The sequence below is a fragment of the Prionailurus viverrinus genome, chromosome B3 (genome assembly GCF_022837055.1).
Source record: "Prionailurus viverrinus isolate Anna chromosome B3, UM_Priviv_1.0, whole genome shotgun sequence".
Classification (NCBI taxonomy): domain Eukaryota; kingdom Metazoa; phylum Chordata; class Mammalia; order Carnivora; family Felidae; genus Prionailurus; species Prionailurus viverrinus.
In genome coordinates this window covers 14061822-14350179 of record NC_062566.1, presented here as the reverse complement: position 1 = coordinate 14350179, position 288358 = coordinate 14061822, and the positions used below count along the sequence as shown (strand labels likewise).

The window sequence follows — 288358 nt, the reverse complement described above, 5'->3', positions numbered from 1 at the left end:
TTCTGAAAGCAGCTAGGGATAAACATGCTCTAACATATAAAGGGAGACTTAAAAGAATAGTGATGGATCTATCTACTGAAACTTGGCAGGCCAGAGAGGAATGGCAGAAAATCTTCAATGTGATGAACAGAAAAAATATGCAGCCGAGAATCCTTTATCCAAGTCTCTCATTTAGAATAGAAGGAGAGATAAAGGTCTTCCCAAACAAACAAAAACTGAAGGAATTCATCACCACTAAACCAGCCCTACAAGCAATCCTGAGGGGGATCCTGTGAGACAAAGTACCAGAGACATCACTACAAGCATGAAACCTACAGACCTCACAATGACTCTAAACCCATATCTTTCTATAATAACACTGAATGTAAATGGACTAAATGCTCCAACCAAGACATAGGGTATCAGAATGGATAAAAAAAACAAGATCCATCTATTTGCTGTCTACAAGAGACTCATTTTAGACCTGACAACACCTTCAGATTGAAAGTGAGGGGATGGAGAACTATCTATCATGCTACTGGAAGTCAAAAGAAAGCTGGAGTAGCCATACTTATATCAGACAAACTAGACTTTAAATTGAAGGCTGTAGTAAGAGATGAAGAAGGGCATTATATAATAATTACAGGGTCTATCCATCAGGAAGAGCTAACAATTATAAATGTCTATGCGCCAAATACAGGAGCCCCCAAATATATAAAACAATTACAAACATAAGCAACCTTATTGATAAGAATGTGGTAATTGCAGGGGACTTTAATACTCCACTTACAACAATGGATAGATCATCTAGACACAGGATCAATAAAGAAACAAGGGCCCTGAATGATACATTGGATCAGATGGACTTGACAGATATATTTAGAACTCTGCATCCCAAAGCAACAGAATATACTTTCTTCTCGAGTGCACGTGGAACATTCTCCAAGACAGATCACATACTGGGTCACAAAACGTTCCTTCATAAGTATACAAGAATTGAGATCATACCATGCATACTTTCAGACCACAATGCTATGAAGCTTGAAATCAACCACAGGAAAAAGTCTGGAAAGCCTCCAAAAGCATGGAGGTTAAAGAACACCCTACTAAAGATTGAATGGGTCAACCAAGCAATTAGAGAAGAAATTTAAAAATATATGGAAACAAATGAAAATGAAAATACAACAATCCAATGCAGCAAAGGCAGTCCTGAGAGGAAAATACATTGCAGTCCAGGCCTATCTCAAGAAACAAGAAAAATGCCAAATACAAAATCTAACAGCACACCTAAAGGAAATAGAAGCAGAACAACAAAGACACCCCAAACCCAGCAGAAGAAGAGAAATAATAAAGAGCAGAGCAGAAAAAACAATATAGAATCTTAAAAAAAACTGTAGAGCAGATCAATGAAACCAAGAGCCAGTTTTTTGAAAAAAATAAACAAAATTGATAAAGAGATAGAGATAAATGATAGAGATAGAGATAAATGATAGAGAGCCAGGCTTCTCATACTTCTTGACTTCAATGCCTGATGAGCCTTGCTTATTCAGAGGCAGCTTCTCTAACAGTTAAAAACAAAGGTTTTGGAGTCAAACAGGACTCCACCTCTCACTAGCTTTGGGACTTGTGACTCAGTTTCCTCATTGGTAAAGGAAGGATAACTGTGTGTGGGGGCTGGCCCGGAGAACGAGCTCAGTGAAGGTCAGCAGCTTTTCCTACCATGTGAGGCAGCAGCCTCACCCCTCTCAGCAGAGGAACAAAGATCCCTATTCTTGCTTTCTGAAGGTTCCGTGTTCTTAGACCTTTCACTCACTCATGTTGCACAGAATGGAGACTGTATTAAGTAGTTTCCAGGGCGCCTGGGTGGCTCAGTTGGTTAAACATCCAACTTCAGCTCAGGTCATGATCTCACCACTCATGAGTTCGAGCCCCGTGTCAGGCTCTGTGCTGACAGCTCAGAGCCTGAAGCCTGCTTCCACTTCTGTGTCTCCCCCTCTCTGTCTGCCCCTCCTCTGCCAGCACTCTCTTTCTCTGTCTCTCAAAAATAATTAATAAACATTTTTTTAAAAGTAGGGCAGCAGTAACAAAGTACCACAAACAAAGTACCACAGACTTTAGGAGATGAGACTTGAGCTATAGAAATGTCTTGTCTCAGGGCTCTGGAGGCTGAAAGTCTGAAATCAAGGTGCTGGCAAGGCTGCTTCCTTCTGAGGACCATGAGGGAGCATCTGCTCTCAGCGTCTATCCTGGCTGCTGGTGGTCTCAGGCATTCTTTGGTTTATAGAAGCATTACCACCATCTCTGCCCTCATCTTCAGGACTCCGTGTGTGTGTGTGTGTGTGTGTGTGTGTGTCCAAATTTCCCCCTCTAAAAAGATACCAGTCATATAGGATTAAGGTCCCACTCCACTTCCGTATGATCTTAAGCACTTACAACTGCAACAATCCTATCTCCAAATGAAGTCACATTCTAAGGTACTGGGGGTCAGAACATCAACTTCCATTTTGGAGGAACACAATTCAACTCATAAAGGAGTCTGTCCATAGGGTCTGAAAATGAGTCCTGGACAGGCTGATGGGGATTGGGAAGGGGTCCCTCTGTGTTCGGTGGTAGGTGGACAGGCTAAGTTTACATGTCATGAAGCCCTCAGACTCAGCCTGGTCCAGAGAATTTCACGTATCTGCAGAGCAGACAGGGAGCCCCACTACATCTCTGTTGAGGGGGTTGAGAACAGGCCTCTCCAGGGCTCTCCTGAGACCCCTTGTCCATTGTTCCACAAGCCAGCTCCACTGAAGGCACCCTGCTCACCAGAGGGCTCCTGGTTGAGCTGGCCCCCCACTCACCCAAGGGGAAGGTCATGGCAGCTCCCACAGCTCACCTTACCTGCTGCAGAGAAAGGCACCCAGCCCGCCTTGCCTTTCGCCCCATTACTAAGAACTGAGATGAGCCAGAGCCTTTCCAGAACTTGCAAGACAAATGGGAGTGAGCAACTATTTCTGTGACTTGGTTCAGTTCCCGTGGCTATGTGGTTCAGGGTTCAGGGTCTGGGGTCTTCACTCCTCCTGACTCCGAGGAGTGCCCAAGAGTACACCTACAACAACCACACTGGCTTGTCTAGACCCCACAGACTGCATGATCCCCAGCAGCTGGCAGGCAAAGTAGGCCCTTCACAGAGGCATTTTGTCTACAGTGAAGGTGGCAGAGATTTCTGCTGAGGCCAGCCCTTGAGGTTAGCTTGTCACAGTTGTGATTTCTTCCCCGTTTGCCTCCCACACACATCCAGGCTCCTCAGATTTAAACTAGTGCCTACAGCTGATTAGTGACATTCCAGGCACATAGTAGGTGCTTGATAAACATGCTCCAGACTGGCATTTCCATTTTAAAGTGGAATTATCTTCTACTGACCTCTCTTTCTCAAACTACCTCTGGGTGTCCCCTGCCAGGGTTCCAGATTGTCCAGTCACCTCAGCTGGAATCCCTGACCCCTCTCCCAGCCTGTCTGCTGGAAGCTTCTGGGCATCTGTCTCCCCATTTCCTCAAGCCCTCTTCACCTCTCCATCCACACAACCTCCAGTCAGGCCTGCACTTGTCTTACCTCCATCTTGAGGGCTGTCTTCATGCCCATGTCTACCCCAGTGGTATCTCTCCATCCTATCCATCTGCTGTCTGCCTCCAGATCCCCAGGGAAGCCTGGGACCCTGTGTCTGATCATTCACTGGATGGACACTGTCTGGCCTCCGCCTGTCTGGTCGTCTTCCCCTGCCAGCTTTCCCCATGCCCCTCGCCCTCTGCCTCAGCCACACTGACCTACTGCCTACTCCCAGACCACACTGTGCTGTTCCTACCATGCCCTTCCTCATGCCATTCCGTTGCTAGGGAGCCCTCTTTCCCCAGTTCTCCAGCTGGCAACATGCCTATTCACACTGTGAAACCCAGTGCCAACATCATGTCATGGGAGTTGACCATGACCACCCAATCTTTCCTTCCAGAATAGTTTGGACACACCTCCACTGTTGCATTTGTCACTCCACATTGTGATTGTCTGCCCATTAGTCACTCTCTCCCATACACATCCCAAAGGTGCCCAAACTCCAGTGTGCACAAAATTATGGCAACATCATAAAAAGGTGGCTTGCCTGGTTCCATGCCCAAGATTCTGATTTGGGGGCCCAAGAATGTACATTTTAACAAACACACCAGGTGGTCTTGTTGCAGGTGGTCTTTGGGACCTTCACTGAGAACCACTGGTCCTGTGGGTTCCAGGCTGGTGGATCTTGTCTTATTCAGGGCTATGTGTCCCCAGCTCCAGCTCAGCCCCTGTCACATGGAATTATAGGAGAGCTGGAGTGGAGACCTTGTTGTGGCTATCCCCTTCCACTATGGCACGTCCCTCAGAACCCCTGAGGCTGGCCCCTAGCTCCATCTGAAGAAGGCAGATCCCACCCCCAGCCTGGCTCATAGGGCTGTGGAGAAAATTGGAGAATGTAAAAACCCCAGATACAGCTTCTGAACCTGATAGCCTATCGGTGGATACTGCCGAACCTATAGCAATCCATTCTTCTTATGATTTTTCCAGAAGTGCAGAGTCCTCTCTCTCTAACACATTCATGAGCCATCTATTCACAAATAGTCCTCAGAGGAAAAAACCCTTCCCTTCTTCGGAATTGATAGAGTTTAAAACCTGTCTTGAGTTTCCTTAGGTCTCTTGCCAAGTTTTAGGAGGGTGGGTGTTAATGCATAGAGATGAAGGCACCAACATTTCCTGAGAATACAAAAGGTAGGAGGTGTTACTAGCACACTGCATGCCTCTCTGATGGGGATGGCCCCAGTGATAGGGAACAGCAATGGCCCTGGGCCTCTGACATGCTAGCCAGCAGAAATGCAGGTAGCCAAGGGCCAGGGCCTGCCTAGAATTTAGCGCCCTTGTTTGTGTTTAACTCAACTCCAGTTGGATTTGGCCCTGCACCCACCTGTGAGCTCTGTCTCACCCCACACTGTCATTCATTCATTCACTGATGTGCAAATATTTATTGAGTGCCTGCTACCTGCAGTTACTGTGCTAACCTTGCGGATACAGGGACAACAAAAGACGTCTCCACACTACAAGGTTCACACTGTTTGGGGGTACAGATAAGCAAGCAGGAGCAAAGCAAGACAGTAATTATTGGTATTAAAGCAAATGGAAAGTTCTGGAAGGACTTTAGGGAAAGACTACTAAGGTAGAGTCTTGCCTTTGCCTGTGAATTGGCATAGAAGAGGCCAATGCCATAAGAAGCTCTTATTTCAGAATCTAGGCCCCTCTGGGTGTCACATGTTGTCCCACCTCTATGGCTGCAGCCCAAGGTCACTGCAACCTCATCCATCAGTCCCTGGGTCCAGGCACCTGCAGGTAGAGGGACTGGCCAGAAAGACTGGGCAGAAAGGGCAGAAGGAGCACAGAGGAGCCAGTGTGCCAAGAATCTATGATGCAGACCCTGCCAGCCCTGACATAGATACTCAGGGCAGCTACCCTGGTCTGTAATTGATCTCCTGGACAAGTTCTGTAATTGATCTCCACTAGTTGAGGGGACCCCTTCTTGGATTCCCATGAGCCCTTTGTAGTCTTATTTTAATAAAATATTTCACTTGAGCTGTATTTGTTCATTCATTTATTCAAAAAAGTATTTATCAGGGGCACCTGGGTGACTCAGTCGAGCGTCTGACTCTTGCTTTCAGCTCAGGTCATGGTTTTTGACCTGAGGGTTATGTGATTGAGCCTGACATTGGGCTCCAAGATGAACATGGAGACTGCTTAAGATTCCCTCTCTCTCCCTCTCTCTCTCACTCTCTCTCTCCCTCTGCCCCGTCTCTCCCACTCGTGCTGTGTCTCTAAAATTAAAAAAAAAAAAAGGTATTTTTCAGGCATCAACTAGGTACCAGGCATAATTCTATGTGCTTGGCCTATATCAGAGAACAACATTAACAAAGACCCTGTTTTCATGGAGTGTGCATTCTAGAAGGAGGAAACAGACAATAAGCAATAAGCATAACAAGTAGGTTAATTATATAGTATGTAGAGAGTTACAGGTGCTAGAAGGCTGAGAGTAGAATAGAAGGAGGGGATTGGGGGCTTAGAGAGTGGGGAAGTAAGTTATAATATTAAATAAGATGGTCAGGTGAATCCTTGTTGGGTTAAGGAGATGAAGGTGATACTACCTGAAGGAAGGCTGCTTCTGGCAGAAGGCACAGCAAGTGCAAAACCCCACATGGGACCACTTCTGGGATGTTTGACCAACAGCAAAGAGACCAGAGAGCTGGAGCCACGTGAGCAAAGGGCAGAGCTATGGAGAAAGAGGCAAGAGAAGTAAGGGGCTGGGGGACCCGGGCAGCCCCTGGGGGGCATGAACAGAAGAATGTCACCAGCTGACTTAAGCTTTAAAACATTCGTCCTGGCCACTTTTTGAGACCAGATGGGAGAAAAAGAAGAGACTGGATGGGCCATATGAATTATGGTTGCCATATTCAGGTGTGAACTACTGATGCTCAAATCAGCAGCAGTTCTGGATCTATACCACATGAGGACCAACAGGGCTTCCTGACATTGGATGTGGGAAGTGAGAGAAGAGAAAAGTCTGAATTTGAATGTGTTTCTGTTGCTTGTAGACACAAGAATGAAGCCCTGAAACTGGTATCCTTTGCTCTCACAGGGACTTCCAGGTGGCTGCCTGAGCCTGACCTGCCCTGGTCCCAAGGCACTGAAGACACTGCCTTAGAAACCACCCATTGCCCCATGAGGAATTAGAGATGATGACTAAGCCAAGGGATTGAGTGACCTAGGCATATTTACACACAGAAGCTAAAGTCAGAAAGAACAAAGGGTGTGAATGAGAAATCCAGGAAATAGACCATGGGCCCCAGAGCTTGTTTGGGCTCAGCACACTTTCCCACACACTGTCAGCAGCTGCAAGGCCAGTCCTTTGTGGCTGAAACTCCTCAGTGAGGGCACGAGACCACACACATGAGTTTATTTACGGTGACTTTGCTGGTGTCATGGGAACAGTTGATACTCACCTACCTACCATCCTTGAGCTTCCCAACATTTCCCAGCCTCCCTTGCTATTAGGTATGACTAACTCTGGCCAATGGATTGTGAGCACAAGTGATGTGCTTTCCTTCCAGGATAAGAAATAAGAGACAGTGTGTGTTCTCCATCCCTCTCTTCCCCTACTTCAGTAACCTGAGACAAATGGACAGTTTGGATTGCTGAGTCACCAGGTGGCAAGAACCAGCTCTCAGTGGACCTTATATGAGCAAGAAACAAACTTTTGTTTGTTACAGGGTCCATTTATTGCTACAGCATGACATAGCCTTCTCTGATGAATATTGGCTAAAGACTTTAAGACCAATTTAAACAATAGCAAGAATAAGTAATATTCACATATTATTTTACAGCTTGAAAGAGCCTTTGCTTACTCTCATTTGATCTTGATCTATTTCACAAACTAGGTAGTTCTGTTTGAACATTTTCAAAAAGACATCTTCTAACCATCTAAGAAAAATAATCACAGAGAAGTCAGTAGCTTTTCTTTCTGGAAGACTGCTTTACCACACTGTCAAAAATTACCTATGTATAGTGATAGATGTTAGCTAGAATTATTGTGGTGATCATTTCACAATATATACAAATATTGAATCATATGTTGATGGATGTTAACTCATTGTGGTGATCATTTTGCAATCTATACAAATATAGAATCATGTTGTACCCTTGAAACTAATATAATATTATATGTCAATTATACCTTAAAAAAAAAATCAAGAAAAAAGAAGAAACATGTAGCATTTAGGGTGAGTATGAGACCAAAATCCTAAACAAATGTATCCTAACAAAGATTCCTTTTACAAAATGTTATTTTATTATAAATTCCAGTATAGTTAACATACAGTATAATATTAGTTTCAGATGTATCATATAGCAATTCATCACTTCCATACTTCACCCAATGCTCATCACAGCAAGTGCACTCCTTAATCCCCATCACCTATTTAAACCAACCCCCACTTCCTTCTAGTTTGTTCTGTATAGTTAAGAGTTTATTTCTTGGTTTCTTTCTCTCCCTCTCTTTTCTTTATCATTTTCTGTTTGTTTCTTAAATTCCACATATGAGTGAAATCATATGGTATTTGTCTTTCTCTTACTGACTTATTTCACTTAGCATTTATACTCTCTAGATTCATCCATGTCTTTGCAAATGGCAAGATTTCATTCTTTTTTATGGCTGAATATATATATTCCACATCACATCTCCTTAATCTTCTTCATTCATCCATTCATCTATCAGTGGACACTTGGGTTGCTTCCATAATTTGGCTATTATAAATAATGCTGCTATAAACATAGGGGTGCATATATCCCTTTGAATTAGTGTTTTTGTATTTTGGGGGTAAATACCCAATAGCTGGATTACTGGAGTGTAAGGTAGCTCAGTTTTTAACTTTTTTGAGAAACTTCCATACTGCTTTCCACAGTGGCTGCACCAGTTTGGATTCCCACCAATAGTGAAAGAAGGTTCCTTTTTCTCCACACCCTCACCAAAACTAAAGAAGCAATTAGTGTGTTTTTGATTTTAGCCATTCTGATAGGTGTGAGGTGACATCTCATTGCAGTTTTGATTTGCATTCCCCTGATGATGAGTGATGTTGAGCATCTTTTCATGTGGCTGTTGGCCATCTAGATGTCTTTGGAGAAATGTCTATTCGTGTTTTCTGCCCATTTTTTAATTGGATTACTTGGTTTTGGGTGTTGATTTGTCTAAGTTCTTTATATATTTTGGATTCTAATCCTTTATTGGATATGTCATTTGCAAATATTTTCTCCCAATTAGATTGCCTTTTAGTTTTGTTGATTGTTTCCTTCACTGTGCAGAAGATTTTAATTTTAATATACAAAGATTCTTTTTTACAGACTCTCAGAGAAGCAATATTTTTAGTTACTAAAAAAATATTAACATACACATAAGAATGAACTTACCATAAAAAAGCAGGATTTGTTGAGAAAGCTAGTAAATGAACTCTAGTATATGTGCTGCTGAAGTGAGCACAAAAGCTTTGAACTCTAATAAGGAAAATAAAATAAAATTTTAACAAATGTAGAAAGATACTGAGCTCTTGATTGGAAAGGTTGAATATTGTAAAGATGAAATTTCTTCCCAAATTAATTTACAAGTGTAATGTATTTTCAATCTGTGCTCAAGATGACCTTTTGAGTGACCTAAGAGCATTAATATAAAATTCTTCTTGAGGAATGAAAAGCTAATAGTAATGAAGAAAATTTTAAAACAAAAAAGCATAATGCATTTCCAGATATTAAAACAAAGCCTATTTTATTTGGACATGTTATTCAGTATTTGTAATCAAGAGGGGACATATGGGGAACTTTCTAAGAGTGGTAGAAATGTTCTATTTCTCAATCTGGTGACAGGAATTTTCACCTTGTAAAGATTTAATAGATTATTATTCACTAATGTTTTTGGTACTTTTCTGTATTGATACATATTTCCTGTTTTAATAAGAGATTTAAAACGATTAATAAAGATAATTTTCCATGGCAATTTTTTAAACAGCCTATCTTAAAGCTACGATCATTAAGAAAGTGTGGGACCAGTGGAGAAGTAAACATACCTATGAAATGGGATAAAAAACTTAAGAAGAAACCTAAGTGCTTCAGTAATACAAGATAAAATTCAAAGGGATTAATGACAAGGGTTTAATGATTTTCAAACTCAGTCTCTGGAGTACTCCACATTTTCCCAGAGTTACAGTGTTTCTTTATGGCAAAGATTCTCATTGAGAGGGCTTGAGATGGAAGGAAAACCATGTTAAAATATCTGTGTGTGTGAATTTAAAAACTGCCCCAATGCATACACGTGTAGTAAAGTAATGATGAAAAGCAAGAAAGTGATAAATAGCTCAAGATATTTCTTACTTCCTCAAGAGAAGAAAGAGAATGAGATCAGAAAGACCTTCAAAAGGCATTCGAAGACTTGGTGATATTTAATTTTTTAAGCTGAGTGGTGGATAGAGGAGGGTTCATTATATTATTTTTTATCCCCTATGTAGACATTATACATATTCTTTGTATGTGTGAAATATTTCCTAATACTGGAGTATATTTGATGTGCCTCCTCAGAAGGTGTATCCACCCCATCTCCAGTTATGAATCACTGGATTAATAAATGATGATAATAGAAGAACTTGGGGTGCCTGGGTGGCTCAGTTGGTTAAGTGTCCCACTTTGGCTCAGGTCATAATCTCAGGGATCATGAGTTCGAGCCCCGTGTCTGGCTCTGTACTGACAGCTCAGAGCCTGGAGCCCACTTCAGATTCTGTGTCTCCCTCTCTCTCTCCCCCTCCCCTGCTCATGCTCTGTCTCTCTCTCTCTCTCTGTCTCTGTCTCTCTCCTTCAAAAATAAATAAACATTAAAAAAAATTTTAAATAGAAGACCTTGAAGAATTATCAGTAGTATCCATGACACAGAGTTTACAAAATAAATAAATAAATAAATAAAAGATGATGAAGATGGGGTATAAGTACTTCCATGAAAGCAAATGAAGAAGTACTTTTTAGTCACTCCTTTATTCCCCCAGCACCTCACTGCCACACACAAAGGCATAGACTTCCCAATTAGTATTTATAATTGTAATGGGGGGAAATGCCATTCAAAACAACACCAAATGAAATATTTTATATCTACTATAGGAAAAAGAGTATAAATTCTACATGAAAAAATGTAAACCAATTTACTGAACAACGTTTAAGAAGTCTGAAAAACTCCATGAGCTTCACTGGAAATGTTCAGTTTTATAAAGAGGTAGAGTCTGTCCCAAATGATGAAATAAATTGAATAAAATATGAACAAAAATCCTAAAGGATTTCTATGGAATGTACAAAATGGATTCTGTTTAAAATATAGAATAGCCAAAAGTGTTGGAAAAATAAAAATGACAAGAACTTGATGTGCTAGATATCAAAATATTTTATAAAGTTACAGTAATTAAAATATTGTGATATTGATAGCCAGAGTAGACAAATAGATGGATGGAAAAAGACAAGTCTTGGAACAGATTCATGATTATTTGGGAATTTATCACGTAATAGAGGACCATCACCAGCAGAGACAGACTAGAATGTTCAATAAATGAAGGTACTACTATTAAAAAATAATATACTTATATTCCTAAAACATCACTATATACAAAAATAAAATCCAGCTGCATTAAAGAATCAAGTGCAGAAAAATAAAATTATAAAAGTATTAGAAAAAATATATAGGGGTATATCTTCATATTTGATATGTAATGTCATAGGCAGAATACCAAATCCACCGGCCATAATAGAAACACTGACAGATTTAAATATCTATAATTTTTAAAACTTCTATATATTAATGACATCATTTGCAAGGTTTAATGATGAGGTAAACTTAGAGAGAAAATATTTGTAATATGTATAAAAGACATTCAAGTTTTAAATTGTAACAAATTTCTAAAAGTTGATCAAAGAAAAAAGAATAGCCTAGTAGAATAAATGGGCAAATGGTATTTATAAAAGCAATTCACAGAAGAAATATAAATGGCTGGTAAACCATGAAGTATTGGGCATGGAAATGCAAATTCAAACAATGAGATGACATTTTAAAATCTATCAGATTGTCAAAAATGTAAAAACATTGATAATATCCCATCTGGGTTAGAGTATGGAAGAAAGGGACCCATCACACACTATTGATAGAAGTATGGAACAGGGACCGTGTTTATACAGGGCACTGAGTGGTGTCCATCAATGGGTCACCCTCTGACTCAACAATTTCACAGTTAAAAATATAGCTGACACAAATCCTTACACCATGCATAACACCACATGTTCAGGATCATTTACTGCAGCAGTGCTGGCAATAACTAAATTTGGGGAAATTTCAATGTCTGTTGGGGTGACGCTGTAAGAAATTAATAATGGTGTATTTCTACTATGAAATGGCATGCAGCCCTTTACAAGAATGAGGCAGTTCTACATGTACAGAAGGAGGAAGAGACCAAAGACCTATTATTTCTTTCTTTTTATTTTTAATGTTTATTTATTTATTTATTTAAATATGAAATTTATTGTCAAATTTGTTTCCATACAACACCCAGTGCTCATCCCAACAAGTGCCCTCCTCAACACCCATCACTCCCTACCCCTCCCTCCCCCTCCACAAACCCTCAGTTTGTTCTCAGTTTTTAGGAGTCTCTTATGTTTTGGCTCCCTCCCTCTCTAACCATTTTTTTTTCCTTCCCCTCCCCCATGGTCTTCTGTTAAGTTTCTCAGGATCCACATAGGAGTGAAAATATATGGAATCTGTCCTTCTCAGTATGACTTATTTCACTTAGCATAACACTCTCCAGTTCCATCCATGTTGCTACAAAAGGCCAGATTTCATTCTTTCTCGTTGGCACATAGTATTCCATTGTGTATATAAACCACAATTTCTTCATCCATTCGTCAGTTGATGGACATTTAGGCTCTTTCCATAATTTGGCTATTGTTGAAAGTGCTGCTATAAACATTGGGGTACAAGTGCCCCTATGCATCAGCACTCCTGTATCCCTTGGGGAAATTCCTAGCAGTGCTACTACTGCTGCTGCCAAAGACCTATTCTTAAATACAAACAATACAGCCTCAAAACAATACATTTATTACGACCCATTTATCTAAGTGCAAAATATATATACCTATTGCAAAACAAAGAACTAGAATGATCCTCACCAATCTATTACTCTGGCGAGAGAAATGAGATTGGGGGTGAGATGGCAAGACAGGCTTTGCAATGAAAAACTTTCAATAATCCATAGTTCTGTTGGATTTGACATTTTTATTTATTTGTTTATTTTTATGCTTAATGTTTGTTTACTTTTTGAGAGAGACAGAGAGACAGAGACAGAGACACAGAATCTGCAGGCTCCAGGCTCTGAGCTGTCAGCACAGAGCCCATCATGGGGCTTGAACTCGCGAACCATGCATGAGATCATGACCTGAGACGAAAATGGATGCTCAACCGACTGAACTACGCAGGCACCCCAAGGACTTGACATTTTTAAAAGATTATATTTAAAAAATTGAAGGGGCACCTGGGTGGCTCAGTTGGTTAAGTGTCCAACTCTCGGTTTCAGCTCAGGCCATGATCTCATGATTTTGTGAGTTTGAGCCCCACATTGGGATCTGTGCTGACAGTGTGGAGCCTGCTTGGGATTCTGTCTCACCCCTCGCTCTCTGCCCCTCCCTTGCTGTCTCATTCTCTCTCAAAATAAATAAATAAACTTAAAAAATTTAGAAAAAATTGAAGAACAAGGGATGCCTGGGTGGCTCAGTCAGTTGAACATCCCACTCCTGATTTTAGCTCAGGTCATGATCCCAGGTTTGTGAGATAGAGCCCTGAGTTGGACTCCATGCTCATCATGGAGCCTGTTTAGGGATCTCTCCCTCTCTCTCTGCCCCTCCCCAACTCACATGCTTGCACACACACACTAAAATAAAATAAATTAAAATTTTTTTGAAGAACAGCAAATCCAGAATTATGCCATTTTAGGTTTTAAAGGCAAATACCTAAACAAATATACAGGATTCTTCATTTTGCATGATAGTGCGGGGCCATAAAAATGTGTGATCTGAAACCATGCAAAGCAATCTTAAGAATCAATGGAGAAGACACATTAAACTTTCCTGGATCTTGAAGAGGGACTTAGCCATTTTTCCTCAATATACTTCTGGGTTATTGAATACTTGACAATGATCCTTGGAATGTTAAAAAGAAGAAAAACACATGCAGAAAAAGAAAAAGTCATCTGAAAAAAATACAATTGTTTTTCTAAAAAGATATGGAAAGTGTATATAAATAGAAATATTCCATTAGATTGTTTTTAAATTGTCTTTATTAGATTTTTTAAAATTATGAAGTAATACATATATTTAATAAGTGAAACAAGCCAAAGACAATAAGGAAAATGTTAATATTTCTGGATTTTATTTTGTTTCATTTGTTTCTGATTTATGTCATTTCTATGCCAACTGTTAAAGCATTTTGAAGTAAATTGTAATAATCTGGTGAAGCAAAACACTCTCCCCACACCATTTATTTTTAAATAAAATATTCTGGAGTATTCTCAGACTTTATTTTGTCATATTACCTGTAAAACATATTTGTTCCATTCTAAGATATACCACTGAAATTCCATTTACAACTGCATTTTGTTTTTGTTATTATTGTACAGCTTTGTGTTTATATCTCAAAACATGGTGTGTCCCTCCAATGTTGTTTTAATTCCTTTAACAAAGTTAGAAAATTTTTTTCAATAGGTATCATATCCCTTTTGCTAGACTTACTCCTGTAAATATTGTCGAATTATTGTCACTGACATGAATAGGATCTTTCCATTTTAATTTCTAACTAAATTTGTTAGTACAGAGAAATGCTATTTATTTCTACAGATTTACTTTGTATCCAGCAGGCTTATTAGATATTCTTATCAATACCAGTTTTTTAATTAGTTTCTTAGGTTTTCAAGATATCCAATCCATTACAAGTGCATATAAAGATAATTTTACCTTTATTTCTGATGTTTATATTTTAAATCAATTTTTGTTTATCTTAGTAATAAAAGCACATAGTTTAAAAAATCAAATAATATACTAGAAGATTTATAATTAAAAATAGCAGTTCCTTGCCACACTCACTTTTGATTCTGAATCTTCAGATGCAACTACTTTTATTTATTTTAGCTATTTCTTCTGACATTTTTATAGTATTTATAATTCCAAATGTCATGCTTATATTTGTATCTTTATTCTTATTTTTTGGTTTAGAAACTATCTATTGACTTCCTATAATGGAAAATAAGTATTTACTGTCTTATACCACCTCTCACCCACAAGTGTATTCCCCATTCTCTGAATACAGTTTTGTCACAATAAGCCATTTTTTTCATATTCATGTAGTCATATTATCTATAGTAAATATTACTTATAATATCTATATCTACATCTAATTGTATATATTATCAATAGCACAGCCACACACATAATGGCAAGGACTGTCTTTCCCTTACTGTACAACTTTTCTTTTCCCTGAAGTTATTAATGGCTTTTGTTTTTTATTTGTTTCTTTGTTTTGCATGTGTGTGCACATGTGTTCTTATTATCTTGTTTTGCTTAGTTATTCGTTAGCATTTCTCTGGATACATTCTCTCAATACATTTGAACAGATCCAATCATCTATTGATTTTGTTTCTTTTTTGGAGATCTCTTTTCTGTGGCCCTCTACCTTCCTGCTTTGAATGGGACCAGCTGCTCTGATAGCCAGCAACATAGCTATTATTCTGGACTTACATTCATATTAGCTTTTCACAACAGTCCTTTGCTTCTCAAGTGTGTTTCCTGTGTTTCATTTATTTCAGTTTTTTCATTGTCTTTCTCTTTCCTGCTTTACTCCCTACTGTAAGCCAGATAGAAGATAGATTTTGAGGAAGAAGTAATTTCCACATGCCAGAGAAGTTTTTCAGTGAAGAAAGAAACATGAACCATTAAAAAAAGGCAGAAGAGAAATAGTAAGGTGAAAAAGAGAAAAAAAAATGTGTCACCTGAGAGAAGGAGATAATATGTAGAAGGTTCCCAGAGATTACACATGGAGGAGCTGAGTTTGGAGAGGGAAGTCTTCCCACAACAATCAGCAGGAGGAATTGAAAGATAGATTCTGTTTCTAGGAATTTGGCAGACTAGATTATTTGGGCCAACTCTCCTGCTGAGAAAAATTAAAAATGCTGGATAGAAAAGAAGCATTTTTTTAAGCATCCAAAGCCTGGTTAAATATTAGATTTATTATATTTGCTTTTCGACAGTCAAAAGAGGTCAACCAGTAGTAATTTCACATGTTTCAACCCTAATAGTAAAGACTTAACAGGACAAAAACATAATGGAAAGAGGAAACTCCAGAGAGGTAAGAGAAATACTGGAGTTACTTTTGCTCTGAGGGCATTTATTGATTGAGCCAAACTTGAACTCTGATTTGAGTTTAGATGGCGAGAGGGCAAACATCAAAAGTGAACAGTATAATAGGAGACTTTCCCCACATTAAGCTAAGGAACCTGAAAAGCTATACTCTCACAATAAAGATGAATCGGGGAGCTAAATGAGAGTTGCTGAGTCACTAAGCAGAGTGTGGGAGGGACTACCCCACTCCAGAACTTGCAATCTTAAGTAGGGCGTCATGGAGATTTGCATCCCAAGTTCACATTTTTAGGGTAGTCTAGAAGTAATCTCAGTTGCCAGTTTAGTTTAAAGTGGTCATTAGCTGGTAGTCATCCCAGACAACTAGCAGAAACAAATGTAAATCCTGAAGAAAAGCACTTCATCCCACAAATACTTTTTCAAGAACAATGAGCAACGTACAATAAAAAATAACCAAGTATATAAGGAAAGAGACAGCAGGAGGGAGAGCCAATAGAAACAATGGGTAGCAGAAACAGCCCTCAAAAAGAGTCAGCTATTAGATTGTAAGACACAGAGCACAAAATAATAAGACTTGGGATGTTTAAAGATATTGAAAGCTTAGACATATCTGCAGAGAATAGGAAACTATAAAAAGTAATAAAGAAGACTTGAAATAGAACCAAATAGAACTTCTAGGAATAATTTAAAAGGAATAATCAAAATTCAAAACTCATACTTCTTTTACTTCCATTTTTTATTGTGGTAAAATAGACAGGACATAATATTTACCATTTTAACAAATTTGAAGTATATAATTCAGTGGTATTAAGTACATTCATATTGTTGTGTAGCCATCACCACCATCCATCTCCAGAACTTTTCCATCTTCCTGAACTAAAATTCCGTATTCTTTAAGCACTGTCTCCTCATTCCCCCCCTCCCTCAGTTCCTGGCAGCCATCATTCTGCTTTGTGTCTGCATAAATTTGATGACTCTATGTACCTTGTATGGGTGAAATCAAATGGTATTTTCCATTTTGTGTATGGTTTATTTCACTTAGCATAATGCTTTTAAGTTTCATCCATGTTTTAGTGTATATCACCATTTATTTCCTTTTTAAGAAAAGGAATATACACATAGCATAAAATTCACCATCTTACCCATTTTTTAAGTGTACAGTTCAGTGGTATTAAATTAGTGTGCAACCATTCTTGTGCAACCATCACCACCGATCGCAAAGTCTCTTTCCATCATATAAAACTGAACCTCTGTACCTACTAAACAATTCCCCATTCTCCTGTCCCCCCTCAACTCCAGTAACCACCATTCTGCCTTCTGTCTCCATCAATTTAACTACTGAAGTACCTCATATAAGTGGAATCATACAGTATCTGTCTTTTTGTGACTGACTTATTTCACTAAGTATATTAGCCTCAAGATTCATCCATGTTGTCACACATTGCAAAATATCCTTCTTTGCTGAGGCTGGATAATATTTTAGTGTATGCATACACCCCATTTTGCTTATTCATCTGATTACAGACACTTGGGTTGCTTCAACATTTTAGCTATTGTGAGTAATGCTGCTATGAACATGGATGTACAATTTGGTCTTTGAGGCCCTGCTTTCAACTCTTTTAGGTATATGCCCAGAAGATGAATTGCTGAATCATATGCTAATTCCATTTTTAATTTTTTGAGGAACGATTATACTATTTGCACAGCAACTGTACCATTTTACAGTCTTACTAACAGTGCACAAGGGGTTCCAATTTCACATCACCAGCACTTGTTTTCTGTTCTTTTAATAGTAGCCATCCTAATGGATGTAAGGTGATATCTCATTTTAGTTTTGATTTACATGTCCTTAATGATTGGTGATACTGAGTACTTTTCATGTGACTTTTGGCCATTGGTGTATTTTTAAAAAGTTTTTATTTAAATTCCCATTAGTTAGAGGTGCCTGGGTGGCTCAGTCAGTTAGGCATCTGACTTTGGCTCAGGTCATGATCTCACAGTTTATAAGTTTGAGCCCCGCATCAGGCTCTCTGCTGTCAGCACAGAGCCCACTTCAGATCCTCTATCCCTCTCTCTCTCTCTCTCTCTCTCTCTCTCTCTCTGCCCCTCCCCTGCTTTCTCTCTCTCTTTCTCAAAAATAAATAAACATTAAAAAAAATCAAATTCCCATTAGTTAACATACAGTGCAATATTAATTTCAGGTGTATGACATAGTGATTCAACACTTCCATACAACACCTGGTGCTCATCACAAATGCACTCCTTAATCCCAATCCCCTATTTTTAAAATTTATTATTTTTCATTTAAATTCCAGTTAGTTAACATAAAGTGTAATTTTAGTGATGAATGGATAAAGAAGATGTCACACACACACACACACACACACACACACACACACACTGGAGTATTACTCTGCCATAAAAAAGAATGAAATCTTGCCATTTGCCATGACATGGATAGAGTTAGAGTATTATATTAAGCCAAATAAGTCAGTCAGACAGACAAATACCATATGATTTCACTCATATGTGGAATTTAAGAAACAAAATAAATGAGCAAAAAGAAAAAAAATAGAGAGAGGCAAACCAAGAAAGAGACTCTTAATTATAGAGAACAAACTAATTGTTACCAGAGGGTAAAAGGGTAGAAGCATGGGGGAAATAGGTGATGTGGATTAAGGAGTGGACTGTTGTGATGAGAATCTTGTGTGGATCACTGTATTATACACATTAGTCTATCTTTGGTGAATTGTCTATTTAAGCATCCAGCTTCATGTTTTTTTGTGTGTTTTTGTTTTTGTTTTTGTTTGCATGTACATATAGTTTTCCCACCATCATTTGTTAAAAAGATTGCCATTTTCCCATTAATTAATCTTGGCAATCCTAGCAGTAGTCATTTGACAATATGTGAAAGGGTTTATTTCTGGGCTCTTTATTTTATTCTATTTGTCTATGTCTGCTTGATGTTGATACCACACTGTTTTGATTACTAGAGAGTTTAGTAATTTTTGAAATTAGAACGTGTGAGTCCTATGGTTTTGTTCTTCTTTTCAAAGGTTGTTTTGGCTTTTCAGGGTCCCTTGAGAATCTACATGAATTTTAAGATAAGTGTGTCTATTTTTGCAAAATATCATTGGGATTTTGCTAAGGATAACATTGAATCTGTAGATTTTAGTACTGATATTTTAACAATATTAATTCTTCTCATTCATGATATGTTTCCATTTATTTATGCATCCTTGATTTCTTTTGGCAATGTTTTGTAATTTTTACTGTATGAGTTTTTCAACTCCTTGGTAAATACCTGAATATTTTATTCTTTATGATACCATTGTAAATGGAACTGTTTTTATAATTTCCTTCTCAGATTATACATCATTCATGTATGCAAATGTAAGTTTTTGTGTATTGATTTTGTATCTTGCTACTTTGTTAAATTCATTTATTATTTCTCACAGTTTTTGTGTGTATGTGTTTGGAATCTTTAGGCTTTTCTATATATAAGATCATATCACCTACCAACAGAAATAATCTTACTTTTCCTTTTCCAATTTGGATGCCCTTTATTTCTTTTTTCTTGCATAATTACTCTTCCAATATTATTGAACTGAAGTAGTGACAGCAAGCACCCTTGCTTTGTTCCTGATCTTAGAGCAAAAGTTTTCAGTCTTTCACCATTGAGTATGATGTTTGCTGTGGGGTTTTCACATACAGCTTTTATAACATGGAAGTGGTTTCCTTCTACTCCTAGTTTTCTGAGTGTTTTTATAATGAAAGCATGTTGAATTCTATCCAATGCTTTTTTTATACAATTGAAATAATTACGTGGTTTTTTCCCCTTCATTCTGTTGATGCGACATATTATACTCATTAATTTTTGTATGTCTAACTGTCCTTGAATTCCAGGAATATATTTCACTTGGTCATGGTGTATAATTCTTGTAATATGTGGATGAATTCTGTTTACTAGTATTTTGTTGTGGATTTTTGAATCATTTTTAAAAAGGGATGATCATCTGTAGTTTTCTTGGAGTATCTTTTTCTGGCAATGGTATCAAGTAATGCTGGCCTCATAGAATCAGTTTGGAAGTATTCCTTTATCTTAAATTATTTTGGAAAAGTTTGAGAAGGATTGGTATTAGTTTTTCTTTGAATGTTTGGTAGAATTCACCAGTGAAGTCATCAGGTCCATGGCTTTTCTTTGTTGGGAGATTTTTTATTATTGATTGAATATCCTGACTAGTTATAGATCTATTCCAATTTTCTAGTTCTTCCTGATTTAGTCTTGGTTTGTTTTGTATTTCTAGGAATTTGCCCATTACATTTAGTTTATCCAGTTTGTTGGCATACAGTTATTCATAGTACTTTCCTGTAATCATTTTTTATTTCTATAGAAACAGTAGTAATGTCTCCACTTTCATTTCTGATTTTAGTAATTTGAGTCACTTTTTTAATTAGTCCATCTAGCTAAAGGTTTGTCAATTTTGTTGATCTCTTTTTAAGAACCAACTTTTGGGGGGCACCTGGGTGGCTCGGTCAGCTGAGCATCTGACTTCTGCTCAGGTCTTGATCTCGTGGTCCATGAGTTCGAGCCCTGCTTCGGGCTCTGTGATGACAGCTCAGAGCCTGGAGCCTGCTTCTGATTCTGTGTCTCCCTGTCTCTGCTTCTCCCCTGCTTTCACTATCTCTCTCTCTCTCTCTCAAAACATAAGACACATTAAAAAAAAAAAGAATCAACTTTTGGTTTCATTGATTTTTCTCTATTGTTCTATTCTCCATTTCATTTATCTCTTCTCTAATTTTCATTATTTCCTTCCTTCTTCTAGCTTTATGCTTAGCTTGTTCTTCTTTTTCTAGCTCCTTAAATTGTAAACTTAAGTTGTTGATTTGAGATCTTTCTTGTTTTTTAACGTGTTCTAGCTATAAATTTACACTGCCCTGCCATGTTTATATTGTCTGATCCGTTTTGGTATGTTTTATTTTCATTTTTGTTTTTCTCTAAGTATTTTTTTCATTTTCCTTGTGATTTCTTCTTCAATCCACTGGTTGTTTAACAGTGCACTGTTAAATTTTGGGGGCACCTGGGTGGCTCAGTGGGTTAAGTGTCCAGCTCTTGATTTCAGATCAGGTCATGATCTTCCAGTTCATAACTTTGAGCCCCATGTCAGGCTCTGCACTGACAGCATGGAGCCTGCTTGGAATTCTCTCTCCCTCTCTCTATGCCTCTCTCTTGCTCATGTGTGCTCTCTCTAAATAAATAAATAAATAAACATTTGAAAAAACAGTGTGCTATTAAATTTCCAAAATTTTGTGAGTTTTTCAGTTTGCTTTTTGTTAATTTCACATTCTTCAAGAACATCTTTAAGATAGCTGCTTCATCTCATTGTGATGAAAGAAGATATACATTGTATATTTAAAATTACATCTTTTTAAAAATTTTATTGAGACTTAATTTGTGACCTAACATATGGTCTATCCTGGAAAATGTCCCCTGTGCACTTGAAAAGAATGTATGTATACACTGCTGTTATTGGATGGAGTGTTCTGCATATGTCTGTCAGATATAGTTAGGTTAATGTGTTAAGTTCTCTATTTCCTTACTTCTGCCGAGGCTTTCTATCCATTACTGTGAGTGCAATATTGAAGTCTCCAACTATTATTATAGAAATGTTCATTTCTCCCTTCAATTCTATCCATTTTTGCTTCACATATTTTGAGCGTCTGTTATTAGGTGCATAAATGTTTACAATTGTTATATCTATTTCTATATTGAGTTTTACTAACATATAGTGTCCCTTTCTGTGTCTTATAAACTTTTTTGACTTAAATTCTATTTTTTTCTATTAGTGTAGTCACCCTGCTCTTTTTTAGTTACTATTTGTAGGGAATATCTTTTTCTATCTTTTCACTTACAACCTGCTTGTAAATTTGGTTCTCAAGTGAGTCTCTTATAAATAGAATATAGTTGGACCATATGTTTTTATCCATGTTGCAATTTTTGCCTTTTGATTGGAGAGTTTAATCCATCTACATTTAAAGTAATTTCAGATAAAGAGGAATTTACTTCTGTCATTGTGCTATTTGTTTCCTGTATGCCTTATAGATTTTTGTCTCTAATTGCCTGTATTTACTATCTTCTTTTTGTTTAGTTAGGTTTTGTTGTTGTTGTTGTTTGTTTGGAGGTTTTCTTGGTAGTGAAATGTGTAAATTATTTTTTCATTTCCTTTTGTGTATATTCTATAGCTATTTTTTTTTGTGATTACCATGGAGATTACATTTAACATTTAAAGTTATAATACTCCAGTTTGAATTTATATCAGCTTAACTTCAATAACATAAAAAAGAAATCTCTGTTCTTTACAGCTCTGTCCCCACATCTTTTGGTTGTTGATGTCACAAAATTACATCTTTATACATGTGTGTCCCAAATCATAAACTAATAATTTCAAATGCATTAGTCTTTTAAGTTATGTAGGAGATAAGATTTGAAATCATAAACAAAAGTTACAATAGCACCCCTTTTTACACACATAATTTTTTTTCTTTAAACATAATAGTCTCTTCAATCATGTAGAAAACAAAAAGTGCAGTTGCAAGCTATTGTTACAATAATATTTGGTTTTAGAATTTCCAGTGTATTTTCCTTTATTGAGATTTTTATTTCCCCATTCTGCTCAAGTTGCTATCTAGTGCCCTTTCATTTCACCTAGCAAAGAAGTCTTTGAGCATTTCTTGTAGCATAGATGTAGGGGGCACAAATTCTTTTGGCTTTTGTCTATCTGGGAATGTCTTAATTTCTCCCTCACTCTTAAAGGATACGTTTGCTGGATATAGTATTCTTGGTTGACATATTTTTTTTCTTTTAGCACTTTGAATATATTGGCCCACTGTGTTCTGTCCGCCAGCATTTCTTTTTCTTTTTTCTTTTCTTAAGAACTATTTTATTTTATTTCTTTATTTAATTTAATTTTTTTAAATTTACATACAAATTAGTTAGTATATAGTGCAACAATGATTTCAGGAGTAGATTCCTTAATGCCCCTTATCCATTTAGCCCATCCCCCCTCCCACAACCCCTCCAGTAACTCTCTGTTTGTTCTCCATATTTAAGAGTCTCTTATGTTTTATCCCCCTACTTGTTTTATTATTTTTGTTTCCCTTCCCTTATGTTCATCTGTTTTGTCTCTTAAAGTCCTCATATGAGTGAAGTCATACAATATTTGTATTTCTCTGACTGACTAATTTCACTTAGCATAATACCCTTCAGTTCCATCCATGTAGTTGCAAATGGCAAGATTTCATTCTTTTTGATTGCTGAGTAATACTCCATTGTGTGTGTGTGTGTGTGTGTGTGTGTGTGTATACCACAACTTCTTTATCCATTCATCAGTTGATGGAGATTTGGGCTCTTTCCATACTTTGGCTATTGTTGATATTGCTGCTATGAACATTGGGGTGCATATGTCCCTTCTAAACAGCACATCTGTATCCCTTGGATAAATACCTAGTAGTGCAACTGCTTGTCCTCCAGAATTTCTGATGAGAAATATGCTGATAGTCTTATTGAGGATCCCTCATATGTGACAATTAATTTTTCTCTTGCTGTTTTTAAGGTTCTCTGTCTTTAACTTTTGAATTTTTGATTATAATGTGTCTCATTGTGGTTCTCTTTGAGTTCATTTTACTTGGAGTTTGTTAAGCTTCTTTTATGTTTATATACATGACTTTGATCAAATTTGGAAAGTTTTCAGTCATTATTTTAAAAAATATTCTCTCTCTTCTTCTTCTGGGACTCCTACAATGCATATATTAGTGGACTTTATGATGTTCCACAGGTTCCATAAGCTCTGTTCAGTTTTCTTCAACCTTTTTTCTTCTAGTTCCTCAGATTCCACAATTTCCATTGTCCTGTGATCAAGTTTACAGATTCTTTCTCTTGCCTACTCAAATTTGCCTGTGAATCTCTAGTGAACTCTTCATTTCAGTTATTGTATCTTTCAGCTCCAGAATTTCTTTTATTTTGGTTTTCTATTTCTTGATCATTTCTACTCTGTATTGATATTCCCATTTTGTTCACACATAATTTTCTTGATTTTTCTCCACATCTTTCTTTAGCTCTCTGAGCGTCATTAAGATGTATTTATTTTAAACTCTTTGTCTAGGGGTGCCTGGATGTCTCAGTTGGCAGAGGATGCAATTCTTGATCTTGGGGTTGTATGTTTGAGCCCATAGAGGGTATAGAGATTACTTAAAATCTTTTAAAAAATATTTAGAAAAAGTATTTCAAAAAATAAAGTCGTTGTCTAATATATCTGCCATTAAGACTTTTTCAGGGACAGATTCTGTTGATTTATGCTTTTCTTTGAATGGACCATCCTTTCTTATTTCTTTGTATGTTTTGTAATTTCTTGTTGAACACTAGACATTTGAATCTAATAATGTGGTAACTTTCGAAAGCAGATTCTCCTCCTTCCACAGGGTTTGCTGTTTTTTATTACTGATTTTTGTTTTTATTTTATTGCTATAGGCTGTCTCTGTGAGGAGGATCAGATTGAGTTATAAACTTAAGATCTTCTCAGGTCTTTTCTGAGCCTCTCCATGGGCATGTGTGATCATTTTCTAATTTTCCTCATACATGCAGTTGTTTTTGAATGTCCTACTCTCTGACGTCTGGCTCCCAAAAGAGGAAAAAGCAAAAAATGAACAGAGTGACAAAGGACAGTAGCTCTTTAAGTCCCTGGATGCCACTTTAGCCAAATGGAGAGAAGTTTCCAATAATGGAGGGAGGTATATGGTTGCATGCCTCTTTGACTACATACCTGTGAGCAGAAGTAGCAATCAGTGATCACATATGGAGTGCATGTCCTTGTATTTGGAGGACAGGAGGATAGTCTTTTTTGCCCACTGTGGCTCCTGTAAGATGTGTGCAAACTGTTCTAGGAACACATGCATAGCTGCCTGCCACATGGCTGGGGATGGAAGATGGGTAGCTGCTACTGTGCTAAGAGCTTGCCCAAAATTAACAAATTTTACCATCCAAGTCTTTTCCTGGATGTTATAAGACTTCAATAGACCCCAGATCTCCAAATAGCTATATCAAACATTACCAGTACAATGGTTGTTTAGGTTGAGAGACAGATTTTTGGTGCTTCCTTCTCTGCCACCTTCCCAGGATCCTCCTCTAAACTCAGATCTTTTTTTTGTTTGTTTGTATATTTTATTTTTTGAGAGAGAGACTGAATGCAAGCAGGGTGGGGCAGAGAGAGAGGGAGAATCCAAAGCAGGCTCCAAACTCTGAGCTGACAGCACGAAGCCTGATGTAGAGCTTGAACCCACAAACCACAAGATCATTACCTAAGCCCAAGTCAGACACTTAACCAACTGAGCCACCCAGGTGCCCTAAACTCAGATCTTTTAATAAGAGGTTAGAAAAAAGCTAAAGAAAGAATTTGGGAACTGGAAGTTAAGTTCATAGAAATTATTCAGAATGAAGCACTGAGACACATAAAAAATGGAAAATATGAAAGAAAGGTGAAGAGACATGAAACGTGGAGTTAGAAGGTAAATACGTATTTAATCAGAAGAAAGCACAGAAAGAATCAGGCAAACTCAATATTTGTAGAGATAATGGCCAAACACTTTCAGAACTGATGAAAGTTTGGAATGTGTTTCTGGGTGGTGTTCCTCAATAAACACATAACAAAATTTGCTCTGCTGTTATATTGTTGTGGGTGTTAGAAGGACTCAGGAAATTTTTTAATTTTATTAAACCAGGATCACATCACCCCACCCCCTGAGCTAAAATCCAGTTTCAGTGTGATAATGCACTGCAAAATCAGCCTTCACTCCTAATGGGAATGATGATTTCCAGCCCAGCTGAAATGGACCAGAGGAAATTCTTTAGAACACTGATCTCAGGTTAGGATTCCTTTGAAATCTCCCAAAAGAGCCATGACATTTCATTTTTAAAAATCAGTATCATTGGTGAAAAAGCATAACTTCCTCAGAGGATGAAAAAGAAAATCCCACAAGGTTCTACATCAACAACCTAGGCCAAGGCGCCAGAAAAATTTCACATGCTGTCTTGTCATGAGTTACAATCATTGTTCTGGGAATTTTCTCAGGGCTTGGCATTTTTCCTTATAAACAAAACTACATATCACTCTTGAAACTGTCTGATAACTGGAATGCAAGCAATTGCAGCATCTTCTTCAAGCCAAAGAATGATACCCGGTGGCTCCCATAAACCAGGAGTTTATGCTTCATTCTTCATTTCCTAGTGGAGCTGCCTCCATTCAGGACACATATGGAGAGAGGCATCCCCAGATATCTTCAATCTGGCCCCAGGAATCTCACACATGGACCTCAGAGGTCCTTTCTCCTTTACCCCACAGAGTCTTATCTCCACCTGGAGATCAAGGATAAGGTTTCTGAAGACCTATTAGTGTGGACACGAGTTCTTTAAGATCTCTGGATCAAGTACCCATGGTTGGTACATGTCCCTTGTTTGTAAATTAATTCTGGGATAAAGTTTACAAGAAAAAGGTTGATGACCTCTTGGATAAAGACATGTAGGCTCAGAGATAGTTTAAATAAATCAGGCCAAAACAGAAAAGAAATTATCATTAGCAAGCCTTCCAGTCATCTTTTTTTTGTTTGTTTGTTTCCCTCTGTTAATATCAGGGTAGTGCGTCTCTGTATTATGTAGTTTTGATCTCTACATGCTCTGAGCCCAGAGTTTTCTGATTCCTCCAGGGATGAATAAGGGAGCATCCTACACTTCTGTCTTGTTATCACCTCTTCTGGTTGTGGTGCTGGATCCTCTCTCATAGGTACACAAGAGTGACTGCAGTGGGATAGGCAGTGGGTGACTTACAGTTATTCTTAGCTACCTTGACAGTCTTCTCTCATTTAAGTCTGGGATCTCCCCTTCACCAGCTTCTTCTCTACTCCAGCTCCCTTTACTTCCCCCAAATACTCTTCTTTTCTTCAGTGATTTCCCATTGTCGTAGGGATCAAGACCAAATTCGTTCCTTTGGTTTTCAAGGACTTCCTCAGTCTGACCGCAAATCCCACCCTGATTTCCAACTTGTTGGCTCTAGTGAGTCTCCACAAGGGGTGCCCTACAGGGTGTTTGGAAGTTCATGGAAGCATTTTGGTTGCTACAAGGATAGGGTGGTGACTGGCATTTATTAGGCAGGGTCCATGCATGCAAATTGCCCTTTAATGGGACTCCCAACAGTCCCACACAGTAAACATCTCAACCTGATGCCAGCAGTGCCCCTGTTGAGAAATGCTGCTTGATTCTGGCCAAACTTGTTCACTCTTCATCCATCAAACCAGTTATGTGTGTTTGTCCATACTGTTCCATCCCACCTGGAATTTCCCTCCTTTCCTCTCAGCTTATCTGAGTTCTACTATTTGTAAGGTCTGACTTGCTTGGATACCCTCCTGAAGCCATCACACCTTCTGAACCCTTGAAGCAACTGTCATCTACCACTGGGAGGTTAACAGAGTCATGTGAAGGATATGGATTCTGGAGTCACACAGACCTGAGTTTGGTCTCATTCTGCCACTTTACTAATATGGTCTTGGGAGAATCACTGCCCCTGGCCAAGTCTAGTTTCCTCATGTCCAAAGTAGAGGTGATAACTGCATCTACCTTAAAAGGTTTTATGAGGATGAGATGCTACCCGGTAGGGTAAAGTGTCCAGCATCACCTGGCAAGTAGTAGTAACTCCACTAATACTATACCAATTTTATTTTTTTTTCAACACAATATATGTATTCAATAAACACATGTGGAGTTAACATTTACCCCTAAGACTGTGGAGTTAAAGCACTAGGTCCCATCATTCTAGACAGGGACTGTGTAAGCAGAGACTCATTTTTAGTCAGCCATGTAAAATGACTTAGAACATGAGCCACTGAGAAATGACAAAGGAAGAGGGACCCCTAGAAGGCAGCACCCCCTGAATTTTGACTTTATGCTAATGCTGAGTATAGTGCCGAAACACAGGCTTAAGTCCACTCTCTTAAGTATGTGCACAGCCCAGAGGAGGCCTAAGAGGAGAAACAGGGGCCCATATATCTCTTTGAGAGAAGTGCCTACTCAAGTCATGGACATCACAGAATGGGAACAAGATGTTGTCTCTCTGACACAGTGTGCCACAGTCAAGCCACCTCCCCAGCTTCTCTTGGCCACTTCCTTTTTGCTCTATGCACTATGAAAACCCTCAATTACCTTGGAGTTTTTCCAGTTTGGCTTTGCTCGTGGCCTGAGAAATGTCATTGTCTCCTAGTCAAGGAATGGCAGATATGGGGTCAGAGAACAGCTTCACTGCTTTTATACAATGACATAGGGCATCACAGATATTCAGGGAAGTGTACAAGGGTAGACACCAAGTGAGCCCAGGTTCTCTGGCTTGATCAGAAGCCCAAGTCCCCACAAGATGTGCACTGGCTCTTAGCAAGCACTCAGGGGCTAGCTGATGAAGGCTGAGAATATGACTTACTCAGTAATAAGAAGTGAAAGTTGGTAGAATTTCTGCTAAGAGATGACTAAGAGAGATATTGTAAATCAGAGACCCTTCTCCAATTCCTTCTTATTATTTCCTACTTTTAAAGTTAGCAATATCCCAAAAGTCTACAAAGACCCATCAAGAGTATTCTAGCCCAGCTCCCCTCATCCCAGAGAAACAGTTCAGGCATGAGGCACTGCATTTGTTGCAATTTGAAAACAAGGAAGTGGTCCCAAGCAGACCTAGGTCAATGGACTGATGGAGCATACTGTACCTTCCTGTGTGGAGGAAGAAGGGAGGAGGACTGGAACTGAGGCATGGCTCTGCCACCAAGTGGCCAGAAGGTTCTGGACACCTCACACAGCTTCTCTGGGTGTCTGTCTCCATATTTATTCCATCAGAACATTGTCCCATAAAGATTACTTCTATGATGATGATTTAGTTAAATACCCGATTGACTTTTTTACCCAAAGAATTGGTAAGTAGTTGGAATGATTATGTTGTTCATTTGACTGTTGGCTCTTCCCACAGAAGACTTCTCACCCACCATCCATAAAGGTGATTGGAGGATATCACCCAGATCCACCTGGCGGTGGGGGCGGGGGGTTCTCCATATGACCAGGTTATATGTTCCTGGCTTCAAGTCCTGGCTCAAGCTCGGATCCTGACACCTGTCATCTATCATTTACTCCCCAGGACTGTCTTTTCTTTGTGGGTCCACTGATTCTGCCCCCAGGCCTGGGATAAGGCAAGCTACATAAGGGCTCTGGGCTGGGGGGGGGGGGGGAGGGATCAGATGGCATTTGTGACCCAAAGGCCAGACTCAAGAAGATGCAGTGATTTCCACTGCCCACAATCCACCAGCAGTGGATGGTGTTCAGCCAGAACACTCAGGTGAGAAATGACAAGCACCAACTTGGGTTCTTACTCTTACAGAGAAGGTGCAATGAGCACCCAGAGCAGAGCTGGAACAGATAATGATTGTACAACACGTGCTTGCAGACACCCCTTTCAATGCAGGGTCCCATCACAAGTTATGAACAGAAAGCCACTATCATTCACACTCTCGGGGAAGCTGTCCAAAAGAGCCAGGCTGAGGAGTCTTCTTTGGCCAAGGACAAACACAGCTTCCCTTTCTAGGAGCTGGAGAAGATTCAGTTTCAACGTGAAGAAGCGTGAGTCCTTCTCAAACCCACCTCCAGCAATGCAAGCACGTGGCAGGGGCCAGCTGTATGCCTCCTGCCGACCTTCATACTTCTGGCCTCTTCAACTCAGAGGTTTTACTAGAGGACAAAAAGCTTAATGAACTGGAGCACAATCAACATTTTGAATTCCTCAGATCATTTTTGTAAGATTTTCCTGTAACAGAAAGAGAAATCACACAGTAGAGAAAGAGCATGTCTCTGGTGACTCTTCCTCTTCTTATAGGGACTCTAATCCCATCTTGAGGACTTCACTCAGAGGACCTCATCTAAATCCAGTTACCTCCCAAAGTCCCACCTCCTAATACCATCACACTGGGGGATCAGGGCTTCAATATCTGAATTTGGGGGGGAGGTTACAAATGTTCAGATCATAGAAAACATTCAAGTTCTATGTCATCGGTATCACCAGGGCATGTAGAACATGTTTTCCTGCTGCTCCAAACCTGCTCTGGCCACAGGCTCCCTCCCTATGCAGTAGCCAGGGAAGCAAACCATGTGTAACCCCCTTATCCTATGGTTTCCTGGGCAGAGTCAGAAGGGTAAAAAGGCAGTGAGGGAGGTCAGCCTTAATTTGGAGATTTGGTGGTTTTAGACATAGATCCTGAGCTTCCATCCCAACGTTTGGTGTATGGCTGAGAGTGTAGGCCTGTACTCTGGCCTTCCAGAAGGTCTATACTCTTCTGGACCAAAGAGTAGAGCAGGGGCTGTTCCCGGGCCAATGCTTCTTTCTCTGCAGGAACACATAACTCGGCAGCATCTGAGGCCTATGGCAAGGCTGAGCTAGTGCCCTGACTGGTAGCCCTGCAACACCAGCTAAGAGGGGTTCAGAACTGAACCTCAGCCCAGGCTGATGGGACGGTTGCCTCTCCCTTACATCTGGCTCAGGGCTTTGTTTGATTTATTCTCAGGACACGTTTACAGTCGGAGGGTCCTCGTTCCTCACCCATCCAGGGACTCTAGCTATTTCCCTGATCACCTCCCCCCTACACCCTCTCCCCCACTGCTGCTGTGACACCGACCCCTGGGAACCTGGATGGCAGAACGGATCATTCCCGCCAACACGGCTGGCATGGGGGAGGAGCTGGAAGTTTTTGCCGGTAATAGGCTACCTTCTTCCCTTGCATCAGCATGAAGAGGCTGCACAGCCCACTTTTCCTGTAATTTGCTCATCTGCTCTTGTAATCCTGGGCCGAGTGATGTAATTAATGCCTCTCTGTCCCCCACTTCCTGTAATGATTTCTTTTACAGGCCCCGTTGAAGCCGGAGGCCCACCAGACGTTTCCATTTTGTTCCTTCCATTTCTCCCTTTACCATCACCCTTGCAATCCATCCTGAGACCTTCTGAATGAAGCCAGAACAGCACATTCTTGTTTTTGGCTCACACTTTTCTCCAGTTGAAAGCTCACTGTGTTTCCCTACAAACCGAGAGGCTTCGTGTTGAATATCTCTGAGAAACTCTTACTCAGTTGATTACAACATTGCTGAACTTTTGGCAGAACGTATGTTTATCCATTTAATTATCATTATTAAGTTTCTCTCCCACTCAAATTTTTGGCTTTACATATTATATCATTTTTGGCTGAGTGTCCATGACTCGGGGGAGGGGGTCTATGGAAGGGTAAAAAAAGATACAATTACTCCTATTGACTATCATGCTGTGTACTTAAACCTTCATTTTCTCCCAAGGATAAATAATTAAGAGCTATCTATGGCACTAAGCAAATATTCCTTTCTTTAAACCAATTTCCTTTTCTTTCCTTAGTTTCCCTTCCATTGTTTCTGCCCTCACCAAGTCTTACTCATGCCTCAGTCACTTCCTACTTGGGTTAGAGATGGTTTTGTCTCACCACTGGTCTCAAATGATGTCTTTTGAATATTTCAGAAGCCAGCCAGACAGCAGAACGATTGATTCTAGGCTCTGGAAGAGAAAATTTTAGTCATCTGCTTTACTCACTTGTTAAGCACATTGAAGGATTAAAATCAAAAGCACTCATTCAGATTTCCAAAGCTTCGTTGTCCCAGTAATTACCATAATTCATACTTCACCTGTTACGTATGCCTCCCTTTCCTTGGCATGTTTGTGGGTGACCATTTCAAACCACTGGCCAGGGGAAACAATAGAGCAGTTACAGATGAGCCCTCTGTGGGAGCCCCAGGCCTGCCTTCTTTCCCACCCAGATCCACGGCTCCCTTACTCTTGAACCCACCTGTCTCCAGGGTATGGTGCTATTGGAGGGACTCTGACAACTTTCAGGCTAAGGCATCCACATTTGGCTCTGCTCTAACTCCCATTTCCTAACAACTAACCATTTCTTTTGCTCACCAACATACCCCACCAAGGTTCCCTGCTCTAAGCCTGTCTCCTAGGACCAGCACAGAAGGCTGGAGCCAGAGCTAGTCCACACTTCTCAGGGAGCCATGCTCTCACTGAGTCTGGGCCCACACAGGGATACGTCTCTCCTTGACTGGGATCCTGAGAGTATTTCCCTTCTTTTTCTCCTCCAGTAAGTGGCCCTCAGAAGGCAGCCTTCTCTTACCATTACCCACTTCTGTCTGGACCTTGTCCCTACTGAGGCAGAGATGGCCATCTGCACACCAAAACTGTGTGCTCCCCCACCCGGGTATGGGATGCTCCAGCCCCGTCTGCACTACATTTCCCACCTCCCTGGCATCCAGGAGAAGCCATGTGACTAGTTCTGGCCAATGGAATGTAAGTAGACATGCAGAGAGCCCCTTTAGGTTGGTGTCCTCACTAAGCAGATGTGACCTCCCCATACTCTGCTCTCCATTTGCCCGCTAGAGAAACAGAATGCCAAGGGACTGGCAGACAGCAGAGATCCAAAATGGAAGGGCTCTAGCCTGACATAACATATGGAAGAAAGTCACCCATTGACCAAGAATGTCTGCTTTGGACCATCACATGAGAGAACACGAAGGTCTATTATGCTCAACCACTGAGAAGTGGGGGATCATTGTTATAACCACTGGTATTACTTCCCCTTCACCTCTGGGGCTGCCATCCACTTTCCCAAGGGGCTAATTTCCCCACAACAGTGGAGACCACACCCTGAGGGTGGGTGGTGGAGCCAGTTTGGGGCCTCTACACCTTTGGGTGAGGTGGCTTCCACTGTGCCTTCAGGGTTATCCCCAGCACCTCTCTCCCCAGAAGGATGTCCAGCAGGTATTGCCCTGGGTGCTGTGAGGAGGTTGGGGCTCATTTGCCACTAGGGGTGAGGCAAGGCTATCTTGGGGTCAGTTTCCCAAGTGCACATCTGCACCCTGACTCCATGGTTGTCTGGCCTGTCTCTATCTCTTCCACCTGCTAAGTGGCATAATGATATCTGTCCCACAGGGAAAGTGTGAGGCTTTCAGAAGATAAACTACTCAAAGTTCCTGATAGCAGAGTGAGGGCGCAGAACATGTTAACTCCCTTCCACATTCACCCCACTCTTTCCCAAGAAGGATATCCAGATACGAAATCTTAACTGTATGCCTGCAAATTGCTTAGTGAAACAAGGAGGGGAAATCCCCCCTAAGAATCCAAGATGGCTAAGCCAGACAGGGCAGGTCACTTCTGGCTGCGCCTTTCCTGCTTGGGGGTGAGCTCAGCGAGCCTTGCCGCATTCCAGGGAAGTGAGCTGTCCAGGCCAGTTGTCCAAGCGCCCCGCGCCTTGTCAGGAAGGCCATCCCGGGCCCATCACGACTGCTCAACAAACTCCTGCACCATGCCAGGAGCCTCAGAAGGGGCTGTGGGTGCTGGACAAGAGTCTGAGGGGCCCCTTCGCAACACCCACCTTGTGACAAGAAGGAAGCTGTCCCTCGGGACAACCCTTTAGAACAACCTCTCCATGAAGAAGGAAGCCCCCTGCACCATTGGCAGGAATGCACACTGGTGCAGCCACTCTGGAAAGTGGTAGGGAGATTGCCCCCAAAATTTAAAAATGTAACTGTTACAAGTTACAATTCACATTGTCCTCGAAAACCGACCTCTGTACTCCCCAAGCCGAAATATGTAGCTGGAAGACAGAGTTTCATGATAAAGAAGGAAGAGAATCTATTACTTTGCCAGGCAATTGGACGCTGTAGTGGCTAATGCCTCCAAGACGGCAAGTCCTCGGGGGGTAAAAGGCTGGGGGGTTTAATAGGACAATACAGGATCTGGGCGGTTTCGAGAGGAATCTGCTACTTGCTGCCAGCCGCGTTCTTACCACGTTCTTATGTCTTCGAGGTGGTCTCATGACTAGCCAGCGCTGCCATCAGAGTCTCATTACTAAGTATCAATATTGATACCTCGTTCCTGGAATAGAGGATTGTGCAGAAAAGCAAGGGAGGGGGTGGGGGAGGCTTCAAGAATGAGAAGGAAATTTGTTCAGTTTGAAGTCAAGAATTGGTGAAGCATTAGTGTGTCTGTCTTAATTTCCATTCACTTTTACATTTCTGTAGGGGTCTCAACACTACTGGGCATTTATCCGAAACATACAAAAACACTAATTTGAAGGGATACATGCACCCCTATGTTTATAGCAGCTTTATTTACAATAGCCAAATTATGGAAGTAGCCCAAGTATCCATGGACTGATGAACAGGTAAAGAAGATGTGGGAAATATATAATATATTATAATATATAATATAATATATATATATATGTATGTATTACTCAGCCATCAGAAAGAATGAAATCTTGGGGCGCCTGGGTGGCGCAGTCGGTTAAGCGTCCGACTTCAGCCAGGTCACGATCTCACGGTCCCGGAGTTCGAGCCCCGCGTCAGGCTCTGGGCTGATGGCTCAGAGCCTGGAGCCTGTTTCCGATTCTGTGTCTCCCTCTCTCTCTGCCCCTCCCCCGTTCATGCTCTCTCTCTGTCCCAAAAATAAATAAACGTTGAAAAAAAAAAAAAAGAAAGAATGAAATCTTGCCATTTGCAATGACTTGGATGGAGCTAAAGAGTATTATGCTAAGAGAATTAAGTCAGAGAAAGATAAATACCATATGATTTCATAGTTGGAATTTAAGAAACAAAATGAGCAAAGAAAAAAAAAAAACAGAGAGAGAGAAAGACAAACCAGGAAACAGACTCTCAACTATAGAGAACAAACTAATAGTTACCAGAGAGGAGATGGGGGAAGGGGGTTGGAGGAAATAGGTGATGGGGATTAAGGAGGGCACTTGTGATGAGCACTGGGTGATGTATGGAAGTGTTGAGTCACTATACTGTACACCTGAAACTAATATAACACTGTAAGTTAACTATACTGGAATTAAAATAAAAGACTTAATGAAAAAAAAAAAAAGCCCCTTCAGGGCCCACAGCTATCTCCTATTTCTGGTGCAGAATCAGCACTGGTCTTCTGTTTATGTGGATGCAGTCCACAGCTTGGCTCGGATGACCCCACAGCTACTTTCCCACTAGCTGTCTGACAAGGAGGGAACACACTGGCTCTTTTCCTGGATGGTCTCCAGCTCTCCCATCCTCTAGGCTCCACCCTTCCCTTTCCCCCCCCTTGCCTGCCACATCTCTTTGAGCACCTGGGCAGTCCAACCCGGATGCCCTAGGAAGGACACCTCATGCCCTGAACTCAGGAAGAGTGTCCACCAGAGCCCAGACAGAGATGCCTGCTTGTCATCTGTCATCTGTTGGAGCCTGCGACATTTTGTGGAAGTCCTTCCGCCTGAACGCTGCTTCCTATAAGTCTGCCCACTCCTCCGGAAGGGTCAATGTCAGTGAGACACAGCCAAGGAACTAAAGTCCACTGAATGTTCCTGGTGATGCTGAAGAGTGATTCAGGACCTCTCATTGAAAATGAGGTCAAATACTGTACCATTATGTTGACCTCTTTTCTTCCACTGAGCACTGATAGCCTCAGAATGTCAGCCAAGGGAAGCTCAGTTTGGGGGCCACGTTTTGCTCACAATTGGAGTCACCGTTTCCTTACATTTAGGGGCATCAGGATGCCATCAACTCTCCCTTCCTGGTGGGAAGGTGGGGGGCTACGAGCGAGGGAGATGTAAAGAGCTCCATTCTTACTCTAATGCTTCACTGAGGCAGCTCTTCCCAAAAGACTGGCCGGGGCCTGAGAACCTCCTGAGACCAGCTTCTAGAAGCAAAAGGGAGAAGCTAACTTCTGTGGGCCCCAATGCCTTCGAAGTGGCCCACACCCCATCCAGGTCCTCCAAATTAAAAGGGGCAGGTGGTATTTTGAGCAGGGGAAAGGGACAGGAGAGAACATGTGAACTGCAGTCCTTTATGACAGGGGTGGATGGAACAGTCAGGGATGGAACCAGGAGACCTGCTCCCCCACGACCCCTTATTAGGTTTGGGGGCCATTAGAAAAATGTCAACCACAGCAGGGTCCACAGGAATCTGACCCTTCCCCCCACCCAGCTGGCCCCCAAATGACTTACACGTTTAGAAAAGACTCTGTCAGAATCCACAATAAAAATTCTCTAAATAAGAGTTGGAGTTTGAAGCTAGTGCAATACTTGGTCTGGAAATGTCAGCTGCTTCTCGAATGATAGACCCAACCCTTCCTTAAAATATCCTGCTCTGCCTGACAATAAAATGCTATCAAGGGTTTAAGGCACTCTTTTCAAAAAGATATTTTTTTCTTTTAACATTATTCAATTTTGAGAGACAGAGCATGAGTGAGGGAGGGGCAGAAACAGAAGGAGACAGAATCTGAAGCAGGCTCCAGGCTCTGAGCTGTCAGCACAGAGCCCAATGTGGGTCTCAAACTCTCGGACCCACGAGGTCCTGACCCGAGCTATAGTCAGATGGTTAACTGAGCCTCTCAGGTGCCCTGGGTTTAAAGCACTCTTGATTTACCGGTGGTGCAAAACTGTCAGACTTCAGAGTTTTTTGACAAAGCCAAAATTTTCAGGTGGTACCTGGGTAAGTCAGTGACACCAACTGCTTCATTACCAAACAGCAGTGAAAGAGAAAGGGCTGAACTTGAGGGAGCAGACCCACTGCTGGGGATTCCCCAAGGGCCCTAGCCGCTCCTGGCTCCAGGAGGTACACATCCACCCTGCAGGCATGACACTTGGGTGGAAAATGCCTCCAGTTGGGGGCGGAGGGTGGGAAGGAATTTACACCCCAGCAGCTCTCCAGTGTCCCTTTGTGCAAGGTCTGGCCTTATGCTTCAAGTTTCTTTGCAAGTGATACAGACAGGACATTCAGAGAGGACATGCCATGTGGTTTGTGAAAGAGGTTGGGACAGGATTCCACGAGCATCCATGCCATATGAGGCAGGGCCGTCAGGAGGAACGTGGGTGCAGTCTTTGGTGCCCGTGACCCCATCCTCACCCTTACTTCCTGGACTGTCTTTTCATCTCTGCGCTGCCGTAATCGGATGAAGTGTGTGAGGGCTTTCAGGGAATGGACTGTGCCGTGGCCAGCTGCCTTCACAACGTTTTAATCATCACATACTCACCCAGTGTTGCAACACAATGGTCCTTATTCATCCATTCTCTTAAAAACTGCTAAAAAATAAAGAGCAAACCCCAAACGAAGTTGTTTCCGACTCCACAACAGCAAAGGAGACTTAATTACAGTTTCAACCGATCCCAGGAATGTGACCTTTTAATAGTCAATCTGTTAAAGTTTCCTGATCAGCACTAGTGAAGTCAAATGCATGATAAAAAAATAAAATAAAATAAAATCTTGGTGTTTGCTTCTCCCCAAAAGAAGATGATCTGGCCTGGAAGAATCCTTTCTTTTCTTTGGCTAATAATTCCTTGCCTTCCATTTTGCACCACTCTTAGGAGCATCTCTCTGTTTGCTAGGATTCATGAATCCCTTAATAGAGCCAGTTAGATCTTCACATTTATCTGGTTGAATTTCGTTTTTTTACAGAACTTTGTGTTGAGCACCAGGTGCTGAATGAACAAGACACATGGGGCCCATGATCATGAAGTTCACAGTCTGAGGGCAGTAGAGTCCCGTAAGCAGGGAATAAAGAGACCCTACCACATCTGGGCATCAGAGCAGGCTTCAGGCTGGACGGGAGGTCTCCGCTGAGGCCCGCAGAATGTCTGGCATGGGATGGGGGCAGAGAGTCTGAAGTGTGGTGGGTGCCCAGGAAATACCATGCCACAGTCACTCCAACAGGGGGCTGAGCACAGGCCAACAGAGTTTGACCTTCACCTCAGGGGCAACATCGGGACACAGACTTGGCATGCAAGTACCAGGTGGGTCAGCTATGGGGGTCATGGACTCTGAGATAGCATCAATTTTAAACCACAACCCATTTCAGAAATGTTAAAATGTGGGGGTGCCTGGGTGGCTCAGTCGGTTAAGCGTCCAACTTTGGCTCAGGTCATGATTTTGCGGTCTGTGGGTTCAAGCCCCATCTTGGACTCTGTGCTGTCAGGTCAGAGCCTGGAGCCTGCTTCGGATTCTGTGTCTCCCTCTCCCTCTGCTTTCCCCCCGCTCACTCTGTTTCTCACTCTCAAAAGTAAATAAACATAAAAAAAGAAATGTCAAAATATGGGAAAAAAATGTACATATTAGAATATGGGAAATGGAAGTTCAGTCCATTGCATGAAGTGAAAATCATAATCAGTTCAAAGCAACCTAAGCATCTGAGGGAATGGCAGCCCCAAGCAGGGGGCACTGGCAGGGGTTGGGGAGAGAAGGCCCATATACAGCACCATTTGGGGGAGGCGATCTTGGCCCCTTCATTCCCTTCCCTCAACACCTTTGTCCAGACCAAACCAGATAAAAGTAAGCCTCAAGAGCTGACTGAAATTAAAAAAATAATAATAATAAAAATTAAAAGTCCAGGAAAAGGCTCTCTGAACTAGATGTGGAAACAAAGGGAAGCTTATGTATATGAGGCCCCCCACACTCCCAAAACAGAGCTACCTTTCTAACCCCCAACTCAACAGCACCCCGGAACCCCCAAACCATCCCTTGTTCTGTCTCTCCCCACCCCCAACATGGTAGCAGGTGTCCTGCCCTCCCCTAGACACTCAGTATTCACACACCATATTTCCCTGTTGACATTTTACCCAGATTTTAATATTTCTGAAATCACGATGCCTCTTACAATGGATGTGTACATTGAAGGTGATGGTGTTTTTTTCCCCCTGAAAAGTCATTAAACTGATGGCACATCTCATAATTGTTTACTATCTAGAGACTTGGACTCTAAAATATTCAGTAATCCACGGGCCCAGCAGATCATGCCGTAGCAACTGTGTGGTTTATTAAAAAAAAAAAAAAAAAAAAAAAAAAAAAGGCACTTGGGCTTTTTTGTTTTTAAATGCTGCTGTCTCCAACCGTCTCTCCTTTTTGCTGATGTACACAAAGAACCACTAATAAACAAATTCCAACCTCGATTGGGTAATTCCTCTTAAAAAGAAAAAAATGAGGAATATCTAGATGGTTACAGGAATTGGAGTCACAGATATTTTAGGGAGTGCCTTTGCACCCACACTTAATGGTACAGTTTTTGCAGGGTGAGGAATGACCACAGCAAAGCAAGGTTGGGCATTAGGCTGGTTGCAATTTACTTTGCTTGCTGGCTGTCATTTGACAGTGCCTGTTGACACACAGCATCTTAGTCGTCTTCACAGTAGCCCTGTGACCACTGTCCAGATGTGGAAACTGAGTCTTGGGGATCTAGGGGGCTACCTGAGACCACACAGCATGGAAGAGGTGTGGGGTGGGACTGGAACACAGGTGCATCTAATTCTGTGGAGTCACAGAGACTCCCCAGGGGCACAACACCCTCAGGGCTTTAACCCAGATGCAAATCAGCTTTCCTTAACCCCCTCCCTCCCCTGGGAGAAATTCACATGCATGTGTAGGGGATAAAGAAACTTTCTTCTTCCCTGCAAGTTTCTTCCAGCTGGTTTAGGAATTAAATTGACATGAGACAGATTAACAAGGAGGAAAAACCAAAGTTTTATTATGTGCACACAGAGGCACAATAATAAAATTGAGACCCAAAGAAATAACCAGTACAGGCAGTTTTTATACATTTTAGACAATATGCTTGTGAGGAATTGACAGAATGAAGAAAAAAGATGCTTGAGAGCTTTAATTAGTAAGGAATTCTAAGCAGAATTTGGGCTGAGGTAGTAAATTAGAAAAAAATAAGGTTTCTACAGCTTTCTCAGTTTTGAAGTCATATCTCTGGTGATAAGGATGTCTTTTTACTTCTTAGTTCAAGAAGAGTACTTTTATTATTTTTATTTATTTTTTATTTTTTAAAGTTTATTTATTTTGAGAGAGAGAGAGTGTGCGCACAAACGAGCAAGGAAGGGGCAGAGAGAGAGAGAGAGAGAGAGAGAATCCCAAGCAGGCTCCAACATATCAGTGCAGAGCCTGATGCAGGACTTGAATTCACAAACCATGAAATCATGACCTGAACCAAAATCAAGAGTCAGATGTTCAACTGACTGAGGCACCCTGGCACCCCAAGAAGGGTACTTTTTATAGGGGGATTTCTTTCCTGCTTTCATGGGGATAGAGAAGGGTCTGCGGGTCCTCATACCAGCTGTTTTCCAAGTAGTTTCAATTCAAAATAATCAGTATGCCATTGTGGGACACGTGGGGGCAGCCTGCTCTGGGCTCCTTTCACTTCCCTGCTGCACAGCGCTTCTGTATTCCAGAGGCGTCTCTGAATGGAGGTCAGATCCTGAGACTTTTCTTCCTTTCCATCTCTGCCTCTGACTCTGCTGGGAATGGCCCCTTGGCAGAGTGCAACACTTTCTGGTGCCTTCCAGATATTAAAGCAGTGAGGTCCAGGCTGAAACATCCAGCCTCCTACCTGGCTGTCTTCAGCCCAGCCCAACCAATGCTTCTTCCTCTGGAGATGGAGAGACCAGGAGCTGTATTTCCTTCACCCCTCCATCTGTCCACATTCTCTAGCCTCTGAAGCTGGGACTGGGGAGATGATCAGGGATATGTCAGGACCACCTGCTGGCTTGTTCTGGTTGTGTCCCATGCAAGGACCCAGAATGGGATAGGGGTGGTGTCCACTCCTGTAAGTCCTTATGCAAATCTCAGGCAGGAACAGGTTCCAACATCTGGATCAGGTGCTCCCTGAACTCCACATCACATGCCTTGTGGGATGGTGGTCTTATGGTCCAGCAAGCAGTCAGCTGAGCAGACAGGTCCAGGTCCCCTTTCTCGGGCACCCTGGACTCCAGGAGGAATACCCACTACCCATCTCCCTCACTTGGCTGAGGTGAGGAAGAGCACAAAGTCTGCCCCTGCCCACAAGGCTGCCAATGCAAACTTGACTTTCCCTCCTGCTCTCCAGTCCCCTCTTCTTATGGACAGAGGGGCAGGGCAGTCACAGTGCCGGGATGCTGATGGTGGCCCTGTGGTTCTGGCAGTTCTTAGGAAGCCTTCAGGGGGCTCCCTTCCCAATACAGAAAACTCAGACCTTCCATTTGTAGATGTGGCCTTATGCCAGAGCCCAACCAGGGCCTATGGGAAAAGCTTCCTGACATGTTGTTAAAAACGAGAGGGTTAGGTAGCTAGGGAGCAGAGTTCACACTCCTTGTACACTGGCTTACTCATTCTAACCCTTCCATCTTCTTCTTATCTCCTGAAGCCACAGGTAAGGCCCACTGTTAGCACTGGGTCCCAACTTTCTCACAGCCTCCTACTTTGATGAGCAAACTTTGAATGATGAACCTCACCTTTCCACCTGAATCCAGGGTCCAAAGACATTGTGGAGCTTGACTAGACCAAGGAGGCCACACACAGATGAGGTTCAATGTGGTCACTGCAATCGGCTGAACTGTGCCCCCCACCCAAATTCCTAGGTCAAAGGCCTAAACCCCAGTACCCCAGAATGTGACCTTATTAAGAAATACGGTTGGGGAGCCTGGGTGACTCAGTCGGTTAAGCATCTGACTCTTGGCTTTGGCTCAAGTCATGATCTCATGGTTCTTGAGTTTGAGTCTCACATCAGGCTCTGTGCTGACAGTGCGGAGACTGCTTTGGATTCCCTGTCTCCCTCTCTTCTGCCCCTCCCCTGCTCATTCTCTCTCTCTCTTAAAAATAAATTATTTAATTAAAAAAAAGAAATAAGGTCTTTGCAGATTTAACCAAAAGTCATTAGGATAAGCCTTAATCTAATATGACTGGTGTCCTATGACAGGGAAATTTGGCCACACAAGGGAGAACACCATGTGAAGAGGAAGGCATGAAGATGATGGTGATTCTTCAAGATACGGAATGCCAAAGATCACCAGCAAACCACCAGAAGCTGGGAGAAAGGCCTGGAACAGATTCTCGCTCACGGCCCCCAGAAGGAAGCAACCCTGTTGACACTTTGGCCCCAGACTTCCAGCCTCCAGAACAGCGAGACAATATACTTCTGTTGTTATGTCACCTGGATAGTGGTACTTTGTTAGAGCAGCTCTAGCAAACTCATAAAGTCACCAACATCCTGGATTCTCCAGAAAAGTCACAATCCCAACCGTTTTAAATCTCAGTCCTCAAAAGCTGTCAAATGTTGCAGAAATTCAAATTTCAGCTAGAAAATATTCTTTCTCAGGCTGCTTCCCAGACTCCCAAACAGCATAAAAACCCACTGAGGGACAATTAGTCTTGATGTAGGGTTCAGAAAATATTTCACCCCATGTATAGTTGCACCCACAAAAGCCTGCCTCGTCAGGACTCTACCCAGCAGGGGAGCAACCATGCTTTCCTTTGCTTTCCAAACACACATGACAGAATCCGAGCTGGGTTGACTCTGTGGAAAGGCCTAGAGAATCTCTGTGGCACCCCGAGACTTGGTCACCTCCTCTCGGGTGGAAGGCTTGAAGCCCTGTGGGAGTGAGCCAGCACGCACACATGATGCTCCCAACTTGGGGAGCCAATTCCTGCTCTCAAACCCTGTCCTCCACATCAGTGCCTAAGTGCCCACAGGAGGCCAGCCCTATGTGAAGCACACACACAGGTCACTGGGTGCCTTCAGAACTCTGGACAGGCTCCTTATCATATGTCACTACCTGTCTTGAATATGTCTCAGACTGGCTGGTTGTGATTTGCCCCATCACAGTGACACAATTAGGATGGTTCTATAAAACCAACAGCTTGTTTTCTTTGGGGGTGTGGGGAAGACATTTCCAGAAAACTGAAATGCTGCTTTTATGCACCATGAAGTTTCTCAAGCCAGAAGGCCATGGGTGTTTGGTTGGATTGTGCTGCTTGGTTTAGGTGTGGAGCTGGGCTGTCTGACTGTTGCCCACCCTTGGCTGGACAAGCTGACAAGGGACCCAACAGCTCTGCAATGTGAACATTGCCAAAGAGTCAGCCCTGGTTTGAAGTGGAGAAAATGATTCACAGCAAAATGTGCCAAGATGGCTTCCATCAAAACCAAACTCACAGTAGTTTGTCCTTGGAGGAACATCACCTGGGCTCTGGGTGAAGTTTTGAAACACCACAGTAATGTTGGCCAAGGGCTCAGTTAGACCTAATGCCACACATTTGGCCCACAGAGGAAACTCTGAGAGTGTCTCAGACAGAAAGACAGATGTGGGCCACCATCCCACCTCCACCACTACCCCACCATGCGACTTTGGGCCCTCTATGACTCAGTTTCCTCATCTTTACCCTGTGGTAATAGAGTACCCACCTGATAGCGTCATTCTGAAGGGTTAAATGAAATAAAGTGTACACAGAAACCCACATGCATGCACCCATGCACTAGCATTGCGAAAAGTTTTCAATAATCACAGCCTTTGGGCTGTTGGCAGCCCCATGGAATCATCTAGTGCCAGGGAGGAAATGATGGTCCAAGAGGAAGGCCACATTGTGAGCTCAGGACAAAGCAGATGCCAGCACTCAGGCCTCCATCCTGCACTCAGGGAGTTCTGCATCCTCATAAGGAGCTGGGAACACTACACGTCCTCATGCTTTTTCCTTATTAGACCCCGATAATTCTCCATGTCAGGAAAGATGATTTTCTTTAATATGCAAGCCTCTTATTTTACAGGAAGGAAATGATGTAAAAATGGCATCTAGGGGCTCCTAAGTGGCTCAGTCGGTTAAGCGACTTTGGCTCAAGTCATGATCTCACGGTTCATGAGTTCAAGCCCCGCATCAGGCTCTGTGCTGACGCTTCTGAGCTGTCAGCAGGCCCGAAGCCTGCTTCAGATTCTGTGTCTCCCTCTCTCTCTGCCCCTCCCCTGCTCACGCTCTGTCTCTCTTTCTCTCAAAAATAAATAAAACACGAAAAAAGTTAAAAATAGCATCCAGAAATGGTCACTTAGGTCAGGTGGGACCATAGACACATAATGGTCTTCCATCCTCCACTTTCCCACCCACATTTCTGAGTGGGTTTGTGTGCGTGTGTGTGTACAAATGCAAAGAAGCCAGAGTCACAGAGTTTAAAACCTGAGGCAGGGAATTTTCAAGAAAGTCTCCTTACCTCCAACTCTGTGGGACCAACCAACATGGGCCATCTATTTTGTCATTCAGCTCTTGGTGTGAAAGATGAAATATGGGATTAGAGACAGAGAGGAAAAAAGAAAAAACCACCATGTTGTAATGAAATAAAGATCAAAATCCTCCATGCGGATGAAAACAAACAGGGCTGCCCAGGTCTTACCCTCCATGGGTGGCCAGTGGCCTCACCTCACTTCAACTGAAGTAAACATACAGGGAAGGAAATGCAAGTCGATTAGAGTGCCGCCGTGCATCACCAAATACCGGCTAGTTCCTGGAAGGGACGCCAGCATTTCCCAGCCTCTGCTAAGTAGCCAGATGTTTTCCTCGTTAAGGCTTTCCTCGGGTAGAAATGATTCTTGCGTGCTTAATGCTCAAGTAGATTAGCAGTCTTTCTGCAAGGCCTGGGAACTGTCTACTTTCAACTGCCTTCGGAGATGAAACTGTTTAAATGTATGCTAGTACACAGCATCGTCTATGCAACACATTTACGGAGAATGCTTACCCTGAATCCAACCTCCCTGCCAGGCTGGCTTTCAGTTTACAGCAAATACCAAAGATAGATGAACAAGCTAAGAGGCACCAGGAATAAACAGTCATGCAAATCCAGATTATGGGACATTCTCCAGGCAGCTCTTCTAGATTCTTAATGTCATGCGATTAAAAATGAATAAATAAATCATAAGGTAGGGGGTATTGTTCTAGACCCAAAGAGACCCCTGGATCAAGACCAAATGTAAACCTCGATAGATCCGGATTGAAAATAATACCAAAATAGTTATAACAGACATTCTTATGGCAATTGGGGGAAATTTTGAATATGGGCTGGATATTACATTAGATTATGGAATTACCATCATTTTCTTAGGACCGATATTGGCAGCATGTTTCTATTGAAGAGTGTCTTTATTCCTGCATGCAGGGTGAAGCACTTAGGCGTGAAGTGTCATGATGTCCACAACTTACTCTTAAATGGCTTTAAAAAATATGCATGTATATCCACATAGAGAGAAAGCAATAATGTTCAAATCCTCACAGGTGTTGTAGCTACATGGAGGTATTCATTGTATAATTTCTCAACTTGTTATGTTTGAAAATGTATTTAAAGGCTGGGGAAAGAAAAACACAAGCAAACTAAAAATAAAGAGAAAACTAGAAAATATCAATGAAAGGAGAAATATTTTTTAAATGAAATAAAAAAATTTTAAGTGGGGGGAAAAAGGTCATTGTAACTGGAAGCCATGCATTCCACTCCTTTGTCTTCTGAAAAGCAGAGTGGAACACGTATGTGCAAAAAAAAATCCCACCAACCAAGCAAGGAAATAAGAGCATTATAAAATCCCAGGGCAGGCTGGTGGCGACTTCGCAGGAGGACGAGGAGTGCAGATGCCAGTGAAAAGTTCAGTATTCCACTTTTTGTGTTGTATGGAGGCTTGTTGACTGGAACATAGTAGCAAATGAATAAATGAAATGGGAGCACATCATGCACAGACTGATGATGACAGTTCAAATATCAAGTAAAACACTGCCCAGTGTATGTGAATGCTAAGAAAATGCTCTCATGGTGGAGTCTCTGGTCCTCTGGAAGCAAAATAATTATACTCATTAAGTGATGCTTCCATTTACTCGTTTGTTTATTCATTCCACGAATATTTACTCATTGTCTGCTATATTGCAGGTATACAGTGTGTGTATATAGATAAATATACATAGAAAAATATATACATAGATAAATATATATATGTATATAGATAAATATCTATGTATATATATTTGTGTATATATATGTATGTGTGTGTATATATATATATATATATATATACATGCACACACACATATACATATACATACAGACACTGAAGGTCTCCTATATTCCAGGTATATGTATGTGTATATATTTAATAAATATATTTGTTAAGTAATAATATTTAATAAATATACAAATACATAAATATATATAAATATGTGTAAATCTATATAAGTGTGTATATATTTATTTTATATACTATATATATAGTATTACATATTATATATTTATAAATAACTTATTGGGGATCTGCTATATTCTAGGTATATAGTATGCACAGATATGATATATGCAAATATATATTTACTGAGGGTCTGCTATGCTGTAGGCATATATACGTAGGTCAAATGCTATGAAGAAAAACATAAGACATATAAAGGGGCTTAAGAACAGGGAGACTGACCTTTTAGACAAGTCCCTGGGTCTTGAGCAGGGAAGTTATCTCTCTGATTTGTGTTTTTAAAGGTTAAAGCTGAATGATTCTCTTGAACAAGTGAACCAGAACAGTGTTATGTCCATGAAGGCAGGGGTGATATTCAAGGCACTGAACAACTTGCAGGACCAATGTCATGACCAATCAGAACTGACGCTGGTCCTGGCACAAGAGCCAGATGCTGGAGAGCTCCTGGAACTGCTAGATCTGGGTGAGGTTTCCAAGGCTGAGGAGGCCTAGACCAGTGGGGTGCTGGGGACACTGGAGTTCTCAGACAATGACTATTTGTCCATCTGTATGGAAGTAGTCAACATTTTAACAAAGGAATGGTAAAAACACACTTGCATAAAGATCTAATGAACAGCTAGGATTGAATTGGAAGTTTAAGGAAACCCAGTCAAAGTCATCAATGAGCAGATCTACTTCCTCCCTTTATCCATGGTAGATATATGAATCATCTGTCCATCCACCTGTCCATCCAGCTAGGCACAGCATCTGTAGGTTTTGAACTACTGGTATATGTCAAATACTGTTTTAGCGCTGGGATATATTGGCGAACAAGACAGGAAGTGTCATCAATTTCAGTTTAAACTTTAATGTAGACAGACAGTAAACAAATATATGTCAAGCAAATTTCAACCTGAGAAAATAAAACCCTTGATGAGATAGTAGTTAGGAAGCAGGGTGTATACTTTAGATTCAAGAAAGAATTGAGTAAGAAATGGACACATAAAAGAACTAGTTTCTGCTATCTCCCCAACTCCTAAAGTACCTGATACATGGAAGTTGCTTGATACACATTGGTTGGAAGAAAAAAAAATGAATGTGGAATTTATTTAGCCATTAACAAGAATTAGGCATAGTTACACATGGTAACAGGAAAGAGTTTCCATGAATGGAGAGAAGGAATCTGCAGAGAGATTATTTGGTAAAACTAAATGCACAAAGTCTTGGAAGAATCCACACTACATGATTAACGTTGAGAGGGAAAAGCAAGGGCTTTCACTTTTTACTTAATATTGGTTTATTGTTTGCATTTTAAGAGTATATACTCATTTTGAAATAACAAAGACTTTTCAAAGTATGCACACAATGATTCCGTGTATCAGAGGGAAGACCTGGAATGAGCCATGAACAATGGTGAACAGTTTGACCCAGTCATGACACCTACATCAGACATAGTCACTTTAGAGGTGATGATCCTTCTTACATGTGGGCAAAGCACGTTTGCTCACACTCAATGCCATCAGCCAGCCTCCCTGATGCTCCCCAGGGCCTCTCTGTGTCCAGGGAAATACATGCATAGAATATGTTACTGCTTCTGATGCACCTGTGTGCTACCTCAGAAACGAGAGGCAGAATGAGTAAAAACAGAAAATAAGGAAGAAAAAGTATTGCAAGTTTCAAAGTACAGCATCCTGGCTGCATTGTTGAAATGGTGTCGGGAGCTACTGGCATTTAAACAATCCAGATCTTCACCTTGAAGGAAGTTAAGCAATGCTGACACAATGATCTCTCAATCCAGGTGAATTCTGTCGCCGGTTTAGAACAAAACAGAAGAGGAAGCGGTCCTTGTTCCTCACCCTGGAAAGACCTGTTGCATGTTGGGAATATCAAAACCTTGGAAACAAAGGCATCCTGTGCAGAATTTTGTGGAAGGATTAGAGAACAAACAGGCATGCCCTCCCTAAATTCTCCTGGGCAGTGCTGGCCCAAGAGTCCCACCATGGACAGCTGCACACAAAACATGGGTAGGTGGGATGCCGGCAGGAGAGCATCCAGGGGTGAGGGCTCCCTGACCCTAGAGGCTGAGCCTGTGAATCACGTGGCTTCAACTCCTGAAAGACCCTGTAATTTTCAGTTGACTAATGGGGGGAGAATCAACATGTGAATCACCTTTCAAGTACTTAATTTAATTAGACAAGGAAAATGAGGCTTCTTTAAAATTCTTACTTGGCATTAACTTCTGTCACAAAGCAGCCTAGCGTAATTGGTAAAAGTGAAAAAGTGATTACTGAGGCTTAAGCTTATTTATCACAGCTGCTGCACTTTTACAAAGTGAGTTTTATGGTGCTAAACCCTCCGCCAGAGCAGTGCAGACCCCGGAGCATGGATTCCAGTCTTTTCATAAACCACCTCTAATAAGCTGCGGTAATAGGATGGGTGGGTGGGGAGGGGAGTATATTAAACAAACAACCCGGCTGGGGCTCACAGCTTAGTTTGCTGCTCTAGGTGCCCATTCTTTCCCCTCCTGTCTTCTCTGTAACTTAGAATCATACAGTATGGCAGGTCAGGGAGCCCTTAGCTCATCTCTTCTAATCCTTGGCAAATGACTTGTCCAGAGCCACACTGCCAGTTACCAGCAAAGCCAGATAAGCCCAGGCCGTGTGAGTCCCAAGTCATGGATCTTTCTATCTCTAGCAAGCTAATCAGAAAGAATGGGGAGCTGGATCTCGGGAGCTACAATTCAGGGTGTTCTGCGGCAGCTCTTTATCTCTTGTTCTTCAGGGTCCTTCCTGTTTTCCCTCGAGTTAGTAATTTTCATTCACCATCTCTTCTCTCCAAGGACCTAAACATTTGAAGGTAGGTTCCTGATCTCCTTCCTCTTGGGTTACTGAGGGCTGACTGCAGTGCACTGTATTCAGGAGGCCCTGGATACAAGTGTGTAAAAGAAACAAACCACGCCACGTTAGTAACTGTGTTAACCGATGAATGCTAAGAGTGTTTCCTCAACTCAGTAGGCTAAAACATGAATGGATGCCTGCTATGTGTCAAGCTCTGTGTTGGAATCCAAGAACTGAGGAAAAACCAGGGCCAGCCCACACAGAACATACAATCAAGCTGGCAAGAAGACAATTTTCCTTTGTGTTTTGGGGGGAAATATAACACAATATTTGCAATGTGAAAATAGATTTGCACATCCAGGGGCTCCTGGGTGGCTCAGTCAGTTGAGGTCCGACTTCGGCTCAGGTAATGATCTCGTAGTTCGTGGCTTCAGGCCCCGTGTTGGGTTGTATGCTGACAACTCAGAGCCTGGAGATTGCTTCGGATTCTGTGTCTCCCATTCTCTCTCTGCCTTCACCTGCTCATGCTCTCTTTCTCTCTCTTAAAAATAAACACAAAAAATTTAAACTTTGCACATCTAAGTTTTGTCATATTCACTTGGTCTCCCAACCAAAACCAGACAAGTAAAACCAATATAATAGCAGGACAGGATTGTCTGTCCTGGACCAGGAGGCCAGGGATTCAGCTGCACTTTCCTTTAGAAAAATACTTAGGCAAACAGGAGATACAGGGTTTGGAGAACAGACCTGCTGAAATCCTTCCAAGGCATCAGAGACCCTGAATATTTTGTTAAGCACCTCTGCCTGATGAAGGACTTCCAGCCCCCGTTCTACCTCACATTTACACAGGCTGCATCATCATCAGGCAGAGGCTACATGGCTGATGGGCAGGACAAGTCACCTGCAGCCACTGTCCCAAGACCCACTGGGGCCAGGCTTTGGGGTAAGGGGTAGGCAAAGCGTCCCTTGGGAAGTTCCCTCAGAACCTTTGGGAACACCACTATTGTCTTTGCCACATGTGTCTCAACCTGCTCTCCTACCCCCCCAGGCCCCCTGCCCCTTGAGACTGGAACCTTGAGAGCGACACTCATTACTTCTCCCAAGTCCTGAGTTGCATGTAGCAGCTTCTTGCACCATGAGGACAAACTCTGAACACTGCCTTTCCTTCAAGTTGTCTGTTTTTCCAACTTTCCAATGGGAACAATCAAACTCATCAGATTGTACACATTAAATACGTAAAGCTTTTTGTATAACAATTACAAATTCAACTAAACTGTTAAAAAAAAAAAAACACGACATGGTAGGGAGGAGGGAACACCATGAATTCTTTGTTTTTAGCAGGTAGATTCCATACAGAGATGAGTCCATTTTGGTGGCTCTCAGAGTGGCTCCTGAACCAGCAGTAGCAGCAGCCCGTGCAAAGCTATACTCATTTCCTGATGATTTTGTGTGTGTGTATATGTCTTAAAATGGGTAATACCAACTTAGTCTCCAAGAAGCCCACGCTGCATCCCGGGGCTAGGAAAGGATTTGCGGGTGCAATAGTTTCCTCAGGCTACTGTGGGGAGCTCAGGCTGCCCCCAGCCCAACCTGGCTTGGGGCATCCCTGCTGATGCTTCTTTCCATCTTCGGGACACGCCATTGGCAGCTCGCCTCGTGGGTAGAGCCAAAGCACATGCTGGCTGAAGCAGCTAGAGTCACGGTCTCCCCCACCCCAGAGCAGGCTACGACTGTCATTACCAATGTTTGGCAGCCATATTATTTACAGGCTGCTTAACTAGGCTGAAGAACAAAAACAGAAGGATAGCAGAACTACAGGCTACTGGTTTTGTCTGTGCCCAACCTAAATTAAGTAGTTGCAAAAGGTAATTGGAGACATAAAGCACCAGACGTACAGTCAGCTTGTAAGGGGGGAGATTTTTATTCTTTGTTAACACAATACATATAGAACCATTCAGGCTGGCCTATAAAGGGGACTCATTTTACCTGTGGTTTCTGAGAATCACTAGATCTACTTTGTTCACAACTCATGGAGAAGTAGGAAGGTGGTTTCTATAACATCTCATACTAACTGTTGGATTGTTATCTTTTCTCCCTTTTGTCATGCAAAAGCCTGAGGTAATACCTGTCTGTGGTGGTTCTAAGTGTTGTCTGCTGACCAGCAGCATCAGCATCACCTGGGCACTCATTGGAAATGCAGATTCTTGAGTTTCTCCCTGCCCCAGACTTGCTGCATCAGAAACTCTGGGAGTGGAGTTCAGTGAAATTTTAACAAGCCCTCTGGGGGATTCTGATTCTCACTCAAGGTATACAGTGGAGTACCATAATTCCACACTCCAGGAATGGTGTACAGTTTGAATTTAAAACATGGAAGTCCTTGGGCAAGCACAGCCCTACCTGATTTCCACACAGCCTGGCCTCCCCACACCAGCCCTGCTTCTTCCTCTCCCGCAATCCCCACCCCATTATCTCTTATCTGTCACCTGGGCTCCATCACCAGCTGGCTCCTTGAATGCTGGCACTATGCTGGCCCCTCAGCATAGATGCTAAAATATATATAAATATGTATGTATTGATTGAATGAGCCAGCAGTTCTCAACTGGATTTCTCAACTTTTCTGGGACTTTGTGAACATGCTCAGTAAAGACAACAGCGGTGGTGTCTGTGGATGTTACATAAGGGATCCCCCATGCAGAACTCAACTGGGGTTCCACTGTGTTAGGAAGACCAAGGGACTCTTCTCAGGAAGGAGCTTTCTCATACAGTTTTCCAGGGGCACAGTCCGACTGGAGGAATATCTCAACCTCTATATCATTGAGATGATGAGTTAGAAACTACTAAGCAGGCATTTTATTTTTATCCATTAAAACAAAGTGATTAAAGCACTTTTTAATTTTAAAAATTATTATATGGGGAAGGAAGTAATAGTATCAGTTAATCTCAGGTCAGGTTTTTTTTTTTTCTTTTCGTTTTTTGAAACCCTGTAATAAGTTCCTAAACATCAAGCATTTCCATGAAGCTAGCCACTTACTTAATTATAGGCTTGGTGAGTAAGTGCTTCTACAGAATTCTCAAAGGGATTGCCAGGATCCTCATATAATATAGGGTTTAGATGTTCCACACTGGAGCCTATATACTAGCCCTTTTATCTTAACTCACAAAGGTGCCCAGGAGAGGATGTGATGCGGGGGTATACATCGTGGGGAGCCAGCCTAGCTCAAGGATGAGGCAAGCAATTGAAGGCTGTGAACCAAAGGGCCAGCACCCCCACCCATGGGCCACAGTAGAGCCCGTTCTGGCCACAGTAACCCTCTGAGGGCCTCTCAGGACAGTAATGTCATGGCTCATCATCCGGAAGAGTCAGCATTGCTGTTGTTCCCCTCGAAGCTCCGAGTTTTTCTCTGAGGTAACTGGGGAGCCTGCAGATGTTGGGTGGAGGGAAGCACAGTGGACGGCCAGCAAGAAGGGCCCAGCATCTGGCTGGCACCATCATCTGCTGCGAGGCCACGGGCAAGCTCTCCAGGCTCTTCTAGTCAGGGCGTCCTCTCCTTTCCCCAAATTACAGCATGGGGCCCCCCAGGCCCCTTCTTGCCCCAAAACTCTCTGCTCCCTAAGACCTTCTCACTGAAGATGGAGGTTTAGGACTCATGTGGAAATAGTTAAGTGAGGAGATGAGAAGAAAGATGGGGGAGGAAGGGAGACCAAGGCAGCCGACTCACACCCAGCCCAGTCAGGGCCACGTGGGAACTCCAGGCCCAGGAGGCAGGAGGAGGTGTATGCCATCATCACCTGGCTCAGCGCGGAGTACTCAGGACTTAGGCCAAATACATGGGCAGGGCCCCAGAGGTGGGTCGAGGAGCTGCCCTTGGTACTGGGCTGGCAGGGAAACACACTTGGAAACTACCACAGGGTCAATGTGCCACTTGTTGACACTAGGGGATGACAGGGCCCTTTGACAATTTGACAGTAGCCCAGACCCTCTTCCCTAGAAAACTCACATGTGCACCCATACAATATGTCACACACTTAGATTTCATAGGTTCTACATTAAGAACGCTCAGGAACACAAGTGCACACAATGAACAAGACAGTGGGTGGCATCTGTGATAACAGGGGCAATACAGATGTCTGGAGGAGCCCAGGGAAGGGTGAGTGAGGCCCGTTTTGAGGCTTGGGAAGCATCCCTGGGGAGGAGGCACCCTGGTGAGGTGGGTGGGCCAGGGCCTGGCAGAGCTTGACAGGCAAACTGGAGTGGGGAAGAACCAGCTTCAGCCTCTTCAGCTGTGAAAACGATCAAAGTACCTACCTCACAGGGTGCTGGTGAGAATCGACAAAGAATAAATGGTAGCTTAATGGAATCTATGTGAGCAAATCGAACACTGGTTCTCCTCCAATTTTCTTACCTGATAACAGAGCTTTCAAGGGGCTGTTATACCCACTCCCTCCCTCCCTCCCTTCCTCCCTCACCATCTACAAGGCCCCATGACTACAGCCAGGCATTGTTTGCTGGGCCACAAAGCCCAATGCGAGATCCCTGCCTTCCAGGGGCTTCCAACATGGCAGGTGGAGACAAACCTACAAACTGGTTTCCCCCTTGGAAAGAGGAACTGCAGGACAATCTCTCCAATCATGACTTCCCAAGGGAAGGAAGCAGAGGGGAAGGGCATTCTCACCACTGGAACAGGAATGCCTTGGAGAAGCTGTCCCAAGAGGCAATCCCAACTACTGTCCTGGGTTCGGGCTGGGTGTCCAATAGGACGGGACACCCCTGCCCTGCTCCCCCCACCACAGTTCTCCCAGCTAACACTCATTCCTGAGCACCAACCCCTCCACTGCCTCCTTGCCTTAGTTTCCCATCCCCTTCTAGACCTGACTAACCGGTTACTATAAATCCTCAGGCCCCTAACACGGAAGTCCTGCTCACGTCATGACACACAATCAGAGTTGACCTCTGCAGAGGCACGCAGGCCTGCCCTACTTCCATGAGAGCCAGTTTTCTGTCCAACACTATTCTTTGATGAAAATCTCATCTCTGTTCATCTAAGGCTTCATTTTAGTAATAACACACACACACACACACACACACACACACACACACACACACACGCTTTTGTGGGTGTGTGTTAACACATTCATCACTTATGCATTATGGGACAGATACACCAGAGGACAGATTGAACAGGAATCAGGAGTCAAGGCAAGTATGCTCAACAGGCTGTAGCAAGTTGCTGCATCCCAGGCCCACAGCTTCTGTGACTCAGGTGAGGCCATCCCTTATTCTTTAAGGGGCTCCAAGGTAAGGAAGAGATTGCTACCAGCTCTGGCTGTCTCAATTCTAGGCTCCTGGTGGTGTATCTTGGATTTTGGAAGATATGGAACTGTGGCCATGTGTTGAACCCATTCCTCCCCGGACGAGCTCTTCCCACGAGGAGGTGTGAGGCGAGGGATTTCATCTCTCCACTACTGGTATTACCCCGGCAGGTGGAGACCCTAATAGCCCTACAACTCATGCCTTAGAAACACCTGCCAGGGGTGGGGAGGTGGTGGTGGTAACTTTCAAATCTACCCTGAATTGGGATTGACAGGAAGTTGGAAGTGAAATGACCACCTTATTGACATGTCTGCTGTGATTTTAACCATGGGACCTCCAAATGTTCCATGGATACTTTCTGGAATAAAGCATCATACTTTTAAAGGCTGATGAATTAGGGTAAAATAATTGGACACCCTTCCTTTAAAAAAAATTATTTTGGTTCTAATTAGTTAACACACAGTGCAATATTGGTTTCAGAATTCTGGGATTCATCACTTACATACAACACCCAGTGCTCATCACAAGTGCCCTTAATACTCATCACCCATCTAGCCCATTCCTCACCAATTTCCCTCCATTAACCCTGTTTGTTCTCTATTATTAAGAGTCTCTTACAGTTTGTTTCCCTCTTTCCCCCCTTCCCATACGTTCATCTGTTTTGTTTCTTAAATTCTACATATGAGTGAAATCATATGGTATCTTTCTCTGACTTATTTCACTTAGCATTAATACACTCTAGCTCCATCCATGTTGTTGCAAATTTCATTTTTTTTAATGTCTATTTATTTATTTTGAGAGAGTCGGGGGGGGCAGAGAAAGGGAGAGTGAGAGAGAATGGGGGGAAGAAGAGGGAGGGAGGGAGAGAGAGAGAGAGAGAGAGAGAGAGAGAGAGAGAGAATATCCTAAGCAGGCTCCAGGCTGCCAGCACAGAGCCTGACTTGGGGCTTGATCCCATGACCACCAGATCATGACCTGAGCCCAAATGAAAAGTTGGATGCTCAACTGACTGAGCTACCCAGATGCCCCAAGATTTCAGATTTCATTCTTTTTGATGGCTGAGTAATATCCCATTTATATATATATATATATATATATATATTTATATATATATATATATATGTATTACACATACATACACCCCACATCTTCTTTATCCATCCATCAGTTGAGGGACATTTGGGCTCTTTCCATAGTTTGCCTATTGTTGGGAATACTGCTATAAACATCGGAGTGCATGTACCCTCTCAAATCTGTCTTTTAGTATTCTTTGGGTAAATACCTAGTAGTGTAATTGCTGGATTGTAGGGAAATTCTATTTTTAACTTGCTGAGGAAACTCCATACTGTTTTTCAGAGTACTGGCTGCACCGCTTTGCAACAGTGCCAAGAGGGCTCTCCTTTCTCCGCATCCTCACCAACGCCTGTTTCTTGTGTTGTTAATTTTAGCCATTCTGACAGGTGTGCCATGGTATCTCATCGTGGTTTTGATTTGTATTTCCCTGATGATGAGTGATGTTAGCACCTTTTCATGTGCCTGTTAGCTATCTGGATGACTTCTTTGGAAAAATGTCTATTCATATCTTCCGCCTATTTCTTAACTGGATCATTTGTTTTTTGGGTGTTAAGTTTGATAAGTTCTTTATAAATTTTTGATACTAACCCTTTATCAGATATGTCATTTGCAAATATCTTTTCCCATTACATCGGCTGGCTTTTAGTTGTTTCCTTTGCTGTGCAGAAGCTTTTTATCTTGATGAAGTCCCAATAGTTCATTTTTGCTTTTGTTTCCCTTGCCTCTGGCAACATGTGTAGTAAGACGTTGCTATAGCCTAGGTCAAACAGGTTGCTGCCTGTGTTCTCCTCTTGGATTTTGATGGTTTCCTGTCTCACACTTAGGTCTTTCATTGATTTTGGATTTATTTTTGTGTATGGTCAAAGAAAGTGGTCCAGTTCCATTCTTCTGCATGTTGCTGTCCAGTTTTCCCAACTCCATTTGTTGAAGAGACTTTTTTCCCATTGGATATTTTTTTTCTGCTTTCTTAAAGATTAGTTGGCCATATAGTTGTAGGTTAAACTAACATGACACCTTCCATGTCAGTAGTGACACTTGGTCCCCCCCCACCTCTAAATCTGCAAGTTTTACTTTTTAATTGCTGAAGGTAATGATTTAATCCCTAAGAAAATTTACCAGCACCCTACATACAAACTTCAGAAGCCTCCAGATAAAAAACAACTATTTCTTATTTTACTTTTTTTTTTTTAATTTTTTTTTCAACGTTTATTTATTTTTGGGACAGAGAGAGACAGAGCATGAACGGGGGAGGGGCAGAGAGAGAGGGAGACAAAGATTTGGAAACAGGCTCCAGGCTCCAAGCCATCAGCCCAGAGCCCGACGCGGGGCTCAAACTCACGGACCGCGAGATCGTGACCTGGCTGAAGTCGGACGCTCAACCGACTGCGCCACCCAGGCGCCCCTTATTTTACTTTTTAAAGAAGCATCTATTTTAAAGTGTACACAACAATTAGCTGCTATCTGATACAAGGATATTTATTTCAACTCAACCTTATTGCTAAGATGAAATATCCAAGTTCCTCCCTCTACTCCTTGGCAGGTCTCCTTAACTCCCAATGGGAATGTATATCATAAATGTAAGAGATCATAAAATGTGATGGAAGGATGGGAACATCTATCAATCTTAGTTGCCTGCATCAAAGATGAAAGGGAAAAAAAAAAAAGCTTGAGTTTGAATGCCACAGGGGTCTCAGTACAGGCTCATGTATCCAGTTATGGGACATCTAGCAAACATGCAGTGCAAAACAGAAACACAGCATGCCGAGAATTTCTGTTGCCACCCTCACAAGGATGGCAGTGTACTTCCTAAGGGCGTCTCCAGAATCGTAGTTGTTTCTCTTCAGTTCAAAAAGTTGTGGCAGAGGCTAAAATGGAATTTTCAGAAAACATTCTGTAGGAAATTACAGGCAGTGTATGGATGTGTGGGCTTTAAATCTAGGAAGTACGTATAGAAAATCCCGAGCCCTGCCAACTCTTGCCAAAGTGTGTCTCATCCCATCATTGCTGTGAACAATGGGTCAATTGCTGTTCATGGGAAGCAACTGGTGCCAGTGAGAGGAGAGCCAGCTAGTCCCGGGAGGGCCGGAGAACGCAGGGGTTGAGGAAGCCTGGCTTCTATGCCCTACCGCCAGTCACTACGTGCATGGCCACAGCTACCAAATCACTTCCATTCTCAACTGCCCAGCTTTCCCACCTGTAAAAGGGTTTGGACGAGATTCAGTCATTTGAAAAATATTGATTGTGTAATACTTTGTGAGGCACCATGCCAAGGAGGCACTCAGGAGAAGGTTAAAGAACATAAAGAGCCACCTATGCTGGTGCTTTCCTACTACATAGAAAGTGACACGATTTGTGCTCTGCAGGCTGAGCATGGAGGGTAGTGATGGGCCAGGGGTTCTGCCTCGGTCCCCATCTAGTTGCCCTGAGGACTGAGGAGAGCTCTAAGCATGGCTGTAGCCCACGGAGATACACAGTGAGTCAGGGCTCCCTGTCTAGACATGCTGAATTGGACATACATGGAGTGTCCACTGCCCCAACGGGAACAGGAATCCTTCAAGAAGCTTGATGCGCTGTGCCAGCTCAGGACGCAGTCTCCTGGTAGACAGAATTCCCTGCAGCCAGAGTCCAGCAGTCTCTCTTTGGAAGCTTGCCATCACAGTGTCATGCATGGTTGATCATGTGAGTCCGCTGCCCAGTGACGATGGTGGAGGGGAGGCCAGAGGGATGTGGACAGAGGGGAGGAGGAAGGAACAGCAAAAGGCAATACTGGCAGGAATGAGGACTCCACTTACCTGAGATTTGGAGCTGAGAAAAGCTGATGCTGTCATCCACTTGTCCCTGGTTTCCTTGGAGGCTTTAAGGGAACTGTTTGAGATTTAGGCAAATAAGGCCAGGGATCTGTCCCCCAGGAACTCACTGTGCAAAGAACTCACAGCAAATGGTTTCTTAAGAGCACTGGTAATAAACCAAGAAGAAATGCAATCTGTTCCTCTGTGGTGCTACCCAAGATGATAGATGGATGTAGCCCTGACTAGTTTGCTAGGCATTCTTCCTAAATGGTAGTAAGCTAGAATTCTACCCAGGTAAGGCAGGAAAAATGAACAATCTGGGAACTCTACAATCAGCACACAAAAGCAACCTGGTGTGGCCAAGGCCATACCTTGTGCACGTGTATGTACTTTGCTCAAGGGTTAAGTGGCCAGAGGGAAAACCTAGAAAGCCCCTAGAGAAATACAAAATGGTCATGTACTGTAAACCCATGCCCTACCCCTACAAATGGTCTTTTTTTTTTTTTTTTAGTAAAGAAAAAGAAAACTGAGCAGTGACCTGACCCAACACTATCAGAGGAAGAAAAGCAACATTAGCTTCAAGCCTGAGCAGCAAGAAAAATAGGACTCCATTTGCCAGATAAAATAGGAACTCCCTACAGCTGGATTACCTCTGTGTCAGTCACAAAGGCACAGCCTACTCATCATGTGACCGAGTCTCTCAACTTCAACTAAGTCCTGTTGTCCAAATTAAGCCACTTCTTTTCTGATTCATAAAATACTGTTTCAGAGAAAAGTGAATCACTTCATTACTACTTAGTGTAACGTAAAAGAAGTCACACTTAACTAATGTGAAACAATTACCTAATTAAAAGGAAACATAAAAAATGTGCTAAGCATGATTTTTAAGACGCTGGAATAAACCAAGATTCAGAACGTATTTATAGTAACCACAAACAATTATATGAATTTTTTTTAAGGTCCTGTCTGCAACAGAAGAGAGTAATTCCCTGGAATCTGATCCTTTACCCGTAATGGATCTTCAGAATTGATAAACTGCATGGTTTGTGGATGCGCAATGGAAAACGCAGCACAAGGCACTCTGGGCATCAGCGAATGAACGAAACAAAAGAGCACATTTCAATACTGAGTGTGACACTCCTTCAGGACAAGAGACCGAGCACTGGAGCAGCAGCACTAGCTCAGGGTTTCATTCCCACACCGACCATCTCTTACAGGACCTTCCTGCAGATTACCTCAGTCTTTCCAAATGGGATTCAGAATGTTAACTGTCGCTCAGGAATCACAGAGTTCTTCTGGAAGATAAATACCTATAAAAGGCATCATGATCCCTTAGTAAAGAAATATATTTACAAAAGTTTAAATACTATTTACCAGCAGCGTAAAGAAAAGTCATGAGACCCAGCAGCGCCATATGCCGACTTGACACCTCAGTTATCTAACACTTAAGACATCTCAATGGTAATGACCAAATAACTAATGACCGAATAAAGACCAATTACCTTTGTATCTTAGGAGTCTAGAGCAACTCGGGCCTAAATATCTGGCAGTGGATATTTAAAATCTTTATTGGTATTTAAGCTCATATAAGTTCTAACATCAAAATTTGTAAGACGTGTTAAGAGAACACAGTTACATTATGTTACATAAATACAGGCAGCAGATACAAATCCATTTTCTCTCTTCTCTGAAACGCAGCTACATGGGATGTGGAAATATTTTTTTATCAAGTAGATAATCTGTTTTATCAATAGCTAGTAAGCCATTTTTGTAAATTGTCAGCTGAAAAAACAAAACACTACTTACATCATATTGGAAAAGGAATGACCTCAAGATTTCCAAGCAACACAGCTATTTTTCACATCTGAACTCCCCTGCTGATCATTAGGAATGGTTTCAAATGTCCCATTCTTGGCCTTTGGTTGTGCCAAACCCTGGACAAGTCCTCAACAAAGTTAGTTGCAAAATATCGGTTATTTCTGCATCGGGGTGCTCCGTCTCAACTGTCTGCCCTCCCTTTTCCTCAGCACACCATCACTCACAGTAGTGTGAAGTCTCTCCTGAATCAAACTGTGTTTATATTACATAAAGGAAGTGTGAAATCAGAGTTGTCTTGCTTTTATCTCCTGCAGACTAATCAACTACCTCCAATTCATCATTCTGTTCTGTGCTTAGAAACAATGTGGTCCGAACTCTGTGCTCAGTCAAGGTGTGGCAGGCATGAGGCAGAGGTGAATTGGGCCCGAAAGGGCTCGGTGCTCAATCAACACTCTTTTGTGGTGGTACATGCAGAACACGGCGAAATAAGTGATTAGGGGAGGGGGCAAGAACTGCCTTCTCTGATCTAAACTGATGCTGTTTTCTGGATCACGCTCTCCATACAGTTCCCAATGATCTAAAATGCCGATGAATGAAAGACAGATCTTCGTTTCTTTTCACCGAACAGCCTAGAATATGAAAAAGCTAAGGTAGACTAGAAATAAAACACAATTCCGAAAGGGTTTTAAACCAGATTTAAGTTTTTTTTTTTTTTAATTCAAATTGACCCAAAGCAAAACTTACATTACAAAGGAAGAACAAAATACATTATGATATAACACTAGGAGTTACATGAAAGCTAAATTTGTGGGCAAAGGGCCTCATCCCAATCACATTCTGGGCTACTGAGCAAACCTGCAGGGAAGTTAGAATCTGTTTGCATACGGTCCACTCTGGTAATGAAACTATACATTCTTGTCTCTTAGGGTGTGCGTCTGACAAATCACTCTAGACTCCTCAGGCTCCAGATGTGGACTCTTTCTCCTGCCAGAACACTGAATTCTCTAGCGGAAATGCTGTTCCAAGCATGACTGATAATGAATTAAAAAAAACAAAACAGTCAAGTCCTCCAAACTAACAAGCGTGGATTATTCTGTAGTAAATAGTTTAGAAATATGGGAATTAAATAACCTAAAAAACACTCTTAACTCTGCTGTACATTTATAAACACAAATATTTACACGCAAAAAAAATCTTCTGTTTTCAAAAGATGAGGTTGGCAGTTCATTAATGATCATAATCTTTTATGAGTTGGTTTCTTTGGTGTACTTGCCAAATATATTTTTATAAAGGTTTAAGAATAGGTTTAAACAATAAACTCCAAAAGGAACATAGAAGGCTCAGTGACAAATTTGATAATGTTTGGAACACCGTGGTGAAGATTCAGGAAAAACCAATCAGTTGATCTTCTGAAAATACTTGTTCTCTCTACTCATGACGTGACCACAGAATGCATCCCTGCCAATTAAATTGAAATGCGGACCTACACGTTCGTCCCTGTATTCTACCGGTTACCACCTTTGAGACTGAAGTTTTAGTTGTGGTTGAATAGGGTATGTGATTGGGATTTCACTAACAAAACCAAAACATTCTCTTTAAGCTTCCAGGTAAATCAAACTTCAAACAATAAACAATGGAATTATCCACTTCTTCATTAAATAGAAATTTCAATTCCAGGAAGAGCTCTCATAATTTTTTTTCCGAAGTTGCAGCAGCAATACAGAACAAAGAATTTACCTTAATCTGATCTTCTTACTTGGAATTCCCTGACTCAAACTCAGTGGCTAACTTAGTTTGGAAACCTCCAAATGGCTGGGGAAAGAAATCATTTTAATCTACCTGAATAAATGAATACACACGTTTGAGGAAAGAAGCCCTGTGTGACGGTAATGTTAATATTCCTGCTCAGAGTGCAGGGTCCCAGGTGCCCTCCCAGCTCCTCACCTCCCTAAGGCCTGGGCTTTGAGGGGGAAATAACACTCAATTCATTTCTGGCCATGCCATGCCCCCGATGCTGCAAGTATGTCTCAGTTCTGACTTGGGCACTGGTTAAAAGAATGAGAACACAGTTCACTTCCAAAAGGGATTCTCTCTCTTGGAAGATGGAGATGACCCATTTCTATCCATCAGGTTCCAGTTAGTTTTGGAATGGTTATAAAACTGGCCACGCTCTCACTGGCTCCCCGCAAAAGAGTCCATGTACCCCATCAGCAATCCCCCAAATCATTGTTTCCAAAGCTGCCCGTTCTTGTTCTTCATAAACCTATGCAATGCCTACAGCAGATCAGATACTCCAACACCAAAGCTACTCCGCATCCAAGAGAACAGACTTTGTGCTTGAGAAAATGGCGCTGCTGGCTCTCTAAAAAATGTAAAGCCAGAGTAGATTCTTAATTCTGCTTGCACTTTCCAGATGAAAACGTTTTATACTGAATGACTTAAAACTAGAAATTCAGACGAGAGAAGCCCTTCATCTTGTAAACTTCTGATAACAAATTTATTACTAGTGTGTAAATATTTTGAAATTTCCCAAAGCACTAAGAACAATACTGGGATATTTGAAAAGGTTCTTCTGAAACCAATATGATGACAAATCAAGCACAGAACACATTTCTAAGGGCATCATCATAGATCCCTAATGCTTCTGGAACCTTTCCCGTTGTTACACATTATCATAACCATGTTTACACTGCAAACGTATGCCCAATCAACCCAGAAAATAAAACGACCGTCCAGAAGAGTTTCACTGTGCATAACCTTAAAATGAATAGGAAATGTTTAATTAGCATAACAGGAATTAACCAGACTTACAACTGCGCACCCATTCGAAACTGTACCCTTTAGAAATCGTTTTTTAAACTGGGAAGAGGAAAAAAAAAGAAAAGAAAAAAAGAAAACACCATGAAACCACCCCGAATTATTGAACCGTTAAAGCCAAATGGTTTGACAATATTTTGGGCTATTTTTAGGGAAGACTCTACCACCAGGATATGAAATTTTCTGCTTAAAGTGAATGACAAAGCTTACAATAGAAATTGCAACTGACACACTATGGTTCTGCAATTAAAATTAAAAGTAGCGGTTCCTGTCCTTGTGGGCATGTTGGAGCCGGTTGTGGAATGAGAAACATCAAGTGAAATAATGGATAAAATACACCAGAAAGAGTATTGCACGGAGGCACTGTTTTAAAAACAGAACACACTGGCTTTATAAAGTTATCTTCTTTTTCCATTAATTTTTTTTTTTAAAAGCACGATTCAACTAGAGACAGAAGTTGAGTTCCAATGTCTCCGGGTAGTGTACTACAGTTGTTAAAAAAATAAATTAAAAAATAAGAGCACACCAACAGGAAAGCAGAGGTACTGGATTTATGTCATCCGAAAGCTACATTAATTAGGAAAGGAACAGTTTGAAACCGCCAATTTGTACTCATTAAAAATGAATGAGGTGACAGCATTACTTTAAAAATTTCTTCGGGCATTTTCCAGTAGAACCCAGGATCCCCCCCACCCCCCCACCCCGGGGGGAGCTGTGCCTCCAAACCTTAACAAGTGCTCTGCCGGTTCATACCGTCGTGCGCGCCCATGAAACCATAAATTTGGAAAGGGTAAATTCTCCACTTCAGCCCTGCTTGTGTCATTTTGGAAAAACAAGTTTTGTAAATGCAATATTGTATAGAAAGCTTGGACCTCTTAAACTTGGACCAAGAAACCAAATTAAGACCTTCAAGCATGTGGGATGTGTGTGTGTGTATATGTGTGTGTGTGTATGTGTGTGTGTGTGTTTGTGTGTTTATATATATATATATAAAAAAAATCCCTCCCCTACCATGAAAACCAACCAAACAAACAAAAAACCTAAAAGTGTATACCTGCTTTCTGACTTCACAGCAAATCAGAAATTGCATAGGATATACTTTGTGCAAGGCAAAAAGCCTTTTAAGTATCTGGAATATAACTCCTAATCTTGCTCACAGTTCTGTGTACATCAGATATCGTCAAATTTGTGTTTTAAGTAGTCTTTCATGACCTTGGCAATTGGTAGTTCGTCAAGTAGCTTTAGGTTTTGAAGGCCTATACATTGTCGAATTTTAATTCGGCACAGGTCCTGTAAGTTTCTGGGCTGTCCTAAAAAGACAGAAAAAAAGAAACTGTTACAAAGCTACAAAGTACAGTATTTAAGGCAGGCTTTTCAGTTTTGAAAACAACTGTTTATTTCAGAGGGATGCGCCCCTCTGTGGACTTCACATGCAAAGGATCAAACAGATTCTTATTGAGAGGACACATCCTGGGTACCTTTGTGGGAGGTCTTATTTGATGCTTTTCACAACCTTGGGAGGATAGATATTTTCATCTCTATGTTACAGATATAAGGACTCAAAGTCTTAAGGATGGGAGTAAACTGCTCAATGTCAGATGACCACCAAAGGCTTTTCAGCAGAGACTAAAAACAGTTCTTTTGATTCTAAGGCTGGTATTCTTTCCATTACAAATCAGAATGCTGGTTTTCATCCTGGGATGCCTCTAATATGCTGAGTGAGTCCATATGAACAAATCATCCCTCTGGGCCAAAGTTCCTCCATCTGAAAAGTAAGGGGGCTAAATGAAATGCTGTCTTATGTGGCCCCTCCTTCCAGCTCACCATCCAGGACACTGGAGCCTGGAGATAGCATGATCTCCGGGGAGCTTTCTCAAACAACATCGGCGCACCTGCTCGCCAGGATTCCGGACACAGCACACCTTGGCTGTGGGCATGAGGGCCTGGACTGCGAGGGCAGGGAGGCAGGCGGAGAAAGCACTCGACACTATTCTGAAGCTGTGTGTCTTCAAACCTCACACCCTGGACATGTGCCAACAAAAACCGCTGCTGCCACTCAAAAGAAAAATTACAAAATCCAATTTCTTTTGCTTTGGAACACTGTATTTTACCAAAACGACTTAGATGACCACAAACACAGGCAAGAATTCGAAGCAGCAGTGCCTCAGTCGTGTTTGGATTCACATAAATTCTGCTTCCATATTAAATGGTAATAATAACAAAAGCTAACATGCCAAACGCTTACTCCGGGCCACGTACTCTTCTAAGCTCTTAACATACCCTAACTCGTTTCATCCTTTTATGAGGGAAGTACTTTGATCATCATCCCCATTTTACAGACTCCTTGCATCTCAGAGAGATTAAGTAATATGCTCAAAGTCAGGTAGAATGCCATACTTCAGCGGTTCTCACAACTTATTGGTCTCAAAACCTCCTGGCATTTAAAAAATTTATCAAGGACCCAAAAGAACTTCCATCTATGTGGGTTGTATCTATCAATAATTAGGAGGTAAAGCAAATTTTAGAAACACGTATTCATTAAAAAAAGATAAAAATAAGCTCATTACACGTTGCTATAAATAACACTGGCACAAAAATAACAATGTTTAGAAAAATAATACGAAGAATGACATTCTTTCACATTTTTGCAAAGTTCTTAACAGGCTGGCTTAATAGATGATAGTGGAGTTCTCATATATGCTTCTACATTCAATCTGCTGTGCTAAATGCACATCATCTCGTCTCTGGAAAAGTCCACTTACACTCATGAAAGAAGGAACATGAAAAAGGCAGGTAATGTCTCAGTATTCTGAAAACTGTTCTGACCTCAGATGGGGAAGGGGTCTTGTGGAGCTCCAGGGGTCCCCAGGCCCTACATGGAAAACCACTGCTACCCTTAGTACTTTATACCCCTCACTTGAACTGTCCTTGTTTGTAGCAATCGCCATTATTCAAAATTAAGTAATTCTCCATAAATGAAAAGGGCTCCTTAAACTGCTCTGTAAAAAGCCTGTATGAACATGTGCTTTCCAAGAGTTACTTAAGACATGGTCTCTTGACAGAATCGCAGAAGCTACTGCTTTCCTGGAAATGCCTGTAAAACAGGTGCATGGGTATCTACGGATATCTGCCCTGGGATCTATGTGAGGCTGTGACACATACACACTCATGTGTCTCTCGCCAAGATTTGTCTTCTCCATTGTCCAAATCTTTGCTAAAAAAGCACTTCATTAGGATTGACAAAGTCAGGTTCCCCATTAGATACTCTAGAGCTCTCTTCTACTACAGCACTTAATAAGGTTATGATTTTACATTTATTTGGTGACTATCTATTAATGCCCACTTTCCTCACTATGTCACATGTTCCATGAGGGCAAGACCACTTCTGGCTGCCAAGGAAGCCCAGTGCCTGACACAATACTCCATAAATACTAGTTGAATGAATAAATACTTAACAGCCTTGTCCATAAGGGATAAACCAGCCAACTTATTGCAAAACCCACCCATGTCAACAGCAAATCATTTTCTAACCTGTTTTGAATTATTTTTCACCACCCTTCATGGGCTACCATTAGGAAGGGAATAAATTATCATTGTCATTTTTCAATAAATGCTTACAGTATTTGATCTGCAAATGCAAACCAGAATAGGAGTTAGATATGAACCTTCTTTTTTTTTGAAACAAAGAATCTGATTTTGCTAATAGATGGCAGGTTCTTTTCAAACGGAACATTAATAAAAGGAATAAGCTCAATGTATTCAGGCAAAAAAAGCAGGTGAGGACAAAGTTAACATGTATGAGTATACATGCGCACTTAAATGAAAACATACCATCCAACAAAGTAGAAAAACTATGTTACTGGAATTTGCTTAGCTAAGGAAAAAAGAAGGGATTGAGACAAAGGAATATTATGTATGGGGATCTTCTGATAGTCCTGTTTTGTGGGAGACCATGCTCTCCAAAAGTAACTACACCTTCGCCTATGCCTCATGCTCTTTTTGTACAGACTGAGAACTACCACCATTAAGGTGCCCTTTCCTTGAAACTATGGCAGAAGTGATGTTATGTGACTGCTATGGCTAAGTCATAGAAGGGGACACGCTTTCACCTGGCCCTTGGGACATTCACTCTGCGAACACAGCTACCCCCATGCCACGAAGAACTCCAAGCAGTCTATAAAAAGGAACTGAGGTCACTCACTCCCCAACAGCCCTGGCTGAGCTCCCAACTGCCAGCACCAAACTGCCAGCCATTGGAGTGAACCATTTTGAAAGTGGAGAGGACCCAGTCAAGTGACTCCAGATGGAGCAGAGAAGCAAAATAATCTACCATTACTGTGTGAAGGCACTAAAATTTGTAGCATTCGATAACTGAGATCCTGGGACCCGGAAGCAGGGTGTTGCCATTAAAAAAAAAAAAAATCTAAAATATGTGGCTCTATCAGTGGGACCAGGTGGTAGGGAAGGGCTCTGAAGAGGCTGTTAGGGCTTAAAAGAATGTTTCAAATGTTACTAGAAGCTGGAGGAAAGGGGAATCTTTCATTAGTGGCAGAAAGTTTGGCAACACTGTCCCCTGCTGTAACGTGGAATGTAGTAAATGCCCTAATGATCTGGTTAAGAAGATTCCGCAGCCAGAATACTGGCTCTCCTCATTGTCTATTATAAAATGCAAGAAGGCAAAGATAAGCTAGCAACTTTAATCCAAGGGATGCAGCTACAGAAATACTATCATCCTCAGAAGGTATCTCCACACGGGCCTTTTCCAGGGAGAGATGTACTTTCTATGTCTAAATATCAGACAGTTTTACTCAATTTGCTACTGATTTCCCTTTTCCTTAAGCAGTTTGTTGTGCTGTGGCAATCTTTGCCTATCTTGGGACAATCTGATTTTTTAGAAATTTCTTGACCATGTATAATCCCTGTCTGCAGAATGGCCTTTAATGGGAGAGGCTTATCTTGGTGGTTAAAAGCATCCACCCTGGAGCAAGATGGCCCAGGTCTGAGTCCTGGCCCCACCACTTTCAATCTGTGTGGTCCTAGGCAAGCTACTCAGCCGCCTGCTTCAGATTCTTCATCCATGAACCAAGGATGGTAACACCTACATCACAGGCTTTCTACCAGCATAAAAAGTAAATTTTGCTAACGTGCTCATGGCACAGTAAGAGCTATTTAAGTATTTGATAAATAAATATTAAAATGGTAATTGTAAATACTTGTAAGGATAACGTCTACTTCTCCTTCCCAGAAAAGAAGAGGACTCTTCTTGGAAGCTGAGGTCTCCATCTTCCTGGTGTTAAGATACTGAGACACCTAGCTGACACCATGGGAGCAACTGGTAATCCATTACGGGGAAAAGACCCTGGGCAAAATGACGGAAATGGCACTCTGGAAATCACTGCGTGACTCGAGTCAAGCAGAGGTGTAAGAGCTTTGTGTAAACAGCTGTGCAGTGACGACGGGAGAGATGTCCTTCTACAACCGTGCCACAAATACACAAATACAGATCTGAACTAATCTTGCCATGAAAAGCAGGCTAAATAGTAAGGAGTGGTAAGGACTCCTTGTTGTAATTACTGCTATTTCTAAGACTAAGGAGCTATCTTTTCAGGAGTATCATTTTAGGAATGGAAGGTCATGATGGAAAAAAAAGTACTTATTTTGTTGTCAATACATCACTCAAAAGTACTTACGGAGCACCTACTATGTACTCAAAAATGCACCGCCCAAGGATTAAAGGGGTGAGGGGAGAGGAGGCAGCAGTGGCAGAGGAGAAGAAGGCAGAGGAAGAGAATAAAGAGAACGAAACCAAAACCAAAACCAAAAACAAAAACCCTCAATACGCACATGCACAGTGTTTATTAGGTGTCTCAGAAAATTATTCCTACCCTACTAAATAACAACTGCCTTGTCCAAGGGATTGTAACAGGGGAGACCTGGCGGGGGGGGGAATCTCACAAGAGTATAATTTAAGGAATCATAAACACTTGGGGAGATGCAGAAACACTATAAGGTGTTCACACTAACAAACTACAATGGAATTGCATAACAGTTCAAAGGGCTATTAGTCTTTCCATTTGGTAAAGAAGCCCATCATTAGTAATAATTGGGCTGGTCTAAAGTAGGAAATCAGCTTTTGAAGGATCTGGTCTAGGATAAATTACAAAACCAGGCAGCAGCATAATTTAGAAAATTAAATGTCCTAAACCACCTCCTTTTGATATCACCATTACCATATTTATGATAGGATAGGCAAAACATTTTTGTATAAGCTAAGTAAAGAAAATGAAAGCACAACAAAGGTCCCAGTCTTCTTTGGGAGAAAGGGAGAAGAGGCTGGACATTTCAGAGGGGAGGGTGGAAAGAAACACAAGGAAAGACTGAGCCTCCTCTGGACTGCTTTATACAATCCAGCTTGTCCCTTCAAGCACCTCCCCACCTCAGGTCAGCATCTGGAATGGTCTCCCAATACTTCTGTTTTATTTCAGCTTCCCATTTTAAAATCCTACTATAAACATGTTTTATTCCTTTGCTCTTCTCTCTGAATTCCTTTCACAGGGACTCAGTATGAAATGTGTTCAACAGGGGCAGCTGGGTGGCTCAATCGGTTAAGCGTCCGACTTTGGCTCAGGTCATGATCTCACAGTTCATGAGTTCGAGCCCTGGGTCAGGCTCTGTGCTGACAGTTCGGAGCCTAGAGCCTTCTTCTGATTCTGTGTATCCCTCTCGCTCTGCCCCTCCCCTGCTTGCACCTTCTCTCTCTCTCTCTCTCTCTCTCAAAATAAATAAACATTAAAAAATATTAAAAAAAAAAAAAGAAACGCGTTCAACAAATCTTACTTCATAGGACAATGGCAATTTCTACCTTGCCTTAAAATAAAAATCATGGTATTGTAAAATAATTTAAGCTTTAGAATCCAAATATATACAATATCAGCCTTGATGACATCTGTCCATTGGTTACATTTTTTTCCACAGGCTAAGTGAGCTTTGACCTACATTCTTCATTTGCACCAAACAAAATATTGCTTCCTAACAAGTGACAAATCTCTAGAAGCCTACGTTAAAAAGCAGAGTGCAATATAGGGGCACCTAGGTGGTTCAGTCGGTTAAGTGACTCTTGATTTTGGCTTAGGTCATGATCTTAGAATTTGTGAGTTCAAGCATTGGGCCTGCAATGGGCTCTGGGCTGACAGTGTGGATCCGCTTGGGGTTCTCTCTCTCCCTCCCCTGGCTCATGCACACATGTGCACAAACTCTCTTTCTCAAAATAAATAAGTATTTTTAAAAAATTCAGAAAGCAAAATTAGTATCATGAAAAAAAGTCAGAATAAGGTAATACTTTCTATATCAAAGAACCTTAAAATGTAGGATAAGTTGATTTAGAACTGTGTACTATTTATTTCTAAAAGTGATTTTAGTAATTGGTACTGAAAAGCCTATCAAGACTACAATGTAGATATCTGGCAAATTCCCAACTTCTTTGGGAAAAAAAAATCAATAATTAAAAATCACCTTAGGTAAAATGTGTTACATAATTGATTTCTCCAAAGAGTTACACTAGGTAACACTGTTTTGATATCATCCTACCAAAAAAAAAAAAAAAAAAAAAAAAAAAATCAAAGAAATTGATTAAAGAAGCATTTGAAAGAAACACAGGAATAAGGGCACCTGATATAAAGGTGTTGTTTTATGTGATCATCTGCTGACATGCCTGTCGTTCCATTAGATTTAGCAGAGAACACCACAGCCTAAAATTTTCTTAAAATTAAAAAAAAAAAGTCATGACCTGTATTCTTACTTTTTAAAGTTCGAAACTGTTTTGGAACTTTAACTTTGCAGCTAAAACATAGTGTTTGACTATTTAAATAAAAACACACTTCAGATTACTGCAGTGTTTATAAAACAGTGTTCTTAAATTTTTTTTTTAATGTTTGTTTATTTTTGAGAGAGAGATTGACAGAGTGGGAGTGGAGGAGGGGCAGAGAAAGAGGGAGACACAGAATCCCAAACTGGCTCCAAGCTGTCAGCCCAGAGCCTGACACCGGGCTTGTACCCACGAACCATGAAATCATGACCTGAGCTGAAGTCGGACACTCAACTGACTGAGCCATCCAGGCATCCCTAGAACAGTGTTTTTAAACACCTGTGATGCTGTTCTAGAAAGTAACAAGCTTACGTACTTGACAGATTTAAGTCTCCACCAAAACAGTTTACCCAATTCATTTCCCTTCTACCTAATCTTTTTTTCAGAAATATAAGCCATTTAATTTCTTAAATTATACAATTTGAAATACAACCCAGTCCTATCTTTTACGCACCACTGAAGCATACTGAGTGGTTGCTTCAGGTCTATGAACAGCATCTACTGGAAACAGATCACTGCATCAACTTGGACTCCTTAGGACAGTAAACACAAACCCAAATAGCATATTCTTTGCCGTAAGAAAAAATCTATACCAGAGCTTGCCACAGGAATAAAAGATGCTGTGTAATTTGTTCAGCTGTTTAGTGAACAAAATAAAATGGTTAATTTACTGGACTTCTTGCGCCTTGGATATGCTGCTCTCTAGAAGTGGGATCTAGAGTCCAGGGTACTTACTAATCCTCCAAATTAATCTGAATAATGAATCTGTTTGCCCTCATGCATCTGACAGAACCACAGTTTTACAGACACACTTCAGCAAACACTGATCTCTAGAGATCCTAAATTGTAAATATGCTGGCATAGGGCAAGTCGTAATTTAAAGCATTTCATTTTATCCAGGCATTGTTTTATGTGATCATAGAGAAAGAGAAACTGTAACTGCAAAGAGAAATATATCAGAGATTCACCAAATTTGAAAACACTAGGCTAACAAGGTGTCCTTAAAAATTTGAATAGAGAAGTTATACATCATTAGGTCTCAAAGTTTTTAAGTTTTATGGCCTTTATGCACTCTTAAAATTGGAGCACCTCAAAGAATTTTTGTTGTGTGGGTTACATCTATCAGTATTTGCCACTCTTAGAAATGAAGATTGAGAAATTTAAAACATATTCATTGATTCATTTAAAAATAACAGTAATATGGGGTGGGGGGTGCCTGGCTGGCTCAATCAGTGGAACTTGTGACTCTTGATCTCGGGGTTTTGACTTCAAGCCCCACGTTGCATGTAGAGATTACTTAAAAAATAAAATCTGAAAAAAATACAACAAAATAAATAAAATAAAAATAACAGTAAGATAAATTCATCGATCACTTGAAGTAAATTTTGTGGGGAAAAAGAAGCTGCTTTCTAAGATAAAAAAGGTTTCACGAGAAGAGTGGCACTGTTTTATATGTTTTTGCAAATTATCTCTTAAAGTCTGGCTTTATAGAAGACAGCTGGATTCAGACAGCTGCTCCTGCATTCTGTTGTGATATGCGGTGTTGATTGAAGTAAGTGAAGAACACCCAGCCTCACATAACTGGAAAGGGAAGGAATATTTTCACAGCCTTTTAAGATAATCATCATCTTTGATACTTCACCAAAACTCGACAAGTGTTATTTTTTTAAAAGGTTAGTTGCAATAGGAAATCTGAAACAAAATCAATGAACCTTTTGTACTCTTTCACATTAAAATCCATTGGTCCATCTTGCCCTTTGAACAGTTCACTACGTTATGAGATCTTCCAAATGCTGGCCCATTTCATTATACGGTATCAAAAAATCACTTTTGTTAGTATCACTGCTGATCTCAAAAAAGTCTTTACGTATTGGGAACGTACCAAAGTCACAGTAGCAAACACAAGCTTTTCAAAATTCTGATTTTCACTTGAAAGCTCAGATTTTATGGCTTGCCATAAATACTGTCAGTTGTTTCCCTTAGGGTGACAAGGAAATGTCTGCCAAATATCCAAGGTGAAATGGCTGTAAGTGTGGCTGTCAGTCGCCCTTCCAGGTAAAAATGGGTGTTCCACACACACAAAAGCTGCTGGTGTAGCTCAAACAACTCAAAGGAGTGCGTTTCCTCAGTTCAATCACAGCACTCTGCAACTCAGAATACTTTCCATCTCCATTCCACAGAATATTAAAAAGGCACACACGCAGAGGGATCAGATTTAATGGGATTAATTTTACTGCTTCGTCAAAGACATCCCTAAATGGAACTGGAATCTTCTTTAGTGAGATTGCCCGGTGGTGAAGAGCACCAGGACTGCTGGTACCCTTGGGGGCCATGGCCTGAGGAGCCAGCAGGTTCACCTACTGTTGCATTCACACCCAGTCAAATGTCAGTGCAGTGAAAGAGGCAAATCACGTAGCGTTGCTAGGAAATCTGTTTTGCCTGCATGGGCACCTAAAACGGTCTCGAGGACCCCCGGGGAGTCTGCACTGTTGCACATAAATTGTAAAATAAAATCTCAAGCAGCAGGAAACCATCCCCTTTAAGAGTGGTTACTGGCAAGAATTTTAAGAAGGGAGAGACCCCAGAGACTATGGTCTGATCCCCCCATGGTTCAGAGGTGGGGCACTGAGAACCAGGGGGAGTGGGGAGGCCCAGCGGCTTGCCCAAGTGTTTTTAGTCAAGTCAGACACAGGGTCAAGAACCCATTAGCCCCTCTCTCCACCATTAGATACACCTAATTTAATAGCACCTCTGACACAGGCAGAGCTGAGAGGTCTTCAGAATGGTAAATGGGAGAGATGTGCCTCTCAATTCCAGTGGGCAAATCACCACTCAGCCCAAATGACCACGGATAGGATGGTTTTCACATTGTAAGTAACAATGATAAAACTAATGAACAGACTTCCAGTTTCAGCTCCCAAACATGTCAAGAGCTTGGAAGTCATCACTCCTATCCTCATAAGAAGGAAAAGCTGAACAAGCTCAAAATCAATGACTTCCCTTGGACCAGCCCACCCGTGAACAGACCTCCCAGGGCAAACGTCCACCACAGAATCAGGAGAGAGGAACAAATCCAGAGAGTCACTGCAGAGATGTGTGTGCCTGGTGCAGAAGACGTCAGAGCCCTGAACTGGCAGAAACACTTAAATGATAATTTTGATGAATTACCTGAGGCTGTGTGTGGACTGGCCTGACAGTGAGAGCCCCCACCTGTTCTCTCAGTTTTACTCAGGAGCCCCACCAGGTTCTCACAGTGAATAGCTGATAAAAACCCCTTTGTGGTTCTAGCAAGGGAGGGCAAGAATAACCATATGACCTATGCCCAGAACCTTCTCCATAACAAAGGCCTGTTCTCTACAAGGAAAGACATTACCAGAGTCTTATCCCACCTGGAGAAAGAACATTTCTCTGACTTCAGCCCCCAACAGGCTTTCGGTCTCACCAAGGGGTGTACGTGTTGAGGAGGAGAAAGATGCGGGGGCGTGAGGGGGCAAACTAAGAAACGCTTATGAAGGCCACAGCCCAGGGACACAGGCCCCTGGATACACTGAGATCTTCATCTGTAGACTGTAGACTGCTAGCCTCCCCCCACCCTGCCTCCACAGCAACAGGGGTCCAGTGTGAGGACAGTGGACTACAGGTGCATGTGAAAGAGCCGCGAGACGCCAACACTTCCGAGAAGCCCAAAGTCAAGAGGGGAGACAAAAGCAAGGACGCAGGAGTCTGAAGCCTCCGGCACCTACAGCCTTGGCAGACACAGCACACAGCCCAGCTCCTCACCAGGTTAACACAGAACCTGACATTTAAAGGCCTATTTACCTCAGTTCCTGTTACCTGATCCATCATGCCTGGCTTCAATAAAAAATTACAAGACAGGCTAAAAGGCAAGAAAAAACAACAGTCGGAAGAGACAAAGCCAAGCATCAGAGCAGACTCAGCTATGACACAGATGCTGGAATTATCAGACAGGCAATTTAACTATGATTGCTCTTTTAAAACTAACGAAAATATTTGATGGTGGTGGTAAAATCTTGCCTCTCTAATGCCTTAATGAAATAGCAGCTCTGCAGAGGTAGATTCCACACAGTAAGTATAGACGTGGATGTCACTGGCAAAGTAAGGAATGGGTGACGAGCGCAACCTCTCCAATAGCTCTTGACCTTGCTGCTTGCACAAGTCTTTGATTCCACTTTGCCTTCGGAACATTTCCTTCTTATGCAGAAAGGGTAAGCCTTACAATTGAAGGATTTCCTCAGCAGGCAGCACAACACGGCACCCGTTCTTCAAACAGTCCAGCCTATCAGACATGGAGGCTGCCTCCTCTCAGGGGGCGCTCTCCAACAGGGAGTCATCTTGTTCAAGTGGCGCTCTCTAGCAGGGAGACATCTTGTTTACTGCCCTCTCTACTCTGACTTGACTCTGTTCTCTAAAACCTTCTTCCAATTTCCACACCCTTGTGCACAAGGAGCTGCAGGTACCAGTTCTGTTCAGTCCTGAGGCCTTCTCCTGCAGAGGTGGCTGGCTGAAGAAAGTCCATGGCGACCACATGTGTGATCTGTGCCTGAGCATGAAGAAGTAGGCTTTCCCCTGAAACCAAGTTCCTCACTACTTCTCTCCGAACAAAATTCCAGGCATGCAGGTAATTAAAATCCCTTTTTGTCTCCCCATAAGTTTAAAAGTTCTTGCTGGTCAATGCCTGAGGTTCAGCTTTCCTGTGGAATTCCTCTCTCTTCAAAGATTTTACATTCCGAATAACTCCTTCGTCAGTAGGTATGTTGAGTAGGGAGGGGAATTTACATTATGGCACAGGGAGATGATAAGGGGTAAAAGAGCACTGGATTACAATCGAATAGCTCAGGCTGAGTTTGGTTATTATTTAACCATATCCTCAGGGTAAACTTTACTGGTGAAATAGTCTTTATCCACGTTTAATACTGTACCTGTTTTAACATTTTCTTGTGCTTGCCCTTTTTCTATTCATAAATGTTTACTTTCTTTTTTGAATTGGGCAAACATTCCTACAATGTTCTGCTCTTCCCTCAGGCTGGAGAATTTGAGTCCATTTCCATAGACCAGAGCTTCTAGGATCCTCTTTGCTCCGTAATGGTGTTTGACACTATGTGCAAATTATTCTCCTTTAATTACCTGTGTTCATTTGCACGATCCTGAGAATGAGTTTTTCCTTAAATTTTGTGCCCTAGGCACCCGCACCCCACTTGCCTCACCCGAGCCTTGGCTTTGGTGCAAGGGGCTGTTTAACTCCTCATCCAGGGACTCAGCCCTAAATGGACCTCTCCCTACCAACAAATGGGTGTCTGCTGCAAACTGTCTCCACTACCATTTCTACCTGTGATCAGTCACACCTGCATTGTTCCGTTGTTCACTTTCTCGTTTTTTTTCCAAGTAAAAGAACTAAAAGAACAGAAACTGGCTTCTCTAAGCTGGAAACATCTTTCCTCCTGCAAAGTGATCCACATTCTTGTTCCAGGGCACAAAGAAGCTGCTCCTTCACTTGACTGGTTTTCTGGAGGAGATCATGTCAAGTTCCAGCCATTCTAAGAAACAGAAGTTTCTGGAAGTCTGGTTGCAGGTGAACAGTACCAGCAGTTCTTCATGGTGTCTGCCTCTACCCACAGTCAACAAGGCACCAGCAGATACTAGTTTATACCTAAGCCACTCGACCTGTTCTGTTTCTATGCGGTTTGTATCAGAGTTTTTATGGCAATTTTTCTAAAAAGCCACAGTAGCTTTTAGATTCCATAGGATTATAACTGTCTTGAGCTCTTCTAACTTAAATAAACTGCTTCTAGTCACAATGGTGCAATGAACAGTAGAAGAGACTTGAATAAAGACCACCAAGTGGCATTTCTGCCATCCTTATACCTCAGGGGTCTCAGATTAGAAGCCAACAGCTCGGTGCCTGGTGCTCAATGGTGTTGTGGAGGCCAGGAGGAGCTTGCAGATTTGACTTAGTGCTCCCTGAACTATCCGACCTTCCTTCACTCTGGCTTTCAAGAGAGCTCAGTAGAGAGCTCCAAAAAGCATCAGTTACAGTTGGTTCTTCTAACAGATAATTACTCACTAGGAAAAGAAATTCTAATAAATGATGCACAGGTCAAGCAGAAACGTTAACTTTGGTTTTGGCAGGAAACGTCACTGGAGAATCAACAAGGAATGGACTATGTTGAGGCACCTGAACACAACGATACCATAGCCTTCAAAAGGTTGATGGCCCTTCACTTCTGAAAAGCATACCAAGTTTGCTCGGCCACCAACCACCAGTCAACCAGCTGACCCACATTTCCTGAGGGCCTACCAGGTACACAGCTCCACTCTACATGTAGCAGGAGATCTCAAATACGAAGAGGCAACCCCGTAACTCTTTCCACGTGCCCCTAATTTTAAAGGTACCTGTGAGTTTTCTCTGTAACTCAACAGTCTTGCTCCCCAGAAGCACTCTGTGCTGTAACTCAGCAGCTCTGAGGCTGATGGGAAAGGGCAGCGCCCCCCATCCCTCCTTGGGTCTCCATATGCAGACTACAGAAGAGTCCACCGAGCTGAAATTAGGAAGCAAGGGGAGAATAAGAATCTAGGGGATTCGCTCTATTGGAAGCAAGCCAGCCTTTGCTGTTCATCCACTCCCGTTTAATTATTTTATTTAGAAAAGTACACATAGCCATTAAAATGTGCCAGGCACCGCTTTAAGTGCATTATAAATATTAACTCATTTAATCCACATGACAAGCCTGTAAAACAGATATAATTATCCTAATGCTAACAAGAGGACACTGGGGCACAGAGCAGTTGGGTAACCTGCCCAAGCTGACACGTGGCAGAGTCAGGGCTTGAGTTTGGGCCGCCTAGCTCTAGTTGATGCTGTTAACTGCTGAGTGAGGTATTTAACAAAAGGAGCTGAGGCATTTATGTATATAATATGCCTTCCCGAAGGCAGTCACGCTAATAAAACCAGGAGTCTCTAGTGAGAAGTTAAGACAAAAATGACAGCAAGAACACAAAGATATTCAGAATGTATAAAGAATAAAAGATACTTCACAGGCTATTTACCATGACAGAATCCTAAGCTCAAGTTCAAGAGTAATCTTCTCTCTCATAACACCAATACCTCTCCCAGTCTATGCATGAAGACTGCTAGAAAATTTGCTGAAAAGAATCAGCACTTGAAATTTCACAGCAAACTTTTCAGAAAATGTGGCCTGTATCTGAAGAGTCAGAGTAAACTGGTGAGGAACCAACATACAGAACACCTCCCATCTCTCCAGAGGTCCCATGCCTAGAAAGCTCTCAGCAAGGGACCACCTACCAATCAGCCCAAAACACCTCTCCCAAGGCACACAGACCTGTACTGTGGAACATGGGAAACACCAGGCCCTTGTAATTACAGTCAATACAGTTAAATTAAAAATTCAGTTCCTTGAGGCACCTGGGTGGCTCAGTCGGTTAAGCGTCCAACTTCGGCTCAGGCCATGATCTTGCAGTTCATGGGTTCAAGCCCCACGTTGGGCTCTGTGCTCACAGCTCAGAGCCTAGAGCCTGCTTCAGATTCTGTGTCTCCCTCTCTCTCTGCCCCCTGCCCCCACCCCTGCTCATGCTCTGTCTCTCTCTCAAAAAATGAATAAACATTAAAAAAATTCAGTTCCTCAGTGGCATTAGCCATGTAACAAGTGTACAACAGCCACCATATTGGACAGCACAGACAGGCCATTTTCAGACCACGCACAAAGACCTACTGGACAGCACACGTTAGATCCTGAGTGTGATTTCTTTTTATGCTTTAGTGTGTATACACCCAGTGGTGATAATGTCTTTTCCTTTTTACAAACATACAAAATTCAAATTATACTTCATTTCTAGACTGCTAGAAAACTTGCTGAAAGAATCTGCAAATTTCTACTCCCAAGTTCAGTTCCAAACAAGGGGGCAGATTATCTACAAGGTCAAGTAAACTCCTTTCCCCTTGGTACCTGGTACCCTAATTTCTTCCTTATTAATGACTGAAAGGTAAAAATCAGGCGAGGAAAGAGGAATTCACTAAAAAGTGCAGCAGTTGGTAAAATCATATATTTTGTTTATAGACTTTAGCTTCATGTTTGGAAGCTGAGCTCTGAGACACACACTCGACTAGTCACACAGGACATCCAGCAAGAGAAGGAGGCAGTGTCCGCACAAACCAATACCCCTGCTGGAAAAATGATGCAAACATGTGCACCACAACATGAGGTAGGTCATATGCCTCCAGGCTTTAAGAAGAAGTGCCCACACAAAACCATGTCGAAAGTGGAAGTCATGTGGACCAGGGACGGTGGCACCAAATTTCCTACTGACAAAAAAATCTTTTCTTACAACAACTTCTAGCATCCTTAACCTGCATTATTAGTATCCCTAAATCAGGAACACTGCTGTTCATCTCATGTGGGGTCACATCATAGGAAGCCAGCAAAGAAACAATAAAACGGTGAGCAACAGCTTAGCAAGAAAGCACAAATTCTAGGACACTTACACAGACATAGAACCTAAAATCCCAAACTCTCCTTCTCATTCCTCAAGCTGAAGTCCATGAAAGCCTGAACGACTATGTATATGACCAGCAAGAACTGCTTTGTTCTAACACAGATCTTAGTGAATTTAAAAATTTCTCTTCTCTCTGTCCTTTTCTCCATTTCCTATCTTAACCTATATACATACCCCTGTTACTTTCAGTAACACAACTGAATTTGTATGAAACCTTGTGATCTAGAAGTTTCTTTTTACTTCAGATGAATGAAGTAGAATATTAATAATAACTTATTAATAAGCAGGGCTAATAGGAATCATTAGTGTCTGGTCATTTTAAGTAGTGAAAACATCTAAAGCCCCTCAGAAGATGAACATTTTAAATGCAATGACAGTAATAATGAAATTACATACTTGTGACTTCTTGTAAGAAATCCAAACATGGTCGACTACTTCCAGAAATACTTATTGAAACAGCCAATGGGGTCTGTCCTTCATAGTTCCTTGTGTTTGTGTCTGCTCCATAATTATATAACATCCGTGCACAAAGCACATCATCCCTAAGGGCAGACAAATGTAAAGGAGTCTGTCCATCTTCTAAGCGACCCAAGTTTGTGTCTGCTCCTCTCTGAAGGAACATTCGGCAATAAGAGTGATTGCTTTTGATCACAGCGTATCGCAGCAGGAAACCGTTCTGGATGTCAATGTTGGCATTGTGGTCCAGGAGGATCTTCACGCAGCTTGACCTCTCTCGGATGATAGCGAGCTGAAGTGGTGTTGTGCCTTTATCACTGAGCGGGTCAACCTCCGCCTTGAACTCCAGTAGAAGTCGGACAAAAGAGTCCCTCCCATAGTGAGCAGCCACATGGAGAGGAGTCCAGCCGTCATTACTTTTGGCATTAATAATGTCACTCCTGTATTCAGACTCTAACATCAGGCGTGCGATCCGGGCCCGGCCATGCATAGCTGCGTAATGAAGAGCAGTGAAGCCTCCGATCAAGTCCTTAACTGTAGGATCAGCTAGAGTTAAAACCAAAACGAAAACATTAGCAGACTTGAAGACAAAACAATGGTCTCTACCATGGCACAGGGCATTTAAGACGTTTCCATAAAAATTGCGAAATGACTGAACATTATAATGAACATCAAGTACTTCTTTCCTCAATTGAAGCATAGTTTCATGGAAAATAAATTTTGGTAGAAAGTTATCAAACCTGGGTTAACAGAATGAAAATGACTTACAAAGTATTTAAAAGATAGATGGGCAAAAACAGAGAGTTCAGATCGCCACATCCCCTCTCTTGGCTAATTTAACCAATTGCTTTTGGCTACTCAACTCTCTCATCTCTGTATTGTTTCATGTTTCTCTTCTGTTTTGAACTTTTTGTTTTATTTTCTCTTGTGTTTCTTGGTCTTAAAGAGAAGCATGTGTAGCAACATCTGCTGCTCTAAATTACGGATGTACTGTGGTCTGGCAGGCCATGTTGTTTTAGGGTGTATTAGGTAAAAAAAAGAAAAAAAAATATTTTCTGTGGTCTGTAAAAATTCCAAAGCATGTAAGATATATGTTAAGTGATCTTGATAAATCATGTTTTCATAAGATAAAAGACTATTCTGGATTCTTAGTTTTATAAGAATTTTGGAGTTTATAAGAATTAAACACCACATTGGGTGAAAAATTTGGAGAAACCTCAGCACTGTATAAATATTATTTTCTAAAACAGTTCCAAAACTCTCTCCTAAATGGATTGATTTCTGGAGAGAAAGAGAGAGAGAGAAATGGGGGGGGGGGGTAGGGGATGGTGGGAGGAGGGAGAAGAGGAAAGAATAAAAGAGAAAGAAAAGCAATAATCTATCTGCTATGTCACTGACTTGTCACCTGCCCCCAATCTCTCCTGAAAGCAAGGGTCAGTTCTGTATAGCTCTCCTCCCGCTGGCCTTCCGGGGCTGTGGGTAGAAGTGCTCCTTCCTACTATGTAGGTCACTGCCTGGAGGCTAGCAATTTCACGTGAAAATAAATTGTTCAGACCTAACTACTTAGGATTAAAATGCTTTCTCCTTATAAACATCACCCTTAATTTCTGGTTTGTTCATGAAAGAGAGAAATTCATGAGTGTTTTTCAAACAAACGAAAAGCTTCCCAAGTTATATGATTAAACATTCAAGTACTGTTTACTAAAATGTTATTTCATTCCAAACTATATTAGGACAGCTGTGTCCCTCAGGAAAATCTGTGAGGCAGAAAACTATATATAAAATATTAATAATACTATGGAGAATAAAAATGACAATTAAGAAGTAGTTGCTAACAAAACCTGTAAAAAAGGTTAACATTTTTATGTAAGCTGTATCAGTTGAATTTATAAAACCACTTAGTATAAACTGACAGTACCCAAAGGTTGTATTACCATTTAAAGAAACTAAGAGTATTCCATCTGCCTTGGCCTTCGCTAAAAGAAAAAGATACAATACCTATTTACTCTGTGACTTAAAAAAAAAAAAAAAAAAAAAAAAAAAAAAAAAAAAAGCAAGAACATTTAAACAAAGCATTTTGCTGCCATCTGCTGGTATCAGGCATGAACTTCAGCTACTAATGTTTTCATTTAGACAGCTGACACTGAAGCCTTCACATCTGAAACCTACCTCCCTTATATACAGAGACCAAGTGAAGACAGGCATGAATCTAAAAGAATACCTTTAATTCAAATGAAACAATGAATTTTGCCAAGACTTCCATTTCTAATCTATAATGAGCTGCTTCCGACATTCTTTCTTAACTTGTCAGATTTAAGAATACCTTCTTTGATTTCTCTCACCTTTTTTCATCCACCAGGGGTGTCTTTAAGGTGCCAGCACACAGTCTTGTGTGCATCCTATACTTGCTCTATTTGACAGTTAAGACTGAAAATATGTTACGTGAAATGGCACTAGCATCTTTGGTTTTCCACTTTACTACGTCTTTTTTAGGTGCTACTTACATTTTGGTGCTATACTGAGCTAGGAAAAACAAAGATTAACAGATACAACAAGGATCTGCTCAGTCTCAGAAAAACCATGAAAATGCATTAAGTAAGCACACGCTGGAAACACAGCACAGCAGAGATGTAAATTAACAATGCATGAAATTGTATACTTACTGTCCTCAAGGAATTAACAAATGGGAGACAGAAGACCAATGAGGATGTAAACGAAGATTAATTTAAGAATTATTATTAGCCAGCGCAACAGATAAGAAAAAGATCTCATTTGTGATAGTAACAGAAACCACAGAAATCTAGATAGAAAATAAGAGATGGAGCAAGGCACATGTCAAGACATTTCTTTGAACTCAATTCACTTCATCTGTATCTGCTCAAATGTCCCTTCTGAGAAAAAACTTTCTCTGAACACTAACAGAGCAGCCCCACCCACCTCATTACTTTGTCTGCTTATAGCAAGCCTCCCTCCCTCCAAGGTGCAACTTACTTTATTTTCTATTTTTATGTTTTTCAAGTGCAACTTATTTTAAACAAATTATAGTATAGTCTCAAGAAATCCATTTAAATATACTGAAAAAATTTAAAGTGTGTATAAAAAATGCTTCCCACCAATAGGATTTCTTTTTTTCCAACAGCTTGACTGAGGTACAATAAAATCCACTCACTTTAAACGGAGGTTGATGAACTTTGACGAATTATATACAGCCATGTAACCACCACCACAATCAAAATATTTCCATCATCTCAAGAAGTTCCTTCCTGTCTCTTTACAGTCAATTCCCTGCCCAGACTCTGGGTCCCAGGCAACCACTAAAGTTTTGCCCTTCCAGAATTTCATAGAAGTGAAATCACATAGTGTGTAGACTTTTGTGTTTGACTTGTTTCACTCAGCAAGATGTTTCTGAAATTCACCCATGTTATCAGTGTGCATCAAAGGTTCATGCCTTTGTATTGCTGAACTGTATTCCATAATATGGATACACATTTATTTATGATTCACCAGCAGGTGGACAATTGTGTTATTTCCAGTTTGAGGCAACTATGAATAAGGCTGCTGTGAACATTCACAACCAAATCTCTAAGTGCATATGATTTCATTTCACTTGGGTAAATACCTAGGCAAGAACTGGCTGGGTCACGTATTAAGTGCATGTTTAACTTCCCAAGAAATTGCCACATTGTTTTACTAAGTGGCTATATTTTCTCATAACTGAGTTTATAATTTAATTGTGTATCTATTCTGGATACAAGCTTTTTGTTAGGTATGTTTTATAAATATTTTCTCCTAGTCTCTTGATTGCCTTTTCTTGTTCTATATGGTTTTGTTTTGTTTTTTGAAGAGCAGAAGTTTTAAATTTTGATGAAGTCGACTTTTTTTTGTTTATTGCTTGTGCTTTGTGTGTCCCATTTAAGAAATCTTTGCCCAACACAGTATCACATAGAATTTCTATGTTTTCTTCTAGAAGTGTTATACCTTGTTTTTTAAATTTGAGAGAGAGAAAAAGAGCATGTGTGAGTGGGGGAGGGGCAGAGAGAGAGGGAGAGACAGAATCCCAAGCAGGCTCGGTGCTGTTAGCACAGAGCCTGATGTGGGGCTTGAACTCACACGAACCGTGAGATCATGACCTGAGGTGAAATCAAGGGTCAGAATGAGCCACGCAGGCGCCCCTAGAAGTGTTAAACTTTCAACTCATATTTAGAAGAATGACTTATTGCTAGCTGATTTCTGCGTACAGTGCGATCAGATCAAGGTTCACTGTTTTCCACACAGGTATCTAGTTGTCCAGCACAATCTGTTGTAAAAACTATCTTTTTCCCAATGATTTATGCTTGTGCCACTGCTGAAAACCATTTACCATACACAAGTATGGGTCTATTTCCAAACCCTATCCTGTTCTATTGACCTAAAAGTGTATCCATACACCAATAGTGGCTTGTCTTGATTACTGCAGCTTTACAGTAAGTTTTGATAGCAGGTAGTATATATCCTCAAACCTTTTTAAAAACTTTTTGGCCAATAAATTTTGGAATCAACAATTTCTTCAAACCTGCGGGATTTTGATTGGAACTTCATCACCTCTAAAAATGGAAACCATCCCGTAATACTTTAAATAATACTGATTCTTCCAAATATGAACATGAAGTATCTATTTATTTAGGTCTTCTTTGATTTCCATCAGGAATGTTTTGTACTTTTTCAGTGTGTAGGTCTTGCACATCTTTCATTACATTTATTGCTAAATATTTTAAGTTTTGTTGGTATAGTAATGCAGTTTCAAAATTTCATTTTCCAAGTATTAAGTGCTGATATAGAGAAATAAGGTTCATTATATACTGACCTATGTATTGTCTACCTAACTAAATTTTAGTTCAAGCACATTATTGTATATTTGTTATACTAGTCTATGTACACAATTACATTCTGTGTGAAGAAAGCTTCATTTCTTCCTTTCCAATCCACAGGCCTCTTATTTAAACAAGAGTTGAATAAAAGTGGTAAAAACATCTACTCTTGCCTTATTCCTGATCTTGGAAAGCAATAGGCAATTCACCATTTACTGTGATGCATATTATAGCTTTTCTTAGGTGCCTTTCCTTAGGTTTTAGAAGTTATCTTCTGCTTCTTGTTTGCTGAGTCTTTATTGATGAATGGGTATTTCATATTGTCACATGCATCTTCTGCATCTATTGAAATGATCACTTGGTATTTACTTTAGTTCTATAGACAGTGGAAATTACCATGCTTTTCATATCTTAAACCTTACATTCCTGGGGTAAACTGTAGTTGGCCATGATGTAATATTCTTTTTGTTGTATACTGATAAGATTTGCTAGTATTTTGTCCAGGATTTTTTTTTTTTTAATCTATTGGCACAAAGGATACTGGTATATAGTTTTCATTTCTTTCAGTGTCTATTTGGTTTTGTATCGGGGCACTGCAAACCTTGTACAGTACATTTGGAAGTGTTCCCTTAGAGTTTGGGTAGTGCTGTTATTGTTTATTTTTTTTAATATTTGAAATAATTCAACAGAGAAGGCAGCTGGGCCTGAAGTTTCCTTAGTGAAAAGTTTTAATTATCAACAAAATTTCTCCAATATAGGGCTATTAAATTGTTTTATTTCTCCTTGAGTCAGTTTTGACAATTTGTGTCTTTCAAGGAACTGGTTCATTTCTTCTGAATGGCATAAAGGTGTCCATTATATTCCTTACTACCCTTTTAATGTCTGTAGGATCTGTCCATACATAATACTGGTGATATGTCTTTTATTTTCTTCATCAGTTTTCCCCATCATTTTCCCATCTTCGATCCCACTGATTTCTCTTCTATTATTCATTCCTATTATTACTTTGGGTGTAATTCCAGCAGTACATAGAAACTGTTCCAATATAGCTCTTTTCCCCTCCCCTCTCCTTTGTGTTACCATCGTCAAATATATTACATCTCTACATAAGCCTAACAGCAGTTTTATACTTGTTTTATATTGTTGTCTTTAAGAGATGAAAAGGAGGAAAATACATTTATACTGTTTATGGCAGAATGATTCTAAGGTGGCCCCTCCCATAATCCCTGCCTCTTCATGTCCATGCCTTTCTGTAATCCTCTCCCGGCCAGTTGTAAGCAGAACGTAGGACTTCCTTCTAACCCAAGAGTGTGGCAAAGGTGATGGCCTGTCACTACTGTGATTGTGTTCTGTTATATGAGATTCCATCTTGCCGGCAGACTCGCTATAGCGACTCTCCTTGCTGACTTGATGAGGTAAGGAGCACGGGTGGGAAAGCCTACAGGACAAGAACCTGCAGCAACCACTGGAACCTCCAGCCAACAGCCAGCAAGCAGCTGAAGTGCTCAGTCCTAGAAGCCCAAGGAAATTAACCTGGTAACAACCTGAATGAGCTTGGAAGCAAATTTTTCTCTACTCAAGCCTACAGATGAAAACATTCTGGCCAACACTTTAAAACTGTAGGGTAATAAATGTGTACTGTTTTAAGCCATATGTTTGTGTAGTTTGTTGCACAGTAATAGAAATGAATATACTGTTTGTTAGATGTACCTGAGTGATTACCTTTACCAGTGATCTTTATCTTTTTGTATGGAAAACAAAGGACAGTTTTGTTAGACATAAAATTCTTGATTGACAGTTTGTTTTCAGCAATTAGAATATGTCATCCCACTGCCTTTTGGCCACTGTTGTTTCTTATGAGAAATTAGCTGTTAATCTTACCAAGGAATTCTTGTACATAATGAGATACTTCTCTAGGTGCTTTTAAGATTTTCTCTTTGGTTCTGGCTTTCCACAGTTTGACTACTATGTGTATAGATGAGTTTATCCTACTCGGAGTTTGCTGAACTCCTCAGATGTGTAGTTTAATATTTTCCATCAAATGTGGGAAGCTGTGGCTATTATTTCTTTAAATATTTTTTTCTGCCTCTTCCTCTCTCTCCTCTCTTTTCTGGCTCTCCCATTATGCCTCAGGCATATGTCAGTATTCTTGATAATGTCCCACAGGTGTGTGGGGCTCTATTTTTGTTGTTGTTCTTTTTTTATATGTTCCCCAAACTGAAATAATGTCTGTTAATCAATTTTCAAGGTCACTGACTCCTTCTTCTGCCAGTTCAAATCTGCTGTTAATTACTCTAATGAATTCTTCATTTTAGTTATTGTACTTTCAGCTCAAGAATTTCTATTTGGGGACACACACATATATTCATATGTATGTAAATTCTATCTCTGCATTGCTAGTGTCTATTTGATGAGTCACTGTCATCACATTTTCCTTTAATTCTCTGAATGTGGTATCTGTCCTTAGTTCTTTGAACACATTTATAATAGCTGCTCTGAAATTTTGTTAACTAAGTATATAGCATCTGGACCCCTCCAGAGACACTTTCTATTAGCCAGCTTTATTTCCTATGTATGAGCTATACATTCCTGTTTCTTAAGCATGTCTCACAATTTTTCTGAAAACTAAAGATTTTCGACTATATTGTAGCAACCCTTAATTGTATCCAGGTGGGATGCCATTGCTGTTTGTTTTAGTGAAATGGGCAGGCTAACTATACAAAATCTGTCTCCTCTGCAGTATGCAGCCACTTACATGTCTGCTTAGCTGTTAATATTATTAAATTCTGGCTTCTAGGGGCCACTACCAAGAATAACTTATGTTTGGCAAAAATAACTCTCTTTGACCAATGACTGGTCAGAGGTTGTACTTAAACATCTCTAATGAGCAAGGCTCCCACACTTTTTGCCAAGGTGATATGTATACAGGTTGAGGCACACATTCAATATTCAGTGAAGCTCTCATCTTCTGGTCTCCTGTTCAGCCAGGGTTGAGTTGATAACTGGGGTCCTTTGTGGTCTTTCTTAAGCATGCATGTAGCCTTCCAAATTCCCAGGAATATACAGAAGCTCAATAAAGCTCAAATGGCTGTCTCATTCTCCAGGTCTCCTATTAAATGTGAGGGTACTGTGTTGCTTGCTCCAACCAGTATCACAGCCTGAGGCAGCTGTGTTGTTGGCCTTTCTGGATTGTATGCCACCTAATTTGAGACCACTGTTATTTTCAACAATGCTCCAGGCTTAGGGCATTTCTACTGAGCTCCAAAAGCAGGTCTGCCCACTGGCAGCAAGGAGAATGCCAGTCCTCATGATAACGTGCCATAGAGATTGTTGGGGGACAGAAAGGGCAGATGGGGGCAGCCACTCTGAGTTCAGTTTCTTACGGTAAAAACTTGGATAACTGGTATAAAATTCTTTTCTACTATAAGCAGTGAAAGTTATAAATTTCTCTCTAAGCACCAAATACATCCCACAAATTTTGATATATTGTATTTTCATTAGCATTCAGTTCAGAACACTGTTTAATTTCCAAACATCTGAGGCTCTTCTAGATATCCTATTGTTGTTGATTTCTAATAAAATTCCACCGTAGTCAGAGAACATATTCTTACAATTTCATAATATTTACTGAGACTTTATCCTGGTATCCTATCATGTACGCATGAAAAAAATCATGTACACAGGAAAAAAAATGTAAATTCTGAAGGTGCTGGGTGCCTTTCAGTTTTCAAAATCTTGAGTTTTCAAAAATCTCAATTAAGTCAATGTGTTTGATGTTTTTCAGATTTTCTCTAGTTATTGATTTCTTTATCTAGTTGTTCCATCAACTGCTGCAAGATGTTAAAATTTTCAACTGTGATTGTATAACTGTCCATTTTTCCCTTTAATTATCAATTTTTTGCCTCATGTATTTTGGGCTCTCTTACTGTGTACACATCCCATGATCCTTACTCCTCCTTCTTCAGTTCTGGTACTAGTTTATGTCTTAAAATAGATTTTATATGTTAGCCATAGCCACTCTGGCCTTCACTTAATTACCATTTGCATGGTGTATCTTTATCCATTCTACTTTCAACCTATCTGTATCTCTATAGTTAAAGTGTATCTCTTATAGGCAGCATTTCATTGAATCTTGTCTACTCCTTTTTGACAATTTCTAGCTTCTAACTGGGAGTGTTTAGTCCATTTAATATTTAATATAATTACTGATACTTAGATGAGCTTAGATCTGCCATTTTGTTTTCCATTTATCTCCTCTCTTGTTCCCCTTCTTCCCTTTACTGCCTTTTTTATACTATTAGGTCATTTTTTAGTATTTTATTTTAATTTCTCTATTGACTTTTTAGCTATATAATAAAACCTTGGTTTGCGAGCATAATTCATTCCAGAAACATGCTTGTAATCCAAAGCATTTGTATATCAAAGCAAATTTCCCCATAATAATGGAAACTCAGATGCGTTCCACAACCCAAAAATATTCATATAAAAATGATTACAATACTGTAATATAATGCAAAATAATAAAGAAAATACAAAATATAAAGGAAAACAAACAAATTAACCTGCACTTACCTTTGAAAACCTTCGTGGCTGGTGTGAGGGAGACAACAGAGAGGAGGGTTATTGTACAGGACGACATTTGCTAGCATTAACGAATCACAGCTATCTACTGACTCAAGGGAATCATTTTCTTTTTGTGCAACTTTATCAAGGAACCTATCCATTGACCCTTGCTTTTGCCTCCTTTTGAAGATTTCACAGAAATGTAACACTGCATTGACGATCAACCACAATCCCACAGCAAGAGAGAGAGAAGAACCACTGGCTCCGTTGTGATCACGTGATATCTGGCGTCAAGTACAACTCATATTGCAAGACATTGCTCATTTATCAAGTTAGAATTTATTAGAAATGTTTGCTCGTCTTGCAGAACACTCACAGAACAAGTTACTCGCAATCCAAGGTTTTACTACTGTACATCTTTGTTTTTGTTTTTTTTTTTTTTAGTGGTTGGTCTAAAGATTGGAATATACATACTAACCTGGCCAAAATCATAACCAGATTTGTATAGATGTACTATGATATGCATCTCATTTGTATTTAAAAGCAAAATCCTCAAATCAGGAAAATACACAGATAAACACCATACCCTAGTTCACTATACATGTGATTACTCTTTAAAAAAAGGTTTGGGAAGCACCAAATACAATTAGCTAAGTTACACAGGTACAGGCATTGCGTGGAGGTCTAAAACAGTTATACATTGTGCTGTATTAACACAGGATAGAAAGGCAACAGTGAAGGAGGAAAAAAAAATCTAGACAAATACCTAAAACTTTGCTAAGAATTCACCAAAAAATACAAAGTTGGAAAGTCAGATGGTATAATGTCTCCAAACAGGATTTCTCCTAGAAACAAATTTTTTCATTAATGAAAAACTGAAAATTTAGAAAAGCAGCAGCACAAAAACCCAGCATTTCCTGATAATTACTCTCACCACTGACAGTAGGCTTGCAGCTTTTCTTCTATACCTTTTAAAAAATTACACATACTTGTGATTATAGTCTACCAATTTAATCATTTCTCTGTATTTGGGCATGAGAATTTTAAAAATTATATGAATGAAGGGTGAAATTTTCAGACACAAAAAAATTCCTTCATTTAAGATGGATTTATTGGAATAAATTAATTAGAAGTAAATTTACTGGACAAAAAGATCTTCCAATTCTAAGGATCTAATACATACTTTCAAACTGCTTTCTAGAAGTGCTTTCATAAATTCCTACCATTTCTTCTTTATCACATTTGGGATAATAATTTGCAAAATCTTTCCTTTTTGAAAAGCTAAAAATAATTTCTCACCACACTGCTATGGATTTCTTTGATTCATCCCTTACCTCTCTAACTTATTTCCATGTGTTTCACCATGAGGATTTTACCTACTGTATAAAGAAGAACTCTGAGATTCCTTCCTCAGGTTCCTATGGGGATGTGCTTTACGGACTTAACTTCTACTGCCCTCCAGGTTAGTTACATGAACCCAGTCTAAAGATAAATAATCCCACCTAAGATAGGGTCTCTTAATGTTATTTTTATAAAATGTCCAACATGATCTTAGAATTTTTAGAGAGATTCCTAGTGGGAAAATGAAGATGATAGTAATAATGGGTTTCTTATACTTTCCACTATTATAGTACAGACTCTTCTGCGTAACTTCAACAGCACAATAATCTGAACAGAAAGATTAAGAATTTGTAATACACTATCACTAATTATTATATTAGTTATTATATTACTAATATATTATATTATGTGTCCAATATTTGATGTTACTGTTGTAATGGTTTGGGGTACCATGAACTATATCCACATAAGATGGGAATAATAAGCAACAGCAACTAGCCATTACCCCATCCTTCTCCCTCTCCTTCCTGTCCCCTGAGACCTAACAATACTGAAACGAGGCTAATTTATAACGCTATAATGGCCTCTAAGTATTCAAGTGAAAGGGAAGAGCCATGTGTCTCCCACTTTAAATCAAAAGCTAGAAATGATTTAAGCTTAGTGAGGAAGGCATGTCGAAAGCCAAAACGGGCTGAAAGCTAGGCCTCTGGAGCCCGCTAGCCAAGCTGTGAATGCAAAAGGAAAGTTCTTGAAGGAAATGAAAAGTGCTACTCCAGTGAACACACAAATGATCAGAAAGCAAAACAGTCTTATTGCTGATACAGAGAAAGTTTTCGTGGTCTGGACAGAACATCAAACCAGCCCCAAGCTCCCTTAAGCCAAAGCCTAGTCCAGAGCCAGGTCCTCACTCTCTTCAATTCTGTGAAGGCTCAGAGAGAGGAGGAAGCTGAAGAGGAAGAATTTGAAGCTAGCAGGTTGGTTCGTGAGGTTTAGGGAAAGAAGCCGTCTCCATAACATCAAAGTGTAAGGTGAGCGTCAAGTGCTGATGTAGAAGCTGCAGCAAGTTCTCCAGAAGATCTAGCTGAGATAGTTAATGAAGGTGAGTACACTAAACAATAGATTCTCAACGTACACAAAACAGCTTTCGATCGGAAGAAGATGGATGCCATGTGGGACTTTCGAAGCTAAAGAGAAGTCAATGCCTGGTTTCGAAGCTTCCAAGGACAGGCTGACTCTTTTATCAGGGGCTAACGTGGCTGGTGACTTTGAGTTGAAGCCAGTGCTCATTTACCATTTCGAAAATCCTGGGGTCCTTAAAAGTCAACTAAATCTACTCTGCCAATGCTCTATAAAGGAAAAAACAAAGCCGGGATGACAGCACATCTGTTTACAACACAGATAACATACCATTCTAAGCCTACCTTTGAGACTTACTGCTGGGAAAAAAAAAGATTCCTTTCAAAATGTGACTGCTTGTTGACAATGCACCTGGTCACCCAAGAGCTCTGATGGAGATGTACAATGAAATTAATGTTGTTTTCATGCCTGCTAACACAACATCCATTCTGCAGCCAATGGTTCAAGTAGTAATTTCAACTTTTAAATCTTATTACTTAAGAAATATATTTTCTAAGGCTACAGCTGCCATACACAGTGATTCCTCTGATGGATCCAGGGAAAGAAAATTAAAAACCTTCTGGAAACAATTCACCACTCTAATTGTAGTTAAGGACATTTGTGATTTGCAGGAAGAGGTAACATATCAACATGAACAAGAGTTTGGAACAAGTTGATTCCAACACTCATGGATGATTTCCAGGGTTCAAGACCTCAGAGGAAGAAGGGACTGCAGCTGTGGTGGAAACAGCAGGAGAACTAGGATTAGCAGTGGAGCCTGGAAGGGGCACCTGGATGGCTCAGTTGGTTGAGCATCTGACTTTGGCTCAGGTCACGATCTCGTGGTCTATGAGTTTGAGCCCCGCATCGGGCACTGTGCTGACGGCTCGGGGCCTGGAGCCTGCTTCAGATTCATTCTCTCTCTCTCTCTCTCTCTCTCTCTCTCTCTCTGCCCCTCCCCTGCTCATTCTCTCTCTCTCTCAAAAATGAATAAATATAAAAAAAAAATTTTTTTTTTAAAAAGGAGTGGAGCCTGAAGATGGAATTGAACTGCATCTCACAATCTAACTTGAACAGTGAGAAATTGCTTCTTACAGGTAAGCAAATAAAGCGGTTTCTTGAGACGGAATCTACTTCTGGTGAAGATGCTATGAAGGTTGTTGAAATAACGAAGGACTTAGAATGGTACATAAACTTAGTTGATAAAGCAGTGGCAGGGTTTGAGGAATGACTCCAATTTCGAAAGAAGTTGTGGGCAAAATGCTATCAAGCAGAATCGCATGCTACAGAGCAATGTTCACGAAAGGAAGAGGCAATCGATGTGGCAAACTTCACTGTCATTTGAAGAAATTGCCACAGCCACCACACCCTTCAGCAACCACCACCCTGATCAGCCAGCAGCTGTCAACATGGAGGCGAGACCCTCCACCAGCAAAAGGATTAGGACCAGTTGAAAGCTCAGATGTTAGCATTTAGCAATTAAGTATTTTTTAATTAAGGCATGTAGAAATATTTTTAAACATAATGCACACTTAACAGACTACAGTATAGTATCAACATAACCCTTACGTGCACTGGAAAAACAAAAATTCATTGACTTGCTTTACTGTGATAGTCACTTTATTGACGTCGTCTGGAACCCAACCTGCTCATCTCCAAGGAATGCCTGCAAAGCAGCAAAATGTAATTTACCTGCACAAGCTAATGTTTTATATCTGTGAGGCCTAACATAGTAGCTACTAGTTACGTGTAGCTATCGAGCACTTGAACCACGGCTACTCTCAATGAAGAACTGAATTTTTTAAATTTCATTTAGAGGCTACTCTCAATGAAGAACTGAATTTTTTAAATTTCATTTAGAATTTATTTTTTAATTTCTTTTAAAATTTAATTTAAATGTAAATAGCCATGCCTGCTACGGACAGCCTAGGATTAAATAAGAAAGAGAACCTCACTTTTTTTTTCTACCTTCTGGAATAGAGACAGCATCAACTAACCAAGTCAAACTTGCTCATTTTCTCAGTGAAACTGGATTCCTCCCACAGGACCAACAAGTATGGCTTCACACAGCTGTTCCCTAACCAGGCTTCCCTGGTGGCCGTATCGCTGGCATCCCAGTAGGGTCCCAGGCAGCCTGTTATCTCTGCATTTGGGTTAGAGCTGATCATTCACTAGCGGTTTCACTGTGCAGGTGAACAGGTATTACAGTGGTGAATGGTTTGTATTAAGCATCTGTGTCTTTTCTTTTTAATTTTTTTTAATGTTTATTTATTTTTAAGAGAGAGACACAGCACGCGAGTGGGGGAGGAGCAGAGAGAGAGAGAGAGAGAGAGAGAGAGAGAGAGACAGCATCGGAAGCAGGCTCCAGGCTAAGCTGTCAGCACAGAGTCCAATGCAGGGCTCAAACTCACAAACCATGAGATCGTGACCTGAGCCGAAGTCGGACGTTTAACCAACTGAGCCCTCCAAGGTGCCCCTATGTCCCCTTTTTCTTAATTGCATTTGGTTAACTTTCAGCTGCTCATTCAATGGCAACTCTTTCTCCCCCAGGCCCCAGACCTCAGTTATCTTGATTTCTTTTCACTGCCACCACATGGCCAACTAATCTATCAGCAAAGCCTGTTGGCTCCACTTTCAAAACCTCTCCAGAATCTGACCACTTCTCAACGTAGGACCACTTCTCAACTCATCCTTCTTGTCTAGGATGAGCCACTAGTATCTCCTGCCTCAACTATTCCAAAGCTTCCCGACAGGTCTTCCCCTTTATCTTTTGCTCCTCTACAATCTACCTCCTTAAGCCAGAGTGAGCCCTTCAGTAAGGTCTTCTCATTCTTCAGTTGAGAAGCCTTCGATGGTTTTCCATTCTCAGTTGGAACAAAGTCCAAAGCCTTTTTGAACCTTCAAGGACCTACGGAACACGCCAGTTCATCATCTCTTTAGCCTCTCTCCCATCGTTCTGTTCTTGCTGTAGTCTTCCTGGCTTTTTCTTCAAAGTGCTAAGTACGTTCCCTTCCCAGAACTTGTGCAGCACTCGTTTGTTCCCTTTGCCTCTTTAAAAAAAAATTTTTTTTAATGTTTATATTTGAGAGAGACAGTGTGCAAGCAGGAGAAAGACAGTGTGCAAGCAGAGACAGAATCTGAAGCAGCTTCAGGCTCTGAGTGGTCAGCACAGAGCCCAATGCAGGGCTTGAACTCGTGAACCAACCACAAGATGATGACCTGAGCCAAAGTCGGCCGCTTAACCGGGGCCACCCAGGTGCCCCATTGTTCCCTTTATCTTTCACGTTTTTCTCCCAGATATTCTCATGGTGTGGTCTTCATTTCTTCCAGGACTCAATTCAAACAGCACACTGGAGGCCTTCCCTAAATACCTAATTTAAAACAAAATCCTGTATACCTCTTTATCCCTTCTCTGCTTCACCTTTCTTCACAGCACTGATCACCACCTGACATTGTACATTTCACCATCAATTTCCTTCACTCAGAAATGTTTAAGGGCTGGGGCGCCTTGGTGGCTCAGTCAGTTAAAGCGACTGATTCTTGATTTTGGCTCAAGTCATGATCTCAAGCCACTCATTGGGCTCTACGCTGATAGTGTGGAGCCTGCTTGAGTCAGTTCAGGTCTTCATATCACCGTCCGTGAGATCAAGCCCCACATCAGGCTCCATGCTGATAGTGCAGAGCTTCCTTGGGTTCTCTCTCTATGCCCCATCCCCACTTGCACACGCTCGCTCTCTCTAAACAAATAAACTTAAATACAAAAAAACGAAATGTAAGTGCCATGACAGCACTTTATTTTGTTGCTGTATTCCCATTACGTTCAGAACAGTGCTTGACACATAGCAGGTGCTCAATAAATGTGTTTAGAGTGGGGTGCAGGGAAATGAGACCAGAGTTCTGATCAGGAAGCAGGCACCCACCTGCTCTTGCTGAGATTGCAGGCCCTTTTACTAAGTTCACATACTATCACTAGTGAATTTGCTAAAATGCATCCGTTTCTGCCACTCCTCTCTATCAGATGTTAAATGGCTAATACAGTCCATAGAATAAATTATTGGATATGCTCTAATCATACTGAACTTTTCTCAGTTCCTAAAACCAAACATGTTCCTTTCTTCTTCTACCCTTCACACTCAGTGTCCTATGTGTTTCAAAAATCCCACATCTCTGTCCTTCCACTGCCCCATCCCTGCCCCACCTTTCAGGATCTCAAGTCAAACTATATTTTCTCTAGTAAACCTCTTTTGCTGTGGCCCCCACATCCACCACTGCAACAGTGGGGACTTTTTATACCCGGCACTTAGCTCACTCTGTTGGAACTGCATTGTATCCGTATAGGCAGGCCATACAGAATCATAGCTAAGACAGTGGATTTGAACCCTAGCTCCACGATTTATGAGGTGAATGGCCTTGGGCAAATTATTTCCCATTCTGTGGCTCAGTTTTCTCAATGGAAAAACTACTACTCACCCTTACAGAGCTGCTGTGAAGCATTAGGCTACTACTAAGTGCTCAATAAGCATTGGCTATAAATCTATCCAGCCACTTGACTATGAAGGACCAGACGGCTAGCACAACGCTCATTCTGTACCTTGGTGCCTGGCGCAGAGCCTGGCATATGTTAGGTACCCAATGAATATTTGCAGAATAAATACATGAATAAGTGATTAATGGAGGACCAACGGGCCGCCTCATCTAACTATCTCTATGAACCTTCCCCCACCCTCATGGGACTGGGGGCCAGGAGGAGGAGGGGAAGAGAAATGAACCTTTGTTTTTTGTGGCTTATTTTGCTCACTTACCCACATTTGAACTGGACTTCAGTTCACCTTAATACCAATCACAAGAGAAGCTTATTAACAGGAGGGGGGCCAATCTGGAAATTTTCAAGCTCTTAAAGAAACTATGGTTTTAGGACAAGAGCAGGTAGGTCAAATTCAAACACTTTTCTAATCCCACAACAAGACTGGCCCATTTTCAACCAATATTCAATATTTTTAAAGAAAGGATTAGTCTTGTCTCCGTATGGCTGGGGAGCAATTCTGTGAGATAGCTGGTATGTGTCTCCTCTCTCTCTCATTGAGAACAAAGAAGATATGGGTGCTACCCTCCGAAGCTTCAACAGGAGATAAAGACATTAAACAGAATAGTACACAAATAAATCATTACATTTGTGATAGGAGCTACAAAAAAAAGGTACAGACAATAATATCATACAACAGAAGGATCTACCCAAGTCTGGATGATAAGAGATTTCCTTGAGAAAGTGATACATGAGAGCTGACAGAGAAGCAGGCATGAATGAGGTGAAAGTGGTAGCAGCAGGGTGAGCAGGGGGACTCAGCAGGTCCTGCGCATAGGCCTCTGGGCTCAGTGGATGTGAATGAACACAGAGAGGCTGCGGCTCAAAGATGAAGCTGGAAAGATATCGCAGAGGAGCCAGAACAATGAGGGTCATGTAGGTCACATTAAGAATTTTGACTATTACCCTAAGAGAGATGGAAAACTTTCAGTGATTTTAAAAAGGAAATATTTTCATTTTAATTTTTCTAATGTTATTTATTTTTGAGAGAGAGGGAGAGAGGAGGGAGAGAGAAGGAGAGAGAAAGAGAGAGCGAGAGAAACAGAGTGCAAACAGGGGAGCAGCAGAGAGACAGGGAGACAGAATCAGAAGCAGGCTCCAAGCTGTCAGGACAGAGCCCGATGCAGGGCTCGAACTCACAAGCCGTGAGATCATGATCTGAGCTGAAGTCGGATGCCCAAATGACTGAGCCACCCAGGCGCCCCATTTTAATTTTCATCACAGATCATTCTGTTTAGAGACTGGCTGGGAGGGGGCAAGACTGGAAGCAGGGATGAAGGAGAACATCATCACAGTCCTGGTGAGGCACGAGGATTCCTCACCCAAATGTGGGGCAGTGCCTCCAATGAAAAGAAATGAGAAGATCTGGCAACTATTTAGAAGAGCGTCGAGGGTGGTTTCTAGACTGCTGGCCTAGCAGGCTGTGGTGCCGTTAGCTATAAAAGAACATGTCCAAGCAGCAGCCTGTGCTGTGTGTGAGCCAGGAACGTGCAGAGGCTTAACACGCAGCTGGACACGCTGGTCTAGAGGTCAGAAGGCAGGCTTAGACTAAACACAGAGCACTGAGAAGCATTACCTGCGGCCAAGGGCACAGGGAAGGAGGAAAGTTCTTCTCCTGTTAATGTTTCCAAATTGATATATAATGTGCTAGGAAAAAAATACTTCCCAAACCTCCTAATTCTGTTAGGGTAACAGGAGTGAGTAAAAGGTGCTATGTAAAAACAATTGAGAAGCTTCTCCAAAACATTTAGTTCTATTGTTTTAAAATTTTATAAGAAAACATAAAGGGCTAAGAGTAGCCAAAGCATCCTTAAAGAACAGAATAACAAAGAGATTTGCCATACCCGCCTCCTCCTGCAAATCAAAACTTTAATTACAGAGTGATATTAATTATAACAGTATTATACTAACTCAGGGTTATACCAACAGACACTAGACTCAATGGAACCATGCATATATGAAAACTTTATATCTGAGCCAGAAAGACACAGCAATGAGGACAGAAGTGATGACTGAGGCTACCCTTATGGGGAAAAAGTATGAAATTGTACCTGACCATCTCATACTAGACACCAAAATCAACTCTGGAATAGATTAAGGATCTATGTGCCATAAAACTTTTTAGAAGAAAATACAGGCAAATAATGACCCACTGGCATGGTGTGCAAGACACAAAAAGCACACATCCTAAGGTAGATGAAAAATAAAATTCAACTACAATAAAATGCAAACTTCTGCCCAACAAAAACAAACACGACATCAAGAAGATAAAGCTAAAACCGGAGAGAAGATTGGCACAACACATATCTAACAAAGAAGAATATACGAACAATTCCTACAAGCCAATAAGAAAATGACCAGCAAAGCAGCCCAGTGTTGCAATGTTTTGTTACTCAAATGTCATTTCGGGGTGGGGGGGGGATGGGGGGGTGGGGGGGGAGGAAGGAGAGAGAGGGGGAGAGAGGGGGAGAGAGAGGGAGAGAGGGAGAGAGAGAGAGGCAAGCAAATCACAAAGAGGAAGAGCAAACCATCTTGTGATGGATGCCTGGCAAAGGTGGGGGAACAGGCGCTATCCTACTGGTCAGTAAAGACAGCGCCATCCTAACATTTGCAGAACAATTTGTCAAAAAATCTATTAAAAAAACCTTTTTTTAAACATCCTTTTGGTTTGGCAATTGCACTTCTAGGAATTATCCAAGAGATAAACTCTCACATACATTAAAAAAAAAAAAAAAAATTCAGTCAAGGACATTCTCTGTAATACTCTTTCTAGTAGTAGAAAAATGAAAAATCAAAATGTCCAACAATGAGGGATAAGTTTAAATAAATTACATCTGTGCGACAGAATGTGAGATACTGTCAGTAGTGATAAGGAGTTATTGCTGGGCTAAACTGGCAGGTGGAAAAAGCAAGATGTGGAATAGACTATTAACAAGAAAAGGAGCAGGCTAGAAGGAGGAGGATGGAATATTATATGCACCTAGACACACAGGTTATATCTGCCGGGACACAAAAGAAACCAGTAAGAGTGACTGCCTCTGGGAAGGGATGTCACAGACAGGTGCTAGAGAGCAGGCGTTTTCCCCTCACTGAACAGTGCAGAATAACTATCCTTTGGTTTTTAACCACATATGTTATGTTCTCAACAAATAAAATCCACTGAGAAAATTTTAGCCATGCTCAAATAAAAAATAAAGAATGGTTTAGACAAAAGACAGTGCGTCCATACTAATAAATATTATAATTAGCGGCTAAAAAAAAACACAGTAAATCTATGTGTATTATAGAACAGTCCCAAGTATTTTCGGGGGTAATGAAAATGTTCTAAAATTACTTGTGATGATGGATGCCCAACTCTACAAATATACTAGAAGCCACTGAACTATATGCACACTTTAAATGGGTGAATTGTAAGGCATGTGGATTCTACCTCAATAGAAGCTGTTAAAAATACCTATACACACACACACACACACACACACACACACACACACCCATGGCTACACAGAGGGGAGGGTGAGTGAGGATGCAGAGTTCAGAAAACTGTGGCCCACAGGCCAACTTTGGCCCACCATTTGTTTTTATGAAGTTGTATTTGCACCAGGCATACTCATTTGCTTCAAATTGTCTATGGCCACTTTCATGCTACCTACAAAGGCAGAGTGGAGTATTTATGACAGAGACAGTAGGGTCTGCAAAGCCTAAAATATTTCCTATCTGGTCTTTTACAGGAGTTTGCCAATCCCTTATTTAGAAAAAATCTTAAGTTGTACAGTTCAGCAGAAAACAACTGCAGGATACCATGGTCAGTACAATATCATTTTATGTTCTAAAACCACACACAACACAATATGACATATTTTCTGTAAGTATAAGTAAGTAACAATATGAGGAAATTATCCCAAACTCATACCTATGGTTACTTCTGAGAAGGGCAGGCAGAAAGGATTGGGAGTTGGGCAAAGGGGTCTTTGGCTTTATTTGTGATTTATTTGAAAACTGTTTTACTTAAGGAGACACAGTAATGTTATTACCTGAGTAATTGACTTTTTTTTTCCCCTTAGTTAATTGCTTAAAAGTAAGGCTGGCAGAAGCAAAAAGTAACAGGACTAGGTTGTCAACTCTTGGGGTCACCTGGGTGGCTCAGCTGACAGAGCATCCAACTTCAGCTCAGGTCATGATCCCACAGTTCATGAGTTCAAGCCCCATGTCAGGCTCTGTGCTGACAGCTCGGAGCTGGGAGCCTGGAGCCTGTTTCAGACTCTGTGTGTGTGTCTCTCTCTACCTCTCCCTGCTTGCTCGCTTGCACTCTCTCTCCCTCTCAAAAATAAATAAACATTAAAAAAAAATGTCAACTCTGATCTTGGTAAGCACTGCCAGAATTTTTCAGATCCTATGGTTTTCAATTTCCCTGATCTTTATCCTGTTCCTCTCTGTATTTCCCCTTCATCAACATCAGGACTGAGGTTTCTAAAGAGGAAGGTGAACTGAGGGAAGAGCCAGGGTGGCAGGAGGGAGGGAGGACAGCTACACAGCAGGCATGGGACAGCAAACGGCTGGGCCGTCAACGATCCACCGTTTCAGGGATTTAGTTGCTGTTATGGAACCCCTGGGGTGTGTGAAGACCCGGGGTCCCGGGCTTAGCATCGCCCTGCAATTAGTTCCCACTCACAGCCTCCATGTCCCTAGTTTCACGTAATTCGCACGACCTTCAAGAGAACCCTGGGACTTCTCAAGTTTTCTGTACTTCGGGTGGGTTTACAAGGCTGACTCATCTCATAACATAGCACACCTTAAAACAAAACCAAATGGTTGTCAAAGAGCAGTGCAGGCCCCGGAAGGGGCATGTGTGGAACCTGAGTCCCAAATAAGCTGCTTTACACCATAATTTACAAAGATAAAATGGGTATGAATACAGAATACATCTAGCCCATCTTTGGAAAATTAAGAAATTCAACTGGGGAAAAAAGTTAACTAGTCTGGGATAATTATTAGCTCTTATTATTTTTTTTTAAAAATTTTTTTTTTTTTCAACGTTTATTTATTTTTGGGACAGAGAGAGACAGAGCATGAACGGGGGAGGGGCAGAGAGAGAGGGAGACACAGAATCGGAAACAGGCTCCAGGCTCTGAGCCATCAGCCCAGAGCCTGACGCGGGGCTCGAACTCACGGACTGCGTATTAGCTCTTATTATTATGGAAATTTTTAACTATGGGAATGCACAGATTTTCAAAGCAAAAGCATAAAATGTCAGATGTCGTTCCCAAATGTGTATATTTATACACAACAAGACCTCAGATAATCTATCTTCTAACCTACAAACTATGTACAGATCTGGAAAAGGCAGGAGCTCTAAAACAGTAATAAAAGATGCCATCCAAAAGTTTTTTTTTTAAAGAGGTAACTTCAAAAGATAGGACTTCATTAAGGGCATGACACTTAAAGGGACCCCTGCTAGGTCTGTTTGCATGAGCAATTATCAAACGGGAAACTTGTGCAACTCTCTAATTGTGGGTACCACAACCACTTCTGCTTCCGAAACAGAAGCAGCCGGACAACATGGAGGGTTGCTTTTACTTGAAATGACCCAGGAAAATCTGGCTGTGTATAAATACAGTTACAGGCGGGGGAAGCACATTATATTCACCAAATTGCGCTTTAAACAATCTGGCTTTAAGCAAAACGCAGCACACCTGCAACAAATCTTCACAAAAGAGAGAATAAGAAGGTGGGTATCAACCAAAGGGAAGCATTAAACATTATATACATGTACACATATATTTAAACTAAATATAATTTAAGTTTCTCCTTGACAAAAAAGGTTTGCTTCCAGAAAACTCACCTCCATGTTCTAGAAATACTCGAACACATCTTTCCTTCCCTCTTGCTGCAGAGAAATGAAGAAGGGTCCAGCCATTAGCATCCCGGCCATTTGGAGAATAGCCTTGTTCTAACATCTTTCGTACTGTGTGAACATCCCCGGCAGCCACTGCAGCCTGAATCTGCAATTCTTCCTGGAGTTCAGGGTTCCTTCGACAATGGTGGTGTAACATCCTAGCTGAGTCCACTTTTTACCAAGGATTCATTAGGTCACAGGGAACAGCCTTTAAGGGCAAGTAGAACATGTGAAATTTAGAATACTTGGCTCCTCGCAGTGTGTCTATTAAATAGCACAGAATTTTCCATTGTTAAATCATGTAAATCTTAGTCATGACAGTTCATCCTACTACAACTAATTAATATGCACCTCTTATAACCGGAACTTTGGTAGCTTCCCAAAGATTATAAAAGATTTCAAACAAAAAGCCAGGCATAATGCCTTAAGTTGCAGTTACAGGAAATTTCTTCTGTAGTCTTTTGAAAACTCAAAGCAAACATCCTATGAACATAGCAGCATATTTTAGGTATAATGGAAGGTGATGCTGGGCAGCCAGAAAATGGGAGACAACAGAGTAGTCAGGTGAGTGCTTGCCTTAAGAGTTTGATTTCCCTGGGGCACGGGGGGGGGGGGGGGGGGGGGGAGGGATAGGGCTCAGTTGGTTAAGCATGTGATTTCTTCCACTCAGGTCATGATCTCATGGATCCGTGAGTTCGAGCCCCCCGTCAGGCTCTGTGCTGAGCTCAGAACCTGGAGCCTGCTTCAGATTCTGCACCTCCCTCTCTCTCTGCTTCTCCTCCACTCATGCTCTGTCTCTCTCTCTCTCTCAAAAATAAACAAACATTTTAAAAAAATTTTTAAAAAGAGTTTAATTTCCCTAATGCATGCAGTTATAAACCATTCAAGGACTCGATCACAGATCAGTGAGTGAATGCAGGGTATCAAATGGTCAATTCATAGCCTATGAAGATTAAAGACTATGAGAAGCATTTAAAAAAAAAAATGAAAAACTTTAGATGAGTCCCCTAAAGTATTTCAATATTTTATTTTTAGCCCCAAAGGGTGAGAGGTTTGGCGGGGGAAAGAAGTACGTGGGGTAAAGTAAAATGCATAGAGAGTATGCATTTTCCTTTTGTTTGTTTCTTTCTATCCTCCCCACTTTGTTATTTGATGCATGATTTACCACCCCTCTTTTTCTGCTACGTTATCTTTTCCACTTTTCTAATTTCAGTTTTCTAAAAGTTTTACTCTAATTGGCAAAGTACCAAGATCACACAAAATATCTAAAAACTCTAAGAATCAGGGCACCTGGGTGGTTAGTCAGTTAAGCATCTGACTTTGGCTCAGGTCATGATCTCACGGTTCATGAGTTTGAGCCCCTCTTCGGGCTCTCTGCTGTCACCGCAGAGCCCACTTCGGATCCTCAGTCTGCCCCCTCCCCTCTCAAAAACAAATTAATTAAAAAAAGAAAATGTAGAAAATCCAAGTGAGATTAAAAAAAAAAAAAAAAACCTGTAAGAATTGAAACAACACCACATGAAAAAAAAATCATTTTAAAGAAAAAGTAGTGTCCTGGACTTCTGCACCCTCTAACAGGTCACAAAAGAGGTGTGCACTCAGGCTCAATATAAAACGAGACCTCCTTCATGCAAAGAGGAAAAAGTCCAAAGTGAATTGTGAAAAGTGGCCCTTACATGTGTGTGTAAAAAAACTTTTTCAGTGGGTTTTTAAGCTTTACAGAAGCTTACAGAAGCTTAAACTAACACGCTTCTAAGAAGCCATTCCATCTGGGCTAATTTTAAGGAATAGATTAGACTCATCTCCTAATTAGGCGGCTTCCATTTCTAAAAATAAAAAATTATGTGATAAAGTCCTTTAAAGACATTTTGGTCTCCTATGTAGGTTAGACATCTTGGGATAATCTTGTTACCAATAATAATTTATCTTGCAAAACCTCTTGCTATAGATTGTGCAAAGGTAAACTTAAGCCTGACCTAGGTCAAATCATCACAGCTTAAGAATACAATCAAATGTCCTATGTTGTTTCATAAAGTGAAAATGGTTATTTCAAACTCGTATTCCTATTAAGTAATATAATTTAAAAATATCAGGCTACTATTACAAAGAGCTATCTCCTCAGAGAAAATTTGGAAATGAGAAATTTCCTGACAATTTGTCTCCTTAATAAACATGATTTTCTCCCTTATCCCTTTGCTTAATTACTTTTTCAATCAACACTATAAAACTAAGTCTCTCATCTTAAAAACGACCAAGAACCCTTTTGGAATAGCTTTCTGTGTATTTTTAGAGTTGTAAGCAAAGACACTGAATACCACTGGAAGAAATTAATGAAAACTACTACTATATGCTCAAAATCAGTTTTAACAGATTTTTTTTTTTTTAAATGAGACCATTATCTTGGCTCTTAAATGAGGTCTACTATGTAAGATTCAAACAGTATAAAAAATAAACAAACAAAAACCTGGATTTTCTTTTAGCAAGTGTTGTGTTTAATATATGTTAGCTGCTTTGAAGGGAAAAGCAAAAGCTATATGGATTTTCCTCCCCAGAACTGCACAGATGACCAATAACCTTCAGTCACTTACCTTGTAGAAGAATGTCCCTTCTTCTGATACGTGGATTGCCTAATAACCATTGTGCACATACAGCATTGTGAGGAGAAGGCTCAGAGTGTGTCCAGATTGCAGCGTGATTGAGCTTTCTTAACCTAAAAACAAATACCAATTATGGGAAGATTCCTAAAAATAATAAAAAATCAGAGATGCCTACACACTCTACCTTTCAATGAGCTTAAATTTTAGTGCTTTCTATCAAACTTCCAGAGCAGAGAAAGAACTCAGGTCAGTTCTTAGAGAAAATAATCTTGAGACTTACATTAATCTCCAAACTGGTACAGGATATGGTGTATTTTCAGGATTTTTTTTCTTAAAAGGGCAGTTTTTTGAAAAAGAGTAAATTAAAAAAAAAAAAATCACACATTTGAAATTTAGATGCAAGTACAGGTTCCTTTTATCTTATTTTTTGCTCTATTCAGAATATATTTTCAGGCTTGCTTCATCTGAATTACTTTTTAACTGACACTGTTAGGCGTGTGCTCTTTTCTAAACAGGACAAAAATGAAAGTATGTGTTCATTCAATATAGTAGGTGGTCAGGGCCAAAATGGAATCTATGACAACCAAAAGGAGAGTATATCTTTAAATGCTGGCTCTTCATATGCCCTAAAAAGCATTATGTTAATCATTTTGAAATGGTTATTCCTTTATATATACATCAAACTGCGTAAAAGATTAACAACATCCTTGCCAGCTTCCCTATATGAATTCTGGAAAAATCCTCTCTACAATTGAAAGAAAAAAAGGATCTTTCTTCATATAGATTAAACCCTAGGTCTATGAACTCCATTAAGGTTAAGAGCACATGCTAAGTGACTTCCACACTTTATGCTCAAATCACTCTAGAAATTACTCACTGAGAGAACTATTACCCCACCCCATCCCAGTAGGGTAGGTATGCTAACCCCTCCATCACTTAAACAGGAAAGGCTGGGCTACCTGAAAACCTAACAACCTGACGTACTATGGGGAAGAGTGGCAGTCCTAGGTGCTGCTGGTTGCACACCAGAATTTACAACCAATCCACATCAGTATATAGTCCACTTTGACCCTTTCCTTTTTCCAAGGCCAAAGACTTGGCCAGCACACACTTGGAAACAATATTTAACTTAAAACTAACTATCATTTCTTAAAAAAATGAATTAGAGAATTAGACATGATCAGAACTCCTACAAGGCAAGCTGAAAAAAATGCAGAACTATCCTTACAGAGATGCCCAATTCTGAGAGTGGGGCAGGAAATATACAATATGAGCCTGGAGCATCTCACTGTGCCAAAAAGGAAGTGCTCAAAGAGAAATGCAGTGATGGGGGAATGTCACAGGAACACGGGCCAACCACAAGAGCTCTTAGTAGCTAAGCTGGAACAAGTTGAACAAGATAAATATAAGTGGTATGGATTCTAACCCAAAGTCTAGAATAAATACCAACAGGCCCATAATGCTCTGATTGAATAAATAAAGGATGGAGCAGAATCAAATCTCCTGTACAGAATTCCATATAATTGCATGGATCCCCCCTACTCAGGGAGGTAGAGCATAACTCCCTTCTCCTTTAGTGTGGGTCATGTAGAGATTTCCTTCCCATGAGGAAAGCATGGAAAAGGAGGGAAAGAACAACTTTACGGCAAGAAACCTGAAAAACACCACCTCAGCCTGGTGATCATGGTTAACAGGCACCAGTGCCAAGTCACGTGACAAGCATGGAATGAGGAGAATGGCAATTTACTGTGGTGATCTTTCTCTCCAAAGCCCATAACCCCCACCTAATCATGAGAAAAACACCACACAAATTCCAGCTGAGGGACATTCTACAAAATACCTGACCAGTACTCCTCAAAATGTCAAAGCCATCAAAAACAAGGAAGTCTGTGGAATTGTCATGGCCAAGAAGAGCTTATGGAAACAAGAAGGCTAAATGTAATGTGGTATCCTAGATGAGATCCTGGAACAGAAAAAGCATATTAGGTAAAAGCTAAAGAAGTACGAACACGATATGGATTTTAATTAATAATAATGTTCATTGTTGGTTCATTAATTGTGACAAATCCATCTATTAATATAAGCTGTTGGTGGCAACTGGGTGTGGAGTATATGGGAATTCTGTACTGTCTGTGCAATTTTTCTGTATATCTAAAACTATACTAAAATAAAAATTTGTTTAAAAAATGCAAACGAGGTCTCCAATGATAAGCCTCCAGCATTTTCCACAAATGAACAGGTGATTATTTTCCACATGAGCTACATCTACATTGCAAAAATCAATGGCACTGGCTGCCTTACTTCTAAGGGTGTCCTTGGTATCCCCTGCCTCCCAAGAGAAGCGGAGATAGCTCTCCATGGTTTCAAGCCTTTAGGAATCTTGTTCTTAGGCCTTCTATCTACCCATCGCCCCTTTCATGGAGGCAGAGGGGGTAAGTGGGGAGGAGGGCATGCAAAGTGGGGGTTGAGGGGAATATGAAATGGCACTGATTTATTAATAACATCAAGAAAAGGCTTTGTGTTAAAGGATGAAGTGACTATTTCTCTGAACAAGAAAGATGCACAAACCACAATAACTTGCAATAATGCCATATGGGCTACTTCAATCAGACAGATGCAAGTCCACGGAGCCCCTGACATGTGTTTGGCACACTGCTAGGCCTTGGCCACTGGTGTCGCCCCCTGGTAAAACTTTACTAGAGAGTTCTGCATACTTAAAATAAATTAGATACACCTAAAAATGTTAAGATCATTTTTCCCTTTTCTGACAATACCAAGTGCTATAAACAATAACTATTGGTTTAAACCAAAAGAGCACTTTACATGCAACAGTTTTTACTGGAAAAAAAACAAGACACACATACCATGCACACAGAGTCCTTTGTCAGCTGCATCCCTTAAATTATGAAAGGCAATGACTTAATTACCATTACCAAAACATCCTAATAGTCCAAAGCACCAGACAAGTAATTAATTTTTATCTTGGTGTTATTTTAGGAGAGTTTGCACTTAATAGAGTATAGCTATCCATATATGAATACATAAAAAAAAAAGACGATTGAACTTAAAAAGTAAATACAATATCTAGCACTAAACATACTATTTAAAAAATCAGAGAGAAGTTGGGGTGCCTGGGTGGCTCAGTCGGTTAAGTGTCCGACTCAGGTCATGATCTCACAGTTCATAAGTTCAAGCCCCGCATTGGGCTCTCCACTGTCACTGCACAGCCCACTTCAGATCCTCTGTCTCCCTCACTCTCTGCCCCTCCCCTGTTCCTCTGCACATGTTCTTTCTCTCTCTCAAAAATAAAAAAAAAAAAAAAAAAATCACAGAGAAGTCCAGACACAGGAAAATGGAGAAAAGTCTATATTCCCCTCAAGGAGTGCACATTTGAAAATCTGATAGTTCATGAAGAAGTCACCTATAAAATAATAGAATATGGCCAAGGAGGCTATTTTCTAAAGAAATAAATGTACAGTGTAAGCTGTTTTTAAATTAATGACTCACAATGACTAAAATTCTGAGGGTATAATCTTAGAAATCCCATTCCAGGTTTCAGTCAGAAAAGACAAGAAACAAAAAACAAAAAACAAACCATGCAGACAAGACTTCAGAATTATGTATCAAAATGAGCCACTTCCCCAATGTCTATCATTTTTATATGAGGTTTTACTGCAGGATAGTGTGTTGAATTGTGTTGTTTAAATTTTACGAATCCATCTTTTCTAATCTACGTCAGGTCAAAAGGAAACAATGCAGGCCTCTGAGCTTTTACACTGTTGACCATACTAGAAAGTATACATTTAGGAATTAAAATTAACACTGAAGCACCTGGGTGGTTCGTTTAGTCGGTTGGGCATCTGACCTCAGCCCGGGTCACGATCTCACGGTTCGTGGGTTCAAGCCCCACATCGGGCTCTGTGCTGACAGTTCAGAGCCTGGAGCCTGCTTCGGATAATATGTCTCCCCCTTTCTCTCTCTGCCCCTTCCCACTTGCGCTGTCTCTCTCCCTCTCTCAAAAATAAACATTTAAAAAAAATAAAAAATAAGATGTTAACACTAAATTCTATAAAGATGCCAAAGGAACTTCATTAAGTTAAAACTAAACTTCTTGCTTCACATAATTAAAAGAAGTTTATATTCACAGAACAGAGTGAAGAGTAAAATAACTATAATATAAAATATATTTAAGACCTGTCTAAAATTGTATAAAACTTTCACCAGATTTGCCACATGTCCCCGATTTCCTCTGGCATAAATGATTAGTCACTAATGGCTCTTTGCATATTATTTTCACTAAAAGTCCACATATTTTTGGATTAGGTGATACAAATTAGAACTGTGCTTTCAGATTTCACACCACTAGAAACAAGATAACAGCTTGCTACTCAAAAAAAGAAATAAGCATTTCTTTGTAGAACAGACAGAGATATACAGGCTGGTAAGAAAATAAAATCAGCAACTCCAAGGATATTGGCTCTGAGGAAAAAAAAAAACACAAAACACCATTGGGTCACAAGTTCTAAGAGGGAAGATGGCTGCAGAAACACTGTAAGGCCCAAAGTGTACAACATGGCCGAGGTCTATGTTGACCAGCACTATTGATATGATCAAGAGCCTGGAACCCAAAATAAAGTAGAAGTGTTTTCTAGTATCATTCCTCATGGTTAGCATGGTGTTTATGTTCTAAAACAAGTAAGGGTATTCATATTTCCTCCAAATTACTGGACCTCCGCGTAACACAAGGATGTGTTATCATGCACAACTTATCTATAATTCTCAAATGTTCCAGCAGAAAAACCAACCATTTTCACGGAATGTGAAGGAGGCAAGAAAGGAAATTGTATAATGCACTATCCAGACTCAACTCAAGGCTTAAATCACAAATGTTGTAAATGAGGAGGTCTTGTCAATATTATCATATTAACCCCTGTCCGGCTTTATCATCTTAGCAGCCTTACATCAGTACCTAGAAGGTTTGCAAAAAAAGAGACAATCATTCTCCTTAAGGAGTGTCTTCAGCTGAAAATGAAATAAAAGGATGTAAGTCAGATATTAGGTAATATATAAACCTTATCTGACTTTAGGCTTTTTAGGAATAGTATGAACTTCTGTGTTACCAAAGTTAAACGTAAACAAAACAGATATATATAGAATATTAAATAATCATGCATGATATTACTTCAGGTATAAAGAATGTAAGTATAGAGCCACAGCATACTCTAAATGCATCACTGTAGATCTTCAGTTAAAATCAGTTATTCTCCCTATGTGACTATAAATCTATATTTGGTTATCAAATAAATCAGGCTCTTTCCATTTTTTTTTTCTCTAAAAACCTGTATACACGGCAATCGAATCAACACAAAGTTAACTACCAATCTGAAAAATATAAACTACCTAACTGTCTGTCCATGCTGGTAAATAATTACCCATATTAAACATTTTAAATGTTCAGCATAATCTAGACCAAACACTCTCAATCATGCTAATACTAGGAATAGATGCCAACGATTTATATACATATTCCCTAATCATAGAAAAGCAGTTAAAAGCTGAGAGGAGCAATGAAATATTATTTAAGCAATGAGAATGATCTGGCGGGCAACCAGAAGAAAGCAGTGTTCTCTCTGTAACTTACAAGCCTGACTCGCCACAGACCTGCTCCCTTACCATCTCAGGTGGTAACACCCCTTGCAAATGAAAACATGCTAGAGTCATATCTAAAGTAGAAAAAATATGTAAGTGAGAAGGCCTGAATAGAAAACACATCATTTGTCTTTACCTTAAAAACATATTCCAAATATGTTAGCATTTAAAAGACAAAATTCCTAAAGTAATCATTGGGCATCTCTCTGGAGATTCGCATATTTGCATAATGAAAATTGCCTTTAACTTTTATAGACTTCTGCCTAGCTTTTACTGAAGTGAAGTGGACCCTATATGCACATAAAGGCTGCCCTAAATGTTCACCATGGAACAGTCAGTGGTAGATACTGATTTCAATTCCATTCAGTAGCATACACTCTCCCTTTGGAGTCCAGTACCAGGTCTCAAGAATATGCAAACCCTCAGAGCACTTAAAAGTATCTTTAGCAATGTCTTCACAATTAAAAGAATCAGGAAAGGCATAAATTTCTTTTGGGGGAAGGCAGAAAGTCCAGTGGAACAGAGTAAATCAATGATTTCCTAACAACTTCTGCTATTTTAAGTACTTCTTTGTACCTGAAATTCCCTAAACAATCTGAGATATTAAAATAACTCTGAGATTAACAAGTCACTTTATACTCCTGTTATTGGATGTTAGAGAAGTCATTCACTTGACTAATTTGTGAATTAACTCTTATATAATTTCCCTGATCATATTCCCTCTTTAGGAATTACATGAATGTCCTAAACTTACCTTTGGTGTATTTTCCAGAAGCAGCAACAAAATATGACGACAGAAATGTGATCACATGAATTAGATGCTTAAATTTCAATCTAACAAATTATCTGTAAGGATTTTGAAATAAACCTTATCTATGAAGAGTGCAAGAATAAAGCCCTAGATTCTAAACACACCAAAACATCCCTTTGTTTTCAAATTCATGAGTGTCAAATGATTAACAAAATATTGTATGAAGTTTTGTAAGTTCTTCTAGAAAATCTAAGGTGTCACAAATATTACTTATCGTTTTATAACAGTTTCAGAACCCATTCACATCTGTCAACAGAAACACATAAAAGCCAGAAGAGTTAGTTACAGGTACATGCTTCAGGAGCAAATATTGCTTTCATACTATCCACACTATTAAGGTACACAGATTCACTTTTCACTAGCAGAAAAAGTCAAGTTATTTTCCAAAAGTCATAAATTTCAAGCCATTACTGCATCTTCCTCTACCAAACCCTTGTCTGTTAGTTAACTCAAAAGATTTTCTGACAGAGTTAGAGGAAAGGTGATAGGCAGACATAAGGGGAAAACAGAAAATTGTGGTTTAATTAAAAAGCAGAGTCATTCAGAATTAACAAGCAATTAACAAGGAATTGAGGAATTCCTCTGGGAGTAAGGTTTGGGGGGGGGGGCTACAAAAAGGTCTCAAAGTCTCAGAGCAGGGTAAATGGTACAGTGTACAGAAAGATAATGCAAAAAAGAAAAAGAAAAAAAGAAAACACAATGTACAGAGAAGGAAAAATATGTTTCTGGGATAGAGAAGTTATTATTAATTAAAATCTTAAGGATCAGGCACCGGCAGAGTTTTGTTTTTGCTGGGAAACTGGGTGCCAGGAAAGACTTGCATTTCCAGGTAACCAGGCTGAAAATAAAGCAATGCTTAATGAAATAGGGGCTAGAAATAAACAATGGGGGTGGGGAGATCTGGCTTATTACCTTTATACAGGATGCTGGTCAGAGGCTCTCTGCTGCTTCTCTGGTGGGTGGCTTGACCCTTCCTGCTCTCTCGTCTCCTCTAGCCAGCTCAAACCTGGAAAGCAAAAACCAGTGAGTGGTGCAGTGACCCAGGGGCGAGGAGGAAGGGGCTCTGAGAAGGGGTAGCAAAAGGAAGAGTGATAAGGGCAGGCAGGAAGAAGCAGTGATTCTTCCTCCCCGCCAGTCCCCTTCCCCTCGGGGGAGGTAACTGACTTTACCTGTCTCCTCAGCTGCTGCTTCTCTTCCTCCTTTCAGCCTTCTCCACACTCACCAACTTCTCCATTGAACAAACATCCCAGGCAGGGCCGGACACGGGTGTTCCTGATCCTTCTTGGTGCCTCACGGCCCCAGCCCGCCGAGCATCCAGACAGCCGAGCAGAATGGGGGCGACGGTCCTGACCGCCGGGCAGCCTCGGGGCAGGGGTGCAGGGAGGAAGTCCCGGCTCGGGTGGGGGGGGGCAGTCCCGGTCTGAGGGCTCGGAGCAGGGGGCTGCCGCGCTCCGGGCCGGAGGCTCCCAGCTACCGGGGCACACGAGAGGTCTCAGGGCAGCGAGGTCCCGGGTCATACAGGGTCCGAAGTGCCAGCCGCAGGGGCTCCAGGCAGGGGGCTTTCGGGATGCACTTTGCACTGGGCCACCCCCGCCCCCTCCCTCCAGCACTTTGGGGTCACTGGGATGGGACCAAGCCTTCAGCAGCCAATCAGCGGCCGCACTGGAGCCTGAGCCCGGAGCCGTAAACCAGGTCCGGGGTGGGTGGGGGTGGGGGGTGGGGGCGACTTGGTTGGTTGGTTGCTTCCTTCTCCCCTCCTTACCCCCAGCTGCCCCCACCCCTTGCCTGCCGTAAAGCCATCTGCGCATTCGCGACAGTTAGAGGAGGCGTGCCGATCGAGGCTGGGACTCGTCTCGGATTGGCCTCACTCATTTCCCCCTCGGCTTCCCCACTGTGGCTTCCGATGCTCCGCCCCTGGCGGAGGGACTCGAAGCCGTTGCTAAGAGACACTGTACGCCGAACGGGACCTCTGCGCATGCGGAAGGAGAAACTAGCTTATACTTTCCGCGAAGTACGGTGGCCCGGAAGGCGCTTTTGTGGGTTAGGATGGTGGTGGCCAGGCTGAGTCTCCCAAACCAGATCCCTGGCAGGTAACTGGGAGCGGCCGCGGAGCTCGGCGGCGGGGGAGGAATGTGTGCCGCCGACTGAAAGGCAGGTCAGAGGGTCTGAGGTTGGGGTGGCAGCAGTCCGCAGGAAGCGAGGAGAGGGGCACCCTGTGTCGCCGCCCCTCCTCAGCGCTTTTCAGAGGCGGGTGCCGGGTCTGTGGCTCGTCTTTCGGTCCCCGAGGCCCCTTTACCGACCAGGCTGGGCTTGCCTCGCCCGGAGAGGAGAAGAGGACTCTCTTTGGAGCGGTGGTAACGCTGCAAGAGCTTTCCTGCGAGGATAGCGACCCTCACGGATTTCTGACAATGGAGGGGAAAGGAGAATGGAAAATAATGCGAGATGGACGGGTTTATTGAGTGTGTGTATTCATTTAGAAAGTGTTAACTGGCTAGACACGGTTCTAGCCGGTAGGGAGACAACAGTGAACAAGAGAGGTGCGATCACCTGTCCTCGTGGAGCTTTCGCTTTAAAATAGGAGACAGATAACCACAAAATTATCACAAAGGTATAGGTTATATAAAGAAAGTGAAGCAAATAATGGGATCGAGTTTGACTAGGATGTGATGACTATCTTAGATAAGTAGTCAGGAAAGGTCTCTGAGGAAGTGATATTTGAGCTGAGATCTGAATGAGGAGGGGCCAACCGTGCCAAGATCTGGGGCGATGGGGTGGGGATAATTTTGAAGGCAGGTGGAATCAACAGTACAAAGGCTCTGATGCTGGAATAATCTTTGCTGTTTAACAGCAACCGCAAGAAAGAAGACCCCCGTACTTGAGCAGAGTGAGTAAGAGGGAGAATGATTGGTAGTAAGGTTGGGGGTGTGGGAAAAACTGCCGATCTTTGCAGGACATTGTAAGCCATGTAGGGAAATCACAATATCTTATTTATTTTTTGAAAAAATCCCTGACTGCTTAGGGGGAAAGACTGTAGCTGAGAGCGGGGTTACTGCAAATCTGGAAGGCTATTAGAGTAATCTAAACAAGGATTGACATTATTTTAAACTGAGCCATCTGATATACCAAACATTTGGCTACCACCAATGTCTACATAGAAAGGCCTATCTGATTATATAAAAGAAGTAATTTAATATGCCAATTACTTTTAAGTAATAAGATAAATTAAGATGTTGTGTGGCCGGTGGGGGTCGCTGCAAACACTTTGAATTTGCACACCCCCCCCCCCCACGTTGTCTTCTACACTATTCTTCATTCTGGAGTACATGTTTTGGTGCTTTCCTCATGAGCTACATACTGGCTTATGTAAGCAAACACCTGAGTCCTGCCCAGGGAAGCCCATAGTCAAAGTGTGGGTAAACCAAACTAGAAAATATTTATAGACCATGCAGTGAGATAAATAGTCTGAGGGAGCACTTGGCACGGCCCCCTAATCCTGAGTTGGATATGTGAAAGCCTTCCCCTGGACTGCAGGTTTCCACATTAAAGGTTGAACGTGGGAGGGAGAAAGTTGAATGTGATTTAGTGGGAAGGTGCCAGGCAAAGCTTGGGAACCCTTAAAGTGCATGGTTTTTGAGGACCTTAGAGAAATCCTGTAGCTTAGTTTGTGGGGCAGAAAGTTGAAGGGATTCCAAGAGGCAGATCTTGAAGGACCTCTAAGCCCTGTCCAGGGGTTTGGACTTTTTCCTAAGGAAGGTGGAGGGGTTTTTCAGAGGAAAGTGGGTGTGATGTGGACTAAGAAACAACCACATAGCAAAAAATCTGTTAGTTTGTCGGGGGCAGAAGTGTTGTACTGCAATAGTGGCCGTGAAAATGGAGAGAATTGGGGTGAGGAAGGGTTCCAGGAAGATGTCTGAGTTTCTAGCTTGGTTTACTCGGAGATACACCTAATGTGAGATGTAAGAGAAAACAAGTTTGAGGGACCTCAGAAGTTGAGCTGAATTTATGCTAAAGGTGCCTGTGGGACCTCCAAGTGCAACTCTCTGATAGCGTTTTGAGTCTGGAGCCCAAAACTCTGGGCATACTTGGGTATAGCACCCAGAAGACAGTTAGACCCTAACTGGATTCTGGAGTTGTTAGCATAGAGATAATAATTGAAGACATTGAGAATCCATGAAATTGCTCTAAGAGAGAGGCTGTAGAGGACTGAACATTTAAAGATGCCAACTGTTTTTCTATTTTATTGAGAAATAATTGGCATACACGATTGTGTCTGTTTAAGGTATATGGCATGATGGTGTGATTTTTATAAATTGTGAAACAGTTGCCGCAGAAGGTGCAGCAAACACCCATCTTCTCATATAGATACAATAAAAAGAAATGAAATTAAAAAAAGGAAAAAAAATGTTTTTCTCGTGATCAAAACTCTGAGGACTTACTCTCTTAGCAACTTTCCTGTATGTCGTACAGCAGTGTTAGCAATAGTCGTCATGGTGTACCTTACATCCCTAGTATTTATTGAACTTATAATTGGAAGTTTGTATCTTTTGGCCACCTTCCTTGAATTCCTCTCCGCTGCATTGTCTGCCTTTGTAACCACAAGTCTTATCTCTTTTTCTATGAGTTTGGAGTGGTCTTTTGTTTCGATTCCACATGTAAGTGAGATTATATAGTATTTTTCTTAGCATAATGCCTCCAAGGTCCGTGCATGTTGTTGCAAATGGATTTCCTCATTGTTTATGGCAGAATAATTTGCCATTGTATGTATATTACACAACTTTTTCATCCATTAATGGACACTTACATCACGTCCATGTCTTAGCTATTTAAATAATGTTGTTAGGAACATGAGGGTGCAGATATGTTTTCAGGTTGGTTTTTTTTTTTTTATGCTTTTGGGTATATTCCCAGAAGTGGAATTTTTGCATCATATAGTAGTTCTGTTATTAATTTTTTAAGGATCCTCCATACTGCTTTCCAGATTCCAGAGTGGTTGCACCAATTTACATTCCCACCAACGGTGTGCAAAGATTCCCTTTTCTCCACCTCTTGCCAGCATTTGTTAACTCTTTTTCATGATGGCAATTCTTAACAGGTGTGAAGTAATATCTCATTATTGTAGTTTTAATTTGCATTTCCCTGAGTGGTGAGGTTGAGCATCTTTTCACGTACCTGTTGGCCTTTTGTATATTTTCCTTGGAAAAATGTCTATTTAGACCTTTTGCCCATTTTTATTTTTTTTTAATTATTTATTTTTATTATTTTTTATTTTTTAATTTACATCCAAGTTAGTTAACATATAGTGCAATAATGATTTCAGGAGGAGAATCCAGTGATTCATCCCCTACACATAACACCCAGTGCTCATCCTAACAAGTGTCTTCCTTAATGCCCCTTGCCCATTTAGCCATCCCCCCACCCACAACCCCTCCAGCAACCCTCTGTTCTCTATATTTAAGAGTCTCTTATGTTTTGTCCCCCTCCCTGTTTTTATATTCTTTTTGCTTCCCTTCCCCTATGTTCATCTGTTTTGTATCTTAAATTCCACATATGAGTGTAGTCATAATGATATTTGTCTTTCTCTGACTAACTTTGCTTAGCATAATACCCTCTAGTTCCATCCACATTGCCACAAATGGCAAGATTTCATTCTTTTTGATTGTCAAATAATACTCCATTGTGTATATACACCATGTCTTCTTTATCCATTCATCTGTTGGTGGGCATTTGGACTCTTTCCATACTTTGGCTATTGTCGATAGTGCTGCTATAAACATTGGGGTGCATGTGTCTCTTCGAAACAGCACACCTATATCCCTTGGATAAATACCTAGTAGTGCAATTTCTGGGTCGTAGGGTAGTTCTATTTTTAATTTTTTGAGGAACCTCCATACTGTTTTCCAAAGTGGCTACACCAGTTTGCATTCCCACCAGCAGCGCAAAAGTGTTCCTCTTTCTCCGCATCCTTGCCAACATCTGTTGTTGCCTGAGTTGTTAATTTTAGCCATTCTGACTGGTGTGAGATGGTATCTCATTGTGGTTTTGATTTGTATTTCCCTGATGTTGAGTGATGTTGAGCATTTTTTCATGTGTCTGTTAACCATCTGGGTGTCTTCTCTTGAAAAGTGTCTATTCTCATGTCTTTTGCCCATTTCTTCATTGGATTATTTGTTTTTTGGGTTTGAGAAGTTCTTTGTAGATTTTGGATACTAACCCTTTATCTGATATGTCATTTGTAAATGTCTTCTCCCATTCTATTGGTTGCCTTTTAGTTTTGCTGATTGTTTCCTTTGCTGTGCAGAAGGTTTTTATCTTGATGAAGTCCCAATAGTTCATTTTTGCTTTTGTTTTGTTTCCTTTGCCCATTTTTAAATTGGATTATTTGTGGTTTTTTGGTTGAGTTGTACGAGTTCGTTATGTATTTTGGACATCAGATGTACGGTTTGCAAATATTTTTTTTCCATCCTGTAGGTTTTCTTTTCACTTTACTGATGATTTATTCAGCTGTGCAGAATCTTGTTAGTTGGACATAGTTCCACTTGTTTATTTTGTTGCTTGTGCTTTAGCAGTCATCCAAAAAATTACCAACACCCATGTCAAGGAGCTTTATTCCTCTGTTTTCTTATAGGAGTTTCATGCTTTCAGGTCTTATATCTAAGTCTTTAATTCATTTTGAGTTAATTTTTGTGAGTGTAAGACATGGATCCAATTTGATTTTTTTACACGTGAATATCCAATTATCTCAGCACTATTTATTGAAAAGACTGTCTTGTCCATTGAATATTCTTGAATCCGTGGTTAGATATTAGTTGGCTGTGTATGTGGGGATTTATTTCAGGGCTCTCAATTCTGTTTCATTGGTCTGATTGTTTTCATGCCAGTTTTGATGGCTATAGCTTTATGGCGTAGCTTGAAATCAGGAATTGTGATGTCTCTTGTTTTGTTTTCTTGGGATTTTTTCTGGGTTTTGGGGGTCTTTAGTGGTTCTGTGTAAATTTTAGGAGCGTTTTTTCTACTTCTATAAAAAAAATACCATTGGAATCTTAATAGGGGTGGCATTGAATCTATAGATGACTTTTGGTAGTATTGACATTTTGACAATATTAATTCTTCTAATACGTGAACATGAGATACCTTTCCATGTATTTTGTCTCTGAATTCTTTTATCAGTGCATTGTGGTTTTCAGAGATCTTTCACCTCCTTAGTTACATTCATTCCTAAATGTTTTTGTTTGTTATTTATTTTTGGTGCTATTACATGTGGGATCAGTTTCTTTATTTCTTTTTCAGAAAACTTGTTACTGTAACAAAATGCTACTCATTCTCATATTTAATTTTGTATCTTGAAGCTTCACTGAATTCTTTGATTAGATGCAACATTTTTTTGGTTGAGTCTTTAGGATTTCCTTTATGTCAAGTCATGTCATCTGCAAATAGAGATAGTTTTACTTCTTCCTTTCTAATTCTGATACTTTAATTTAATTTTCTTGCCTGATTGCTCTACCTAGGACTTCCAATATTGGAGAATACTGGGGCATGGAGAAAGATGAAGAGTAGAACTAGGAGGGCAAAGCACGCGACATGCTGTTGGAAGATATCCCTTCTGCGTCCATCTTTTATAGGGGAGGGAGGTCCTCTTGAAATCACAGTTCACCAGCTATGTTCCTTTTGTCTTCCAGGCCTTGTCAGTGCCTTAGCCACCCTCCTCAGCCTCCCCTGACTTTGGCATCACCCTTGAACTTTCTGTAGACTCTAACTAGACTCATTTTATTTGTTTGTTCGTTCATTTGTTTGTTTAGACATAATGATTGCTGTCTTAGTTGGGACAGAAACCAGAATCATGGAAGGATAGCCTTTGTTTAGAAGTCTCAACTTCTGCCTTTAGAATCACAGCATCTTCATTAGTGGAGCAATGTAGATTCAGTGACCTGTGGAGCTGTGATCAGATTTGAACTTACTGTTGCATTTGGCCAAAGCCCAGTTTTGAGTTTTTCAGTCAATTGACAAACTATAGTAGCTTTTCATATAAAGAAAAGCATTTTTTCATTATAACAATGACCATGAAAGTAATTATTTTTCTGTATTCTGAATTTAAATATATAGGTTATCTAAAGAAAATCTCCTAAAGAGATAGTGGCACCTTTTTTGTTGTTGTTTTTATTTTCTGCATACAAAAAAGGATTAAATTACTAGCAGCTTGTTTTTTGATAATTTTGAAATTGGGTGATGGCAGAATGTTTTCTAATGAATAGACTGTGCACTTAAAATTTCTACCTATTTTTTACTTAGGAATATTAAAGTTTTTTTAATGTTTATTTTTGAGAGAGAGAGAGTGAGAGAGACAGTATGAGCAGGGGACAGGCAGAGAGAGAAGGAGACAGAATCCATAGCAGGCTCCAGGCTCTGAGCTGTCAGCATAGCCCAACAACATGGGGCTCAATCCCACGAATGGCGAGATCATGACTTGAGCTGAAGTCAGATGCTTGACCGACTGAGCCACCCAGGCGCCCCTTACTTAGGAATATTTTTTAAGAAAATACTTTTTAGGGGCGCCTGGGTGGCTCAGTCAGCTAGGCATCCGACTTCTGCTCAGGTCATGATCTCACAGTTCCTGAGTTCGAGCCCCACATCAGGCTCTATGCTGAAACCTCAGAACCTGGGGTCTGCTTCAGATTCTATGTCTCCCTTTCTCTCTAACCCTCCCCTGCTTGCTCTCTGTCTCTCTCCCAATAACAAATAATAAACAAAAAAAAATTTTTTTTAAATACTTTTTAACATTTTAAAATGCCATTCTGCTTAGTTTTCACTCTAGGAATTTTCAGAATCAAAGTTCTAATATCTTTACATTTAGATAAAGTTGATATTAATGTAATTCTATGCATATTAATGCTTGGGATCAGAAGGCTGATGTCTGTAGCTGAAATCATTATGTTTTCTTCTTCTTTTTTTTTTTTTTTTTTTTTTTTTTTTTTTAGGTAGGCTTCATGCTCAGCTTGGAGCACAACATGGGGCTTGAACTCATGACCCTGAGATCAAGACCTGAGCTTAGATCAAGAGTTGGATGCTTAACTGACTGAGCCACCTAGGTGCCCCTGAAATTATGATATTTTTAATTGAATTGTTAATTTTGAGAAATTGTAGATTCACATGCAAGTGTAAGAAATAATACAGAGAGAGACTGTATACCCTTTTCCTAGTTTTCCAATGGTAGCATCTTTCACAACTATCGTACAGTATCAGAAGCTAGATAATGACATTAGTACAATCACTGATCTTGTTCAGATTTCCTGTTTTACCTGTGTTCATTTATCTGTATGTATATTTAGTCCTATGCAGTTTTATCACATACAGCAGGTTAGTGTTGCTCTCACCAGTTCCATGGTCACAAGGATCCCTTGTGTTGGCCTGTATAATCCTACTGCTAAGCGGGAGAGGCCCTCCCTAGCCACTGGCAACCACTAATCTCTTCTCCATCTCTCTAATTTTGTCATTTCAAGAGTAGAGCCGCACAATATGCAACCTTCTGAGATTGGCTTTTTTCTCTTGGCTTAATTACATAAGAGCTATCCAAATTATTGTATTTATCAATAGTTCTTTCCTCATTGCTGTGTAGCATTCCAGTATGGTATGGATGTACCACAGGACAACCATTCATCTATTGAAGAACATCTGGGTTATCTCCAGTTTTTGGCTATTATAAATGAACCTGCTGTGAGCTTTCATGTACAGGTTTTTGTGTGAATGTAAGTCTTCATTTTGTTGGAATAAATGACCAGGTGTGTAATTATTAGGTCATATAGTAGTTGCATGTTGAGTTTCTTATTTTGTTTTAAAGATCTTTTATTTTAGAGCAGGTTTAGGTTCACAGCAAAACTGATCAGAAAGTACAGAGATTTCCTGTATACATACCTCCTGCCCCTCACACATGCATAGCCCTTCCCTGCATTATCAACACCCCCCCATCAGAGTGGTACATTTGTTACAATTGATGAACCTACTTCCCAAGTCCATAGTTCACACTAGGGTTCACTCTTGGTAGCGTACATCCTCTGTGTTTGGGCAAAGATATAATGATACGTATCTACCATGATAGGATCATACAGAGTATTTTCACTGCCCTTATAGGGATGCTCCCCTATTCATCCCTTCCCTCCACCCCAACCCCTGGCAACCACTGATTTTTTTACTGTCTCCATAGCTTTACTTTTTCCAGAATGTCTTATAGTTGGAATCATACAATATATAGCCTTTCACATTGATTTTTTTTACTTAATACTATGCATTGAAAGTTCCTTTGTGTCTTTTCATGGCTCACTAGCTCTTCCTTTTTAGGACTGAATAAGATTCCATTGTCTGAATGTACTGCAGTTTCTTTATTCATTCACCCACTGAAGGATATCTTAATTGCTTCCAAGTTTTGGAAATTTTGAACAAAGCTGCTGTGGACACTTGTGTGCAGGTGTTTGTGTTGACATAAGTTTTCAGCTCCTTCAAGTAAATACCAAGGAGCACAACTGGTGGAACATATGGTTAAGAGTATGTTAGCTTTTTAAAGAGACTCTACTAGACTGTTTTCCAGAGTGACTGTACCATTTCATAATCTCACCAGCACCATAAGAGTGGTCTGGTTCTCCATATCCTCTCCAGAATTTGGTGTCACTAATTTTTATTTCAGTTATAATGATACTGGTATTTAATGTGATTTTAATTTATATTTCCCCAGTGGCTGATGTGGTTGAACATCTTTTTAAGCACTTATTTGCCATCTGTATATCCTCTTCAGGGAAAGGTTTGTTCATGTCTCTTGCCCATTTTCTAATTATTATTATCTTTTAAAATACTGAGTTTTGACAATTCTTTATAGATTTTTAGATACTAGCGCCATGTTGGATATGTGAGTAGCCAATATTTTCTCTCCATCAATAGCTTGTCTTTTCATACTCTTAATAGGGTCTTTCACAGGGCAAAAGTTTTTAATTTTGTTGAGGTCTGGTTTATCAATTTTTGTTTTTATACACTGTACTTTTGGAGCCAAGTTTAAGAACTTTATGCCTAACCTTGAATCCCACATATTTTTCTCCTGTTTTTTTTCTTTTTTCCTAAAGTCTTATTTTAAGTCTAAAGCCCATGATCCATTTTGAGTTAGTTTTTGTGAAGAGTTGAAACTATTTTAAGTGAAGTAAAATCAAAGTCTTAATCACTCATATTTATACCGCCTTTAACTGTTGATGGGCTGATGTTGATGTATGATGTGTGGATACTTTGGCTTTTCATCTTGGGTTTGATGTATCTTCTGAAAGAAATTTAATATAAAAATTCAATCAAATGGATGTCCTGATTAGTGTTTTAACCTTTGGTTGCTGAGTGTCTTTTGAAAAAAGTAATCTTGGTTTGCGTTGGGAAGTTATTTGGTAATTGACCTTGAGTTTAGATTTTGTGCAGCATGTGAAAATCATTCTAAGAATAGGTATTCTGCTTTACAGTATTATGGGAGAAAATCTAGAAAGTGTTGCAGATTAGTCTGTGTGAATTTTCACTCACAAAGTTTTCGATTTGGAAGCTTATTAGAGCTCCTCTGTTCATCCATTGTCCTGAGGCTTGGAGCATCAGACAAAACTTGAGGAGGACCCCAGGCTTTCAAATCAGACTTTGTCAGTTCAAATCCTGACTCTGCCACTTAACTCTTTAACTTTATCTCTCCTTGCCTTAATTTACTTATTTTTAAAATGGGTATGATAATTATCCACCTCATAAATCTGTTGTGAAACTATCACTCACTTAGATCAGTGTCTGGTACATAGTAGGCACTCAGTAAACTTTAACAATTATTATTCCCAAAGCATCGACTTTATGTGAAGATGAGTGGGAATACATTGTTTTTATATTAAGACAAACACAGTTTACTAGGAATAGAATACGCAATTCAAATCATTTATAGCACTTCAACAGTAAAAGAGAGACTGGAGGCAAATTTTATGCTTATACTAGGTATTCCCTTAGGCAGTCTGGTGGTGGAGTTCATTCTCCTCTGCCAAGAGGCCTTTTCTGAAAAAAAAAAACTCTTTGAAAGACACTACCCATTTACTGTCCCAAACAGACCTTTCCTAATATTTGTTTCCTTCTCAAGCTAGACATATTTCTCACGTATATCTAGCATGGCTTGCTCAAAAGCTTGTCTGAGGGGTACACCTTCCTCCATCCCAGGCTGGTAATGAGCTTGAGATGTACCAACCTTGGAATGACACCTCAGGGGGAAAAAGTGTGGTTGGTCGAATCCCCTAGTTCGTTTTTGCAAGATTTGTCCTTTCATGTAATACTATAATTCCTTTCACAAAAAAAGCTATCATTCTCCATAGGCTGCTCACAGACGTTTGTTTCAATGCAGGTTTCTTTGGCCAGCATCAGTACTTGAAAAGACATTGTCGTGAAGAAAGATTGATGCTTAGTCACAGAAGAACCAGCCTAGCATCTGTCCTCTTCATTCATTTGGTGCGTGTGAAGGGAAGGAAAAATTCTTCCTCCATCCTTCAAGCTTCAAGGCCTTCCAGCAGGACTAAGAATTAAATTTACATGAGATGGATTAACAGAAAAAAAGTTTTATGATGTGTGCACAGAGGCCCAATAATGACCGGGACGCCTAAAGAAATGACCAAGATAAGCGGTTTTTATAGTTTTTAGACAAAGAGACAATAAATCTGTGAGGAATTAACAGGACAGAGAAAACTTAACTTCGGGAGCTTTTATTAGTAAGGAATTGTAAAGAGAATTTGGGCTGGGGGAATAAATTAGTAAAAAGTCACAAGGGTTGTTATACAGCCTTCTTGGCTCTAAATTCCCTATCTCTAGAGGTAAGGGCATCTCTACCTCCTGATACAGGGAGGACACCTCTCATGGGAGATTTATTTCCTGCTTTGGCAGGGACAGCGGAGGAGGGTCTGAGTGTTCTTGACAGGCCATCTCTTAAGTAACTTTTATTTGAAATAATCAGTGAGCCAAAGTGGCACCTTTCGGGGCAGCCTGTCCTTGGCCCTGCTACACCTGCCTGGCATGTGTGGGCCCCCATTGATGCTTTTGTTTTTTCCTCTGTCTATAAAGAGTCATTTTGAAAATGTCTCTCCTTGATTGAAAGTTTATAACTTTTAGATCTGATTTCTCGCGACCACGCTTACCAGAGAACCTGGGTCCCACTATGACAGAAAATAGCCCATATCCCCCCCGAAATGCTCACTTGCTCATTTGTTTGTTTATTTATTCATTTACTGGTATCCACTTCAGTTTTGAGTGCTGAAATGGCCCTTTTCCTAGGTCAAAAATGGTTGATTAGCAGCAATCTTATTCTCATTCATGGTAAAAATTCAAGAACTTATAAGATATATAGAAATATTATTGGAAGTGTTTTTACTGTTGTAGCATTGAAATAAAAATAATTTCTTTTGTGGCTAAAAATTATAATACACTCACACATGTGCTATTAGTTAAAACCTAAAATAGTCTATTGTCATAAGATATTTGACATACAAAAGTGTCAGTAGTTTATGTCAACTTCAGTAAAAGATGTTATTGGTTTTATTGGGAAGAAATGTTACTATCATAACTAAAATATAAAGTAAAGTACAATGGAAATGGACTTTGAAGTAGAATATGAAAACTAGTTTCTGATTTGTGGCAGACGGAACTCACCAGACAGTTAAGAAAATAAGTTTATTCAGGCTATTGCAAAAGGGAGAATGTTCATTAATAGAATACCTCTCAAAGAAGAAGGAGAGGATGTGAGTTTTTATGAAACAAGGGAGTCAATGAGGAAGCATGGAGGGGAGTCCTATCTGGGAATGTGGTGAGCACTTTCTTGTAACATTAACCATTTTTGCTTTCTGGGAGCAGTGTTCAGGGTAACAGATAACACTGAACTTTGTCAGATAGAACAAAGTTACCGATAATTACTTACATTTCCAAATGATGTGGGATGTATGCCACAGTTTGAAAAGAGGATTCAGAGAAACTTAACCAAAGTTTCACTCATAACTTTACATTAAAATTTACAGGTTTCCTAATACTTACAGGACAAAAACAAGGCAGTTCATCTTGGCGGAGGAGAGAGTAGGAATCAGGAGTTGAAATGCCCTAGAAGCTAAGCCAGGGAAAGAAACCTGTAGTGAGGGAGGTTTAAAGACCAGGCAGGGGCAAGTCAGTGGGCCATATGTAGAAGTGAGACCAACCCAAAGTAAGTGACAGGACTCCTAGTAGGTTTCCTCCAGGGATGACTGAGGTTAAAGATGGGCAGGGCATTTATAAATGGGCCAGAGTAGATGAGGCAAGGCCGTGGAGCTTATTAAAGGGTAGATTGTCAGACAACAAAATCATCACCAGTACACAATGAACTTTATCAGCAATTGTATTTAACTCGTTAACTAATGAAAGAACTAGGCAAATGTCACAACTGGCCTAAAGAGGAAAAGTTAAAGAGCCACATGAGTTTATATGGAGTAAGAAATGTGGAAATAAATTTACAAATAGAAAACATAATTGGCTTTTCCCACTGATGGGAGGGTTGCCCCTCCCCAGACAATTATTTACATGATTTGGGGGTTCCCCCTTCCCCCCCCCCCCCCGTTTTAGTGGGTTTTTTTTTTACATTCTTCCCCCCCCCCTCCGTTATCCTCAAGTTAGTTAAATACAGTGTAGTCTTGTATTTGCATGTTGTAAGACAACAATTATTTGCATTGCTATCAGTAATCTACAATTTACAAAGGTGTGAAATAGCTCAAAGGCTATGAAAGGACTGAGTCCCAGAGTATCAGATAATTTCCTGAGGCTCAGCATTCCATTGGATTTTCAGTAATCTCTAGTTTCTGCCAAGATCCTAAATTTTTCCTCATCATCTTGCTCTTTAGTAACTACATTAATACTCCTATTACTCGTAATATTTTCTGTTCTATTCATCTATCAGTGATTGTCCATATTCCCTGCTTTATAAGCCATGCCTGACCCCTTCTCCCCACTCTTGCTGGTCTCCATTGTGTCAGAGTCAGGGACACCCGAATGTCTAAAGTTGTATCCAGCTACAAGTACAGTGTGCACCCGTTTGGATTACTTTTGCTTATTAACATCTTGTTTTTTTCCTTGGGATGGCATTTTTAAATTTTTTATTAAATGTTGAAAGCGGTGACTAAGGATCTTTATATTATCACTAAATTGAAGTTGGGAATTAATCATCATAACCACAATAGTTTGACCACATAACTATCTAACTAGGTTTTCATCTGTACATTGAAGGTAAAGTGTTTTTTTCTTAGTTTATTTATTTATTTTTGAGAGAGGGAGAGAGAGAGAGAGAGAGAGAGAGAGAGAGAGAGAGAATCCCAAGCAGGCTCCACACTGTCAGCACAGAGCCCGATATGGGGCCCGATCCCACGAAACATGGGATCATGATCTGAGTGAGCCAAGATTAAGAGTTGGACACATAACCAACTGAGCCACCCAGGCGCCCCTGAGATGAAGGTTAATGAATTGGAATTGAGCCCCATTGGTCTCAGCCTGAGTGGTTTTGCCCCCAAGGGAGGTGCTATATGCATCTAGTGGGTAGAGGCCAAGAATGCTGCTATGCCGCCTACAAGGCACAGGCCAGCTTCCCCATAACAAAATTATCCAGTCCCGAGTGTCAGTGCCAAGGCTGAGAAGCCCTTGTGGCCCACTGAAAAATGTTAGAGGGAAGGTGAAATTTCTGCTCCGATAAAATTAAAAATAATTTTATGGCCTTAAATCTTACAGAAAGCATGCATTTCGTTTTTATGGTCTTAAAATAATGTTCTTATTACCAGTTTTCCATTTTAGAAATTAAGCAGTCGTCCTTACCTTTGAGAGACTAATGATTAAGTGGAAACAGATGCCTTTCCCTTGTACTACGATGTATATAACACTTGTAATTTAAAAATTATTTTTCCTATTTTAGGTTTCACTGAAGAACCCTCTTAGAGATTCATCGCATTTCTAAGATTAATATTTACAGTTTGGAGTCGTCAGCTTTCTCATGAGATGTATTTTGGCAGCCAAAATGAAAGCTTTTTTTGAAGTGCTAGAACAATTCTACAAGAAGGTACTTCTGGGAGCCACACTTGAAAATGAGAGCCAGGAATACATCTTTTATCTCAACCCAGCAATTTTAGCTCAGGATTGCTCTACAGCCGCTTCTCCAGAATGCTCGAACCGCCGTGGTGTCCAAGGCAGGCACCAGCCACCCAGCACCACGTTGGGTACCATTTCCGTAGTGTCTGTGTGTTTGAAGAGACACTCTCCGACGTGCAGCGCCCGAGAAATCATGCTCCTTCAGTTAACAGTAATCAAAGTGATGATAACCAGAATATTGTCTGTTGAAACTGACTTCCACACAAAGGAAAAATACAGAGATATAATTACAATTCTTTTAAAATCCTCTGACATCGATTCAACCTTAGTAAGCCAGTTGTTTTTTGTGGATTTTTTTTTTTCTTTAGATGCAGATTTTTAGGACAAAAGTTTTGACAACATTTGGCAATAGTGGATAAACTTATTTGTTTTCCCATAGACCTGTATGTTCCAAAACTCGGATAAATTGTTATGTCACATGGCTGCCAAGTGCCTTGCACTACTTCTGTATTTCCAAATGAGAGAAGAGGTAAGATAAGTAATCAAATTATGTTGCTTCTTTTATAGTTTCTTTAAAATTGTTCTTTGGCCCTGGATTTTCCCCTTCAGATGTTTGTACCAATAAAATGTTTGCTCACCTAAGAACACATAAATCCACAAAAGTGTAAGAATGGAGTAATATAATAGTGACTTATATCAAAGATTAGAGTCTTAAGTATGTTGTAAATCATTATAAATCAGATTCTTCACCTCAAGGATGGGTTTCAAGTCAGTCCATAACTTTCTTCAGCTTCTCAGAGGAGCAGGTAGGCCTGCTTCCTTGTCTCCAAAGAAAGATTTAGGAACCCCTGCTGAAGACCAAGACCATTTTTACAGGTTTAACATAAATAAATTCTAAGAATGGTCCTCAGCATAATATTAAAAAAAAAAAAAATACAAACAAACAGCATCAGATTTTTCTCTTATCTCAGAATTCGTTAATAAATGTAAGCACCTACTGATTTATTTTAGCTATAATTCCTTGTTGTTTTCTCAACATTTTTGTCCTAAATACAAAAAGGTGGTATTTGTAGTAGAAAATCTGGAAAATGGGAGAAAGTGTAAAGAACAAAATAAAAACCACACGTTAACCACACATTATCCTACCACCTAGAAGTAATCACTGCTAATATTTTCATGTTCACTGTTGAGATTTTATTTCTATGGCATATTGAATTTTTAAGCTAAAGAATATTAAGATATTTGTGTCCTTGTTTTCCAAATACTCTGCTTTTTTTTCCCCCAAGGGAATAAGAAATGTTATATGGAGTTGTATATAATAGGTAATTTGTAATTATAAAGAAAATTTTATGTTATAACTTAACTTTTTGTTTTTTGTCGTAGATAGCATTAAGTAATTCCTGGATTGCTTTTTGCCAGACAAATCTTTCTGAATACCCTGAAAATGAGAAAGCAGTGTACTGCCTCTGGACCCTTACTTTTATAATAAAGGAAATCTTTAAAGACACATGTTCACAAAAAACAGGTACAAATTATGGTCCCCCATAAATGCCATTCTTTTGCTCCCAAGGGGTGTGATGTTTATAATGAAGATTAAAATTTATTTTACAGCATCTGATCTGTCCTCATGTATGAAAAACTAAAGACTCTCCCTGCAAATTTTTTGACTGAAGATACCTTTTTAAAATAAAACATAAGACAAAAATTAAACCTCTTTATTATTATATATCCCTTTCATAGTCTGATGCTATTGATATTTGTAAAAAGGATAATTAACCATGATTATTAGCTTTTATTCTTTTGTTTGTTCATTTGTTTCAAGTTTTTATTTAAATCCTACTTAATTAAGAAATAGTGTAATATTGGCTTCAGGAGTAGAATTCAGGATTCATCACTTACATACAACACCCAGTGCTCATCCCAGCAAGTGCCCAGCTGAATCCCCAGTACCCATTTAGCCCATCCCCCTGGCCACCTCTCTCCCAGTAACCCTCAGTTTGTTCTCTGTAGTTAAGAGTCTGTTTTTTGGTTTGCCTTTTCTTTTCTTTTTTCCCCTGTGTTCATCTGTTCTGCTTCTTAAATTCCACATACAAGTACAATCCTGTGTATTTGTCTTTCTCTAACCGACTTATTTCGCTTAGCATAATTCACTCTAGCTCCATCCACGTCATTGCAAATGGCAAGATGTCTTTTTGATGGCTGGGTAGTATTCCATTGTGTATAAAAACCTCCTCTTATTAGCCGTTATCCTATGTATCTTCATTTGTTCACATGAGTGAAATAATCCAAATCCATTTTTCATCGTGTAAAGTGATAGTATTTATAAAAATTGAATTGCAAATTGTGTTTTAAGAAGCCTTTGTTTTTCTTGTTGTTGATATTACTGTTTTTATCATTGCAGAAATTTTAAAGCAGTTCCTGACTCTTTTTGACACTGCTTTTGAAGTTTTTTACAATTCCTTATTTTCTCAGCATTTTGAAAGCTGCCAAGACACCTCTAAAATAATAAACAGCTTGATATGTTCCCTGGAATTGCTTGAACTTCTTATAGCTTCCAGAGTCCATCTGAAGCTACCTTTCACTTGCCAGAGGATGTTATTTTTGAAACCCTCTTGTGTGCTGGGTGTTATTACCTGGCCCGTTCAGGCTTTTGTCAAAAGGAGGTTCATCATATTCATCAAAAAGTGCCTTCTCTGGAAAGTGGGTGAAGATCTGTGTCGGGGATCTGGCCCTGCCCTGATGCCACCAGATCAGCATTTAGGTGTAGACATGTTGGCTTTAGCTGATGCTGTTTTGCAAGCTGTGGATTTGGGCTTATTGAGGACATTGTCTGTCCACGGAAAACCTCCCTTCTTCGGTGGAGATGAAGTTCAACCTGCACATGAGCGTGTCCTTGGTCCAGATCATGTAATCCTCAGAGCAGCAAGCCTACTTATCATTAAATCCTTAGAAATCAAGTTTCAAAACTGTGCTTCAGCAAATGAAATGAAAGGTAATTCTCTGAATTCCTTTTGTGTGCAAAGTGACGAGTAATTGTTTAGTGATATAAAATAATTCATAATTATCAAATCTTAGGACTATAACTTCACTAATCTACATGTTATCATAGTTATAATTTATTAAGTTTTCTTTTAAAAAAAGAATTAGAATTCCCTTAAGAAACATGTCAACTTTGGGGCACCTGGGTGGCTCAGTCGGTTAAGCATCTAATCTCCACTCAGGTCATGATCTCACAATTCATGAGTTCGAGCCCCCCCATTGACAGTGCAGAGCCTGTTTGGGATTGTGTCTGTCTTCCTCTCTCTCTCTGCCTCTCTCTCTGCCTCTCTCTCTCTTTTAAATAACTTTAAAAAAAAGAAGAAACAAGTCAACTTTTTGTGGGCTAAACTGAATTCATATAGTATAATTAATGACAAAAGTTAAAAAGGTGTTATTGAGTCACTTCAAGGCAGGTGATATAAGTCTGTTCAGTTAAGATATTTGTACTATTTCATTCATATTCTGCTTCATAAAATTGGGGTAACTACTAATGTAGATAATGGATAACTAGGAAATCAATTGAAACTAACATGTGAGAAGTTACACTGATTAAGAAATTGTTGCATATAGGGGCACCTGGGTGACTCACTCGGTTAAGCGTCTGACTTCGGCTCAGGTCCTGATCTCATGGTTCGTGGGTTCGAGCCCCGCGTCAGGCTCTGTGCTGACGGCTCAGAGTCTGGAGCCTGCTTCGGATTGTGTGTCTCCCTCTCTCTCTGCCCCTCCCCCACTCATTCTCTCTCTCTCTCTCTCTCTCTCTCTCTCTCTCATAAATAAACTTAAAAAAAATAAAAAGAAATTGTTACGTGTTTAAAGTAGAATATTTAATTTAGGTGTTGGGGAAGACATGTCCTCCAGTTCATGTGATAAAAAGGAATAGTAGATGTCTCTAAACAAGCAACATATAGTTTTACTGAAAGGTTTGAATTGTAAGCCGTGACTTCCCTGCGTTGCTTTGAATGGAGACCATTTTACGGTGTAATTACTACATCCTAGATGCCATCCTCACCCTGTGCAGTTATAATTTACAACACTAGGTGGCATATGTTCTACAAGTCAGAGTTTTAAATTGCGGTTACAACTCCCCAAAACTTTTTTGGTTTTTGTGCTTGATAGTAGTCTTTCTTTTAATACTTTAAATATTTAAACAAAAATTTTTCCTGTTATTTTGAAGGCAAAATGATTTTTTCTTGGTTGCATTGTCGCTTCTAGTAACAGCTGCACCTTCCAGCGAAGTGATTTCTTTTGTCTGCTACTCCTTCATTTGTGTGTTTCTAGCTAGAATTCATGTAACTCTTGCTTCTCAGAGAGCATCCATTATTTGGCACTTGCGGCAAGTAGATGATCTGGTTGTACATTTTAATTGTATCTTCTTGAATGAGTCACTTCTTTTTCTCTGATGTTCAGTTTCCTAATTTGCAAAAGAGAGCTCATCCCTCACAGGATTTTTGAAAAGTGTGAATTATGATGATAATGCATGTTGGAATACTTGAAATGCTATAGCTTTCTATGTAGCAAGATATAAATGCATTCCTGAGCTGTTGCCTGCTCTTTGAAATTTGCATTTTTTGAAGTTGGTTTACAGAATTTCATGGCTCAGTTACTGACCTTCTTAAAGCCTCACCTTCAGCCCTCCCTTCAGCCACACAATGCATGTGAGTGGATCTCCAGGGTCTTCATAGAACAAGACGATGACATGGTGGAAGCTGCCAGAGCATCATTGGGCATCTACCTAACGTTGATCAGGCCAGTAGATTTTAAAGTAATTGTAGTAACTACATGCCAGGAAAGCAGAAAACATTTTTAATAATGTGCTGGACATACTGTTTACTTTCCATCATTAAGGGGGGGAAAAAAATCTGTAACAATCTTGTGGTTTCCTTATAAGTTCCAATTCCTTTCTTTAACCCTGCCCTACATGAAAATGAGATTACATTTGAGTTCTCATTATGAAAACTTGGCTGGGTAGGCAGATCTAAGGCAGTAGAACCAGACCAGGGGGCTGGAAAACTCGGGTTCTGGTTACGCTTCATCAGTTTCACCTGTGCGATCAGGAGTACGTTAGTACCATTGTCCGAACCTTAATTTAATCGATGTTCAAAAATGCTTTTCACCCCCAAGACTAACTTTCCCATAATGAGCTTCTAGGACTTTCACCTTTTTAAAGGTGAGTACAAACATGTAAGTAACCAAAGCAGCAGCTCGAAATTTTCATTTTAGTATACAGTTGCACTGAGGCTAATACCAACCTGATGCAAATATGTGAAATTGGTCATGAAGTTTTGTTAGTGATGACATGGTTTCCGCTGATCCTGTTTCTGCTTTAGTAAAGCAGCTGCACATGGGGTCATATCATCCCGTGGCAAATAGCTGTAATCAGCTACGGAGTTAATAACTGATGACCTTTTACACTATTTCTGCTCTGCTTTATTAAAGTCCTAAAGTATTTGCCTTATTTCCATTTCTTTCTTGGCTTCAGAGAAAGGGATTTCTTACTAATGACCAACGGCACAGTGTCACGCTGCCAGTTTCTGACTTGTATTATGGCCCTGCTGGCAGTGGCTGCCTTCAGACTGTAAGTGTTTGGGGCCAATTTTCAAAAGGTTCTAATCAAGAACACAAAATTCCTGCATGTGATTTGAGTTAGGCTCCAAAACGGTGAGACACAAATTCAATCTGAAAACACACATGCCTATTAAAATAGATCTTAGTTGTGCTCAAAGCTGACTTCTTACTCCTCAGGAAGGAGGAAACCTCTGAATTAAATTTCTAACTTTCTTAATTTCACTATGTCCAGAGAGGCATGTGCTCATGCCCTACGTATTTTTCCTAATGTAGTTGTATCTGTTAAGATTGTTTGGTTGTAAAAAGACCAACACAAACTGATCTAAGCAAAAAAAAAAAAAAAAAAAAAAAAAAAAAAGGAATTTATTAGCTCAAAATTAGAAATTCCAGGGGGTCATGTTGGCATCAGACGTCACTGTATACACAGGGATACAGTCACGTCATTGATCATCGCTCTTCTTCTCTGCACTCATTCTCAGGCAGGGCTGCTGGCAGTGCCCAGCTGACACCAGACTTACAGTTCCAATCTTTAATAGCTCTAGCAAAAGTCCCAGTGGGGGGGATCAGATTAGCCTGCTTGGGTTACAGATTCATCTAAGGAAGCAGTCATTGTAGCCAGGAGCGTGAGGCACTCTGACTGGCGGTCTGGGTCACGTACCCATCCTTATTGAGGAGACCCTGGAAGGAAAGGAAGGAGGTCAGTCTCCAGCCCCCACCTTACTCCATGCAATTAGTTACCTGTAGGCGTGAGGAACTCTGATGTCAAGACAGGAAGACAGGACTTTTTTGGCAGACAATAACTAGTACTGCCAAGGTCCCTGAATTTTACTTATTTTATTGACTTGGGTTATTATATAGAATTTGTAGAGGAAGAGATTGTTTTGATGTTTTTTTCTTTGAAGATAATGCATAGATTAGAAAATAATCCGATAGGTGAATTTGTGGTATGTGAATTATATCTGTTAAAACTGTTATTTTTGTAAAAAGTCATTAATCTGAGGTCTCTGTTGCCTTTATTTTCAGAGAATGTAAAGCTGCTGAAAGCTTGACCCAAGAAAAAGAAATGTGCAACCATCACACACATGAATATGGCTATAATCCACACTGCGTCTTCTTATTCTTACTAAAAAATATAGGATTTGATGCTTCAGTTCTTCTTGACTTTTTGATTTCATCGGAAACATGTTTCCTTGAATATTTTGTTAAATATTTAAAGTTACTACAAAAAGACTGGACTGACTTTTTCACGATCTGCAAGTATTTTGATGTAACCAAATCTAAAGACAACATAAATATCTGTGCTTGTAGCCCCTCACTTGTCCAAGACACGAGCAGCAACCAAACAGAACTGAGACCTTCGGCTGCTCTTGGTAATCACAGAAATGCCCGTGCTTCCGGCTGCTGGGTTTCTGATGCCTCTTCCAAACCTCTGAACCAGCTTGTGATGCCCAAGGAGACCCCCGCCACGCTCCTGGCTGATAGCCCGTCTCCCCCACGAGCTTCTCAAAGTCTGGTAGATTATGACAGCTCTGATGATTCTGAGGTAGAAGGCACAGACCGGCGTTCAGCAAACGGTAAACAAGTATCTTTACACCAAGAAGCAGTGAAGAAATTTCAGGACACAGTTGGAACAAGTGGGGATGAAAAAGAAGTGAGCCTCGAGCCTCAGTCAAGGCCTCTGGTTCCCAAACAATCTAATATTCTCTTCTCCGTTGATTGGGATACAGTCCCGAATAACGTCTCTGAAGTGGGACTGTCTTCCAAAACACTGAAGTGCTTTGAGGAGCTACAAAGTGCTGTTTACCGCTTGCAGAAGAAAAATCTTTTCCCGTATAATCCCACAGCACTTTTAAAGTTGTTAAAACGTATCGGGGCAATATATAATGAGAGTATGAACGCCTTGTAAAACGGTAGCACTTTATTTCCAGGAGCTGTTTTTCCCTAATGTAAATTGTGCCTTAATGAGATAATAGTAAAAAAACAACAAACAAAAAACCAAAACACCCTCACAAGCATTCTCTAAATCAAGTCTATCTTTTTGTCCTTTCCAAGTAACCTAGTGACTGACAAATATACATCAAATGCCAAGTCACCTGATAAATCACTTGAAATTTACAGGGTTCAAATTTGGGTTGGTCATTTTGTTAGGTTGCTAGGGCTGCTGTAACAAATTACCACAAAACTTGGTGGTCCAAACAACAGAAATCTATTCTCTCATAGTTCTGGAGACTAGAAGTCCATAATCAAGGAGTCAACAGGGCCATGCTTTCTCTCAAGGCTCTAGGGAAGAACCTTCCCCGCCCCTTCCTATCTTATGGTGATTGCTGGCACTCCATGGTATTCTTCAGCCTGGAGCTGTGTCCCTCCAGTCTCTTCCTCTGTTGTCACATGAGGTTTTCCCTGTATGTGTCTATCCAGTTTCCCTCGTACAAGGACACCAGTCATTGGATTAGGGTCTGCTGTTGTGTAGTATGGGCTCATCTTACTACATCAGCAAAGACCCTATTTCCAGATAAGGTCACAGTCACAGGTTCTGGGTAGGTGTGAGTTCTGGAAATGACACTATTTAATCCAGTGTTATTTGTTATTTCCCTCTGAGGTATTTACATGTAATATGATACATAAGAACTTAAAATCTCAGTGACTATCTCTGTATATGTAGGTGTATGGTCTGTTCTGTGAAAAGGAGTCTATTCTTTAAAACACATTTTTCAATCACTAGATAATACTTCTATTTAAAATCGTTGTAAGGTGCCCCTGGTGCCTCAGTCGGCTAAGCATCCAACTTGATTTCAGCTCAGATCATGATCTCACAGTCATGAGATAGAGCCCTGTATCAGGCTTAGTACTCATTCAGGTGGAAGTGGAAAGATCAGTGGAACTAAAAAGAGGACTGCTAACTGAGACAGCAATGAGATGCTAATGTTAACCAAATACAAGTGCAGAGGTCAAGGGGTGCCTGGGTGGCTCAGTTGGTTTCACCCCAGGTCATGATCTCATGGTTTGTGGGTTTCAGCCCCATTTCAGGCCCCACGCTGTCCGTGTGGAGCCTGCTTGGATTCTCTCTCTCCGCCTCTCCCCTGCTTACACTCTCTCTCTCAAAATAAATAAATTAAAAAAAAAAAAAAGCAGAAGTCAGCAAGTTTGGTAACAGTTGGTATACATTGGGGCAGTTTCTACATAATTTAAAAAGCATATTAAAGAATGTGTATTCAAAGATGTACGATGCACATTGTAAAAAAAGCAGAAATACCTGGTTAAATAACATATATACTCCATAGAAGACTTTATACTTGTGGAAACAGTGGGCTATATCCATGTTTACAGAGATGAAGTATCTGCAGGAAAAAACAAGTGAATATATAGGGCTCCCATCTGTTTAAGAAAAGGGGACAGGAGTAATGCACCTATACATTTATATATGCTTTTGTGTGTATGAAACATTTATATAAGAAAGTCCTAACTGATTGCCTCGGGAAACCAATCCGAAGGAGATTTGGCTTCTCGTTGTATATCTTTTTTTACTCTTTTATTTGTTTGTTTTTAACTGGGTGCATAGTTTTATTTTTGTTGTTTTAGTGAAAGTAACCTTTTATTTAAGAAAAGCAAAAAACAAACTGGATTCTTTATGCTCCTAAAGGTACATACATGTTGAATGCCTTAAAAGACATGCTTATACTGTTGTGGTTTTGACCTACCAGTGTTTCTCTATAAAGTTAATAAGGAACCATCAGCCCCTTGTTAGACCTAAAATGAGGGAAGAGGCCATCTTCTATGTATACTGAGTGTTGGTATTTCAGTCTCTGACCTTTGGGTGTAAGTCAATTTGTCAGACACTCATGAAGTCCTATCAGTGGTCAAGGTGACTGATGTTGGCTATCCTTGGCCATTCAGAGTATCCAAGAGCCCTTCTGAATTAGCCCATAAACGAAGACCAAACTAGTGATGCTTGGCGTGATGAGTTCCCAGCCTGTAGCTCCACCTCTTTAAGTGAACACATAATGTGTCTCCAAGAAAGCACAAAGTATCATGAGTCTAATTTATTTTTTTAACTAGAAATATTAACAGATATAGCAAGTTCCACATATAAGTGTATGGCTTGATAGATTTTCATAAACAGCATACCTGTGGAACCAGTAACGACATCAAGAAACTACTGGCACCCCAGAAGTCCTGCTGGGATCCCCTCCTGGTCACTGTCCACTTGTAACCATCCCAAATTGCAACAACATAGACTAATTTTGCCTGGTTTTGTTTTTTATAAAGGGAATCATTAAGTATGTGTTCTTTTATGGCTGGCATCTTGAACATTATTTGGAAATGTGTTCAAATTTGGTTTTTAAATAATTGCCAATGAAGCGCCTTTCAGCTATTATTAGTAACAAAATACCTTTAACCCCTCAAAATTGTCTTGGCATTCCCAGCATGCTAGGATGGTGAAATTGACAAACTGGTTGAAACAAAATACAGACTCAAACAGGTTATGCAGGGCCTTGTGCAATTGGCCCCAACCTGCTTCTCCAGCCTCACCTGTCGGGTCTCCCCCCACCCACTGTCTTAGCAGCACAACCTTTTGTCGTACATAATTGTTCATCAAGCCCCATCTTAAATGTCGGGTCTGTGAAGCCTTCCCCTACTGTTCTCAACCATTAGATCTTAACATGCTTCGTATTCTCTTCACTGTGCTCTTTCCTGTATTGTAGGGTTTGTCCCATTATATTTTAATCCTTAGTCTTCATTTGCCAAGCTCCTTTTACATAGTCATTTGTGGATAGCATCATGTCTGTGCCATTATATGTCCCACAAATGCTGACTAAATGGGATAGAGCCCTCTCCAAGGACTTGATAATCTCCTGGAGGAGACAGGTGTGAAGAGGCTTTCCTTTAACACTCACATGGCACTTCCTATGCCAGCCACTGTTTTAAGGGCTCTAATAATACTCGCCATTATGTTGGAGGGCAGGTACTATTATAATCCTTGTGTTGCTGATGAGATAAGTAACCTGTCCAAGATCACCCAACTGGTAAAGTGGCAGAGCCCAGAGAATGGATCGAGGAAGTTTGGTTCCAATGTCCTCATACTGTTCTCCACGATCTCATGCTAGAAAGGGATATTGGGGTCAGATCATCCACGACCTTCAGGGCTATGCTAAGGAGTTTTAATGGTTTTATAGGCAATGGAGAGCTATTGAGGTTTTTGAGTAAATGACTGGTTTTGTGTTTGAAAAAAAAAAGGTGACTTCCATAGCAATATAGTAGCTAGGCGGACAAGCAGCAAGATTAGAAAGAGTCCTGCAGGAGTCCCACTGGAGTCAAGGGCAGTGGAAATGGCAATGAGGCAGCAATTCCTGGCTGAATGCCTGCATCCAGCACTCTCTCTCCAGAGACCCACTACAACAAGAGTAAAGAGGCAATGAGACACAAGGACTGACTGAGCAAACCTTAGAAAACCAAATTCTTGGCTGCAATGGAGAAAGTTGAGCATCCTGATTACCAGGTGAATCTCCCTGAAGACAGGAGTATCGAGCATTGCACTGTGTGCCAGGGGATGGTTGATTGAAAGCCTATTTAAGAATTGCCTCTAGACCCTCTGTCCAATTTCATGTAGCTAAACCATTGTGCTCTCTCTCAGGTATGTAAGAGGCTTATTTCCCTGAGAGAGTGAAACGGGTACTTTGGACTAGGGAACACCAGGCACAGCTGAGGATAGGCATATCACACTGAAAATGGAATTAAGTAGACACACTGAATGTTGAGAACCTCTGTTGTCCCCAGCCTTCTCCCCCACAAGACCAGATACCGCTTTACTGAGGAATCTGACCAACCCAAGAAAAAAGACCTAAAGCTATATGGGAAGGTTCCCCAAAGAAATTTCTCACCAAGTCACCCTACTCTGAAGCCCACAGTCACAAACCTCACCCAAATGCATAGACCTTCTGATGGGCATTTAAATGTTCAACTCTTAAGTATGAGTGAACAGCCAAGGATCATCAGGCATTTGGGGAAAGTCTCTAACATGGAAGAGAGGGCCAAAACGAACTAGACAGATTAAGCTGTTAGGAAGTTAATCTATGAATATCCTCAGAGATAAATGGTTATAGAGGATATTACACTTAAATTTTTTTTCATATAAATGAATAATATGATAGAAATAAGGGGTGCCTGAGTGGCCCAGTTGGTTAAGCATCCGACTCTTGATTTCAGCCCAGGTCATAGCACAGTTCATGGGTTCAAGCCCTGCATCAGGCTCTGCTGATAACATGGGCCTGCTTGGGATTCTCTCCCTCTCTCTGCCACTCCCCATTTGTGCTCTCTCTCTCTCTCAGAATAAATAAAATTAAAAAAATTTTTTTTTAAATATGATAGCAGAAATAAAAAACAACAAAAATGTAGTCAAATTAATTTGAGGAAATCAAGAAAGTATAGCAACATGACAAAGAAAATAGAAAACAGGAGAGAGAAACTATAAGAAAACTTGAGGACCAGTCCACAAGTTTCAACAACAGGATAATGGAAGTTCCAGAAAGAGAAGGAAAAAAGGGAGACAGTACTAAAATTCAAGAAAATTTTCCAGAACTAAAAGACTTGCATCATGAAACAATATTTGCATATATAACTGAAAAGAAAAAAAAATTAAATTTTTAAAAGGGGAGACAGGACCAATCAGAGAGACAAGTGCCCCAGAGAGACAAGTGCCATTTTTCACTTGTGTGGCTGAAGATGCTGCTGTTCATGGAAATAAGGAAGTAGAAAGTCTTGTGAGGAGGGAGACAGATTCAGTTTCCCCTGAGTGACTTCAGACACTGTCCCCCACACATGTTGATGTCCAGCAGACAGACAGAAGTCCCATGTTGAAAGTTAGAATGGTGCTCGGCAAACATGGAGGGCAGTTGCACACAGGTCTGATGAAAATCATGGGGCAAAGTGTGATTGCCCTGAGACTCAAGTGAGGCTGGAGAAAAGGCCTGGTGGAAGAAGAAAAGTGACAGGTCAAGGACAGGAGAGCAAGAAATACCCTGAGGAAACTCTGAGGTGTTAGGCAGGGCTTTGAGAAAGAAAATGCATATGGCTCTGAGTATCTCTGAGAAGAAGCCTAATGGGCGCTTTAACCTTTAGGAGGCTGTTGGTGAAGTAGGAAAGAGGGATTTGTTTGGACCAAGTATGCACAGGAGAAGATGGAGAAACCTCAGGGACAGTAGTTTTCAGCACATTTGTACCATCTCAGTAGTTGGAATTTTTGGTGGCATCTTTGAAGTGGTAGAAACGCTGAAAAGCAAACTATCCGAGTTAACAACAATTTGAACACTATCCCCAGGGGCAATGTTCTTGCCACCAAGCATCTCCTCAGGCTCTGGTCTGACCTGCTGCTGCTCCTCCCACCTCTTCTTGGCTGCATTCAGCCTACTCCTACTGCCCAGGTGTTGGGAAACTTGACCTAAATACTGAACTTTAATGGGTCTTGTCATTTACGACAGTGTATAAAGTTGTCTTGCTCTATTAAAATGTCTATTTTAAAACTGGGGTTGATAAAATGCTTTTTTCTGACTATATTATCATAGCCCAAACTAACAAACCAAGTCTAAGTTTTTCTTGATTATGGAGCTGAACAACGCAGATCAAAAAACCCTTACAGTTAACGCCACATATCCCGTCCTAATTACAAAACCCACTAGGATGCTTTTTTTTTACGATCTGGGAAAAACAGTGATCCCTCTCTAAATTTCCCATTGACATTGAGCTATACCAAGTAGTTTGATGCAAACTAATACAGTTACTTCCCACACTGGGTAAAATACATGTTTGTGGAGAGCTAGTATTGCTTGTACTTTTCCGCTTGGAACTTTAGCTTTATTTGCAAGGAAAATACAGTTGTTGGTTTTTTGTTTTTTTGGTTTTTTTATACTTAGAAGAACTGAGAAATGGGAGGTGATCAGGGTATGATTTCCTTCCTGGTGAGTAAAGTTCAGGTATTTTTAGTCTGGCTTCAGACAAGAGTCCACCTAGTCATTGAAAGCCACAGAGTTTAAAACCTGCATCTATATTAAAGATATCTTCTAATGTGCTTGAGATTGTCTGCGGCTTCATGGCAGCACTTGTTTTTTTAAAGGCTCTATGTCTCCCATCGGCATATTTCTCCCTTGAGTCTCATGAGACGAACACACCAACAGCACATTTATGATTGCTTATGACTTTGTTTTTTTAAGGTATTCAATACGTTGTAATAAGGACTGGTGGCTTTCCCAGAAGCTAAACTATTTTTATTTGCTAAGAAGTGAAAAGTATATTTTCTATCTCTAAGTTGCTAGGTGTTTTTTTTGTTGTTGTTCATTTCTGAAAACAAAACAAAAGAGTATTATAGCTTTCTTGTATAAAATAGAATTGGAATTTTGACTGTCAAATCTCTTGTAAATGACAAAATTCTTTCTGAGTTTGCTTAATTTCTACAATAAAGATATTTCCCTTACTCTCTAGATTGTTGACAAGTAGATCATTTTTGATGTCATGTGGCATCTTTTGCTTGAATATGGCATATGCCCTCTTAATTGTGTGTCACTTTTGATATGTATAAGGAATGATTTGATGATTACATGGAAGGGAAGATAAGTGGTAAGTGGAAAATAATATTAGTTGGCAACAGCTTTTCTACCATATGGGTGAGTCTCATTGCAAACTAATAGGAGAATAAAAGTAACATTTGAGAGTAATCACAAATGGCCCAATTCTCTCCAACATCCGCATGGGCAAAAAAAAGAATGTCAGCACACCTTCAGATGGAGATTTGGAAATGGATCTTGAACAGTACTCTGCACATCCTAGATTGGCATGGATAAAGAAGAAGCCACTGGGATTCCATCAGAAGCATTTCTTTTAACAACATCGCAAAAAGTACATTAACAAGACTATGTATTTTGTTCTTTAGTGGTCTGTTGTGGGGGATGGAAAAGGCCCATCTCCAGTGAAGATGTGTCATTACAGTGGTTATAGGTCAGTGACAACATATCCACTGTGGGAGACTGGACTCACAAACATGGGGACATGGCATTTGGAATAGTGATACGTAGAACATATGACGCTGGAACCCTTGTGCAGTGTACATTGTCTACCTTGACCCTGCAAATTGAGCTGGGAACCAGCCGGTAAGAAAAACCACTGTAGTATCTAAAGAAAAGTGCATGGGGATCATCCAAGACCAGGGGTTTGGGATGATCTATTATGTGACCTTGACAACTAAACCTTTTGGAATGATTTCTTTGGTCAGACCACGTACAGTTGACCCTCGAACGATACAGGTTTGAACTGCACAGTTCCACTTCTATTTGGAATTTTAAAAAAAAAATAAATACAGTACAGTACTGTGAATGTATTTTCTCAATACATTTTCTTAATAACATTTTACTTTCTCTAGCCCACTTTATTATAAGAATACAGTATATAATACATAGGACATACAAAATATGTGTTAATTGGCTGCTTATGGTATCAGTAAGGCTTCAAGTCAAGAGTAGGCTACTATAAAGTTTTTGGGGAGTCAAAGTTATACATGGATTTTTCTACTGCACAAGAGTCAGCACCTCAAGGTGTGCTGCAACACCACATTTTTCAAGAGTCAACCATATAAACAGCAGATAAACAAATCAATTTTATAATATAAACACAATAAAAAAGTTTTTAATAATCCAAAAGTTATTCCTTTTTATTCAAAGTATAACATACATAGTTTTAACCTTACAGATGATTTTTCTTGTCATAAATTACATCTTTGCTATTTCAGTTTATTCTTCCTCGATGTTTCCTTTGTTTTTTCTTGGGTTGCATATGGGTTGTTAGTAATTTATATTTATTTGTACAAATAATTTGGATTTATGTCTTGTAGTTAATTAGAAACATACCTACTTTTTTTTAACATACAAATCATCATCTTTTTATGCTTTCAAAAACCATGTTCGAAAATTCCTTTTTCTAGTCATCAAAACCAAGACCAAAGCCATAAGCATAGACTCCATTCTGTGTAACATTTTGCTCACTTTCACTTCCTTGCTCCTCCAGCTCTCTGGCCATTGCTAATGTCATCTGAACTCATAAACCACATGGCTATTCCCAATAAACTTTTACCCTACGTATCTTCTACAAATTTTACTTTTGCTTTATACATTCCATTTTATTATCATTACTATACTTATTACTATTATTATATTTTATCACTTAGTCTTCATTCTCCTTTCCTCTTCTATCACAAGTGTGTCCAATGAGCTCATCTTAATTTTGATTCCTCTCCAGGTAAAGTTTCCAGGAAGGATGACTGGTGTATGGCTCTCAGCAACTGAAGATGGGTATATTTTCTGAGACCTTGCATATCAGACCGTGTCTTTTGGTTGCCATTTCTTTTGTTGACCTAAATGACTTATCTGGGAATAGTTTTTTGTGTTGCCAACTTTTCTTCAACTGTTGCCATTTTGCCTCATTGTTTTCTATCCTTAGTTGTTCTGGAGGAGAAAGGCAAGACCATCCTCACTGATTATTTTTAGGGTTAACTGTGATTTCTCCGGTAGGTGCATCCCAGATAATTTCTTGTCCTCAAAAGGTAAAAATTTCCTGAAACTCTGTCTAGATCTGGTTCTCTTTTGAGTACTCTTGTCTAGAACATGTCTTATATAACATCCTAGATATTCTTTATGTTGTCATTTGTAGATTGAGTTTCTGCTTTCTTACCTCCATGCTTATCTTCCTCCCTTATCACCTTGGTCTTTGTTCTCCAGTGCATTCTGAGAGAACGTCTGAACTTTTTACATCTTTGTACCTGATCTGATTTTCTCCAATGTCAGTTCAACTCATTATCACTTCCAAAGCAGGTTTAAATCTGTGATTACTTTTCCACTTCCTTGAAATCTTTCCTCCATCTCTATTCATATGGTGCCTGTATCCCAACTCCTTGCTTGCCATTTTATCTCATCCCGAGCTCTCCTTGATGCCTTTTTATTTTTATCTCATGGAAAATGTAGTAAGACCTAACAAAACAAAACAAAAAAAAGTAATAATTGAGTTACTTATTATTAAGAACATACATTTCCTAAACGTTTTTGTGTACTTAAATAGCAAAACAGCTATCATTTTCTGAGCACTTAATTTTTACCAGGTATCATACTAAATACTTCATAGACTTTCTTTCATATGACCCTTAGGACCCCCTGCAAGGAGGAATTATTACCCTCATTTTACTCATGAGGAAAGTAGCATTTTAAAAGGCTACGAAAAAGCATTTAAAAGCCCAAGGTCACATATCCCAAAGTTAGTAAATTTTAGAGTCAGAATTTGAACCCAGGGCTGCCTGGCTCCAAAGCCTTTTTTCCTAACCACTACACAATACTGTCTCCTGTATAAATGATTTTCACAGGTTCATATTTTAGTCAAATATTCAAAGAAATAATGTTCCCTCTCTTTTGCTGGAGATTTTTCATTGCTTCATTTTATCTCTATGCTATGTATTGATCTATCTCTGTTAATTCAACCTTGTAATGAGAGATCACCACCTACCTGGGCTTACAGAATTATTCCAGAACTGTTTCGAGCTTCCTCGCCCTGCACCCGGAAGTTGTGGATAGTTTGTAGACCAGTTGCTACTTAACCTCTGGAGAGGTTGTGTAATGGAGTAACAAGGGCACCGGGTTTGGAATTATTAGAAACCCAGATTAGAACCCCAGCTGAGCTATGTACCAGCAGGACAGCTCGGGCAAGTCACTCGGCCTGTGGTACAAGTCTGTGTTACCAGGTCAGTGTGCCCATTAACAGAAGTGCAGCCCAGGTACAGTACCTGCCGTGAACCTGGCGCCCACACAGGAAGCTGTTGTCATTCCCTTTGCAGTATTCTGATGGCCTGTTGGGCCTCCCCACCCCCACCCCGCCTCCCGCGCGCCACCCCCCACCCCTCCACGGCGCCCCCTCCAGCCTCGAGGGGCCCTCGTCCCAGGATGCACCGCTGTGCTGACCCCTGGCCCTGGCTCTGCGCACTGGAGTCCCGGCTCCCAGCAGAGGAGAAAGGTGCTGGGGAAGGATGTGGCTCCGGGGGCTCTGGGGGTGGGGGTGTACGCGGGGCAGGCTGATCTCCCTGCCGGAGCCGATGCTGCGCTGGCTGAGCCAGGCCCCTGTCCCCACGCAGGCCGAGGACATGCCCTGGGTCCCTGTCCCCACGCAGGCCGGGGCCCTGTCCCTGTCCCCTCTCAGGTCTGAGGTCGTTCCCTTGGTCCCTGTCTCCGCCCAGGCTTTGTTCCCGGTCCATATCCCCACGCAGGCCCTGGCCTTGTCCCCGCGCAGGCCCAGGCTGTGTCCTGGGCCGAGTCGCCTCCCCATCTTGCTGCAGCCCACTGGTACTGGGCCTTGCAAAGTCAGTTAGGCCCATCCCAGGCTGGAGTGCCTTTGCCTTCGTGGGTTTTTGTGAATCGCTGGGTTGGCTCCATATTTTCTGGATATTAACCCCACCCAGGTGAATAGAGATCTGGCCCAGGTTACTGCTCTTTTCTGTGGTAGGGAGCTCGGCAGGGAGCTGCGGACACTGTCCAGAAATGGACTTGAGAGCCTAGACTTGATCCCACAAGCCTATGGCCTTTGTGCCTCTGGCCGGGAAGCCTCTTTGAGTGGGCTTGGTTTTTGTCAGGTAAAAGTTATTATCCCTACTTTCAAAAAATACTGAAAATACACGTTTATTTACTCTAAAATTCAGGACAGTTTATCAAGTGTTCAGCATGTGCTTAGACTCAGTTGTAGGTTTCTCTTCCTAGTAGTCATAGCTTGGAGACCAAAATTATCAAACTTGAAGCTTATCCAAATTTGTCTTTTATCTCATCAGAAAATGTCTTTAAATTAACTGAAATGAAGTGGAGAAAAAAATCTAAGTAGTATGTAGAATTATAGAAAGGGTAAAGCAATCCAATTAGGTAGTTTTGGACCCTATAAATTGTGCTCTATCACCCCATAATGGGTCAGTAAACCAGTATAGTAGGTCCAGACCAGCATTTTTTTAAAGAGTCAATATTAGACTAGAATAGATAATAGATAGTATGGATAAGTATTGTTTTGTGAAACTTTGGTTTCAGTTATGTATATTTGTAGGTATATTTGTGTTAGGTCATGATGTAAAAGGTATGTACAAAGGTATTGTGGGTTACATTTAAAAATTAAGTTACTGGTTTAGACCAGGATAAATATGTTACCTATACAGAAAGTATGCTTAGAGTAGTAATAACCTATCTTAATTACAATTATTTACATGCTTGGAACTCTGGAAGAATCAAATGGTATTTCTGTCCTCATTAGCTCTGTGTGTTTTACATTTACTTTACATGTATTAGCATGGCATGTATCTGGGTATCCGGTCCATCACATTCAGTATAGATCATTCCTGATATGTAAGGAATGAAATGGGAGAATTGCTTCACTATATGAGATCAGTCACTGGTGGTTAGCAATTATGGGAGCCACAAGCCATCATTGTTACTGTGAAATTATGCATGATTTACACATACCTCTGTTCCTATTGTGTGACTATGGGAGGATCTTTGCTTTACATTGTCCCTGCTGAAACTCAGTGATGACCTGTATTAACAGTCCAAGAGTTTTCTCATCTGTTCTGGTTATTATGTTACTGTCTTAGAAAACAGGACCTTGATGCAGAGCATATCTGAGGCCAAAGTTTTGCTGTTGACAGTCAGGTGGTCTTCTTCTCAGCTTTGAAAAAAGATTTCTTAAAAATTTAACTAAAATCTGGGGCACCTGGGTGACTCAGTTGGTTGAGCGTCCGACTTCAGCTCAGGCCATGATCTCACGGTTCATGAGTTTGAGCCCCGTGTCAGGCTCTGTGCTGACAGCTCAGAGCCTGGAACCTGCTTCAGATTCTTTGTCTCCCTCTTTCTCTGCTCCTCTCCCACTCCCTCTCTGTCTCTCAAAAATAAATATATAGATGTTAAAAAATTTTTAACTAAAATCTGAAGCCCTTGGTGCTCATTATAATAATTATTTTCATATTTTGTATTTACATTTATCTGTTGAATGATTGGTCGGTTGATTTTGATTTTAAGGATTTAAATAATGAAAAGTTTGAACCAGAGTTGTTGGGGATAATTTCCCTGTATACAATTTATCCACAAAAGCAACTGATGGGGGGAAATGTATTTGCTTTAGAACTCCACCACAGGGAGTCTGGAAATGACCAAAGAGTGACCAAGGTGGTCCAATAGCCACTATCCCACAAGTGGTCAACATTCTTAACCTCAAGTCTGGGCTTTGTTTCTAGTGCCTCGTGGAATAACCAGTCTTTTGTTCATAAGCAGGCAGATGGGTGACAGTCTTGTTCATGGAAATAAGTCTTAGTTGCCTGACTTCATGAAACTTAGTCCGGCTTTTAAAAAAGGTTAGGCCAGACATTTACTTTTAATTTTTTTAATGTTTATTTATTTTTGAGAGAGAGAGAGAGACAGAGCATGAACAGGGGAGGAGCAGAGAGATAGGGAGACCAAGAATCCGAAGCAGGCTCCAGGCTCCAAGCTGTCAGCACAGAGCCTGACGCGGAGCTTGAACCCACAAACCACAAGATTATGACCTGAGCCGAAGTCAAACAGTTAACTGACTGAGCCACCCAAGTGCCCCTAGATATTTACTTATAAATGGCTAGTATTCTCTCTTGCAAATGCGCCTTGCAGACAGTTTAATATGATCAAGCAAACTATTGTTATTATAACCACACTTATAGTTGTCATAACTGCTATGATGTAGTATATATAATATATAGTATGATGTAGTATGTACAACTCCATAGATGTATGAATGAATGAACATTATAAATTATTCATGGAAACATTCGGTGATGCATATTATTAGTTTTTAGTGAAACTTAATTTTTATACCTGGTTTTTTTAAAGAGGAACTAGGGGCACCTGGGTGACTCAGTCAGTTAAACATCTTACTCTTGATTTTGGCTCAGGTCATGATCCCACAGTTCGTGAGATCGAGCTCTGCATTGGACTCTGTGCTGATAGCATGGAGCCTGCTCGGGATTCTCTCTCTCTCTCTCTCTCTCTCTCTCTCTCTCTGCCCCCCTCTCTCTCTTTCAAAATAAGTAAATAAACATTTAAAATAAAGAAAGAAAGAAGAACCAACATTTGGTGTTTTTTTTTTCAGGAAAGATACGAAACATCTGCTGTGTAAGTGAATAGAAATCATCCTATCTCATTGAACACTTTGTGGCAGCACCCAGTAGTGAAACAAGTTATGTGACATCTGAATTTCTAATTCAAAACCAGTCTAATGTAAAAGAGGTCAAAAGGGGTTCTTTTTCCTGATGTGAGGTCTCAGTAGAAGGCAGTGAAGGACGCTTTGTAATCAACTTGGTGTATATAGTATTGTGCTCATATCCTTTTAGTGTCTTCCAAACTGTTAGACCCCAGCATTGGCTGGGTAGCACCGCTGACCTGTGGATAGTCTCCCAAAGAGGGAGAAGAAATGGGTGCTGACATTCAGGGAATGTGGTTGCCTTTCCAACCTTAGGCAGAGCTTGAGACTGAGTAGCTAGAGAGCAGGGGGCATAGCTGCCTTGTTCATTGTGATTTTCCTGTTTCCAGGCTCAATAAATAATTGTTGAAGGAATGAAAATACTGTGGAAGGAGGAAGAGCGGCAGCAGAAGGTACCTATAGCTTATAACATAGGGGGAAGGTGTGTTATCAGATCCTGGACTAATATTTATTGAGGGTCTCCTATGAACCTGGTAGTGTTTCCAGGCTATCTGGGCTCACAGGGTGTTTACAGCCTAGTGGAGACAAGGCACATACCTGCATGTGTATGCGTGCATACATACACACACACTCATCCAGTTGTATGATGGAAGGATTTTGTTCTATACTGGTAAGAATGGGGCTGCATATAAAATGGGGCTCATGGTGTGATTCAGATAAGTGTAAAGGCTCAAGTAAGAGAAAGGGTGATTCAGGTTGATTAGAGAGGCAGAATTTCCCAGAGGAAATGGAAATGGAGGTCTTGGATGAGGAGGGATTGATCACAGGTGGGATGCAAGTGAAGGTCAGAGTGAGCATAGCTACGGGCTCAGCCCAGGGACTCAAGGTACTGGAGTACAGTGGGGATGACAAGGGGATAGCCTAGGTGGGGATCCCATTTTTGAGGGGAGTTTAGGAAATCAGCTGTCATAGAAATTTAGATCGAATGTAACCAGCATAAAGATGCCCTAGATTCTGGAGGAAAGAAGTAAGTTGATAAGGGCTGTGTTTTGAGATTACTTGGTAGCAACATGCAGGAGGATGGCTCTACCTCAGGAACCAGAAAGGAAAAGGGAAACAGCCCCCAAGGATTGGGATCTCAGTACCATTCTTGGTTGTACTGGGATGTTCTGGTCACTGTGGGTGCTTTGGTGGCAAAAAAGCAGCTGATGAAGGGAAATGTACTTGGTTTAGAACTCCATCATAGGGAATCTGGAAATGACCAGAGAGTGACTGAGGTGGTCGGATAGCCACTATCCCACAAGTGGTCAGCACTCTTAACCTCAAGCCTGGGCTGCATTTCTGGTGCCCCATGGAATAATCAGTCTCTTGTTCACAAGCAGGCAGATGGGTGAGTGTCTTGTTCATGTGAATAAGTCTTAGTTGGCTGACTTCATGAAACTTAGTCTGGCTTGAAAAAAAAATCATACCCAAGAATTCACAAGCTGAAGAAATGTGCCCATTTTGGGGTGTCTCAGGCTAACCAAGCAGATCTTCTCTTGGTTCCTTGTTGGCAGGTAGCATGTAGGGTATGGGGTAGGAGGGAGAATAGAGTAAGGGGGCAAAGATAGATGGTAGTCTCCTTGAGGTCAGGGACATTGTCTCCATCTTTGTATGTCAAGCACCTCGTATAGTATATGTGTTGAATAAGTGATGGCTGGATGGATCAGGGGCATTTTGTTTCCCATTATCACACATAACATGGTATGGACAGCCCATGTGTTTATTGAGACACTCATCTCCCTCTTATCTCCTGTTGCTTCCTACCTCTTGTTGACACAACTCATATAAGTCTATTCAAAGCACATGGACTATTTACTTTGATGCAAACACGGTGCTGGATAAAGGAGCACAGCTGTTGAAGCTACCGAGCTGTACCTTCACAGACCTAGGCAGTCAGGGGATTGGTTGTTTGGGGGATGAAAATTTTACTTACCCTTCTGCTTCCTGATGCCATATTATACAGTCTTAGCTCCTCATCTAAAATCCGCAGCTTATGCTTGCATGCATGTAGGATATGAAATAGTAAATGTTTGAGAGTTCATCTCCTCTGTGGTCCCAATTTGTCCGATGCAGAGCCTATTGTACTCTGTACAATAGGTTTGTGAACACTTATGCTCATCCATATGAGTGTGTGTCTGTATCAGTTTGGGCAATCATGCTATATTTTTATTCTTGAGATCCTTAGCTCCCACAAAAGATATGATGTGCCTGGCACATGGTATGAACCCAATGAAATACTTGATCAATGAGTTAATGAATAAATGTGTGTGTTCAGAGAATGGTAATGGGTGCTACTTGGAGTCTTACTCAAGATTTAATTGGAGAATCTATGTCTATGTGCATGAAATAAAGTCTATTATAAAGTAACATAGGAATAAAGCTTATAGATGAAATAAATTAGTAACAGCAATTATAATTATCATCATAGCTAACGTCAACAGAGGTCTTACTATATGCCAGGTGCTCTTCTATGGACATTACCTCATTTACTGTTTTTACAACTCTGAGGCGTTGCTGTTATTTTCCTCATTTTTCATGTGAGAAATCCAATGGACTGAGAGGTTAGGTGATTTGCCTGGAGTCACACAGCTAATAAGCATAAGATCACATAGTTAACACAAAGTGGAAACGGGTGTAGTAACAAGAACTTTCTGGAAGAGGCAAGTTGAGATGAGGGCTGCCTGGTCACCCACAGCCACACTTGTGGCCAGGGCCATATGCAAAGACCTTCTGGCCATCTCTCAGTGAGGGCTGTGGACTGAGAGGCAGGCAGCTCACACGACAATGTATGATCTGGCTGGCAGACAGCTCCATGGCCTTCCCAGAGTATGAGCCAGATGGATTCTAAAAACCCTTTGCTTTAAGTACTCAGAGTGTAACAGACCTAAGTCTTTGAGGGAAAAATCTCCCTCTCTCCCAACAAACTCAGACTAGAACTGGCCATCTTCGTGACACCCAGTACCCACCTGTAAGTTTTGAGAAAGCCCAATGAACTACCTTTGAAAAAAGCAACTGTCTATTGTGGTAGATAGGAAGAGACTCAACCATAAATAACCAAATTAAATGTACCCACTCAGCATTGAGTGCCAAGAACTGCTCTGTCCCCAGAGGACTCAGCCATGAGCAAGTTAGACAAGAATCCCAGCACTCATGGAGCTAATGTTCTGATGGGGGAGATGGGTCACAAACAAGTCAATAAGAGGTCACATGTGTTATATGATGATGAGTGTGATATGAAGAGACCTAAAGCAGGAGAGGGGAAGGAGCTTAGGGGGTGGCACTCAAGTATGAATATATGAGAACCATCAGTTATGATCTCTCTTTTGTTTTCTCACTTTCTCTCAAATTATCTGCCAGGAAATCTTTTAACACTGGGCCAGGGGGAGTGTGGAACCTGGTGAGTGGGGGTAATAGAGACTCAGTTCAGATTCTATGCAGACATACCTGTATTATTGTGCTTTACTTTGTTGTGGTTCACAGATCATGCATTTTTTACAAACTGGAACTTTGTGGCAACCTTGCGTGTAACAAGTCTATCGGCAGGCACCATTTCCCAACAGCATTTGCTCACTTGGTGTCTCTGTCACATTTTGGTAATTCTCGCAACAGTTCAAACTTTTTCATTGTAATTATATTTGTCATAGTAATCTGTGATCTTTGATATTACTCTTGTAATCATAAGACAGCGAACTTGGCCAATAAATATGTGTGTTCTGACTGCTCCCCCAACCAGATGTTCCCCCATTTCTCTCCCTCTCCTCAGGGCTTCCTGTTCCCTAAAATATAACAATATTGAAACTAGGCCAATTAATAACCCAACAATGCCTTCTAACTGCTCAAGTACCAGGAAGAGCCATGGGTCTCTCACTTTAAATCAAAACCTAGAAATGATTAAGCTTAATGAGGAAGGTGTGTCAAAAGCCAACATGGGCTGAAAGCTAGGCCTCTGGAGCCAGCTAGCCAAGCTGTGAACGCAAAGGGAAAGTTCTTGAAAGAAATGAAAAGTGCTACTCCAGTGAACATATGAATGATAAGAAAGTGAAACAGCCTTATTGCTGATACAGAGAAAGTAAAACTTTGTCTGGATAGAAGATCAAACCAGCCATACATTCCCTGAAGCCAAAGCCTAATCCAGAGCCAGGCCCTCACTCTCTTCAATTCTGTGAAGGCTCAGAGAGAGGAGGAAGCTACAGACAGAACGTTTGATGCTGGAAGAAGTTGGTTCATGATGTTTAAGGAAGGAACCCATCTCCATAACATCAAAGTACAAAGTGAGCATCAAGTCAAGTGCTGATGTAGAAGCTGCATCAAGTTCTCTAGAAGATCTAGTTGAGACAGTGAAGGTGAGTACACTAAACAATAGATTTGCAGTGTAGATGAACCAGCCTGCTCTTGGAAGAAGATGCCATCCAAGATTTTCACAGCTAGAGAGAAGTCAGTGCCTGGCATCAAAGCTTCAAAAAACAGTCCAACTCTTGTTAGGGGCTAATGCAGCTAGTGACTTTAACTTGAAGTCAGTGCCCACTTCCATTTTGAAAATCCTAGGACACTTAAGAATTAAGCTAAATCTACTCGTCCTGCCCTCAGTAAAGGGAACGACAAAGCCTGGGTGACAGCACATCTTTTTACAACATGATTTACTGACTATTTTTAAGCCTACTGTTGACACTTATGGCTTAGTAAGAAGATTCTTTTCAAAATATGACTGCTTATTGACAATGCACCTGGCTACCCAAGAGCTCTGATGGAGATGTACAGAAGGATTAATGTTGTTTTCATGCCTGCTAACCCAATATCCATTCTGCAATCAATGGATCAAGGAGTCATTTCAAGTTGCAAATCTTATTGTTTAAGAAATACATTTCATAAGGCTACAGCTGCCATAGATAGTGCTTCCTCTGCTGGACCTGGGCAAAGTCAACTGCAAACCTTCCAGAAAGGATTCATCATTACACATGCCCTCAAGAACATTGTGATTCATGGGAAGAGGTCAACATATCAACATGAACAAGAGTTTGGAACAAGTTGACTCCAAACCTCATGACTGACTTCAAGGGTTCAAGACCTCAGAGAAGGAAGGGAGGAAGAGCAAGAATCCCAAGCAGCCTCTGCACTGTCACCACAGAGCTTGACACAGGGCTTGAACCCATGAACTGTGAAATCATACCCTGAGCCGAAACTCAGTGAACACACAAATAATGCTCTTTAACACTGGGCCAGGGGGATTGTGGAACCTGGTGAGTGGGGGTAACGGATACTTCACTGACTGAGCCACCCAGGTGCCCCTGCCATCTCATGATCAAACGTAACTGGATGAAAAGCTGCCTCTTAAGGATAAGCAAAGAAAGTGGTTTCTTGAGATGGAATCTACTCCTGGTGAAGATGTTGTGAAGATTTTTGAAATGACAACAAAGGATTTAGAATATTACAAAACTTAGTTGGTCAAACAATGGCAGGATTGACTCCAATTTTGAAAGAAGTTCTACTGTGAGTAAAATGCTATCAAACAGCATTGCAAGCCACAGAGAAATGTTCATGAAAGGGAGAGTCTATCGATGCAACAAACTTCACTGTCATCTCATTTTAAGAAATTGCCCATGCTGCCCCGCCCTTTAGCAGCCACCACCCTGATCAGCCAGCAGCCATCAACATCGAGGCGAGACCCTCCACCAGCAAAAAGATTAGGACTGGTTGAAAGCTCAGATGATACTGTATTTTTAGCAAGAAAGTATTTTTGAATTAAGATATATACATTCTTTAGATATAATGCTATTGTACATTTAATATACTACAGTAGAGTATAAAGATAACTTTTACATGCACTGGGAAGGCAAAAAAAATTCCTCGACCAGCTTTATTGAGATGTTCACTTTATTGCAGTGGTCTGGAAACCAAACCTATAATGTTTCTGAGGTGGGTCTGTAATCTATCGTCCATTGTGGGGATTTAGGCAAATCATCCAGGGAGCTTTTTACAGCAAGAAGATGTAGTGTTCAAATTGAGTCGGTGTACGTATTGTTCTAGGCATTTGTGAAGACATCACCTTGTCCCATAGGAGGTTTTCCATGTACCTATTTAAAGAATACGCAGTTTGGTAGCATTTTGACTTAACATATCTGTCTATCAGAAAAACCTTTGCATTTGGAAAGTCTGTGAAAATGATAAGATGAAACATTATAAGGAAACAGTGTTTTTGTACCTAAAAGCCCAGAAAATTGGACTGGTTAGGTTAAGATCAATGTAGCCCAAACTCATTAAGTTTCTTGGAAGAGTTTCTCTCCTTTGAGGTAAAAGCAGGTCACTTCTATCAAACTTACATTTCCTTCTCTAGAAAATTAGGCTCAGAATTGGTTTGCAATGTAACATGCAATTTAAATATCAGAAATTGCTCCCCGTCCCTTTCCTCTGTGTCTATACCCTGGGCACCCTCTGCTCCTGGCTAGCAGAACTTTGGACACAATTTCTAGTTCTGTGCTTTCCTGCTGTGGCCCAGAGTCCATTTTCCAGCGTCCTGCTTATGCTGTGTTTCTCTTGTGAGTTCCTAAGTGGCCCTCCGGACTCCTGACTAGGTTTGCCTAGGGTCTTCACTGCTCTTACCTTATCCCCCTCTCCTGTTTTACTCTTTGAAATATTCCCAGTAGGTGTTTTACACACTCACTCACTTCAGTAACAGTTAGTAACAAGTTTGCTCTGCGTGTTAAAACCCATCCATTTTGCAGTGCAGCCCCTGGCGGCTCCCCGTGAAACTTTGTCCACTAATATCAGGCTTAACTGCCCACGTTTAATTGGCAGAGGTGTGATGTTGACTTTCAAAAAACAAATCATTAAGATTTAATAAACAGCATCTATTTATGAGGACTTAAAATGTACAACAGATTTAATGTCTTAACTGGCTTCTAAACTTTTCTCATAAAACGAGACAGTTAAGTGTTACCCAGGGAAGAGACACCCACACACGCATGTTACCTGCTTCCTGGGGTTACATGCTTCCTGGGGTTCTCTCTCTTCTGTTAGCAGTGAACTGATACATTCATCATGAGGCACGAGGGGGAAAGGGAAAAGGAAAGGCATCACCTTCGAAGTCTTTGAAAGAACCATATTTGTATTTATTTGTCTTCCTCAGAGGAGTTGTGCAAAGACACACTGGGCTGATGTGCACGCACACAGCTCCCCCCATGTCACAACCCACAAACCATCAGAATGCCCCACTTCTATCCCTCTGGAGGTACCCCGTCGCATAGATTGTGCAACAGGTTAAGTTTTACCTTTGTCCCTGAAGGAAGAAGGGACTACACCCTGACAGTGACTCAGTACAGCATATGATGATGGGATTCTTCTGGTTATTGAGGAGGTACTGAGCTCTGCCGCTTGCAACCAGGAACCAAGCCGTCATCCATGCTAAGAAAGCTTACAGGGAAAAGGTAGCTGGTAGAGCTTTATCAGTGGGGAAGAGAGACACGATAAAGAAAAACAATTAGGAAGGTAAGCTGGGTGGCAGTTGGAGAATGATGGACTAGAAAGGGATAGTAGCCTGGGGTCAGGAAGACCAAGCAATTCTACGGAGTTGCCTGGTAAGACATGACCAGAATCTGAACCACACAACCTGCCTCACTTAGTGACCACTCTGCTGGGAGCTCAGCCCTCCTGCCAGATGAGCTTTAAGATTTCCGAACCCTGTCATAGCCCAAAGAAAATCTGGCAAGAGGGGCACCTGGGTAGCTCAGTCAGTTGAGCATCAGATTTTGGCCCAGGTCATGATCTCTCAGTTCGTGAGTTTGAGCCCCATGTCGGGCTCTGTGCTGACATCTCGGAGCGTGGAACCTGCTTTGGAATCTGTGTCTCCCTCTCTCTCTGTCCCTTCCCCATTGTGTGTATGCACTATCTCTTTCTCTCTCTCAAAAATAAATAAACTTAAAAACAATTTAAAAAATGAAAGTCTGGAGAGAAAAACAGGGTAGGAAGAATTCAGTGAACGAGGGTCCCGTGAAAGGGCTTTCACCAATCCTCCATCTGTGAATGGAATTTCATTAGTGAAACTTGAGAAACTGTGGAGTCTGAAACTGGCCTCCCCTCTTCTCTGCCTCTAGTTAATTTTTAATTTGCTGTCATTGATTAGCTGACAGGAGAAGAAAGGTGTCTCTCAGCAGCTGAAGTCAGCCGATGGGAAGGGCCTTGAACCAGGCGCTCAGAGTAGGCGGCCCGGCCGGAACCACCCGGGAGGTGAGGTTTGGCTACGAGGGGGTTGCAAGTACCAACTTGTGAAGCTTCCTTGCTCGTCAAAGCACCTTTAAATAATCCACGCCCAGAGTTGTTTCATCTTCAGGCAAGAGAAAGTGAAAACGGCCCCAAAAGGTCTAATATCTCAAATAAACACTGTAAACGTAGGCATACTTGCCTTTGAAATTGGAGCGCCTCAAGCAGACAGACAACGTTTGTGTCCTGCTACTAACAGGTTCGTCTTTCGTTGTCTGTGACGGCTGTTCTCTGAGGCTGACACGAATATAAACAAAGTGCATTACCTCTGACTATTCTGAAAGGAAAGGGCGGTCAGACTTTTATTTTTTGTGACGTGGTTCAAAAAAGTGATATTCCTCGCCGCCACCCCCCCCCCCCCTTGCTAGGAAACAGGCAGAGAAGTAGTTGCCTTTCTGCGGATGGGTGGCATGCTGTTGGTGGTTGTGGTAGGGATTTAGTTAGTCCAAAGCTCCGCCAATATTCCCAGGCTTCTAGAAAGTGCTATAGCTGCTGTCAGATGCGCTCGGCGAGTAGAGTAGGGTTGTCAACAGTGTTTCAGGTTTCTCTCCGCCATATAAACCCCTTCCTTTTAATGCAAACAGTAAGACCACCTCGTTTAGTAGTTGGCCAATGACGGTGAGCACCAAAACCAACAACGATGAGGCAATCGTGCATTTGTCATCCTGTGTCTGACTGAGTTCCAGTCCTCTCCTCTCCCAAGTGGTGAAACAGGAAGCATCCTCCCGTCAGGAAGAAATTCAAGGTGCTATCCAGTAGCTTTGCCTCACGTCACTGATCGCCCTCAGTCGGAAATCTTGACTTGCAACTTTAGAGGGTGGGTCTCTGAAAGAATTTCAGAGCTTACACAGAGATGAGGTGTGTTGCTCTCTGATGAGAACGAAGCCGACTGGAACGCTGGAAATCTGCCTCTGACTGCTCCTCACAGGCAAGGGGCATCTTTTGTGGGCTGAGATTTCAGAAAAGGTAGGCACCATTTTGCTGTTGTTGTGGCCGTTTGAGAGCTTTCAAACCACGTTCGCCTTGACTGTGTGTGTGTGTGTGTGTGTGTGAGAGAGAGAGAGAGAGAGAGAGAGAGAGATGATCAAAATGCTCATTTTTGGCCTGATCATTTGAATCCCATTGCTTGATGACTTTTACTTCAAAAATATTCAGTAGTGGAGAGCAAATGTTGAGTCCAGACTTCTCCTCGTGACCTGTATCACTTGCTCTCTGGCAAGTGTAAATGGATTCATTGTAGGGGTAGGAAGTGGAGTGGAATCAGGGAGTGGACTCACATGAGGCTGAGCCCTCAGTCAGTACAGCTTGGTGTATTCGGAAGGAGAAATGGAAAGGGTGACCACAGATCTCCAGATGGCATGGCCAAGGCCATCTCAGACCATTTTGGCATGTCTTAAGTTTGGAACAAGGCAGGACTTGCTCACCTCACAGCGGCCAACTTCTCTAAACCCGCTCTATCTTGGATGAGACCCTCTCCATGCTGTGTGTGTCCAGAGGGCATTAGCCGATTAGTTATAAAACTGTCAGCCTTGGCTAGAGGAACATAATAAAATTTTCCTTTTTTCTAACTCATGTACACATTTAGTGAGGATATTCTTTGAAACAATGTTGTTTCCTGAAAAGCCTTATGCAGAGCAAGGGAAAGAAACCTATGGGACTCACCAGATGATGAATATTCATTTATGTGTTAATCCTCAATATCCAAGTACTTTCTCAGTCACGAGTGAGGTTTCTGACTTTAAACAGCACCTTTTCCTGCCTTTTCCCCTATAAGCTTTTAAAAAAGGGGTTGCCACTTAAAAATTTCATCAGTAGAATTTGCTGAACAAAGGGGCAAATTTTTTAAAGGGGGAAAATAGATAATAATTGCATAATCTTCCCTTTAAAAATACTTCTGCCTTTTTGAAAAGCAATCAAATTAATTGACATAGTTTGGAGACAATTCTGGGTCAGTAATAACCTACATAATTCTGGGTTAGTAATAATCTACATTTATTGAGTCCTTGCTGTGCATAAATGCATTGCCCATTTAATTCAGCGAGACAGAACTCATGTTCTGAAGTTTTCCAATGAGGACATTTCAGCTTAGTGAAAGGTATAGTAGCATAGCAGAGAAGTGAGAAAGCCCAAAGTCTGTTGCACACAGAAATACATGATTGGAGCCTTCTCTGTTCCTATCCTGTTCTGTCAGCCCTTCAGAAACCTTGTCCTATAGAGGGGTTTCTGAAGCCATGATAATATGTAAATATGCCAACCTGGTATCTGATAGCAAAAGACCAAAAGTCAGTCTGTTGGGGTGAAGGCATGGTGTGGTGAACAGAACATGGGCTAGAAAGGCAGACAGATCTAGATTTGAATCCCTGCTTTCTGCTTACTATTATGTGACCTAGGCAAGCCAGTGAAATTCTTCAAACCTCAGTTTCTTTATTTATAAGCTAATTATTATAATATCCATCCTGCAGGGTTATTTGTTATAAAGGATAGAAAGACACGGTATGCAAAGTGCCTTCTGCATGACTGACAAATGATAGGCTTTTGATAAATAGTATTCATTTCTCCAGTTATTTGCTAATGTTTTCAGTGTGCTGGATCCTGTTCTGGGCTCAGGGGTATCAGCAGTGAGCAGACAAGACTGTGCCCTCATGGAACTGACCAGTGTTGTTTATTCTATCATAGTGTCACTGACTTTCCTTGAAAACCAGGTGGTGATTGTTGAGATCTTCTGTGGTGGAGCTGATCTGGCTTTGACACAGCCTATGAGGCAGAGTGGTAAACATCCTATGCAAAGAGCCCCCCAAAGCGTAGTAAAATCAGGCAAAAAGCAAGAGCATCAGATAACTCTTTTGCAAGTATCAATTTGTTGTGCTAATCTTTGCAGAGTTACAGGAAAGATATGTTTTTACACACTCCTTCACACACACACGCACACACACACACAGAGTTCGTTTGAGTTTTCTTAGGCCCCCAAGACATTGCCCGCAGGCTGTGCATGGGAGGAGGGTCCAAGGTCTCATAAAACACAGAGTGTAGCATGGCAACCATTCATTTACCTTGGGCTCTAGGCCATCTGTACAATAGCCTTGGGCTTTCTGAGGCATCCCCAATGTGAATTTAGGGATGGAGTCCAAAGAATGAACTTGAGATAATATACCTTCAAAAAAGTGGATTTGAAGAAGAGTATTTGATTTATTTACTGGCTAAAAGCCTATAGTCACGTTCACCAAATGGGCTAGTTGGCATCAAGAATGGTGCTTTGACAATCTCTCCCTACAGAGAGATAGAAGAGAGGAACAGGGGGGCTCCCTTTGGAATCAAATGCAGGTCTCCCTTCTCTTAGAAACACCTGCACACCCAATACACCAACTTTATTGGTCCTACACAGCCCAAGTTTGTTGTTTTGTTTATTTGGTGGACTCAGAATGATTGAAGAAATCTTTGTGACAGCCCTTAAGATTGCATCTTGCAGTGGGATTTTTTAGATGAAAACAGAAATCACGCTAAAAACCTAAATTAGGGCTTAGGCATAAAACCCTAAAATGGCAAGTGAGTGGCGATATTAAGAATCTTCGACCTTGTACAACACTGTAACAGCCAAAATTCTTCACAGGGCTTTCTGTTGATGGAAGACAGATGTTTGGTTATAAATAGACGTTAGCAATCACTGTCTTTTAAAGACAGTTATTTTCAAATTTCATTATTATCATACCTTAAAGTCTGAGAAAGCCCACTAACAAATAGATGGTGGCTCTAGTGAGAAGGGGATTTAACTTGGGTGACCTTGACACAAACTTCACCTTTCCTAATTATGAGAATTTAAAATTTCTCAAGCTGTGAGTGTCTACATTCCTCGCAAATATAAAGAAATGTAAAGTCAAAGGGATTTGGTTCATTTTAATAACCATTTCTCCTTCTTCTTCTTCTTCTTCTTCTTCTTCTTCTTCTTTTCTTCTTTTTGTTTTGTTTGTTTGTTTGTTTGTTTTTGTTTTTTCCCCCCATCTGGTCATTGGAAAGTCTGTGGAGACAGTTCATGCTGCATTCTTAAGGAGACTAAACTCAACAGACCCAAGGCCTATCACATAGCTGGTATTTGGTTTATAGAGGTTTCAGTTCAATGGAAATCTTCCTTTTTATTGATCTCCAAATTCTATCTTCAGGAAATAGCAAAAAAATGGAGATATTTAATGAAAATCTCCAAATCTCTTTAAGACTGGCACACATGGGGTACCTGGGTGGCTCAGTTGGTTAAGCGTCCGACTTTGGCTCAGGTCATGATCTCGCGGTCTGTGAGTTCGAGCCCCACATTGGGCTCTGTGTTGACAGCTCGGGGCCTGGAGCCTGCTCCAGATTCTGTGTCTCCCTCTCTCTCTGCCCCTCCCCCGCTCATGCTCTGCCTCTCTCTGTCAAAAATAAATAAACATTACAAAAAAAATTTTTTTAGAGATTGGCACACACACACACACCACAGTCTCTCTCTTGCACACATACATTTACGTGCAGGTGCATAATATATAAAAATAAAACCAAAGGATACATATATTGTGTGTGTGTGTAACCAAGGTTTATTTCTCTTTCTGTCATAGATGGTTCTTCTTCCATCTTTGTAGCTGGGCCTTCTGAAACATGTGACATGTGGTCACTAGGACTGGAGAAGGGAAAAATGAAAACAGGTCTCCAGCTTTTTAATTTTTTTTGAGGTATAACTGATATAGAACATGGTGTGAGTTTCAGGTATATGACATAATAATTCAACATTTGTATCTCTTATGAAATAACCACCAAGTATATCCCTCCTTTATCTTTTAATGGGAAAACTGTGAAATTCAGAGATAAGGCATGCATTTGAAGAGACAAAATATTACATTTGGAGAGACAAAATGTTACATTAAGGGGCTTGATTGAAATCATTTTTATTTACTATATCCATGTTCTAAAATGAAGTACTTAGGGAAAATCGTATGCCACAATCCATTTGTTCTCTACAGAGTACTTGTATGCAAGAACAAAGTCTTTTCCTCTTATTTTGATTCCTTTGCCAGACATATTTTAGTGGATAGTCAATAAATAGTTGTTGATTAGATTGATCTTGACATAAGCCGAACATTAAAATAATCCTTTCAAAATTCAAGCAAAAATTCTGCGAGCATTTTCTTCAATAACGAAGGTTATTTAACATCATTTAATAGCTAAATTGGCTTCAATTTCTTCCCCTCAAATTTTGTTTTCTTGTTTGACATCCCATTAAAACTTGAAAACCATAAAATCTGCTGATGCTGAACAAATCTCAAATTATGCAGATTAGCAATTTTCATTTGTAATGTTCACATCATGAATTCATTATCATATTCCGCTTTGGGTCAAAGTTGCAGGGTTTTATAATGAGCTCCTCCTGTCCCATTAGCTGTAAGTGGCTTTCCCTGACTTGTTTCAAATGGAGATCTGCTTTGGTCTATAACCAATGGTATAAGAATAAAGCTTCAGAGCATTTCTAGATGACAACTATAAGATAACATGCAAGCTGAATTTTCCCAAGTAATTGGTTCACAGATTGCACTATTGTAGTAGATTTCAGACCTTTTTGGTTGGGGGGGGGACATCACTGATGGTAAGAAATACTTTTTAGATCTCAATTTAAATACACACACACACACACACACACACACACACACACACTGACCGAAATGAAAGTTTCACAGAACAATACTGGGTATGTATTGATGTTTTCTCTTCTATTCCATCCCATTCCACTCCATAAAATTTCTGGTCATAGCTACTAATAAATTTTGTGACCTACTAGTAGTGGTTCTCAATACTGGCTGAATATAAGAATCAACTAGGGAACTTAAAAAAAAAAAAGAAAAGAAACTAAAGCCAAAGGCACAGTAGACCAATGAAATGAACTAGAGATTCTAGACATAAGCCTCCATCTATTTGGACTCTTGATTTATGATCATGTTGATACTATACAGAAGGGATAGGCATTTGAATATACAGATGGGGGGAAAAACCTAGAATCCTGATTCTAACCTTGAAATTTATGCACATCTGAATGTTAATTTAGGTGTGGCAGGTAAAACTATAATTTCTAAATCTGCATTGTTCTGATATGATAGCCACTAGCAACTTGTTGCAATTGTGTCCCTGAAATATGGCTGGTCCAGTAGAGACAGGTTATAAGTGCAAAACGCACACCAGATTTCAAAAACTTACCAGAGAGAAAAAATTCATAATGTCTCATTAATAATTTTTATACTGGTTATATGTTGAGATGATAGTATTTGAGATATATCTTGTTAAATAAAATACATTATTACAATTAGTTTCACTTTTTTTCTTACTTCCTTAAATGTGACTAGGAGAAAACTTTCAGTTACATATTTGGCTCCAACTATTTTTCCACTGGACAACATCATTCTTGATGACGAAATAGAATATATTCATGACCTGGGGGCAGGCAGTGATTTTTTTTAAAAAACAAGACAAAAAAAGTACTAGCATAATGAAAAAGATCTATATATTGGACTATCCTAAGGCGAATAGCTTCTTTCCATCAAAGCTTACTATTAAAAGAGTAAGAGACAAGCTGCAGAGGGGAAGGAGACATTTGCCATACATATAAACAATGAAGAGTCATGTCCAGAATCAGTAAACAGGTCCATTAAAAAAGGTAGACCAACACAATAGAAAATAGGGCAAGATTTTTTTTAATGTTTATTTATTTTTTTTAATTTTTTTTTTAACGTTTATTTATTTTTGAGACAGAGACAGAGCATGAACGGGGGAGGGTCAGAGAGAGGGAGACAGAGAATCTGAAGCAGGCTTCAGGCTCTGAGCTGTCAGCACAGAGCCCGACACAGGGCTCGAACTCACAGACCGCGAGATCATGACCTGAGCTGAAGTTGGCCGCTTAACCGACTGAGCCACCCAGGCGCCCCTAATGTCTATTTTTGAGAGAGAGAGAAAGAGAGAGAGAATCCCAAACAGGCTCCATGCCATCAGCACAGAGCCCAACACGGGGTTCAAACTCACGAACCGTGAGATTATGACCTGAGCCAAAATCAAGAGTCAGATGTTTAACTAACTGAATCACCCAGGCACCCCTGGGCAAGAGATTTGAACAGGTACTTCACAAAAGAGCATATCAAGATGGCCAAGAAACATGAAACATGCTCAAAAATATGAAACAAGGTACTTCCCCTGATTAACCATTAGGGGGATGCAAATTAAAACCACAGGGACGTACCACTACACACCCACCAGAGAGGCTAAAATTTGAAAGACCGCAGAGGTGTTGGTGAGAATGTGAAGCAGCTAGAACTCTCATACACACATGTGGGAGTATATATTGGCACAACAGCTTTAGAAAACTATGTAACTATATGCCCTACAGAAATGCATATGTATGTTTACCAAAGGTATGTTGGAGAATGTTAACAAATAGTAGCATTATTTGTTACAGCCCCCAATTCAAAACAACTCACATTTCCTTCAACAGGAGAATAAAAAAATAGATTGCGATATAGTTATACCATGGAATACTAAACACCAGTGAAAATGAGTCAACCACTGTTACCTGCATTGACCTGGATGTATCTTAGTCATACATGTTGAGGGAAAGACTCTACATGCAAACGAATGCATTCAGTGGGATTCTGTTCATATAAGTTCCACTAGGCAACATCAATCCTTACTGTTAGAAGTTAGTCTAGGATAGTTGGAGAAAGTGGGTAGTGACTGGGAAGGGACACAAATGCAGGGGCTAGGATGCTGGTAATACCCTGTTTCTTGGTCTGGCTGTTGGTTCTAACACAGGTGTGTTTACTTTAGTGATTTGTAACTTTACTATCCTACACTGTGCTTTAATACATATGTTTGTTAAGCAACAATAACAACAATACTGATGACAGGATGGCACCTTCAGAGATCCTGATTTATGTGGTCTAAGGGGAGAGCTTGGCTTAAAAATATTTTCCAGGTAATTCCCATAGAGAGCCAGAGTTGAGAGCCAGTGCGTTAATGGGTCACAACTGGCTCCTTCAAACACCATGAGCTGATACAAACTATAATCATTAAATGAGGCTGTGCTAGGCTCATATTATCTTTACTTAACTTGCACTGACTTTGAAGACATAGTTCACATTGATAAATCTTAGAGACATAAGGAATCACAAAGTTAAATGGCTTAGAAAGCAAAGCAGGTAACAAATTAGCAGTGATTAGCAGGGCCTGGTGATTAATCTTGTGCCTCCCTTAAGGCCTGCAGGTCCTATGATTATTTCCAGATCTTCTGGTCTTTTCAAATGAAACTATAGATTTGGATTTTTATGTGAAAATTCCTAAATTTGAAATGTTGGCTCAAATTGTTTTAAAGCGCTATGTAGGTCCCAAACTGATTGGGAGGTCCAATTCAGCCTATATCAAGATCTGCCACTGGTTTGTAACCCTGACTTAAAGTTTTGGAGTTAGAAGGAAACTTATGGGTATAATTGTGTAGACTGTTAATTATGTTTCCCTTTTCTGCTTCTGCAGGGATGCTGTGAAAGTGAAGGCGAAACTTTTATATATATATATACGTATATATATACACACGTACATACATATATAGTACGTGAATTCCTCCGCAGAAATCTCTCATTTATACTCAAGGTAATTACTGTTCATTTTATTGGTACATTTACTGTTTAATTTATTTTACATTTTGTTTTATTTTATCTCTACTGTGTTTTCTTAGCTGTGATCTTGGAAAACTACAGCTGTGACCCAAAGCTTTATTATTATGTGATATTGTTTTATGTGTTCTGGGGAGGAGAGGTGTCTGGGCAAGGCAAGTGCCGTGTTCTTCTCTATGAAATACTGTAGGTCCATATTCTGTTTTGTTTTGTTTTGTTTTGTTTTGTTTTGTTTTGTTTGGAAAAAAACAAGGGCCCAGGAAGGGCCCAGGGCAGGAGTGCGCTTGGAATTAGGTGGCCCTCAGCCTGGCCCTATCCCCCTTCCCAGCCCCAAAATTGTCCTGCTGGGCTAGAAGCCCAGGGCATATGTGTGCAGATGCCCCAGTGTAGGCGCCCAAGTGTGAGTTCCTCGTCTCCTCCCCAACAGTCTCCTTTTGGCCATCCCTAGGCCTAAGGGTATGTTGTGCTGTCACTTTTTTGAAGGATATACCTGGAGAAGTGTCCATGGAGGCCTTGGAAGTGGACTTAGAGGTTGTTTAGGCATGGAATTCTAGGGTCCTAGGCAGCCCTAGCGAGTCTAGAAAGGGGCTATGGTGTATGTGGGGGCATGTAGCTTTGGGCCTATGGACTCTTCGCCCAGTGGGAGACAAGTGTGGCCAGAGGAATGCCAGAGTGGCATCTTTTAAAATAAGGCCAGGGTGTAAGGGTGGGACTGCTCCTGGGCATGAAGCTTAGGGCCCTTTGTACACAGTTGTGCTTAATGATATCACTAATTGATGCATGACAGAGTGACAAAGGCTGAGCGATTTCAGAATTGCCATGGACTATGTAAATGTGACTCCTCTCTACCATCACGCCCTGTAAACATCCACCTGACAGCATGGCAAAGGTTGAAATTGCTTAGATTTCATAAGATGACTGACAGCTGAGTAACATTCCCAACCTCATAAACTAGCAGGAAGAAAAATTTACTGAGAAACAGCTTCACTTGGGAGGGAAGAGAAGCATCTAGTGTTCTCCCCACCCTTGAACGAAAGGACTTCACTGAGGCTCCAATAGGGATCTCTTGGTATATTTTAAGAGACTCCACACAAGTTTAGTGTCTCTCTCTCTCTCTCTCTCTTTTTAATATTCACATATTTTTGAGAGACAGGACAAGCAGGGGAGGGGCAGAGTGGGGGTGGGGGCACAGAGGATCTGAAGCAAGTTCTGTGCTGACAGCAGAGAGCCCAATTCGGGGCTGGAACTTGTGAACCATGAGATCATGACCTGAGCCAAAGTCAGACTCTTAACCGACTGAGCCGCCCAGATGCCCCTAGAGTGGTGTCTCTTTCACTTATATTTCATCCACTTCTTGCACTTGGGATCTTTGCTGTTGAATATCATGCAATCCTTTCATTCACCATCTTTCAGAGCATTGCTGTCTTTCACATCGGCCTTAAGACATCCATATTTAAACTTCACTAACATGAGTGAAACAGAGGAACTCTGAATCCCCCCGTCCAGCACGTGAAGCTAGCCGCCTGCTCTGTGGGTCCTCTCTACTCCAGTTCCACCACCGTCTCTTCCCCTAGGTTCACACGTTGCCCTGCTTCACAAAATTCGGATTAATCATCCCCAGTAGCACTTCAGCCAACTATATTTCTTGGAGAAAAAAGTCTTAGCTTAAAGAAAAAGTTCTTTAAAAAGGAAGGCTTAGGAAGCCGTAGACCTCAAATTAGGATCAATAGAGGAGTAGCTGGAAAATCAAATTGGCACATGACCGACGTATGTCCCCCCGGGAAAAGGGAATTGACTGGGTGCAAGATGTGGCCTTGACATAGGGAACTCTGTATATGTTAGCACAGTGTTTTCTCTTGTTTGTAGCATAGATTTGCATTAATAGACAGAAATCAGAGACTGAAATGAAAATTATGTTTTGGGGAGAAAGTTAAGGATACCCTTTGGAAAGAATGTATGTTTGAAAAGTCTGGTGGCTCAGTAGGCTCGGGTCATTACCCGAGGTCTTGATTTCGGCTCTTGATTTTGGCTCGGGTCATTACCCCCTGGGTCATGGGATCGAGCCCCGTGTTGGGCTTTGAGCTGGACATGGAACCTGCTTGGGATTCTGTCTCTCTTTCCCTCCGCCCCTCTCCCCCACTCACAATCTCAGTCTCTCTCTAAAAAATAAAAATAAATTTTAAAAAGTTCAAAAAAAAGTCTGGAAACCTAGGGAAATTTTTATTTTTAAATAATGTTACATTTTCATACAATATATGCAGGATGTTTTTCCCTCCAGCCACTTTTGCAGGCAAAATTGCTCTAAATTTGAAGCCATGGATTTAATCATTAATCAAAAGCTGTAAAATGAATAAGTGAAATATTTTCCCTATGTTCTAGACTTTGCACATGTCCTCCCTAAGTCTCTGTCTCTGTCTCTCTTGATCTCTATTGTCTCTCTGTCTCTGTCTCTCCCGCTCTGTACTTAAATTGCGCTGTGCTGATACAGTGCAGAGTCCGACTGCGGGCTCGAACTCACAAACCCTGAGATCGTGTCCTGAGCCAAAATCAGGAGCTGAACGTTTGACTGAGCCAGCCACGTGCCCCTTATTGTCCTAAATTTGTTGTGATTTCGGACTCAAAGAAAAAGGCCGTTGCGAACCTGCAGTTGGGATTTTTTTCCTGCACTCCTTCACTACCTCTGGGCCCTATACTGTAAGCTTCCACACCCACCACACCTCACCCTCCTCTGAAGATTTCGAGAATCTTTGTCATCTTGTTCTTTTCCAAAGACTGCTTCATTCTGCGGGGGCAGCAGGCTGTGTGACAGGAAACCCTGCCTTTAAGTATTACGTAAGCATATGTTTTAAAACCATTAAAATCTGGGCTTGCTTCATCAGTGTGCCTTAGTAACCCCATGTCCTTCCCTGAAAGTAATTTGGCATCCTCCTCATCTGTGAGAGGAATGTTCCAGATTCTTTCTTGATCAAGATGGGGCCCCACACCCTCCTTTAGGTTTTACTCTCTTTCATAAAATGACTCCTTTGGTGACACTGCCCAAGACAGGTTCTAGTGAGGTAAGAAATCCCTCTGTCACTGAGGAACTGAGTTACTGCGTCAAGTGACACTCATCCCTCAGAAAAGCTGTCGCGTTGCCAACACTTAGTCTAGGCAGCCTTAACACTGATGAGGGTATTGCAGGAAACAGTGAATGATGGCTGACTATTGGGCCACCTGGAAGACCATGGTGCCATTGATGAGGAAATGTAAATAGTGACAGTACTAACACCTACAGCTTATTGAGCACTTCCTGGACACCCCAAGTTACACAAAGTGATTTAGACACATGACCTTATTTAATGCCGACTTAGACTGTAGAGAAGTAAAAAATATTGTGCCTATTTTGCAGATGAGGGATTCAAGGCTTAGAGGAAGTCATGCACTCTCCTAGCTCAGGTATCGGGAAAGGGTGATGATGAGCATTCAGAGTCCCAAACCCCTATTCCTTGGTAAGCCAATAGGCCTAGGGTGGCCCCATGTCCTGTCCCAGAAATTCTACCACGGTGTGTCGTGGTTGGGGGGGCTGGAGTCTGGGTATCACCCTAGGGGAGTCTGATGATCGGGAAGGTCTGAACTAGATGACACTGTGTAGTATTGCCTCTGCAGGACTGTCTCCAAGTTTTCTGTTTGGCAAAGTTTGTGTCCATCATGTAGGCTTCCCTTACTGAAAGAAAGAAATGGAACTGGTTATCGTTTCCCAGCAGTGAGCAATGTGCAGGTTATGGGGAGAACGTAGTTGTGAAGGGGCAGGGGTGTCTCCTTACTCTCCCTTGGGGAATCTTTTTAAACTTAGCATTTAATCCTACTGTCTAAACCAGCCTGACGTTGGATTCTTGGCCAGACCCGGTAAGGGTTAAGATCATAAGATACCATGACTCTGTAACATGGGTCCAGCATTCTGCTGTGTTCAGGTATTTCTACATACCGAATCACTCTTAATCTGCAATAGGTCTCCGTGGAAGGCAGGACTGGCACCATGGAGCACATGGAGCAAACAAAGATTCAGAGGGACTGAGTTGCCCAAGTTCACTTAGTTTTAGGAGGCAGGGCTGGCGCTCGAACCTTGGGCTTTCTGACACTAAAGCCATAGTTCTTTCTCAAGTTTTGCGACTGGTTGAAAGACAACGAGCTACTTGAGCTGGTGTGTGAAGCACTACATTCTTTTTTTTTTCTTCTTTTTTAATTTTTGATTATATTCATCAGTTACGGGCCTGCAGTTTGTGGGACGGTCTTGGTGACTCTTCCGACTACATGGCGGGGAGGCTCCTGCAACAGCACCCTTCCGTGCCACCCAGGAGAGCTCTGCAGACATGAGGCCAATCCTCTGGTCTCTCAAATGGGAGAACTGAAACAGGACCAGGGCGTCTTCTCAGGCTCTTCTGTGAGTCACCGTCAGCGAGCTTCCCAGCCCCCTTCTTGCCTACATCACTCACTTGTGCCTGTGACTAATAACAGGGTAATTTGTGGAGCAAGATGGGTAACTGACCAGGCCAGGGAAGAGAGCTTGCAAGAAAGGACTCGGTGGAGAGGGGCAAAATATTTAATAGCAGTTGGAAAGGAAATGGTGATGTGATGCTAACTGGGTTAAAATTTCTTTACATTGCAACAGCATTGCCTAGTTACCCAGCTATTCATTTACCTTTTAGACTTCGAAAGTTAACTTTAAAAGAATGGGGGGTGGGGGTGGGGAGGAATTCTACCTTTGAAGGCAGAATTATGAAAAATCCATCCTATGTAACTTTCTCATAGATTTCCTCCCAATCATCTCTCGGCCCATTTTCTTTGAACCCTAGGATTTACATGCTTCTAAGACTTATCTATTCTGTAACTTTGCTTCACATCCTTCTGATTTCAGTCATACCTGCTTTTCTGCAAGTTCCTAGCCATGTGACTGGTCTCAGTAAACATCCTTGATCAGGGCCTCGTTTTTTGGCCCTGAGCTGGACTTTGGCAATGTCTGTCAATTAATGACTGGAACAGAGATAAAGCAGAAATGTGATAAAGTTGAAGAGGCATCTGGAAGAATTACATTTTGGTGAATCCTGTCTCCGTAAACTGCATTTTCTCTCTTATCTTCATTACCTTTGGCATCTCAAGTCAGCTTATATAGATAGATCTTTCTACTGGCTATGGAAGCACACTCTATTTTCTCTGTGTTGTTAGAGTACAAAAGATATTCTCATAGTTAGCTTTTGCATCTTTAAGAAGGCTATGAGAAGTTTTAGTAGGTAACAAACTTGCCTTACTTCAAATCAGCCAGTAGCTTTTGTAAGTGAAACATTTACATGAAAAAATGATTGTCTTAAAATGTTAATGTGAAACAAATCACCTTAATAACACCTTTTAGTAATGGGAAACTGTGTGTGTATTGGGAAAAAGCTGGCTTTCCTGGGTTTGCTTGGACAGTGCACCTGTATTTCCCTGGGACTCCATTTCTTCATATGTACAGGGCTGGACTGGATGATTGTATGGTTTTTAGAACAAAATTTACCTTTGTTGATTTGAGTCATTAAGCAGAAATCGGTTATAAATTTTCCTAATATTGGATCAACAGTAACAAATTGTCAACAGTAACAATAATTTAAAATTTTCAGCACCAAGAATTTTACCATTTTTTCGTTCCTTCTAGTTTGCCTTTACACACACACACACACACACACACTGAGATGTATATGTATAAAGTAGTATAAAAATGAGATTATATACCATCATATCATTATAGTATAGATATAATTTTGAATTTTGGGTTTTTTTTATAAGTCTAAACACTTCTCATGTTGGTAAACATCATAATTGTTAGTCTTAGCTGAATGTTATTGCATAGAGTTAACATTTCAAAATATACTTAAACCTTTCAGATTTTTAAAAATCATTATTATGAACACTGAGACTGAAGTAGTATTTATTAACTATAGCCTAAACATATTTTTTGTCTGGTTTCACATATATTCCTAGGTAGGCTTGAACATTTTGGTGACTTCTAAATTATTACTCTAAAGGGTGGTATCACTTATGTTTTTTTTTTAAATGTAGTAGTTTTAACTATATCACAGCACAGTATATTATTTTTAAATAACTTAATTTAAGAGGTGTCATTTAAAGAATTTAAAGTTAAAGAAGAAAGTTCATTTTAGCTCCTCCTCTTCAGAAGGGCAAATGATATTGAACAGCTTGACTCCAATTTATTATTTATTATTATTTATTATTTATTAACAGGCATGTAATAAAGTGATTTACAAACATTTACTCACTCACAGAGTACATTACCACCACTGTTTTGTAGATGGAGAGATTGACATTGACATTAAGTTAGCTGTCTGGGGGCACATAGTCAACTGTCAGAACCAGGTCTTAAATCCAGGCAGTCTGGCTCCAAAATCCATGTGCTTGACTGCTGTGCTGTATACTGACTCCCTTAATATCTATTGAGCACTTACTGTTTGTACACTTACTGTATGCCAAGTTAGGGATGCTGTTGTGAGCAAAACAGGTGTCCCGCCTATTCTTGTGCATCTTGAAGTCTAAGGTGGGAGCCAGAATCCAATCAACATACAAACATGTAATTACAAATTTAATACAGGTTGTGAAGGAAAAGAACAGGGGGCGATGGCAATATTTGGTTTAGATTTGGAGCAATGTGTGGTGGGGGGCAGGGGTCATGGAAATCCTTGCTGGAACTCTTAGGGAGGCTTAAGTTGGGGCTTGAAGGATTAGGAGGAGAGAGTTGGGTGAAGATGGGGAAAAGGAGTCCTGGCAGAAGGAATAGTCAATGCACATACTGGGAGGCAGGTAAGAACTTTGTGTTTTGTTCTCAAGAGTCTGAAAGCAGACCTGACTTGCGGGATCACAAAGTGAGGAACATGGGAGGCACAAGTCAGCCTGGAAAAGCAGACAGGGATCTAGTGGCCCAGGGTCATTCCCAGGAGACCATGCAGAGGTGAGGGCGGGCCATGAGGAGCTGCCTCCAAACAAAGGGGGGGGCTGCTGGGACCCTAAGCCTCCGGCAGAGCCATCCCCACGTTGGGTTTTTCTGCACACAACAGCAAACAGTAACTTGTGATTTTCTAGGAATTAAACTTCATTGGCTCAATATTTAAGTTAGGAAGCGGGCTATTTAAGCTAGGAACCCAGATCAAGGCATATTGTGAAATTTTATTACAGAGCCAAGAGAAACATGGCCTGAAGAGAATGGCACTAGGGGATAGCCCTGGCTTCAAAGAGAGCTTGACCCCATACAGATGCCAAGTGCCTAGTTGGCATTTTAGGAGTTTATTAGTTTTGCTGGGAAAATATCCCAATTATGTTTACTAAACAGGGAGAACTTATTGCCCTAGTGGAAAGTGATGGCTGCTCATGGGGACATTAACCTAAGCCTTGGAATGGAGAAAGGAGCAGAGGAGGAGAAGCACATCTTTCTGAAATCTCCAGGCATCATTTAATCTGTAACCAAACTCTACACACAGTATTAGAAGGGAAAAATGAGAGGGTTCTCCCTTCTGCTTTGGAACTTCAGAGGCTTTTTTCATTTTTTGATTTTTTTTGTTCAGAATAACTTTAGCTTCTGTTAATTCATATTAGATTAAGCATATTAGATTAAAAATTGGACTTTTCCACCAAGGCAGTCTGGGCCCAATCAAGATTGGAGAAAATAAAGGATTGGCCAGTAGGAAGAACTGTATAGAATGCAGGGATCACTGCTGTAGGAAACCCTCATGACCCCTGGGGCTGAGCTAGAGCATGCAAGGAAATGCCACCCTATCTGCACCGCCCCCTCCCCCTCCGCCAGAGGCACACCTGTTGGGGAGGACACAGAGGAATTACCAGCAGAATAGGCTGGAAAGCAGCCCCCTAGAACTTGCCAGGAATCTGCCCTCCAGAATGCGAGGGAGACCTAGTCACTGGAAAGTGTCTCACTGGCAGCACTCCCCAAGTACAAAACTCCCCAGGGAGAATCTGCTGGCTGCTCAGGGCTCCTGGAGCCTTTCACTGGAGCCTTTTCACTGACTTTCACCAGAGTCAGGAAGCAAAACCCTTTCATCCTGCAACATCCCTCCACCATCCTCTATTGATAGAGCTCCAGGGCCAGCTAGCAAAGGGAAAATAGGAAAGGAAGCAGACCCGTTCACAGAACAGGCAAAAAAACGGTGGATTTGCAGTTGAGAGGCAATGAATTGATAATTGGCACAGGCTCCATACAAGAAGCCCTGTAGGCAGAGCAAATCCCGAGCATGCTCCCCAGTAGGCAAAATACTAATGGAAATACAGGTCCCCAATTGACTTATTATTTTAAAAAGTCCCCCAGAGTTTTTAACTTATTGAATTTAAATTACTGAGCTCTTTATATATTCTAGATACAATGTTTTCCTATTGCAAATATTGCAAATATTTTCTCCCAGTCTATATAGGCTTCCTTTTTGTTCTCTACGTGATATTTTTGTTGTTGTTGAGCAGATGTCTCCAGATTTTATAATCTACCTGGAAAAAATATAACAAAATATGGCAATGTAGTTCTTATTTCCTTCTCCTTCATATTTTTCTATATATATGAGAGTTACAGTCTGAGCTGTTAAAACAAAAAGGACCCAAAATTCAATGGCTTCTTGACAACAAGAGTTTCTTTCTCTTGTATGTAACTGTCCAGACATGTGGTAGGCCAGGATAATGGGCTAATTGGCCTCAAAGATTGCTTCTATCCTGTCATCCCTATTTCTAGTTATTAGGATGGAAGAAAGAGAGAAACAGAGACACACAGCTTGGAATTTAGGGAGATTACTCAAGTGAATTCCACTGCTGTGTCATTGACGTGGACACAGTCACGCATGGCCAAATCTAGCCACAGGGGAGGTTGGGCAGTGTCTCACATGGCAGGACAGCCACATGCCCAGGGAAAACCTGGGGCCAGGGGTATATGGGGACTGTAACCAAAAGGAAGAATCATTGAATACTCAGGACATCCTGATACCCCTCAATGACATCTTTGAGGTGATATCCTGGTTGTGTTTGCAAATGCTCTGTATTTTCCTTTTTTTTAAGCTATAGGTCTGTCTTGAATTTCTTCAAGGCTTTAAATTGATATAATGGTAAAATTTAACATGAGAGAGTTACTTATCTTATTGTAAGTCAGTTACTTCTCTACACAGAGTATAGGTTTTGTTTATTTATTGATTGATTCATTCATTCATTCATTCATTCATTTTTCTCTTCAGTTTTCTCACTGTAAGCCCAAACATTTATAGGCTTTTAGTGCACTAATTTAATCACAATAAATATTCCTCAGAGGTAAGTTAGTCTATCACTTGCATTGTCTTATCCATTTGAAATGGCACAATTTATTTATTTTTAAGTTTGTATTTATTTTGAGAGAAAGCGCACCAGAGCACGCACGAGAGGGGAGGGGCAGGGAGAGACTCCCAAGCAGGTTCAGTGCTGTCAGTGCAGAGCCTGACACGGGACTTGATCTCATGAACTTTGAGATCATGCCCTGAGCTGAAATCAAGTGTCAGAGGCTTATAACTGAGCCACCCAGGTGCCCCTTAAAATGCTTTTAGAGCTGGAATTTACAGTTGGCTCAGTCCTTACGCCATTGACAGGAAGCAAGTAGCTGCTAATGTTTTCCTATGTGTTTATCTTGAAGGCTTAACCAGTTTTTTTGGCTGAGTTAGTAGAATTCATTCCAAAGAAAACACAAACAGATGAAATGTAGATAAACATATTTACCTGATCCCTTGCACCAAATTTTAAAAATTGTTTTGCAACTAATAAAAATGAGATGGTTTTTAGATAATTAAATTACATATCACTTTTGGCTCTAGCGTCACTCCTTGATTGTTCAAAAGTCTATGCCAGCCTCGGCAAACCTTCTGTCCATCCATTCAACAAGTCCTTACTTAGTGTGTACTGTGTGGCAAGCCTCGGGTGTACAATAGTGAACAATCCAGGCACACTCTTTGCTCCTCTGGAGTTGCCTTTCTTGTTAGCAGAGGACCCTGGTCCCACTGTAATCTGGCCGGTCACCCAGTCTCCAAAGCTCTCACCAACTCTCACATCCTCCAACACTAATAATACTCTGCGCTAGTGAACATCGATTCAAATGGGTCTTTCCATCACTTTATTGCTCAGAAATACACCGTAACTTCAATTAGAGTTGTCTGCCTAGTTTCCCATTTCTTGTCACTGGCCTCTGAGAGCTGTGTTCTGTTCTGTAGACTCCCTCTCTCGTCACTCTCCTCTCTCCAAGAGATATGTTCTGTAGCGTTATCTCCTAAGGTGATGGGGTTACTTACAGTCGGTACTGCATGGATAATTAGCAGTAGGGATTGCATGGATAATTACCAGAATTTGATAATTTGCCCAAAACTTCAGCCTAACTTGGAGTTCTCACCTCAGCAAGGGTTCAAGTGCCACATTTTTTTTAGTAATTTGCAAAAATGTTGCTTCAAATAGTGATGAACTTGTGGTCCAGATGGTTTTATTTCTTCAGTCCTAAGGTCAAATTTAATGGTGTTCATTTGAGAAAGTGGCTCAGCAGGCTTCTTTCACCCTGTTGGGGTTCTGTATCCATGAGGTCAGAAAATCATGAGTCATAAAAACCCACATTAGTTAGATTGTCTTCCTGCAAACTACTGGCAGCTGCAGCCGCAAATAGGGTTTGAAACTTCCACAGTATTGGCAGGTGGGAAAACACAGCTGGACTGTGATGCTTCCTCCAATACTGATACTTCCTCAAAGTAAAAGGAAATAAATGCAGGTATTTTTCTTGCAAATATTTCTTACTTTAAAAAAGAGCTTCAGATATTTTTAATGTAAATACTATGGTTCCTTCAGATATTTTTATATAAATAGGAGTTGCAGTACTCAGAGAATGGACGAGGGATGGGAAAGGGGGACTTTTGAGTAGCAGATGAGAAAAAAAAAGAAAGACACTGGGAGTGGCCAACGAATATAATACATTTGCTTAAAGAGCGTACCAAGCAGAGACAGAAGAGTTGTCAACAGAGCTGACAATATTTCAGTTGCCAGAAAGGCCTAGAGCTGAGCTAAAGGAATGGAGAGGTGGGCTGCGAATTTGCCATGGGAGTCAGTGGGCTTCCCAGACTGTCCCAGACGCCACCAGCATAGAGGCCTTGAATGACAGATTCATTGTTGCCAATGCTCAGGATTGTGCTTACAGCAGTAACCTGTGTAGGCTTTTAAAAATGCAGGCTTTTCCTGGGATGCCTAGGTGATTCAGCCGGTTGAGCATCTGGACTCTTGATTTCAGCTCAGGTCACGATCCCAGGTTATGATCCCAATGTCGTGCCACATCAGGCTCCCTGCTGAGCATGGAGCCTGCTTAAGATCCTCTCTCTCTCTCTCTCTCTCTCTCTCTCTCTCTCTCTCTCTCCCGCTCTGCCCCTCTCCCCTCCTCGAATGTGAGCTCTCTCTCTCTCTAAAATAAAAAAATGCAAGTATTCCCCCATGTCAGTATTTTCTAATTCTCTTTCCACCTGGCTATTATTGAAATATTGCTATACTTCATTAACACAGCATAAAGATATCGCTTCACTGGCTGCACAGGTAATATATCTTGTCATCTACCACACATCTTTTTAAGGCTGTGACAGGGAGGCCAGCAGTCTCTTTTACACTGAACCAAAAAATACCTTACACAGTGACTATTAATAATGCCACTGTGATTTGAAACTTAGGCAGTGCAGGAGCCAAAATGGAAGAGGGAGAGAAGAAAGGGGATAAATAAGTGCTCGTTGTCTGCAAGATGAGATCAGAGGGAGGAACTGACAAATGCTACAGGCTGCCTGCCCCTAGATTCCTGCTTCTCCATGTAAGCCCTCTTGGTTAGAGGCAACAAAATCCACCTCTCTCTTAACCATCTTAAACACAGGGCTTCATTGGAAGCAGCCCACAGCCCTGAAGGAAGGCCAGTGGACCAGACTTGGATGACAGTGGAAACCAAGAAACCGGGGGTGGGGGGGTGGGGTGGGGGGATGGGATCAGGAAGGCCAAAAAGCTAAGAGATGACAACGATCTTTTCAACAGCAGCGGCCTAGGCAGGATGCCATCGGCTGCCGCTGGATATCGCTGTCTGCTCCAGACTCAAAGCCCTGAGAAAAGCATCCAACTGGCCAAGCCTAGGCCATCCCAGCCAACTGTCAGCAGATGGAGAACGGTCCATGTTGGCTCTCTCGGTGGGAAAGGCAGTGCTCCGCCCCCCCCCCCCCCCCCCCATTGGTGGTGATTTCCCCTGCTGCTCTGAGAGCCAGATGCTGGGCTACCTCCAAAATGGCATGTCCGATACACTAGGGTCAGGGAGAGGTGGCTATAAAGGAGGCCAGAGGTACTGGCACAGGCTTGTGGCCTTAGGAACAGCTAGCAGGAGGCTGAGGGACTGTGACCTGTTTCTTGCTAGTCGACCCAAGTGGCCCAGAGGATTGGAGACTGCTGGCCCCGGTTTTCTTCAGCTCATTTCTCTGTGTTTAGCCTCTGATCTAATCCTGAGAGAAGTAACAGGATGGTAGAGAGGCTGGCTGGAGGCATCGCCTGAATTTTTAAAGCCCACTGCTAGAGCTGAAATGTGGGCTTGTGGATGTCTACCGAACACCCTTAACCCAGGGGGGCAATCATCTAGGACAGCCGCTTCTCCTTCAGGGCGGTTAGTCTGTTTTTGCTTTTAAAGCATGCTATTTCTTTCCCCCAGAAAGTCATGAGCTTTAAGTCATGCTGAAATCTGAATCTGGATATAGTCTTTCCTTCATTTAATTACTTTTCTTGGTTCGTGGACACAAGCTTGACACAGGTGAATTTGGGAGGTAAAACATAAACCCCATAAATGAAATAATGGGAAGCTTTAGCAGGATGAGCTCTGGGTTAAAAGGGTTGAAGCGGAGGAGGCTTCTTTTTTTAATTTTTTAAAAGTTTATTTGTTTATTTATTTATTTATTTATTTATTTATTTAGAGAGCAGGGGAGGGGCAGAGAGAGAGGGAGAGAGAGAGAATCCCAAGCAGGCTCCACACTGTCAGTAAGGAGCCTGATGCAGAGCCTGAACTCATGAACCACAAGATCATGACCTGAGCCTAAATGAAGAGTCGGATGTTTAACTGACTGAGCCATCCAGGCACCCTGTGGAGGAAGCTTCTTTCCTGTTTCTTTTTTCTTTTTTTGTGATATAATTCATATACCACACAATTCACCCATCTAAAGTGTGCAATTCAACATTTTTTAGTATCTTCACGGTTGTGCAGCCAACACCACATTCAATCTTTGAACATTTTCATCAGCCCAAAAAGAAACCCTGTACCCATTATCAATCACTCCCCATTTCGCCCCACACTCCCTTCATACACCCTAAGGAACTAGTAACCTACCTTCTGTCCCTATGGATTTACCTTTTCTGGACATTTCACATAAATGGACTCATACAATATGTGGCCTTTTGTGTCTGGCTCCTTAGCACACTTTCAAGAGCCATCCATGTTGTAGCATGAATCCTTCCAATTCTCCTACATACCCTCTTGAATGCCTACATGTGGAATTGCTGGGTCATATGGTAACTCCACGGTGAACGTTTCAAGGAACTGCCAGACTGTCTTCCACAGCATCTGTACCATTTTACTTCCCACCAGCCATGTCCTCCACATCCTTGCCAACACCTGTTATCTTTACGATGATAACCATCCTACTGGGTGTGAACAGTACCTCTGAGGTGGTTTTGATTTGCATTTCCTTCATGGCTAATGAAGTTGAGAGTTTTTTTCATGAGCTTAGTGGCCATTTGTGTATCTTCTTTGGTGAGATATTCAGGTTCAGATTCTTTGCCCATTTTTAAGTTGGATTATGTGTCCTTTTATTATTGAGTTGCAAGAGTTCTTTATATAGTCTAAATACAAATCCCTGATCAGACATATGATTTTCAGGTATTTTCTCCTATCCTGTGGGTTGTCTTCTTCACTTCCTGATGGTGTTCCTTGGCGCTCAAAAGGTTTTCATTTTGATGAAGTCCAATTTATCAATTATAAAAATTTTGGCATTTGTGCTTTTGGTGTGATATGTAAGGAGGCTTTGCCTAACCCACAGGACTGCGTAGACCTATCTAGTCTTCTAAGAGTGTTTTAATTTTAGCCCTATAAGGGTCCATAAAGGCCTATAAGGTGTGTGCTTCATGTTGAGTTAAACTTTGTGAATGGTGTGAAGAAGGGATCCTTGACTGTTTGAAGCAGCAATAATTGATGTTTGGTGGCAGCACATAAAAAAGAATGAATAAATAATTAGATTTATTTTTTTCGCAGTCTGAGCCACATTTTCCAGGGGGCCACCCTCAACTTTTGTATTGTTTCTATTTCCCTTTAAATGTTTTAAGCTGTGGGATATTAGCATTACTATGGCTTTCAACATCTTGGTTCATTGCTTGCATATGAGGCACAAGGGCATAATTTAGAGTGGCAACTCCTAAATAGCTGTTGTAAACTATTTATTTAATTGTGTTTCACTCTGGACAAAATAATCTGTGCTGCCTGGAGTTGCATTCTAGGAGTGAGTGAACTATTTTGTATAACAATTACTATAACAATAGCAAAAGAAAAAGTAACTCAATCACCATTGCTGTTTGTTCCCTGAACCCTAGATTATTAAATTAAAAAAAATTTTTTTAACATTGATTTATTTTTTTGAGAGACAGAGACAGAGTGCAAGTGGTCTCCCAGGGAGACACAGAATCTGAAGCAGGCTCCAGGCTCCGAGCTATCAGCACAGAACCCCACCCGAGGCTCAAACCCACAAACTGTGAGATCATGACCTGCGCCAAAGTTGGAAGCTTAACCGACTGAGCCACCCAGGCACCCTTAGACTATTAAATTTACAGCCAACAAAGTTATGAACATACTGAGGCAAAGTTTTAGGGGGAAAAAAAAAAAAAATCTCTCTGCTCTTGCAGGTGTAGCTCATTCTGATGTGGTGAAGGTTAAGGCCTGGCCCAAGATTTGCCCATTACACAGAGCCTCCCATGGCCAGAGTTGGTTTCTGAGATCTGTAGGAAGTTTGAATTTCAGCTGGAGTTGGACTCAAGGCTTAGGCCTGTTCTTTTACTGAGCTGTATCTGGCCATGCATTCAAAACAGATTACCTCTCTTCATGCCTTCTTTTGGCCAGTTATGTCAGATGTCCCAGGCAACCGAGCTTGAATCGCCAGTTCCCTTCCCAAAGTGTGTGACTTCCCCTTCCTGACTACCCTCTCCCCTGTTCTCACTGCCTCCCTCTGAGTCCAGAGCCACACGAGTCCTGACTCAGTCATAAGCTCCCTGAGTCCAGGATCACCCCTTTCTTTTCTGTAGCCCCACAGCCTGATAGGGAGGAAATATCAACTAGTCTTTCTTGATTATCTTCATTCCATATTTACACAACTGCAGCTATATTCATAGGACTCATCCTCCCCCAGAGTAGAAATCAGAGTGAAATGATTAACACATGAGAAAGAAGGCAGCGCTTCTCTTTCTGCACACAAGCCTTGCAGCTGTGGGTGTGACTGAGTTAGTGCTACTTCGGATAAGCACATCTCTTAACATTGGATGAGAGACGAAATGAAGCACGGAATTATTTCAGCAGGCTTCAGCTGTTGCTTGGGGTGTGGATTTTTCAGAAGGATATCGGGGTCCACACTCCGGAATTCTTCCTCGCCTGAAGTTGGAAATCTGTAACGTCAGGACTCCACCCTCTGATCCTCACCTCTGATTGAGACTTCCTGCCCTCTGGGGTCCTTAGTCCCTCCCATCATACTTGTTCTTTGACCTCTGCTTCTTGGCGTTGTCTATTTCCCCCTTCAACCTCACTTCTCTCTTAATTCTTTGTTCTCTACCTCGTCGGGATCTCATGCGTAGTTTCATGTAGGATGTTACTATCAGCATACTCAGTGCCTGATTCCAGCACTGCAGTGCAAGCCTTCCCATTTCTGACTGTATCCAGCCCTTGAAACTCCTAATTGCTCTCCAGTCTTCCTGTCTCCTGAAATGGACTCCATACCACTGCCAACCAAGTAGCCACATATGTGCTTGGCCAGGGGGCTCACGGGGCCTTAACATCCAGCCCTCAGCCCACTGGGTAGAAGGGCTGTGTCTGCCCAGAGGCGACACCATCCTCCTATCTGCAGAAAGACACCATTTGGGCTCACAGAGGACCTGGCTGCCAAGTGGCCTTTGAAAAATATCTGACCATTTTACTCCTTTGCATAATACTGTTCAGTGGGTGTCATTAGCTAAAGTCCAAGCTACTTAGCATGGGTCTCACACCCTCCATGACAAAGTCCTACTTGACTCACCAGCCTTTTGATGAGAGTGACGATATGATTTATTGGCCAAACTAGAGCACTTCTGAAAGTAAGGGGGCACTATTAAGAAGCGTGCCAAGGCAATGAACTTAGACTGTGGGGGCACCTGTGTGTAACCATCCCACACCTTGGATTCTTACACTGTAGTAGTACCAAACTGCTGGTCGTGTTCAACAGGAACTGCAATATTTACAAATCAAGATGTTTCGATAGAGTTACTTTGACCACCTTGTGATCAATCTGAGGACATTTTGATTCCTTGCTCTGATTAACTATTAAAAGATGAAATCAAAACATCCTCAAGGTCAATATGTCAAGACTAAAAATTGTTTATAACTTAAACAATGAGATTAGGACATCTAATTCTGTTTTCTTCTTTGTTTCTGGTTATTTGATCATAGCATTTTTCCCTCCTTAAAACTTCTATTTCCCACTCCCATTTCCTGCCTTTCCCTGGTTTATCTCCATTATTGTTCAGGACATCTCAAGGATCATCTGTTCCAGGGATCTTTCTCTGACACTTCCTGGCTGGGCTCAGTGCCCATCATCTCGTTCCAACAATACCCTGTGCCTTTTTTATTGTACCTAAAAAAGATATGTCAAAGTCATCTAGATATTCAGGCCTGCCTTGCCCACAAGACTGTAAGGTCCTCAAGACAAGAATGCTATCTTTTCAATATTTATATTTTCAGTGCCTAGCATAGTGGTTGACAAATAATAGAATCTCAATAAATATTTGTTGGCATGAACAGATTTGAGCTCCTTATTGTACTATGAAATTAAATATACTTGTTCTTTATTTCCCAAAGAAGTTCTCAGGGTACTAATGTAGATTTATACATACTTGGAGCTTTCATGAGGTTGACCTTGGGCGTGTTGAAGTTGTAGAGATAGATTACTGTTAAATAATTTTTCATACCATAGAGTCATAGAAGAGGAAGAAACATACCCATGATATCAATGTATGTTGTGCCAAAAGTATGAACAGTGGTATGTTAAACTTCAGTTTGCCATGCCACAGCCAAAATTGTTCTGAGAGTATCGGCAGAGTAATTCTTGTTTAATGCAATGAACAATCATGAAACCCATTGAATAATAGGATTCCATTTTGCCTTGTCTTCAAAACTCTCTGGCATAGGTATTTTGAGTAATGGTGTTCGATGTTATTTTAATTTTAAGTATTTGCTTTATAAGCCTAACATATTCTTTTTCCATCTCTCTAGAATGTTTCAGACGTTTAAAGAATGGTTTTGGTTGGAACGGTTCTGGCTTCCTCCAACAATAAAGTGGTCAGATCTTGAAGATCATGATGGACTTGTCTTTGTAAAACCCTCTCATTTGTACATGACAATTCCGTATGCTTTCGTCTTGCTGGTTATCAGACATTTCTTTGAAAAGTAAGTAGTATTTGTGTGTCTTTCCTTCCCATTCCTCTTCTTTGCCCCAACTCTGGAATACTGGAATCTTTGTAAGAACATTAAATAATCTGTTGTTCAGAGGTGGCCATTAATGGGCTACAGATTTCTGGGGGAGTTCATCAAATAGTATATACACCAAACATTATCTAGAAGCCGAACAAATGAAAATTAGGAGCACAATCTCCTCAAGTGTGTTAGTTTCACAGTGAAGAAAATTGAGGTCAAGAGATGTTAAGGATCATAGGATTTATTAGTGCCAGTGACAACGTGGGGACCCACTTCATCTTCCATGTCGCATGCTGTCTGACAAAGGATAAACGTTCCCAGAAAGTCAGTGCTAGAAGAGTCTATGTCATTTTAGAATGCCTATAAAATAGCAAAAATGGCTCATTAAAGACCAAACTTAATATTTGCTTTATAGCATAATTTTAAAGGTTTACTGAAAGTTTTAATAGCAGTCCTTCATTCCAAAGTATAAGGAAATCAAAGAAAAAATATCAATTTGCTTTCTCAGAAAAAGCAAACTTTTCTTTTTCTTTAATTTAATTTAAATAGATACTGCTTCCAACCTTTTTATTAAAACTGTGCTTGTGTTATGATAACAGGAGATAAATGTTCATCTATAATCTCCATGGCTGTCTCTATTTCAAAAACTGTTATTAGCACATTAACTTTTTTGGAGCAAAAAGAATATTTGAATGTCAAAGTTGGAAAAACTTAAGACAAAACTTGATAAAGATCATTTAGTCCAAGACTAACTGTAATTCAGATCATATGTTTATAACCATTTGCAGGGGCCTTATCTCAAGAGTTAGTTTGACCAACTCTGCTTCATAGATTCTCCAAAAGGTTTTTGTGCAAATAACAACTTTACTTGGGCCAACAATGTGCTATTGCTATCGAGAGGAAGAGGAAGCCCCTGGATACCACTTAAACTTTAGCTGGAAACATTTGCAAATGTTCTTCCTTTTTGACCATTAATTCCACTTTTTACTCACATGTTTGGATTTGTCAAAGAATGCATAAATAAAGTAGGATTTGCCGCTGCACGTCCGATTTAGCAAATTACTTTCTACTACCCTGAACTCCTTGCTTGTCTTGCATAGCATGTGGTGATCTTTGAATTTGGCATCCAGGTCTTCTCCTGATTTGCACTGCTGATTTCCCACTTCTCGGTGGACAGCTCCATTTTTTACATTTTGATCAGGACTAGAACTAGAAAACTCTTTTGGTTGCCAAAGCAGCACAGCTGTGGAGGACCAACTTGCTCTGTCTTAGTCTAGGCTGCTCCAACAATAATCAGGAAGGAATCCAATCCTCTTGTAATTCCTAGGACCATTCTTGCTTCTTCTCAAGGGATTAAGTATAGTCTATGTCATTTTTCCAATCTCCTCATGTAGCTTTAACTCCCAATAATTCACCCTTAGCTTTTTCCATTCACTACAGAAAAAGATGTGTTGGTCCACTAGCCTCACATCTCTGTTTGAATGCAGTAGAAGTAAGGAAAATCTAACTTGGAAGTGAGATTATGTCTTTTGAAGCATGCATTTATATCTTTTTCAAAGTTTACCATATCATTTGCATTAGATTAAACCACATATGTCATAAATAAAATATTGCTTACACCTTGCATTTGAATAGAAACTTACAGTTTAACAAGTACATAAAATCACAACTGATGTGATCTCAGTCAAGAAAATAAGAAGTGAGTAACCTGGCCAAGATCGCATAGTTAGTATTCAAGGGGTAGATTTGGGACATGAACTGACATGTTATGACACCAAGTTCAGGGCTGTTGGGTTTTTCTTTTCCCATTATACCAGTACTTCTTGGACTTTCACAGTACAATACTCCTGATGGCAGACAAGAGTTAGTTAGTATCTCTTGAAAATACAGAAAACATAAGCTAGCAAATGTGAAATTTTCTGAACTATCTTAAAAACTCATGTAAATTTGATACTGTTTCAGCATCTCCCACGATATATTTATCACACGAAACCTTCCTTCTTTGGTCCTAGACTGTGTTTATATTACACGTACTCATTCGATGAAGTGACCAGTAGCTGTGATTTGGCCGGTTCATTTTTATCCCTTAGTGCTAGCCAGGAGCCATTTAAGATCAGAAAGTGATGTCCCTTCCTAGAATAGCAAGAACGGAGAGAGAGAATTGATAAAGAACAAAGAAGTAGATCATTTGAAAGGGACTGACATTTGCTTTGTATTTTGGACTCCTTTTCCTTCTAAGTTTTAGCTTGTGGCATATGTATGTGCATGTTGTTGTTGCTGACTGGGGTTGGTAGTGGGGAGTCCAGCACAGCACTTTCTAACCAGTTTTTCCAGACTCTTCTATGCATTCCTTTATGTGTCTGAAATGTGATTTAAAGGGGATCTGAGCCACTCAAATTTAAATACTTGTGGAATAAACACATTGTCTCAAAGTAAATTGTGGTCCCAGAAGGGTTAAGGCAAGGACGGAGGTGGTAAAGTCAAAAGGTAATCTTTTTTCTTTCATTTAATTGTGCCTTGAATACATTCCGCATTTCTACCACTTCTACTGAGCAACATAAGCTCATGATGGGCTAATATGTCCTCATTCTTCAAAGAAGGAAAGGTGGAATGACCCATCTGTAGCAATTTCCAAGAGTTGAAGAAGGATTGTTATTAACTGTCCTAAATTGAAATAGTCTCAAAATATGTACATTAGACTCAAATGTTATCTGAGACTTACATTGCTCCAGATATTTTGTTCTCTCATATAAACCCCGGCTTGGGGCGCCTGGGTGGCTCGGTCGGTTGAGCGGCCAACTCTGGCTCAGGTCATGAGCTTACAGTCCGTTAGTCTGTGAGTTCGAGCCCCACCTCAGGCTCTGTGCTGACAGCTCAGAGCCTGGAGCCTGACTTGAGTTCTGTGTCTCCCTGTCTCTCTCTGCACCTCCTCCACTCGTACCCTGTCTCTCTCTCTCTCTCAAAAATAAATAAACATTAAAAAAAATTTTTTTTAATAAATAAAATAAACCTCGGCTTAAACTCTGTTCAAAGAGTCTTTGAATCCTTCGTTAGCAACTGGGAATCGACCATAATTATGCCAGTGGGTTATTGTTTCTGTTTAGGAGAAGTATTTAATTTTTTTTTATGTTTATTTATTTTTGAGAGAGGGAGAGAAAGCAGGGGAGGGGCAGAGAGAGAGGGAGACACAGAATCCAAAGCAGGCTCCAGGCTCTGAGCTGGCAGCACAGAGCCCTACATGGGGCTCCAACTCACAAACTGCGAGATCATGACCTGAGCCGAAGTTGGACGCTTACTGAGTCACCCGGGTGCCCTGTTGTTAAGGAACAGTATTTAGACTTCACATGCTTAATATCTGCCTAGGGCTGCCTTCCTTTTATTCTATAAAAGAATATTGAAAAAAGGGGAGGGGGATCTCAAATTGCTAGGCTTTTGGCTCCCAGGCAACTGATGAAGTGCCAGATGAGGAGGGGGCTGTCTGGGTGTCTGCATGGGGCCATCTGAAGGCTCAGTTCTGCAATAGTAGCAAACCTGAGAGACTCATTCCTTGGCAATTAACCTAACATTGAACCGTTTACATGGGAGCAGAAGTTCGCATTCTTTTTTCTTCCTCTTGGACATTTTTTTTTATATTCCATATCCATAAAATGAAAGTTCAGGCAAGTTAATCTCTAAGGTATTTCTACAGTTAAGACCTGTCTCCCTTCTCTTTTCAGTTTATCAAATATTTTTATACTCCATTCTTTTCTCCTTTTTCAAAGCAGAGTTTTAAATTAAGTACCTCTTCATAATTATTTATACTTACATCAGATGAAGTGATTGATTTTCCAGATTTATTTGAAAAGGAAAGATAATGCTAAAATAGAAAACTATATACTTCCTGTGTTTCATCAAAAATGTTATTTCTGTCCTTGAAACCTGGGCATCTTAAAAAAAAACGAGACCATATTTCTCTTTTTTGGTTAAAGTAATCATTTTAATACAGGTGGGTTCCTCAGATCAGCAAGTATGCTATGGATATGTATATTCACCCATTGTATATATTTATCCATATACTAATCTCCCACATGACCCTCTAGAGTGGAATGTTACACTTTACTCGGCTTTGAGGTTGGTTGTATTCCTTTACTGCATAAAGCTTTTTTTGGCTCAATTCTGCTTTGCTTTTAAAATTGTTCCTAATTTCTTCATTTCTAACATTTGAAAGAGCATTGAGTGACTCTGACTGAGAACATTACCATATTAAAACATTGTATATTTGTGTTATTCTATTAGTAAAAACAATGAATGTTTCCCTCCCAATAAAACGTTTCAACTCGTAGGTTGGACAAATGAACAAATTCCATTATTTATCCAAAACCTTGTCAAATATGTATTTGGAGACTTTGTTAGTTTCAAGGACATCTTAGTTTTTGTTTGATTTGGACATTTTATGTGAAGGGAAAATTAATTAATCATAGTTCTCAAATCATAGCATTCTCTCTTTGGTCTGTGTAAGACCTCTTGACTGATTGATTTGAATTAACTCTTTTCATTAATTACCTTTCATCCTTGTTTCCTAGTCCCATTCCTGCCCTCTGGGTTCTAATGGATTTGATAGCTTTTTGTTTGTATGACCCAGCAAAACATGTGCACAAACATAAAGTGCATGTTATCGTTGGTTGACATAAACGGTATTGTGATGAGACCTCATTTTCTTTCTTCTTTGTAAAAATGCAGCCTCGTGTTTTATGATCTATCCACATTGCTCTATGTACATGTGGCACGTACTTAGTTTGTTTTTCTATGTCTCTGAAATGTATGGGCCATTTCCAGGAGAATTCAGTCCATTTGAAAGTTGGATTGGCTTATATATTTTATCAAATTGTTTTAGAAAAAATTTTATTCAACTCCCACGGTCATAAAAAAGTGAATTGAAGAGCTAAATGATCATTCATAACCAAAAATTTCTGGCGTTTAATTAAACACAGAAACCTCTAAGTAAGTACTAAAATAGACTGACCTGGCAGAAGATAGAGCCTTTGTTAGAACTGAAGAAAGAATAGGGACATATCGTTATTTTTTAAGATCAGCTTTATTGGGGTATGATTTACATATAATAGAGTTCATCCAAAACTTGATGCCTTTTAACCACTATACAGTCGTGTAACCATCACCACAATTATGACATGGAAGATTTCCATCAGCTTAGAGACTTCCCTGTACCCTGTCTGGTTTATCTTCTCCCTTCCTACTAGCCCCTGGAAATCACTGATATGCTTTCTATCAGCATAATTTGCCTTTTCTGTTACTAGAAATGTAATCGTGTAAATCATAGTCTTTTGTGTCTGGCTTCTTTCATTGAACATAATGCACTGGAGATTGTTTTCATGTTGTTGTATGTATCAGTGATTCCTTGTCATTGCTGGGTAGTCTTTCAACACTGATACACCACAATTCATTTATCCTTCAACTAATTGTTGGAAATTTGGATTGTTTATAGTTCTTAGCTATTACAAATAAAGGTGCTATGAATATTTGAATACAAGAATTTATAAGGACACATGTTCTTGTTTCCCTTGGTAAACTGCTGAAGTATTTGCTCTTCAAAAGACATTGTTAATGTATGTCTGTACATACATACAATGGATTTTTATTCATTAATAAAAAGGAATAAACTCCAAATATATCCCCAAATACAAATGGGCCTCAGAAACATTAAGTTCAGTGAAAGGAGCCAGATATAAGCAATCACATATTATTTTATGATTCCATTACATTAAATATCCAGAAAAGACAAAGTTGTAAAGGCAGAAAATAGGTTAGTGATTTCCTGGGGCAGGGGTGAGAGGGAACAAGATTAACAGTAAATATGCATAAGGGATTAGATCGGGACAATGAAAATCTTCTAAAGCTGATTTGTGGTGATGATTCTAAACTTGGTAAATTTACTTAAAAAAAAACACTGAATAGTATATTTGGAAAAGGTGAATTATATGATATGCAAAAATGCCTTAATGGTTATTATTTTTTAATGTTTATTTATTTTTGAGAGCCAGAGTGTGAGTGGGGGAGGGGCAGAGAGAGAGAGAGACAGACAGACAGACAGACAGAATCTGAAGCAGGCTCCAGGCTCTGAGCTGTCAGCACAGAGCCCAAAGTGGGGCTCAAACTCATGAACCCTGAGCCGAAGTTGGATGCTCAACCGACTGAGCCACACAAGGACCCCGCCTTTGTGGTTATTTTTAAAAATGTAAATAGAATGAAAAGACAAGCCACAGCCTGGGAGAAAATATATGTAAAACATGTATCTAATGAGGGACTAAAATTCAGAATATATAAAGAACTCTTATAATTAAATAATAAACAAAAAAAATTACTTGATTTTTAAAATGGCAGAAACCTTGAATAGATAATTCACCAAGGGTATACAAATGGCAAGTAAACACATGAAAATGTGTCCAATATCCTTAGTCATTAGCAAATGCAAATTAAAACCACTACACCCTGGAAATTAACAAAAATGTCAAAGTAAGTTCCTCTAAAAATTCTGTCTTCCCTAAAGGCAATCAGAAAACTAGCAAAAATTGTCAAAATAAACTTTTCAGAATTCGTAATTAACAATCCAGGGATTGTTATTTAAGAAAAACAACTGACTCTTGGAAGGAATAGCAAGCTTTGTGGCATATTGACTTCCCTATTCCTATCCTTCCTTTCCACCTCTGTGATAGCCTTGAAAAACCAACAACCTGTAATTTCAGTGGAAACCATCACCCTGGCAGCCATTGAAGGGAGCAGAAGAGAGTTAGAGTTCCTTCAAAGCATCATTACCAGAGAATTATCCTTACCTGACCTGTCTTGTGGTTGCTTAGAATACAGTACTTATAAGGCTGTTGTACTGGATCTGACTCAGAAAAGTCTTTCCTTGAGGGTGCTTGTCTAAAACAAGTAGAGGCAATAGTTTAACTTTGAAACTGCCTGAGGTAGTAGATAACAATTAGGACAAACAATAGATTAAGCAAAATACTTAAAAAAGAAAACTGGAAAGGTTCCTGGGTGGCTCAGTTGGTTAAGCATCCAACTTTTGATTTCAGCTCAGGTCAGGACATCCCAGTTGTGAGACTGAACCCCACATTGGGGTTCCCACTGAGTGTGGAGGTACTTAAGATTCTGTCTCTTTCCCTCTCCCTCTCCCTCTCCCTCTCCCTCTGCCTCTCCCATCCCCTTCTCTCTCTCTCTCTCTCTCTCTCTCTCTGTCAAAAATAAAATAAAAAATGAAATGAAATGAAATAAAATAAAATAAAATAGAAAATGAGATGTCCATAGAGGGCTTTGAAAAGATCGGACATATTCTTGGAAATCAGAAGGCCACTTGAAGTTGTAGAGCTTTGAGTATGCCCAGGGCTATCCACGTGCCCAGGAAAGATCTGAGAAAGCCCTTAGCTCTCACCTCTGGATGATCATGAGGCTCTGTGCAAAGAGAAAGTGAAGGCTAAGGCAAAGTTGGCAACTGCCTAGCTGAGTGCTGAAGGTGTGTCCCAAAATGTATGCAGAGCTCCTTGGCAAAGACTGAGAGAATTATTGGTTCCAGGCATTTAAGGAAATCTATGTCCAATCAGGAAATGATACCTAAGCTAATCCAATAGAAACTCCACTGCCCAAACATGACGAATAATACAGACTTCACAGATCAGTTCAAAAGAGGAACTAAGTAAACAAATGGACAATGATAACAAACAGCAAAACAAACAAACTCTGAGGAGAGGGACAATTTCGTTTCTAGAATTGACACATCATATTATTTAACATGTCTGATTGTCAACAAAACTTAAAAGGCATGTAAAGAAACAAGGAAGAATGGTTCATGCACAGGAAAAAAATAGTAATCAGTAGAAAGTGTCCCCTACAAAGCCTAGATGTTGGACTTACTAGACAAAAACTCTAAATCAGCTATTTTAAATATGTTCAAAGAACTAGAGAAAACCATGCTTGAGAACTAAAGGAAGGAGTGAGAACAATGTCCCACCAAATCAAGAATATCAATAAAAAGATTATAGTTAGAAATTATAAAAGAAATAAGAAATTTTGGAGTTGAAAAGTACAATAACTCATGAAAAACTCACTAGAGGAGTCCAACTGCGTATTTGAGCAGGTAGAAGAGTCATCAGTCTGAGGAAGAGAAAGGAAATAAAAGAATGAAAGAAAATGAAGAACCTTGGAGAGATGTGGGATACCAGGAAGCATAACGACATATGCATAATGGAAGTTCCAGAAGAAGGGGAGAAAATGAATAGGATAGAAAATATTTGAGGAAATACATGGCCCAAAATTTCCCCAAATTTGATGACAAACATTAATATACACATCCAAGAGGCTAAACAAATTCCAGGTAGGGTAAATTTAAAGAGATCAGCAGCTGGATACATCACAGTCAAAAGACAAAGACAATGAATCTTGAAAGCTCGAGAGGAGCATCTATCACATACAAGAGATCTTCAATAAGATTAAGAGTCGATGTCTTATCAGCAACCATAGAAACCAAAGGCAGTTGGAAGATATATAAAAAGTGCTGAAATGGAAAAAAAAGATACTGTCAACTGAACAAGCTATCTTTCAAGATGGAAGAAAAATTAAGACATTCTCCGATAAACAAAAACTGGAAGAATTTGTTGCTTCCAGAGCCATCCTACAAGATATATTAAAGGAAATCCTTCAAACTGAAATTAGAGGACAGAAGACAGTAACTTGAATCCACAGGAAGAAATAAAAAGCACTTCCAGTAAAGTCACCTACATAAGAAATAAAAAGGGGGCGCCTTAGTGGCCTAGTTGGTTAAGTGTGCGACTCTTGATTTCATTTTAGGTCATGATCTCATTGTTCCATGAGTTTGAACTCCTCATTGGGCTCTGCGCTGACAGTGTGGAGCCTGCTTGGGATTCTCTCTCTCCTGTCCCTCTGCCCTTCCCTGCCCTCAAAATAAATAAATAAACTTTAAAAAAAAAAGAAATAAAAAGAAAGTATACACACAGTTTTAATTTATAACACATTTTCCTCCTATCTGATTTAAAAGACAACTGCATAAAACTGAAATCATGAATCTGTGTTGATTAGTATATAATTTATAAATGTATGATTTATATGATAATAACAGCACAGAGAGGGGAGGTAATGAAGCTTTTGTATATTGCTGAAATTATTTTGGTATTAATCTGAACTATGATGTTATAAATGAAAATGCCAATTGTAATCCCTAGGTTAACCACTAGGAAAAATATTTTAAAAGAAGAGTATTTTAAGGAAGAGAGAATTAAAAAGATACACTTAAATATCTAACACAAAAGGAGATAGCTTATGGAAGAATAGAGAAATAACAGACATAAGATATATAGGAAACAAAGAACAAAATAACAGACCTAAATCCTGTTTTATCAGTAATTAAATATAATTTGCATTAATGTAAATACTTAAGTATTTAATGTAATTAAATACTCCAACTAAAAGGCATAGATAGGAGAGATAGATAGAAATATATGATCCAACTATATGCTTTCTAGAAGAAACACACTTGAGGTTCAAGGACATAAATAGGTTGAAAGTAAAAGTATGGAAAAAGTAAGCAAACAGTAACCAAAACAGACCTGGAGTGGCTGTACTAATATCAGACAATTTAGACTTTCATAGATTTTTAAATTGTTACTGGAGACAAGGACATTTTATAATGTAAAAGGGTAAATATATCAAGATGATATAATAATTATAAACATATATGCACCTAACAACAAAGTTGTGAAATACATGAAGCAAAAACTGACAGAATTGAAGGGAGGAATAGACAACAAATAGCTGTGAATGTCTATATCTCACTTTTTAAAGTATTTATTTATTTCTTTATTTAGAGACAGCGCAAAGTGGGGGAGGGGCAAAAAGAGAGGGGGACAGAGGATCTAAAGCAGGTTCTATGCTGACAGCAGAGAGCCCGGTATGGGACTTGAACCCACAAACCGTGAGATTATGACCTGACTGGAAGTCCAACCCTTAACCGGCTAAGCCACTCAGGTGCTCCTATATCTCACTTTTAATAATGCATAGAATTAGGGGAGAGATTAAAAAGGAAATAGAAGACTTGATCAGCACTATAAACCAACTTGATCAACACTACAGACATCTGTAGAACATAGCACCCAATAACAATGGAAGACACATTCTTCTCATGTGCACAAGGAGCATTCTCTAGGATAAACCATATGTTAGGCCATAAAACAAGTCTCAATAATGTAAAAAAATGGAAATCATACCAAGTATGTTTTCCAATCACAATGAAATGAAATTAGAAGTCAGTAGCAGAAAGAAATTGGGAAATGAGCAAATATGTGGCAATTGAACAGCATACTTCTAAATAACCAATGAGTTAAAGGAGGAATCATGGTAAATTAGAAAATACTTTGAGATGAATGACAAAGAGAACATAATATCAAAACTTATGAGATGCAGCAAAAAACAGTGAGCAGAAGGAAATTTATAGCTGTGAACACCTATATTAAAAAAGAAGGAAGATCTCAAATCAGTAATCTGACCTTCTACCTTAATAAACTAGAAAAGGGACCCCTGGGTGACTCAAGTCATGGCCTCAAAGATCATGAGATTGAGCCTCACATCAGTGTCCTTGCTGTTTTGGGGATTCTTCCTCTCCCTCTGTCTTTGCCCCTCCCCTGCTCGCACTCATGCTCTCGCTCTCTCTCTCTCTCTCTCTCTCTCTCAAAATAAATAAAATAAACATTAAAAAAAAGAAGATGCTAGAAAAAAAAGAGCAAACTAAACTTACAGCAAGCAGAAGTTAGGAAATAATAAGGATTAGATTGGAAAGTCAGTGAAAACCAGTACACACCCAGTAGAATTGTTGAGATTGAAAAGACTGGCAATACCAAGTGTTGGCAGGGATATGGAGTAACTGGAACTCTGGCACTTTACTGGCAGGAATGCAGTGTGGTACAGCCATCTTGGAAAACAGTTTGCCAGTTTCTTATAAAGTTAAGTGTATACTTGTCCTATCAATTCCACTCTGAGATATTTACCCAAGAATCAGGCTATTTTTCTCATAAGTTGGAACTTCAGATAAGAACACAGTAATTCTTTTTTTTTTTTAATTTTTTTTAACGTTTATTTATTTTTGAGACAAAGAGAGACAGAGCATGAATGGGGGAGGGTCAGAGAGAGGGAGACACAGAATCTGAAACAGGCTTCAGGCTCTGAGCTGTCAGCCCAGAGCCTGACGCAGGGCTCGAACTCATGGACCGCGAGATCATGACCTGAGCCGAAGTCGGCCGCTTAACCGACTGAGCCACCCAGGCGCCCCTAGAACACAGTAACTCTTTAAGAGAATATCACCAAATAAAACTTTTCAGAACTGCACCTGGGTGGCTCAGTTGGTTAAGCATTCGACTCTTGGTTTCAGCTCGGACCATGATCTCATGGTTCATGAGTTCAAGCCCCACATGGGACTCAGAGCTGATGGCGCAGAGACTGCTTGGGAATCTCCCTCTCCCTCTTTCTCTGCCCTTCCCCTGCTCATGCTCTCTCTGTCTCTCAAAATAAATAAATAAACTTAAAAATATAATAAAATTATTCATTTTAATCCCTAGGAGTCTTAAAATGAAACTCTAAGTGAAATGGCTTATCCTAATTCCTGGAACTTATATATAAATATATTTGGGTTTACATAAAGTAGATTTGAGAACAGCATGCAACTTATTTTTTTAAGTTATTGCTTGTATAAGAGGGTCTCAAAATTTGCTCTCCTTGAACTTCTTTGTCAGCCAGAGGTTGGTTGTAGATAGCCCAAGAACAACATGACCCAATAACTGATTCTTCATTTGGAACCTAAAGTTACAGCTTGAGTTTTCTGGTGTCATTGTGGGTTCATTCTCAGATTTTGGACTTACTTTCTTTCATATTTTGTAGGTTTATCGCCATGCCTCTAGCAAAAGCATTTGGCATTAAAGAGGAAGTTAGAAAGAAGATTATACCAAATACCATCTTAGAGAATTTTTTCAAATGTTCCACAAGGCAACCATCTCAAGTAAGTACAAAGTCTTTGTTTTGGGATTAAAAAAAAAAAAAAAACAACTCATTTCTTAATGTTTCAGTCACCAGTGGTTTACCTCATCTGTGCAAGATATCTGTTCCAGTTAACCATTAAATGATTTGATTCATTTGGATTTTTTTCCCTCTATTGAGGGCATATGTTATATGTTTGGAATGCATTCCAAACATAATATAAAATGACAAGTAAATATTATAATATAAAATAACCAATGTTCGTAGCTGAACTATTGTGTTCAACTACAGTGTTTAACAATCAATGCCATAATTTAGGTATAAAGATCAAAATTAAATTTTGGAGGGTAGATATGCCAAGTATACTAATATATACACAAAGTACAAAATATACCTATACAAAACTATACTAATCACAAAAGACCATTGTTAAGGCAGAGTAGCTCCTATCTGAGACTTCTGATGATTGTGGCACCATTGATATACATTGCACACATTTTTAAAGTCTTCACTGGGATGGCTTTTGTGAGAAGGGGCACTTTATTTTATCCAAGGCCTCAACACATTCAGAAATGTGCTGTGCTCCTACGATGCCCCAGAGATAGAATTTTTAGGAAAGTCAGAATTCTATTCACAATACAAGATGCACTTAAGTGAAATGTTGTAGTGTACTGCTTGTGTGCATAACATTAAAAAAAAAAGGTTTTGATGTAATGGCTGTAAAAAAGATAGTGTCTAGGCAAGTCTAGTTTCATTTTCCCACCATAGTTAAAATGAGAGATGGAATACAAACTGTTTCAAAAGTGGCACACCCTCTATGATGACTACAGACAGCAATCACCGGTAATTTTGGAAGTCGAGAGTGTATGCTAACACAGTTTAAGATAGATAGATTTTTTTACAGTTTATTTATTTTGAGAGAGAGAGAGAGAGAGAGAGAGAGAGAGAGAGAGAGAGAGAACAGGTGAGGGGCAGAGAGAGAATCCCAAGCCAGCTCTGCAGTACGGAGCCTGATGCAGGGCTCGAACCCACGGACCGTGAGATCATGACCTGAGCTGAAGTCAAGAGTCGGTCAATTAACCAAGTGAGCCACCCAGGCGCCCCTAGGATAGGTCGATTTTTAAGGGTGCTGAACTTTATTTGCTGAATTCAGTTGTTTCATGATAACTGTTTCTATTGTTGGTCTGGTGGGCTCCCTGCCCAAAGAAGGCATATGGAAGTCTGAGCACATAGCATGAGGCATCATGTCCAGAATAGTTCACAGCTAGCCAGCACTGTCTGTAACTTATTCTGCCCTCAGCTTCTGTCCTGGAATTCTTTGTTTTTTCTAAAATGAGGACAGTCTGACAAGCCATTTCCACGTGTTCTTTATTTCCACCTGCTGTAAATGACTGCTGTTGTTTAATTCAGTACTGTTGTTACTACTGGTGATGATAGTGCCCACACATCATTTCACATTTCTTGAAATGTGTTTATGAGAAATTGGGACTCTTTCAGAGGGTCCCTATTATTTTTCTCTCTTTCTGAGGACAACGAACTTGGGTAATACCTTATATAACATATAAGGAACTGTGCTATGCTACCCATCACTTGCTATATTTGTTATAGCAAAACCTTCAGGTCAGCTTTTAGGAAATTTAAAATTATGTAGAAAATTTTATCTTTATCAAGTCTCCCTGCTGTGGAGAGAAAAGAGCCATGTGACAGTTGAAGAAGTACTAACATAACATCTTGCATAATTTTCTGTGCATTGGAGGTATTGTTTTATATATCAATAAGAAAATACTTCTAGAGACTTTTGTTTGCAAGAGGATTCTATCCCAATAATATTAGAGTGTATGAAGCCAGTATTGTCAAGACTGACGTTCAACCAGATTCATCTGTGCTCTAAAACAGAAAATAAATTGCTTCAAATCATGCTCGAGTGCTATTTCTAGATGCAATTTATTAAGTAGATATCTGTAGAAATGATAGGATAATAAAATTGAGTTGTTCCAAGATTTGAGAAGATTCTAGTATGAGAGCAGGGACTTTCTTTTGCTCACTGCCAAATCTCCAACATCTAGAATGGTGCCTGGCACTTGTGAATAGAGGCCCACTAAATATTTTCGAATGACTGAATATATAAAACTTTTATAACAGTCAAACTAGACCCAGAACTCTTTCAGTCTACAAGCAAATAGGATATAGTGCTGCAGCATAGCAGTATATGTCCTACTGTGGACCAACCAACAGCATTTGAAGCATGTCCTCTGTTTCGAGGAATCAATTCTTGCTCGCAAAGTATTTCAGAAGTAAAGGAATGCTTTTTCTTAAATGATTTTCAGCCCATGGTGTCCTTTCTGGGTTCAGCCATAATCTCTGGCACTGATGTAGCACAGGGTAGTTTGCACAGCACGTTTTCCCTCAGGAGCCCCCAGATCCTGTAACCATCCCCGTGAGGTGATACAGGAAGCAAGCACTTAGGCTGTTAGCACCCCATTTCCACAGGGGCTCAGAAGAAGTGCTCCAGGCTACCCAGCGATGAAGTAGCAGAACTGGGTCCTCTGCTTTCAGTTCCCTGTCATATTTTGTTATGGAAATACTGTGTTCTTGCTTCCTGTGAGGGAGTTTGATGCACATGGGGCTCGTGGGTTAGGGAATCTAGACTTCCAGAGTTGTCCAGCACGAGGTCCTCGCTGTGAGAGCAGAGGGATTGGACAAAAAGGCCAAAGATGTCCATCTCCAGATGTGTTCCTGTGCCTCCATTCAGTTCGCACCACAAGAGGGTGACTTAACAGTGCAAATGTCCGGTCACCCCCAAGATAGATCCCCAACAAAGCCCCCCTTGATGTGAGCCTAGCCACATTTTCCCTCCTTTCCTCTTCCTATGTTTCTACCCAGCCAGACTTCTTTCTGTTCCTCAGGCATTCCCTGTGCATCCACACCCTCATCTGCAGACGACCTCACGTGCTGGACCCTCTGCCAGGACACTTCCCTTCTTTATCCTCTCCTTCTCAGGGCATTTTTCAGGGTCCAGCGTATGTGTGACTTCCAGGAACTGCTTACACAGAGTTAGGTCCCATGGTATCCTAATCTTCCCCTGTCTTAGCACTCTTGGTATTTGATTGGAATTCTTTTGTTTTATTTTCTTACTTCCTCACCAGACAGACTGTACCCTGTGAAAGGGAGGCCCACATCAGGGTTGCTCATTTGGACCTCCAATGACTGGCACAAGGCCTGCAAGAAGTAGACACCAATCAATGGTTTTGCCAACTCAGTCTCCCCAAGAGCACAAAAGCAAAACAACAACAAAAACAACAGCAGGTGAACCCTTGGCCTATAAAAAGAATAGGTATTAGATAGGGCAGTTTACCAGAGTATAATATGGGCTATATCCTGTTTTTGTTTTGTCTTGTTTTCCTTCTTGCAGATTAAATCACAGGTAGCAATTTAGTAGGGACATAGAAGCTGCAATTAGTCTTTTGCCAGTCTTTAGCGTGAGAGCTTCGTTTTGAATTTTATCTACTGTTACCTTGTGCGACTGAACAATTATGTGAATTATGCACAACAACATAGCAGAAACTGTATGACTGAACACAGACTATTGGGTGTCCTGCCACAGGGGAGGCTTTGTTCGGCCCTTGCAATGTTGATCCACAATTGGTTTTTTTGTTGGGTTTTTTTGTTTGTTTTTTGGTTTTTGTTTTTTTTTTTAATGTTTATTCATTTTTTGAGAGACAGAGAGCCCAAACCAAGTGGGGGAGGAACAGAGAGAGGGGGAGACAGAATCCGAAGCAGGCTCCAGGCTCTGAGCTGTCAGCACAGATGCGGGGCTCAAACCCATGAACTGCGAGATCATGACCTGAGCTGAAGTCAGATGCTTAACCAATTGAGCCACCCAGACACCCCCAAAATTGGTTTTAAATTTATTTTGATAGGCACCTGGTGGCTCAGTCAGTTAAGCATCTGACTCTTGGTTTGGGCTCAGGTCATGATCTCACGGTTCGTGAATTCAAGCCCTGCGTCAGACTCTGCACTGACAGTGCAGTCTGCTTGGGATTCTCTCTCTCTCCCTCTTGTTGTGGCCCTTCCCTGCTTGCACACCTGCTCTCTCTCTCTCTCTCTCTCTCTCTCTCTCTCAAAATAAATAAATAAATAAAAATAAAAAAGAAATTTACTTTGAGGTATTAGTCATCAACATTAAAATCCCTGGTGATTTCACATAAAAGCTCTGTGTGTACACTTGGACTCTGGGAACCATCAGCCAGAGCTTGTTCATGGCCGCACTCTTGGGGGAGGGCACGTGCTTTTCTGTCCACCGCATCTGTAGCTCCTGCTTGTTTCCTCCACACTGAAGCTGAGGGCCAGTATGAAATTTTATTTTTTTCTAGTGACGAGAAAATGGAAATATTTCTTGTACTGGTGTTGGAAAGTGAAAGATCAAGAGAGCAGGTGTTCCAGAAAATTACAGAGCTAATTTCTCCGTGCTGGCTGAAAGAACTGTGGGTTTAATGTATAAAACCTGCCTGTGTGAAAAGAATACAACTTCCAATCCCACCACGAAACAGACCTGGTCCACTCAATCATGTTTGTTTCTTGTCTGGCCCAAGGAGAACTTCAAGTTTATGACCTTTGGGCTAATCGATCATCCATATTATTTCCAGATTTAAATAATAATTTCTGCCTCCCAGAAGAGAAGCCATCATCACTATTATATTCTGCAATCTTTACTTTTTTTTATGATTGGTATTATTTTGGATTCATTTGAAATAGGCTCTACATCTGATTAAATGTGAAAGTGATGGCCAACACCTGTTTGTGTCTTTCCTGTATTATCTTTTGGAGCCATCAGAAAGATCGTGTGAAAGAACAGAAAGTGCATTAGCCTAAGTTCTTGTCCTTGCTTTCCTATTAACTTTAGGTCTTGGAAAACTTACTAACACCCTTGGTGTTCCAGCTTCTCATAGGAAAGATGAGGCAGTTGGATCTGATCAACATCTAAGCTATGCTTCTCTACCTGGTACCTGGGAAGCCCTCGATAAAACTTAGCTGATTGAGTGAGCTCACATCTGCAGCTTGAATGTATGGGTTGCTGCCAACTTACAGAGAATTGATCGTTTTTAGTAATTCAGAGTGCTGGGACACTAACAGCCTTTTTTTTTTTTTTTTTTTTTTTTTTTTTTTTTGCTGTGTATGTGTGTGCATGATTCCATAAGCAAAAGAGGCAAATTCACTGGCCCAAGATCTAACACACGGTCTCTCTCCTCTCCAGTGCACAAGCTCTTGTAACCCAGTTGCACTGTCTCTTGACTGCTGGCCAATATGACTGCTCTTTATCACTTGTTCATTCATTTTATCGCCTTTCAGGCTGATATTTATGGACTGGCAAAGAAGTGTAACTTGACAGAGCGCCAGGTGGAAAGATGGTTTAGGAGTCGGCGGAATCAAGAGAGGCCTTGCAGGATGAAAAGATTCCAAGAAGCTTGGTAAGTAGGACAGTTCAAGCTTTTGAAATGTCATAATTTTACATGGAGCAGGATGGTCATTTCAGAAAGAACATTGAAGTTGGAGCAGAAGAAGAGTTCGAACCCAGCTCTGTCACTGACCAGTTGGGTGTTTTAGGCTAGTCACCCATTGACCTTCTCTGCTTCAGTTTCCTTCTCCATGAAATGGGGCATGCTATGAGCTCTCTGAAATGAATAAGACATATTATGTATTCACCTTGAAGTCCAGAAAAATAATACAAATGTCTTAACTGGTGTTTATTTTTTCTAGGGTAGAGGTTGGCCCTGCTTCACAAGACTTTATCACCTGTTTCCAAGCACATTCCAATTATTATATCACATTATAAGAGCAGAAAATGAGACAGTGTCTGTTCCTCTGTCTCGCTTGGCTCCTCCCACCCCCCCCCCAGCCCCTCCACCCCTTGCCTGTGGACTGGATGGCCAATTCCTCTGGGTTTCCCAGTTGGTTTTAGCAGGGGAGTCAGGGTAGGCTAGGGTACCAAGTAAGATTTTTCAGAGCTGGCTACTTTGAATATGCTCTGCAGGCAGTGAGGCTGCATTGCACTTATTTTTGGTTTAATTTGGGCTCTGTGGTTTTTTTTTCCCCCTCCTGTAAAATTTTGTTGTACTTTGGGTTACTCCCTTGGTGGCAGAAATTGATACCTGTGTGCAAAAGGAAGACTAGGTCATCACTCTTACTCTTTTCCTCCTCTTTTGTTTTCCTTTTTTCTTTTTCTTGAGAGAGAGAGAGAGTGCATGAGTGGGGGAGAGGGGCAGGGAAGAGAGAGAGAGAGAGAGAGAGAGAGAGAGAGAGAGAGAGAGTTTCAAGCAGGCCCCATGACCAGTGCAAAGCCTGATGTAGGGGCCTGATCCCACGACCCTGGGATCATAACCTGAGCTGATATCAAGAGTCAGATGCTTGGGCACCTGGGTGGTTCAGTTGGTTAAGCATCCAACTCTTGGTTTCAGCTCAGGTCATGATCTCATGGCTCATGAGCTCGAGTCCCACATCAGGCTCTGGTCTGGTGGTGCAGAGCCTGCTTTGGATTCTCTCTTCCTCCCCCACTCACTCTGTCTCTGTCTCTCTCAAAATAAATAAATAAACTTTAAAAAAAAGAGAGAGAGATGCTCAACTGACTGAGCCACCTAGGCACCCCCTTTTCCTCTGCTTTGCATCCAGACAAATGCTCATTTATTGGGTTGTGTTTGATTCCACATTGTATAACTAATAGCATCCCTTCCTTCTCCCTCTTTCTTACAGTTCTCTCATTGCCAGTGATTTTCACCAGATATATTTTTTTATTTTAGTGGTGAGGTGAATAGCGAGCTGATGTAAGAGTGTCAAATAAATAGTGTGAGGCTAAGCTTTAATGGCTTCCTTCAGTTTACCTGGATATTCCTGACTGATGTGATCCGGCTGTGATGCTGATCGTGTGTAGAAGTACAGCCCACGTCTTCAGGGTGTCTCAAAACAGTAATTTCTCATCACTGGCTTCCAATGGAAGTTCAATGTGAATGTCCTGGTTTGCTTTCTTTTCTTTTTTCTTAAGTGTTTATTTATTTTTGAGAGAGAGAGAGAGAGAGAGAGAGAGAGAGAGAGAGAGAGAGAGAATGAACGGGGGAGGGGCAGAAAGAGGGGGAGACACAGAATCCAAAGCAGGTTCCAGGCTCTGAGCTGTCAGCATAGAGCCCAATGCGGGGCTTGGACTCACAAACCGTGAGATCATGATCTAAGCTGAAGTCAGACACTTAACCGACTGAGCCACCCAGGCACCCCTCCTGGTTTGTCTTCTAACTAGCTCTTTGATTTTTAGCTCTTGAGAGATTAATATTGTTGCCACTGATGTCAGCTTGGCATGACAGAATCTCTTTAAACCATTAGTGCAAAACACTAAAAAGTCTCATATTACATATTACATCTTCCTGTTTGCCTACTGTCATTCATTAATTTTTTTCTAGCAAATGATTCTTATCTTAAATAAAGTCCCCAGGCAGGAATTAATTGTCTACTCCTGAGCTGGATCATGCGCCCCTGAAAGTCTGTGGTAATTTCTTATACATTACAGTGCCTTACAACTTAAATTTTTTTTTAATGTTTATTTATTTTTGAGACAGAGAGACAGAGAATATGAGCAGGGGATGGGGAGAGAGAGAGGGAAACACAGAATTCGAAGCAGTCTCCAGGCTCTGAGCTTCCAGGACAGAGCCCTACGCGGGGCTTGAACTCATGAACTGTGAGATCATGACCAGAGTCGAAGTTGGAGGCTTAACTGACTGAGCCACCCAGCTCCCCAACAGTGCTGACTTACAGTTTATAAATAATGTTTCAGCCTCCCACCAATGGTGTGAAACAATCAGGAAAGGTGGAGCTAGCTCTGTGTAAGAAATGAAAATTTTTTCAACTTACACAGCACCTTATGTCAATGAAATCTCAATAAAAATGGAGAGGAAAAAAAAAAAGAAATGAGAAACTACAGGTCCATATTCTTAAAGGAACTTGCTTGAGATAACCTAACTGTTGGCCGGGCTACTGCACTCATATCTTCTGACTCCTTTTGTGGTACTCTTTCTGCTCCATGGTACTGCCCCTTGACACCTAATGCTCACCTCTTAGCAAGGAGAAACCCACCATATCAGCTAACTGGTTGGGTCAACAAGGCCTAACACTTGGGAATCTGGCTGTCAATTAGCCTGCTGAAAGTCAGCCTAATAATTCAGGCCATGGAAGGGAATTTCAAATTGTCAACTATTCATCAGTCAGGCAAAGGAGAGGGTTATGTTGACTGTCTTCTCTGTATGCGGCACTCTCCCACATTGGGTGGAGTTCTAGATTTTAGGAGGGAAATAAAAGTAGAAGGCCTGGTCACTCGCCTTACACAGCTAATCAGGGAGACAAGACTATCACTTAGGAAACCACAACATCCATCCAGTGATTCCCCCCCGATGGTGCATGAGCCTGTATACCTGTAGTTCACGGTCATGTTTAGATGCATTGTGGGCATTCAGAGGAGATGGTGTCAGTAAGCCTGGATACGTTAGAGAAAGGGAGGTCAGACCAAGAGGAATGAGTTGGGATTTCCATGAGAAAAGAAATCAGGATTGGAGAGTAGCATGTTTCAAGTAAGGCAAAGACACAAAGCAGGAAATTCTACAATGTGTTCAGGAAGTAGGAGAGGGCCAACAAATAAAATTTAAGCTTTACCTTCTTCTTTAGAAATGTCACAAATTTCCTCTAAGTCAGAACACTGCTATTATAGACTAAATAAATAGACGAAAGCAAAATGCCAAGCTATTTAATTACACTTTATTGCACCAGCTATGGGATGTGCTATGGGAATCATAGGAAGAGATACTTAGCCCCAGGCATTTTGGAAATCTCAGGAAATTTATTTCCCAACACCAAGCTTTTACAAATTATTCTCCAACAGGCAGAAACTCCTCTATAATATCAGGATGAACACCTTAAGTTTACTGTATTGTTTCCTTGGTTACTTTTTTTTTTTTTTTTTTATTGAGGTATAGTTGACATATAATATTAGATTAGTTTCAGCTGTACAACATGGCGATTTGACATTTATATACATTCCAAAGTGATCACAACAATAAATCTAGCAACCATCTGCCACCATATAAAGTTGTTACAGTATTATTAACTACATTCCCTATGCTGCACATTGCATCCCCGAGTTTTACACACTTAATAACTGGTAGTTTGTACCTTTTAATCTCCTTCCTTTATTTCACCCATTCCCCTATACCCTCCCCTCTGGCAGACACCAGATTGTTGTCTGTATCTGTGAGTCTGTTTCTGTTTTGTTTTATTTGTTTATTTGCTGTGGTTTTTTTTTTTTTTGATCCTACATCTAAGTGAAATCATATGGTATTTGTCTTTCTCTGTATGACTTATTTCACTTAGTATAATACCTTCTAGGTCCATCCACATTGTCACAAATGACAAGATTTCATTTTCATACATGTTCCGCTGTGTATGTGTGTGTGTGTGTGTGTGTGTGTGTGTGTGTGTGTGTGTGTATATATATATATATATATATATATATATATATATACATATATATTCCATGTGCCCATGGACACATTCCATTGTGTCCATATATATCACATCTTCTTTGTCCAGTCATCTGTTGATGGGCACTAGGTTCCTTCCATATCTTGGCTATTGTACTTGGTTACTTTTTAAAATAATGACCCCTAAGTCCTGTTCCTCAGAATTCAGGATTTTAATCCACACTGCATCCTTTATTTTTAAAGCAAATTCCATATTATCTGACCACTTTTTAAAATAAGCATTTCCATCTAGCAGTGGGAAGTTTATTATGAAAATAGCAGGTAATTCCCAGTACTCAATATCTGGAGCATTCCTCTGGCTGGGTGGGCTGCCATCTTGCCTTAGCTGACCCTGGGGCTGGTCCCTGCCTGCTCCACTGGGCCTTGCCCATTCCTGAGCCCTGTCACTGCCCTTGTCAGCTTCTGTTGCCATTGCCCGAATTTATTCTGTCCAGTCCCCCTGGCTGTACTTACTGTCTGAGCCTGACCAATCAGTTTCTGGATTTCCTCCCCCCTCCCACCACCACCAAGAGATCGTTTTTCCTTGCAATTATATTTGTCTGTGTCTTTCCTGGGAGAAAGGGAAGTTTTACCAACGATTTCATCTGAAGCCAGTGAAACAACATTGGCCTTGTCATTTGTCTTATAATTAGTGAAGGGCAGCCGCTCTCAAACTTCTTGGTTTGAAAGTGTCAAAGACCACAAAGAGCATTAGCTTGTGTGTGTTATGCCTACCGATATTGGAAATGAAAGCTGAGACATTTATAAAATATGAGAGTACACAAGCACACAGTGTATTAGCTCTTAGAGCAAAGATGGCGCCCCACGTCAGGTAGCCTCTGGAAATCACTGTATGCTTGTGAGGGGATGAGTGAAAATGGCAATAACACGGTGGTGGTGTTATGAAAATATTTTGATGCCAGGAATCCCTCGCACACACCTTGAAACCCCTGGGATGGTGTAATGCAACCTGACAAGACCAGTCCAGGAAAATGTTGACACTTGGGTTTTGTGCTTGCCTCTGATGGTCACTGCACAGCCTCGGAGAGTTATCTGATTTCTCCCAACCTCTTTTGTCCTTTAGTGGTAGCCACCTTATCTGCCCTTTATCCATAATGAGGAGCTAATTACAGTTCCTAGTCCACAAATGTGAAGATAGAAATGTGATAACACACATGTGCTTAGCACAGCGCTTGGCACAGAGTCAAGAGGTCAGTAGATGTTGGTATATAATGAAATATATGTGCTATGTACCCATCACGAACTTTAATTATTACCAACTGAAGGCAATCCTGTGTCATCTGTGTCCCTGACCTACTTTTCTCTCCTGGCACAGATTGTTTTTTGTGGATAAATTTTTTTTCTTTCAGTTTTACTGAGATATAGTTGACATACATCACTGTGTAAGTTTAAAGCACACAGTATGATGGTTTGACTTTCGTATATTATGAGATGATTACCACAGGAAGTTTAGTTAATGTCTGTCATCTCATCCAGGTACAAAAAAGAAAAAAAAAGGTTTTTTCCTTGTGATGAGGTCACATGACTACTGTCTTAGCATCTTGTCAGTACACCAGACAGCAGCATCAACTATCATCATCATGTTGTACATCACATCCCCAGTATTTGTTTATCCCATACTGAAAGTTTGTTCCTTTTGACCACCTTCAACCAATTATGACTGAAGATTACTTTAAAAAAAATTTTTTTAATGTTTATTTATTTTTGAGAGAGAGAGAGAGAGAGAGAGAGAGAGAGAGAGAGATAGAGTGTGAGCGGGGTAGGGGCAGAAAGAGGGAGACACAGAATCTGAAACAGCTCCAGGATCTGAGCTGTCAGCACAGAGCCTGATGTGGGGCTCCAACTCATGGACCTTGAGATCATGACCTGAGCCGAACTTCAGATGCCTAACCAACTAAGCCACCCAGGTGCCCCTTGAGGATTACTTTTGACACAAATATCAGACATTATATGACTTCACTATAAATATTTCAGTATGTATCTCTAAGAGATACTCTGTTTTTTTAAACAAAATTGCAACACCAGTATCATACCTCAGAAAAACTGTAATAACAGTAAATATTTAATCAGTGTTCAGATTCCCTTGATTGACTCATAATTTTCTTTACAGTCTGTTTGTTTGAATTGGGATCTTAATAAAACCCACACAGTACAGTTGATTGATATGTCTTTTTAAGTCTCTGTTCATACATGAGGAAAAGATTTTCTTTCAAAATCTGCTTTTCAGAGACAAGACGAAAATCTGGCCACATGGAAACCTTTTCACTGGGGATTACATGGGGGTGCAAATAAACGATTAGATTAATACTAATGTCAACCCATTGTCTATTGTGTGTCAGGAACTGGGTCTATTGTATGTCAGGTATGATACTAACGGTAATAATAGTAGTCACCTGTTGTTGCTTACTTCATACCAGATGCTTACTTTTCACAAATTAGCTTCAATTCTTTCTGCAGTTTGAGGTAATTTTTGTCATTCCCATTTTATAGGTGAAGAAATTAAGGCTAACCTACAGTTTCAGCCATTTAACAAGTGGCAGAGTCAGGATGTCACATTAGATTTGTCCGTGCATTCTTTCCAAACTGTCATACAAAGTGCGTTTCTCCTCAGATGTCAATCACCTTCACAAGATTTTTCTTTCTTTTGGCAGCTGGCGATTTACATTTTACTTAATAATGACTGTTGCTGGAATTGTATTTCTTTATGATGTAAGTTGTCTCTTTGATATTCTTTGACTGGAATTTGTCTTTAATTTTAAAAATTCTTGCCTGTGAATTCCTTGGGAAATAATATTCTCAGTAAAATAACCAGCTTTTATGCCTTTAAACTCATCCTAATGTCTAGAGAAGTCAGAAACCCTCAGGCTGTCTTTCAGAGCCTTTGTTAAGCTTTGAATTTGCAAATACTATTTTTTTTTTTTTTGCAAACTTAAGTTTTAAACCTAATCTCTCTCTATTTCCACTTGCACAACCCATGTGCCAGCTACCCCTGAACTACTAACAATCCACTGAACACACTGGTATATCCTCATTTTTGGATTTTAGCACATTTCATCCCCTTTTCCAGAAACTTCTTGCCCTTCCCACCCCTATCTACCTGCCAAATCCCATCCCTGCCATATCGAATCCCACTTGTTCTACCAAGACTCGGTACTCACTCATCAGAAATCTTCCCTTCCCATATTACCTTTGCATTGTCTGCTTAAATAGTTATTAAATGATTACCTCATTAAGTGATAGATAGTTCACAGAAAAAAAAAAGATAACCAGCTTTTAGAGATTTCTTTCAAGATATTTTTATTGCTGCAGAAACAGCAGTCTGGTTCGGAAGTAATATTGTTAGAGGTTTCGCTTGTTTGAATAATTCCCTGCATGAGACAGCAAGGTGTGTGGTCCCAGATTCACTGGAAGTCATGAGCATCACAGATATGTTGTATGGGAAGATGTACAAAGAGAGAGAGTTTCAGCAGGAGCAACAGTTTACTGTGCATGTGTGCCCCCATCAGTGACATCAGGAAGAGCTTATGTTTTCTGCTGAAATCTGCCTTTGACTCCAAAAGACTTACTTTCTCTTCCTTGGTTCCTTTTTTTCTTCTTTTTCAGAAACCTTGGGTTTATGACCTGTGGGAAGTGTGGAATGGCTATCCCAGGCAGGTAAGTCCCCTGTGGTACAGTCCCTCCCTTATGTCAGCTTTGGGCCCCTTAAATTGTCCCATGAGTTAGGTCCGAGCCCCCTTCCTACTCTCTGTCCATGTCTGTGAAATTATTTGGCTTTTTCTCTACTGAAGCTTACTCCTCCTTATTCCTTATTTACCCATCACATGTGTTTTTCCTTTAGTCTGTGTATGGTTAATGCAATTACATGTTTGAGTTTAAATCTAGTATCTTAATATTTACTTTCTATTTGTACCACCTAGTGCATTTCCTTTTATTGTACTCTCTTCTTACTTTTTTATGGGCCAGTCAAGTTTTTGAAAAAAAAAAATTATTATTCCACTTTTTTCTTTATATTAGCTTTTCAGTTAGCTTTTATTCTTTTAGTATTTATCCTAGAGATCACCATGTGCATTTTTAAATTATTGGATGGAGTCTAATAAAACTTAGTGCTCTTACCTCTTTCCAGCCACTGAACAGTCATTAGAATACTTTGTATATATCCCCCTCCTATTTCCTCCTTCAAATATTTAAAACCTGACAAGTCATTGCTGTTATTGTTTTGTAAATCAGTTAAATCTCCCTCCCAATGCTATGCCTTGTATCTTGCTTTTCCATGCTTCCATCTGGGATGATTATCCTTCTGGCTGAAGAAGTCCCTCTGGTTTGCTTTTCTGAGATGTGATCACTCGGTCTTCATTTTTTAGAGGATATTTTTCCTGGGTATAGAATTCTAGGTTAGCAGTGATTTTCCTTGAGCACTTTGAAAATGGCATTCCATTGCCTTCTGGATCCCATAGTTTTCTTAAGAATTCAGCTGTCAGTTTTTATTTTTGGCTCTTTGAACAAAATGTCTTTTTTCTCTGAGTTCTATATCTTGTCTTTGTCTTTCACATTTTATTATGATACGCATAAATATGGTTTTCTTTGAATGTATCCTCTTTAATGTCCATAGTACTTCTTGAATCTGTGGTGTGATATCTTCAGTCAGTTTTAGAAAATTCTCAGCCATTGGGGCACCTGGATGGCTCCGTCAGTTAAGCATCTGACTGCAGCTCAGTTCATGATCTCACAGTTCGTGAGTTCGAGCCCCATATTGGGCCCTCTGCTATCAGCATGGAGCCTGTTTCAGATCCTTTGTTTCCCTCTTTTTGCCCCTCCCCTGCTTGCTCTCTCTCTCTCTCTCAAAAATAAACAAAACATTTTTTAAAAAGAAAGGAAAATTCTTGGCCATTACTTTAGTTCCTTTCTCTTTCTTTTCTCTTTCTGGAATTCCAGTTACAGGTGTACTAACATGCTAGACCTTTACACTAAGTCCCATATGTCTCTTTTGCTTTTTCCAGTGCTTTCCATCCTCTTGCTTCTCTGAGCTTTAGTCTGTTGGGAGTTAATCCACCATAGATTTCTTGCATTTTTTCATGTCAAATGAAATGAAGCACTGCCTGCCTTTTGTTCTGTACTATCTTCTCAAGGATGTTTATATAACAGACAACCTGGGAAAATAGAAATGTCTCCTTCTGGAGCAAAGGGTATGCATGTTACCATCTATTATGAAAGATTCAGGTTTCCTAGCTCAGTGTTCCTCTCTTGTAATACAACCCATTACATGTGCAGGTGTCATCTGACCCTTTTTTTTTTTTAGCCCTACATGAATTAAGATGGGAGAACTGGCCCAAATATTGATACTCTGGCAACTACTATTACTGTGAATAATAAACTATTCTTTATCTCTGACCCAGGAGTTTCATATCTTCAATCATTATCCATGAAACTGTGGCAAGCTATCCTGCAAGTAGGGTAAAATCTCAGATCCTTCACAGATCTGGATATATTGTATTTCGTGTCCTCTAGTTTGCTAGTGTCTTTTCTAGCAGTGTCTAAACTGCTGTTAAATATATCTTATAAATTATAGTTACTCTGTTTTCCAGTTCTCAAATTTTCATTTAATTCTTTTTTAAAATGGATTCCAGTTCTTTACTGAAATTTTCCACCTATTAACCAAGTTTTCAAAGTTATTTTAAAGTCCTGGTCTGATGAATCCAATGTCTTCATCACCTATGGGTCTGTTCTATTTTCTTATTCTTATCTCCTTGTGCTTGATAACTTTCTATTGAATGATAGATATTGTATATGAAAAAGTATAGTTGCTCAGGATAATATTATCTTCCTCTTGAGAAGATTTACTTTCACTTCAATTAGTTAGAATAGAGACAGATCACCTTCATCTTATATGTGATTGAGTTGATTCAAGGTTGATTCCAGTCTTTTTGAGGGCAGATGTATTTACAACTTACCCATATTCCTAGGATATTTTCCTAGTGGTTTTAATAAAAGACTACAGCGTTTGCCAGGACTCTTCTTGCTTGGCTGGCCCTGAGTACCAATTTGCATCCTAGCAGTATGAGATTGCCAAAAGTCCATTTAACTTCTTCTACTTCTTAGTCTCTGGGTCCATACTCCATATAAATTGACAAATACTCACTAATGCTATACACAGGTGTAGTTTTCTTTGAATTTATCCTCTTTAGGGTCTGTAGTACTTCTTGAATTAAGGATGCATTTGAAATAAAGGATTCACTTTTAATGCATTTTTCTCTTTGAACTCTTAGCTTCACAGGTTCTGGATGCCTTGGTTGCTCTTTGATGCCTTCTCACAGATATTTTTATGCATTTTACCCGGATTTTTTTTTAGTTATTCTCACTAGGAGAATTAGTCTCATAGGTGCTTGTCTGACATAGAAGAAAGCAGCAGCTGTCTCATTCTTTTATGGCCTTACTGAGGATGATTAGTTGACCAGAAAATTATTCCTTTTAATATGTTAGCTTCAGTATTAAAGAATCAAAGGTTAGACCATAAGATACTCAAGCATTATGTAGGCCAAACTCCAGTCTTATTCTTCTGCTTCCAACTTACTCTGAACTTCTTAGGTATGTTAGTTATCTATTGGTACCTAACAAACCATCCTCAATACAGTGTCTTAAAACAATAACCATTTATTTGCTCGTGATTTGGGTTAACAATTTGAGCTGGGCTCAACTGAGCAGTTCTTTCTGTTCCATGTTGTGTTAAATGAATTCGTGCATGCATTTTTCAATTGGTTGGTGGGTTGATTAGGGGATGGTTCATGTCCCTGGTGTCCTCATTCATATTTTTGGCAGTGGGCACCTTGATCCTCTACTTTGTTCTTATCAGCAGGATAGCTCAGGTTTCTTACCTGGTGCTTATAGACTCTCTGCTTGCATCATACTTGCTTATGATCCCTTGACCAAAGCCCAAGATCAAGTTCATGGTCACATAGACTATACCAGTGCATGGATATCAGAAGGTGAAATTCACTGGAGGCATTAATGTAACAATCCATTACACCAAGTAATATATCAACTTACCTAAAATAGGCACCCCACACACATACACACACTATAACATTATTAAGTAAAATTCTAGATGTAGAAATTTTTTTTCAGAAGACATTTTTGGAGTATTTAAATAATTGTGTATATTTTATTACTGCCCTTTTTTAGAATAGGCCAATTCTGATTACTTAACTGTCACCAGTAAAGAGGTTAGGACATCAAATTTTGAATAGTATTCAAGAAACATAAAACAAGGTAAATTATGGGAATAGCAGAACAGACTGGCCAATATTCTTAAGTAAAGATTTTTGAATTTTTTTCCTAATTTAACTTTTAATCAACTAAAATAATGCAATCAAACCTGTGGTAGTTTTATTAACTTTTTTTTTAAGTGTTTATTTATTTTGAGAGAGTGAGAGAGAGAGCATGCATGTGCACATGTCAGTGGGGGAGGGGCAGAGAGAGAGGGAGAGAGAGAATCCCAAGCAGGCTCTGAGCTGTCAGCACAGAGGGCTTGATCTCATGGTTCGTGAGATGATGACCTAAGCCAAAGTCAAGAGTCGAGTGCTTAACCGACCGAGCCACCCAGGCACTCCATAGTTTTATAAACTTTTAAATAAAACATTTAACTTGATTTTGGAATTTTTATCTACCCTTTTGGAAATAAAATGCCTTGAAATATTATCTTTGATTCCTTTTCAGAAATTGAAATCTTAAAGCATTGTAATTTTGTGGAATTAAATAGGTATAAACAATAGTTTAATGCCTTATAATGAGTTATTGATGATGCTAAAGCAGTGAATTTTTCTCATTTCTCATTTTCCTCAGCCCTTGCTGCCTTCTCAGTACTGGTACTACATTTTGGAGATGAGTTTTTATTGGTCTCTGATATTTAGCTTTGGCTCTGATGTCAAGAGGAAGGTAAGTATCTTATTTACAAAACTACTTATTGTACTTCTTCAAAAATTTTTACCCTCCCCCCCAAATCTTAGTCTTTAAATTGTATTCTTCCATGTGTGTAGTTTCAGTTCATAGCCTTTTTGCATTTTATATAGCACATAGATTAATGCAAATCTTGCTCATACTTTGGTGCCTTGGTGGATTTTTGTAGTGAAACATTAGAGAAACTTTAATGTGGAAACCCCCCGCCCCCACCCCCGCCTTTTGTTCAGTGAGAAGAGAACTCTCCGTTATGTGATCTGTTTTTTTCTTTTGGTTTGGGAATTTGATGTTCTTTAGGTCCTAGTAGTTTTAATTCTGCGGCCACATCCTTTAGTTGATTACAACCCACCTTATGTAATTCTTTGATGTACTCAAAAGGTTTTAAAAACATGCTGTCCTTAATTCATCCAAGATCTTTACAAGGAAATTTTGCTTCAGGCATGATTAGTTTTGCTTTATATGCAGGAAAATTGAGTTACAGGCATGCTAACTGTATCCTCCCACATAACAAAGTGAGGCGTTTTAGGAACTGTTTAGGAACCATTTGCTGGAAAAGAAAACCATATTAGAATCTCAATGCAATCACAAGATTTCATCATCTATGTTAGCAACACATATCAAATGATACTCTTGGCATATACTTCATATGGTATACTCTATTTAAAAGTCAGTTTGTAACAAAATTTGTGTGATAAATAAAGTTAAGTTGAACTCAGTTTTAAGGAGATAAGACCAATTGGCTTGAATAAATGATGTTTGGGGATGTGATGGTGTCCACTGTCCACATTAAGGGGTTCAATCAACTGCAGTTAACTGGAGATCTAACAGAAAACTTCTGGAATGTAAGTATAAGAACATATTATGAAAAAATCTGATAGAAACAATCTCCTTCCCACACACTTAATAATAGCTGTGGATTAACTGTCATTAACTTTAGTTTGGGCTAAGAATACATCAAAATGAAATTGTTTGAGCCATTTTCTCAAGGGAGAGAATTGAAAATAATCACTTTTTAGACGGTCTTCATAGATATACTAAGGTGGATTGATCCTATAACGATCCTGTCTTTCTCCCACCTTTGATTTTTCAGTAGTTGGTTTCTCTTTGTTACATACAAGTGCATTGGGTAGCTTTTCAAAAATTAAATGTAAATATATGTCATATATTTGTAAATACATGTCTTCAGAGACATACGAGACATACAACTATCGGGAGGGGGGTAAAACACAGGCTCTGGAATTGGAACGCCTGGGTTTGAATCCGTGACTTCACCACTCACTAACATCTCAAGCTAACTGGCTAAACCCCCTGATCTTCATTCCTCATCTGTAAAATAGAGCTAAAAATAGTTCCTGTCTCTGGTTATTATGAGAATTAAGCAGATTCACCCATACAAAACACTTCTTGGTATACAGTAAGTGCTCAATAAGTTAGGCTGTTATTAGTAGTATCATATTTACTCTTTTACTTTGGCTACAAGGAAACTGAAATCTTTAAGTTTTTTTTTTTTTAAATTTTTTTTTCAACGTTTATTTTATTTTTGGGACAGAGAGAGACAGAGCATGAATGGGGGAGGGGCAGAAAGAGAGGGAGACACAGAATCGGAAACAGGCTCCAGGCTCTGAGCCATCAGCCCAGAGCCTGACGCGGGGCTCGAACTCACAGACCGCGAGATCGTGACCTGGCTGAAGTCGGACGCTTAACCGACTGCGCCACCCAGGCGCCCCAATCTTTAAGTTTTTTTAAAACATCTTTATTGAGGTGTCTGCATACTACAATCCATTCATCTAAAGTACATAGTTCAGTGATTTTGAATATATCCACAGATGTGCAATCATCACCATAGTCAGTACTAGAACATTTTTGTCACCCCCAACAAGAAATCCTGTACCTTTTTGCAGTCACTCTGCATTCCTCCTAACTTCCTCAGCCCTAGGCAACCACTAATCTACTTTCTGTCTTTGTGGATTTTCCTCTTCTGTATATTTCGTATAAATTGAATCATATAACAAATCGTTTTTTGTGTCTGGTTTTCACTTAACATAATGTTTTCAAGGTTCATTCATGTTGAAGCATGTATCCATACTTCATTCCTTTTAGTTGCTAAATAATAGTCCACTGTATGGATATACTACATTTTATTCATCTATTTATCACTTGATGGCTATTCGGGATGTTTTCTTTTTTTGGCTGCCAGAAATAATGCTGCTGTGAACATTCATAGGCCAGTTTTTGCATGGAGATATTTTTATTTCTCTTGGGTATATACCTAAGAGTGGAATTGCTGGGCTATATGATAATTTTATATTTAACCTTTTGAGCAACTGCAAGGTAGCCGTAGCATTTTACATCCTACCAGCAATATATAAGCATGCCAGTTTTTCTACCTCCTTGCCAACACTTGTTATTTTTCTTCATCATTTTTATTATAGCCATCCTAGTGGGGATGAAGTGGTGTTGATTTACATTTTCTTTTTTGTGTACTTGTTGGTCATTTGTATATTTTGTTTGCAGAAAACCTTTTAAGGTTTTATGTTCAATTGTAATAGCTTTCTTTAGCCTAGATTTGCTAATATATTTGTTACACTTTCATTTGTTACTTGTTTCATATGCAGCAACTCTTATTTTAATGGTTGTACAGTTTCACTATATTGTGCATCTGTCTTTTTCCCTTGTTGGAATTAGACAGGGAATAAGTGATAGATGTAAATATACACAGGAATATACTCATGTGTGTATGTATATGGGATGGGATGTGTATGTATATCCAGTGTGAGGCAGTGGAAAGATGTTAGGAGATGTTTAGGATTTAGATGACAACTATTTAATGCTGTCTCAGAGTTCAGTGACTTCAGTGATGCAGATAATATGTGCTAGTTCCCTTGCAAGGATTGTGTTTAAGAATTAAAGTGAAAGCATTTTACAAATTTCAAAACATTCAGATGTAAGTTACTGGGTTGGTTTTTTTTTTAAATATTGTTGTTGTTGTTGTTGTTGTTGTTGTTGTTGTTGTTAGCTCTTCCAGTGATTAGGAAATAACTGCATTTGCTTAATAGCCGCTATTTTCCTCTCATTATATAGGATTTTCTAGCTCATGTCATCCACCACCTGGCTGCTGTTAGTTTGATGAGCTTCTCTTGGTGTGCTAATTATATCCGCAGCGGGACCCTCGTGATGATCGTGCATGACGTGGCTGACATTTGGCTGGAGGTAAACTTTTGCCATTAAAAAAAGTAATAACAATACCACGTCCCGGGTTTTTGTGTCTCGTCCCAGGAAGAATTGTCTGTGAGTGATTTAGCAGGGCTCTCTGTCGTGAAAACACCTGAAGTCTGAGGATGTCTCCGGGCTTCAAGAAAGGAAATCTTTTAGTTTTTAGTTTCCATCCTTCTCCAGGGTACTTGAGAGAGGTTAACTCATGGAATCCCACTTGCGAAAGTCGCACGCAGATACTAGCTCAGAAAGTACACTGATGTCTCTGAGGAAGGAATGAACTCTAATCTTTGAAAAGGAAACCTTGGATTTGTGGCATTATGGATTCTTAATATTGGATGATACCATATATTTCCTTAAGCCAAAGCTGAACACCCATTGGATGCTTGCACTCCCCCACACGGATGATCCTCCAGCTTTAAGGAATGAGAGCTGATGTTTATTTAAATGACATTTCTTTTCTAAGGAAGGAATGTTTTGGAGCAGGGGACATTAAAGCAAGAGTCTTCTTAATCACAAACAACACAAAATATGAGAAACAAAACAAAATTAGGATTGCTTTCTCTACATGTTTCTGTTATGTATTGGTTCCCGTTTGCCCTGAGGCAGTGATCCGAGGGTCCTCTTCCCAGCCAGCTCTCCTGCTGTACTTAGGGTCACATTTCCCAGAGCCACTTACTGTGTCCTTTAAATACCTTCGCTTATAATACAGCTGAGGAAAATGATGCCAACCCGTTTCATGTTCAGGATCGCCTGAATATAGGTTGGTATGGAAGAAATTAAATTTGATAGGATCTTGTTTATCTAGAGCAGCGTTCACCAAACTTTTTGGTGAAGAGCCAGATAGTAAATCTCGCTTTGTGGGCAACATAGGATCTCTTGCTATATATTCTTTTTGTTTTTTATTTTCTCATACCCCTTTAAAAAGTGAAACCCATCCTTAAGGAGTGACAAGCTTTAGCCCATAGGCTGGACTGTAGTTTGCTAAACCCTTTTCTAGATGTAACCAGAAGTCATTTGAAGCTATTTTGAAGCAACTGGCTACTGTTAAAATATCAGATGTGCACAGAATTTTGTTTCTTCTATGCAATTGCAGTTAGACATGTAAATCCCATTCTAAAGGTCTAGATTATTCAGGGCAGCAAATGGCTTAGCAAAAGAAGGATTATGCCAGTTTTCCCATGTATCGCTGTCTGAATGTAGCCATCTCTGTTATAATTACCTCCTTCCCTGATCATATCTCGGTAACCCTGCCTGTAAATTAAAACCATATTGGCCATGACTTAAGAATTTTATGCTACTCTGTTGCTTCTAAGCCCTCTAGCCTTTGGTGTACGTCCACTGTAAAACAGCTTCACTGTGTTGTTAAAAGGGAGTTAGCTGTTGGGACTGGGAATAAGCACTGGGCTGTCCCTGTCCACCCTCCCCCACCTTATCACTGACACGACAGAACTCCCTGGGTGATTTGGGCAAATCACTTAATGCTTTGTTTTCTGTCCTCAGCTGTAACATGAGAAGTCATATCTACCCCTTAGGGTATATTGTGAAATTTAGCTCATTACTGTTTGAAAATGTTCTGGGGTTCTTAGGTGAAAAAAAAAAAAGAACAGAAGAAAAATGAAATGTCAAACTCAGAGGTCCCTTCGTGAATAAACTATGAGAACAGCTTCATGTTGTTAGTGATCATGAATCATTTCTGATTCACAAGCCATGATCTAACTTGAGGTTCAACGAGCAAGGCCAGTACCTTCCACCAGCTGGGAAGAGGCAGCATGAAGTAGTGGAATGGGGCTCATTTTTTATATTTTCCAGAGGGTGCCTAGTCCACAGCTTCCTTGAGTAGTTGGTTTTAGTGTTTGTCTTCTTGGGCAAGTTCTATCTGAACCCAGACGTGGTACAACTTTTGCCCCTGTTTAGACCCTCCTAAAGATGGTGCCTATTGATCTTTCAGATTCCTCAAGAGAGCTGGTAGGTTATTTTCTTAGCTCTTTCTTTGCAAGGAAAAATAGCCCCAATATCTATGATCACTCTTACTCAGAAGGTGCCTTTGCCTTCTTCCAGCATCTTCCTGACCCTCTAGTTTTCCACATGTTCAAGTTTGGATCCAGGACCCAACCCTTTAATGGTATCATCGTATCATTTCGTTTATGAATATTTAACTGAAGAATTTTATACGAAATCACTTTATCTGAACGCAATTGCTTTCTTTTGTTTTCAGTCTGCGAAGATGTTTTCTTATGCTGGATGGAAGCAAACTTGTAACGCGCTGTTTTTCATCTTCTCTGCCATATTTTTCATCAGCCGCCTCGTTGTCTTTCCCTTCTGGTGAGTAGACAAGGTGCTGTACCATGACTTTGGTCACTGTGCTGAGGTGGCCTTGGCATGTTGTCGAAGTCAGAGTGTTGCCCTCTCCTCCTTACACTGATGTCCAGTTTTTGTGCCAAGTTCAGTTGGAAACACTAATGTGAAGGGGCCATTTTTATAAATAATTAAAACAACACCTTCCAGCGTGGAAAAGGCTTATTACAAAGGGAGGTGGGAAATGTGTAACCCAATGGGTAAGCAGCAGCTCTGACCCTATGTCTTGTTTTGTGAATGTGGATCTTTGTGATTAACAGCTTTTCCAGTTATTCAGTGAAATATCATTGGCCAATCAGCAGCTCTTTGAAAGAGAGGCATGTTCTATGTTAAAAATAACAGTAATTGTGGTCACCATTAATTGAATGCCAGACACTGGATTAGGCCCTTTGTATAATTTGGCTCTAGTCTATACAACAAATCATAAAGATAGGTATTACCAGTCCTACTTCACGGATGAAGAAAGTGATACTGATTTCATTCTCCATGATCACTGGCCCTAACAAAGTTCTGGATATCTTTTCAATATTGATCAGCTCTCGATCAGTCTGTTGATTTTATTTAGTCAAGGGCAAGGATTGAAGAACTTATATAGTGTCTTCCCTGACAGTCATCCCTTTGACAAGCATAATTTTCCACGTGTTGATTGACAGGAACCAGAGGACAAATGTGAGGAAGTCTTTGATGGTTTGGAAGAAAGAACTTATAACCAGCCATAGTTTGGGCTGGACTAGGAGTTTCAGATCCTCTCAGCAGAAAAGTTAGTGTCATTGAAGATCCTGGGTTGCAGGGGAAGGGGATGGAGACCCACTTCCAGGCCTGGTTCCTAGTGGGTGGACAGCATCCTTGACTACACCCCAGGGAAGTCTGGTCAGAAAGGTCAAGGGATGCTGCCCTCCCTATGGAAGCCAGCTACAGCTTTAAACATAGACCAATATCTCACTTAGACATTTTCTGGAGAGGAGCAGCAGAGTGTGGTAGTTAAGTTCATAGATGCAAGTTGGGCATGGATTCAAATTCTGACCCCACACTTACTACCTGTGTAATCTTGGACATATTAGATATTTCCTTGTGCCTCAGTTTTCTCATATGTAAAATGTAAGTGTTGTCACAAGGCTTAAATAAAATAATACATATAAAATAGTTCAGAATGACATCTGAAACATAGTAAGGACTCAGCAAATGCCAGCTATGTTTGCTGAAGTTATTAATAATTCTCCAAGAATTTGAAGTTTCATCTAGAATCATCTAGATGATTTGTCTAGAAGTTTCACCTAGAATCAAATGTGAGATCCATCTTTGAAATACTCTCCTTGGTTGAAGAATCACATTATCCTCACTTTTGCTTTGGTTGAGCAAGTGTGTTTATGAAATTATAATATTGTATGATAGCAATTATTGATAGGATAAGTATTGACTTTCAGGTAACTGTTGACTTACGGCTTTTCAGTGTGAATTTTATGATGCTATAAATCCAGCATTTGTCCATCGATTCCTCTTATTATGTTCCAAAGACACCATGCGTTCCAGTTATCTGTTGCTACATAATAAGCCATCTGTACACTTAGTGGCTTAAGACAGTGTTTAAGGAGCTTTTTTTGTAAAGGGCCGTAGAATAACTATTTTAGGATTTAAGGGCTACATATGGTCTCTGTCACATATTATTCTTTGCTTTGTTTTGTTTCTTTTACACCCCTTTAAAAATGTACCAAACCCACATGATCTCACAGGCTGTAGAAAAACAGGTTGCAGGCCAGATTTTACCACCAGGCCTCAGTTTGCAGACCTCTCTTTTAAAAAAACAACACTTATTGATTATTATTATTATTATGACTTACGGGTTTGGGAGTTGACCAACCTCAGCTAGGTGGTTTTCATTTAGAGTCTCTTCATGTGGTTACAGTCAGATGTGGCCAGAATTGGACTCTTCTTAAAGACTTCCACACTCCACATGGTTGAGATAACACGCATAGGATCAATTGGTTGATGCTGATGGCTAGTTGGGACCTCGGGTAGGCCTGTCAGCTGGCGTACCCTCCATTGTCCTGACCTCCCCATAGCATGGCAGCCGGATTTCAATGGTGAGCAGCTCATAAGAGAGCTAGGCAGATGCTGTGTCTCCTTTTATAACCCACCTGCAGAAGTACCATCATGCCACGTCCAACCTCTTGTTCTTCATTGGATCCAGGTGACTAAGCCCAGCTCATATTTGAGGGAAGGAAAATTAGACTCCATTTATCCACAGGAGTAGTTTCAAAGAATTTGCGGGCATATTTTAAAAAGCATACACCGTGGAAGCTCTCGGTGCAGGGAACTCTCTGAGAAGCTTCTAAGTGTTGCTGCTGTGGTTGGCTTTTGATTTAGCAATGAAGGACATTAACCTCAGACATTCCCATGATGTCTTAAATCAACAAGCAAGCTTACTCTTGCCCAGAAAACAACCAAACATCATGCTGGGGTTGAGGGATTGTGGAGGTGGTGTGTTAACTTTCCCACATACCCTTGTCTTTAAAAATCCTAGATTTAAGTCATTCCCTTGCCAGCATTTCTGCATTTCAAGGAGAATTAGTTGCATGTATTTGGCATTTTCTTGATCTTGATACTTCGCTGACTTCACCAGCCCACTGCAGAGGGCAGCCAATACCACGGTTTGCTGTCTTCAGGGAGTTGGATTGCAAATAAACCAGTATTAACAGACTTGACTGTAAAAATCGTTTTGCTGGTAAAAATTTTTCTGCGCTGACGTTGACTGGTCCTCATTGGAAGGTTAAGGAAAACTTCACCAAGCTATTGGAAGTTTGGGTGATTGGTTCTTGATGGTTTTTGAAAGAATCAGTTGCAGTGTGTTACTCTAGCTTAAATAGTGTTCCCATCAGCTTGAACGTGTTACACAATCATCTTGCGGTGCCAAAGAGGAAAAGTCAGTTCCTTGTTGTTAGCCTGACTCCAAGCATCTGTCTAAAATGTGTAACTGTAGATTCATTTTTCAAGGATATTTTATTAGTTCAGTTTTGGGGGGGGGTGGAATTTACTACGGACCAAACAATGTGCAGATGATCGACCTATTTCCAGATTCAGACATTTTTGAGGTGCCGTGGGAGGCAGCTGGCCATCAGTTGCTCTGTTCCTCCCAACTGTTTTTGTTGCACCTTTTATGGTAAGATGAAGGGCTGAGTGGGGAGAAAGCTGACCCCTCTGAAATGTATCCAGAAACTTTGAGAGAAAGAACTAGAGCTTGTCCATTACACATGTCTTTCCCTTTCTCTCACTTTCCCTACATTTTCCCCAGCCTCAAGCATATTTGCTGTTGTCTGATCGCTTTCTCTTTGTATTAGTACAACTGTGCCTTCTCTTCTCTCCTCCTTTTTTCCAGAATCTTACTTAGCCAGTTCTCACTCAATCAGTGTCAGCAAGAAGTAATTACATTCTTTTTTAAAATACTGTTCCTCTCAACATTAGGCAGGAATTCCAACTGGCCTTGGTCAAATTACTTTAATCTAACTGCCTACTTACCTCATTTGTTTGCATTTTTATTCAAAGCCGTTTAAATCTCAGGCTTATGTTTTTTACACTTTATTACCAACTGTTGTTTTAAAATAATGACTTCTAAACTGTTGAATTATTGGATGTACCTATGTATTGGAACAGTATCCGAACACTTCCAGGGAATCATTAGGCTAGAAAGCCCTTCCTAAGTTCAGGTAAACAACTCCCCTGACTCTCGAAAATTTCCTCCATAAACAACAAGAACAGATAACAATTTAGTCCAGGCTGTTCCAGCTGAAGGAAAGGAGCTCTCTGTCTCAGCTGAAGTTTACAGGTGGTGGTGCTGGCTCACTGCACTTCTCCATTTCTGGAACTCATCACAGCTAGATGTTGTGAGGAATACATGGACGAACAAGACACAGTTCCTACTGTGCAGGAGGTCACGACGGTGGTAGAAGAGATCTTTGTATCAACTACCTCATCTATATATGTGAAGACCATTATATTATGTGATCTGTCTACTGGATGTTCAAAAAAAAAATTTCCAACAGTGAGTAATATTCAAATAAGTAACTTCCTGACCTCCAAGGGTCCACATGCTGTGGTAACTTTATATTCCCCATCACTGGCTCACTGGGCTTCAGCCTGCAGCTTTTGGTGATCTGGCTCGCACTGGCATAGAAAAATGGTACTCTGGGAAGCCTCATGTGAAAGGGAATTCTGTGAATGATGTGACGATATAAATACTCGGAATGGCTATCAGAAAGAGGACAGTTTTAAAAAAGACAAGACAAAGCTGAAAGCTTAGAGCAGTGCATTTAGCAGACACTCATCGGAGGGAAACAAGAAGGACACAGTGGACCTTTCCCATTGTCATAAGGCCTGGAGCCTCTGTTCTTTTTTTTTTTTTAATGTTAATTTATTTTTGAGAGAGAGAGACAGAGCGCCAGCAGGAGAGGGGCAGAGAGAGAGGGAGGCACAGAATCCCAAGCAGGCTCCAGGCTCTGAGCTGTCAGCACAGAGCCCCACGCGGGGCTCAAACTCACTGACTGTGAGATCATGACCTGAGCCCAAGTCTGGCACTTAACCGTTTAAGCTACCCATGTGCCCCTGGGTACCTCTGGAGCCTCTGTTCTGAATGATAAGGGCAGAGCATGGGTCCAATTGTGCCGTGGCGCCATGCCCTCATGGGATGGTACAGTGCCCTTCGCATAGCCACCAGAGGAAAGGAGGGACGTGTGCAACGCAAGAGTGGCTCTGCTGAAGCTGGGGCCACTCCCTTGAGCCTTCGCTGCAGATGGGTATCTCGGAACTAGACTTTCCAGTTACATACTTTATGAGGGAGACCGTGAATTTCACCGCCTGTGTTTGTTCAGTGTCTCGTTCGACAGGGTGCCCTCACTGGAGCTCCTTCCCTCGCACCCCACATGCTTGGCACTTCTGCTGTTCATAAGTTCATAAAGGACAACTACAGCACTCACCCTTCTTCAAATCATGGTATTTTAGAAAAGGGACCTTTTACAGAATTTGGTCATTTATATATTTGGAAATAATTCCAGGCTTACAGGATAATTTCAAGTATGTTACAAAGAGCTTCACTGTATTCACCCAGATTTACTAGTTAGTATTGTGTCCTGTTTGCTTTCTCCTCCCTTCTCTCTCCCCACTGCCCCATCATTCTCAGCACACACACACACACACACACACACACGCACACACAAGCACGTGTGTACATATATATTTTTTCTAAATCATTTGAAAGTTGCAAGCATCATGTCCCTTTATTCTTTCGTTCTTCAGTGCGGATTTCCTAAGAACAGGGAGATCCTTTTACAGAATCACAGGAATAGTTGTCGATTTCAGGAAATGTAGCAATCTACCATCGGTGTTTCAGTTTTGTCCATTGATCCAATAATGCCTTTATTGCTTTGTTCCCTCCTCCTGGATCTGGCCCAGGATCACATTTTGCCTTCAGTTGTCATTCCCCCAGGGACAGTTCCTCACCCTTCCCGTGTCTCGTGTCATCAACATCATTGAAGCATTTAGACCCCCAATTTATTTTCCAGGTGAGGGGTTAAGATATTTCTGGGCTCACACAGCTAGTTATGAAAGAACCAAGACAAGAAACAGGACAGTTGAAACTGAGAACAGATATGTTTCAAATTAAATGACTAAACTAGACAGCTAAAAGCAGGCATAATTTGCCTTCCCTAAGTATTTATTAAGTTTTCTTCAACTACGCAGTCACTTTGAAATACAAGACATCCCTGAAATATAAGGTAGGCAATTACTCACCAGTAGAACCAGTATTTGTTATCCTGAAAAGGCTTAGGGCTCACCCCCGTGATTAGCAGAAGACCTTTCTGTGCATTAGGAAAATACAACTTGTGGTGGCTGCCTTATCTAGCCCAGCAAAACCAGCTACTATTTATGCCACCATGTGATCTTTTCAAGCCACCAAAGCTGCACTGATTGCCGTAGAGTGAAGATGGGAAACAGAACCAAAGCGGGGAAAAGCCAAGGTTCGCAATCCCGGGGCGTGGTACTCCTGCCACCGTTTGGACAGATTAAAGGCGGTGGACGGAACAAAGTGGCTCCAGGAATCCAGGAGCGCAGCGGCCTCGGGGCATCCCCTGTGAAGTGAGAAATTCCATGTAGCCCGGAAGGTAAACAGGTGTTGGCGTGCTCATTCATGTGCCAGCACACATGACACACATGCGTTTGGGACAAGACTGAGGAGGACAAAGTGTTTATTTTTCCCTTCCTCCCATTCTTCTTTTAGCAAAGGAGGAGAAGAAATTGGGATTGAGAGACTGGACCATCCTTAGTGAGCACACTGAGACCAACAGAAGGAGGTCCTGAAAATGTAAACACAGCCCCCAAACCTGCTGTCCCTGGGGCCACAGTGGCCACCCCCTTTGGAGCTCCTGTCCACTTCTGTCCCCTCTGTCCTCCCGCAGACAATGTTCTGGCAGCACAGGGTCCCCACTCCTCTGGAGCTCCTCTCCCTCTCCTGAGTGGCTCCCCCCTCCTCTCCCTAAGCAGAAACTCCAGCCCAGGGAGCTGCACTCCCCTCCCACCCCATAAGCCACCTGTAGTGGGAACAGGTGGGTGGAAAAGCAGTCATCCTCACAACAGTAGTGACAGTAATAGTCCCAGCTACCATTTTCGAGTGCTTCCTGTATGCTGAGCTCTTCCCATTTGTCAACTCCTCTAACCCTCACGACAGTCTGACAGTCTGACGAGGGGAGTGGTGTTGTTTTGATCTGACAGAAGAAACCATGCCCAGAGCAGTTCTGTAACTGAAGACAGCAGGAGAGACATGATCCTAATCTACCAGTCTCCAGAGCCCACGCCTTGTCTCTCTCCTCTCTGCAGCTCTCTCAGAAGGCATTTGCATTTTAATGGTAGTCTCCTCCATTTCTAGGACTCCACAGTTTGCAAAGCTGGCCGTGTGTCCCCCTGGAGCCTCCCTGTCACAGCGGTAGGGGGTGACTTCCACCCTGTCCCAGGACCAGGAAGCTCAGTGACATGTGCTCAGGTTATGAGGCAAGAAAACAGCCCCGGAATGGCCTCAGCCTGGGAATCCTGCTCTGCTGAGTTTAGTCCTAGCGTATCACTCCCCTTTCTACATCCCGCAAAGCTTCCTGATGCCATGACATGCAAGGCCAACATGAGGTGGCTCCATTCACCTCTCCACTGGCGTCTCACACCGCCCCCCTCTAACGGTCCTCTCCCTTAAGCTGCACCGGTCTTGTTTTAGCCCTTGACTTTTCCATGATGCCTCCCACCCAAGGGCCCTGTACATGTGGTTCCTTCCAACCAGAACCCTCTTTTCTGTGTCTTCCCTTTAAGAATAGAGAAATAGGGAAATCGCAGGTCAGTCAGAACCCCTTTTCTTTCCTTTGCATGGATCACAATGAGTAACTGCATTATTCACATTCCCTGGTAGAATCTGTAAAGTGGATGCTTTTGAGTAGTTTCCTTTACTGTTTTTGATACTGACAAATCCCTATCAGGGACCTAGTAAGGTCACCTGGAACAGGTGAAGGGAGGGCACAGAGATGAAGACGTACAAGCATCTATTAGTACAAGGCAGGTTGAATGAATCGGGCCAAACGCTCTAAAGGAGGAGGTAGTGGGGGAGCCTAGAGAAATACTATACATTCAGAGGTGATCAGAACAGCACCGAGACTTGTTACAGAGGCTCCTGTGCTTGCTTTGATGGGAGAAAAGAGTTTTAGCTGAAGATGGGAAGGGCGGGGTGACTGGGTGGTTCAGTCAGTTAAGAATCTGACTTCGGCTCAGGTCATGATTCGGCTCAGGTCACCATTCGAACCCCGCGTCAAGCTCTGTGCTGACAGCTTGGAGCCTGGAGCCTGTTTCAGATTCTGTGTCTCCCTCTCTCTCTGCTCCTCCCCTGCTTTCTCTCTCTCTCTCTCTCTCTCTCTCTCTCTCTCTCTCTGTCTCAAAAATAAATAAAACATTTTAAAAAAATTAAAAAAATAAAAGGGAACAGGTGAGGACATTCTAGGCTGAGAGAGTACAGAAAAAGGCACACAATTCCCCAAAGATCCAGCAAATCAGAATGACAAAGAGGCTTTCTGCACATTCTTTCCTGAAATCCCTGTGAATGCAGGCCCCAGAATGTGAGCCTTAGCACTTCAGGGATTTGGGTCTGTTTTATTCATTGCTACATTCCTGGCTCCTATGAAGTGCCAAGTAGCACTTTGGTAGGTGCTCAATAAATATTTATTGAATGAATAAAGTAGATAATCATTGCTTCCATTTTACAATTGAGAAAATGCACAGAGAAGTGGATCAAGGTTACATAGAACCAGGATTTTAAGTGGTAGAGCTGGTTATGTTAAGAACATATAGGAGGGGTGCCTGGGTGGCTCAGTCAGTTAAGTGTCCAACTTCAGCTCAGGTCATGAGCTCCCAGTCTGTGAGTTCAAGCCCCACGTTGGGCTCTGTGCTAACAGCTTAGAGCCTGGAGCCTGCTTCGGATTCTGTGTCTCCCTCTCTCTCTGTCCCTCCCCCACTCATGCTCTGTCTCTGTCTCAAAAATAAACATTAAAAATTAAAAAAAAAAAAGAACATACGGGAAAATATAGTTTATAATGATGGAGGTGAGAAAGGCCTTTTAAAGTGTAACACGGAGGCTACCTATAAAGGCAAAAATTGATAAATTTGGTTACAAAAATATTTTAGAAGCTGATTTGCCCCCCCGCCCCCCAAAAAAATAAACAAGGTTGAAAGAATGAGACTATGTGATGATATCTAATATGATTTTAAAAATAATGTTTTGCTTGATATGTAAAGAACATTTATGAGTCAACAGAAAAAGTAAACACCCCAATAGAAAAATGGACAGATACCATGAAGAAGCAGTTCACCAATGTATAAATCAAAGTAACCAAATAAAATATAAATATATATACACACACGTATATTCATTTCACAAGAAATACAAATGTAACTATAAACAATGTGATGTTCTTTTAGGTAGAGGCTGACAGAGTACAATGTTGCTCAAGATCTAAGGAAGCAGGTGCCCTCATACATTGAATGCAAGACTATAAACTGGTATGGTCTTGCTGAAAGCAGTCCTGTAACATATTCTAAAATGTAAAATGTGTATACTTTCTGATTAAGGATTTTAGCCATTCTAACAATCAAACGGTTCTATCAAAATATCTTTACAAGTAATTCTTACAGTATTCTCTATAATGTAATGAAACTTTGGAAACAAATAGCTATCAATAAGGGACTAGATAAATTATGATATCTGTAAATAGATTTCTGTACAGCTGTTTAGAGGATGGCATATAGTAGGGGTTGGGAAACTCTGGCTCACAGGCCAAATCCAGCCCACTGACTATTTTTGTTAATAAAGTTTTATTGGCCCACAGCCACACCCACTAGTTGATGTATCTCTACGGCTGCTTTCACACTACAGTGGCAGAGTTGTGTAGTTGTAACCGTAACCAAATGGCCCAGAGGCCTAAATTATTTATTATCCGTCCTTTTACAAAAATGTTTGCTGATCCCTCATATATAGATAGAGTCATTGACACGGAAATCTCCCTGTATCATATTATTTAGTCATAAAAGCAGGATACAAAATCACATGCAGGGGCGCCTGGGTGACTCAGTCGGTTATGCGTCCTGCTTTGGCTCAGGTCATGATCTCGCGGTTTGTGGGTTTGAGCCCTGCATCGGGCTCTGTGCTGACAGCTCAGAGCCTGGAGCCTGCTTCTGCTTCTGTGTCTCCCTCTCTCTCTGACCCTCCCCCGTTCATGCTTTGTCTCTGTCTCAAAAATAAATAAACATTAAAAAAATTTTTTTTAAATCACATGCAAAGTGTGTTTCTGTTATATAAAATTATGTGATGATGAGGAAGGGGAAAAAAGACTTAAAGACTTAAAGAATGTATTTTTAGGAGCAATGACTTCAGTTACGTTTACCAAAATGTACTGGGTTACCTGTGAGTTGTGAGATTTTAGGTGACTTTTACTTAACCTCTTTATATTTTTCTATAATTCCTAAGTGTCTAAAAATGATTGGCATACATAAAATGGATAAATGGCTATTATCTTTGTTATACAGAGTTTAGAGTTCATTTAATTACTTTTTTTTTAATTTGTTTTTTTGTTTGTTTGTTTGTTTTTGAGAGAGACAGAGGAAAATCAGGAGGAGGGACAGAGAGAGAGGGAGACACAGAATCCAAAGCAGGCTCCAGGCTCTGAGCTGTCAGTCCAGAGCCTGACCTGGGTCTTGAACTCATTAACTGCAAGTTCATGACCTGAGCCAAAATCAGGAGTTGGATACCTAACTGGCTGAGCCAACTAGATGCCTCATGAAAAGATTTTTTAAAATTTATTTGTTTTGAGAGAGAGAGAGAAAGAGAGCAAGAGAGAGGGAGAGAGAGAACAAGTGGGGGAGGGGCCGAGAGGGCGGGAGCAGAGGATCTGAAGCTGGATCTGTGCTGAAAGCAGAGAGCCTGATGCAGGGCTTGAACTCACGAACCATGAGATCATGACCTGAGCCGAAGTCAGATGTTTAACTAACTGAACCACCCAGATGCCCTTAGATTATTTTTATAATTAGAATAATATACTTACAAGTCAACCTATCCAGAAACTCTAAGATCATGGTAGTGTATGAAGTTTGGGAAGGAAACAGGTAGCCCTTCACACTGTAGTTGTATCTGAAGGCACTATGCATTCTGGGTCATCAAGGGCAGTTCCAATGATGTCCAGGAGTCTGTTCATGAAATCAATAAAGTATGCAGTTCACTTCAGAAAGTGGAAGTAATAGAATCATTGCTTCTTTAGAAGCCTCTCTTATTGGAAAATTTACTTTCATAAAATCCCCCATTCACCTTTGCTGTCAAATAAATGAGATTGTGTTATAAGGCAATTATAACTCCATGTCAACATGCATTATCCTATTTGTTCTACAAATCCCGGGAAGCCTAGTAGCGTTCTGTATGCTCTTCTGTTTGCAAAGAGGAAACCCAGGTACAGAAACTTTGGAGTGGAGGTAGTGTGACAATAAAAATTCCATTTGCTTTAACTTTTCTCCCAAGAGGCAGACTGTATTTTTGTGTGTGTGGCTCGCCAGTGATATAAAAGGTAATGTTAGTATACTGTTTTCCCTTGAGGATTTCCTGGACGTGGTTAGAAATGAATTAAATGTTGTATGCCTTGGGAGAAAAAGTATTTGTTTTCTCACTGAAAATTCACAAGTGCTTTTTAATGAAATACTCTTCTCTGTTTGTTTGTTTTTTTAGGATTTTATATTGCACGCTGATCCTTCCTCTGCACTACCTTGAGCCTTTCTTTTCATACATCTTCCTCAACCTCCAGCTCATGGTCCTGCAAGCCCTTCACCTCTACTGGTGTTACTTCATCCTGAAGATGCTCAAAAGATGTATATTCATGAAGGTAAGGGCTGTCTGAGTCTTACTGTTCTTAACGAGTGGATTTCATTGCTAGATTGAAGGTGAGGCCCAGGTGGTGGAACTTTCTAGTTAATTAATAGTTAACCAGAATTCTTTATATTTTCTCGATTTGATCATTATTGATTAAAATGTATCTAAAAGGTAACTATCTTTCCCATTAAGTAGGTCTCTAAGGTGCTTTTAAAAAATTGCTTTTATTAGAAGACAAGTAATTTTTATAAAACTTTTATCCAAATATTGATTGCTGCTTCTGAATTTATTTTTATTTTTATTTATTTGAGAGAGCACAAGCATGAACAGGGGAGAGGGGCAGAGGGAGAGAGAGGGAGAGAGAATCCCAAGCAGGCTCCACAATCAGTGCAGAGCCCGATGCGGGGCTCAATCCCACGGCATTGGGACTATGACCCGAGCAGAAATCAAGAGTCAAACCCTCAACCAACTGAGCCACCCAAGTGCCCCTTGGTTGTTGCATTTTAAAGAATGTCCTAATAAGTCTAAATTTGGTCTGGTTTGGGGTAAGCTTTATTGTGAAAGTTGAGTAGTATTTCAGAGCCTTATGGTTACCTTCACTGAACACTCAATTTGCACATAATGCTCTCCCTCTGAGCTTTCTCCTACATCTGAAATATTGTCTCTCATTTGGCTATGCTTTTTCTCTGAAAACAGCTTCTTCTCTAAGTAATAACAAATTAATAATACATTTTAGACAATAGAAGTTTTTGTTTGTTTGTTTTGAATTCAGTTCTGGGATTTAATCCTAGAACAGGGGTGGGGAAGGCTTCAAAAATGAGTAAGATATGATTACTGCCTTTGGGGAAACAACCCAGCATCTGGGGTGGGGGGAATATTTACCTACTAGTGACCACCTATATTGTGGAAGACAGAAACTAGTTGACTCCAGGGGGGGAACCAGGGAAAGTTTTATCGAATAAGGCAAGTAAAAGAATAAATAAATAAAATAAAATCATAGTTCCTTCTTTGTCTGGAAATCATACTTTTTTAAAAAAATGTTTATTTATTTATTTATTTTGAGGGAGAGAGAGCAGGAGAGGGGCAGAGAGAAAATCTCAAGCAGGCTCTGTGCTGTCTATGCAGAGCCAGATGTGGGGCTTGATCTCACAAACCGTGAGATCATGACCTGAACCAAAATCAACAGTCAGACACTTAAGATTCAGCCACCCAAGTGCCCCTGGAAATCATACTTTTAAGGGAGTTTTAATTAAGGATCTTTCAAGGTGGAAGTTACAGTGGGCCCATTTTTGGTGTCACCATTCATGTGTAGTATGACACTGTATCATCAGAGGGAGTGGCTTGTAATGTAACTGGTATCCTGTCAATTTATCTGATAAGCTCACATTTTGATCAACCGTTCAATTCATTTGTTTTCCTATTTTAGTAAATGTGCCTCAAAGATTATTGAAGAGTTGACAAATGAAATGGACATTGCGATAATCGACCTCTGGGTTTTCTACCATCTCTTAACTTCTAGATCTAGACAGAGGTATAGGAAATTGCATCTGGATTAATCTCAAACCAGATTCTGAAAGTAGTGTTTGTTTGTTTAAATAAATTACTGACTTGAACATGTTTTCTTGAGAGTGGACTCTTTCCCTTAAGTAGGAATGCCCAGGAAAAAACAAACAAACAAACAAACAACTTTCATCCAAAGATTCTAGTTTATTAATATTCTAAATAGTTTTCTTCTGACCTCTGCAAAAGTTATTTTACCTCTGAGCGACTGATAAAGTTAAAGGGACTGAGATAAGGTTAAGAAGTTGAGTATTTAGACAATTTGCACATCCAGGGGCTGGAAGGAAGGCAGGCCACTGAACTGAGCCTGTCCCACCACTGAATCAAGCCTTCCTGGAGCGCTGGTCCCTAGGCAGAAACGGTTCCCTTAATGGCTGGTGAGTGACAATAATTACAGGCCTGGAAGGGATCCAAGCAGAACAAAACTTGGAGACCAGAAGGTACTCTTGTTTGGTTTCAGCATAATTTTTCATATTTCTGACCTCTAATGTGTTGTACCAGGCCTGATTAAAAACCCAGTGCGTTGGGGAGCCGTGGACAGGAATTCCCGATTTCTCATGCTGTACTTTGGAAAAGCTGTTTCCAATTGCATTTTGACAGCAGTAGTGGAGGCCCCCGCAGCCCTAATCCCTGAAGTTCTTATGACTTCAGCTGGCTTGCATGCACACTCTGTTTTCCATAGCGGTGGCAAAACTGGCTGTGAAATCAGCTTATTCCTCCAAAGCCGTAAAGTGCCTTTTAAAGAATGCCATTTGAAGGCACAGTTGCATTGCAAAGGGGGAGGAGACAGATAAAGGTGGGAGTTGACATTCTTAGAGGAACAACTAACAAGCCAGTTTTCAACTCTATTTAATACGTAGTTAGCATTTAATGTACACCTCAGTTGTTACTAAGGTGACTAATTCTTGGATATTTAAAAAAGGGAATTGCAGAAGTTCTCAGGCCTCTTAAAACGTCTTTCAAATCTTATAACAGAGGTTGGGAATTTGTCTTTTTAAGCTTCTAGGCCCTTAATGAGTAGTTTTGAATATGCAAACGAATACGTCATTCAAGGGAACAAACCACACGGGCGTGGAAAGTCACAAAATTGTTTATTAACTTTTTTATGGCCTCCACGGATTTGCCTGGTAGGCTGGCAAGACAAAAGTGAGTACACATCCTAAAAATAGCAATTTTGGAAATATCCATACCTTATTTTCCCTAAATAGTAGGGTCACTGCACGTGTATGACGAATGAAAACCTTCTACCGTTTGCTCCTGTTGTTGAAGACCTTAAAACAACAGAGGAACCGAAGTGGTTCCTCTAAACTGGGGGGGGGGGAGGGGGGTTGTGAGGAACTACCAGCCCACACATCACATTGGGAAGTATGACGGGCTGATACATCCGTCTTGTCATTCTCTTTGCAAACACGAGAAGTGCTTTCAGAGGAAATTGGAAGGAGGGTGGCATGCTTTCGTTTAATATTACTTCAGAGAATTTGATCATCCTTCTGGTTTTATTTTCTTCTTTCTAAATATCACACTGGGTGCTGGCCAACTCAAGCATGTCTCTCTGACATCTTAGGCTGGTGCACAGCCAAAATGCAGAGGGAGGAGCATTGCACGCAGCCGTCACAGCCAGGACAGGGCAACTGGCCCCTGGCAACCTCCCCAGCCATCTGCTCCGGACAGGCAGCGTCTCTTCAGTTCAGAGATGACACTTTATGCGCGGTGAACTCTTTTAGTTAAAGAAAGGAACCCTCTCAGAAATAGGGGAAACTGAGGCCTCGACCAAAGTCACACAGTAAGTTTATGGCAAAGCTGAGACTAGAACGTGGGTCTCTTAACGTGTAATACTCTGCCTTTTCTAATTATTGTTGCTTTGAAATAACCAGAAAATTAATTTAAAATACTTGTAGGGGGTAAAAAAATAGTCCATAAAACAACTTGAGTCATCAAGATAATAGAATAAAACCCAGCACGAATCCTTTAACTTGTGCTTGAACGTTCTGAAAATGTAAGAACATGTTTTGTATTTACTTTTTTAGTTTCAAATCACTTCCTTGTGAAGCAGGCTCTGTGTAGATTCAAATCTCTGCTTTCTCATTTGCTGGCTGTGTGATCTTAGGGATATTACTTCCATCGATTGCCTGAGTTTCTCCACCTATAAAATGGAGGTGGTGATATTAACACCTGCCTTGTAGTATAAAGCCCTTAGAACAGCATCTGGCACATGGCAAGCACATGATAATGTCAGCTACCATTGTCATTACCATTATTACTATTAACTCAGGTTCTTTGTGCCAAGTCATGGAGAGCCTGTGACTTCCAGGTAGCCTGGCACTTGGCTGTCAGTCAAGCCTTCCCTCCCTTCCACTTAGATAATGCCACAGCTGAGTCAGGCATCAGTCCAAGGGCTCCCATGAGCCCTTGCTAAGCCATCTTCTGCCAGACGACTTTCGGGACTCACATTCTGATGATCCTTTTTGACACACTCCGATATCAGCATGTTGGGGAAGAAATACAAAATTTGTAACATCTAGGAAACCTCTAGGTCTCTTTTCGTGGTAGTTAGCAGTGGATGTAAAACCTGCCCTTTGCTGGACAAGAGGTAAAATATCACAAAGGCTGGCGGTTAAAATAGCGTATTATAAAAGTGGTATCAGTTTACATTTCCATAGTTCCAAGTATTTATATAGATTAACTACTTTACCAATCTATTGGGGGCACCTGGGTGGCTCCGTTGGTTAAGTGTCCGACTTTGGCTCAGGCCATGATCTCATGGTTCTCGAGTTCAAGCCCTGCATCAGGTTCTGTACTGGCAGCATGAAGCCTGCTCGGGATTCTCTCTCTCTCCTTCTCTATCTTCTCCTCCCCTGCTCGCATGCACACGCGCACACATGCTCCCTCTCTTTCTCTCTCTCTCTCAAAAATAAATAAACACTAAAAAACATTTTAAAAACCCCACAACAATCTATTGAAGAGGCAACAGTAGAGTTTATAAACTTGTAAAAAGTAACCATGCAAAGTTGCTTGGCTTAAGGAATTTCAAACTTGAATCTTCTTCCACACACTCCATTCAGCCGAGCTGTGAAATAGACTTGTAGAACTGGGAGAGACCGCTACGCATCCACCAGGACACCATGACCCCCTCCTCAAGTCCTTCCCACTGTACTTCAGTGTACCACTCCCTTGCACATCAAACTGTGCTCTGTGTTTCCTAGAGGAAGAGAGGGGGGTGAGTGACGAAGTTACATGACTTACCCAAGGTCACACGGGAGTGGGGTTCATGCCTGCAAAGCTTGAGACTTCACAGCCCATGTTGCTCATGTGCTATGCTCTCCTGCCTCTGCAGCAGCTCTTTGTTTGTGAATGTACGTCCTCCTAACATGAGTGATATGTATTTAATATGTGTGTGTTTATATGTATTTCCCTGCATGTGCATTCAGTGGATGTACACTCAGTCCTCACAAATTTCATTATCTTTTTGTTTATTGTTTGGTGAGTTTTAGTAAACGTATAGACCAAGCGGCCAATACTCTATTAAGATGTAGAACATTTGGGGCGCCTGGGTGACTCGGTTCAGCGTCCAAGTTTGGTTCAGATCATGATCTCCTGGTTCGAGGCTCTGGGCTGACAGCTCAGAGCCTGGAGCCTCCTTGAATTCTGTGTCTCCCTCTCTCTCTGCTCCTCCCCCACTCATGCTCTTTCTCTCCTTCAAAAATAAATAAACGTCAAAAAATAATAAAAAAGAAAGATTTAGAACATTTCCTTGACCCTATAACGTTCTTAGCTCCCACTTCTGGTCATCACCAATTCCCACATTGGCAGACACTGTTTACTTTGAGAGAGAGAGAGAGAGAGAGAGAGAGAGAGAGAGAGAGAGAAAATCCCAAGCAGACTCTGTGCTCAGCTCGGAGCCTGACACAGAGTTCGATCCCAGGACTCTGGGATCATGACCTGACCTGAAATCAAGAGTCGGACACTCAACTGACCGAGCCACCCAGGCTCCCCAGAAACCACTGTTCTTATTTCTGTCCCCATAGACTATTTTTAACTTTCTTAAACCTTATATAATTGAAGTTACACAGCATGCTCTTCTCTACATTCTTTTACTACAAACTTCATAGTCTTACCATGACTTTGCTCACTTGTCATTGTCTCCTTGCCAGTAATCCATGAATTCCTGCTCTTCATAGAGAATGCTCTTTAGAAAATCTCTCTAGGGCTATCCCCATTAGGGGATTCTGTGGCTTGAAACAATCATAAATTTGAGTTTTTAGAAACTTGAAAGTGTGGAATTGTTTAAAGAAATCAGAGTAGAACAGGCAACCATCATGGCTCTAAGATAATCACAGAAGGGAAATGTATCCTGAGAGGCCTGTGAGCAAACCCGCCTCTTGCCAGCTCCCTGCCTCCAGCAGGATTCCTGTTGCTTCACTCTGGACTAGGAGGCCTCGGAACAGATGCCAGGGCATAGCCAGAGCACCTAGGATGGCAGTAGGCACTCAAATCCTGCCTTTCTTTCCCTGTTCCAAATATGGCCCCTGATGTTTCCTTGAACCACTGATCATATCTTGCTGAAGTTGAAAAGGAGGTGAGGGATGGGGGAAGATCTAAATAAGAAGAGATAAAAGATGCTCTGACAGCTTTCATACCTGATTTTAAAAACCATTTCATGAAAATGGAATTGAATTTTATATATTCCTGAGAAGAACAGATACTCCATTTAATTAGTAGAGAAGTAGCCACATGCACATGCCCACTAACACATGTACACACGGAGATATCTTATATGGGACTTGAGTTTCTCCTTTTTTATTTTTAGTTTATGTGTTTATTTTGAGAGAGAGAGAGAAAGCACAAGTGGAGGAGGGGAAGAGAGAAGGGGAGAGAGAATCCCAAGCAGGCTCCATGCTGTCAGCGCAGAGCCCAACGCAGGGCTCAAACTCATAAACCCCGAGATCATGACCTGAGCCAAGATCAAGAGTCAGATGCTTAACTGACTGCACCACCAGGCACCCCTGGAACTTGAGTTTCTGTTTCCATCAGCCTAGACAAGGAGACAGGAACAATTTATGGCTTGTTAATAAATCTACACATTCACACCAGGATGTGAAAGTGCTATTAATGGGCTCTTGGGCCAGAGAGCCTGGTAAAAACAGGGGTAGGGGGAGAGGTGCACTGTTTCTGTTAATATCCCACAAATCTCTGTGGTCACACCCTCCCTGCGGTCCCCATCCCACGCCCACCACATAAGTCTCAGAAGAGAGCTTTATGTAACACAAAAGAAACCTTACTCCCGAAGATTCATTCAGTTTATAGATAATGGGTAAAATAAATTAATTTGTACAACATTTTCATTTTGATGTATCACATGGGCCTTAGCATCATGATGCCTTTATCTATGTTCTGTTTGGGGCATAACAGGTGTGCCATCCATGGGACCCTGGACTCTCAGTGGGGGCTATTTTCTGCAAATTGTGTCTGCTTGCCACATACAGTGGACTCTGGAAATCCTAAAGAGAGCATCACTGGACACACACACTCTTCCTGTGGTCCCACAGCCCATTTTGCATGCCAGCTCTGAGACTTTCATTTCAGTCAGACCTCAGCCTCAGTGTTGTTCCAAGAGACTTGGGTTGTATGTACACTTCTGTAACATTTTTAGAATTTCCGGAGATGATAGTCGTGTCTTTCAAGGGAATGGGGTTGGTTGTTCTCACTCACGTGGTTGGATTTGGGACCACCAATCAAATCTCTAGAATATTCCACCAAGGCCCAGCCGTGGTGGGGTCACAGGCTAAAGTCAGAGCTGATCCTATAGGAGCTATAATGGGTGACTACTTATGTCATGATTTGGTAGGAGCCTCTAAATCTACATGCACATCCCCTCAGAAATATCCTTTACCCACTTCTCTGGGCGCAGGATGATATGAAGAATGTGTGGAAAGTCCAGGCTCTGGGATGACCCTGGGCTCCTGGCTGTCCAGAAGAGAGTAACAGGTAAGGGCAAAGGTCAGCGAAGGTGTAGAGGAGATGGAAAAAAACTGCCTACATTCTGTACCATTCTTGCTTCCCCGACTCAGTTGCATGTGTGTGTGTGTGTGTGTGTGTGTGAGAGACCATGCACACATGTGCACATAGAGGGGGATTTCAGGGGTGCTGTGGGACTCCACACCCGTGAGGGGATGAAGGGAGCTGAACTAAGCAGAGGTGGTGCTGTTACAGCAAAGGCCTCAGCCAACCCTAGAGAAAACCCTAGAGCTGGGTGGCCCTCCAGAGATGTCCAGTTGTGGCAAAGAGGCTGGACCTCTGTCCCCTGACATTAACCTATTGCTAAATGTGTGCTGCCCTGTGGGGAGGGAGCTTAACTCCGGACAAGGCAACTCTCTTCAACCAAGGATAATATCAGAGAAGGACATTCCTGGAGCCCCCAGGGCTGGGGGTTTAGAACCATGGTTCTGAGGGCCTCCCACCTCTTCCTGCCCCATCCCGAACCTAACAGGAGTCCCCACGAAGAGGACTGCGTGTACCTCTATAGGCAGACTAGGCATCCGAGAGCATGGGCTCCAAACACGTAGAAGTGAGGCCTTGGAAAAGTCATTTATTTATTATTTTACCTTCTGTTTTCTCATTGCGGGTGATAACTGCCCAACCTACTTTACAGGATAAAATGCCAACGTGAATGAGATGGCTCTCTAAACTTCAAGGGGCAGAGAAATCTTTGATTATAACCATTGCAGTAAACATTCCATGGTTTCCTAGTCAGTCATTTCCAGTTACTTCCTGTCCCCCACCCCCCACTTGCAAGACACTTGTTTCTCTCATGCAAAAGTCCTTTCTGAGCTGTGGAAGATCAGTCACCAAGGAGGCCATCCAGGAGGCACTGAAACAGTTTGCTGAAGTGTCTGGTGAGAAAGGGGCACTCACAGGTTTCTGGAGAGGGAAGGTGGGGAGGCTGCAGGAGGCTGAGCCCCTGGACACTGGCCTGTGGGGCTTGGAGTCAGGCCGGGCCTTTCTGAGAGCCTTTAGAAATGTGTCGGGTGCCAGGCACTGGAGGTGGCAGGTGTGGTGGCTCTGCGTGTCTCCTCCACTTGTGCCCCGTCACCCCTGGAGAAGGTGGCCCTCCCAGCTCCCACTTTCTAAAGGCAGTCCTGGCACTCACACTTGCGTTCCTCCCCAGGAGTGATATGTGTTCTGGAAGCATCTCTGCAATTGGCAGGTCTGCATCTGTCTCAGGGTTTCTCTACAGTAGCACTGGTGACCCCTGGAACCAGATGATTCTTTGTCATGGGGGCCATCCTGGGGACTGTACGGTGGTTAGCAGCACCCCTGGCCTCTCCCTGCCAGATGCTGGTAGCAATCCCATCCCTAGTTGTGGCAACTTGAAATGTCTCCAGATGTTGCCAGAGGTTCTCATCCTGTTTGAGAACCACCACCTATTGGTACATATGTCCATTTCCCTTTCTGTAGAGGTGCATCATGTTTTCTTCCCCCAGCACACGGTATTTTTTATAGAAGTTTCAAAGGCTTCATTTTATTGCATTATTTATTTACTCCTGTGCTTTGTGCTGTTGTCATCATGCATTTTAATAATATATAATCAATGTCATATGTTTATATATGAAAATATACATCTACATATAAATATTAATTACACATTACTAAAAATGCCATATTATGTTGCTATTTTTTTGTTTTGAACATTTAATTATTTTCTAAAATGATAAAATTTTAACTTTTTTAATATTTCCCTTTATTCTTACCATTTTTGGCTCTCTTCATATTTTTACTGAATTTAAGATACCAGGGTTTTCTTTATCTTCTTCTTCTTTTTCTTTTTACCACTTTAAAGAAGCTGCTTTATTATCTTCTGTCTCACATGCTTTCTGATGAGATGTCTGTTTTATCTTTGTTCCTCTAAACAAATATGCTCTTTGTTGCGGGGGGGGGGGGGGAGGGCTGCTTTAAAATTGTTCTCATTAGCACTGGTTTGCAGCAATTTGATCATGATGTATCTTGATAAGATTTTTTTTTTTAATTTTTTTTCAACGTTTATTTATTTTTGGGACAGAGAGAGACAGAGCATGAATGGGGGAGGGGCAGAGAGAGAGGGAGACACAGAATCGGAAACAGGCTCCAGGCTCTGAGCCATCAGCCCAGAGCCTGACGCGGGGCTCGAACTCCCGGACCGCGAGATCGTGACCTGGCTGAAGTCGGACACTTAACCGACTGCGCCACCCAGGCGCCCCAAGATTTTTTTTTTTAATGTTTATTCTGCTTGGAGTTTGTCGAGCTTCTTTGAACCTGTGGGTTTCCAGATCTCATCAAACCTAAGAAATGTTTCAGAATTTCTTCTGTTATCCCTTCTGTTGTCCTGTTCTTGTGGCACTTGCATGACCATTTCATTGGCCCAGAAATCAATGATATTTTGTTCATTTTCAGTCTTTTTATTTCCCTTCTATGCTTCATTTTGACTAATTACTATTGCTATGTCTTCACAATCTTTCAGTTTTTCTTTTGTAGTGTCTGATCAACAGTTATTCCCATCTAGTGTGTTTTTTAATTTCATATATCATATTTTTCATCTCTATAAATTATATTTTGGTCTTTTTTGCATCCTCCCTTTTTCTTACTATGTTTGTGTTTTTCTCTACTTTCTTGAATATATGGAGCATATTTACAAAAGCCATTTTAGCATCTTTGTTTGATAATTCCATCATCTCTGATATTCTTGGTTCTGTTTCTATTCATAGAATTTTGTCTTGGTTATGTGCCATATTTTCCAAATTCTTTGCAAGCCTGGTAATTTTTCATTAGATGCCAGGCAGTGCTCACTTCAGCAGCACATATACTAATATAGATGTGAGACATTTTGAATTTTACATTGTTGGATGATGGATTTTGTTGTATGCCTTTAAATAGTGTTTTTGTATGTAGTACAACTAGTGTATTTTGTTTTTGTATGCAGTCAAGGTGTTGTCATAAGTTTGATGCTTTCAAGGCTTGTTTTTAAGCTTTGTTAGTGTGCAACCAGAATAACCATTGGTCGATGGCTATTAATTAACAGTGAAGTCCTTCTTAGTGTTCTCCTTGATGTCCATATACTAAGAGTTCTTTTTGGGGCACCTGGGTGGCTCAGTCAGTTAAGCGTCTGACTCTTGATTTCAGCTCAGGTCATGATCCCAGAGTCATGGGATCAATCCCCTCATCATGCTCTACATTGAATGTGGATCCAGCTTGGAATTGTTTCTAACACTCTTCTCCATTCACACTCCCTCTCTATATATAAAAAAATAATAATAATAAAATTTTAAAATAAAAAAAGCATTAAGGAGCAAGTGGGTGGCTCAGTCAGTTAGGCATCTGGCTTAGGTTCAGGTCATGAGCTCGAGGTTCATGGGTTCAAGCCTTGCATCAGGCTCTGTGCTGACAGCTTAGAGCCTGGAGTCTACAATTCTGTGTGTGTGTCTTCCTCTCTCTGCCCCTCTCCCACTTGCACTCTGTCTCTGTCTCTGTCTCTGTCTCTCTCGCAAAAGTAAATAAACATTAAAAGAAAGAAGAATTTTTTTAAAAAATTTAAAAAGAGTTCTTTTCACTCTGGCTGCTGAGCAGACAACAAACTGCCACCCCAGTATGAGCTCCAGGGGTTGTTTTTCAACTTTTTTTCTGGTGATTCTTTGCCTGGCCTTTGGTAGTTTCCTGACACACACACATTGGTCAGTGCTGAGTCAAAGACTGAAGGGAATTCCACTAAAGATCTCTGGAGCTCTCTCTCTGCATATCTTCCTTCTCTCCAGCATTCTGTCCCACAAATACCTGCCTGGTGGTGAACTCCAATTTCTATTTCCTCAACTCAGTGGCACCATGGGGCTCTGTTTGGTTTCTTCACTGTGCTTCAGCTTAGAAATGGTAAGATGGTATGCTGGGACAGGCGAACGGCTCCCCTCCTCCATTTTCCTTTTCTCAGGAATCACAGTCCAGAGATACTTCTTGAACAGTGTCTAAAAACTATTTTAATATTTTATCCAGCTTTCTAGTTGTTTAACATGCTAGGATAATCTATTCCCTGTTTTTCCATCCTGGCCAGAAGCAGTTGTCACAGTATTTTATTTTCTAAATAACAATAGTTTATACACTTCCTGAGATAGCCTGTTTCATTTTCAAATGAGCATAACTGTTAGGTAGCTCCTCTTTATTCCTGATCTTTCCCTCTAGGCCAATGCTGTCCAATAAAAATATAATGTGAGCCACATATATAATTTTAAGTTCTCTAGTAGTGTCATTTAAAACCATAAGAAACAGGTGAAATTAATTTTAGCAATATATTTAACACAACATAAGCAAAATATTATCATTTCAATTTTGCCTGTAGTATATTTTGCCTGGTGTGTATCTTAATCGGGGAAGGATTATAATCATATTTACAGCTAATACAGTGATTCAGCAGTCAATACAAAAAACTAGTAATGAGACCTTTTTCATTCTTTTTTTTTCATGTTAAGTCTTTGAAATCCAGTGTGGATTTTACACTTACAGCACATCTCAATTTGGACTGACCACAACTCAATTGCTCAAAAGACACATGTGGCAAATGGCTACCACATTGGATGTTGTAGCTCCCAGCTCTAGGATAGCCGTTGTACTTCTCTCCTCCTGCATCTGAGACAGATGGTGGGATATGTTCTCATGTGTGATCTGTTCTCATGGGGCCCCTGGTGTTATGCTCGATTATACTGTTATGCTTGATTATACTATGCTGGCTGTACCCACTACCTTTCCTTTTCCACTCAAGAAGTTTTCAGTTTGTGAGCAATAGAGGATAAAAGCCAACCTATTGTCTTTAAAAAAAATTTTTTTTTAATTATTTAGTACTTATTTATTTTTGAGAGAGAGAGAGAGAGAGAGAGAGAGAGAGAACAAGCTGGGGAGGGGTATAGAGAGCGGGGAACTGGGGATCTGAAGTGATGCAAGGCTCAAACTCACAAACCATGAGATCATGACCTGGGCCAAAGTGTGACACTTAACTGACTGAGCCACCCGGGTGCCCCCCAACCTATTGTCTTATTTCTCTTTATCTTCTGTGACATCCTTATTTTTTGTTTTTTCCCTTCATTGCTTATCTCCAAGTACCACATCTTCTTTATATACCTGATTCTCCCCAACAAACTCTGCTTCTCTGAGTGACACTTCCTGTCTGGTACACTTTGGGGCTCCTTCTCTTTAATAAGGGCTATGAACTACCAGGTCCCAGCCTGTGCATTTATACTTTCCCTTTCTCTTTCTGGAGGTGATTTTGTCTGCACTTCTTCTAGGTCAATACACCCATTCTGCTCATTCCTTCCAACCTTCCCCTCTCCATGTTCCCAGCACAAGTTAGAGGGCTGAGGGAGCTCATTCGAATTTGTATATATATATTTTTCTTCTTATAGATACCCAAACAGTGTTCTCTCTTCCCCAGGATAATTGAAGGCATTTGATGCTGTATTTGTTTTTGGAAAGTGAGGGAGAAATGTGGAATCAGTCTACGATTGTTCTCCAAGCCCAGAAGTCCTCAAGTAAATCATTTGCACACAGGTGCTTAAAACGTTTTTAATAATAGACTTCTTCCTCCATTCTCACATGTAATCTTGATGATGTTTCAGTATGGAAGCTGCATTTAGCAGCACAGAACTGCATGGTAGCCATTAGATATCAACCATATGCCCTACTATCACCTGCATGGCTCTGCTTCTGTGGATTGAACATCTCCAATTCTTTTAGGGCACTGGGTGGCTCAGTCAGTTAAGTGTCCGACTCTCAGTTTTGGTTCAGGTCATGATCTCATGGTTCCTGAGATCAAGCCCTCCATCAGGCTCTGTGCTGACAGTGTGGAGCCTGCTTGGGATTCTCTCTCTCTCTTGTCTCTCTGCATCTCCTCCACTCTCTCTCTTTCTCTCCCTCTAAATAAATAAATAAACTTAAAAAAATGTTTAAACATCTCCAATTCTTTAAACTGTACCTCATCCCAAGGTATGCTATTGAGCTTTTTCACCTACCTCTCTCATTTCATTTTATCCAGATTCTCCTTTAAATGAGCATCAGTTTCTACACATGGTCTGACTAATACAAAAGCAGGTCTGATGTCTCATTTTGTGAAAACTCTACTTCCATCGATGCAGCCTAGTTTTGCTTCGAGTTGCTGATAATCACATTACATTGTTAATTTATAGTGAGCTTAAAATTGATTAAAACCTCTAAGTCTTTTTCACATGGGCCAAGTCACATTTCCTCCATTTGGGGATTGTCTGCTGATGGTGGTGATTTGTGATGGAAGTTATATTCCTTCTTATTAAACATCACTTTGCTTAATAAGCTTATCATTTGAATGTTTTGCTTAAGAATGGAAAAGTAGTAGGGGCCCCTACGTGGCTCAGTCGGTTAAGTATTCGATTTTGGCTCAGGTCATGATCTTGCAGTTTGTGAGTTCGAGCCCCGTATCGGGCTCTGTGCTGATAGCTCAGAGCCTGGAGCTTGCTTCGGATTCTGTGTCTCCTTCTCCCTCTGCCCCTCCCCCACTTATGCTCTCTGTCTATCAAAAATAAATAAATGTAAAAAAATTTAAAAAAAACAGAATGGAAAAGAGGACATTTGGTGATGGATGCTTAAATGTTCCTGAGGACCTTTTGTCTAGGACATCTGTTATAAGAATTCAGGAGTATTCTACATAAGCCATCTCATGAAGAAAGTCTTTATTATTTTTCCTGATATATATTTTCATCAGGTGAGGATTGTGATTATATTTAGGGAAAATACAGAGTGAGGTATACTGCTCACACTGACAAGAAGATCTCCTAGGATTTCCACTTTTTATTTCAGATGAACTTTTTACACATTAGCTATGTTGACTACACCTGACCAGAATGACCTGTGGAGCCTTTAAAGAAGGACACTCATGGCCAGGTCCTAACTCAGACCATTTAAATCAGGATTTATGAGACAAGGCCTAGACATTGGAAGTTTTTAAATGTTTATTTACTTATTTTTTTGAGAGAGATAAAGAGCAAGTGGGGAAGGGCAGAGAGAGAGAGGGAGACAGAGAACCAAGCAGGCTCCATGCTGTTGGCACAGAGCCCGAAGCAGGGCTTGAACTCACAAACTGTGATATCATGACCTGAGCTGAAACCAAGAGTCAGACGCTTAACCAACTAAGCCACCCAGGGGGCCCTGGACATTGGAATTTTTGACTGACTTCTTCCCCTGATATAAGTGATTCTGATCTGTCTCTCAGGTTGAGAGCCACTAGAAAGTCGAGAAGTCCATGTATGTGTGTATCTGTGTGTCTTCTCCACTGATGGACAGATGTCCATGGACAACTCTCCATTTATTGTCTACTTTCTAAAAACCAAAGATAGCTGCATTTCTCCCCCACATGTGTGGAGTTTGTGGACATGACCTCAACAAATACTCCCATCTTGCAAATTTTAACAAGAGCAGCAGACTTTCATGTCACATAGGTGTTCAATGCTAAAACATTCTTACAAAAGAAAACTCAGACTATTGAAACACTTGGAGATTATTTCCTTTGTGGAAACCCAGAATTCTTTAAGTAGTACATTTCTCTGGAGAATTAAAGGCCTGACTCATTTTATAAGATGATTGACTAATTACTTGTAAACAGCCATCCATTATAGGAAGTGAGACATATTGGTAATTTTTTATTGCCTTTCTGGATTAAAAAGACTCATCTTAGGGGGTGCCTGGGTAGCTCAGTCAGTTAAGTCCAACCCTCAGTTTTGGTTCAGGTCATGACCTCATGGTTTTGTGAGCCCATGTCAGGCTCTGAGCTAACGGTGCAGAGCCTGCTTGGGATTCTCTCTCCCTCCCTCTATCTCTGCCCCTCCTCTGCTCACGCTGTTTCTGTCTCTCTCAAAGTAAACAAATACACTTAAAAATTTTTTTTAAAGACTCATGATATATAGATACTAAAGAAATAAAACTTATTTGAAATCATGGAATTTTCAAACTGGAAAGATCCTTAGGTGACTCGCTGCACCTCTTTTCACAGAGGGCAGCAATCTAGGAAGAGTCTGTGGCCTCAGAAACAGCCTGCTAACCACAGTGGTGACTCTGCCTGGGCATCACCTAGAGCTGGTTAGAAATGCAGCTTCACCAGGGGAACCTGGCTGGCTCATTCGGTTAAGCGTCTGACTCTGGATTTTGGCTCAGGTCATCATTTCACAGTTCATGGGATCGAGCCCTGCATCAGGCTCTGTGCCGGCATCATGGAGCCTGCTTGGGATTCTCTCTCTCCCTCTCTCCTCTGCTCCTTCTTCCTCAAAATAAATAAGTGAAAACTTACAAAAAAAAACCCTCAGAAATGCAGTATCTCAGGTCCCACTTCTGAATGAGAGCATGTACTTCATCAAGAACTCTGGGTGATTATATGCCTATTAAAGTTTGAGAAGCCCTGGTCTAGAAAATTCAGATCCAGGTAACTAACAGTAACTGTCCCTGTGTAGCTAGGTTTGATAGAATCCAATTTAAATTTAATGCAGCCTCTTTGAGGAAAAAAAAAAAAAAGAAAGAAAAACCCAATTGTTTTTTTCTGTGACCTTGTCATTTTGGATCATAAGAACTAATATAACAAAAAGGAATGTATTTGGGTAGTAGTTCAGAAAATTGAACTCTTTGACTGAATGCACCTCTTTTTCTTTTCATACAGTTGAAGTGAAAAGTTTGCTTTCAAAACAGCATAAAATGCTTATTATATTGTCCTTTGTTTCATTGCCAACTGTGGATTTAGATGTGGAGCCATTCAAAAAGCAGTGGGACATTATGAGTCATTCATGACCTCCTGGGCTTTTGACATTAATGTAGAACCACAGATTCCCAAGCCCAGAGTTTCCTTAAGGCATTTCAAAAACACAGCTCTACAATTTTATTGAAACCATAGCTGCAGATGTCTTTCCCAGAGGTATACGGAAATGCTATGGCAGAGATCATTCATTTACTTGAAATGAGCATTTTATCTCATTAGCATTAGTATATTTTTTCCTCATTGTCAATGTTTATTTTGCTTGGTAATCCTTGCAATCAGTTTTTAGGAAGACAGGCCAGGGCCAGATGTTACCTTCATTAACAGGCAAATCATGATTAATTGATAAAGATCTTATATTCCAGTATCTTAAAATATAAGAAAAAGTTACACGAAACAGTAAAGCCAGAAGTATAGATATCAGGGTTTGATTTACATTTATTGTACGCCCCCTCTCCCACTTTTTTTTTTTTTGGAGGATATGAAAGTGATAAGTCGTGTATGACTTGGGTGGTGCTGGTTGTGTTACACACATTAATACAACTCAGATTGATGGCTACAGATGGGAGTATATTCTCTCAGATAACACAGCACGGGGAGGGGTTCTGATGTTGTGTCATATGAGGAGCTGTGGGAGGAATTGGAATATTTAGCTTGAAGAGGATTTAACTGTCTTTAAATGTTTGAAAAACTGACCGATGTTTGAAGGAAGTACACAGACTCCTTTTGGACAATTACTGTAGTTATTGGAGATGTATGAGCAGGAGTGTGTATGTGTCAACAGAAACTAGATTAGATGGGCCTAAATGTCCCTTCCAAACCGGGGGGCAGTTGGGCACTGATCTTTCTTAAGTAACACCCCTTCTGCATCTCCAGTGCTAACCCTCCAATCCATGCCACTGCTCCTCTGGACTACAGTCACAGCCTGCACAGCCTCTACCTCTGGCGTCTCCGAAGTCCTTCCAGCCCCTCCCACACAGCAATCAGGAATGCTGTTATATAGCAACCAGCTCCCCCCATTAGAGCAGGAGTTTTCTGAGTATAGACGCCTTGTCTGTTTTGGTCGTTGCTATCTCAGACGGTGCTGCACAATGGCTTCTGGTTGGACTTAGAAGTAAAATATACCTCCTTACCATGATCTTTGAAATTGATAATCCGGTCCATGCTCACTCCCTGACTTCATCTTAGGACATGCTCCATGTTTCTCACTATGCTTCAGCTGCATTGGCCTTTCTGATCCCTCAAACGTGACAAGATTTTACCCCACCTCAGGCCCTTTGCACATACTATTTCTTCTTGAAACGTTCTTCACCCCACTCTTTCCTGACCACTCCTACTTACCCTTCAGGTTACAACCTCCGAGTTCCATTTCCCTGGCACGGCTACCTGACATCACCCCATCTAAGTGAGATCCCTAATTTACACATGGTGATTTTCTCTACTTCATAGTAACACTTATAAATGTGTAGTTCTATATTTATTGTTATTTGTTTGAGCTCTTAGCATTTGGCTCTTCTAGTAGACTATAAGTTATCTGCAAACAAAGACTATTATGTCCTTGATGCCTTGCACAATGCACTGGGGCTCAAGAAATAGTTTTTGAGCCAGTTGTTCTCAGTGGGGATTTTGCCCTCCAGAGACATTTGACAATCTCTGGAGACATTTCTGATTGTCACAGCTGTATCTAGTGGAAAGAAACTAAAGAAACTTACTGCTAACCATCCTAAATGAGTAGAACAATCCCCACACCATGAATTGCCAAGCTCACAATGTCAAGAGTGCCTAGGCTGAGGTTCCTGGAATGGATGGATGAACTTCTTTCTCTTTTGGCTGATTCCACTTTGTGGTTGGTGGTGTTCCCAAAGTATTCCTTGCTTTCCCACCTACCATTGTCATTCTATACAGAGGGAAGGTAGGTTATGCCAGAACAGCCAAACTCGCTAGTTCTTGAGAAGCCAAGCTCCGTGTAATTAGCTGGGTAGCATTTCTTCAGATGTAAATATTGGTGGTTTAAAATTATTCAAATGATAATTCCAAATGGTTGCCAGCCATTTCCTTTTGAAATCAGGCAACTGCATTGGGAAAGTTCTGATGAATGGAGAGAATAAGATTGTAGCTTATTTTTCAGTTGGAACTGGGTGAAAATGAATACATTTATAACACTACCAACTTTCCATTCCTTCATGGTCATGTACAGTTTGGGTTGGGAAGGGAATAGTGGTAGGGTTGACCATGCCAAGCAGTCATTCTTGGTTCCTTTTCATTCACTTAGTGACCATTTCTGTCTTGTCATTTCTTCTCTTCTTAACCTTGTCGAATGTTGGGTCTAAGCAGCAGAACCGTTCATGTCCTGGAAGCAGCTAATTCTCCCCTCCTGCCCTTCACACATACCTTTCCCTCCCCTGGAATCACAGCATCCAAGTTTGAGCTACACAGTCTCCCATCTCTAGTTCAAGCAACTGTACTTAGGAGGAAGTCTTCCAAGGTTGCTACTTATTGAAACATTTCTTTCAGCCCCATACAGCACTTCCCAATCTTCCTTCCCTCAGGGCACTGAGAGACTGATACTTGCACAGCATGCTAGGGAAAACCGACGCTACCGTCCAAAGAATGAGGAGACTGGGGCTCTGGTAGCTGCTCCAAGATCTAAAGGAATCAATGTCTCAGCATATTTTAACCTTTTCCTGGCACACCAGTTGGGAAACTCTGGTGTAGAATAGCCCCACGATACTCTAGTTGCTATGGGCCATAATAATGTTATGTATTCCATTTTGAATGTGAGCTGGTGGATTGGGGTTGCCTAAGAACATGTTGTATTTTGTCTACCACTGGAGAAGGACAGTGGTGAGATACTTTGTGAATTTTCCTTATTCAGAAATCTCAGCAACAATGGCAGCATGGCTCCTCTGAGCCAAGGCAACGGCCCTGTCCCGCAAGAACTCTCTGAAGTGGTTGTCATGAGTCTGCTGCAAAGTGCTCTAGGTCAGGAGGGGGCTCTGGGGATCCAAACCTGTGTGGCACAGCTCTGCTGACTGCTGTGCTACAGTTTGCTGAGCCCATGGGCCAAGCCAACGCAGAATCTAGATCCTGGTCACAGGGATTTGATGCAGTTTGGAAATTGCTGAAGACAAGGGAAGAGGTCTGTACCAAAGAGCCCCACTGAGTGTGATGGTCTGGGAAACAAGGTCTCCCATACAGGGCAGGACTGAAGATAATCTGGAGGTTTTTGTCTGGAACAACTGAATGAATGGAAGTGCCATTTGCTGAAATAGGGAAGACCGGAGAAAAGGTGGTGTATGAGTTGACCAGCATTTGATAAGCCCATTAGGCAGCTGAGAGGAGATTGTCTAGCTGTGAGCATTTGAGTTTGAAGCCAGGGAGAGAGGTCCACACTGGGGTATAAATTTGGGGGTCAAGGTGGGGGTTTCTGCTGTGGTGTTAGATTCGTTCATTCACTCACTCATCAAACAGATACTGAGGGCCTACTGCACGCTAGATGGAATCACCTAAGAGAAACTAGAAAGAAAGATTGTATTCCCCTCTCTCCCCCTGCAAAGAAAACCACTGAGGCTGTGTCCTTCCACCCATGCTTTCATATGCTTGTTAGACTTGAATACAGTCAAAAATATGGAGTATTGCTTTCTTATTTTTAAACTTTACATCTAGTATATATAATTGTGCATCTTGTTTTCTTCATCCATGACATTCACATTGACACATGTTACTCTGTGGATCAATTCATTTAACTCCTGTACAGTTTTCCACCAATCAGATACTCCACACTCTGTTTAGCCTCCTGTTTATAGTCAATTCTACCATAAACATCCATATATCTGTCTCCTTGAGAATGTATAATGAGAGTTTCTCTGTAGGGAGGATCCCCACGTCACCTTTACTGGATGCTGTCAAACTATCTTTCAAACCCCACATCCTCACCAACACTCGCTTTTATCGGACTTTTCAATATTTACCAGTTTGATGAATGTGAGTTTTTTTTAATCTCACTTTAATTCTCATCTTCCTGATTACTAATATTGAGCATTTTGTATAGTTTATTTGTCACAAATGTTGCCTCTTCCGTGAATTGCCTGCTCAGATCCTTTGTCTACTTTTCTGTCACATTGTGTTTTTCCCCCCTTCTTAATGGAGTGTAGAAATTCTTTGTTGGATGCTAATATTTAAAACAAATTTGAACGTTTCAATTTTAATACACATTTTCTATGACTATATACTTAATCCTCCACCTTTATATGATTATTTCTTAAACGATGCTTACCTAAATCCTAGTGATTTTTTTTTTCCAAAATCGCTTTGTATCTTTGCCTTGTTAGGGTTGTCGAATTTCCAGGCCATAGAATCTAAAGCTGTTTCTAAAGGCCATAAAATATGGCAGTTTAGAGAATGTGCTAATTTTAATGGTTCTAATCCCCAAAGCAAATTACATTTACGAAACCAAATCATTTTCCACATCCATCGCAATTGGATGATTATGACAGAGTCTGGTACACTGTTAATTAATTTTTAGGTAATACAGAGAATATGAAAGACATCTATGGTTGTTATCAAGAACCATGTGGCTTCTGTGGGGCTGTGTCACTCAGCTGGGTGCGATGGAGTCTTGAAGCTCTTATTTAACCTGGAAAATGAACATGTTTGACAAGACACTCTCTAGAATCCACCTAGCCCTAAAACTGACTTCTTCTCTTAGAAGCTCATTTTTCAAAGCCCCCATAAGCCTTAGCAAAATGAATTCATTTCTTAAGGAAATTAGAGACATTGATAGCACCAAGTGAAATGAAAAAAGCCATCAGTGGAAAATAGAATGCACACTTGACCTTTGTACGACACGGGTTTGAACTGTGCTGTACTGTGAATGTATGTTCTCTTCCTTATGATTGTCTTAATAATATTTTCTTTTCTCTAGCTCATTTTAAATATATAGTATATAGTACATGTAACACACAAAATATGTGTTAGTCAACTATTCATGCTATTGATAACACTTCCAGTTAACAGTAGACTACTAGCAGTTAAATTTTTGGTGAGTCAAAAGTTATACGTGGATTTTCAACTGTGCAGGGGTCAATGCCCCTAAACCCCATGTTGTTCAAGGGTTATATTCTAGCTTACACTGGTGAGTTGGGGCAGTTTAAGAAGCAACTTTTGTGTCTGGCTCTGAAATTCAAGAGGAAACATTCTGTGTACACAGACAAGCCAATCTCAGGGTATGTTTTCAGGGATGTGGATCCAAACTCCACAGGACATAAAGGGCTAGGTACTACGTTGACTCGCCCTCAGAATTATAGGCAACTGGGGCTGTGATCTTGATCCTGGCATTCTGTGTCCAAGAGATTTGACACCAACCGAAGGTAATTACCATGTACTGTTACAAAGTCAGCCAGTTTTTTGTGAGCTCCCCAAAAGAAAAGGAGACTAGCAGAAGCTGGAAGTGTGTTCATTACTTTAGGGATCAGGTGCTTGAGTTTTTGGACATAAGTCAGTTCAGCTCTATGCCCCCATTCCTGGCACCCACTCTTCAAAGGGGTATTTTGACTTCATGACTTTAATTGAGGAAGGCCATTTTTATCCCAATTTCACAGCTTGCTTTCTTTCTTTCTTTCTTCCTTTCTTTCTTTCTTTCTTTCTTTCTTTTTAATGTTTATTCATCTTTGGGGGTGGAGGGAGGAACAGAGAGAGAGGGAGACACAGAATCCAAAGCAGGCTCCAAGCTCTGAGCTGCTAGCACAGAGCCCGACACAGGGCTCAAACCCACAAACCATGAGATCATGACCTGAGCTGAAGTTGGACGCTTAACTGACTGAGCCACCCAGGCGTCCCCCAATTTCAGAGGTTTCTATTTCTTCTAGTGTATGGGATGCTTCCAAACTGACTGCCAGTCTCCCTTCACAGTGGCTGTGATTTCAGCCCATCCTCTGAACACACATCTTCTCTGCCCTCTTGGAGTGCCAGGCAGATGACATTTGCCAATATTGATGCCTTTTGGTGATGTGGGGGCTCCAAAGCCCCCGTTAGAGCTAGTAACACGGTCTCCGCTACATACGTAACTTGTCCCTCATTCTTTCCACCACCGTTTTGTGCAACCAAAGGTTGTTGCCAGGTGAGAAGGGGATTCTTAAAAGACTTTGCAAAAATTATACTCATCCACTTCAATCGTGGAATGAATAATATTGTTAATAACGTGTTCTAGAGGGCCCAGGTCATTTCTGGAAAAAGTTCAGTTGCATATAGATATCTTTGCTAATTCAAAAGAATGCTATCTAAAGTGATCAGATAGTGATGTGCTCTCTGTAATGGCAGCTGCTGAGACCTTCACTGAGAGGCAGCTCAGGTGGGCAGATCACGGTGAGCATGTGAGCCCATACGCTTGGGCAAGTGGGAGAACTGAACCAAGTAGCTGTGACCCTTTGGCTGCTGATCCAAGGTCCAGTTCACTCTTCAAAAGGTTCTGGGTCCTCTTTATGCGTGCATTTTCTTGGGCCTTTAATAATTTGTGGGAGGGTTTCAGGCCAACATTTGCATGAGACAAGTTCTACTAGCCCAGTGACAACTAAAAGTGTGCAGAGAACAGTGTAGGGAAAGGCAATGCAGGAAAAGAAATGGGCTGATTCCAAGAGACAGACTCAATGCTGCTGTGTAAGCAGTCTTGGCACTCTGTCAAAGCAGACAGGTAGTGTTCCAGAAAACACTGTGGCTTGACCTTTAGCAAGTATTTAATTCCTTGTTCCACTAGAGCAAGCTTGATTTGTTTTTGATTTCTGTTAAGTGTTGTAATTGCTGGGAAAGATTTGTAGTTGTGAAAAAGTGCTTTGCAGAACATGCATTATGGTTTGTATTTTAATATTCTCTGATTTGGGCTATTTAGAAAAACCTCTTTTTTCTGGCATACCCGAAGTCAGCTTTTTTCAAACTGTGGGTGGCAGATCAGTAATCCAGTTTCCTAGGTCTCAACCACCGTTTTTACAATGAAACAGAACAGAATAAAACATGTCAGTGTTTGTCTCACAGAGTAAAAATAATTAATTAGGGGTGATTTTCATTATTTCCAATTTTATGCTTCAAAGTCAGTCCTGCTGGTACCAAGGGCAGAGTCAGAACAGGGTGAGGAGGTATAAGGAGACCGCTGGTGCTCTGTTCAGTAGGAAAGGAGAGGGAGCTTTCTTATGCAGAGAACTGACCTCAAACAGAACTGAGTGTCTGCCTCCTGGGTGCCCTGTCTCAAGTGTGTGTGCAGAAGACTCCAGCAGGGGTCTGTAGAGCACTGCGGTTCACAGTTTCTAAGCTTAGAGTAGGGTTTTCATCAGATCTGCCTTTCTTAGCTGTGTGGCCTTCTAAGTTACTTAATCCCTCTGAGCCTCAGTTTCCTCTCTTGTAAAGTAAAGAGACTGGCTCCTATGTCCTAGGGTTACTGTGAGGAGGGAATGTTATTGTTCACACTAGCTGCTTGGTCCAGTGCTCAGCACATAGACATTTAGAGCACGAGTGTCTATAGCAGCCTTATCCACAATTGACAAAACTCGGAAGCAACCACGATGTCCTCCAGTAGGTGGATGTGTACATAAACTGTGGTACCTCCAACAGTGGAATATTCCTTAGCAATAAAAAGAAATGAGCAATTGAGCCATGAAAAGACATGGAGGAACCTTAATGCACATAACTAAGTGAAAGAGGCCAATCTTAAAAGACTACATACTCTATGATTCCAACTATATGACATTCTGGAAAAGACAAATCTGTGAGGCAGTAGACAGGTCAGTGGTCATGAGGGGTTGGGGAAGAGGGAGGGATGAATAGGTGGAGCACAGCGGACTTTTAGAGCAGAGGAAAAAAATCCCTTTGAGGTTTCCACTGCTGTTATGGTTTTATTATAGACGGCATATACAAGATAAAATTGAATATAACATGAGCTTTTAGCAATACTTTAATACCCATCATTTCCGATTTATATTATGTAAGCTTGCATAACATGCAACCACTTGTACATCCATCCAACAAACTCTCACTATCCAAAAATCCTTTCTAAGCTTGATGCATCATCTAGGGCCATGGTTCTCAATCCTACTGGACCCGTATCCCATTCGCTAGCCTGAAATTAAATTCCCAGGTTAAGGGGGCACCTGGGTGGCTGAGTTGGTTGAGCGTCCAACTCTTGATTTCAGCTCAGGTCATGGTCCCAGTGTCATAGGATTGAGTCCCGCGTTGGGCCCCATGCTGAGCGTGGAGCCTGGTTAAGATTCTCAATCTCTCTCTCTCTCTCTCTCTCTCTCTCTCTCTCTCTCTCTCAAAATTAAAAAAAAAAATCCCAGGTAATATAACTCACCTATAATCATAATTTCAAAATTAATATAATGCCACAACTGTAATAGAAAAAGATATAATAAGAGGCATTTCTGATAAAACATTCATTTCATGTGTAACCTACGTGCAAAACTACACTCAAGAGGATCCTGGAGTCAACAGATGCCGTGCTTGCTCATGTGGAGACTCACCATGAATGGGGCAGCTGTAAACACAGACTGATGCAGGCATGTTGTGCTGGGACTCAACTTCCCCCCGGTAGTGTTGTGTCATCTGTGACATGGTTTTCTGAAATTATGAAGCCCTGAACAAAACAAAGTATAGCCTTCCTTTGAATTGTGTACATAGTTATGTTCCTGGAGAATTGAGAGTATATTAAAACCACACAAGAATTACCATGCTTGAATGTAAAATGGAATTAGGTTCTAGGTTTGGATGATTAAACACAGAAACACAGTTTCACTTACACAGAGGTCTGGCAGGATGCTAGGATGTCAGGCACATTGTAGGATATATGGTATCTCTAGCCACTGCTTACTGAAAATCAGTGATGCTCCCCAACCTTTGTGACCATTAGACGCCATTAATTTCCAGAAGGCTCCACTGGTCCAGGACCCCTTCCTAGAGGTAAGAGGGCTGGAGATGTGGCTTGGGGCAATGGGAAGCATCTTCTAGGACCAGTTCATATCTCAGCTGAAGCAGCTCCTTAAGTCCTGGAGAAATGGGACAGTAGATGCTAGTCTGCTTTTCTGGAGAGAAATTTATTTCTTTATTCTGACTCAGATTTCCCCTTGTTCCCTACAAAAATCTTTTGAAGAAGGAGACTCAAGGGGCGTGGTCCATGAAAGCAATCATCAGCCATGCATGATCCTTCCCTGAAGGACCCATCTGCAGAGGGGAACAGCACTTCTGATCCCTGCTCACAGCATATCATAAAAAGGTTGCCTTTCTCCATTGCATAACAGATGAGACACCAAGTTTATGCCTCCATGGTTACAGTGAGCCTTTTTACTTTAAGACCCTTTCTGTGTTGTTGCGGAAAAGAACCGATCGTACTGAGAAGAGCCCATGACGTGACATTTCTGTGATTAAGGCAGCAGAATATGGGTACGTTGGGTTTTTTCAAAAGCCATGTTTGCAGGAAGATTGTACACAGAGGAGGTATTCGGTTACATATACCCAGAGGTGGTCAGGTTTAGTCTGGAGGTCACAAAAGGAGAAAGTGACTCATATGGCTATAGATGGCATCTCAAAAAATGGGGTGTCAGGAACCAGCCTTCATCTTCCATGTTTTTTTCTTTTTTTTAAATTTCTATTTGCTTTGGCGGGGGGGGGGGCATGGAAGAGGCAGAGAAATAGGGGGATAGAGGATCTGAAGTAGGCTCTGTGCTGACAGCAGAGAGCCTGATGAAGGGTTCGAACTCATGAGCCAGGAGATCACGACCTGAGCTGAAGTCAGATGCTCAGACCGAGCCACCCAGATGCTCCCATGTTTGTTTGTTTGTTTGTTTGTTTGTTTGTTTGTTTTCTTTTCTAGTCTAAGTTTAATAGAGATGTTTGTGGACTGGTTTAGAGGGGTGCGGGGTCATGGCCAACACTGGCCTTGCCCAGAGCCTGAGTTCTCAGTATTGTTCTAATAATCCATACCATCTTTTCTGTTTTGGAATGAAGCCTGATCTGTAGGAATGTCATTCTTCTGAGAGTCTTTCTCCCAGAATTTCTCTGAGAATACCTGAGAGAGGTGGGGGAGCCTATACCCCTTCATTAAGAACTGCCCTTGAAAGAGTCCCTGCATAAAGAAAATAGAACCCATCCTAATTCCCGACAATAAGAGCATCTTGACAACCAAAAGGCCTACATGAGTAATACTTTACTTAGCAAATGCATATTGGGAAAACCATAGTATTTGCTATCTGAAAAGAAATACGATTAATTTTTAAACACCATTGGGAAAATTGACTTTTTCCCATCTGTATAAAGTTTGATGAATCTATACACAGGTATAGATTTGTGTAGCCATCACCGTAATGGTGCCCCTGGCATCCCTTCTCCATCCAGATAGGTGGTCTTTTCAAGAAGAGCATGTAAATGTGATCTCACTGTTAGTGAGTTCGAGCCCGGTGTCAGTGTCAGTGTGCACTCGCACTGTCAGTGAGGAGCCTGCTTAGGATTCTCTCTCTCTCTCTCTCTCTCTCTCTCTCTCTCTCCCCCCTTCCCTTGCTCTCTCTCTCTCAAAATAAATAAACTTTAAGAAAAATGTATCATTTTTTAAAAAGAAGAGAATGTTAATAACATTAGTATATCATATGGTAGGTATCCTTTTAAAACTAATTTATTTTCACTTAGCATAATGCCGCTGAGATTCCCCCAATTTCTTGTAAATGTCAACACTTGTTTCTTTTTCATTGGTAAGTAGTATTGCATTGTACAGATGCACCACTATTTATCCATTTACTGATTGAAGAACATTTGAGTTGCTTCCAATTTTCGCAGTTATGAATAGAGATGTTATAAACATTTGTTTTTATGTGAACATAATGTTCATTTCTCCAGGGTGGATACTCGGAAATAGGATTGCTGCCATATATAGTAAATGTATGCTTAGCTTTATAAGTAACTGTCAAACTATTTTCCAAAGTGCCTGTACCATTTTGTATTTCCATCAGCAATGTGTAAGAGTTCCTTCCAGTCACTCTACGTCCTTGTCAGCACTTGGTATTGTCAGTAATTTTAATTTTAGGTATTCTAATGGGTTTATAGTTGTATCTCATCCTGGTTTTAATTTGCATTTGGCTAACAGTTAATAATGTTGAACATCCTTTCAAATGCTTTTTGACATCCTGTATCCTCTTTAAGGAAATGCTTCTCTTTGCATATTTTGCCCACTTTTCAGTTGGTTTGCTTTTTTCTTATTGTTGAGTTTTGAGAGTTCTTTATTATTCATACAAGTCAGCTATGAGGTTGGCAAATATTATTTCCTAGTTTGCACCTTGTCTTTTTATTCTCTAAATAGTGTTTTTTATAGTGGACTTCATTTTGATGAAGTCCAGATTATTGTTTTTTTCCAATGGAGTTTGTTGTTGTTGTTGTTGTTGTTCCACATCTTGGAACCCCTCACCCAACCTAAGGTCACGGGTTTCTTCTAAAAGTTTTATAGTCTTATATTCTACATTTAGATCTATGATCCATTTTGGGTTGGCTTTTGTGTAAGATATGACACTTAGGTTAAAGTTTAGTTTTTTGCCTATGGATTTCTAATTGTTCCAACACTGTTGGAAACACTATTCTTTCTCCATTGAATTCCTTTTGCACCTTTGTCAAAACTCAATTGGCCATATTTATGTGTGCCTATTTTTAGATTCTCTATTCTGTTCCACTGATCTATGTGCTTATCCCTTTGCTAATACCACCCAGCTTTGATTACTATAACTTTATAGTAAGTTTCAAATTTGGGTAGTTTGAGTCCTCCAATTTTATCAGAATTGCTTTAGCTCTTCTAGTTTCTTTGCTTTTCCATATAAATTTTAGAGTTGGCTTGTCTGTATGTACAAAAAATCTTGCTGAGATTTTAATTGGTATTGTGTGGAATCTGTAGATCAACTTGGGGGTAATTCACATTTTTACTATGTTTAATCTTCCAATCCATGAACATAGTATATCTCTCCAATTATTTAGATCTTTGATTTCTTTCGTCAGAGTTTTATAGATTTTACATACAGATCCTATATGTGTTTTGTTAGATTTATACTTAAGCATTTTATTTTTTGGAAACTTTTGTAATGTTACAGATATTTAAATTTCAGTTTTTAGTCAGACATTGCTAGTCATGTTAGTTTCCTGTGGCTGCTGTAACAAAACTTGATGGCTTAAAAACAGCAAATTTATTCTTTCACAGTTCTGGAGGCCAGAAGTCTATAATCAGTTTTGAGCTGAAATCAAGGTGTGGCAAGGGCTGTGTTCCCTCCAGAGGCTGTAGGAGAATCTGTTCTTTGTCTTTTCCAACTTCTGGTGGCTGCCAGTATTCCTTTCTTGCAACCACATTACTCCAGTCTCTAACTCCATCTTAACATTGCCTATTCTCTGTGTTGAATCTCCCTTTGCCTCTCTTATACACTTCGGATGGCCTTAGGGCATTCCTAGATTATCCAGGACAGTCTTCTCAAGATTCTTAACTTAATCATATCTGCAAAAACTTTACCATATCGGGTAACAGTCACAGGTTTTTAGGGATTAGTACTTAATATCTTTGAGGACATTTTTCAGGCTACTACATTATTGTTTAGAAATGCAGGGCACCTTGGTGGCTCAGTCAGTTAAGCTTCCGACTTCGGCTCAGGTCATGATCTCGCAGTTGTGAGTTTGAGCCCCATGTCAGGCTCTGTACTGACAGCATAGAGCCTGGAGCCTGCTTCGGATTCTGGGTCTCCCTCCCTCTCTGCCTCTCCCCTGCTCATGCTCTCTCTCTCTCTCAAGCAATAAAATAAACATTAAAAAACATATAGAAATCAAGATTGTGTGTGTGTTTGTGTGTGTGTGTGTGTGATTTTGTGTGTTAACCTTGTGTCCTGCAACTTTGTGCTAAACTCACTTATGAATTTTAGGAGCTTTCGGTAGATTGGGATTTTCTACATAGATAATCATGTCATCTTCAAATAGTGACGCTTTTACTTCTTTCTTTCCAATCTGTTTGACTTCTGTTTCTTTTTCTTACCTTATTACATTGACTAGGACTGCCAATACAATGTTGTATAGGAGTGGTGAAAGTAGATATTCTTGCTTTGTTCCTAATCTTAGGAGGAAAGCGTTCGGTCATTCATCATTAAGTATGATGTTAGCTTCTATTTCTTCTTTGCTGAATTTTTTTTTGATCATGAGTGGATGTAGAATTTTGTCATATGATTTTTCTTCATCAACTGATATAATTATATATTTTTTCCTTCTTTGGATTATTAATAGGTTGAATTACATTCATTGATTTCTAAATATTGAAACAGCCTTGCATTACTGGGACTAACCCCACTTCATTGTGATGTATTATTATTTTTATACATTGCTGGTTTTGATTTGGACTATTGTGTTGAGATTTTTTATGTATATATTCATTACAGATATTGGTCTGTAGTTGTTTTTTCTTATGCTGTCTTTTTTCTGGCCTTGGTATGTGGGTAGTTCTAGCCTCAAAATAAATTGGGAAGTATTCCTTCTTCTTTTTAATGGAAGATATTGTGGAACTTTGGTGTTATTTCTTCTTTATATGTTTCATAGAATTTGCCAGTGAAAACTTCTGGGCCTGATGATATTCGTTTCCAGATCTATAACTAATTTAATTTATTCTATAGTTATATGACTTTTTTAGGTTACCTATGCCATATTGGGTGAATTTTGGTAGTTTGTAGTTTTTGAGAAATTAGTCCATTTCATCCAAGTTGTCAGATATATATGCATAATATTGCTCATTGTATTCTGTTATTTTTATAATATTTGTAGTATCCATAGTTGAATCCTCTTTTTATTTTCTGACAAGTTGTGCCTTCTCTCTCTTTTCCTTTGCTAGTGATTTATCAATTTTATGGATCTTTTCAAAGAACCAGCTTTTGGTTTACTGCTTTTTTCTGTTTTCGGTTTCATTGATTTCTTTATTATTTCCTCCCTTTTGCTTGCTTTGGGCTTATTTTGCACTTCTTTTTTCTAATTTCTTAAGGTGGAAGCTCAAATTATTTGAGACTTGTCTTCTTTTTAATATAACATTTAATGCTATAAATTTCCTTATAAGCACTATTTAGCTACCTTTGACAAATTTTGATATGCTGTAGTTTCATTTTAATAAAAATATTTTCTAATATCCATTGTGACTTACTCTTTGATCCATTGTCAAGTGTGTGTTGTTTAATTTCCAACTGGTTTGAGATTTTCCTATTTTTTGTATTGATTTCTAAATTAATTCCATTATAACCTGAAGTATACTTTGCATAATTTCAATTCTTTAAGTTTGTTGAGATTTATTGTGTGACCCATGATATGTTCTACCTTGGTGAATGTTTGGTTTTTGAAATTTGCATTTTCTTTCTGGGTTTGGGATTTGGGTTTTCTTCATCACTCAAGCTCTTTCTGGAAGGTTGTCACTCACATCCCATTCCTTTCTTTCTCTAGGACACCCACGATGTGCGGAGTGATGATGAGGATGGGTATGAAGAAGACGAGGAAGAGGAGGAGGAGGAGGAAGAAGCCACCAAAGGCAAAGAGAGAGACTGTTTGAAGAATGGCCTCGGGGCCAACAGGCATCTCATTCTCAACGGTCAACATGGCCGTTAGGTTGAAGTCCATGCAGCTACCGGGTCACAGTGTCCTCTAAGGGCTGCTGGAAGCCAGAGTTGCTTCCCCCTCCACAGCTGTGGCCTACAGGAGCCACAGGGACCCCAGATTCTGCCCTTTCCTCTTTTCAACCACTACCTTCCTCTCCCCCTGAGATGTATTTAACAAAATGTTGTTAATTTGTGTTAAAATGTTAAATATAGCATCCCTATGGATTTTACTGCAGTTAGGACTCAGACTGGTCAAAGATTTCAAGGATTTCTCCAGAGGCCCATTTCAGTTCAGTTGTGTTCATTCATATATGTGAGACTGGTGGTTTTCCATGCGCTCATGTCATGCCAGTAGGACTTTGCATCTTGCCACCTTGCTCACTCTCAGGATTACTTGAGAGGTTCTAGGGGAACCCACTTTTTCAGGTGTGTTCAGCCACAGAGAACAGCTCATTGCCTCCCAAAGTGATGTAGAGGACGCAATGCAACAGTGGCAGAAGGACCAAAGGAGGTGACCAGGCTTCCAGGGCTCACTGGCCACTTTCTGATGTGGGTGGTTTTTTTAAACGTTCCAAGCCTTGGTGTCCAGTGGGAATAGTAATAGTTGCCTGGCCTACCTCGTGGAGTTGGAGTAAGGATCAAATGAGATAACAACAGAAGGAAAGCGTATAACTGCCAACTGCAATGTGACTGTTACCTGACCCTGTTTTCACTATGATGCCAACTCTGGGAGACAGAAACCTGACTACACTTGGCACTGAATGGGCCTGAACAAAAGGCACAATCTTAAAAAATTTATTTTAAATGTGTCTGGAGATACCCAGAAGTGCAAATATCCAGAAGGTTGTTTCCATTATATTTGGTAACAGCTACCCAGGGATGATTCTCAAATTCCCCCAAATTCTCTACCCCCAGGTCCCCTGGCCAGTGGAGGCAGCCTGGGCCCCAATTCCTTATTGTCTTTTGCTGGCCTCTCACTCGCTTCCTGAGAAGAAAGCTTTCCTGCCCCTCCCCCTGCCCTGAGCCCCTCCTTCAGGCTGGCAGAGCTGCCCAGACAGCAGTAGGATCCCTCTGGGGGCCTGTCCCGGAGAGTCAGACCCAGGGCAGGCTGCTCACCTAGCCATTATTTCCCGGAAAACCTGAGCCTTTGGGGCATGACATGCGTGCGAGCTGTTGACCCAAGTGAAATCTTAGAAACAGAAAGAGGATGCCACACTCTTTCATCTCTGCTATGCAACCCAATCAGACTGCTCAACAGTAAGACAGAACAAAACAAAAGGCTGCAAAATACCCCCTGAGAAATGTCCAAGGACAAGTGTTAGAGTCAATGGCAGCTCTTGGGGCTGCAGACCACTCAGGGAATACAGATACAAATACCAATACAGATACAGATACCAATACAGGCTGGTGGGTCAGTAGCCTGCTGGCGGCCCCCTCAGGGGGCACATCTGAGCCCAGAGTGCAGGGCAGACCTGAGACTTAGGGTTCAGCTGGCTGAGGAGAGGCTGAGCCTTGCAGAGGAAGAGCTTGAACAGAACACACAAATACCCCTACACACACACACACACACACACACCAATCTCTCATACTTTGGGGGCCACATTTTGCACTTTTGTCCCATTTGCTTGGGGCCCCTATTATAAAACCAAGCGGGAGTTAGGGCTGTGAGGGCTGGCAAGACATCCACACAGGCCCCCCTGATGCGGGCTGCTGCTGCTGAGTGGAAAGGCACGGCCCAGCAAGGGGTCCCCGGTTTTTATTCTTTAATAAAAAGATGTTTTTAAAATCTTCAGGATAAACAAAGACAAAACTCAAAACTGTTGCTAATTCTTTCCCCATCAAGATCTCTTCCTGAAGAGTCATTAGAACAACAGAAAAACCTATGTCAAGTTTTCTCTGCCTGTTATTTGCTTTTATGAGTACGACATAGGCATCATATGTACAATGTTTTATTATAAATCTAGAATGCCTCCACTCCCTTTAGGACATAGGTGTTAAATTATTATTAATATTATATTATATTATTATTATTGGTGGAAGAAAAATCCCATTGAGACACTATGTTTTATGTTTCCAGTTAACAGACTGTTTTTTTCCTTGATTTATTTTGGTCTTGTCTCTGTACCAAATTATCTTCTCACTTAAGGTAAAAACATGTTTATTGGCTGCTCTAGCCTCCAGTTCTTTTTTTTTTTTTCTTATTTAAATGTGAAAGGTAAACTTGATAGGCCAACTTCAGCTCTCTCTGATACAACCGGAAGCACTGAACTACCTCTGGAAAGGTAGATATGCATTGTTGTAACATCCTCTATGGCTTTTGTGGTCATTTTAAAGGTCACCTCTCTTCCTACCAGAACCAAGGGTTCACACTATGCCAGATGACTTTATAAAAACACAGTCCACTGTGCCACCAATGTTATCATAATGGTGAAGACTTACAATAAAGCAAAGACAGAATCCGGAGTAGATTCAGCACACACATTGCTTGGCTTCTGAGACATCATTATTGCTCTCACCAACAAGTGGAAAAAAAAAGATTTGCCTCTAGAAATGCCCTGCCGGAAATCAGGGGGAACAGGCAGAAGGGTAGAACCAAGTTAGGACATTAAGGCTGCTGCCTTTGGCGTATCAGACTCCAGACAAGAGGAAATAGGCCTGACGGGGGTGACCCACTTGGCTGTAGACAGTGCGGACAGACCAGTGTGGGCTGGGGTCTAACCTGGGTCATGGCATCTGGGGCCTGTGGTGCAAGGCAATGTTGAAGTGCTAAGAAAGGGGACTGATCTGAAAGGAACTTTCTTGACCACACTTTCACTGTGACTGTAGAGCAAGTAGACATTCAACAGATAAGAGAATGTTACGAGCAACTTTATGTCAGTAAATTTGAAGGCGTGAACAAAATGTGTAAGTTCCTAGAAAAATGCAACTTGTTAACATGGGCACAAAAAGAAGTAGATATTTAAATAGCCATCTAAATGAAACAAAATTCAATCCAAAATTTTGAAATCCACTCCTCTACCCCCTACACACACAAAATCTTTAGGCCCAGATGGTTCATCCAGCGGATTCTTCCAATATTTAAGGAGTAATTAACACACGTATTATACAAACTTCTGTAGAGACCAAAGGAACACATCCATACTTGTCTCATAAGGCCTGCATAATCTCAATACTAAAATCTGAAAAGAATATTAGGAGGCAAAATCCCAACAACTATTAGCTAAATCATTTGTGAACATAAGTACAAAATTCCTCAACACAAACTGAATTCAACAATATGTAAAGAAGAGAATGCATGACAGACAAGTTGGGTTTATTTCAGGAAGTTGTGGTTGATTTATTATCTGAAAATCAATGTTACCATTTTAAAAGAGTAAAGGAAAAAGCCATATCTTCAAAAGCTTTAGATAAAATTCAGCAACTATTTATTTGAAAAAAAAACTTCACAGAAAAGTAAGAAGGAACTTCCTTAACCTGATTTAATAGCACCTTCAAAAAGCATCAAGCCAGCATCATATGATGCTATAATGGCCAAATACTGAAAGCTTTCCCCAAAGGGATGAGCACTGAGACAGGGATGTCCATTAATGATGCCCATCATGCTGAATATCTTCAACATTGTATTTTTCATCCTGCCTAATGTAATATTTCAAGAAATAAAAATTGTGAGGCTTGAAAAAAGTAAATAAAAACTCATATTACAAATGAAATGCAAAAAATCCCACACAGTGTGTGTGTGTGTGTGTGTGTGTTTAAATTTATACAGAAATATCAAGAAACAAGAGTGGCTAAGACAATCTTTAAAATAAAGCAAGAGAACTCATTTTACTAAGTACCAGGACATACTACCAAAAAAGATAGTAAAGCAGTGTGAGATTGGTATGAGGATAGACAAATAGAACAATAAAATTGTATAAAGACCAGGAACAAACTCATGCATATATGCACAGTTGGCTATCTTAAGGATAAAAATTAAACTTGATCCTTACCCAACACCATATACAAAATAAATTCCAGGTGTTTTTGTAGATCTAAATGTGAAAAAGCTTCCAGAGGAAAACATAAGAGGACATTCATCTTCATGACCTTAAGATAAGCAAAGGATTCTTAAAAAGCAATATGGGGTGCACCTGGGTGGCTCAGTCAGTTAAGCATCTGACTTTGGCTCAGGTCATGATCTCACGGTTCATGAGTTCAAGCCCCTAGTCGGCCTCTCTGCTGACACTGTGGAGCCTGCTTGGGATCTTTCTCCCTCTCTCCACACATCCCCTGCTTGCACGCTCTCTTTCTCTTTCTGTCTCAGTAGAAATAAAACTTAAAAAAATAAAGCATTACACATAAAGGAAAACATTAACAAATCAGAGTAAATAATAATAAAGGAATTCTATTTCTCAATCGACACCATGAAGAGAGTGAAAGGGAAAGCCATAGAGCAGGAGAAAATATCTGCAATACTTAAAACTGACAAGACTCATATCCAACACATATAAAGAACTCCTACAAATAAAATCTGACAACCCAATTAAAAAAAAAATCAACAAGGCACTTAACCAGATGTGTAAATCAACAGATCAAGTAAATATATGAAAAGGCGCTCAATTTCATTAATCATTAGGAAGGCTGTTAGTACCAAGCAGCGATCACGTGGAACAAGAACTTACTGCCGCAGGAGTATCATTACAGCCACTTTGAAAATGTTTGTCATTTCCTAAAATTGGATGTATGTGCATATTACAATCCAGCAGCTTTACTACTAGGTGCGTATCTAAAAAGCACATACATGAACCTCAAAAGAATGCATATGCATGTTCTTATCAGCAGTGTTCGTGATAGCCTAAACAAGTCATTTCCAAATACCCATTAAGAGTAGAATGGGTAAGTAAATTGTGGTAGACAGTAAAACCTTGGTTTACGAGCATAATTTGTTCTGTAAACATGCTTGTAATCCAAAGCACTTGTATATCAAAGCGAATTTCCTCATAAAAAATAATGGAAACTCAGATGTTTCATTCTACAACCCAAAAATATTCATATACAAATCATTACAATACAGTAATATAATAGAAAATATTAAAGAAAATAGAAAATATAAAGAAAAACAAATTAACCTGCACTTACTTTTGAAGACCTTCACAGCTGGTGTGAGGGAGACAAGAGAGAGGAGGGTTATTATGACTTTCACTGTCACTAATGGAATCACTGCTATTGGCTCAGTGGAATCTTTTCTTTACGTGCAACTTTAACAAGGAATCTATCCAATGACAGTTGCTTTTGCAGCCTTTTGAGGATTTCGCAGAAATGTGACTTTGCATTGTCGCTAAACAGATTCATCCCTCGCACTGCTACAGCCTTATTCGGTGGTGCTTTTCTACAAAACTTTGCACTGTCTCCCACATTTTACACATCTCCCTAATCTCATTTGAAGTGAGGGATTCCTCCCCCCTTTTCTCCTCCTCCTCTGCAAACAAGATGCAGATGTAGACTTCTTATAAAATCTTGCAATTTTGGCCAGTCGCATACCTCATTCGTACTTCTTGATGACTTCTTAACTTCCACTGTAATCATCTCCTTATTCTCACTGCCTTTCTTTTCAACCTTTTTCTTTTTAAAAAAATTTTTTTCAGTGCTTATTTATTTTTGAGAGACAGAGTGTGAGCAAGGGAAGGTTGGAGAGAGAGGGAGACACAGAATCAGAGGCAGGCTCCAGGCTCTGAGCTGTCAGCACAGAGCCCAACGCAGGGCTCAAACCCACGAACCATGAGACCATGACCCAAGCCAAAGTTGGACACTTAACTGACTGAGCCACCCAGATGCCCCTCAACCTTGTTCTGCCTGGGGGCCATTGTATATGCTTGCACGGATGTTGACTACAGTACAGTATCAATAAACTCTTGTCATATACTGTATTTAACATTAACTGGTAATAAGGTGGTAGAGGAAAGGGTCTATACCTGCAGGCAGCCTGACCTATAATGAAGCAAAGCATTCTTAAGCTCACTTTTGGATGGAAAAGCAAAGGACTGTCTATAGGTGCTTCGCAGTGACAAAAAATATGCTTCACAGTGACAAAAAACATTGTGGGCACCTTCCAATGTTCTGAAAAAATCACTGATTTCTGCCAAACACCTTGGCCTGAGACCAAGCATCTGAGCATAGGAGACCATCATCCACATTCTCGCAGAGAGAGACCAAGAGAAAGAGAGAGAGAAGAACCATTGGCACAACCGTGATCAAGTGATATTCAGCATCCATACTATTCATATTGCAAGACATTGCTCGTTTTATCAAGTTAAAATTTATTAAATGTGTTTGGTAGTCTTGTGGAACACTTGCAGAACAAGTTACTGGCAATCCAAGGTTTTATTGTATTTATATTATGGGATACAATATAGCAATGGAAGTGAACTGGTATTTACAACAATGTAGCTTCATCTTCCTATCTGTTTTTCAAAAGAAGTTAATGGAAAATGAATATATAATTTACATTTCCATCTTTTCATAAAGTTCAAAAATAGAAAAAACTAATCTATGATGGAAAAAGTCAGAGGGTGCCTGGGTGGCTCTGTTGGTTAAGCATCCAACTCTTGGTTTCAGCTCAGATGATGATATTGCAGTTTTGTGAGTTCAAGCCCTGCATTGGGTTCTGTGCTGGCAATGCAGATCCTGCTTGGGATTCTCTCTTTCCCTCTCTCTCTGCCCCTCCCTCATTCATGCTCTCTCTGTCTCTCTCAAAATAAATAAATAAACTTAAAAAAAGAAAAAGTCAGGATGCTCGTTACCTTTGGGGAGAAGAGAGATCCTGCGCCCGGATTGGGTCAGAGTGGGCTTTAAGGTACCAGTGACTTTCTGCATCTTGACCTGGATAGGGCTTACATGAGTGTGTTGAGTTTGTGATAGATCATCAAACTGTACACTTATGGTTTGTATGCTTTTATGTAGGTATAAGTTTCTTAAAAATTTGTGAAAATGAGGGGCTCAGGTGGCTCAGTCGATTAAGCATCTGACTCTTGGTTTTGGCTTAGGTCATGATCATCTCACGGTTTGGTTCATGAGATCAAGCCCTGCGTTGGGCTCTGCACTGGCAGTTTGGGATAATAATAACGTGATATAGGTGTGCCTGGGTGGCTCAGTCGATTAAGCATCTAACTCTTGGTTTCAGCTCAGGTCATGATCTCACAGTTTCCTGACTTCCAACCCTGCATAGGGCTCTGGGCTGGCAGTGCAGAACCTGCTTGGGATTCTCTCTCCCTCTCTCTCTTCCCCTTCTCCACTCATGCTGTCTCTGTCTCTATCAAATAAATTAAACAATAAGGTAAAATAATAAATGCACATGATGCACATAATGTTCATGTACATGCCTTAGGTCTCTCTCCCTCCCTCTCTCTCTGTCCCTCCCCTGCTCACGCTTTCTCTCTCTTTCTCAAAATAAATAAACTTTTAAAAAATTGGTTAAAAAAAATAAAAGTTGAAGGGATCTGTTATATTCACCCATATTGTTACTCATTCTGTTGTGTTCTCTTCCTTCCTGGTATTCTAAGTTTCCTTCTTTTATCATGCCTTTCTGTCTTGAATATTCTCTTTAGACACTCTTTTGGGGTAGGTGCTGATAATTTCTTGCTTCCTTTAGCTAAGGAGGTTCTGATTTTCCCTTCATTCCTAAAGGATATTTTTGCTGGGTATAGAATTATAGAATAAATAACTATATAATTATAGTTAGTTTCTTTCAGCATTTGAAAAATGTTGTTTCCTTCCAGTTTTTATGGTCCTGATGAGAAATCTGTCCTTATTTGAATTGTCTGTCCCCTATTGATAGATGTCATGTGTCTCTTGACACTGTAAGTTTTGTCTTCAGTTTTTAGAAGTTTGATTATGACACATGTTGATATTAATTTCTTTGGATTTATCCTATATTGTGTTTCCTCAGCTTCTTAAATCTATAGGCTTATGTCTAACTGAATGAAGAAAATTTTCAGTCATTATTTATTTGAAGACTTTTCCAGCCCCTCTCTTTTTTTTCCTTTCCCATCTGGGAGTCCAATGACACACATATTAGCTTTTCAGTTACACTTACACAGGTCCATGAGGCTACTTTCATGGTTTTGTTTGGGGTTATTTTGTTTGCTTTTAATGTTTATATTATTTTTGAGAGAGCATGTGAGCAGGGGAGGGGCAGAGAGAGAGACTCTGAAGTGGGCTCTGTGCCAACAAGCAATGAGCCTGACATGGGGCTCAAACTCACGAACCATGAGATCATGACTTGATCCAAAGTCAGCTGCTCAACCAACTGAGACGCCCAGGCACCACATGTTTTTGTTTGTTGGTTCACTCTATTTTCTCAGGCTCTCCACCAGACTTAGGCTGATAAACTGATGCCACCCTGGCTGGTAGGGACACCTCATTGCTTCCCCATGTGGCTTCCACTGACACTGCAGAGCAGGGTGAGTTCTCATTATTGATAGAGTGTAGTGAAAGTCCTAGTTCACTCTGCCTTCTCTGACACCAGCCCAGTGTAGGGAGGGGGACAGTATGCCTTGTTACAGCTGCTGAAAATCTAGACTTCTCCACTGATCTTTGCTGATAGAAGTAGGGGGAAAGCATAGTTTTTCCCATAGTGTTAGGGTAGAGAAGTTATTGTCATTGTTCAATGTCTTGCTAAGCTCTCTTTTCTAGTCTCTTGGCTAGAGAGAATGGGGCTTTTGGAGGGCTGTCTGTGCCTGTGATTTGCTAGCTTCTCCAGCACTCAGTCCTGGATTTATGAGGTAGAAGGAAAACCCAAGGAAGTCACTACTGTTGTTCCTTGGATCCTGAGGTCCCTAGCCAGTCTGCTTTTTTTTCCTCCACCTTTTAGTGTCTTCTCATGCTTGCTTGATGTTTTGTATCCAGGGTTTGTAACTGTACTTAGTGGGCAGAATAGGAAGAAGTGCATTTACTCCATCTTGTCTAGAAGTCTTCTCTTGTAATAATTAAGTTTATTCCATTCATATTTATTGGTATAACACTTATATTTGGTCTAAGTTCTCTCTTATTTTCAGATTTTAAATTTCTCCTCCTTTTTATCTTTTCTGTGCGGATTATTTTGCGGTGCATGTAGGTATGTGTTTCCCTTCTGTGAATCTGGAAGCTTTACAGTCATGTTAGACTTCTGAATGGTTAACTTTATGCATATTATGTGTGAGGTTATAATTTCAGATATTAACTAGAGTTTCCTAGCTTCCAGTCTTAGGAAGGAAACTGGGGAGAGGAAACTCACACCAGGAAACTGGGGAGAGCCTTCCTGCTCAGGGTGACCCAGACCAAGAGCTATAGATAACATTTGGCTCTGTCAGGGCCCTGAAGAAGGTTAGTTCCTCCTTTTTCCATGTTAAATGTCTTGAAAGGGAAGTGAAATCTGGTTCAAATTTCTAACATGGAAACCTTGGTGTCTACCTAATTGTGGATGTGCTCCTTTGGAAAATGAAGAGATAATTGGGGTCAACCAATATATATTTTAAATAGTACAACTTGGGTATTTGTCTTACATTTTACTCACCCTGCAACCACTTAGGAATATTTTGTGTAACAAGGTTTCATTTTCTATTGGAAACCTGCATACATTCTGGAATTGCAGAAGGGGGAAACCAAATCCCTGAGGAGGTCTGGGGATTCCGAGTCTATGGGGAGCTGGTTCCACCCACTGCCTGCTGACCTTGGGGAAGGCAACACTTTGTCTTCCATCTTCCACTAGTCCCATCAGTAAGATGATTTTATTGAACTTTCTTTTCTGTCCCAGGTGTTAAAAACAAAACAGGCCATTACTGAGGATCCCTGGATGGGCCAATGTTTATTTTTATTTATTTTTTAAATGTTTATTTTTGAGTGAGAGAGCACAAGCAGGGGAGGTACAGAGAGAAAGGGGGACAGAGGATCCAAAGCAGGCTCTAAGCTGACAGCAGCAAACCCAATGGGGGGCTTGAACTCAAGAACTGTGAGATCATGACCTGAGCTGAAGTCAGCCAATCAACCAACTGAGCCACCCAGGCACCGCATGGATGGGTCAGTTTTTAAATGAAGAAACCTAAGTCCACCTAGGAGAAGGGACTTGCCCATTGTGACTAAGTCATACTAGGTCCCATATGGGCACCTTTTGGTAAAGGACTCAGGTCCTTTGTGATAGTGACAGAGGCCTGGCAGAACACAGAATCCATACAAAGGGGCTGAAACTTCCCCACTTGAAATCTGAACAGGAAACCCCACACCTTCCCCTCAAGACTTGGCTCTAAACCCCCACACTATAAGCAGCTTTCTTACTCTGGCAGTTTTCTTGGCTCTTTACCCCCACCTTCCCACCAGTGATAGCCATATATCTCCAGAGGCTTACCAGCTAATGTCCCTGGGTCCCTGCGAACAGCCACCATTCAGCCCCAGTACCTGTGAGCAAGTAAGTAACTCAGCCTGTCTCACACAGGCTGGTGCAGAGGATAAGTCATTGGTAAGTAAATCTGTCCTATGTCCCAGTGAAGCCTAGACCTGCCTAGACCTCTGAGTTGCCATCTGGCTGCTTCCCCACACACAACCTGTTGATTTTTTTTTTTTAATGTTTATTCATTTATTTTGAGAGAGAGAGCAAGAGTGTGTGCCAGCCTGGAGAGGGGCAGAGAAAGAGAGAGAGAAAATCCCAAGCAGGCTTGGCACTGTCAGCACAGAGCCCAACATGGGGCTCTATCTCACAAATCATGAGATCATGACCTGAGCCCAGATCAAGAAACAGACATTTAACTGACTGAGCCACGCAGGGTCCTCACAACCTGTTGTCACTGTCCTTTGTCCTTAGGGCAAATAAAACCTTCCACCAGGTGGCCCTCAAGCTCCTGTTAAGGAGAAGGGTGAAAGTGGGTAGAGACAAAATCCACAGGCTTTTCAAGAGAGAGGGTAGGTCACAAAGAGAAAGGAATAAATCAGGAAGCCTCGACCAGGGCTGCTCTGGGAAGACATCTATCCCTGGGCTGGTGCTGTGGGTGCCCAAGCAGTTTGGGATTTGGGACAATAGTGCTTGAGATCCTTGGCCAGCCATTCTTCCACACTGGGCATCACCTCACACGTGCTATTCCCATTGGTCTCTGTAAGTGGTGGAAACATCCCCTGGAACTCACTGCCTTACCACATGAAAGAACTGGTCTTCCATGGGCACCCTTCCTTTTTATAACAATGACATCAGTGAACAAACCCATTGATAGACAGGAGCCCCTGGGCCACATCCTTGGGCTTCTGTACCAGCCCCATGGGTTGAAGCAGACGTGGTAGAGACCTCTCAGAACAGACATGGAACGGACTGCATGCACGCCTTGCCCCCAACAGAGGCTGCTGTTTGCCCCAGCTTTCGGATGCTCTTTGCCCCAGGCTTTCGGATGCTGCTGTTCGGAGGAAGGCGAAGGGGTAAGGGAAGGGCTTTGTAACATTTACATTGAGATCCTAGGATATGAATTTGATCTTAGAAGACAGAACTCAGTGCTTCTCACTGCAGGCTGTAAATACCACTGAAGGGTCTGGATGCTGTTGGGGCTTTGTATCCAACACACTCTAGAGTAGGAGCCCTTAACCTGGACCCAACCGAGTCATCCTCTGCAGAGGCAGAAGAATCTGTCCCCTTAGGCATCCAAAGACAGCCCCACTGGGGTCAGGTTAGAGATAAGAGGGCAACAAGTCAGATGGTACATTAGGATAACTCAACAGAATATGCATGGTGGCCACCAAGGAAAGGTATGAGAAGGCCAGGCCCATGGGTAGGGCTTGCTTGGGATTTACTATTAAGGTTAAACTATGAGGCCACAGATTATTTATTTAAAAAAAAAACAAAAACGGGGCACCTGAGTGGCTCAGTTAGTTAAGCATCCAACTTCAGCCCAGGTCATGATCTCGTGGCTTGTGAGTGCAATCCCCACATCAGGGTCTCTGCTGACAGCTCAGAGCCTGGAGCCTGCTTCTGACTCTGTGTCTCTCTCTTTCTGTGCCCCTACCCTGCTTGTGCTCTGTCTCTAAAAAATAAACATTAAAATTTTTTTTAAAAAAGTGGATTCACTTTTTTATTTACATAATTTCATCTGTGATATTTCATATAATTTCACCCAAATGATGAATTATAGATCATCAGTGTGCAGATGAGGAGACAAGGGTTCGTGGGGAGCTAGGTAAAGCTGAACTCCATACAACAGAGGATGGTTTCTGGAGTCTGGTGTCCCCACTTTGGAGTCACAGCACACCGCTTATGAAATATGCAGCCTGGGGAAGCTTCTTCATCTGTGTGAACCACTATTTTCTTGGTTCTAAGAATAATGCTTTCCCCTAAGGTATGTTGTAAGGATTAAATGAGATCTCTTTTGAAATGACACAAAAATAGTACTAGCTTTGTTTCTGAAATACAGGCAGAAGTCATCCATCTTGTAAATGGCAGAGCTTAGATTTAAATCTGCACTTTTGACTGATCTCTAAGAATGATACTCTTTGCATTGATGTGATTAAAACATATTTATCGAGGCCTACTATGTGTCATTCCAAGACACATATTATCACAAAACACACCCCAACCTTGCTCATGCTAAATCTAGTGGGCAAGGGACACAGAAAACAGGTGTATCAGTCAGAGAAGCACTGAAATCACTCAAGGTATTTCAAACAGAAGAGATTTAATGCAGGGAATTGGCTCTAAAGGGGCTGAAGACTGAGAAAGGCCAAAGGGACACCAAGTTACCCAGAGATAGTAAATGCAGGAAGTGGATACAAAGGCTTTTCCAGAATGTAAGTGCCTGGAGGAGAGGTGCCCCCTGGGATTAATGCATAAATTCCCAGAGAATTGACTCTGCACTGCTGGCCCCCATACTCTGGGTAGGTGATAAGTCCAGGCAGCTGCTGCTTGTACCACTGAGGAGAGGAGGCCCTGTGGCTGGTTCTTGAACCTCTGAGAAGGGGACACAGTGCTGGGACCTCCATAGAGGAAGCCCAGGCTGGCAGGTGAAAGAGGCAGAGGGCTGCGGCACCTGGGTGGTTCATTTGGTTGAGCATCTGACTCTTGATCTCAGCTTAGGTCATGACCTTACAGTTCATGAGTTCAAGCCCCACACTGGGCTCTGTGCTGGCATTATAGAGCCTGCTTGGGGTTTTCTCTCCCTGTCTCTCTGCCCCTCCCCCACTCCCTCTCTCTAAATAAATAAATAAATAAATACTTTAAAAAAGGAAAGAGGGGCGCCTGGGTGGCGCAGTCGGTTAAGCGTCCGACTTCAGCCAGGTCATGATCTCGCGGTCCGTGAGTTCGAGCCCCGCGTCGGGCTCTGGGCTGATGGCTCAGAGCCTGGAGCCTGTTTCTGATTCTGTGTCTCCCTCTCTCTCTGCCCCTCCCCCGTTCATGCTCTATCTCTCTCTGTCCCAAAAATAAATAAACGTTGAAAAAAAAATTTTTTTTAAAAGAAAGAAAGAGGCAGAGGGCTGGCACTCTGTTTCTCAAAGGGGCAGCACTTGACTCTTGCTGGCATTTCTGAGGGGCTCAGTTGAAGCTGGTTCTGAGCACTAGGGCCAGGCTGTCAGCTGCTGCCAACAGAAGCTGGAAAATAGGGGGGCACCTTGGTGGCTTAGTCATCTGACTCTTGATTTTAGCTCAGATAATTATCTCTTGGTTCGTGGGTTGGAGCCCCCCATGGGGGGCTTTCTCTGTCTCCCTTTCTAGCCCTACTTGGGATATCCTTACTTGGGATTCTTGTTTCCCTTTCTATCTCTAACTTTCTTCTGTTCACATTCTCTTTCTCTCTCTCACTCTCTCAAATAAACAAACATTAAAAGAAAGAAGCTTAAAATTAGGAAGGAGCATCCTTCTCACTTCCTCCTACATTCCAGTTAACTAATTAGTTAACTAGTTCCAGTTAGTGCCTTCCTAAGTATTCCTATAAGCAAACCTAACAAGAAGCCAACTGGCAAGGGTCTGGGATGTGTAGTTAGGAGAGAACCGGACTCAGCAAGACGGTGCAGAGTTTAAAAGGGGGCATTTAGAGCTGAGCGGTAATAGGTAAATCATTAACACAGCTTCTCCATCTGACAACTCAGCACCCACACAGGACCTTCTACACATATTTAGAATTCCATACAACAATGATAATGTCGTGCTTCTGCCTAACAAGATGCAACTGAAAAAGAAGAGATAAAAATTAGTACAAATACACACACACACACACACACACACACACAAAGAGCAAGCAACAAAGACATTTATTTACACAGTGCTATAATCCTCATTACAGTCAAAGGACCAGTATTCGTAATTTATAAATTTCCTTAGCAAGTTAGGACATTATCACTCTTTCTATTCCAGAAGAATGTGTGGAAGATTGGCATTCGAACTTTTTTTTTTTTCTTGAGAGTGAGAGACAGAGAGAGAGAGACAGAGACAGAGACAGAACAAGCCCAGGGAAGGGGCAGAGGGAGAGGGAGAAAGAGAATCTTAAGCAGATGCCACACCCAGAACAGAGCCTGATGTGGGGCTTCCTCTCACCATGGTGAGATCATGACCTGAGCCAAAATCAAGAGTCGGACACTTAACCAACTGAGCCATCCACACACCTGAAATTTTCTACCTTTTTGATATGAGAATTTATAGGTTTTTCAGCCTTTCTTCTGTTTTACTATAAAGGCTATAAATTATCCTTTTACAGATGGCTTTAGTCAAATCAGAAATTTTAATACATAGTTATTTCATTGTCATTTAATTGAAAATATATTAAAATTTCCATTATGACTCCATTTTGGCCCATAGGTTACTCAGAAGTATATCTCTTAATTTCTAAACACATATACATTTCCTAGTGATATTTTTATTGTCATTTTCTAGCTGAATTGCACCGATCAGGGATTATACTCTATTAGGGTTGGGATTGGGGCCTTCGTGAAATAATCCTACAACTGCGTAAACATTAAATTCAACCATCCCATAAAGAACACTGCAGTTCCAATGGCTTCATTGGTGAATTCTACCAAATATTTAAATAATAATAATGCCAGTCAATATATATACTTTTACAGAGAATAGGAAAAGAAGAATCACTTCCAGTTTCCTTTACGAGACTATAATAATCTTGATTATCTAACAAAAACATTGTGAGAAAGGAAAATTGCAGGCCGAGCTCACTCATGAACATGAATTAAAAAATCCAAAACAAATTACGAACAAACAGAATTTAAAAATTTAAAGACTTATTTTAAAATACACCATACGAAGTTAAGTTTATTCTAGAAAAGCAGGAGTGGTTTAACTTTAAAAAATTACTGTCCAACAAAGGGTGATGAGATAATTGGTGAGGCACATGCAAAAAACAAACACAACAAGAACTTGGATCCACATCTCTTTATTAACTCAAAATGATCATTAACTCAAAATGATCATAAATCTAAACGTAAAATCTAAAACACAAATTTCTAGAAGAACTCATAGAAGAATATCTTTGTGACCTTGGAAGAGACAAATATTTTTTCAGTACAACCCCAAAAGCTGGATCCATAAAAGAAAAGAAATGATCAGCTGGGTTTCATTACAATTACGAATGTTTACTTTTCAAAAGACATAGCTAAGAAAACAAAAAGACAAGCGACAGAGAGGGAGAAAAAATAATTTCAGATCACATATTTAATAAAGGGCTTGTATCCAGAATACATAAAGAACTCTCAAGCCTAAATATTCAGAAAACAAACAACTAGATTTCTAAATGGGCAAAAGATTTGAGCAAATCCTCAACCAAATAAGACAGATGAATGGCAAATAAACATATTAAAAAATACCCAACATTATCAGTCAGCAAACTAAAACCACACATGTTAGAATTTGTCAAAATGAAAAGACTGACCATTGTAAGTGTTGGCAAGGATTTGAAGCAAGTGGAAATCTCATCTGCTGATAGGATTGTAAAATGGTACAGTTGCTTTGGGAAATCATTTGGCATTTCTTCTTTTTTTTAATGTTTATTTATTTTTGAAGGAGAGAGAGACAGAGTGTGAGTGGGGGAAAGGCAGAGAGAGAGGGAGACACAGAATCCGAAGCAGGCTCCAGGCTCTGAGCTGTCAGCACAGAGCCCGACGCGGGGCTCAAACTCACGACAGTGAGATCATGACCTGAGCCAAAGTCGGATGCTTAACCGACTGAGTCACTCAGGAGTCATTTGGCATTTCCTAAAAAGTTAAAGACTCATCTACCATATGGGCCAGTAATTCTACTCCTAGGTACTTACCTCAAAGAAATAAAAGCATATGTCTATATAAATATTTTTATAGGAATGTTCATAGAGGCATTATTTGTAACAGAAAAAAACTAGACACAACCCAATGTCAACGAGCAAATGAATGGTTCAATAAACTTGGATTATCCATAACTGATGAAATACTACTCAGCAACAGAAAAGAATAAACTGTTGATACACATAACAACATGGAAGAATGAATCTGGAGCAAAAAAAGCCAGACAAGAAAGAGCACAAACTCTGATATTTCATTTTTATAACATATATATATATATATATATATATTAGATATACACACACAACACAGATACATACATTTATATATGTACAGAGATATATACATACATGTACATATATTTATTTATTTATAAAATTGTACACAACTTAATATGTGAAGTTTATTATGTGTCAATGTTACCTGAATAAAGTTTTTAAAATTTTATGAACGTTGCATGTAAAAAAAAAAAAAAAGTCAATATAGTTCTCCCTCCACCTCTAGGTAGGATGGAGTAGGCCTCAGCCGGCTAATGTTCCTGCTGACAACCAACTAGAAAAGGTGAACACATTTTTAAAACATGTTTTAAAGTTCATTTATTTTGAGAGAGAGAGACAGAACATGAGCAGGGGAGGGGCAGAGAAAGAGGGAGAAAAAATTTCAAGCAGGCTCCACATTGTCAATGAAGAGCCTGGTGTGGGGCTCGAACCCACGAACCATGAGATCATAACCTGAGCCGAAATCAAGAGGTGGTTGCTTAACTGACTAAGCCACCTAGGATCCTCTGGGTGAACGCATTTTTAAATCCTGTGTGCAAAAGCACTGGGAAGCTAGGAAAACAATGAGGGCTGAAGAGAGTGGAAGTTGGGGGGAAGACAGAACCTCAGCTAGGATACTCCCCTGCCTCTCCCTGCAGGGAATTTGGTTGCATTTGCTCCTCTGCTGCCCGGGCTGCTGCCGGGGCCAGAAAAGCCAACCTGGCTTTGGGCAGCACCCTGGAGTGATGAAATATAAAGCTGAGGGCCTCAAGCCCCTGGCTGGTGTTTCCTGGAGACATATGCTGAATTCTGAAGGCACGCAGGCAAGAAGCTAATGAGTGAAGGAAAAACTTTAGAAAAGCAGAGAAATGGACCAGTGCTTGGGCGAGAAAAGACTCAGGAGGGAGAGAAGCCCTGGGGGACAGTAAGTAAGAACCGAATGTCCTCAAGGGAAGAGTGAGTTGATACTGGCTTGCTGAGATTAGTCTTTCCCTGGGGACACTTCTCAATTTGGGGTGAGTGAGGGTCCCAGAAGAGGGCTGTTTCTGTGGGACAAAGAACTCAGAACAAACAACTTTTTGTTTAGTTGGGGCTGGACTTGCAAGTTGCAGACAGATGCCCAGATGGACCCTTGAGATGTGTGTCAACTTCTGAAACCACACAGCAGGACAAAATGCAAGGACATTCCTGTAGTGCCAAGTGTCGTGGAGAAAATCATCCTCCAAATCTCAAAGGAGAGCCTAGACGGGGGGACACAAATGCAGACTATTTCTTACCAGCTATAAGTTATTTACAGCGATTCGCTTTATTTTTTTAAGTTTATTCATTTATTTTGAGAGAGAGAGAGAGAGAGTGTGTGTGTGTGCGCGTGTGTGCGCGCACGCACGTGCCCGCGCACGAGTGGGGGGAGGGGCAGAGAGAGAGGGAGAGAGAGAATCCCAAGCAGGTTCTGCACTGTCAAGGCAGAGCCCAGTGTGGGGCTTGAGCTCATGAACTGTGAGCTCATGAACATGTGAGATCATGACCTGAGTTGAAATCAAGAGTCAGATGCCTAAACCAACGAAGTCACCCAAGTGCGCCTACAGGGATACACTTTAAATACAAAGATGTAGAAAGTTGTACTAAAAGCAAGGGAAATCATTTATACTTGACCCTTGAACAATGCAGGGGTTAGGAGCCCTGATCCCTCGTTAGCTAGAAGCCCACATATAATTTTGACTCCCCCAAAACTTAGCTACTATTAGCCTGCTGTTGACCTGAGACCTTACAGGTAACATAAACAGCTGATTATCATTATTTTGCACATCATCTGTAATATATCCTGTATTCTTACAATAAAGTAAGCTAGAGAAAGGAAAATGTTATTAAGAAAATCACAAGGAACAGAAATACATTTGCAATACTGTACTGTAGTCATAAAAAAAATCCACATATAAGTGGACTGGTGCCATTCAAACCCATGTTGTTTAAAGGTCAACTGGACTGTAAAAAAAAAAAGAGAAAGAAAACAACTCTCTAAAAGCAATAAAAAACAGGTACTTACAGAACTAAAACGACAATGGACAAATTCACTCAAGTGGAAGACTCTAACCTACCTCTGTAAATAACAGAAGCAAAACATTAAAAAAGAGAAAAAAACTAATAGAGATATAAAAGATCTGAATAAGACAATCCACAAACCTGACCTAGTTAATACACAAAGAACTCTTTACCAAACCATGACAGAATTCGCATGTTTGTCAAATGCCGATAGAGCACATATTAAAATGGACTATATGTGGGCCAGAAAGAAAGCCTCAATACACTTCTTTTCAACAGGACAGAGTATGTTCTTGTCCACAGGGTAGTAAGCCAGAAAACAGAGCCATGGGAGAGTCAGAAAATTCTCAACTGCCTGGGAAATTAAAGACTCTGCTTATAAATAGTCCATGTGTCCAAAGTTCCAAACAAAAATTTGAAAATATTTTATTTTAGCATGAATGATAAAGAAGAGATCAAAACATATGGGCAGTAGCTGTTAACAGTACCAGGAGGAATTTTGACTTCACATGCATATATATACATGAAAGGCCAAAAGGCAAAAAAAAAAAAAAAAAAAAAAGAGCAAAAACAAAAACATAAACCCAGTGTTATTAGATGCCATCAAAAGAGCTGTAAGCAAAGAAATCAAACTTAAGTGAGAGAAAGGAAAGAAACAAAAAAGACAGACCAAGTATTAATGAAGCAGCAAATGGATGGGTATTAGAAAAATCAACAAAGCCACAAGTGGGTCCTTTGAAAAGAATAATAAAATTAAAATCCTCCTCACAAACTAATTTGTTATTGTAAACTTTCCTACAAAGAAAATCCCAGGCCCAGATGGCTTTCTTGATGACATTTCCTAAATATTTAAAAAATAACACCAATTGCACCTAAATGCTTCCAGATAACAGAAAAAGAGGAAACATTGTAGCACTTTCATGAGACCAGCATGATCTTGATCTCAAACCCTGACATGGGTGTTCTGACAAAGAATTATAGCCCATCTCTTTGATGAACATAGATGAAAAATCCTTACTAAAATAGTAGCAAATTGAATCCAATGATATATAAAGAAGACAATACATCCTGACTAACTGGGTCTTATTCCAGAAATGCAATCATGGTTTGACACCCAAAATTGAATTAATGCAACTTATCACATTAACAGGAAAAAATGAGAAACAAATAATATGATGATGTTACTATATGCATTCTCAGTAGAGATGGTATTACTCTAAAAGGGATGAAAATTGGTTTGTGCACCAACAGATACACACTATATCTGTAGTAGGTATTGGTGAAGTGTTGAAGATGTTCTCTCTGAGATCCAGGGTGAAAAAAAAATGCCCTCTATCATTATTCCTATTCAGCATTGTCCTGGAGGTCCTAGCTAATGAATAAGTTATAATGAAAAATGAAAAGGCAGAAGAAATGGGAAGAAATAAAATAATCATTATTCTCAAATGACATTATTATATACATAGAACGTTCAAAGGGTCTACTTACAAACTATTAGAATTAGTCAGTCAGTGAATCTACTAAGCTTTCTAAATGTAAAGTCAACCTACAGAAGTCAATTGTACAGACCTGCCTCAAATTGCGTTGGGGCTACATCCCAATAAACGCATCATTAAGTTGAAACTGTACTTAATACACATAACCTACTGAACATTATAGGTTAGCCTGGATCATCTTGAATGTGCTCAGAACACTTACAGTAGCCTACAGTTGTGCAAAATCACCTAGCACAAGCCTATTTTATAATAACGTGTTGAATAGCTCATGGAATTTATTGAACACCACCCTGAAAGTGAAAAATACAATGGCTGTATGGGGACAGAATGGTGGTAAGTATATGGATTGTTTACCCTCGTGACAGCATGGCTGGCTGGGAGCTGGGGCTCACCGCCACTGCTCAGCATCAAAGGAGAGTATTGTACCACATTATCACTGGCTCAGGAGGAGATCAATATTCAAAATTTGAGTTACTGTTTTTACTGAACATGTAAAAAAATGTTAAGTTGAACCACTGTTAGTCGAAGACTGTATTTTACATACCAGTAACAAAAGATAGAAAATCAAAATTTAAAGATTTAAACCATTTACTATGACATAACAATGCAAATATATGAGAATAAAAATATAACAAAAAATTCCGGGACTTCAGTATTGAAACCGTTATGACATTATTGTGGTTATTGGCTCAAGGTTAGACGAAGATACATGAAACAGAATAGAGTCTGGGCCCAGACACACACATGCCTAGGAAGCTGCCCCAAAGCACAATGGGGAAATGATGGTTATTGTATCAGTTTGTGTTCAATCAGGACACGGAAACCCAGTGACTTAAAGAAGAGAAGTTTAGTTCTTTATAACTGATTAAGCTATGATACATCAGATAACATAAGATATAAGAGGATGCTGGGGTGAGCAAGAGTACTCAGGGAGGAACAAACTTGGGAGAAGGGTTCCATTCTCAGACTGAGGCTCATATTTCTTCAGATAAGGCATGGTTGGAGCCCCTGGATGTCAGAATTCTCTGGTTTTCCCCAACCAGAGCCGGACGACAGTTGCTGGGCAAGCAGGACGCAACCTCTAGATTGCAAGTGAGCCACAGCTGAAGGCCAAGCATATAAATGTACAGAAGGGGGCACTGGTGGAAGTGAGAAGTCGGAATGTGCAGTGCCTGTGTCCAAGGGAGCCATGGAAATGTGAGCACCAGGCTGGGCTGGTATTGCCAAGTTGCCGAGAAAGTGGGCTTATGGCTTAGGCAAACACCACTGGATGTCCTCAAACTCACACTGCAGCCACTGAAAGCAGCAGGAGAGGCCCCTCCCCTTTCAGTGTCCCTCCAGTTCTTTCTACTGAAAAAGGGTAGCGTGGAGCTCACATAACGGAGAACTGCTTAAGAAGCTCTGTGCTCTACTGCAGAGAAGGCATTGAAATGTGTAATTTGGAGCTGAGAGGCAGTAAGTTGATCACTGGCACAATTATTTTCAATAAATAATACTGGTTCAATTGGAAACATAAATAGAAAAATATCTTTTCCCCATTTCTGCAAAATTAATTCTACAGATAATTAATCTAAATGTCAAAGATAAAATAACTCCAGAAGAAAACAGATTTGGGGAACATTTCTAGATTTTAGAATGGTTTCTAGCTTTTAAAAATGTATTATAGGTTTTTGGAAGGAAACATAGGTGAAAATCTTCAATATTTGGCAATAGGCAAATGTTTCTTAAGTAGGACACAAAAGCACTAACAATAAAGGCAAAAATTGGTAAATTGGACGTTACTAAGATTTGAATCAGCTGTGCTTCAAAAACCACCATCAATCAAGTGAAAATAAAACCAACAAAGTGGGAAAACATATTTGCAATATATCTGGCCAAAAATTCATATCCGGAATATGTGAGGAAAGTTTAAAACTCAACCAGAGAAAGAATAGAAAATGGGCAACAGACTTGAATTAGCACCTTACAAAGAAAATAGCTTAATGGCCAAGAAAATCTAAAACGTAAATTTTTTAGTTGTCGTAGACTCTAAGTCTAAAGTTCTCTTTTGCCTAGCAAGAGAGCGGACGCAGGATTAAAAAAAGAGAGATGGCTAATGTCTGGAGGAAAAAGACAAGAGCCTTGCCCCGTATTTATTCAGATCAGAAGGCTTGCAAACGTGACGGGCATGTACAAAGAGACAAAGAAACTAGGAACATTAACTTGTGGATGTGAGGGGGGAAAGGGGATTTTGAAGATATACACTGTTTGGGGTTTGGGTCAATATAAAAAAAATCCAGGCACCGGGCAGATGGGTAGATGGTTGTTAACAGCAGACAGGAGGCGCCGTGCCTGTTGATCTTTGCTAGCCTAGGGGATGAGACAGATAGGGGAAATAACCTCAGAGTTAACAAGACACCTTTTCTTTGGTTACCATCTCCACTCCGGGCTGCTTTGCCTACAAGCCCAGCGGTCCAAAGCCCAATTCACCAATTTACCTAATCTGGCCCTATTCTCCTATGAAAGCAGGTTTCTGCTATAGTACTAAACTTGGGGTGCTTTCACCCTGAATATCTAATCTTGTTATTCCTATGTATTGGGCCCCTTTGTGCCGATTCTATTTCAGGCCTTTGCCTCTATTTTGGGGAGTTCAGAACCCCCTCCCTATTTTGGGGTGCCTTTGCACCTCCCTATTCTTGGCACCTTTGTGCCTCCCTATTCTTGGAGTGCCAATCTGGTTACCCAAACTCAGGTGTGAGCATTTTATGACTTTGTGTTTCTTTATGCCTTGTTAACCCATTGGTGTAGGCCCGGGGGATTCCTAAGTTTATCCCCCACATTTAATCATTAGGGACGTGGACATTAAAACCACTACTGATGTACAATTATAGATGCACAATACTGGCTAAAATTAGAGTTATTTTTAAATTTATTTCTGGGCTCTCAAGTCTACTCCCTTTATATGTCTATCCTTCCAAACTTGTTCCTTTTCAAAATTGTTCTGCTATTTGGATCCCTTGTATCTCCACATTACTTTTAGGGTCACCTTGCTGATTTCTGTAAAAAGTCAACTAGCTTTCTGATAGATATTATGCTGAATCTGTAGATCAGCTCCTTCATACAATTGACATGTTATAAATATTGTCTTCCAGTCCAGGGACACACAAAAATTTGTATACAAATGTTCAAAGCAGCATTATTCATGATAGCCAAAAAGTAAAACAAAATGTGTACAGCCACACATTAGAGTTATTTGACAAAAAAGAAAAAGAAAAAAAAGAAAAGAAATAAAAGTATTGATACATTCTACAACATGGATGAACTTTGAAAACATTATGCTATGTTAAAGAAACTTGTCACAAGAGACTCATCCCATATACACAAAATGTCCAGGATAGCTGAATCCATGGTGACAAAAAGTATATCCTCAGGGTAGGGGTGTCATGGAGAGAATAGGAAGTGATGGCTAATGATAACTGGATCAAGATTAATTATTCTTTTTTTATTTATTTTAGAGAGACACAGTGAGCAAGTGGAGGAGAGAGGCAGAGGGAGAGAGAGAAAATCTTAAGCAGGCTCCACAATTGGCACAGAGCCCAACGAGGGGCTCAATCCCATGCTTTTGGGATCATGACCTGAGCCGAAATCAAGAGTTAGATGCTCAACCAACTGAGCCACCGAGGCACCCCAAAGATTAATTATTCTAACATTAGATTGTGGTGATGAGTACGCAGCCCTGTGAATGTACTAAAAAAACAGTATGCCTTAAAAAAGTCAGTTTTGTAATATGTGAATTATATCTGAATAAAGCTGTTAAAAACAAATTGTGGTAATTTTAGACAGTGAAAGAATAAATAGCAATGAAAATGAACTGCCGTTGTACGTAGTATGATGTGTGCATGGACCAATTTAACAAACATGTGACTTATGTCAAAGTAGCTACATACAAATAGTGTGTGATTCCATCCATGTAAAATCCAAGAATCACAAAATTAAACTATAGCATTAAAGTTAAGACAGCAGTGATGGCAGGTGCCAATGGGGCTCCTGATCTGATGGCCATGATCTTGTTATTCTATAGGTTGATTATATGGGTCTTCACTTTGTAGTGGTTCACTGAGCCTTCCATTTACATTTTGCCCATTTTTCATATGTGGGTTATACCTTAGTAAAGATTTTTGTATTCTTATTTTTTTAAGTTTATTTATTTATTTATTTATTTTGAGAGAGAGAGACAGAGTATGCGAGCAGGGAAGGGCAGAGAGAGAGGGAGAGAGAGAGAATCCCAAGCAGGCTCTGCACTATACTATGAGTGCAGAACCCAACTCAGGGCTCGAACTCATGAACCCCGAGATCATGACCTGAGCTGAAACCAAGAGTCAGATGCTTAATTGACTGAGACTCCCAGGTGCCTCTACTTTAGTAAATATTTTTAAAAGTACCTGATAAGCAAGCGTTCTTGAGAAAAATCAACGTGTCCTGATTCCAGAGTCATTATCTTCCAAGCAGCCATCCTCTCTTTGGAACGGGCAGCACTTCACTCGACACCTGTCTGTAGGACACAACTAATTGGTCACCCTGGTGAAAGACTCCAGCCTGCCTGCTTGTCCTGGGATGGGCCACAACTGAAAGTTCTCTCTGCTACCGAGGCCCTGGATTTTCCACCAAGCTTAGCTGGACAATGTAAGTTCTCACCTATAGGTGGCCTTGAGGGCTTTTTGAGAAAGAAAAGGCTGTGATAAGCCCAGATGCTTTCGAGTTGGCAAACACCCTGGATTCTATCTTTGACCAAAGGAACTTGGCTAGGTTCCACTTGCATTTTGCCAAAACCCCTTCTTATTTTAACTTGAGAAATTTCATTGAGAAACTTGAGATATTGTGGATCCCAAGGTCAGCTTCTTCCCAGGAGTGTTACTTCTTCCATTTTGCTCCCAGGGATATGGCACAGTCAGAAACCAGGAACACCTCGAGCCCACTGTGAGGAACAACACCAGGGGCCCGGCACCTAGGAAGTTCTCAAAGGGGCACCTGGGTGGCTCAGTTGGTTGAGCATCTGACTTGGGCTCAGGTCATGATCTTGTGGTCCATGGGTTCGAGCCCCACATCAGGCTCGCTGCTGTGAGCACAGAGCCCGCTTCAGATCCTGTCCCCACTTCTCTGCCCCTCCCCTGCTCGCTCATGCTCTCTTTCTTTCAAAAATAAATAAACATAAAAAAATGTGTGCAAAGCATCTCTAGAAGTGATGTCCTTCCAAGACAGTCACACTGTAGTACGTGCTCTGGTCTGTCAGCCTTGTTTCAGGATTTTCACACTTTGTGGACATTCTCTTTCTGGAAATAATTTTATCAATCTTGGACCTGTTGACAGCTCCCTTCTTTTCTACTGTTTTTTAAAAATGTTTTTATGTTTATTTATTTTAGAGAGATAGACAGAACGTGAGTGGGGAGGGGCAGAGAGAGAGGGAGACACAGAATCTGAAGCGGGCTGTAGGCTCTGAGCTGTCATCATAGAGCCTGACGGGGAGGTCGCACTCACAAACCGTGAGCTCATGACCTGAGCCATAAGTCACCCAGGAGCCCCCCACCCCTTTTTAATGTACTATACTTGCTCTCCTTGGAGGCATCTGGTGAGAGCCTGATTGTTCAGTGGGATTTGGTGTTAATTTTTCTAACAACATGATACTTGAACGTGGACATTTTTTGTCTTCTAGGTTTTTAGAGGATGTGGGTTTTCCGAAGTTATGGTTGTTCTTCATGTTGTTCTGTATTACTTTTCCAAGGATGTGTTTGGAGATTTGTATTTAAATGGCTGCCATTACCTTGACTGCATAACTCTCTTGTTTTTAAGAAGAAGCAGCCAAAACCTGGAGATAAGAGTCATTGGTCAAAAAGTAACCCAGTTGAGGGGCGCCTGGGTGGCGCAGTCGGTTAAGCGTCCGACTTCAGCCAGGTCACGATCTCGCGGTCCGTGGGTTCGAGCCCCGCGTCGGGCTCTGGGCTGATGGCTCAGAGCCTGGAGCCTGTTTCCGAGTCTGTGTCTCCCTCTCTCTCTGCCCCTCCCCTGTTCATGCTCTGTCTCTCTCTGTCCCAAAAATAAATAAAAAACGTTGAAAAAAAATTAAAAAAAAAAAAAAGTAACCCAGTTGAGTACAGCAGAGCTGGGCTTGAAAACCAAGCAGGATGTTCTTGTTTTATCTTGTAAAGCTTGTAGTGTCAAGATAACCATATCACTATACATTTTAATTTGAAAATGAACTTCAAATGTATTTATTCTCAGGATGTTCTATTCAGCCTTTCAGTGGATTGCATGATGCCCATCCACAGCAAGGAGGGCACCCTACCGAGACTGCCAATTTAAATGCGAATCCATCCAGAAACATCCTCACAGACACACCCAGAAACGATGTTTAATCCAGTGACCCATAGACAGTCAAGTTGACATGTAAGATTAACCATTGCAAAGGGTCTGCTAGCAAACCTGTTTGATCTTGGCCCCAGAGGAAGATATTATTTGTATTACACAGGACAGCCAACAGATCTTTTTGATACAGAGATACTATCTCCACTTCCAAGACATTGTGTCTTTGTTTCTTTGTTTGTACAAATACCCTTAAAAAGATAGTCTGGAACAGAAGTGATCAATGTTTTAAAATTCACAGAAATGCAAAAGGCCTGTGAGAATTGTCTTCCAGCAGCAACGGCTAGCCTACAAGCCGAAATTATTAAGCATCTCCTTCCTTACCCTACATACTACTGAGGAAAGACCAACATCTAGTCATTCTCTGTAAGCTTAGTGAGGTAAGACTTGTGTTTCCAGGGCTTGCTTGTGATCTTGCCATGATACTTAAAAAAATTTTTTTTCTTAATGTATATTTATTTTTGAGAGAGAGAGAGAGAGAGAGAGAGAGAGAGAGACAGAGCGTGAGTGGGGGAGGGGCAAAGAGAGAGGGAGACACAGAATCTGAAGCAGGCTCCAGGCCCTGAGCTGTCAGCACAGAGCCCGATGTGGGGCTCAAACTTATGAACTGTGAGATCGTGACCCGAGCTGAAGTTGGACGCTTAACCAATTGAGCCACCCAGGCACCCTGCCATGATACTTTCTGAGAATGGCCTCTTGGGAAGCTCTCAGGGGACCCAAAACCAAACTATGACCTGGGGATTCTGTTTAGCAACTTTTCTCCAGAGAGCCTCTCCCTAACAGGGGCTATTCTGCTATTTAGTTTTCTAAACTTCAACAACATATTATGTGGGGATACATACTTAGGTATGAATTGAATGTAAAAGTCCAGAGAGCAGTTGTCTATTGGGAGAGGAGGTGCATGAATCTAGGGAGCATGGGGGGCAGGGGCTTAGTGATAGGTTCATAGGTACTCATTTTACTATTTGTTAAATGTACGCATACCTTTTATGTACACTTCTGTATGTGGGTTTTATGTACACTTCTGTATATGGGATGCATTCTACAGTTTAAAAATAATGTAAGCACAACAGGGCGCCTGGGTGGCTCAGTGGGTTAAGCGTCGGACTTCGGCTCAGGTCACAATCTCGCCATTTGTGGGTTCAAGCCCCGGGGTCAGGCTCTGTGCTGACAGCTCAAGAGCCTGGAGGCTGCTTTGGATTCTGTGTCTCCCTCTCTCTGTCCCTTCCCTGCTCGTGTTCTGTCTTTCTCACTTAAAAATAAATAAACATTTAAAAAATGTTTTGTTTTGTTTTGTTTTTTAAATACAAATAAGGCACGAGTAGGCACGAGTGAGTAGAGCTTTGGAGTCAGAAACTCCAACTCTGCTCCCCACTATCTTGGGCTTTGGTGAACTCCTCTTAATCTTTGGGAGCTCAGCTTTTTTGTAATTAATTGGGAATAATTGCAAATGCAGCAGAGGTGTGGACTTTGAACAGAGGTTGGGATTTGGTCAGGGTAAATGACAGGGAAGGCTGGCTCCTTCCCCTTCCCAGTAATGGAGCTTAGCTTAGGGTGACAAAATAGGGGGGTGAATGATGGGTGTTTTTTACTCTCCCCCCCCATTATATTAAATGGGCCATGACAATGAATTCATTACACCTATCCCTAAAAGGCAAAAAAAAAAAAAAAAAAAAAATCTGGAGCAATTATAAAGCGATATATTATGGGCTTCTGGCGCAGGATGGACATCCAAGAACAC

The 288358-nt window shown here is 40.8% G+C and overlaps 3 protein-coding genes across 13 annotated transcripts; 2 read left to right on the top strand and 1 right to left on the bottom strand.

Moving 5' to 3' along the window:
- Positions 1–60605: 60605 nt before the first annotated feature.
- On the bottom strand, positions 60606–112874 carry ASB7 (ankyrin repeat and SOCS box containing 7). Of its 2 annotated transcripts, XR_007152979.1 has the most exons (7): positions 112169–112874; positions 111912–112005; positions 104531–104652; positions 101889–102150; positions 79538–80143; positions 77024–77169; positions 63952–64058 (listed from the first exon to the last, which is right to left on the bottom strand). XR_007152979.1 is itself a non-coding variant. In XM_047862755.1 (6 exons), the coding sequence occupies exons 4-6, from the start codon at positions 102097–102099 to the stop codon at positions 63919–63921; spliced, it is 957 nt and encodes a 318-aa protein (XP_047718711.1). In that variant the 5' UTR covers positions 102100–102150; positions 104531–104652; positions 111912–112005; positions 112169–112863; the 3' UTR covers positions 60606–63918. The 2 variants fall into 2 exon arrangements, 1 of the variants encoding a protein (XP_047718711.1); XM_047862755.1 differs by lacking the exon at positions 77024–77169 and having other exon boundaries at positions 60606–64058; positions 112169–112863.
- Positions 112875–112964: 90 nt separating this feature from the next.
- Positions 112965–138936, top strand: LINS1 (lines homolog 1). 8 transcript variants are annotated; one of them, XM_047862749.1, is made up of 10 exons: positions 113044–113089; positions 113848–113883; positions 123382–123485; positions 126946–127446; positions 127558–127647; positions 128502–128643; positions 129520–130110; positions 131732–131903; positions 132637–132732; positions 133746–138936. In XM_047862749.1, the coding sequence occupies exons 4-10, from the start codon at positions 127024–127026 to the stop codon at positions 134626–134628; spliced, it is 2397 nt and encodes a 798-aa protein (XP_047718705.1). In that variant the 5' UTR covers positions 113044–113089; positions 113848–113883; positions 123382–123485; positions 126946–127023; the 3' UTR covers positions 134629–138936. The 8 variants fall into 8 exon arrangements, with proteins under 8 accessions (XP_047718703.1, XP_047718704.1, XP_047718709.1 ...); XM_047862751.1 differs by having other exon boundaries at positions 123382–123650; XM_047862747.1 differs by lacking the exon at positions 113848–113883 and having other exon boundaries at positions 112965–113089.
- Positions 138937–144737: 5801 nt separating this feature from the next.
- CERS3 (ceramide synthase 3) lies at positions 144738–263910 on the top strand. 3 transcript variants are annotated; one of them, XM_047864557.1, is made up of 13 exons: positions 144738–144758; positions 148331–148393; positions 164763–164879; positions 182478–182651; positions 194616–194733; positions 200061–200179; positions 206935–206992; positions 207887–207937; positions 212120–212212; positions 215315–215443; positions 217665–217771; positions 229089–229242; positions 260035–263910. In XM_047864557.1, exons 4-13 carry the CDS (start codon positions 182479–182481, stop codon positions 260194–260196), a joined length of 1164 nt encoding a protein of 387 aa, XP_047720513.1. In that variant the 5' UTR covers positions 144738–144758; positions 148331–148393; positions 164763–164879; position 182478; the 3' UTR covers positions 260197–263910. The 3 variants fall into 3 exon arrangements, with proteins under 3 accessions (XP_047720513.1, XP_047720511.1, XP_047720512.1); XM_047864555.1 differs by lacking the exons at positions 144738–144758; positions 148331–148393 and adding an exon at positions 157034–157202; XM_047864556.1 differs by lacking the exons at positions 144738–144758; positions 148331–148393 and adding an exon at positions 160817–160903.
- Positions 263911–288358: the final 24448 nt, after the last annotated feature.

Coding starts and splice junctions, on each gene's coding strand:
- ASB7 (XM_047862755.1), bottom strand. CDS start 102,099: ATGTTACACCACCATTGTCGAAGGAACCCTGAACTCCAGGAAGAATTG. Junction 80,144..101,888: donor AGTATTTCTAGAACATGGAG/GTGAGTTTTCTG, acceptor TTTTAACTCTAG/CTGATCCTACAGTTAAGGAC. Junction 64,059..79,537: donor TTTCTTACAAGAAGTCACAA/GTATGTAATTTC, acceptor CTGTCTTTTTAG/GACAGCCCAGAAACTTACAG.
- LINS1 (XM_047862747.1), top strand. CDS start 127,024: ATGAGATGTATTTTGGCAGCCAAAATGAAAGCTTTTTTTGAAGTGCTA. Junction 130,111..131,731: donor TTCAGCAAATGAAATGAAAG/GTAATTCTCTGA, acceptor CATTTTTTGAAG/TTGGTTTACAGAATTTCATG. Junction 132,733..133,745: donor GCAGTGGCTGCCTTCAGACT/GTAAGTGTTTGG, acceptor CTTTATTTTCAG/AGAATGTAAAGCTGCTGAAA.
- CERS3 (XM_047864557.1), top strand. CDS start 182,479: ATGTTTCAGACGTTTAAAGAATGGTTTTGGTTGGAACGGTTCTGGCTT. Junction 206,993..207,886: donor GAATTGTATTTCTTTATGAT/GTAAGTTGTCTC, acceptor CTTCTTTTTCAG/AAACCTTGGGTTTATGACCT. Junction 215,444..217,664: donor TGGCTGACATTTGGCTGGAG/GTAAACTTTTGC, acceptor TTTTGTTTTCAG/TCTGCGAAGATGTTTTCTTA.